General features: G+C 42.9%; 2 protein-coding genes, 1 long non-coding RNA gene and 1 pseudogene across 5 annotated transcripts; all 4 read right to left on the bottom strand.

The window, feature by feature from the left end:
- Window positions 1-4,681: 4,681 nt before the first annotated feature.
- Window positions 4,682-17,249, bottom strand: LOC129828497 (dynein axonemal intermediate chain 2-like; annotated as a pseudogene).
- A 3,987-nt stretch (window positions 17,250-21,236) lies between these two features.
- Window positions 21,237-141,747, bottom strand: ttyh2 (tweety family member 2). Of its 3 annotated transcripts, none has more exons than XM_055890152.1 (15): window positions 137,312-141,747; window positions 104,866-105,038; window positions 70,065-70,176; window positions 57,113-57,333; window positions 52,872-52,967; window positions 43,492-43,564; window positions 36,285-36,354; window positions 36,072-36,127; window positions 26,373-26,465; window positions 26,187-26,279; window positions 25,899-26,041; window positions 25,387-25,578; window positions 25,087-25,165; window positions 23,709-23,735; window positions 21,237-22,976 (listed from the first exon to the last, which is right to left on the bottom strand). In XM_055890152.1, exons 1-15 carry the CDS (start codon window positions 137,438-137,440, stop codon window positions 22,896-22,898), a joined length of 1,638 nt encoding a protein of 545 aa, XP_055746127.1. In that variant the 5' UTR covers window positions 137,441-141,747; the 3' UTR covers window positions 21,237-22,895. The 3 variants fall into 3 exon arrangements, with proteins under 3 accessions (XP_055746127.1, XP_055746130.1, XP_055746128.1); XM_055890155.1 differs by lacking the exon at window positions 137,312-141,747 and adding an exon at window positions 113,160-113,236; XM_055890153.1 differs by lacking the exon at window positions 23,709-23,735.
- A 91-nt stretch (window positions 141,748-141,838) lies between these two features.
- Window positions 141,839-143,940, bottom strand: rpl38 (ribosomal protein L38). Its single transcript, XM_055890156.1, has 5 exons — window positions 143,865-143,940; window positions 143,631-143,657; window positions 142,888-142,948; window positions 142,558-142,680; window positions 141,839-141,959 (listed from the first exon to the last, which is right to left on the bottom strand). Exons 2-5 carry the CDS (start codon window positions 143,631-143,633, stop codon window positions 141,934-141,936), a joined length of 213 nt encoding a protein of 70 aa, XP_055746131.1. The 5' UTR covers window positions 143,634-143,657; window positions 143,865-143,940; the 3' UTR covers window positions 141,839-141,933.
- Window positions 143,941-149,744: 5,804 nt separating this feature from the next.
- On the bottom strand, window positions 149,745-168,070 carry LOC129828880 (uncharacterized). The gene is made up of 3 exons (XR_008755311.1): window positions 167,927-168,070; window positions 149,918-150,039; window positions 149,745-149,826 (listed from the first exon to the last, which is right to left on the bottom strand). It is a non-coding gene; the product is annotated as an uncharacterized LOC129828880 (long non-coding RNA).
- Between the last annotated feature and the right edge of the window lie 56,105 nt (window positions 168,071-224,175).

The following is a 224,175-nucleotide window of genomic DNA, read 5'->3' as shown; positions in this document are numbered from 1 at the left end:
AATTTTGGTCACAGTTATGAAAACTTAGAGGACACTAAAGAGGCCTTTCTACTGACTCTGAAAAACACCAAAAGAAAGATGCCCAGGGTCCCTGCTCATCTGCGTGAACGTGCCTTAGGCATGCTGCAAGGAGGCATGAGGACTGCAGATGTGGCCAGGGCAATAAATTAAATAAAAGCAAAGGCTAGCTTTTTCAAACAGAAATTTGCATCCTGCAGCACTAATTCCAGAAAGTTTTGGGACACTGTAAAGTCCATGGAGAATAAGAGTACCTCCTCCCAGCTGCCCAGCTGCCCTGCACTGATACTAGGAAACACTGTAACCACTGATAAATCCACGATAATCGAGAATTTCAATAAGCATTTCTCTACGGCTGGCCATGCTTTGCACCTGGATACCCCAACCTCGGCCAACAACTCTGCACCCCCCGCAGCAACTAGACCAAGCCCCCCTTCCCGCTTCTCCTTCACCCAAATCCAGACAGCTGATGTTCTGAAAGAGCGGCAAAATCTGGATCCCTACAAATCAACTGGGCTAGACAATCTGGATCCTCTCTTCCTAAAATTATCCGCCGCCATTGTTGCAACCCCTATTACTAGTCTGTTCAACCTCTCTTTGGTATCATCTGAGATTCCTAAAGATTGGAAAGCGGCCGTGCTCATCCCCCTCTTCAAGGGGGGAGACACTCAAGACCCAAACTGTTACAGACCTATATCTATCCTGATCTGCCTTTCTAAAGTCTTCGAAAGCCAAGTGATCCCGACCAGATCCCGACCATTTCGAATCCCACCGTACCTTCTCCGCTATGCTATCTGGTTTCTGAGCTGGTCACGGATGCCGTTCAGCCACGCTCAAGGTACTAAACGATATCATAAACGCCATCGATAAAAGACAGTAGTGTGCAGCCGTCTTCATCGACATTGCCAAGGCTTTCGACTCTGTCAATCACCGTATTTTTATCGGCAGACTCAACAACCTTGGTTTCTCTAATGACTGCCTCGCCTGGTTCACCAACTACTTCTCAGATAGAGTTCAGTGTGTCAAATCAGAGAGCCTGTTATCCGGACCTCTGGCAGTCTCTATGGGGGTGCCACAGGGTTCAATTCTCGGGCCAACTCTTTTCTCTGTATATATCAATGTCGCTCTTGCTGCGGGTGATCCTTTGATCCACCTCTACGCAGACAACACCATTCTGTCTACATCTGGCCCTTCTTTGGACACTGTGTTAACAAACTTCCAGACGAGCTTCAACGCCATACAACACTCCTTCCGTGGCCTCCAACTGCTCTAAAATGCTAGTAAAATGAAATGCATGCTCTTCAACCGATCGCTGCCCACACCCACCCGCACGACTAGCATCACTACTCTGGACAGTTCTGACTTAGAATATGTGGACAACTACAAATACCTAGGTGTCTGCCTAGACTGTAAACTCTCCTTCCAGACTCACATTAAACATCTCCAATCCAAAGTTAAATCTAGAATCAGCTTCCTATTTCGCTACAAAGCCTCCTTCACTCATGCTGCCAAACATACCCTCGTAAACCTGACTATCCTACCGATCCTTGACTTCGGCGATGTCATTTACAAAATACCCTCCAACATTCTACTCAGCAAATTGGATGTAGTCTATCACAGTGCCATCTGTTTTGTCACCAAAGCCCCATATACTACCCACCACTGCAACCTGTATGCTCTCGTTGGCTGGTCCTCGCTACATATTCGTCACCAAACCCACTGGCTCCAGGTCATCTATAAGTCTTTGCTAGGTAAAGCTCCGCCTTATCTCAGCTCACTGGTCACCATAGCAACACCCACCCGTAGCACGCGCTCCATTAGGTATATTTCACTGGTCATCCCCAAAGCCAACACCTCCTTTGGCCGCCTTTCCTTCCAGTTCTCTGCTGCCAATGACTGGAACAAATTGCAAACATCACTGAAGTTGGAGACTTATATCTCCCTCACTAACTTTAAGCGTCAGCTGTCAGAACAGCTTACCGATCGCTGCAGCTGTACACAGCCCATCTGTAAATAGCTCATCCAACCAACTACCTACCTCATCCCCATATTTGATTTTGTTTTTCTGCTCTTTTGCACACCAGTATTTCTACTTGCACATCCTCATCTGCACATATATCACTCCAGTGTAAATTGCTAAATTGTAATTACTTTGCCACTATTGGCCTATTTATTGCCTTACCTCCTTACTTCATTTACACACCGTATACAGATTTCTCTAATGTTATTGGCTGTACGTTTGTTTATCCCATGTGTAACTCTGTGTTGTTGTTTAAGTCCCACTGCTTTGCTTTATCTTGGCCAGGTCGCAGTTGTAAATGAGAACTTGTTCTCAACTGGCCTATCTGGTTAAATAAAGGTTAAATGAAAATAATTTAAAAAAAGATACTGACTGTTACTTTTGATTTTGACCCCCTCTTTGTTTAGGGACACATAATTACATTTCTGTTAGTCACATGTCTGTGGAACATGTTCAGTTTATGTCTCAGTTGTTGAATTTTGTAATGTTCATACAAATATTTACACATGTTAAGTTTGCTGACAATAAACGCAGTTGACAGTGAGAGGACGTTTCTTTTTTTGCTGAGTTTATATATAGACCCCAGGCCCCAATCTTAATGGGCAAGTGGACCAAAACAAGGGTCAATTTGTTACCATTGGACAAAGAGGTGCAGCTATGTTCGACAGGTAACTATCAGTGGTGATGTCATACAGGCTGGCCGAGTACAGCAACAACTTCAGTCAAAACCAAAACAATTCATTTTGATTTTATTTAGGTGGTCGGTGTGTCACAGGGTTAGTTTAAACCAAATTCATACCCCCTCACCAGCCCCCTCTCACTTTATGAACCCTTGACAACCTATATTACACAGTAACTTTAACTCCTGTTGTAAAGGCAGTCAGTGTTGTTCTCCCCCTTAGACGAGGAGGAGCATGGATAGGACCAAGATGCGGATTGAGGGAAATAAGCCATCTTTTAATGACAACAGCAAACAAGACACTACAAAACAACAAATGTGACTAACCTTCAACCGTCCTGTGTGGACACAGGAACAAACACCCACCAAAACCCCAGTGAAACCCTGGCTGTCTTAGTATGACTCTCAATTAGAGACAAACGATACACACCTGTCTCTAATTGAGAATCATACCAGGCCGAACACAAAAACCCAACCTAGAAATACAAAACATAGACTGCCCACCCAAAACACACGCCCTGACCATAAACACATACAAAAACAACATAAAACAGGTCAGGACCGTTACAGAACCCCCCCCTCAAGGTGCGAACGCCGGGCGCACCAGCACAAAGTCCAGGGGAGGGTCTGGGTGGGCAGTTGACCACGGTGGTGGCTCAGGCTGAGGGCGAGGTCCCCACCCCACCATAATCAATCCCCGCTTCTTTATCCCCCTCCCAATGACCACCCTCCCACTAACACCACCTAAATGAAGGGGCAGCACCGGGATAAGGGGCAGCACCGGGATAAGGGGCAGCACCGGGATAAGGGGCAGCACCGGGATAAGGGACTCCGGCAGGTCCTGGCTGAGGGACTCCGGCAGGTCCTGGCTGAGGGACTCCGGCAGGTCCTGGCTGAGGGACTCCGGCAGGTCCTGGCTGAGGGACTCCGGCAGGTCCTGGCTGAGGGACTCCGGCAGGTCCTGGCTGAGGGACTCCGGCAGGTCCTGGCTGAGGGACTCAGGCAGGTCCTGGTTTAGGGACTCCGGCAGGTCCTGGTTTAGGGACTCCGGCAGGTCCGGGCTGAGGGACTCCGGCAGGTCCGGGCTGAGGGACTCCGGCAGGTCCGGGCTGAGGGACTCCGGCAGGTCCGGGCTGAGGGACTCCGGCAGGTCCGGGCTGAGGGACTCCGGCAGGTCCGGGCTGAGGGACTCCGGCAGGTCCGGGCTGAGGGACTCCGGCAGGTCCGGGCTGAGGGACCCCGGCAGGTCCGGGCTGAGGGACTCCGGCAGGTCCTGGCTGAGGGACTCCGGCAGGTCCTGGCTGGACGGCTCCGGCAGGTCCTGGCTGGACGGCTCCGGCAGGTCCTGGCTGGACGGCTCCGGCAGGTCCTGGCTGGACGGCTCCGGCAGGTCCTGGCTGGACGGCTCCGGCAGGTCCTGGCTGGACGGCTCCGGCAGGTCATGGCAGGACGGCTCCGGCTGGTCATGGCAGGACGGCTCTGGCGCTAGGCAGACGGCAGACTCTGGCCGGCTGAGACGCACTATAGGCCTGGTGCGTGGTACCGGAACTGGAGGTACCGGGCTGAGGGCACGCACCTCAGGGCGAGTGCGGGGAACAGGAACTGGGCACACTGGACTCTCGTGGCGCACTCTAGGCCTGGTGCGTGGTACCGGAACTGGAGGTACCGGGCTGGAGACACGCACCATAGGGAGAGTGCGTGGAAGAGGAACAGGGCTCTGGAGATGCACTGGAAGCCTGGTGCGTGGTGTAGGCACTGGTGGTACTGAGCTGGGGTGGGAAGGTGGCGCCGGATATACCGGACCGTGAAGGAGGACACGTGCTCTTGAGCACCGAGCCTCCCCAACCCTACCAGGTTGAATGGTCCCCGTAGCCCTGCCAGTGCGGCGAGGTGGAATAGCCCGCACTGGGCTATGCAGGCGAACCGGGGACACCACCTGTAAGGCTGGTGCCATGTACGCCGGCCCGAGGAGACGTACTGGAGACCAGATACGTTGGGCCGGCTTCATGGCACTCGGCTCGATGCCCAACCTAGCCCTCCCAGTGCGGCAAGGTGGAATAGCCCGCACTGGGCTAAGCACGCGTACTGGGGACACCGTGCGCTTTACCGCATAACACGGTGTCTGACCAGTACGACGCCCTCTTACTCCACGGCAAGCCCGGGGAGTTGGCTCAGGTATCCAACCCGGCTTCGCCACACTCCCCTTTAGCCCCCCCCCCCAAGAAATTTTTGGGTGAGCCTCTCGGGCTTCCAGCCTCTCATACGTGCTGCCTCCTCAATCCACCACTCCTGGGCTGTGGCTGCCTTCTTCTCCTCCCGCGAGCGGCGATTCACACCAACCTTAGCCCAGGGTCCTTCTCCGTTGAATATTTGTTCCCAACTCCATTCCTCTTCTCTCCATTGCTTTAGTTCCTTTTCTCTCTCCTCAATCCGCTTGGTCCTGTTGTGGTGGGTGTTTCTGTAAAGGCAGTCAGTGTTGTTCTCCCCCTTAGACGAGGAGGAGCATGGATAGGACCAAGATGCGGATTGAGGGAAATAAGCCATCTTTTAATGACAACAGCAAACAAGACACTATAAAACTACAAATGTGACTAACCTTCAACCGTCCTGTGTGGACACAGGAACAAACACCCACCAAAACCCCAGTGAAACCCTGGCTGCCTTAGTATGACTCTCAATTAGAGACAAACGATACACACCTGTCTCTAATTGAGAATCATACCAGGCCGAACACAAAAACCCAACCTAGAAATACAAAACATAGACTGCCCACCCAAAACACACGCCCTGACCATAAGCACATACAAAAACAACATAAAACAGGTCAGGACCGTTACACCTGTAATGGCACTGTGACATGAGTGTCTCTCCATCTATTGTCCAAGCTCTCTCTCTGTCAAAACACTCTTCACGGGATGGAGCTCAATCATGGCCTGCACTGCAGGGAAGGTGCTTCTGGAGAAAAAGAAAACCTGCTCTTTAGATACAGTATAATTACTAATCACAGCATGAATGGACAATATGATACCTCATCCACACATGATCAACTATGAGATCTTAAATTGACTATGTAAATTGTAAAGTCTTTTGTCTGTAATGTATTTTTCGTTGTGTCGGACACCCAGTAAGACTAATGGGGATCCTAAATGAAATAAAATCCGAGCAGCCGTGGTGCACAGAACACAGTTTTGGAGTTCATGCTATTACTGTATATAGGCCACCTGATGTGAATGTATTGCCAGATGAATGCTATTGAAGGGTGGTGTTGCTTGTTATCCTAATGAAATAGCCAACTAATTCCGTCATACCACAGAGAATAAATGATTAATAATAACCCTCTGGGCACAAACTGGTTGAATCAACATTGTTTACACATCATTTCATCAACAGAAATCATTATGATGACATTATGATGACATTCAATGTGAAAAACTGACTGGATTTGCAAAACATTCATTAATGTCAAGGAATTTTGAAAACGTTTGTTTTGTTCACTCAATCCCTTCAAACCATTTTTTCTTCCTCTTCTTTTTTTCAGTGTGCATTACTAGCTCCTCGGCGCTCTCCTCTCCGTCGCCCTCCTTGGTGTCCTCGTCCTTGGTGTCCACAGGCCAGGAAGCACCCCTTATCCTGCACCTGCTGGCTGTACAGAGCCTCATCACACACCTAGAAAACAATAGAATATAACTTTTATGTCAATCCTAGGATTTTTCTTTGGCATCATCACACAAGAATTCTACCAATGATAACACCACAACAGAAAGGGGTTTCACATTGTCATTTATGCCTGGCAGGTGCTGAGTAAAGGCTGGATGAGGCGTATGATAATACTTGCAGACTGAGTGTGGGTTCGTTCTGTTTGAAGAGGAAGTCCCAAATGTCTAGTATCCCGTCCATTTTGATGGCGAAGAACACAGAGGGCCATACTGGACTCCATCAGCCTTCTGACAGATAGACTATATGCTATCTACGGCAACCAAGAGGTCATTTTACATTAGGTCAATATTACAGGAGGGGCCAAATCACTGGTTATATGTATTAGAACCTAAAAAGAGTGTAATTTATCCATCTGTGAAGTAGCTATATCATTGGTCTGTATTATGTTGTTTCAGAGGGACCCTTTACTTTGTCCACATGATGGACGACTCCTTGATGTCTTCGGACCAGATGTGGGCTGTCCAATTGACTACGGTCAGGAAGTTCTTGAGGAAGAACGGGTTCTTTTGCACGGCGCAGATTGGGCCGTGAGGACCGCTGTACGGGCACACTATCTTCTCAGGTGGGCTCTTGGACTTTTGGTTACATGAGACCAACAGCCCTTGCTCTGTTCCCACCATAAACTTTGTGGTCTGAATAAGAAACAGAGAAAACATCAGGTTACATTTTAGGTCTTCCTTATGTACAAATAGATGACTTCCTGGATCTCCCACTTGGACCAGTTCATACAAAAAGACGTTAGGCTAATCCATACTCTTAATTCATCAACAGTGAAACAACAGAGGGATAGTCCAGTCTAGAGAGCCTCAGCACCATAGTGGTCTCAAACTCCAGTTAGATCACCCCCAGGGCATTGTCCAGATTGCACTTGTTGTTAGGGTCCAATACCAGCCTCTCTGTGGGCTCGCTAATCTTACGAATGTCCCACCACAGCACCTTATAGACAGAGACCAGTGGTCAACTCAGGGCCGATCAGTCACAGTCTCTTTGCCTTCAATAGATGCATTATTACATAACTTCTGGCTATGGCCAAATGGCAATTGAAGGTCAGAGAAAGTGCACCTGTCCCGGACCAAGAGTATCAGACTTCACTGCCCATGAGTCCTGAGCGTTTTGTGCCACCCTGGCCTATTGTGCCTGCTTGGCTTGAGAAAGGGATAAGGTGACAAAGGCTTTTATTGCTTCTATTGGAGGCTTGGTTCACCTGGCCGTCCTTAGACGCAGAGAAGGTATCGGTTCCAGTCTTTGACTGCAACCAGATGACTTTGTAGACAGGGTCTCTGTGGCTGTGCTCTAGTGTGGACATTTCCACTGGCTAGCTGCCCTTGCGAGTGTCCCAATAAGCTGCTCAGACATTTTACTGAGTGTACTTTCACAAACACACATTCATGCACGCACAAAACACACAAATGACAAGAACACACAACACATAACTATTAACTGTCAGAGCCTAAACAAATATCTAGAGGCAATGTACTTAAATGCTCAAAAGAGCATCCGGACAAATCCAGACATTACATAACTGGAACCTTTATGACATTTACAAATAGCTGCAGTCTGAGAGTAGGTAGTATGTTGGATGACTTGACTATACCTCTAAAGTTCTTTACACTGCACAGTAATCTCCTAAGGACATTGTTCCTGAGCTGACAGGAAGCATGATACAGCTGTTGAAGGACCCACCGATTTGGCCATTGTAGCTACCTCCGACCAGTATGTGAGAGTCTTTGGGGGTTTTGTATTCCAGACAGACCAGTGGAGAGACAGGTTTCAGGGTCATCTCTGGCTTATTGCGATTCCGGGGATTCAATGAATTAATACTTTGTAGTCTACTTTGACTTTCTGAACTATCAATTAAGATGACAAATGAGTAAATCTCACTGCCACAGCTATTGCAATGATAATCCCTTTGTTAGAAAGGAAAATATAAATGAAAGAGACATGTTTGAGTCATACACCTACCAATGTCCCATATATAGGAGTTGTAGCTAATGTCTTTAGAGACTTTCTGGAACACCAATGAGGAGTAGGCCACAGCCAGCTTGCGGCTGCCATCGGGATGCCAGGACAAACTGGGGGCAGTGTATTTTATCTTGTTCGGGTCTCTGTAAGATCAAAAACCACTCAGACGGACACAATACACTGGTAATATACATCATTTGTGGAGTCTATGTGAGCAATAACTATGCCCTGCTGCCATTGTTGCTGTTATGTAACTGTAACAATGTTGAACGATAGGTTAATAGAGGTCATGGAAGCACTTAAAAACATTGATGGTTTTGACTCCTCCACCACCTCTTCCTCCTCCCCTTCAAAGTACTCCTGGTAGATGTTGATGGCATTGGTCTGCTTGATGCTGTGCTCCATGTTCGGTGTTCAAACGGGAGGAACAGAGGAGGGCTGTGATCAGAGATAGAGAGGAAAACGTCTTACTCTCTCCCTTTCAGAACTGGTCATTTTCTCTATCAATCACACTACTGCAGCAGCTAAGAAATGGCTTTGGAGCAATGTAGATTACATTTTTACATTTTTTATTTAACCTTTATTTAACGAGGCAAGTCAGTTAAAACCAAATTCTTATCTACAACGAGGGCCTAGATTCAGGGCCAGTTAACACCCATACTCTTACGATAAGTGCCATGGGATTCTTACTGACCACAGAGAGTCAGGACACCCATTTAATGTCCCATCCAAAAGACAACAACTTACACAGGGCAATGTCCCCCCCCCAAAAAAAATTATCAGAGAAAAGAGTGCCTCCTACTGGCCCTCCAACACCACATCCAGCAGCATCTTGTCTCCCATTTAGGGACCGACCAGGACCAACCCTGCTTACTGTAGCTTCAGAGGAAAGACATCAGTGGGATGCAGGGTGGTATGCTGCTGTAGGACGTATTATTTAGATATGGCATAATATCATACACTGGTGATTAATTCAATAAAATTATATTGAAAAATCTCTATGACCCGGGCCATATCGTGGCTACTTGACTGACTGATGTCTGACACACACTGCCCAGCTGCATGATGGTGCTGAAATAATGCTTTCTCCACTTTCTTCCTGAAGCGGATAGTCTGCTCCATCTCCTGAGGGTTGACGTCCTTGGGCCAGCCTCCCTCCACATGGTTTATCACCCTGGTCTCCGACTCAAAGCGCTCTGTGTTCACCTACAAAGAAAGGGCCAGTCAGGACAGGCAGGATTCAGCACACACCGTACACTCAAGGCTGTAGTGGTCTAGTTACAGACATAAACAGTGTTGGATTACAGACAATAAACAGTGTTGGATTGAAATGTACATAGGCTGCCAGATGCGTCTTATTATCTCATAATGAAGCAGCAGCTGTTTTTATCTAACACAGTGGTTCCCAAGCTTTTTATAGTCCCGTACCCCTTCAAACATTCAACCTCCAGCTGCATACCCCCTCTAGCACCAGGGTCAGCGCACTCTCAAATGTTGTTTTTTGCCATCATTGTAAGCCTGTCACACACACACTATACGATACATTTATTAAACATAAGAATGAGTGTGAGTTTTTGTCACAACCCGGCTCGTGGGAAGTGACAAAGAGCTGGTATAGGACCAGGGCACAAATAATAATATAATAATAAATAATAAATAATTCTGCTCTTTATGTAGCCATCTTACAAATAAAACCTTATTTGTTCAAAGAAAATGGTGAATAACTCACCACAGGTTAATGAGAAGTGTCACGTTCCTGATCTGTTTTCTGTTAGTTTTTGTATGTGTTAGTTGGTCAGGACGTGAGTTTGGGTGGGCAGTCTATGTTTTCTGTTTCTATGTTGGTTAATGGGTACCTAATATGGCTCTCAATTAGAGGCAGGTGTGTGTCGTTTCCTCTGATTGAGAGTCATATTAAGGTAGGTGTTTTCACACTGTTTGTTGTGGGTGGTTGTCTCCTGTGTCTGTGTCTATGTTACACCATACGGGACTGTTTTGTGCGTTCGTCATTTTGTGTAGTCATTTTTCCTGTTCGTGATTTCTTCGTGTTTCATGTAAGTTCGTCGTCCAGGTCTGTCTACATCGTTTTGTTGTTTTGTAATATATCAAGTGTTCTTCATGTGTTTAGTTCGTCTTGTAAATAAATCATTATGTATTCACAACCCGCTGCGCCTTGGTCGAATCACTACTCCTCCTCTTCGTATGAAGAGGAGGAGGAACACCGTTACAAGAAGGGTGTGCTTGAAAGGATGCACCTCTGCAATGTTGGGTTGTATTGGAGAGTCTCAGTCTCAAATCATTTTCCACACACAGTCTGTGCCTGTATTTAGTTTTCATGCTAGTGAGGGCTGGGAATCCACTCTCACATAGGTAAGTGGTTGCAAAGGGCATCAGTGTCTTAACAGCACAATTTGCCAAGGCAGGATATTCTGAGCGCAGCCCTATCCAGAAATCTGGCAATGGCTTCTGATTAAATTACATTTTCAAAGAACAGCTTGTTGCAATTTCAATGAGGCTCTCTTGTTCAGTTATCGGTAAGTGGACTGGAGGCTGGGCATGAAAGGGATAACGAATCCCTTTTGCGTTGTCCGTTTCGGGAAAGTACCTGTTTAATTGCGCACCCAGCTCACTCAGGTGCTTCACAATATCACATTTGACATTGTCCGTAAGCTTAAGTTCATTTGCACACAAAAAATCATACAATGATGGAAAGACCTATGTGTTGTCCTTGTTAAAGCAGACAGAGAAGAGCACCGACTTCTTAATCATAGCCTCAATTTTGTCCCGCACATTGAATATAGTTGCGGAGAGTCCCTGTAATCTTAGATTCAGATCATTCAGGCGAGAAAAAACATCACCTAGATAGGCCAGTCGTGTGAGAAACTCATCATCATGAAAGACAAGTGAAAATTATGGTCAGTAAAGAAGACTTTAAGCTCGACTCTCAATTTAAAAAAACGTGTCAATACTTTGCCCCTTGATTTATTTATTTAATTTTATTTCACCTTTATTTAACCAGGCAGGCTAGTTGAGAACAAGTTCTCATTTGCAACTGCGACCTGGCCAAGATAAAGCATAGCAATTCGACACATACAACAACACAGAGTTACACATGGAATAAACTAAACATACAGTCAATAATACAGTAGAACAAAGAAAACAAAAAGTCTATATACAGTGAGTGCAAATGAGGTAAGATAAGGGAGTTAAGGCAATAAATAGGCCATGGTGGCGAAGTAATTACAATATAGCAATTTAACACTGGAATGGTAGATGTGCAGAAGATGAATGTGCAAGTAGAGATACTGGGGTGCAAAGGAGCAAGATAAATAAATAAATACTGTATGGGGATGAGGTAGGTGGATAGATGGGCTGTTTACAGATGGGCTATGTACAGGTGCAGTGATCTGTGAGCTGCTCTGACAGCTGGTTCTTAAAGCTAGTGAGGGAGATATAAGTCTCCAGCTTCAGAGATTTTTGCAGTTCGTTCCAGTCATTGGCAGCAGAGAACTGGAAGGTAAGACGACCAAAGGAGGTGTTGGCTTTGGGGGTGACCAGTGAGATATACCTGTTGGAGCGCGTGCTACGAGTGGGTGCTGCTATGGTGACCAGTGAGCTGAGATAAGGCGGGGCTTTACCTAGCAGAGACTTGTAGATAACCTGTAGCCAGTGGGTTTGGCGACAAGTATGAAGCGAGGGCCAACCAACGAGAGCGTACAGGTCGCAATGGTGGGTTGTGTATGGGGCTTTGGTGACAAAACGGATGGCACTGTGACAGACTGCATCCAGTTTGTTGAGTAGAGTGTTGGAGGCTATTTTATAGATGACATCACCGAAGTCGAGGATCGGTAGGATGGTCAGTTTTACAAGGGTATGTTTGGCAGCATGAGCGAAGGATGCTTTGTTGCGATATAGGAAGCCGATTATAGATTTAATTTTGGATTGGAGATGCTTAATGTGAGTCTGGAAGGAGAGTTTACAGTCTAACCAGACACCTAGGTATTTGTAGTGGTCAACGTACTCTAAGTCAGAGCCGTCCAGAGTAGTGATGCTGGACGGGCGAGCAGGTGCGGGCAGTGATCGGTTGAATAGCATGCACTTAGTTTTACTTGCGTTTAAGAGCAGTTGGAGGCCACGGAAGGAGAGTTGTATGGCATTGAAGCTCGTCTGGAGGTTAGTTAACACACTGTCCAAAGAGTGGCCAGAAGTATACAGAATGGTGTCGTCTGCGTAGAGGTGTACCAGAGAATCACCAGCAGCAAGAGCAACATCATTGATGTATACAGAGAAGAGAGTCGGCCTTAGGATTGAACCCTGTGGCACCCCCATAGAGACTGCCAGAGGTCCGGACAACAGGCCCTCCGATTTGACACACTGAACTCCATCAGAAAAGTAGTTGGTAAACCAGGCGAGGCAATCATTTGAGAAACCAAGGCTGTCGAGTCTGGCAATAAGAATGTGGTGATTGACAGAGTCGAATGCCTTGGCCAGGTCGATGAATACGGCTGCACAGTAATGTCTCTTATCGATGGCGGTTATGATGTCGTTTAGGACCTTGAGCGTGGCTGAGGTGCACCCATGACCAGCTCTGAAACCAGATTGCATAGCGGAGATGGTAGGGTGGAATTCGAAATGGTCGGTAATCTGTTGATAACCAGCGCACTTCTGTATGTTGTAAAAGTGTTACATGGTCACTGCCCATATAATTACATAATGCAGAAAATACATGAGAGCTCATTGGGCTATGCTTTTACAAAGTTAACCATTTTCACTGTAGTGTCCAAAAGGTTTTTCAAGCTGTCAGGCATTCCCTTGGCAGCAAGAGCCTCTCAGTGGATGCTACAGTGTACCAAAGTGGCGTTGGGAGCAACGGCTTGCAAGCGAGTTACCACTCCACTATGTCTCCCTGTCATGGCTTTTGCGCCATCAGTACAGATACCAACACATCTTGACCACCAAAGTCCATTTGATGTCACAAAGCTGTCCAGTACTTAAAAAATATCCTCTCCTGTTGTCCATTAGAGTTGGTATGTGTCTCTAAGGACGCAGGCCTTACTTTTTTTAACCATTTATGCATTTTAGAGCAAACGGAACGAGCAGCAGCTAGGTTTGGCTACATACAGTGGCAAGAAAAAGTATGTGAACCTTTAGCAATTACCTGGATTTCTGCATAAATTGGTCATAACATTTCATCTGATCTTCATCTAAGTCACAACAATAGATAAACACAGTTTGTTTAAACTAATAAACGCACAAACAATCACACGTTTTCATGTCTTCATTGAACTCACTGTGTAAACATTCACAGTGCAGGGTGGAAAAAGTATGTGAACCCTTGGATTTAATAACTGGTTGACCCTCCTTTGGCAGCAATAACCTCAACCAAACGTTTTCTGTAGTTGCGGATCAGACCTGCACAACGGTCAGGAGGAATTTTGGACATTTCCTCTTTACAAAACTGTTTCATTTCAGCACTATTCTTGGGATGTGTGGTCTGAACCGCTCTCAAGGTCATGCCACAGCATCTCAAATCAGGTTTAGGTCAGGACACTAACTGGGTCACTCCAGAAGGTATATTTTCTTCTGTTGAAACCATTCTTTTGTTGATTTACTTCTGTGATTTGGGTCGTTGTCCTGTTGCATCAACCAACTTCTGTTGAGCTTCAATTGGCGGACAGAGAGCCTTACATTCTCCTGCAAAATGCCTTGATAAACTTGGGAATTCATTTTTTCCGTTGATGATAGCAAGCTGTCCAGGCCCTGAGTTAGCAAAGCAGCCCCAAACCATGATGCTCCCTCCACCATACTTTACAGTGGGGATGAGGTTTTGATGTTGGTGTGCTGTGCCTTTTTTTCTCCACACATAGTGTTGTGTGTTCCATCCAAACAACTCAATTTTAGTTGATTTTCTGAAAAACTGGCATCTCACAATGGACTTAAAGACAAACAACTAAACGATACATATTTCCATGGTGTTTGGCCCATTTAACATTTAAAACCATGGTGTCAATTGGTGCCTGAAGAGTCTCAGCCATCTTACAGCCCACCACATTTAAAGATAACTTTTTACCTCGACTGATCATGACTGTTGGTGTCAAATGTCTGCCAACTCTATTTGACTTTTTTTCCAATGTTAGGTACATTTTTGAAGCTTTTTAATAGTTTTTTAAAGAAATTATGCTTTGCGTCATAGTGCATGCACCAGCTATGCAATACGTGTCCAATTTTAAGCATACATGTGGGGTAACGCACCATAAAATGACACTTCTGTAGCAGCCTCTTTTTCGGAAACAATTGCCGGAATAACCTGTGGTGTTCTACGATTAAGTGTTTCAAAAAATGTGTAATACCCTTTGATATCATTGGAGAAAAGACAATGTCTACTATCTGAAGCAACAGCAACAGTAAATACCAGTGTAGATCATTTGGACAAACTAAGTGTCCAAAGATAAGTGGTAGATTGGGAAGTAAACACCAGGACTGGATAGCATTTAACCCCAAGTCATCAGAGTCCTCTCCTCACTTCACTGCAGGAGGTTTGTTGTTTTGCTCCATGTAACCATAGTTAAAGCTCTTTTTTCTCCTGTCTATTTAATTTGATGTTGTGTACTTGTCTATCAAGTGCAGTGTTAGAAGTTTCATTTCATATTGTCCCACTCCCTCCAAGATATCAAGCATAATATCGACAGAAGTTCTCACAAGTATTGAAGTACTGCACAGAGTTTAGAATACAAGAACATTTAACAACCATCAGAGGGAAGACTGGGATTTGTCTCCTTTTTATGGCAGTGTTCTGCATGAAGTGCTTGAGTTCGCATAACTATCTTGGGTGAATCTTCATCAAATTCAGTCTGAAAGTCCTCTTTCTCAGCAAGACAAAAGCGGCAACAATAGCTGGCACTGAATGATTCAACAAAGCCAAATAAACAGTGAAGACCAAGGTTGTCACCTGTAACTTGGACAATAGTTCCATACACTGGTTGATCATACAAGGGGACAATAATTCCATCCCTCTCAAGTACTTTAATATCCTGCATAGTTGGATCAAGTATTTTAGAAAAGCCATATGTTTTAACATCTTGGGCATGAAATAAAGCAACCAAATGAATATTAAGCAGAAATGACATTGAGAAATTCCGTAAGGTGAAATAGATTGCGCTTAATTTATGTATTCCCCGTTTTGATCCAAGAGGATTTGCAGTTTCAAAATCCTAGAAAAGCTGTTTCTGAATTGCTTCCGTTTTGAAAATAGAGCATGGCTCTGGAACAGATCTCCATCACATAAGCCATAAAGTTCTCTTGAACTGGAATCAGTCTGCATCATCTCCTTTATATTAGGTTGTTAGTAAATAAACTAATGTAAACAAATGTATCAGTAACAACAATTTGATCATAGCCTCCAGTAGTCTAAATGCGTCGTGTATCAAATCTTATACCAAGAACGTATTCAACTGGTCTACCCTTCCTCACTTTTCCGTAAAATACCTTCTCTTACTTTCAGAATTTAATACACCAAAAGGATTTGACATTTTTTCAAAACTCTGATAAATTTTACACTCAATGTCACTTTTAATAGGCTCCTGTATAGACACTTCAGATTATTTAGCTTGAATATGAATATCATCAACTATCTCTTCCATGGAAATGACCAAAGAGTTAGTGGTTGTTTCACCTACACCTGCCACTAAGTTCAGCTATGGTTGCAGCGCAGCTGTCTACAAGACTCTTATTGACAAGCATTTAAGACCAAGTGTCTTTCCTGGACAAAGTCCATGGACCAATTTCAAGTGTTTTGTCAAGGAATTAGCATTTGCCTGGGGGCTTTGGCAAGTAAAACACAACATTTTAGATGAATGATATTTCCTATGCTGTGTTTTAACCCTTTGCAACTTCAAAACTATTAGTAACTCAATGCAGCATCCGAGACCTCAACGCTGCAACCCGAGGATTAACCTTAGTGGTATCAACATCAATTTCATAAAATTGTGGTTCGCAAGAAATTGTACACATTTACCAGATCCTGGTTGTATGAGGTACCAAAGACAAAATGAGCTTTGAAGAGCTCATCAAAACAGGCGAGAGTCTGGTGACTTACAAGGTAAATCTTCATTAGTGTGCTATTAAAATGAATCACGGTTCGCAAGCAGTTTGTGAAAATGTAAATTACAGCTACACATGATCTTACCATGTTTTGTCCATATTATTAAAAGTAGTTATTAGGATTAGGAATGGGGACAGAAAAGTCAACTGTAACCTCACCTTGATAAACTTCACAATGTGGTCACTAGCGTGTCTGGCTGAGGTTTTTCCTTGCGGCCATGAGGTGACGGTGGCAGAAGGTGGACAAGGACCAAAATGGAGGACATGTCACTGTCCCATCCTGAAAGTACACATTTTCACTGAAAGTTACATAATTCCATTTTGCTTTCAAAAACGATGCTCCCTTCCATTAGTATAATACTTTTATTCCAGCATACCATTTTCCACTTCTACTTCAACATTTTGAACCAGGTCTTGCAGGTTGCCTGTCTGTGAGGCCACGGCTTTGGTCAATGACTTTCTGCTTGTAGAGAGTAGGCCACTTCTCCACGAACTTTGCATCACCAAACAGCAGACTAAAATCTTGCTCAATCTGCAGACAAGATGGAATAAGTCAAGACAGAACAGTAAACATTATGGTGTGGCACTATCATGTAATACATCAGTCCTAATCAGACTGTTGTAGAACAGAAAACAATTGTCCTGACAGTTTCAAGGCAAGGCAGTCGAAGATCCACATACCATTCCTGCTATGTCTTGGAATCTTGGAAACGCTGGGAATATTTCAGAGGACTTCACTGAGTCATAAACCATCTTTGGCGATAAGTGAACGTCTGCTTCATCTTCTCCTTTACAATTGCTTCATCAGCTGTAAGCTTCATCAGTGCAATGGCCTCACAACACAGGCTTTCTGTTGGATAGTTTCCTCTCTGAAGGGGTCTCTATCAGCTTTTGGACCACCTGTAACATGGTGAAACTTTTATAGATACTGGGTTTGTCTGCTCTATACAAGTATACAATATTGTGTCATAAGAGATAAAAAAAAACAAGGCTCGGAAACTCTGCAAGTATGGCCATGCATGCAGTTATGTCACCAGATGAAAAGTAGGATTTATTTGACTCAAACAAAATTAATACTAAGAAAAAAAAGAAAAGATAGAGACTAAGAAACACTTGCTTATACAGATCTTCATATACAATTATTCTCTGGTCATGCGTCATGAATGAGACTAACTACAATGAAAATCACTTACACGTCAGTGACTGACGCATGGTCTTCTGTCATACCTCTGACGCTTCCCTTTGAACAAATTTCAGTCTCCATGCTAGATATCCACTCCCATCTTCTGCATTGTAATACTGCTCCTAAAGTAAAGTAGAATTCAGTTTGAGTGAGCAGGTTAAACTACCTTCATATTCATTTTTATCCTTAAAACTACAGACGATCCATAGATGAAGATTGACTCATTCAACATGTGACCCTCGCAGTGCAGGGCTTTTATACCACCAGAGTTGAGCTTAGGAGAGATGGCAGAGATCGTGGGCATACAGACATGTGAACAGATCTATAGTTTAAATAAAAACGTCACCCAACAATAAAACAACAATTTAAATATTGACATTCTGGAAAAATTGTATGATGTAAGAGTCCCAGAGAGTTAAAAAGGTTAGACTTCGTTTTTAATGTACTTACATAACCAAACGGGCTCCTAGGATCGGCCAGGTATGGGAACAAAGCAATGATGCCCTTTGCGTAGTCCTCTTTAACACACTGTTACGGTGCCTCTTAACAGAGGAAGGTGCAGGAATCAGGAGCAGGAGAACAAGGAAATCCCAGTGGCAAAGTTTAATGAGCAGTCCCAACACAACTACAATATGGGACTAAAACAAGCTCAAAACCAGATTGCCACACATACAGGGAATAAAGCGTAACACACGGAGGAGAAACCTCTACTACTAAACTCAATACCAAAACGGCACAACTGCCGAGAGAAAAGAAACCCCGTGGTGCAGACACGCACCCCTAAACAACATCACCACAGGAAACAATCCCACACAAAGACTTGCAGGCAGTGGAGGTAAATATACCCACCAAAATCAACTAATAAGACACAGGTGTAAACAATACAGACAGACACAAACGAAAAGGAAAAATGGATCGGTGGCAGCTAGTAGGCCAGCGACGACGACCGCCGAGCACCGCCCGAACAGGGAGAGGGGCCACCTTTGGTGGAAGTCGTGACACACGCCTTGAAGGACTTGTCCTAAACACACACACACTTTACTGTTTGAGATCCAAACAAAAGTATTGATGTGTAAATCACAACTTCTGCTAAAAATTGTGTTAGGTGGCAAGGTATGTAATGAGGATATGACAAATTCCCACGTTCACTTGTCATTTGTGATTTGTGCAACCAATATCTTGACCATATCGCATCTTCTGCTATCTGTTAGGCTTTTTGTCCAAGCATACTCATTCATGATCCTCTCTCCTCCAGGTTTGTTCTTCAGAATGTCTTCAATCATCTAAGTTGGAGTAATTTAAAAAAGGAACATACACACACTTTTAAAACAGCAATGAAATAGCAAGTATAATAAAACACACCATGATCACCCTTTCACAACTTTAATTGATGTCATTTATCACTCAAACTTCAAGTTTGGCATTTGTTTAAACTGGAAATGTTCAGTACTTACATGAGATAGACGATTATCCCCAGCTGTCTTTCTTGTAGCTGGACTCTGCTGCAATATAATGGTGTCATCGGAATCCCCCTCATTGTCTCCATTGTATTTTGATAAGGAGCTACTTGCAGAAGAGCTCACCGAATCTAGCAATCATGTTAACATTTAACTGGTGTGATTAACACTAATTATAACACAATTTAGGCGGAAACATCCATTATTATGATCAGAGGACTTTTGTTAATGACAAGCGGAATGCAAAAATTTAACACTTTGAATTGATTAGGCCCAATACTCTTCTAAAAGGGGTGGGAGAGGTGAGCACAGAAACAAAGACCATTTTAAAATGTCAAAATGAGAAAAGAAATCAGCAGATATATCTGCTTGTCTCACATATTCAGAACATGTGTTAGGCTAGCCAGGACTGTATGGATGAATGTGAAGCTCTAAGCTAATAAGCAACTCACCATCAGGATTTGGGTCTTGGGGTAAACAAATCTCCAGCACACCAAGGTCTTGTTGGAATGTCAAATTTATTGGCAACTGTGAAGACAAAATAAGATTGCACAACCTTATTGATGAAATATGTTGCGTATTTTTTTAGAGAAAAACCAGAATAGAAGACAGAAATCAAGAGGTCATCTTTACGTGAACATCGTATCCCCAAAACCTGACTTAGTGCTTCTTGCCACATCAATTCCAATTATATGCAGTCTACAGCCTGTCAACTACTGCCACGTACTGAGTTATTATAACAGCAGTCTGAGTATTATAGCAATACACCACAGATAGCTATCAACACTGATATTGCAGCGGCATACAAATGTTAGTATCACTTATTCTTTAAAACCATTAATGACCTGCAAAGACAATGAGCGCAGCCTCAGATGAGCATAATTAAACTCCCTAAAACATAAACCAATCTTTGACTGATCTGTGATTTGGGGAGGCGCAAGTTTGCTTTGTATTCATTACCAACAAGGAAATCTGCAATCAATTTGACAGTAAATATAAAGTAAGTATATTTAAAGTGTCAGTATAAATATGTTGTTCCATAGGATATTGTGTGAAATTTGAAACTTTTCACTCACCACAATCCAAAAAGGATTTGAAGGTCAGTTTCGTACAGTCTGCATCCTTGATGACAAGAAAAGGTGAATCTAAATTGCATTAATACAAATAACGTCATGCACAAATTACAAGAGAGCAGTGCTCTGTTTAGAGTAAAACACATGTGTTGCATCGACCTGCCTGCCGCTAAATACTGTCTACTAACAGCTCTCTTTTCACAGTAAAACGCACCTGTCTTACCGACCAAACAGCAGCTAAAATTTGTCTAGCTCTAAAGTTCAGAGTAAAATGCATGTGTAGCACCGACCAAACTGCAGCTAAAAACGGTCTAATAGCTCTAAACTTGAGTGAAACACACATGTAGCACAGACCAATTACCGCTAACTGTTAGCTAATAGCTCGCTTTTCAGAGTAAAACACATGTTGCACTGACTAACCTGCTGGCAGTAGTCAGTAAAGTCCGCTAGCTACTGATACTAACTAATACCGCTCTGTTGAAAATGTGAAACAGGTGATGCACCGATCCTCCAGGCGTACATACTGTCCATAAACCACTAAAAGTGGGGGAGGCTTGCAAGCCGAAGAACACCATCCCAACCGTGAAGCACGGGGGTGGCAGCATCATGTCTGTCCTGGGGCTTCTTGAGATGTTTCTTCAATATATACAGAAAATGTTCAATCCTCATGATGCCATCTATTTTGTGAAGTGCACCAGTCCCTCCTGCAGCAATAATTGGATTCCAACCACCGTTAAACCTCATTGAAGAAGCCCCAGGACAGAGTTTTGAAAAAGGATGGTTTGCACAGGAGCTCGGTGTAACCCAATGACTATGTAAAATGTAAAAAATAACTATGTAAAATTATATTTGCCCTGTACACCTGTGTGGCTAACCAAGTCGTACTTACATTTACCTAAGGCTGATGGCCTTTCACATCCAGTTAATTATGTAAAGTGTCGGACAGGTTAGCCATACTTTCATTTTGGGACTTAAAAAAAATATGTGCATAAGGCATTCGTAGAATGAAGATACACCAAACACAACATGAGAATACTCAAAAGTATTTTATTATTAATTCACAATTATATCCCATCTCTGAGGATAGATACACATCAAGCACCACTCTCAATGGTTGTAGACAGTGCTACTTCACATGCATTCAAACTGAAAAAATTAACAAAACAAACAAAATAATATTATAAAATCCTACAGAATTAAACATTATCTGACGATAGCTCAAACCGGCCTGTTCATTAAGAGTATGATGATATGTTTTCTCAAAATGGAAGAAAATTATCATTAGTAAGGTTAAAACTGCTGTCTGAACACGATTTCTCTCACCATGATAGTTTGCAGCCACTTCCAAGTCATGACCAAAACTCAAGTTGATATGGTACTATTACAATACACATCCAACCGAATGCCATCATTTAACAACGGCCCCTGAAAAGAATATCTGATATTATGGCAGAGCAATGCTCTCCTAAGGGCTTTATTGGTTTAAAACAAGCTACAGATATCACACAACCAGTGGCACATTAGGACAACCCTAAAATGAATGAAATACTACAAAATAAGACACAACAATCTGTAAACGTACAAGGTATTTACAGAAGTCAACATACAGTATAGTTTAAATGCGCATCAGTTAACGTGTGTGGACAAATAACATTTGTAACATGTCTTAGTCGTTGAAGTGATGGCTCAAAACATAAAATCCTGTGTCAGACACCGTGCAGGACTTTTTGAATGGAGAAGAGCAAGCAACACAGAGGGGTATCTGCGAAAGATCAGTGTTGGGCATTGTGTAGGGTCACTATCCCAGGCCCTACCATACAATCAGGGTTGAGTTTGTGCTTCACAAGGTTTATGTCTCAACTGTATGTGGAAACATATAACTAATATTATGGCATATGTTGTCTGTTGCCTTGGAGGGAAAGGAGGACCCTCCGACAGTCGAAATTACAGTATTCAGTTCTAAGAATGTGAAAATGTAATTTCTGATGTCCTTGTGCTTGGCCAATTTCAGATATCAACAGAATGGTATGGTTCCTTCTTTTGATTTGGATAATTAATATATTGTGGCTGGTTCCTCCAGATAGTTCAGCAGTCCACATCAAGTCTTTGAAGAGGTCAGATAGAGAATGTCTTTTAGCAAGCGAGGAATAGTCACAAGCAGTCATAGACTTACAGTAGATATACTGTAATTATAGAAAAACTGTTTTGGAGAATAGGGAGTGGTTATAGGCCCAAAAACATGCTTCAATTCTTAAAATATGTTTTATAAGAAGTGTCACTTCAACATAGATGGATACAAATAATTGGTTTCTGAACAATTTAGATCATTAGTAAAGTCATTTCTTGTAAAAGTTGCTTTTGTCTCGTCGGAGTGAATGAATCAAGCTAGTGTTTTTAAAATAAATCATTATTACAAATAGAATGAATAGAATCCTATAATAGAATACGGGCTGGAGTCACGGTGACTGAGACATACACATTATGCTCTGGGGTTTGGGGTGGGACAACTGTGTGTGTGACACCTTTCCTCATATCAGGCCTTGGTCCATTCCAGTGAGTTGGACGAGGATAGGGTCTGTGCAGCAGCCACAGAGTCACACACTGCTGAAGTAGTTGTTTTTGTGTGTGTGCATGTTCGCCTGTTTGAGAACCCCTCTCGGAGAGAGAGATCGAGGGAGGAGCAGCTCTATGCCTGGAAATCATTCCCAAAGTGTCTGATCTGGTCCTCAGTCATGGACAGGTAAGTAGCCCTCATGCTGGGGGAGTACTGTAGGGGAATACATAACATCACAGGACACACAATTAGAGACAACACCGTGCGACTTATAGTGAATGAAACACACAACAGTATAGAAGAACATAATACTCTTTTAGAACAGTATCTAACCAGCGACACAGGAAGGAAGGGTATGTAGCTAGGGGAGACAATACTGTGTCTATGCCAAACACTGATTGGATTGAGAGTCGGCCAACACTGTAGGTCCCTTCTTATGGATCAAGCCTTCTCAGGCGGTAGGTAAGACAAGGGGCATACCATGACTCTAGAATTCTATAGCACCAGACCAAGCATAATGACAAGCCTGACGCTCGGGACCTTATGGCGGTAACAGCTATAGAATTACACAGAGGGAAGGTTTGCGGCATGCACACATAGGGCTGCCGATGTGTCTCTGAAAACATGTCCCAACCCAGGGAGGAGATGTGAGGATAGGGTACACCACCACACTCCCAACAGCACGGGAAAACAGACCTGACTGGGTCAAACATACAACTGGAATGATGATGATGATGATGATGGTCATGAGGATGATGTCATGAACAGTAAGGTTTGCAGTTCAAAGCCATGCCAGAGGTGAAATAGAAAAGACAGTTCCAAAATGAAAATGGAGGTAAATAAAAAAGAGGTGATTTTAAACGAAGGCAGGGGGAAAAGCAACTGGGAGTCTATTTTGTCCTTCAGACAGTAGAGAGGTCCAAAGAGGAGCAGAAAACAACTTACTCTGTTTCTAAATTGCTGAGTGTATACCTCCAAAAGTTGATAAAAAAATAAGGAAGTAAGAAATGAAATACAAACAAACATATAAACAACAAACAAACAAAAATATCAAAGAAGCTGTTAGCTGAAAAGGTAGAGTGCACGCTTTGCAGAAAGGTAGATATGGGTCCAGAAAGGCACCACATGACATGACATAATCATCACAGCCAAATGGTAGTAGAGAGAGAGGGCAGGGGAAAGCACAGAGGTAGATACAGTTTAACACTTTAGAGTTCGTCCCAAATGGCACCCTATTCCCTATACACTGCTTTTAAAATAAAATAAATAAGATGTTGTGTTGGTGCCATTTGGGACTCAGAATTAGTCTCAGGTAATAAACCTTATTTTCAGTCAAATATAAAATCCCGTGGGAAGGATGGCAGGGAGCTAGAGTAGATACCCATAATATATGAGATGCATGATATCTGTCTCTTTATCAAATTTAATTAGGCACAGCAGGCATTTTGAATGGTTAAGCTTGATGGAAAATGTATTCATCCTAAAAACGTGGCCTGTCTCCTCGACAGGAAATGAGAATAGATCTAAAGAGCTGCCACTACGAGGCCATAGAGGGAGGTGAAAGAGAGAAGGAGAGAGAGATACTTCAAGAGAAAAGGAAAGTGACCAAATAAGGACTAACACTGGTGACATCCTCCCCTGGGCATTGGTCTAAGTATCCTGCTATGTCCATGTTAAAATTCTCTTTCACTTTCCTACTACTTGGGTAATGAGTCAGCAATCTACAGTTATGGTAGATAGACAGGTACAGGCACAAAGTTAGCAGTGTGCTCTCTGATATGTCATCAAAATTATGACCATGATCAAAAGCCTTACTGATGGATTTCAGTACTGGAAATGTATTATCATATGGATGTCATATCTTGAGAAAAACTCTCTCGTCACAACTCGTGAGAAACAAACTACAAGACCAACTTCAAGTCAAAGTAACACTGACTTGAGCAATTTAAAGAAGGCATCATGCAGAGAGAGCATCATATTGGGAAACGCCTCAAGCTAGAGTTAAAGAGCAGTCTGAGCCCCAGCTGTCAGGTTTTTACCAGAGTTGACATTGCAAACAGAAAATAAACACAGGAACATGTCCTACCAGGTGACTGAATCAATTAAATAACAGAACAGAAATCCTGGTGATGAGAGAGAGATCAGTATTACAATGCTGATTGACTTGAGAGTATGTGGGACAGTGGCATCATGGTTGGGATCCATTTCAATTCAGTCAATTCAGAAAGCAAATTGAAATTCCAATTCCAATTTTCCTCATTGGAATTGACCCCAACCCTGAGTGACATCACAAGAAAGACATGGCCTCTGGGACCCAACGCACCGAGGGGGGCGGTGAGCCTCTCCCGATCAGAGGAACGTTCTCGTACCGCTGGTTCCCCCCGAACAGCGCCGACTGGTTCCTGAGAAGGGAGAGCGAAGGAGTGAGTTAAACAAACATTCCCTATCACCAAAAAAGTGGCCACAGCAGAAGAACATAGCACTTTGGGCCAGTATGTCATCTTATGGATCATGATGACTACATTTCACAGTTAGCTTTACTTTAGTATGTTCATACGTATAGCACACTAGACTGTGCATTACCATACACTCCACACCAGGCCAAGGCTGGACTCTGACTCACATGTACTCTGAAACGGGTGCATTGGACACAGCCTGTGCGGCAGGCGGGTGGAGGCTGCTCTGGCTACCCATACTGCTGCTGTAGCTGCAGAAGCTGTGCACGTTGGTGGCATGGTTGGGGTTGTGGGTCGTCATGCGTCTGGCCTGAGGGTTAAATGGGTCCTCCTCGTCTATATCGTCATAATCACGCTCCCTGAGAGAAGAAAAAGTCTGGAGGTCAGGGGCATAGATTTTGAGGATGATTTAGTGACTTGGTAAGGTGTATGTACAGTATAAACACAATGGATGTATACACTCTTGTTCTATAAAAGGGCGATAGAGAGAGAGAAAGATAGTGACTGTGATTCTTACTAGCACTGGTTTTGCTATTCTCGTGATCATGATATGTGGTTGTCTTATCTACTTTAGTTGAATGCATTGTTTGCAAAATGCTCTGGATAAGAGTGTCTGCAAAATGATTCAAATGTAATGTAAATGTAATGAAAGAGACTCAGTGGGAGGGCCCCTCCTGACCTGCTGGCGATATGTGTCCATGCCCGGGGGATGGCACACAGCATGGCACAGAAGGCACAAATTGCCAGGGTAGAGAAGAGGCATAGGTATAGCACGCCCTCCACCCCGTCATAACACACACCGATCAGCGCATCCATGTAGTCCTACAGTGTGGAGGGAGGAAACAAACAAACACATTTGCAGATAGCAGAAAATATCTCTGTTGTGAAGTGAAGAGATGTACACAGCAGAGCCACTGTCACAAGGAACTAGATCCATGCAGTGGGATTCAGTGGTGGTGTCCTGTACCTTGTTGAGTCCTCTACAGTCCAGCAGGGCAGTCAATTGGTGGAGGCTAGCCTCTGAGGAGTTGAGCAGGTGCTGGATGCCCAATAGGTCTCTCTGTGGAGAAGACAAGTGTAGGATTCAGTACTAATAAAATTCTATGCTTACACAGACGGGATGCATTATGCCACAGGAAAATTCAACACTGACCTCAGCGGTGGGGAAGAGAGGCACAGCAAACTGCAGCAGGCCCTGTATTTGGATCTGCATGGTGGTCAGAGACCTTTGGAAGATGGTCAGAGACTGCAAACACACACACACACACACACACACACACACACACACACACACACACACACACACACACACACACACACACACACACACACACACACACACACACACACACACACACACACACACACACACACACACACAAAGTTTATATTTCGCTTGTTAATGTGTGTATTTACGTTTGCTAGCTTGCTACCTAGCCAGCCAGCCCAGAGTATTTGGCAGAGAGCAAGCCGATTTGCAACAGATTTCCACAACTATTTTTCACATGTTGCTACCAACCTTAATATAAAAACAAAATGATAAATGTGTTAACAAAAAATATTGTTTTCACATATTAGTGTTATTTAACACTGTTAATCATAGGAATTTGTGGTTTGGGATGGATTATAACTTTAATACACTAGTGGGCTTGTCAGTTCAGCTTTTGTCCAACATAGGGCGACAAAAGCCAATCATTAACAGCAAGTTAGTCTCATCCAACAGAATCTGCACGCTCTGCCCTGTGCACTCCACCCCAGAACAGCAAGTAGACTGTAAACCACATGAATTTACCCCTTAGACACTCATCAAAGGAATTTTGGGAGCGTAGTATGAACCTTATGACTCGAACCATACACAGCAAATTCTCCAGTGTTCAAAAACAAAACAAAAATTAAAATATTTTTATATATTTAATATTTTTTTGAAATATTTAACTTTCACACATTAACAAGTACAATACAGCAAATGAAAGGTACACATCTTGTGAATCCAGCCAACATGTCTGATTTTTAAAATGTTTTACAGCGAAAACAGCACGTATATTTATGTTAGCTCACCACCAAATACAAAAAAGGAAGAACCAACCAAACTAACCAACAAACAATTTCATCAGATGACAGTCTTATAACATGTTATTCAATAAATCTATGTTTTGTTCGAAAAATGTGCATATTTCAGGTATAAATCATAGTTTACATTGCAGCTACAATCAGAAATTGCACCGAAAGCAGCCATAATAATTACAGACACCAACGTCAAATACCTAATTACTCATCATAAAACATGTCTGAAAAATACATAGTGTACAGCAAATGAAAGACAGGCATCTTGTGATTCCAGTCAATATTTCCGATTTATTAAGTGTTTTACAGCAAAAACACAATATAGCGTTATATTAGCTTACCACAATAGCCAGAAACACAAGCCATTTCCCAGTAGCAAAAGTTAGTGATCGTAACAAACCAGCAAAGGATATATAATTTTTGACTAACCTTGATATGCTTCATCAGATGACAGTCATATAACATCAGGTTATACATACACTTATGTTTTGTTCGAAAATGTGCATATTTTGAGCTGAAATCAGTGGTTATACATTGTGCTAACGTAGCTACTTTTTCCCACAACGTCCGGATATTTTTCTGACACTTTTTCTGACACACATATTCTGACCAAATAGCTATTCATAAACATAACTAGAAAATACATGTTGTATAGGAAATGATAGATACACTAGTTCTTAATGCAATCGCCGTGTTAGAATTCTAAAAATAACTTCATTACGACATAAGGCTTAGTTATGGCGAGCGAGTGCCCAAAACCTGGGCGCAAAACTAATAGTACACAGTTCGACAGATATATGAAATAGCATCATAAAATGGGTCCTACTTTTGCTGATCTTTCATCAGAATGTTGTACAAGAGGTCCTTTGTCAAGAACAATCGTTGTTTGGATTTAGAACGTCCTTTTTCCCTCTTGAATTAGCAAGCGCACTAGCCAAGTGGCTCGAAGCTCTCCTTCCTGAACAAAGGCACACAACGCAACACGCCTAACGTCCCGAATAAATTTCAATAGTCTAATAAAACTATATTGAAAAAACATACTTTACGATGATATTGTCACATGTATCAAATAAAATCAAAGCCGGAGATAGTAGTCGCCTATAACGAAAGCTTTTCAGAAGGCAATTCCAGGTCCAACCTCGCGCTTTCCAGAAAACAGGAAATGGGTGACACGTCATTCCAAGAGGATTTATTCCATCTCAGACCAAGATAAACACCTCATTTCTTCTCTCACTGCCTCTTGACATCTAGGGGAAGGTGTATGACGTGCATGTATACTAATACGTATCATGCCCATTTATAGGCAGGACCTAGAACAGAGCATCGATTTCAGATTTTCCACTTCCTGGTCAGGAAGTTTGTGCCAAATGAGTTCTGTTTTACTCACAGATATAATTCAAACGGTTTTAGAAACCAGAGAGTGTTTTCTATCCAATAGTAATAATAATATGCATATTGTAAGAGCAAGAATTGAGTACGAGGCCGTTTAAATTGGGCACGATTTTCCCCCAAAGTGAAAACAGCGCCCTCTGTCCTCAACAGGTTAAGTTAAGAAATTGTATTTTCTTCTTTATCTTGTAAAGATTTCTTATGGGTTTTTTCCTAAAATAGTGATTTATTTTTCTTTAATTTTAATTTCTAACTCAGATTTAAGTTTTGCTGAGTATGAGATTATCATTCCCCTAATGCATTCCTGAAAAGCATACAAAATTGTGTAGTGTTGACTTTTCTCTGTCCTTCATGTTTACATTTGTAATGGTAAAGGTTTAAAAAAAATGTTACGTATTTAATACATTCCGGGTCTTGAAGAAGCACTCTGTTCGTTCTCCATATTCTGCTGCTAAGTGTATTTTCTGTTGGTGTAATTAAGCATGATACAGGAAATTATCTGATATCACTGTCATGGATTTTTGAACCTACTATATTTTTGAGTGCATTTTTGGAAGAAAAAAAAGAAAAAAAAAGGAGTACTCTTTTGTAATTGGGAAAAGTAATCTCCAGCTGTCCTGTAAATTATTTGTAGAGATGAAAATGTTCAGACTCTTTGGAGGCTCCTTGAATTTGCCTTTTTTATTGCTGTGTCTGTCTAACTTGTTGAATGTGCGATTTAGGTCGCTTGCTAAAATAATAGTTCCTGTCTGGATTTGATCTAATATAGCTTGAACTATATCTGAAAACACCAGATTTGCCCCTGGGAGGATATACAATGAAATCAATGTGTATTTTCACCATGTACTGTAAGGTATAATTCAAAATTAGAAAACAGCCTTTTTGGTCTGTGTGCTGGGATATAAGGGAAAAGGGTGTATTCTTGTTTATCAGTATGCCTACACCTCAAATCAAATCAAATCAAATTTTATTAGTCACATACACATGGTTAGCAGATGTTAATGCGAGTGTAGCGAAATGCTTGTGCTTCTAGTTCCGACAATGCAGTAATAACCAACAAGTAATCTAACCTAACAATTCCACAACTACTACCTTATACACACACAAGTGTAAAGGGATAAAGAATATGTACATAAAGATATATGAATGAGTGGTGGTACAGAACGGCATAGACAAGATGCAGTAGATGGTATAGAGTACGGTATATACATATGAGATGAGTACTGTAGGGTATGCAAACATAAAGTGGCATAGTTTAAAGTGGCTAGTGGTACATGTATTACATAAAGATGGCAAGATGCAGTAGATGATATAGAGTACAGTATATACATATGAGATGGGTAATGTAGGGTATGTAAACATTATATTAAGTGGCATTGTTTAAAGTGGCTAGTGGTACATTTTTACATAATTTCCATCAATTCCCATTTTTAAAGTGGCTGGAGTTGAGTCAGTATGTTGGCAGCGGCCGCTAAATGTTAGTGGTGGCTGTTTAACAGTCTGATGGCCTTGAGATAGAAGCTGTTTTTCAGTCTCTCGGTCCCTGCTTTGATGCACCTGTACTGACCTCGCCTTCTGGATGATAGCGGGGTGAACAGGCAGTGGCTTGGGTGGTTGTTGTCCTTGATGATCTTTATGGCCTTCCTGTGACATCGGGTGGTGTAGGTGTCCTGGAGGGCAGGTAGTTTGCCCCCGGTGATGCGTTCTGCAGACCTCACTACCCTCTGGAGAGCCTTACGGTTGTGGGCGGAGCAGTTGCCGTACCAGGCGGTGATACAGCCAGACAGGATGCTCTCGATTGTGCATCTGTAGAAGTTTGTGAGTGCTTTTGGTGACAAGCCGAATTTCTTCAGCCTCCTGAGGTTGAAGAGGCGCTGCTGCGCCTTCTTCACGACGCTGTCTGTGTGGGTGGACCAATTCAGTTTGTCCGTGATGTGTACACCGAGGAACTTAAAACTTTCCACCTTCTCCACTACTGACCCGTCGATGTGGATAGGGGAGTGCTCCCTCTGCTGTTTCCTGAAGTCCACAATCATCTCCTTTGTTTTGTTGACGTTGAGTGTGAGGTTATTTTCCTGACACCACACTCCGAGGGCCCTCACCTCCTCCCTGTAGGCCGTCTCGTCGTTGTTGGTAATCAAGCCTACCACTGTAGTGTCATCCGCAAACTTGATGATTGAGTTGGAGGCGTGCATGGCCACGCAGTCGTGGGTGAACAGGGAGTACAGGAAAGGGCTCAGAACGCACCCTTGTGGGGCCCCAGTGTTGAGGATCAGCGGGGTGGAGATGTTGTTACCTACCCTCACCACCTGGGGGCGGCCCGTCAGGAAGTCCAGGACCCAGTTGCACAGGGCGGGGTCGAGACCCAGGGTCTCGAGCTTGATGACGAGTTTGGAGGGTACTATGGTGTTAAATGCTGAGCTGTAATCGATGAACAGCATTCTCACATGGGTATTCCTCTTGTCCAGATGGGTTAGGGCAGTGTGCAGTGTGGTTGCGATTGCGTCGTCTGTGGACCTATTGGGTCGGTAAGCAAATTGGAGTGGGTCTAGGGTGTCCGGTAGGGTGGAGGTGATATGGTCCTTGACTAGTCTCTCAAAGCACTTCATGATGACGGAAGTGAGTGCTACGGGGCGGTAGTCGTTTAGCTCAGTTACCTTAGCTTTCTTGGGAACAGGAACAATGGTGGCCCTCTTGAAGCATGTGGGAACAGCAGACTGGGATAAGGATTGATTGAATATGTCCGTAAACACACCAGCCAGCTGGTCTGCGCATGCTCTGAGGACGCGGCTGGGAATGCCGTCTGGGCCTGCAGCCTTGCGAGGGTTAACACGTTTAAATGTTTTACTCACCTCGGCTGCAGTGAAGGAGAGCCCGCAGGTTTTGGTAGGGGGCCGTGTCAGTGGCACTGTATTGTCCTCAAAGCGGGCAAAAAAGTTGTTTAGCCTGTCTGGGAGCAAGACATCCTGGTCCGCGACGGGGCTGGTTTTCTTTTTGTAATCCGTGATTGACTGTAGACCCTGCCACATACCTCTTGTGTCTGAGCTGTTGAATTGCGACTCGATTTTGTCTCTGTACTGGGACTTAGCCTGTTTGATTGCCTTGCGGAGAGAATAGCTACACTGTTTGTATTCGGTCATGCTTCCGGTCACCTTGCCCTGGTTAAAAGCAGTGGTTCGCGCTTTCAGTTTCACGCGAATGCTGCCGTCAATCCACGGTTTCTGGTTTGGGAATGTTTTAATCGTTGCTGTGGGTACGACATCGTCAATGCACTTCCTAATGAACTCGCTCACCGAATCAGCATATTCGTCAATATTGTTGTTGGACGCAATGCGGAACATATTCCAATCCGCGTGATCTGTTGTTACTACAGTGGGTGGCAGCATAAGCCTCTCCAACCCACCTCCTCTTTAAAGATCCCGAACATTCATTCTGATTCCAATGCAAAATTGTATTTTGAGAGACTAAGATTTTACCCATAATATTTTTTGGGATGGAAATGCTCAAAATTTGAGAAAACATACCTTTTCTCTCATGGCTAACTACCAGGAACTTGGATACAGTGTTGCAGTAAAATCATCTCAAGCTAAATCGGTGATATACAAAGCAATTCAAACAATATTGAAATTGCATCAATTTCAACAACAAAAAATGTTTTTTGCATCTCCCAATTTGGCATGTCTCTTGTGATGCAGTTCACAGCAGCATTGATGGATGTGTTGACATGACAACAATGTCAGAGTTTTGAACAACCCTTCTCCCCTTTTGTTCAATGCTGGCTGCTAGCTAACACCAGACACAGATGAAAGGGGAAACATATAAGTATCTTTTCTATAGATGAATAGTGTAAACCTTTCATTATAATTGCTAACATCCTACAGCGTACACCCTTGTGTACGGGTTCGAGGCCCCTGTATTCGGGTAAAACTAGGCCCTTAAAATAAAGCCTCTTGAAATACTGTATGTAAGGTAGTTTGTTAAATAATAACAAAAAAATATGATAACATATTCGCTTAGGATCTCACTTGGTAAAGTCCAGAGGACCGAAATGGATGAATGCAACCATGTCTCTGTCACTAACAAATAGTCATGAGTGGTAACTCTATAATTTTCTCAAAAGACAAGGCACTCTGGAAATATTTTAATAAGGCTTTACACTAAACAGTGTGTTAATTTAACACTGTTCTGGTGTCTATATGTGTCCACAGACCAGTGTTCCCTCTGCGTTAATTTAAGTGTGGCGCTGCGCCACAGCAGAATCATTGCTGCCACACCAAAATAAACATTATATTTCTACCTGACATATGTTCAATAAAGTTCTGTAAAGCATATTCGCATTTATTGGTAAATAGATCATCTGTCTGGGTTCAATACAGTTCTGAAGGCTATTTAGTTCTATGAGCTGTGGCAGGCAGCAAGCAACTCAAGAAACACAGCGCGCCAGTGACCAGTGTGCAATACAGACGCTCTGCGCGAGAAACACAATTAACTTGAATCCCTTCAGAGTGCACCTGTGAGAGAAACTGCAAGAAAGGTATGTTAGCTAGCCAACTAGTTAACTACATAAGCTAGCTATAGCCTAAAAACTCTACTAAACTTAATTTAGATCTATAATATTGCTGCCACAAATGTAACGGCAATTAGCTATCCAATATCCACAAGGATGTTTATGATAGAAACATGGTTAACTAACGTTACTAGTTTAGCAAGTTAGCTAGCTAGCTAGATTGATCGGCTGGACAATCCAGCCTGGACTATATTAACCGGCACCCAGGGACAGACATCGAATGGAAAGTGTGAGGGCTCATGCAATGATGGCAAAAGGTAAAGATTGTTATATTGGATACTTCCATTTCTCAAAATGTCTTCTCCTGTAAAAGATCTCAGATTGTATATACTTTTTTGCGTGTTTCAGTGTCCCAAAAATGTGTCACCTTTTAGGGTCCTCGCCAGTTTGCATCCCTGCTCAACGCTTTCTGTGCCACGTAAAGGTAGGCCTAGATGTATTGTAGATTATAGTGGACTCCAAATTAAATAATGTACTATGTTGCTATTACTGCTTTCAGTGTCTCAAAACTCTATTTGAGTGGTCCACGATGTGGCTTTTAAAACCTGTTTTGTATTGTCAATTGATGTATCATTGTGGAGTGACAAACTTTTCTAACTCTACAGATTTGTGGCAGCACTTTACCTGCTGGCGGACGTGCTGCCTCACCTGACGCAGCTTTCAAAAGTATTCCAAAAGGAGGATGTAAACTTCCTGGCCATAAAAGAGCAGGTAGATTCTTTTCTATCTTCATGTTCAAACGTGGGCAAATGTCTCAGTTTAACAGAGTCACAGGACAGCACTACTCAATTAAATATTTAAGAACTACTGACACTTCATTATAATTACTTCAATCAAAACACCTCTTTTGTTGTAGGTCCCTGTGACAATGACATCACTCCTCGCCATAAAAAATTCTGGTGATGCCCAGCCCCCGGGGTCATTTCTGAGCTAACTCCACCAGGACCTCGATGTCCTAATGGGTCTGGGCGCATTCAACATCAAGGAGGAGGAGGAGAGGGAGAGGCCAGGTGGAGGAGACCAAGACCAGGAAGCAGTTCTGAGCTGGGTTTAGAGAGGAGGTAAAAACATTTATATTCAAATGTTGTGATGAAACCAATGTTACATCATGTGTGTTGGATAAACTAAAACAAACAGCTCTTTTTACAGCTTTTTTGTGCTGTAATTAGGTCATGGATCCATATCTTGTTGGCCTTCAGGACAGCCTAGACCAGAGGTTCCAACACCTGGAGATTCTGGGGGCCTTCTGTGTGTTGGGAACTCAGTCTGCATTCGCCAGTGAGAGGATAAACACCTTCAACCTGACCCTCCTCACCAGGCAGTTCGTGCAAGCGCCAGAGGCTGCTGTGGTGCAAGAGTGGCCCTCTTACAAGCAACATGTGCTAGTTGGAGCATTCCCGGTATCGAATGAGTGTGATAATCTTTTGAAGAGAACATTTTAGGCCAGTGCTGTCCCTTTCTCCTGTTGAACTACCACTCTGTTGGCTCTTCTTTAATGCTGTACATCTTTTTGTTTTTCATGTATTTCAGGGGTTGGATCAGCTGACGGCAATGACAAAGCTGGCCTCGCAATTTGATGAGTGGGGGCAGCTCTACCCCTGCCTTAGCCAGTTGGCAGCAATCGCACTGACTATACCAGTGGCTTCCGTTAATTATGAGAGGACTTCTCTACAATGAAACGAGTAAGATGAAACGAGTAAAACATTTAAATGTGAAAGTAGATCCTCTTTGTCCCTCTCCCTTCTCTTATTGTTCTTTCTGTTATTGCAGGTCAGAACAGACTTGAGGAACAGACTGTAGGGGGAGCATCAAGCCTCTCCATCAACCCCCCCCCCCCATCAAGGAGCTCAATTATGATGAACATGAATTAGTGGGCTCTAATTCATTTTCAGTCAAATGTTCCTCTGTTAATAATTTTGTCAAGATAAACTTTTCTATTTCATAAAGAAGGTCTCTGTTGTGTTTCTTTAGATAGCTGCAGCATTCAACTTTAAATTGCATCCTGTATACTATAATACTTTTACCAATACGTTATTGAGCTCATTTCTGTGGGTGGAAATTATATTTGAGTTTTCCTTTTAAAAAGTCACCAGAACCAACTTTTCAGTACTAAAAGTGCTCATTTCCCCCCCAGCTAACACATTGTCCAGAGGAAACACTGCCACAGACGCAACACTTTCAGTGTTGTTTTAACGTGTCACATCACAGTAAATCAAAACAACAGTTTGAGTGTCCCCAACCATTACAAAATAGACTGGGACAATGAGTGCCCAATGGCACAGACAGTCCTTAATTGAAGCGAGACAGTCAATTACCCCAAACCAGCAGCAGCCATAATTGATCTCCTTTGATCTAAACATTTTCAGAATTTGTCTCGGTGGCATGTCTACGATCAAATACCTGTGAGTGTATGTGTGTCTCAGTGAGCGATCTCTGCTTCCGTGCTCAGGTGAATGTGTGCTGACTGAGCAGGCTGGGTAACGCTTGCCTGCACTCTGTTACTGCATTCTCTGGAACCTTCGGGGCATGTCTACAAGCACAGCATAATAGGATCTGAACTCTACTGGGTTATGGAGCTAGCTGAGGCTGGAGAGAAAAAGAGACTACTTCTAATTGCCCTGACCTAAAAACCACCTCCTCTCCTTCTGAGAGACTTGGAGACCTTACTGAACCCCATGAGGGGTTGAGAGAGAGAGAGAGAGAGAGAGAGAGAGAGAGTGAGTACAAGACAGAAGGGGATAGAGATAGAGAGAAAGAGGTCAGATAGAAACAGGGAGACAGAAAGGTCAAAGCAGGTATCATTGACCCGGTGCTGCTGGTGATGAGTATTACCTGCTGGAATGGGTTGGGGAGGGTCTGGCTGCAGTACAGGTAGTAATGCACTATATCTGTAGAGAACAGGGAGACACCAACAAGTCAGAAAGACTCAGCAATAACATTGATCTCTTTAAGTATAATGTGATTACAGCCCGGGGTGGGTATAAACACCTTGTAAATACAGGTTCATTAAAGTGACATCAAAAGCATAACTTGTCTTTAACTCACCAGAACTGATCAGGTCCTTGGTCTGGTTCATGATGAACTTGTCTGGGATCACACAGAAGTCACTGGTGCCCTGAACACAAGAAGAAGAGGCATTTTTAAAAACCACAAAACTAGTGTCAAAGTAGTGTATCAAACACACACCCTCCTGGGTTTAATAGGAATACGTACAGGTCTCTTGGGGTTCAACTAATCAGCCTCTATATACCACAGATTAAAAACGGTCTATTTTGCCTCTTCTCCAAATCAAACTGTTTGTGAGTACATTGTTCCATAAAGCCTATAGTGTGTGTGTGTGTGTGTGTGTGTGTGTGTGTGTGTGTGTGTGTGTGTGTGTGTGTGTGTGTGTGTGTGTGTGTGTGTACAGCCTTCATACCGGCCACTCTGCTCAGTCTATAATTATTCTTGTGAAGGAATTCATTATGCATTAATGTATTATGTGCCCCGGTGTTCTTTTACGTCAGATGGCAGCAGTTTCCCTCCCTTCATTAGTATCACAACAACTGCAGCATCAGCAGCAACACACACACACACAGTCGTGTACAGCCAACCTTGTGGGGACACACAATTCAGTCTCATTCAAAATCCTATTTTCCCTAAACCCTAACCCGTACTCCTACCCTACCCTAAACCAAAAACCTAATTCTAGCTCCTAACAGTGACCCTTAACGTCATTCTAACCCTAACACTAATTCTAACCTTAATCCTAAACACCCTAGAAATAGCATTTGACCTTGTGGTGACTTGGTCAACTTTTTGTTTGTTTACTATTCTTGTGGGGAGTTAAACACACACACACACACACACACACACACACACACACACACACACACACACACACACACACACACACACACACACACACACACACACACACACACACACACACGTTTCTGGGCCTATAAGCACAAGCCTGGTTTGCTTAGGGGCAAACTGAGGTTAGGATGCTTATGTTTGGAACAAATCACAGGGGTGCTCTATGGTGTGCCACTTCCTGATTCTACCCCATTCTCTTCACATTGTTTGTTCCAAGATGGTCAGATAGATTCATTCCATTCTTCCATTCCAAGGGAGGCGGGGTATCCATGATTACATGGTCAAGTGGGGCCTGATCCTAGATTTGTGAATGAAATAGTATCTACTATATAATCCTTCTCTGTGCCTGGGAGCGTGTGCGCATGCGTGTGTATCACAACCGCCCGTAATCAAATCAAACTTTATTTGTCACATGTGCCGAATACAACAAGTGTAGACCTTACCGTGAAATGCTTACTTACAAGCCCTTAACCAACAGTGCATTTCAAGAAGAGTTAAGAAAATATTTACAAAATAAACAAAAATACAAAAACAATTATTATAAAAAGTAACACAATAACATAACAATAACGAGGCTATATACAGGGGATACCGGTACCGATTCAATGTGTGGGGGTACAGGTTAGTTGAGGTAATTTGTACATGTAGGTAGCGGTGAAGTGACGATGCATAGATAATAAACAGCGAGTAGCAGCAGTGTACAAACAAATGGGGGGTGTCAATGTAATAGTCTGGTGGCCATTTGATTAATTGTTCAGCAGTCTTATGGTTTGGGGGTAGAAGCTGTTAAGGAGCCTTTTGGTCCTTAACAGCTGGAGTCCCATAGGCCGGCGCATAATTGGGCCAGCACTGTCCGGGTTAGAGTTTGGCCGGGGTAGGCCGTCATTGTAAATAAGAATTTGTTCTTAACTGACTTGCTTAGTTCAATTAAAAAAATATGGTGTGACAGAGATTGTATTATTTTAACACCTCATTGAGAGGAAGCAGAGTAGGTACTGTAGATCTCATAGAAAGTTATGAGCTGCTGTATCCAGGCCTGGCTGCATGGTGTGGCCCAGTTAAATGAGCTGTGTGTGTGTGTGTATGATCAAACCCAGCCTTGAAGTCTCAACCTAAACTACAGCCTAAAATAAAACATGCAATATTGACTTGGAATCTTTCAGTTGGGTTGTAGCCTGCGTTTAGCTACTAGCCCTTTGGCTCATGCACTATGCATTTTCCATGATCCACAGCCCCAAGTCAAATCTGGGGGGAACAACAACAAACAAACTGAGAGAAAGGGAACACAACGAGCCTTAGGCATGTGGTGACTCAAACACAGCAGCATCTATTCATCTTCCTGTATTCAAACCAGAAATTCACATGAATTCAGATTCCTCAGGATATAAACAGAGATAAAGTCATATGAGCAATCACTCTCATTTGAGATGTGATAGAATTTCAAGACCAGAATATGACCATCATTCGTCACATAATCCCTGACAGAACATCATTGACCAGTTGGTTTTTATAAATGATGACTCATGATCTGGTTTACTGGTTACTGTAACAGCTGTTTAGCAGTAGTTATGGGGTTGAGTTATATCTAGTTAATTCACAGTTGATAGGTAGTGACGATCAAAACCTTCAGGAGAGAGAGAGACTAGTTCCCAGGAGGATAAAGGATGAAACAAGGGTAGGCACCAATATCCTTCAGATTTCAAACCTCTGGTAACTAAATGTAACCTGGTTTCTCCTCCTTTTCCTGCTGCCCTTTTCTCTCTCTAACTCTTTCTCCTCTTTTCCTACCTGGTTTCATCTGATTCAAGACACAGGCATCCAACGACACTTTTTTAGACAGCAGTAGTACTTGTCTATGTAAATGCATTATGGCTTTATGTTAACACGTTGCGGTTATGTATTCAGAGCATATAGGAAGGCACATCCCTAAGGATTTCTGACGGAAAGCTATTTAATGTGATTTCTCTCAGACTCACACATGCACACAAAGACACACACACACACACGCATTCTTTAAGAACACTTTCAAAGTGAGTGTGAACAATCATGGCCCCAAAGCAATTCGTCTTAGCTGTCAGCCATGGTAAGAATTGATTAGCACAGTAACAGTAACAGTTGGACATGGGCATAGACATGGTCCTGAGTTGTTTCAGAAATTGCACCCTATTCCCTACATAGTGCACAACTTTTGATCAGGGCCCATAGGGGCAAAAAATGGTCCTCTATACATAGATTTGTTTCGATGACTGTTAACAAGCTGGACAGAGTGAAGACTGCTGTATATGTAGGCTCATTATCATATCATAACTGCCAAAATAATGGAACCACTTGAGTAAATGAGGGAGACAAAGTATATTGAAAGCAGGTGCTTCCATACAGGTGTGGTTCCTGCTTAGAGTCATGTTTAAAAATGCTGGGCAGGACATTATTTTGGCTACCATGGCTATGCCCCCATAGGATGAAAATGACCCCATCCACAAGGCATGAATTCTCTCTGAATGGTTTGATGAGCATGAAAACGATGTGAACCATATGCCATGGCCCGCTCAGTCAACAAAATAGAGTTCCAGACACTTGTACAGTCGTGGCCAAAAGTTTTGAGAATGACACAAATCTACATTTTCACAAAGTCTGCTGCCTCAATTTGTATGATGCCAATTTGCATATACTCCATAATGTTATGAAGAGTGATCAGATGAATTGCAATTAATTGCAAAGTCCCTCTTTGCCATGCAAATGAACCGAATCCCCCCAAAACATTTCCACTGCATTTCAGCCCTGCCACAAAAGGACCAGCTGACATCATGTCAGTGATTCTCTCGTAAACACAGGTGTGAGTGTTGATGAGGACAAGGCTGGAGATCACTCTGTCATGCTGATCGAGTTTGAATAACAGACTGGAAGCTTCAAAAGGAGGGTGGTGCTTGGAATCATTGTTCTTCCTCTGTCAACCACAGTTACCTGCAAGGAAACACATGCCATTATCATTGCTTTGCACAAAAAGGGCTTCACAGGCAAGGATATTGCTGCCAGTAAGATTGCACCTGAATCAACCATTTATCGGATCATCAAGAACTTCAAGGAGAGCGGTTCAATTGTTGTGAAGAAGGCTTCAGGGCGCCCAAAAAAGTCCAGCAAGCGCCAGGACCGTCTCCTAAAGTTGAATCAGCTGCGCGATCGGGGCACCACCAGTACAGAGCTTGCTCTGCATTTGCACGCACAGTGAGGCAAAGACTTTTGGAGGATGGCCTGGTGTCAAGAAGGGCACCAAAGAAGCCACTTCCTTCCAGGAAAAACATCAGGGACAGACTGATATTCTGCAAAAGGTACAGGGATTGGACTGTAGAGGACTGGGGTAAAGTCATTTTCTCTGATGAATCCCCTTTCCGAATGTTTGGGGCACCCGGAAAAAAGCTTGTCCGGAGAAGACAAGGTGAGCGCTACCATCAGTGCTGTGTCATGCCAACAGTAAAGCATCCTGAGACCATTCATGTGTGGGGTTGCTTCTCAACCAAGGGAGTGGGCTCACTCACAATTTTTCCAAAGAACACAGCCATGAATGAAGAATGGTACCGACACATCCTCCGAGAGCAACTTCTCCCAACCATCCAGGAACAGTTTGGTGACGAACAATGCCTTTTCCAGCATGATGCATGATGCATGATGAAGTGATAACTAAGTGGCTGGGGGAACAAAACATCGATATTGTGGGTCCATGGCCAGGAAACTCCCCAGACCTTAATCCCATTAAGAACGTGTGGTAAATCCTCAAGAGGCAGGTGGACAAACAAAAACCCTACAAATTCTGACAAACTCCAAGCATTGATTATGCAAGAATGGGCTGCCATCAGTCAGGATGTGTCCCAGAAGTTAATTGACAGCATGCCAGGGTGGATTGCAGAGGTCTTGAAAAAGAAGGGTCAACACTGCAAATATTGACTCTTTGCATCAACTTCATGTAATTGTCAATAAAAGCCTTTAACACTTATGAAATGCTTGTAATTATACTTCAGTATTCCATAGTAACATCTGACAAAAATATCTAAAGACACTGAAGCAGCAAACTTTGTGGAAGTTAATATTTGTGTCATTCTCAAAACTTTTGGCCACGACTGTAGTATCTATGCCAAGGTGCATTGTAACTGTTCTGGCTCGTAGTGGCCCACCACCCTATTAAGACACCTACATTTGAGGTTCGAAGTTTACATACTCTGAGGTTGGAGTCATTAAAACTCATTTTTCAACCACTCCACAAATTTCTTGTTAACAAACTGTAGTTTTGGCAAGTCGGTGAGGACATCTACTTTGTGCATGACACAAGCCATTTTTCCAACATGTTTACAGACAGATTATTTCACTTATAATTAATTCCCTGTATCACAATTCCAGTGGGTCAGAAGTTTACATACACTAAGTTGACTGTGCCTTTAAACAGCCTGGAAAATTCCAGAAAATTATGTCATGGCTTTCGAAGCTTCTGATAGGCTAATTGACATCATTTGAGTCAATTGGAGGTGTACCTGTGAATGTATTTCAAGGCCTACATTCAAACTCAGTGCCTCTTTGCTTGACATCATGGGAAAATCAAAAGAAATCAGCCAAGACCTCCACAATTCTGGTTCATCCTCGGGAGCAATTTCCAAACGCATGAAGGTGCCACGTTCATCTGTACAAACAATAGTACGCAAGTATAAACACCATGGGACCACACAGCCGTCATACCTCTCAGGAAGGAGAAACGTTCTGTCTTCTGGAGATGAACATACTTTGGTGCGAAATGTGCACATCAATCCCAGAAAAACAGCAAATGACCTTGTAAAGATGCTGGAGGAAACAGGTACAAAAGTATCTATTTCCACAGTAAAACAAGTCCTATATCGACATAACCCGAAAGGCCGCTCAGCAAGGAAGAAGCCACTGCTCCAAAACTGCCATAAAAAAGACAGACTATGGTTTGCAACTGCAAAGATTGTACTTTTTGGAGAAATGTCCTCTGGTCTGATGAAACAAAAATAGAACTGTTTGGCCATAATGAGCATCGTTATGTTTGGAGGAAAAGGGGGATGCTTGCAAGCTGAAGAACATCATCCCAACCGTGAAGCACGGGGGTGACAGCATTATATTGTGGGGGTGCTTTGCTGCAGGAAGGACTGGTGCACTTCACAAAAAAGATGGCATCATGAGAAAGGAACATTTTGTGGATGTATTGAAGCAACATCTCCAGAAGTTAAAGCTTGGTCGCAAATGGGTCTTCCAAATGGACAATGACCCCAAGCATACTTACAAAGTTGTGGCAAAATGGCTTAAGGACAACAAAGTCAAGGTATTGGAGTGGCCATCACAAAGCCCTGACCTCAATCCCATAGAAAATTTGTGGGCAGAACTGAAAAAGCGTGTGCGAGCAAGGAGTTCTACAAACCTAGTTACACCAAAATTCACCCACTGAATTTAACGTATTTGGCTAAGATGTATGTACACTTCCGACTTCAACTGTACGTTGGTATTTCCTTTATCTTTTATTAATACAATTTTTTACCCCCTTTTCTCCCCAATTGGTAGTTACAATCTGGTCTCATTGCTGCAACTCTCCAATGGGCTCAGGAGAGGTGAAGGTTTTGACATGCGTCCTCCAAATCATGACTCGCCAAGCCGCGCTACTTCTTAACACACTTGCTTATCCCGGAAGCCAGCCGCACCAATGTGTCAGAGGAAACTGACTACCGTTGTCAGCTTGCAGGCTCCCGGCACACCACAAGGAGTTGCTAGAGTGCAATGAGCAAAAGAACCCCCCCCCCCCCGGCCAAACACTCCCTTAACCCGGACAACACTGGCCAATTGTACGCTGCCTAATGGAGTACCACCGTATGAGTCATAATACACATAAAAACTAGCTGTCAAACAAGAAAATGGTTCCAATCGTTATCCCACCATTCAGTTTTCCCATAGGGGATTTTAGAAACACTTAAAACAAGGTTGTAGGTTGCTATGAAAAGCCGAGTCTACAACCACTGTGACTATTATTATTATTTGACCCTGCTGGTCATCTATGAACGTTTGAAAATCTTGGCCATGTACTGTTATAATCTCAACCCGGCACAGCCAGAAGAGGACTGGCCACCTCTCAGAGCCTGGTTCCTCGCTAGGTTTCTTCCTTGGTTCCTGCATTTCTAGGGAGTTTTTCCTCGACACTGTGCGTCTACAGCTGCATTGCTTGCTGTTTGGTGTTTTAGGCTGGGTTTCTGTACAGCACTTTTTTACATCATCTAATGTAAAAAGGCCTTCATAAATACATTTGATGACAAAATGTGGAAAAAGTCAAGGGGTCTGAATATTTCCTGAATGCACTGTACACGGTTCCATTTGGGACACAGGCCTTGGAGTCACAGTCACTCACCACAGCTGTGGCAAGGTCAACTCCCAGAGACGCCCAGCTCAGGATCAACGTCAGCACCCCAAACACCATCATTCTGCAGGAACACACAGAGACAGAATTGTGGGTATTATAACACTGTTAATAACACACTAGAATAACTATAACACTGGCCACAAAACATTAGAAATCTGTGGTCATCAAGGATGTGATAATCAAAGATGATGTCATTATCTGATTGGGCTGTCACTCTGCCTCGTCAGTCATACAACAAAAAGGTCAAAGGTCCTCTCTCTGGAGACTGAGAATGCTCTGTAGTGAACAGTGTATGAACAGGAGGAGAGATGTTAGGGTGCGTCATCTCTGTTGTCCTCCAGTCGATAACAGCCTCTTTACAAGTACATGATGCAGGCAATGGAACATTCATCCTCTCTGCTCTCTTCTAACCAGACATGCATTGCTTTCGAGCGAGTGACATCACCAATTGAACTCTGCTAGCACGCACCGCTAGCTAGCTAGCTATTTCACATCATCTACATATGCATGCAAGGGGATCAATACTCATTGGGTCCAATCATAAATTACAACAATATTTCAGAGAAAATGAAATTAGCTAGTGTTGAGTTGTCCAGCCACCTCTCTCATCACATATGAATGTGTGCAGTAGTGGTTAGGAATACGATGAGCCTATTTGTCTCTCTGATCCGTGTATGTGAGTGTATGTCTGTGTGTGTGTGATTGTGTGTCTGTGTACGTACATATGTATGTGTGTGTGTGTGTGTGTGTGTGTGGTGTGCATCATTCAGGTCATAACACTTTACAGCTCTCCCACTAATCCAATTCACAACTGGCAGCATAATTGGCATTGTGAGTTCCCACCGCTGTACGACCCTTCTCTCTCTCACACACCCGTCCTCTCGCTTCCTGTGTTTGCATTGACGTGTGAGAAGAGAAGCCAGGGTCTTTGTCTGTCAGGACAGTTTGTGAGCACAGTCAGAATGAAAAGAAATAGTTAATTATTAACAGTAGTAGTATTATTTGTGAGTTGAGAATATGCAGCTTTGACAGCCATATACTGTATAGCCCATGAGAAAAGTTGAATATATGTGCAATAAAATCCATAATCAAGGGTCTTCCTCAAGAGCATAACAGCGGTGTGTGTTCTCTGATTTGTGTGTGTGTGTGTGTTTGCACACGTGTGGGCTCTGGGGGACTACACAGGCTGTGTGTGCGTATGACCTCTGGGAACTACGGTGGGTGGTTGAAGTCAGTGGTGTTGAAGGATAGGTGCCCGCTCTGCACTACTGTACTGTAAGTGCTTAATGAGTGGTTATGTGGGTCCACTGGGCCATGGAGGCCTCAATTAATATGAGCGAGAGACAGAGTGTGTGTGTGTGTGTGTGCTCTGGGTGACCCAGTTGGCAGGAAAAATAACCCAGCGTGCCTTTATTGAACACACAACACTACACCACATCAAGCAAGCTACCACTGGCTTTTGTGCTCAGGCAGGCAGATCACTGATCTATGAGAAGGAGCAGGGACTGGGGCAGTGGCAGATGAAGCCTGGGTGGTTCATTACATGCATAGACAGATACATAAACAACAAGACATAAACATAAAGCCTGATGCACACACACACCAACACAGAGAGAGGGCAGCTCTGGGTTGTGTCCTAATGGTACCCTATTCTCTATATAGTGCATAGGGATGGGCAGGCACGGTTATTTGAATATTCAAATATCTGAACGGATGTCAGTATTCAAATACTTGCAAGAGTACACATTCTTTTTTAAAGAAAATCAAAGGTCCATTTTAACAATGAAATGGCTTTGTCTCAGTTAAATCAAATAATATATGTGACATTGCTACACACAAGGATATACCATGTCATTTGACATTCTTAACTTACTAAAACAACAAACTTTTGAATCTAGTTTTTATGACGTGTGCCCCACTTAATCCCCCAAATTCTCCAAGTTTCAGCATCATTGTAAAGCCCTAGTTATTTTGCTGCTTTGACAAAGTCATTTCTGAAGATTATTATTTATGTCATGTGATTCATTTACGTCTGTCCCTAATTTTAAGGTAAACCCTGTTACGTGAACTGAACTCTCGTTTTAACATGGTTAAACTATTTTAAAAATATCTAATAGTCAAATCATAGAGAAAAGCAGGTGAGCTGGTTCTACACAGCAAATTCCCCCATGTTAAATTAACACTGAAGGTGTGGACCTGTATAGATACTGAATATTATTGAATTAACACACTACTAAGTGTAAAGCTTTAGTTGCAATTTGAATATTTCCCAGAATGCCTTGCCTTTCGAGTGAATTGTAGAGTTACCATGACTGAATTTGTTAGTGACTGAGACATGGTCTGTTGCATACATCCAGTTTCAATACAAAGACTTCAAGTGAATATGTTATCATTATAATTTGTATATTTAAAGGCCTTGAACAGTCATTCTAATTCCTGTGTAAAATAGCCAAAAACATCACAATAATATTTCTGAGGATTGATATGCTATTTTTTTTTGAAAATGTACATACAGGCTGAGTGGGTGGGGAGCCTATATTCATGAGCTTGCCTTGACAGACAGCTCTTTGAAACTCCTATGTAAAGAAACTTGGATGTAATGAGCAGTGTTGCAGTAAAATCATCTCAGGCAAATTTGTAGTGATACGTTTTATACCGGAGCATGCATCAAAACCGCTAAGCAGTTTACTTCGAAGCAGTGTGCCGATGCTTGCATCACTTTATCAGACGCAAGTGATCAATAACGTCCGAAGCTTCACTTTGTTGAACAACCACCTGATTAGTTTGCTATTGGTTTCACTAGAAGATAAAAAGGCTACCCTGTGCACGCGATACGGTGTGTGCGACGTCATCTATAATAATTTGGCTGTTCTAAATTATTTTGACCAGCAGGTGCCACTGGTGTACAATGTGTTGATCAAAGCCTCACGTAAATAACCTATTATCGACAAATTTGGCTGGAAATGCTCAATGCTTCAGGAAGCTTCATTTTCCCATCACTACAAAATTGGTAATACACAAATCAACTCAAACATTGAAATTGCATTAATGATATATATATTTTTATACATCTCCCGTTTGGCATGTCTCTTGTGATGCAGTTCAAAGCAGCACTGATGGATGTTTTGAATTACTTCCCCTCTTTTGTTCCATGCTGGCTGAAGACCTAGCTAGCCGGTAACTAGCTAACACTAGACACAGATGAAAGGAGAAAAATAGAAGTACCTTTGCCATAGATGAATAGGGTAAACTTTATTATATTTGCTGACACCCTACAGTCAAATGTTGGGCTTAACCTTTACTGGTTGAGTGCTTTGCTACGTCCTTAGTTTTTATTTTAATTTTATATTTTCATTTAAACTTTATTTAACTAGGCATTTAACCTGTTTAGGCCTCTCAAAGTGCTTGTGATATAAAAACGCCAAATATTCATAAACCTGCATGCACCAAGACCATGTAATTCTAATAAAATACTGTTAAATACCAATATTACATTAGCATTTACTTTCTTAGAGTATTGTGCTTTGTTTTTGCTCTGATATTAGTCATTACCAGGACACTGGTGTCAAGTTACTGTGAATATTACAGTAACGTACTTGGCACGAGCCAGAGATGGGCAAAGATACATCATTGGTATGTTGTTACAAATATAAAATACCTTGAAGACCAATTTGTCCTTAACTACAACAAAAGTTTTAGTAACGGTTACAGAAACATTTTATTGCTATGACTGTGATATGTGTTTTTTTTAATCAATCTTAGTTTAATGCACTAAGTCGATCTGGACAATATCGTCTGCTAAATGACCAAAATGTAAATGTTACATTAACGCTGCAAAGCACACTGCTGGGTATTATTCTAATGAGCTCCGCCCTCTAACTATTTGATTTTGATCAAATTTGGCCTTGTTTCTGGAGTCTGTTAGAATAATACCCAGCAATGTGCTTTGCAAGTGTACATTTTTACATTTACTTTTACATTTTGGTCATTTAGCAGACACTCTTATCCAGAGTGACTTCAAGTCAGTGCATTCACCTGAGGTAGATAAACAAGAAAATTTCACAGTCATAGCAAGCAAAAAGATTATGTTACCATTGCCGAGAATGTTGTTTTAGTTAAACGGGCTACTTGCAAGTTTATTTTTGTATTAGAAAAAACTAAATACATGTATTCTAATTATAATGTTACAAAATACATAAATTGTAGTTCTGACTAGTGAATTACAAAATAGTAGTGAATTACAAAACAAAGCATCCTGAAGCATTGAACATTTCCAGCCAATTGTTTGAAAATAGGTTCATTACATGAGGCTTTAATCAACCCCTTAGTGGCACCTGGTGGTCATTTTATTTTTAGAACAGCTAAATTACTATAGATGATGTCACATATGCCATAGCGCGTACGCAGTGTAGCATTTTTGTCTTGAGCTCTGGACCTCTGGTATCAAATGTAACGTCACTACAAAATAAGTATTGAAATAGCTACAGTATATCAAATACATGTAACAGAAATACTGCCACTTGTTGGCACTAGCTGCCTGCACTGTATATCTCCAACAGTTTACTAACCACTGTGCTTCCAGTAATGCTCTGTAAATTATAGAAATACAGCATGTTGCTTTAGTCAGGTTTTCCAGTAATATGATGGCAATTTGTGTTTCAGCAAAGGTCCTGTAAATCTAGAGTAATTTACTAGCTACTGTGCTGCCAGTAATTTACTGTAAAAATGACCAGATATTTTTTTACAGTGTAGACATGGACGCTGAGCGCAGCAAAATAGCCTCAACAAGCCTAGCTAGCTAGCTAACATCTGGCTTTCTTAGCTAGCTTCTTTACATCAAGTTGATGCAGTAAAGACATGCACAGATAACCTATGGCATTTACAAGTTTTACTAACTAGCGTGAGTCAGGGCTGTTTTTCTCTCTCTCCCTCCCGTGTCACACACACCACAGGAGGGAGAGAGAGGGTCTGTGGTCCGTTATGGGTCCGCGGTCAAACGACCACCCCTCATCACTGCCAAATACTCCCTAAAACACTTCTGAGAGCAGGCCTTTCTAATCGACCTGGCCCGGGTATCCTGGAAGGATATTGACCTCATCCCGTCAGTAGAGGATGCCTGGTTGTTCTTTAAAAGTGCTTTCCTTGCCTCCCGGGTGGCGCAGTGGTCTAGGGCACTGCATCGCAGTGCTAACTGCGCCACCAGAGTCTCTGGGTTCGCGCCCAGGCTCTGTCGCAGCCGGCCGCGACCGGGAGGTCCGTGGGGCGACGCACAATTGGCATAGCGTCGTCCGGGGTAGGGAGGGTTTGGCCGGTAGGGATATCCTTGTCTCATCGTGCTCCAGCGACTCCTGTGGCGGGCCGGGCGCAGTGCGCGCCAACCAAGGGGGCCAGGTACACTGTGTTTCCTCCGACACATTGGTGCGGCTGGCTTCCGGGTTGGAGGCGCGCTGTGTTAAGAAGCAGTACGGCTGGTTGGGTTGTGCTTCGGAGGACGCATGGCTTTCGACCTTCGTCTCTCCCGAGCCCGTACGGGAGTTGTAGCGATGAGACAAGGTAGTAATTACTAGCGATTGGATACCACGAAAATTGGGGAGAAAATGGGATAAAAATAAATAAAATAAAAAATAAAGTGCTTTCCTCACCATCTTAAATATGCATTCCCCATTCAATTTTTTAAAAACTAAGAACAGATATAGCCCTTGGTTCACTCCAGACTTGACTGCCCTTGACCAGCACAAAAACATCCTATGGCGTAGTGCACGAGCATCGAATAGTCCCCGCAATATGCAACTTTTCAAGGAAGTTAGGAACCAATATACACAGTCAGATTCAAACAGAAATTTGCATCCTGCAGCACTAATTCCAAAACGTTTTGGGACACTGTAAAATAAGAGAATGGAGAATAAGAGCACCTCCTCCCAGCTGCCCACTGCACTGAGGCTAGGAAACACTGTCACCACCGATAAATCCACGATAATCGAGAATTTCAATAAGCAATTCTCTACGGCTGGCCATGCTTTCCACCTGGCTACCCTAACCCCGGCCAACAGCTCTGCACCCCCCGCAGCAACTAGCCCAAGCCCCGCCCGCTTCTCCTTCACCCAAATCCAGACAGCTGATGTTCTGATAGAGCTGCAAAATCTGGATCCCTACAAATCAGCTGGGCTAGAAAAGGTGTACCCTCTCTTCCTAAAATTATCCGCCGCCATTGTTACAACCCCTATTACTAGCCTGTTAAACCTCTCTTTTGTATCGTCTGAGATACCCAAAGATTGGAAAGCGGCCACGGTCCTCCCCCTCTTCAAAGGGGGAGACACTCTAGACCCAAACTGTTACAGACCTATATCCATCCTGCCATGCCTTCCTAAAGTCTTTGAAAGCCAAGTGAACAAACAGATCAGCGACCATTTAGAATCCCACCGTACCTTCTCCGCTATGCAATCCGGTTTCCGAGCTGGTCTCAAGGTCCTAAACGATATCATAACTGCCATCGATAAAAGACAGTACTGTGCAGCCGTCTTCATCAACCTGGCCAGGGCTTTCGACTCTGTCAATCACTGTATTCTTATCTGCAGACTCAACAGCCTTGGTTTCTCTAATGACTGCCTCGCCTGGTTCACCAACTACTTCTCAGACAGAGTTCAGTGTGTCAAATCGGAGAGCCTGTTGTCCGGACCTCTGGCAGTCTCTATGGGGGTGCCACAGGGTTCACTTCTCAGGCTGACTCTTTTTTCTGTTTATATCAATGTTGTCGCTCTTGCTGCGGGTGATTCCTTGATCCACCTCTACGCAGCCGACACCATTCTGTATACATCTGGCCATTCTTTGGACCCTGTGTTAACAAACCTCCAAACGAGCTTCAATGCCATACAACACTCCTTCCTTGGCCTCCAACTGCTCTTAAATGCTAATAAAACTAAATGCATGCTCTTCAACCAATCGCTGCCCGCACCCGCCTGCCTACTAACATCACTACTCTGGACGGTTCTGACTTAGAATACGTGGACAACTATAAATACCTAGGTATCTGGCTAGACTGTAAACTCTCCTTTCAGACTCATATTAAGCATCTCCAATCCAAAATGAATGTCATTTACAAAATAGCCTCCAACACTCTACTCAGCAAATTGAATGCAGTCTATCACAGTGCCATCCGTTTTGTCACCAAAGCCCCATATACTACCCACCACTGCGATCTGTATGCTCTCGTTGGCTGGTCCTCGCTACATATTCGTCGCCAAACCCACTGGCTCCAGGTCATCTATAAATCTTTGCTAGGTAAAGCTCTGCCTTATCTCAGCTCACTGGTCACCATAGCAACACCCACCCATAGCACGAGCTCCAGCAGGTATATTTCACTGGTCATCCCCAAAGCCAACACCTCCTTTGGCCGCCTTTCCTTCCAGTTCTCTGCTGCCAATGACTGGAACGAATTGCAAAAATCTCTGAATTTGGAGACATATCTCCCTCACTAACTTTAAGCATCAGCTGTCAGAGCAGCTTACCGATCGCTGCAGCTGTACACAGCCCATCTGTAAATAGCCCATCCAACCAACTATCTACCTCATCCCCATATTTGTTTTTGTTTTTCTGCTCTTTTGCACACCAGTATTTCTACTTCCACATCCTCATCTGCACATCTATCATCAGTGTTAATTTGCTAAATTGTAATTACTTCGCCACTATGGCCTATTTATTGCCTTACCTCCTTACTTAATTTGCACATACTGTATACAGATGTCTATTGTGTTATTGACTGTACGTTCGTTTATACCATGTGTAACTGTGTTGTTGTTTTTGTCGCTTCACTTTATCTTGGCCAGGTTGCAGTTATAAATGAGAACTTGTTCTCAACTGGCCTACCTGGTTAAATAAAGGTGAAATAAATAAAAAAATAAAAAAATAAAAAAACACCAGCCCCTGTCATCCCCGCCCTGCTGCATTGCGTACCGTCTCCTCTGAGTCTTGCAGGCTGCGCAGCAAACAAGTGTCCAAGTTTAAACCTTATTACAAAAAACATGTTTTTAGACTATCCGGACATCCAAAAAAACGTCATGATATTATTCGAATAGTAAAATTATTTAAAATGCCCGTCCCATTATTGCACTACGTATATAGGAAATAGGGTGCCATTTGGGATGTTCTGCACAGCTAGGCCCCACAAACATAGGTGTTGTGTGCTACCTAAAGTTCTCCTCTCTCTATCCCCGGGAACCAAGAATGGGCTTGACGCCCACAAGAACCTCCGTTCACACATCATAAACCCCACAAGCAGGCCTTCACAACTGTAATTCATCTCAAATGTGTAAAACGCCTAGTGGAATGGAATGGATCGAAACTCCCCTGGGAGGCCTGACTCACTGACTCATTGAAGTGTGTGTGTGTGTGTTAAGGGGGTGTTGGTTGAGGATATAATATAAGCCTGGTTCTCAGCCCAAATGACTGATGGAGAGAGACAGGAAGCTATGCGCCTGGGTGAGCACGGGGCACAGAGGGACTGGATGAGTACATGCTTACTATATGCTGTGTGTGTGTGTGTGTGTGTGTGTGTGTGTGTGTGTGTGTGTGTGTGTGTGTGTGTGTGTCTCTGTGTGTGTGTGTCTCTGTGTCTCTGTGTCTCTGTGTCTCTGTGTGTGTGTAGGGGGGGTCTGTGTGTGTGTGGGGGGGTCTGTGTGTGTGTGTGTGTGTGTGTGTGTGTGTGTGTGTGTGTGTGTGTGTGTGTGTGTGTGTGTGTGTGTGTGTGTGTGTGTGTGTGTGTGTGTGTGTGTGTGTGTGCACAGAGTGATGCATTACATGCCCTGTGGAATCCCTCTCACAGTACAGCAGGGGCTGGAGTACTTATGGTGGAAATCGTTATTGATGACTATAGATACTGAGATGAGATGGGAGGTTGTATGTGTGTGAAGATGTACATTTAGTAATTATTTTATATTACACAGAAATTCTCTCGCTTCAACATATCCCTTCAAAAAGTTGGTTGCTCTCCTGCTTCCCTACCCCTGGTTGAAACAGCTTCACACAACAAATGAAGAACTAAATAATTCAAGCTATTCCAGACCGGGCTGTGAGGAAGAAAAAAGGCTTCTCTTTTCCATTTCAGTCAAGTGCATTTGTAATTCATGTAAGTTATGTAAGACGCATAAAACAGGTCAAGTAACACTCTTGAAATTCTGTGGGTGGGGGCGGGGGGGTTCTTGAAATGGCAGTTATGGCACGACTCCAAGTCAATTCAATCAACCACAAATGTATATTTCTTGGAAATGGGCATGGCAAATCTCCAAGCAGCCAATTCAATCAAGTGCATCGACAGACCAAACAATATAGTAAAGAATTGAACAGAACAGAAATAGGAGCAGTAGGCTACTCACGTGGTCAGCAGCCAGCGAGACTGCTTGGCCAGGCCCAGGCAAGCCGCCAGACAGATGACCAGATCTAGGATCAGTAGCAGCAGGTAGGAGAGCCACCTAGAGGACAGAGGGAGAATGACAGAGAGTCAGTCTTTCAGGGAGTCAGATAGACGGCGTAACAGATCTAGGATCAGTAGCAGCAGGTAGGTGAGGCACCTAGGCCCTAGACGACAGAGAGAATGACAGCGTTACAGTCACAGAAATATAACTTCGTTATCTTATCTTCATTGCCTATTCCTATGGGTATATTCAATATGGCCGCCGTTCCACCCACCAGAGAACATTGACTTGAATGAAAATACTGTTATAGTAATTCTATTTCTATGGTTACAGTAATGTGCAGAGTCAGCTGAGGGAGCAGCCAACCAAGTTGCAACCCAAATGAGAGTCAGCTGGCTGGCTCATGTCCCTAGCTTACACACGACTGGCTGACACTTAGGACCCTTTGGTTAACCCAATAGGACGCATACCGTCAGACATCACACTGGATGTCTCTGTGTATGTCAGTGGAGGATTGGTTGGACATGTGTAGGGTATTTGTGTGAGTGTATGTCAGTGTCAGACCTGGGATATAAATATGCTTTGGAGAAAGTAACTCTATTTTTGGTGGAACAAACAGTTCCGTTGGAGATAACTATTTGAATACAGATCTGAGAAAGCGACTACTTTTTTTTATATTTGAAAACAGACCTCAGGAAGTGACTACTTTTCAGAAACTATTGGATTTGCTACCTTCAACTAATGGTGGGGCTGCATCTGGAACTGCATGTTGCAGATAGAAATATAATGAATAGCGCACACACAACGTCATATAATATTTCAATGTGTCTGACAGTAGATCATATTTGATCTACACAATACATTTCTATTTCTCTGAACATTCTGTAAATTTCTATTCTCCTGAACAGGCGGCCTGTGTAGATAATCAAGTAAAACCAATCAACAAATTATATTGTGTACAGATAATTATAAATAAGTTATCCAGTGTTAAAACACAAACAAATGAACACTGACAGTGTGCAATCAACACTGAAAGTGTTGAGTCTGTGGACCCATATAGACACCAGAATAGCGTTAAATTAACACTGCTTTGTGTAAAGCATTATTCATTATTTGAGTAAATTGTAGAGGTGCAACCCATGACTGTATTTGTTAAGGACAGAGACATGGTTGTTGCATCCATTTTTGGATCCTATAGACTTCACCAAGTGAGATCCTAAGTGAATAATATGTTATATATAAAAATATATATATTTAACACAATACCATACGTATTTCATAAGGCTTCATTTTGAGGGCCTCGCTTTACCCTATTAAACAGGCCTGAAACTCATACACATCACTTTGAACCAAAACCACACCCATCATTATCATATTTCCCAGCATGCTCTATTGCAGGTTGATTTTTAGAATTGTTTGTTTCAATATCTATGTTTCTGCATGTATATTGATTGATTTATGAATGAATTAATCTTATGCAACACAAAGATAAATAACATACAATAAAATACATTTTCTAAACTAATCCAATCAGTTAGTTCGATTTTTTGTTTTCAAATAACTTACATTCGGTGGTAAATTCAATTGATTGGACATGGTTTGGAAAGGCACACACCTATCTATATAAGGTCCCACAGTTGACAGTGCATGTTAGAGCAAAGACCAAGCCATGAGATCAAACTACTTGTCTGTAGAATGCAGAGACAGAATTGTGTCAAGGGACAGATCTGGCAAAGGGTACCAAAACATCTCTGCAGCATTGAAGGTTCCCAAGTGGCCCCAGTGAAGGTCCCCAGTGGCCTCCATCATTCTTAACTGGAAGAAGTTTGGAACCACCAAGACTCTTCCTAGAGCTGACTGCCCGAGAAATCGGGGCCTTGGTCGATGGTCACTCTGACAGAGCTCCAGAGTTCCTCTGTGGAGATGGGAGAACCTTCCAGAAGGACAACCATCTCTGCAGCACTCCACCAATCACCCCTTTATGGTAGTCGCCAGACGGAAGCCACTCCTCCGGAAAAGGCACATGACAGCCCGCTTTGAGTTTACCAAAAGACACCTAAAGACTCAGACCATGAGAAACAAGATTATCTGGTCAGATGAAACCAAAATTGAGCTATTTGGCCTGAATGCCAAGCATCACGTCTGGAGGAAACCTGGCACCATCCCTACGGTGAAGCATGGTGGTGGCAGCATCATGCTGTGGGGATATTTTTCAGCAGAAGGAACTGGGAGACTAGTCAGGATCGAGGGAAAGATTAATGGAGCAAAGTACAGAGAGATCCTTGATTGAAACCTGCTCCAGAACGCTCAAGACCTCCGACTGGGGCGAAGGTTCACCTTCCAACAGAACAACAACCCTAAGCACACAGCCAAGATAACGAAGGAGTGGCTTTGGGACAAGTCTCTGAATATCCTTGAGTGGCCCAGCCAGAGGCAGGACATGAACCCGATCTAACATTTCTGGAGAGACGTGAAAATAGATGTGCAGCGATACTCCCCATCCAACCTGACAGAGCTTGAGAGGATTTGCAGAGAAGAATGGGAGAAACTCCCCAAATACAGGTGTGCCAAGCTTGTAGCGTCATACCCAAGAAGACTCAAGGCTGTAATTGTTGCCAAAGGTGCTTCAACAAAGTACTGAGTAAAGGGTCTGAATACTTATTTACATAAGGTATTTCTGTTTTCTGTTTTTTGTTTTTAATAAATGTCCAAAAGGTTATATGAACCTGTTTTTGGCTTTTCATTATAGGGTCTTGTGTGTAGATTGATGAGAGAAAAAAACAATTGAATCCATTTCAGAATAAGGCTGTAACATAACAAAATGTAGAAAAAGTCAAGGTGTATGAATACTTTAGAATGCCCCGTATATTCAAATACCTTCAAATATTATAGTTTTTCTGAGACCTGTATTTGAATATCAAAGGAAATAGTTGCCTTTAGTTGATTCTCTATATTTGACTACCTTGAGTAGTTGAAAAGTTGGTATTTTCAAATAAACTACAAAATACAACAAAATACAACTATTTTCTGCTGTCAGTTTAGGAATGGACATGGTATAGGCTGTATGTGAGTGAGCGCGTGCGTGACTGTGTGTGTGTGTCAGTGTATGAATAGACATGGAGTAGGCTATTTGTGTGCTTGATGTCTTTACTTTTTGCTGACGATGTGTGTTCTGTGCCCTCACCTGAAGGCATCTGCTCCAGTCAGAACAGAATAGAAGCAGTGCTATAATTGTGGTCAGTGGTCTCTGGCTTTAGCCCATGTAGGAACAGATCCAGTCCAGATGATTTAATAATGGATGAGCTCAAATCCATTCGCATGAATATTTAATTCTCTGAAAGCTATGGCTATGTCCCCCCAACCCTACCCCATCTTATGTCCATTACTCTCTCCCTTCCTTCTCTCTCTCACTCTCTTTCTGTTTCTCTCTGTCTTCCTTCTCTCACTCTCCTCCTCTCTCTCTCTCTCTCTCTCTCCATCACTCCTCTTTCACTCTCTGTCTGTCTCTCATATCGCAGTCTCCCTCTCTCCTCAATCTCTCCCCCCCTCTCTTCTCTTAGCATTCAAGAGGGTACAATATGAGCAGGATGTAGGACCATGTGCCTGGTGCCTGTTGTCTCTCCAGTGATCACTCTTACTGTGTGCATCTCAGCCAAATTTAGAGTCAAGCTGAACATCATCACCATGTGCCTGGTGCCTGTTGTCTCTCCAGTGATCACTCTTACTGTGTGCATCTCAGCCAAATTTAGAGTCAAGCTGAACATCATCACCATGTGCCTGGTGCCTGTTGTCTCTCCAGTGATCACTCTTACTGTGTGCATCTCAGCCAAATTTAGAGTCAAGCTGAACATCATCACCATGTGCCTGGGGCCTGTTGTCTCTCCAGTGATCACTCTTACTGTGTGCATCTCAGCCAAATTTAGAGTCGCTGAACACCATCACAGGGTAATAACTCACTGAACGTGAAGGCTCTCAGCTGGTCTATGTTTTCATCTGAACTCAATAAGGTCTTATTATTGTTGTGCAAACATTGTAAAAACTATCTGAACATGCAGAGCACATGGTGAGATGGGTTACTGATAAGAGGTAGCCATTCATTAACTCACACACATGCACACAAACACTTACACACGCCCAAAAGCAAGAACGAACGCACGCACACAAACACACACGGTCTATATGTGGTTTTGTCTGGTCTATACCTGTAGTACTCTACGTATGCGGTTTGGTCTGCGATAGCGGCCAGGTCTACTTTAGCCATGTCCCAGTCAGGAAGGCCCAACAGCTGTTTGATGACATTGTCAGCCATCTGCTGCATGAAGCGTAGGGTCTGTACGTAGTCTCCCCGCGTAGCGAAGATCTCATCCAGCCTCGCCAGGTGCTGCTTCAGACCACTCTCCATGCTACCCATGGTGTTAGTCACCTAGAGGAGATAAGGAGAGAGGGAGAGGAGGAGAGGCAAGGAGGAGAGGAGAAGGAGAAGAGGAGGATAAGTGTGAGTACACACAGAATACTCCATTGACTTCCATACGAATAACACGAGTTAGATCGCATTCTAAATGACACTATATTCTCTTTTTGGTGCACTACTTTTGACCACGGCCCATAGCGGATTTAGGTGAGTACTACAGGGCAGGCTTGACAATGGGCCTTAGTGGTCTTCAGTGCAAGACCTTCGTAAAAGGCATCTAGCAGATCCACGAACACTAATATAATTTCAGATATATCTTAAATGACCACGTTTTCACAAATTTGATTATATAATCGCCAAGCCCATTCAAAAGATTAGGTGACAGGACCCGAAAGTATGACGTAGGACAATATCACTTGCACAGGGTATTCAGTAGACGTTGGTTCTCCAGGGATGACTTCATTCTGTTATTCTGGGGTCACCATGGTGGTATATTTTCTCATTTAATTCTAGGCTAATGTAAAAATAAACACTACACGGTTTTCTACATAATTAAACAGCATAATCATACTGCTGCAAATTAGGCTTAGCAACCAGGGCAACAGCCTCCTAGAAACAAACAACTAAACAAACAAGAGAATTATAAACTTCCTTCTACTCACATTTTTCTGTGACACTCTTAGTTACACAAACTTTGCCAAATACACATAACATGAAAGGAGTACCAATACTGCATCCAAAATGGCACCCTATTCCCTATTATATACCACTATTACTGACCAAGGCCCATAGGTCTCTGGTCAAAAGTAATGCACATACAGTGCTATTTAATTGGGACACAACCCCAATGTGGACAGGATTACACTATCACTTCGCTTCCCACTTAATTACAACATAGTTCCAGGGAGAGGGTTGTTGACTGGGAAATGTTTTTCAGAGTCAGTGACATCTTGGTATTTGATAATTAAAAGGGGCAATAAAAACTTCCATTTAGCCCTAGGTACTTGGCATTCAGCAGGCGTACAGACCACTCATATTGTTTATGTGTTTGTAGAGGTGGGGACAGCGATGTGGTTTGGTTCTGGGGGGCTGCTGGGTGGAAGTTATGAGGTAGTTTGGTATTCAATATGTGTATGTGGACTCCTCGCTCACTAGATTGCCTTTGGCTATAGGGAGAGCAGGAGGGAGGGGGGAGAATGTGGTAGAGAGAAAGAGCGAGAGGAATTAAGAAATAAAGGGAATTAAGATTGAGAGAGAGACAGAAAGGGAGAGTCAGAAAGAAAGAGAGTATCTGAGAGGGCGAAAGAAAGAAAGTGAGAGGGAGAGTAAGAAAGAAAGAAAGTGAGAGGGAGAGTAAGAAAGAAAGAAAGTGAAAGAGAGAGAAAGAGAAAGTGAAAGAGATGAGGAACCAGGGGAAGAAGATAAAGCTAGTCAGAGGGTTGGTTTAGAGAGTTGAGGTGACATGCAAAGGTTTTTGGATGGAATTGGTAAATACGGAACAAACACATTACGCTACAATGATTGTGACAGTGCCACCAAGGCCTAATGTACCACAGTCACTTGTACTAGCCAGCCTGGCTGGCTGTCTTCGTGCCCTACAGAAACAGAATATGCAAACCAAATGGCACCCTATTCCCTATTTAGTGCACTACTTTTGACCAGGGCCCATATGGCTAGGGTGTAGGGTGCCATTTGGGAGGCAGACCGAAAGACAGAGTTTAGCAACAACATTACGTCTGGTGTGCTACTGTTATCTGATCCACTACCTCATTTCCACGGCTTTATTTCAGCTCCTCAAAACCGGGAGATGAAATCATTGCTGGGAAAGCATGTATCTGAGCTCTGTGGGACTGCATGGGAATGTTATCTGTAGAGCCTAGGGAGTCACTGGATCCGTTGGTTGCCTGTATCGATTCGTCTGATCCTCATCATCGCATTGCTTCAACTGATCCTGTAGATATGGCTGTGGCTCTGCTGTTATCATCCATCCACTATGGGTATGTCACAAAAGTAGTGCACTATGTACGGAATTAGGGTGCTATTTGGAATGCGCCCTATGTTTTCATAGCCTGTTGGACAGTATATAGTCAATCCATCCAATCACACACACACTTGAGTTTCTCTCAATAGACAATTTCTCACAAAATATTGGGCGTTATGGCAAAACTGACCTAAATAACTTGTAGACCTGCAATGCAACTCCATATGATTCACGGTTGCTGCATTCACGTCAGGGGAACATAGCAGGGCTGAAACTTAGGTGCAACTCCGTACAATATATGTGGCTCTGTTCACGCCAGGAGAACTGAGCAGGAGTTAACGACTTCACATGATTATTGCATTTCCGTTATCATGTGTTGCACTTGCATTCCGCAGCATATATTAATCACATGATCATGCATAGTACTGATGTCAAGTGGAATAAACCAAGGACACAGATGGTTCCTGTTGTTGTGAGACTCTCTGGTGTTTAGAGAACAACTGGTGCTGTGAGATTGGGATGTCAGGATTCAAGGATGCTGTGTGAATAGAATAACGTGCTCCTGCTCAAACTACCTCTCTGCTCGATGGAGAAGAGGAGGAAAGGAAGGGAGGAGGAGAGGAGAAGAGGAGGGTTCCTTCAATTACATTTGAATGGATGAGCTCAGGCATTAAATGGATCATGGCTCTAAAGTGCTGCAGCCGTCCTGCCATCCAAAGATGGATTTCTCCTCCATTGGTTAAATTGGGTTCATAAAATCTTGAAAAAACACAGCAATGTGATGGTGACCACAGCTGACGTTTTATATCTCAGAATAGATAGTATTTCCTGATGGAGGGGTTAAGAGCCATTTTTGTTTGTGGGTTCGAAAGAAGAAAGAATATGAAAGTGACAAAATCTTTCATCAGATAAAAATATGATTGACATTGAATGATTGACACAAATAGAAAGAAGGTTATGAGAATATCCACAGAATGGTTGTCTATGGTGTATATTGTGGGGAACGATTTGAAAGCTATTGTAGGTCTAAATTTCACAAAGAGACCAGAATTGACTTTTTATGGCATAAGACATTGAAAGTATAAGTGGAGGAGAGGAAGGAAAGAGAAAGGCTTAGCAGAAAGAAACAACCTTTTGCATGATGCTAGAAGTTTCACTTCACTTAAAACATACTTCAAAGCACATGTCTGAATAGGGAAGTCAGTGTTGCTCATTTTTTTTTCCCGCCTTTATTTAACCAGGTAGGCAAGTTGAGAACAAGCTCTCATTTGCAACTGAGACCTGGCCAAGATGAAGCACAGCAGTTCGACACATACAACAACACAGAGTTACACATGGAATAAACAAACATACAGTCAATAATAGAGTAGAAAAAAATAAAAAGTTATATACAGTGTGTGCAAATGAGGTAAGATAAGGGAGGTAAGGCAATAAATAGGCCATGGTGGGGAAGTAATTACAATATAGCAATTAGACACTGGAATGGCATTGGTGCAGAAGATGAATGTGCAAGTCGAGATACTGGGGTGCAAAGGAGCAAGATAAATAAATAAATAAATACAGTATGGGGATGAGGTCATTGGATGGGCTGTTTACAGATGGGCTGTGTACAGGTGCAGTAATCTGTGAGCTGCTCTGACAGCTGGTGCTTAAAGCTAGTGAGGGAGATATGGGTCTCCAGCTTCAGTGATTTTTGCAGTTCGTTCCAGTCATTGGCAGCAGAGAACTGGAAGGAAAGGCGGCCAAAGCAGGAATTGGCTTTGGGGGTGACCAGTGAGATATACCTGCTGGAGCGCGTGCTACGGGTGGGTGCTGCTATGGTGACCAGTGAGCTGAGATAAGGTGGGGCTTTATCTAGCAGAGACTTGTAGATGACCTGGAGCCAGTGGGTTTGGCGACGAGTATGAAGCGATGGCCAGCCAACGAGAGCGTACAGGTCGCAGTGGTGGGTAATATATGGGGCTTTGGTGACAAAACAGATGGGACTGTGATAGACTGCATCCAATTTGTTGAGTAGAGTGTAGGAGGCTATTTTATAGATGACATCGCTGAAGTCGAGGATCGGTATGTTTGGCAGCATGAGTGAAGGATGCTTTGTTGCGGAATAGGAAGCCAATTCTAGTTGTAATTTTGAATTGGAGACGCTTAATGTTAGTCTGGAAGGAGAGTTTACAGTCTAGCCAGACACCTAGGTATTTGTAGTTGTCCACGTATTCTAAGTCAGAACCGTCCAGAGTAGTGATGCTGATTAGTCATATTACAGCTGTATTTCTACAAGACTAACAGTACACAACAACTATGCTCTTACATATCCAGACCTTTACCCTAGACTTAACCAATTCCTATCTCTTTACCTGAAGATAACCCTTAACATTACTGTAAAATGTGCCGATAGGAATAGAATATCTACTTCTTAAAATTATCTGATGCTCTAGTATCATCCAAATCAATTTGAATCAAATAACATTTTATTGGTCTCGTACACATATTTTGCAGATGTTATTGCAGGTGCAGCGAAATGCTTATGTTTCTAGCTACAACAGTGCAGTAATTAATACCTAACAATACAAAACAAATCCCATAAATAAAAAGAAAGAAATATCAGAACAAGTAATGTCAGATACCGGAATACAGTATGGACAGTACATTAAAAGAAAATATGTGTACAGCAGCAGTTATATAGGATGACCCTTGACTAGAGTACAGTATATACATACGAAGTCGGTAAAACGGTCTGTAAACATTATTAAAGTGACCAGTGGTCAATGACTATATGTACAGTGAAATCGGAAAATATTCAGATCCACCGTAGGGATGGTGCCAAGTTTCCTCCAGGCGCGATGCTTGGCATTCAGGCCAAAGAGCTAAATCATGGTTTCATCAGACCAGAGATTCTTGTTTCTCATGGTCTGAGTCCTTTAGGTGCCTTTTTTGGCAAACTCCAAGCGGGCTGTCATGTGCCTTTTACTGCGAAGTGGCTTCCGTCTGGCCACTCTACCATAAAGTCCTGATTGGTGGAGTGCTGCAGAGCTGGTTGTTCTTCTGGAAGGTTCTCCCATCTCCACAGAGGAACTCTGGAGCTCTGTCAGAGCGACCATCGGGTTCTTGGTCACTTCCCTGACCAAGGCCCTTCTCACCCGATTGCTCAGTTTGGCAGGGCGGCCAGCTCTAGGAAGAGTCTTGGTGGATCCAAACTTCTTCCAAACTTCTTCCATTTAAACTTCTTAAGGATCGGCGTTCCGTCAACCGGACAGTTGTAAATCATGCAGCGCATTATATCAAGATCGCAGATTTTAGAGAAACAACAAACGTCGGTACATATAAGAGTCTTATATCAGCTGAAAGCTTAAATTCTTGTTAATATAACTGCACTGTCCAATTTACAGTAGCTATTACTGTGAAAAAATGCCATGCTATTGTTTGAGGAGAGCTCCTAACAACAAAATACTTTTTTCATCGTGATAGGTTGGAGAAATTCATCTCTGAAGGTGAAATGTGTACTTACATTCTGAAATCTTGCTTTGATTTATCATCCAAATGGTCCCAGAGATAACATGAAGTGTTGTTTTGTTAGATAAAATCCTTTTACATATCCTAAAAAGGTCCATATAGCATGCACGATCGATTTTGGATTTCCACTCGTTCTATTCATAAAGAAAGGAATCTGTGACAATCTCACCCTAAATGTTGTTTCAACAAGTCAAATCACGTTTGTATGTATTTCTCAGAGATCCTAGAAGGCAACAAGACTTCACTATATCATTAAGGTCAGAGAGCGACACCTTCATGGCACGCCGATGACACGGGCGGCCATCACTTGAACGACTGTATCTTTGTCAAATAAGCAAACAATCGGGGTAAACAAAGCTAGCTAGATAGGCAATGAGCTGGGCTTTACGGAAGTATCCGGAAACCATGTATAAGTTGTAAAATGTAGCTACTAACCTTGTACGACAGCATGCATTTTCATTTTGGACAAAATTTATAATGATATTCAGAGTTATGAAGTTATGAAAACTGGTTGTTTTGCAAATGTTGAACTTATAATATGGCTACTATTACTTGGAAAGCTAAATCAAAGTCCAAGTATACAGATTTGACGATATTCTTGCAGAAAAATGTAATATGAATGTGAACGTCTCCTTCACGATTTGCCCAACTGTACCTGGGGACTTCACAGTAAAAGTCTTGTAGTTCACTCATACTTCAAGTTATCCATCTGAAACTTTGCACATACACTGCTGATATCCTCTGGACACTATCATAATTACAAATAGAGTGATGGCTAGAACTGTGACCTTTCTCTTGCATTTCAAAGATGGTGGTAGAACAAGACTGGTTGTTTTTTTTCTTTGTATTTTCTTCTTCTTCTACCAGATCTATTATGTTAAATTCTACTACATTCAATTCACATTTCCAAACTTCAAAGTGTTTCCTTTCAAATGGTACCATGACTATTAAATGCTGCAGAATTGTTTTGGTACCTTTCCCCAGATCTGTGCCTTAACACAATCCTGTCTCGGAGCTCTACGGACAATTCCTTTGACCTTATGGCTTGGTTTTTGCTCTAACATGCACTGTCATATGTGGGACCTTATATAGACAGGTGTGTGCCTTTCCAAATCATGTCCAATCAATTGAATTTACCACAGGTGGACTCCAATCAAGTTGTAGAAACATCTCAAGGATGATCAACGGAAACAGGATTAACCTGAGCTCAATTTCGAGTCTCATAGCAAAGGGTCTGAATATTTACGTAAATAAGGTATTTTTGTTTATATATATATATATATAAATTAGCAAACATTTCTAAAAAACTGTTTTTGCTTTGTCATTATGTGGTATTCTGTGTAGATTGATGAAGACAACTTTTTATTTAATACATTTTAGAACAAGGCTGTAACGTAACAAAATGTGGAAAACGTCAAGGGGTCTGAATACTTTCCGAATACACTGTACATAGAGCAGCAGTCTAACTTGCAGGGTAGAGTACCGGGTGGTAGCCGGCTAGTAACAGTGACTAAGTTCAAGGCAGGGTACTGGGAGGAGGCTGGCTAGTGCTGACTATTTAACAGTCTGATGGTCTGGTGCAACTGTACTTTCTCAGCCTTCTAGATGGTAGCATGGTGAACAGGCCGTGGCTCAGGTGGCTGAGGTCCTTGATCTTCTTGGCCTTCCTGTGACACTAGTTGCTGTAGATGTCCTGGAGGGCAGGCAGTGTGCCCCCTGTGATGCTTCGGGCTGACCGCAATTGCAGACAGTGCAATTGTCATACCAGGCAAACAGCCCAACAGGATGCTCTTAATGGTGCAACTGTAGAAGTTTGTGAGGGTCTTAGGGACCAAGCCAATGTCTTCAGTCTCCTGAGGTTGAAGAGGCGCTGATGCACCTTCTTCACCACACTGTCTGTGTGGATGGACCATTTCAGGTTCCCAGTGATGTCCACGCCGAGGAACTGGAAGCTTGTCACCTTCTTCACTGTGGCCCTGTTGATGTGGATGTGCTCTCTCTGCTGTCTCCTGAAGTCCACGATCACCTCCTTTGTTTTGTTGACCTTGAGGGAGAGGTTCTTTTCTTGGCACCACTCCGCCAGGGCCCTCCTCCCTGTAGGCTGTCTCGTGATTGCATCATCCATAGATCTGTTGGGGTGGTATGCAAATTGTAGTGGGTCTAGTGTATCGGGTAAGTGGAGGTGATAATGATCCTTACCTAGCCTCTTAAAGCACTTCAAGATGACAGCAGTGAGTGCTATGAGGCGATAGTAATTTAGTTCAGTTACCTTTGCTTTCTTCGGGTACAGGAACAATGGTTGAGATCTTGAAGCAAGTGGGGACAGCAGACTGGGATAGGGCGAGATTGAATATGTCCGTAAACATTGCAGCCAGCTGGTCTACACTTGCTCTGAGGACGCGGCTAGAAATGCAGTATGGGCCGGCAGCCCTGTGAGGGTTAACACGCTTAAATGTCTTACTTACCTCGGCCCCTGAGAACAAGAGCTCACAGGCCTAGTGAGCGGTGGTGGCCTGTATCGGCAGCACTGTGTTTTTCTCGAAGCGGGTAAAGAAGGTATTTAGCTTGTCCGGGAGCAAGGTGTCGGTGTCCGTGACGTGGCTGGTAAATACCGCAAAGTTGGCCTGGAGCTAGAAATAGGGTGACTATGTACACTACCGGTCAAAAGTTTTAGAACACCTACTCATTCAAGAGTTTTTCTTTATTTTTACTATTTATACATTGTAGAAAAATAGTGAAGACATCAAAACTATGAAATAACATATATGGAATCATGTAATAACCAAAAAAGTGTTAAACAAATAAATTCTTCAAAGTAGCCACCCTTTGCCTTGATGACAGCTTTGCACACTCTTGGCATTCTCTCAACCAGCTTCATGAGGTAGTCACCTGGAACGCATTTCAATTAACAGGTGTGCCTTCTTAAAAGTTAATTTGTGGAATTTCTTTACTTCTTAATGCGTTTGAGCCAATCAGTTGTATTGTGACAAGGTAGGGTTGGTATACTGAAGATAGCCCTATATGGTAAAAGAACAAGTCCATATTATGGCAAGAACAGCTCAAATAAGCAAAGAGAAATGACAGTCCATCATTACTTTAAGACATGAGGGTCAGTCAATACGGAAAATATCAATAACTTTGAAAGTTTCTTCAAGTGCAGTTGCAAAAACCATCAAGCACTATGATGAAACTGGTTCTCATGAGGACCACCACATGAATGGAAGACCCAGAGTTAGCCCAAATAAATGCTTCACAGAGTTCAAGTAATAGACATCTCAACATCAACTGTTCAGAGGAGACTGTGTGAATCAGGCCTTCATGGTCGAATTTCTGCAAAGAAACCACTACTAAAGGACACCAATAATAAGAAGAGACTTGCTTGGGCCAAGAAACATGAGCAATGGACATTAGACCGGTGACAATTTGTCCTTTGGTCTGGAGTCCAAATTGGAGATTTTTGGTTTCAACTGCCGTGTCTTTGTGAGACGCGGTGTGGGTGAACGGATGATCTCCGCATGTGAATTTCCCACCGTAAAGCATGGAGGAGGAGGTGTTATGGTGTGGGAGTGCTTTGCTGGTGACACTGTCTGTGATTTCTTTAGAATTCGAGCCACACTTAACCAGCTTGGCTACCACAGCATTCTGCAGCGATACGCCATCCCATCTGGTTTGGGCTTAGTGGGACTATCATTTGTTTTTCAACAGAACAATGAGCCAACTCACCTCCAGGCAATGTAATCGGTATTTTACCAAGAAGGAGAGTGATGGAGTGCTGCATCAGATGACCTGGCATCCACAATCCCCTGACCTCAACCAAATTGAGATGGTTTGAGATGAGTCGTACCGCAGAGTGAAGGAAAAGTAGCCAACAAGTGCTTAGCATATGTGGGAACTCCTTCAAGACTGTTGGAAAAGCATTCCAGGTGAAGCTGGTTGAGAGAATGCCAAGTGTGTGCAAAGCTGTCATCAAGGCAAAGGGTGGCTATTTGAAGAATCTCAAATATAATATTTATTTTTTGGTTACAACATGAATCCATATGCGCTATTTCATAGTTTTGATGTCTTCACTATTATTCTACAATGTAGACAATAGTAAAAATAAAGAAAAACCCTTTTGTCGGGGAGTGTATGTTGACACCATCCTGTGACAAAGACATGCTGACCTTCAAGTTTGTGTTCTAGCTGCAGCACAGTATGTGTAAGGATGCCAAGGCTGCAACAGCCAGCAGGTTAATGACCTGAGGGATGCCCTTCTGAAATCCCTGATCTGGGACAGGAATCAAACCTAGGAGTCTATAGGCCCAGATCCAGACCCAGGCCCAGGTCCAACTCTCAGTCAAAAGCGCTCAGTCAGTCACCAGCCATTACACACAGAGTCTGCATCCAAAACACCACCCTATTCCCTACAGAGTGCACTACTTTTGACCAGTGGTGCAGTATTATGTGTGCACTATTTTACCAGGTAAGTTGACTGAGAACACATTCTCATTTACAACAACAACCTGGGGAATAGTTACAGGGGAGAGGAGGGGGGATAAATGAGCCAATTGTAAACTGGGGGTGATTAGGTGAACATGATGGTATGAGGGCCAGATTGGGAATTTAGCCAGGACAACCACCCCTACTCATACAATAAGTGCCATGGTATCTTTAGTGACCACAGAGTCAGGACACCTGTTTAACATCCCATCTGAAAGACAGCACCCTACACAGGGCAATGTCTACAATCACTGCCATGGGGATATTTTTTTTTTTTTAGACCTGAGGAAAGAGTACCTCCTACTGGCCCTCCAACACCACTTCCAGCAGCATCTGGTCTCCCATCTAGGGACCAACCAGGACCAACGCTGCTTAGCTTGAGAAGCAAGCCAGCAGTGGGATGCAGGGTAGCATGCTGCTGGCACTATGCAGGGGGTAGGGTGCCATTTGGGACATAGAGACCTCCAACCAGGCAGTTTATCAATGGCTTGTCAACTCCATGCCATACATAACCCTGCTTCCTTCCCCTCAACAATTTTCAAACATTCTCTCTCCAAGAGCCCGATTCTTTGAACTTGGTTGCTTACGTAAATCCTTCTTTAGTCACATACAGTGTCAAATAACTAATCTTTAATGTATTTTGTTTCCAGACAAAGCCTATTACGATGAGAGTGTGTTTGGTTGAGGGAAATATATTTACAGTTATGTCAATGGCCAGGTCCTAACCACGGCTAGATGTAACCTTGCTCTCTGACTGACTAATACAAGCAACACTGATAGCCTGGTCTGACATCTGTTTGTGCTGTCTTGCCAACTTTTATGGTCATTGGCAGGAGTTGGCAAGACAACACAAACAGATCTGGGACCAGGCTAGAGTTCTGACTGTTGGCTGTCAAAACTTCTCTCTTTATTCACGATCTCCTTCCTCCAAGCCTCAGCAAAGAATATAACAATTTATTTATAGAATGTCTGCAGAGTTCCTAGTTCATATGGGATATCACTTAAAGATTACACAATAGACCAAGCATTCCAAATTCCCGTAATTCCCCTTACGCTATCAGCAGCAGACTGTTTTTCTGGCTTCTTCTTCAGAAAAGAATGTATTCTAACTGTGTGTCTGATTGTTCATTCAGATTCCCAGTCGGGGTTTTCTGTGTGGGGGGCAGATAGAAATCTACACAACCATATGGTCCAGAACTAATTAACTAACTCAACCAAAGCTGGGAAAATTGATGGTGACTGTGAAGTTAAAAAGCAGCCAACTTCCATTGACGGTGACTGTTAAGTGTTTCATTTCCATCCCCTCCTAGTCAAAGAGATCTGCTCTTTGGATGTGAACCGACTTCTGAAGAGTGTGTGGAGAGGGGGAGGAGGAGGCATCTGAGTGGCGGGGGCAGAAGCCAAAGCAGCCATTGTTGTCAGAAAGGAGACTTTAACACTGAAGCAGCCTATCAGGACGCCCGGCCATTGGTCCTCTTCAAAGGTCTTTGCTTCCTGGGTTCACGGCTGATTATGTGAAGGGAGACTGTGGAGTGTGTGTGTTTCTGTGTGAGTGTGTGTGTTTGGAGTCTGATTGTGAAGGGAGACTGTGGAGTCTGTCTATAAGACACAGTAAGTCCTTTGTACCGCTGGAAGACCAGGAGTAACAGCTCAGATAGGAATCAGGCTAATTGGTTCTATACGCTGTGGGCCAGTTTCCCGGCCATGCTCAGTTAAAAATCTCCATTAAAAGGGCTTCTTAGTCTTGGACTAGGCTTAATCTGTGCCCGGTAAACCGGCTATGTGTGTTTTCGGGCTTAGCAGTGTGAGTCACAGCCATGAGAGAGACAGCTAGCTACGGAAACATTAATTTACTCCTTTAACACAGATGGGGATATAATCCATGCTCTTTGACAGCATTCATAGAAGACATCTGGAGTCTCTCTCTCTCTCTCTCTCGCTCTCACAATGATGTACTTCCTGCTTTACTGCTGAGGGAGGTGATAAGGAAGGAGGATAGTGGGTGATGTAATGGTGATGTCATAATAAGCCAGAGAGACTGTATAATCATCCAAGTGTCTTTGGATAATAGCATCTGCTGGTGGCATTTTAAATTGGACCATATTTAATCAAATTCAGAATTAAGGAAATCTGATTCTTATGTTCAACCATTAAGGTCTATACATCATAAGGGACATACATCACAACATTTCTGTGCCTTTTTGCCTAAATGGCTGGGATCAAACATAGCTTGCTCTTTTTTAGCACTGAGAGAAAATATAACTGAAATCCCACTGACAAAACTTCCTGTAGATTCCTGAGCCTTATTATCTGAGTGAAAAAACGCCCCAGAGTGTGTGAAATTGACGTATAAAGCTGGATTTGGGTGCCTCTTTACGTGTCATCATCAGCGCTTCTTAGCACAAATTGAAAAAATGAGACCGATATAAATAGCCAGGAAGGGCCTCACAGTGTAAAGTAGGGGGCACACCAAGGAGGACAGAGGAGGAGGATGGTTCTTTGTTCATGGGGAGTTCGTCTGTCCCCGTGGCATAGGGAGTAGGATTGGGGTGGGTGGGTAGAGAATAGTGGGCAATTGTCAGCAGTATAATTGGGGGGGTTGGGAGGAGTAGTCATTCTACTGTACCCACCAGGCAGTCGACGGCTCCCAGGGTGTGATTGGTGTTGTACAGAGAGTCGTCAGCTGTGTGGTTATGTAGTGTATGGTAATGTAGCGAAGTGATAATGTACAGCAAACTTAGAGGTTATGTATTAAGTCTGTAGTGCTACCCACCAGATTGTCGACCCCTCCCAGGGTGTGATTGGCATTGTACAGGGAGTACGTCAGCTGGTAAACCCCGTCGTTGGTCTCGCTGTTGCCATAGAAACCCACTCCCACCGCAGCACTGCACAGAGCGAGAGAGACAGGAAGGAAGATGCAGGTTAGCGTTTCTGATAAATTAATCAGTATAGGACAACGTATACAACATACAGTACTTAGTACCAACGACTGATCCAATAAATAATTGATCTTCGTTTAAAGGAGGTTGTTTTGCCACAATTATAAACTGTTATCAATTATTCTGTCATTGCCTTTTTCAGCTCCCAGGGTGAGAGTTGTCAAAAGTTATGGTGAGCTGTCATGACTACAACCCCTAAAATGGCAACATGAAGGCTTGAGCTTCGTTGCACATCCCCACCTTGAGGGTATTGTGCAAGCTAGAAGAATACTGTATGTTAGTTTGGTTGATGATTGTGAAAAGGTTTGTGTGGGAACCACCATTCTTCGGTTTATTCAGTCTAAAAAGTTTAGTAGATCAAATAGATAAGTGCACAGTAGATAGAGACAAAGACATAAAACCTCACAGCAAATTAAGAAACACACAGCACAGTTAAGAGATTCACGTGAATCATATTTCGTGCATCCCAAATGACACCCTATTCCCTATATAGTGAGATACTTTTGACCAGGGCCCATAGGATTCTGGTCAAATGTAGTGCACTATGTAAGGGATTGGGTGTCATTTGGGATCACAGACACTGTTATGGAGGTTAATGTTGCTTCCCTGGATTCATTCCTCTATTTCAACAGTGTGCAGGTCTCCATCTCTTCCCTGGTCAGTAATAATAGGAACATGTGATGAACATAGACAGAAAAAGAACTGGACAGAGTCACACAACATTCTTCATCCAGTGACTGAGAATGTTCTTGTAGTCCACTGTCCATTGTCATACAGAAAAACAGAACTATGCACTATCATAATAAATGGTTCTGTATTACTCCAGGCAACCTTAGATTACTAAGTATTACTAACATGCCCTCGGGTAAGCACATACACATTTTAGCAGTAGGCTGAAATTTTGTTATCTCAGAAAAATTTCATTTTTCTCATCCCCTCTGAGTTTGTGTGTTGCGGACATCAAAATCAAATCAAATTATATTTGTATTTATTTTATGTATAGTACTCTGACAGTACTCAGTACTCTCAGTACCACAAGCAGTGGTCCCCCTATCTTAGTATCTCTACTAATACTTTATCTTCACACTACTGTGCATATCCCTCCCCACTCCACCACACTAACACAACTACTGTGGAGATAAACCTCTCTCAGTATCTCTTGATTACTGGAACCTCACACTTTATACAGCCTACCCTTACAGCATATTAAAACACCCACTTTCTCCTGTTATGTCTGGTCCAGGAAAGTGATGCCAGATGAGGACCACAGGTCAGTCCCAGTGGGTAGAACTTAGTCTAGGCTCTGAGGGAAACCTCCACATTCATAACAGTGTCGATCACTGGACGTGTCCCAAATGGGGCCCTCTATACACTGAGCGTACAAACATTAGGAATATCTGCTCTTTCCATGACATAGACTGACCAGGTGAATCCAGGTGAAAGCTATGATCCCTTATTGATGTCACTTGTTAAATCCACTACATTCAGTGTAGATGAAGGGGAGGAGACGGGTTAAAGAAGGATTTTCAAGACTTGAGACAATTGAGACATGGATTGTGTATGTGTGCCATTCAGAGGGTGAATGGGCAAGACAAAAGATTTAAGTGCCCTTGAAGGGGGTATGGTAGTAGGTGCCAGGCTCACCGGTTTGGTATTTCAAGCTCAAACGTTTCCCGTATGTATCAAGAATGGTCAACCACCCAAATGACATCCAGCCAATGGCAGGCCAGTGGTCAAAAACATGTAACTGATGAAAAAGGACAAAGGAGGCTGAGAGAGCAACAGACGGTCTACAGTTAGTCAACTGACAGTCCAGTACAACATTGGTGCCCAAAGACCCATAAAAGAATGCACAACTCGACGTACCTTGACATGAATGGGGTGTGGTAGCCAACGACCTTACAGAGTTCCACTTCTTTCAGCAAAATACTAGAAACTGCGGTTGCAGTGGGCTAAGGAACGAAAACACTGGACACTAGAGAATTGGAAAAACATTGCCTGGTCTGATGAATCCCGGTTCCTGCTGTTTCACGCTGATGGGAGGACTAGGGTATGTAGAAAGCCACGAGTACATGGATCCATCATGCCGCATGGCAACATTGCAGGCTGGTGGTGGTGGTGTGGGCTGTATTTTCATTGCAAACATTGGGCCCCTTGATAAAATGGAGCAACTTTGAATGCCACAGGATATCTGAACATCATTGTCAATCAGGTGCATCCCTTCATGGCAGCAGTGTATCCATCTGCAAATTGATGGAACGAGCTATTCGGAGTAGAGATCCACTACCAGTCAACTTGACACAACTGTGGGAAGCATTGGAGTCAACATCGGCCAATATCCCCGACATTCCCCAACGAATTGAGGCTGTTTTGAGGGCAAAGGGGGGTGCAACTCAATATTAGGAATGTGCTCCTAATGTTTTGTACACTCAGTGTATGTAGTGCACGACATAGGGAATAGGTTGCCATTTGGGACACATTCTGTAACTGTAATCCCTCTAAGGAGAAGCTTCCTCTGTCTCCCATTGCGTTGGGAAATGGCATTCCGATTTCGTCCCACGCAGCACTCTGCTGTGCTGTTTAGTACGGTAACAGTAATGTGGGTAGTCCTGATGGGGAGTACACAGTACAAGTACATGGACAGGAACAGAAGGAACTATTATGATAATTATAACAGTGGAGAAAGTCTCTCACACAGCAGAGAGAGAGGGTAGAAGAGAGAGAAAGAGAGAACCAGAAAGAGAGAGAGAGCGACTGGGGGAAGGGGGAGAGAAGGAGAAAGAAAGAGAGGGAAAGAGAGAGAATAAAATTGTGATAAATAAAAAAGTATACCAGTTTCATTTAAGGACAAAAAATTGACAGCCCTGCCATATAGATTGCGAAATAGTCGGGAAGAGATTTTTGACATACCGATTCCATGGCACATGGTTTATGAACTGAATACGCAAAACGACACCGGATTCAAAACTTAGAATTTTTCAATTTAAATTATACAGAATTCTTGCAACCAATAGAATGTTATTTATATGGGGGATACAACCTTCCCAGCTCTGCAGATTTAGCTGCGAAGAGACAGAATCATTAGACCATTTGTTTTGGTACTGTCCATATGTAGCTTGGTTTTGGTCACAGGTCCAGGAATGGTTGAAAAATTGCAACATTTACCTAGAGCTAACTCTGCAGATAGCACTTCTGGGTGATCTGAAAAGTCATAGTCAATAGATCAATAATATAATAATACTTTTAGCTAAAAGCAATTTACAATCTGTAGAAACAATGAGAATAGACAAGTTAAGAACTTTTGTGAAACATCACAGCACAGTTGAAGACGATATGGCAAAAATAAATTGTCACGCCCTGACCATAGAGAGCCCTCTGAATTACCTATGGTGGTTTAGGTCAGGGTGTAACTAGGGGGGGTTATCTAGTATTCATATTTCTATGTTGGTGGTTTGTATGGTTCCCAATTAGAGGCAGCTGTTTATCGTTACCTCTAATTGGGGATCATATTTAGGTAGCCCTTTTTCCCACCTGCGTTTGTGGGATATTGTTTCGTGTGAGTGCATTCAGCAACATGTAGTTCACGTTTCGTTTATTGTTTTTGTTTAAGTTTCACTTTAAATAAAGATGTGGAACTCAAATCACGCTGCACCTTGGTCCGCTCATTTTGACAACCGTGACAGAAATCCAATATGGACGGTGTTAAGAAATAGATGGGAGGGTTGAATGGAGCTGAAGGGTGGGACTAATAACAAGATAACTCATGTAAAACATATTGTGTCCGTAAAACGTATATAGGTTCAGAGATTTTGTGAAAGAGCACAGTTTGAAAGATATGGCTAATAGCAATCAAACCGGATGCACATCAGAAATAGATGGGAGAGGTTGATGAGGGACAGGAGGAAAAACAAACAAAATAGAACTATTGTAAAATAGACTGTGTCCATAAAATGTATATAGTATGTTTAAGCTGGAAGTAGGAGCCTAAGCATTGTTGTTCACTGGCTAGTTTACTCCAATTAGGGGAGGGGTGGTAGGGTGAGAAAGTAATAAAGAAAAATATATATATAAAAAAAGGTATGTATTTATATGTATGTATGTCTTTATATGTGTATGTATGTATGTATATAAACAGTTGAAGTTGAAAGTTTACATACACTTAGGTTGGAGTCATTAAAACTCGTTTTTCAACCACTCCACAAATTTCTTGTTCACAAACTATAGTTTTGGCTAGTCGGTTAGGACATCTACTTTGTGCATGACACAAGTTTTTTTCCAACAATTGTTGACAGATTATTTCACTTATAATTCACTGTCTCACAATTCCAGTGGGTCAGAAATTTATAATCACTCAGTTGACCGTGCCTTTAAACAGCTTGGGAAATTCCAGAAAATGATGTCATGGCTTTAGAAGCTTCTGATAGGCTAATTGACATCACTCGAGTCAATTGGAGGTGTACCTGTGGATGTATTTCAAGGCCTACCTTCAAACTCAGTGCCTCTTTGCTTGACATCATGGGAAAATCAAAAGAAATCAGCAAAGACCTCAGAAAAAACAGTGTAGACCTCCACAAGTCTGGTTCATCCTTGGGAGCAATTTACAAATGCCTGAAGGTACCACGTTCATCTGTACAAACAATAGTACGCAAGTATAAACACCATGGGACCACGCAGCCATCATACCGCTCAGGAAGGAGACGCGTTCTGTCTCCTAGAGATGAACGTATTTTTGTGCGAAAAGTGCAAATCAATCCCAGAACAACAGCAAAGGACCGTGTGAAGATGCTGGAGGAAACAGGTGCAAAAGTATCTATATCCACAGTACAACGAGTCCTATATCGACATAACCTGAAAGGCCGCTCAGCAAGGAAGAAGCCACTGCTCCTTAAACGCCATAAAGAATCCAGACTACGGTTTGCAACTGCACATGGAGACAAAGATTGTACTTTTTGGAGAAATATCCTCTGGACTGATGAAACAAAAATAGAACTGTTTGGCCATAATGACCATCGTTATGTTTGGAGGAAAAAGGGGGAGGTTTGCAAGCCCGAAGAACACCATCCCAACCGTGAAGCACGTGGGTGGCAGTATCATGCTGTGGGGGTGCTTTGGTGCAGGATGGACTGGTGCACTTCACAAAATAGATGGCATCATCTGTATTGAACATTTTCTGGATATATTGAGGAAACATCTCAAGACATCAGTCAGGAAGCTAAAGCTTGGTCGCAAATGGGTCTTCCAAATGGACAATGACCCCAAGCGTACTTACAAAGTTGTGGCAAAATGGCTGAAGGACAACAAAGTCAAGGTATTGGAGTGGCCATCACAAAGCCCTGACCTCAATCCTATAGACAATTTGTGGGCAGAACTGAAAAAGCGTGTGCGAGCAAGGAGGCCTACAAACCTGACTCAGTTACACCAGCTCTGTCAGGAGGAATGGGCCAAAATTCCCCCAACTTATTGTGGGAAGCTTGTGGAAGGCTGCCCGAAACATTTGACCCAAGTTAAACAATTAAAAGGCAATGCTACCAAATACTAATTGAGTGTATATAAACATCTGACGCACTGGGAATGTGATGAAAGAAATAAAAGCTGAAATAAATCATTCTCTCTACTATTATTCTGACATTTCACATTCTTAAAATAAAGTGGTGATCCTAACTGACCTAAAACAGGGAATTTTTACTAGGATTAAATGTCAGGAATTGTGAAAAACTGAATTTAACGTATTTGGCTAAGGTGTATGTAAACTTCCGACTTCAACTGTATATGCAACATATAAATAATTACATTACAAGCTACAATCTATCTGCAATATTAAAGCTGATCACCCCCCCCCCTAAAAAAATACCAAAAAAAGGAGAGAAATAGAGAGAGAAAGGGAAAAAGAGAAGAGAGAATATGCATTTCTCACTATGAGTAAATGACTGATGATAACGCATTACATCATGTCTGTGGGATGTCTTTACTTCTTCCACACCAAAACATTAGCCCGGTGTCAAAAACATACTGTCGGGAATCTGCCTCTTTCATGCTCCTGTGTTTAAACACGCTGTATGATGCAAGAGACACACTGTAGTTGTAAAGTTGTTCACTATATAGGGAAGAGGGTGCCATTTGGGACACACATACAGAGAAACCTCAAAACATCCAGGAAATAAAGAAGCAAAGCCTAGCAAATAAAAGCAGCCTGGGGAAATAGGTTTCTCTGAAATATCTGAATCATTCTCATTAACAGGATGATGGTAGGGGATTAGAGATAAAGAAGAGAGATGGAGGGAGAGAGAGTTAGTATGACTCCTTAACGCAGATAAATATCTGGTGACCATCAGACAGACTGAGTAGTAGATGGCTCAGGGGCCATAGGTACTGACCTATGATCAAGTCCCTTCTGTCCTTATTCATTGTGATCTAAAAGGCAAAACTGATTCTAAATCAGCACGCTTTCTCTGAGACTCTTGATACGGCCCCTGGTATACGCATAGCAAACGTCTGTGGTACTGTCATGTCAATGACACACAAACTGGAACAGAGAATGAGAGAAAGCAAATTCACAGAGAGAACTGAAATTTAGCCTCTGGCTAAAGAACTCCAACTCCAACTTCTGCACACATATTCCTCTTTGCGATGATGCATTTACAGTGCATTCGGAAAGTATTCAGACCCCTTGACTTTTTCCACATTTTGTTACATTACAGACTTATTCTAAAATGGATTTTAAAAATATCCTCATCTAAACACAATACCCCATAATGACAAAGCAAAATCAGTTTTTTTTAATGTTTGCTAATTTATTGAAAATAAAAACTGAAATACCTTAATAACATAATTATTCAAACACTTTGCTATGACACTAGACAAAAAAATATTAGATTTATTTAACCCTTATTTTACCAGGTAAGTTGACTGAGAACACATTCCCATTTACAGCAACGACCTGGGGTAGTTACAGGGGAAGAGGGGAGGGTGAATGAGCCAAATGTAAGCTGGGGATGATTTGGTGACCATGATGGTATGAGGGCCAGATTGGGAAATTGAGCTCAGCTGCATCCTGTTTCCATTGATCATCCTTGAGATGTTTCTACAAATTGATTGGAGTCCACCTGTGGTAAATTCAAATGACTAGACATGATTTGGAAAGACACACACCTGTCTATATAAGGTCCCACAGTTGATAGTTCATGGCAGAGCAAAAACCAAGCCATGAGGTCGAAGGAATTGTCTGTAGAGGTCAGAGATAGGATTGTGTTGATGCACAAATCTGGGGAAGGGTACCAAAAAATGTCTGCAGTGTTGAAGGTCCCCAAGAACACAGTGGCCTCCATCATTCTTAAATGGAGGAAGTTTGGAACCAACAAGACTCTTCCTAGAGCTGGTCGCCCGCCCAAACTGAGGAATTGGGGGAGAAGGGCCTTGATCAGGGAGGTGACCAAGAACCCGATGGTCACTCTGACAGAGCTCCAGAGTTCCTCTGTGGAGATGGGAGAACCTTCCAGAAGGACAACCATCTCTGCAGCAATCCACCAGTCAGGCCTTTATGGTAGAGTGGCCAGACGGAAGCCACTCATCAGTAAAAGGCACATGACAGCCCGCTTGGAGTTTGCCAAGAGGCACCTAAAGGACTCAGACCATGAGAAACAAGATCTTATGAAACCAAGATTTAACTCTTTGGCCTGAATGCGAAGCGTCACGTCTGAAGGAAATCTGGCACCATCTCGACGGAGAAGCGTGGTGGCAGCATCATGCTATGGGGATGTTTTTCAGCGGCAGGCACTAGGAAAATAGAGAGATCCTTGATGAAAACCTGCTCCAGAAGGCTAAGGATCTCAGACTGAGGTGAAGGTTCACCTTCTAACAGGACAACGTAGGAGTGGCTTCGGGACAAGTCTCTGAATGTCCTTGAGTGGCCCAGCCAGAGCCTGGACTTGAACCGGATTAAACATCTCTTGAGAGACCTGAAAATATTTTACCCCTTTTTCATGGTATCCAATTGGTGGTCGTTACAGTCTTGTCTCCCGTACGGACACGGGAGAGGCGAAGGTCAAGAGCCATGCGTTCTCCGAAACACAACACAACCCAACCTAGCAGCACTGCTTCTTGACACAACGCACATCCAACCCGGAAGCCATCCGCACCAATGTGTCGGAGGAAACACCGTACACCTGGCGACCTGGTCAGCGTGCCCTGCGCCCGGCCTGCCACAGGAGTCGCTAGTGCACGATGAGAGAAGGATATCCCTGCCAGCCAAACCCTCCCTAACCCGGACGACGCTGGTCCAATTGTGCGTTGCCCCATGGACCTCCCGGTCGCGACCGGCTGCGACAGTGTCTGGGCTTGAACCCAGAATCTCTGGTGGCACAGCTAGCACTGCGATGCAGTGTCTTAGACCACTGCGCCACCCGGGAGGCCCTGAGACCTGAAAATAGCTGTGTAGCGATGCTCCCCATCCAATCTGACAGAGTTTAGAGAATCTGCAGAGAAGAACTGGAGAAACTCCCCAAATACAGGTGTGCCAAGCTTGTAGCGTCATACCCAAGAAGACTTGAGGCTGTAATCGCTTCAACAAAGTTCTGAACACAGGTGCTTCAGCAAAGGTCTGAATACTTACGTAAATGTGATATATCCGGTATTTATTTTATAATACATTTGCAAAAAATTCTAAAAATCAGTTTTTCCTTTGTCATTATGGGGTATAGTGTGTAGATTGATGAGGGGGAAAAAACAATTTAATCCAATCTAAAATAAGGCTGTAACGTCACAAAATGTGGAAAAGGTCAAGGGGACTGAATACTTTCCGAATGCACTGTATATAGTAAGCCTTCCTTAACTATGATTAGATCACTGTGACACATGGCAGGGTCAAAGATGGATAGAGATTTAACATCTACTACTGTAGCACACTGGCATCATGATACACCAGCCAGCTAGATAGATAGAAGATGTCTCATTGGGATTCTGTTCAGGCACCACAAATACTATCCCTGGGTCCTAACACAACTCCCTCCAACCTCTAATAACCTCAATTATGGGCACTATACTACAAAACTCAGTTGATGTACAGCATCCAATATCTGCCCATATACAAGCTTATCCAAAAATTATAACTGTCCATGAAATTTGTTCCAAAAATTATTATTTTTACATCCAGCGCCAGAACATACCGAAAATGATTTTAAAAAGATGTGGCAGAAAATATAGTGCCTTCAGAGAGTATTCACACCCATTCACACCAACTTCTTCCACATTTTGTTGTGTTACAGCCTGAATTTAAAATTGATTACATTTAGATTTTGTGTCAACAATACAATACACAATACACCATAATGTCAGTGGTATTATGTTTTTAGAAATATTTAAAGTGTAATTAAAAATGAAAAGCTTAACCTTTGTCGTGAATCAAAAATAATTCAAACCCTTTGTTATGGCAAGCCTCAATAAGTTCAGGAGTAAAAATGTGCTGAACAAGTCACATAATATGTTACATGGACTCACTCTGTTTGCAATAAGAGTGTTTAACGTCATTTTTGAAGGACTACCTCATCTCTGTACCCCACACATACAATTATCTGTAAAGTCCCTCAGTAGAGCAGGGAGGTCCCATGAAGACCAGGGAGGTTTTCCAATGCCTCACAAAGGGCACCTATTGGTAGATGAAAAAAGAAAAGAAAAAGAAGACACTGAATATCCCTTTAAGCAGGGTGAAGTTATTAATTACACTTTGAATGGTGTATCAATACACCCAGTGACTACAAAGATACAGGCGTCCTTCCTAACTCAGTTGCCGAAGAGAAAGGAAACCAAGCAGGGATTTCACCATGAGGCCAATGGTGACTTTAAAACGGCTGTTTTAGGAAAAAACTAGGGATGGATCAGCAACATTGTAGTTTCTCCACAATACTAACCTAAATGACTGGGTGAACAGAGGGAAGCCTGTACAAAATAAAAATATTCCTAAACATGCATCCTGTTTACAACAAGATACTTGAGTAAAACTGCAAAAAATGTGGCAAAGAAATGAACTTAATGTCCTAAAGCGTTATGTTTGTGCAAAATCCAACACAACACATCACTGAGTACCACTCCATATTTCCAAGCATAGTGGTGGCTGCATCATGTTATGGGTATGTTTGTCATCGGCAAGGACTAGGGAGATTTTTGGGATAAAAATAAATGGAATAGAGCTAAGCACAGGCAGAATCCTAGAGGAAAATCTAGCTCAGTCTGCTTTCCAACAGACACTGGGAGAAAAACTTACATTTTCAAAAGAAAAATAACCTAAAACACAAGACCACATATGCATGCTCTTCAACCGATCGCTGCCGGCACCCACCCGCCTAGCATCACTACTCTGGACAGATCTGACTTAGAAAATCTGGACAACTATAAATACCTAGGGTTAGGGTTAGACTGGCTAGACTGTAAACTCTCCTTCCAGACTCACATTAAGCATCTCCAATACAGAATGTAATCTAGAATCGGCTTCCTATTTCGCAACAAAGCGTCCTTCACTCATGCTGCCAAACATACCCTTGTAAAACTGACTATCCTACCGATCCTCGACGATGTCATTTACAAAATAGCCTCCAACACTCTACTCAGCAAATTGGATGCAGTCTATCACAGTGCCATCCGTTTTGTCACCAAAGCCCTATATACCACCCACCATTGAGACCTGTATGCTCTCGCTGGCTGGTCCTCGCTACATATTCGTCGCCAAAACCACTGGCTCCAGGTCATCTATAAGTCTCTGCTAGGTAAAGCTCCACCTTATCTCAGCTCACTGGTCCACCATAGCAACACCCACACATGGCACACGCTCCAGCAGGTATACCACTCCAGTGTTAATTTGCTAAATGGTAATTACTTCACCACTATGGCCTATTTATTGCCTTACCTCCTTACTTCATTTGCATACACTGTAAACAGATTTTTCTATTGTGTTATTGACTGTACGTTTGTTTATCCCATGTGTAACTCTGTGTTGTTGTTTTTGTTGCACTGCTTTGCTTTATCTTGGCCAGGTCGCTGTTGTAAATGACAACTTGTTCTCAACTGGCCTACCTGGTTAAATAAAAGTGAAATAAATCAAATAAAAATATACACTTGAGTTTCTTACCAAGATGGCATTTAATGTTCTTGAGTGGCCTAATTACACTTTTGACTTAAATCGGCTTACAAATCTATGGCAAGACTTGAAAATGGCTATCTACCAACTTGACAAAGCTTGAAGAATTTCAAAAAGAATAATGTGCAAATATTGTACAATCCAGGTGTGCAAAAGCTCTTAGAAACTTAACCAGAAAACACTCACAGCTGTAATCACTATCAATGGGGATTCTAACATGTATTGACTCAGGGGTGTGAATACTTATGTAAATGAGATATTTCATTTTCATTTTCAATACATTTGCTAAAATTTCTAAAAACATGTTTTCACTTTGTCATGATGGGGTATTGTGTGAATTCAGGCTGTAACACAACAAAATGTGGAATAAGTCAAGGGGTATGAATACTTTGAGGGCACTGTAGATCCCCTAAAATTGAATGAACACCACAAAGGCTATTGATTTTACTCAGAGGGACATAAAGAGGGAAACGATTGGCCAGTTTTGAATCAACATCCTTCCATGGTGGTAAAGCTGAACTTAATAGAACTCTCTCTAAGACCTCATAAAAGTGCACTATCCTTTTTTCTCTCTCTTATATGCCCCATTAAGTCACTGTAAATGTATGGGAGAATCAAAGTGAGTATTTATTTAATGTAATTGTTAGATAAATGGCAAGACCTAGCGCTTAGTTTTTTTGCCTTGTTTGTAACTTATTTTGTACATAATGTTTTTGTCACAGTCTCTTAAGACCGAAAAGTTTTCAGAACAGCGATTACTCACCTCAAACAAGATGAAGATGTTTCCTTTAATGAGATGGACGCAAAGGATTTACTGCTGATACAGGACCAGTGTCAAATCCCCATCATTCGCATGAAGAAGAAACGACGATACAGGGGACGCTGGTCCGGTGTGCCTTGTGAGAATTCGTCGGCGAGTGGGTAACCCGCCTCTACCATCCGTCTTATTGGCCAACGAGCAATCATTGGAGAATAAACTGGATGAGATCTGTTCGAGACTATCCTACAACTGGACATTACAAACTGTAATATCTTATGTTTCACCAAATGGTCTGTGTCTGTTTGTCAATAATAGCTGGTGCGCGAAATCTAATATTAAGGAAGTCTCAAGGTTTCGCTTGCCTGAGGTAGAGTATCTCATGATAAGCTGTAGACCACACTATTTACAGAGAGTTTTCATCTATATTTTTTGAAGCTGTCTATTAACCTCTACAAACAGAGACACTAAAACCACATTCAACGAGCTGCATAAGGCCATAAGCAAACAAGAAAATGCTCATCCATAGGCGGCGCTCCTAGTGGCCGGGGACTTTAATGCAGGGAAATTGAAATCAGTGTTACCTCTTTCTACCAGCTTGTTACATGTGCAACATGAGGAAAGAAAACTAGACCACTTTTACTCGACACACAGAGACGCGTACAAATCTCTCCCTCGCCCTCCGTTTGGTCAATCTGACCATAATTCTATCCTCCTGATTCCTGCTTACAAGGAAAAGCAGGAAGTACCACTGACTCCCTCAATACGGAAGTGGGCAGATGACGCAGATGCTAAGCTACAGGACTGTTTTGCTAGCACAGACTGGAATATGTTCCGGGATTCATCCGATGACATTGAGGAGTAGACCACATCAGTCACCAACTTCATCAATAAGTGCATTAATGACATCATCCCCACAGTGACCGTACATACATACCCCAACCAGAAGTCATGGATTACAGGCAACATGCACACTGAGCTAAAGGGTAGAGCTGCCGCTTTCAAGGAACGGGACGCTTATAAGAAATCTCGCTATGCCCTCCAACCAACCATCAAACGGGCAAAGCATCAATACAGGACTAATATAGAATCCTACTATACCGCCTCTGACGCTCGTCGGATGTGACAGGGCTTGCAAACTATTACGGACGACAAAGGGAAGTGCAGCCACGAGCTTCCCAGTGACACAAGCCTACCAGATGAGCTAATTGAATTCTATGCGCGCTTCGAGACAAGCAACAATGAAGCATGCATGAGAACACCAGCTGTTCCTGTGTGATCACGCTCTCCGTAGCCGATGTGAGTAAGATCTTTAAACAGGTCAATATTCACAAGGCTGGTGGGTTAGACGGATCACCAGGACGTGTACTCAGAGCATACGCTGACCAACTGGCAAGTGTCTTCACTGACATTTTCAACCTGTCCCTGACCGAGTCTGTAATACCAACATGTTTCAAGCAGACCACCATAGTCCTTGTGCCCAAGAACACCAAGGTAACCTACCTAAATGACTACTGACCCGTAGCACTCACGTCTGTAGCCACGGAGTGCTTTGAAAGGCTGGTCATGGCTCACATCAACACCGTCATCCCAGAAACCCGAGACCCACTCCAATTTGCATACCGCCCCAACAGATCCACTGATGACGCAATCTCTATTGCACTCCATACTGACCTTTCCCACCTGGACAAAAGGAACACCTATGTGAGAATAATGTTCATTGACAACAGCTCAGCGTTCAACAACATAGTGCTCTCAAAGCTCATCACTAAGGTAAGGACCCTGGGACTAAACACCTCCCTCTGCAACTAGATCCTGCACGACTCCAACACCATCATTAGGTTTGCCGACGACACAACGGTTGTACTGTAGGCCTGATCACCGACAACGATGAGACAGCCTATAGCGAGGAGGTCAGAGACCTGGCAGTCTGGTGCCAGGACAACAACCTCTCCCTAAACGTGATCAAGACAAATTAGATGATCATGGACTACAGAAAAAGAGGGCCGAGCATGCCCCCAGTCTCATCGATGGGCTGTAGTGGAACAGGTTGAGAGCGTCAAGTTCCTTGGCGTCCACATCACCAACAAACTATCATGGTCCAAAGACCCCTCAGGACACTGAAAAGATTTGGCATGGGTCCCCAGATCCTCAAAAAGTTATACAGCTGCACCATCAAGAGCATCCTTACTGGATGCATCACCGCCAGGTATGGCAACTGCTCAGCCTCCAACCACAAGGCACTACAGAGGGTAGTGCATACAGCCCAGTACATCAGAGGCCAAGCTTCCTGCCATCCAGGACCTCTATTCCAGGCAATGTCAGAGGAAGGCCCTAAAAATTGTCAAAGACTCCAGCCACCCTAGTCATAGACTGTTTTCTCTGCTACCGCACAGCAAGCAGTACCGGATCGCCAAGTCCAGGTCCAAAAGGCTTCTTAACAGCTTCTACCCCGAAGCCATAAGACTACTGAACAGCTAATCAAATAGCTACCCGGACTATTTGCATTGACCCCCCCCTACTACTTGGTGATTATTATCTATGAATAGTCACTTTACCCCTACCAACATGTCAGTGGAGGCTGCTGAGGGGAGGACGGTTCATACTATTGGCTGGAATGGAGTAAATGGAATGTCATCGAACACATGGAAAACATGCTTTTGATGTATTTGATAACATTCAACTCATTCTGCTCCAGCCATTACCATGAGTCCGTTCTTACCAATTAAGGTGCCACCAACCTCCTGTGCTACATGTACATATTATCTAATTGACCTTGACTAACTTGTACCCCCACATTGACTCGGTACTGGTACTCCCTGTTTATAGCCACGCTATTGTATTTCTTACAGTAAGTAAGAATTTCACGATAAGGTTGCCTGTTGTTTTCGGCGCATGTAACAAAAAACATTTTATTTTATTTGCGGTAACTGTACTTGAACGGCTCTGGTGTTATTGGTCTAAGACCAGATCAGACATAGGTTCAAGTAGTAATTGTTTGGCAGTCCATCCGACACTCCAGCCAGGCTCAATCAAACACTCTGTAATTCAAAGAAAACAAATACTATTTGAACCCAGGTCTGGTCCAGATGTCCACAGCGTCACCCACAGCCTCCATATAGGGCCAGCTATGTGGGGCTAATTGGGTAGCGCTTGTGTGCTAATGATGGAAGGCAGAGCCAGGCAGGACAGGACAGGACAGGACCGGACCCAGTACTACACAGAGCCAGCACTACACATACCCACAACTACCAGCCAGCTGCTACATGTGGCGTAACAGACATCAATTACAGTACGTCACAACAGATTAGCAGCTAGCATGTGCCAAGCATAATCAGATACTGTAGTAAGGAGAGGAGGGATGGAGGGAGGGAAGGAGAGGGGGAGGGAGAGAGACATCAGTGCCACAGGTAACTTCCACAAAACTGTGAACGATCTGAGAGACAAGGCAAGATGGGCTTTCTATGCAATCAAAAGGAACATAAAATTCGACATACCAATGAGGATCTGGCAAAAAATACTTGAATCCTTTATAGATCCCATTGCATGCAGAATTCTTCTAAAATATCCTCAGTGTACAACGTAAAATACCAAATAATGCACGCAAAGCAGAATTAGGCCGATACCCGCTGATTATCAAACTCCAGAAAAGAGCCGTTAAATTCTACAACCACCTAAAACGAAACGATTCCCAAACCTTCCATAACAATGCCATCACCTACAGAGAGATGAAGAACCTGGAGAAGAGTCCCCTAAGCAAGCTGATACGGGGGCTCTGTTCACAAACAAACCCCACAAAGCCCCAGGACAGCAACACAATTAGACCCAACCAAATCATGAGCAAACAAAAAGATAATTACTTGACACATTGGAAATAATTAACAAAAAAACAGAGCAAACTAGAATGCTATTTGCCCCTAACCAGAGAGTACACAGTGGAAGAATACCTGACCATAGTGACCGACCCAAAATGTAAGGAAAGCTTTGACTATGTACAGACTCAGTGAGCATTAGCCTTGCTATTGAGAAAGGTCGCCGTAGGCAGATCTGGCTCTCAAGAGAAGACAGGCTATCTGTTCACCTCCCACAAAATGTGCTGGAAACTGAGCTGCACTTCTTAACCTCCTGCCAAATGTATGACCATATTAGAGACACATACTTCCCTCAGATTACACAGACCCACAAAGAATTCAATAACAAATCCAATTTTGATAAACTCCCATATCTTTTGGGTGAAACCCCCCCGTGTGCCATCACAGCAGCAAGATGTGTGACCTGTTGCCACAAGAAAAGGGCTAACAGTGAAGAACAAACACCATTGTAAATACAATCCATATTTATGTTTATTTATTTTCTCTTTGGTACTTTTTGCACATCGTTACAACACTGTATATAGACATAATATGACATATGACATGTCTTTATTTCGTTTGGAACTTTTGTGAGTGTAATGTTTACTGTTCATTTTTATTGTTTATTTCACTTTAGTTAATTATCTACTTCACTTGCTTTGACAATGTAAACATATGTTTCCCATGCCAATAAAGCCCCTTAAATTGAATTGTAATTGAGAGAGAGAGTGGGGGACACCTTCATTAATTCTCTGCTGCTTTTCAACTGCAACACCAGTCTTACACTAGTGTATACACACTTATGTTATTGTGGGGGAATTGTGTTTCCGTAGCTAGGGCTGACAGTGAAGAGCAGTACCAACAAACTCTGCATAATCAAAACAATTGGTTTGTGAGAAGGTGTTAACCATCGAAGATGTAAACCCATGTTTACAGTTAGCCATTGTTATGTAAATGCTGCCTGAAAAGCCCCAGCGGCCTTGCCTTGGCCTCAAGTCAGAGCAGGTCCACTGAGGTCAAGGCCCAGTGAGTCCCAGGAGCCGGGCTGTGGAGCTGGAAACACAAAAGTCTGAGGCTTTCTAGGTAAAATACCTGGGTAAATCTTCATTGGAAATGCACCATGATACTCTTTCTCTGTTGTCTAGTTAGTAGTTACAGTAAATCAAATCAAATGTTATTTGTCACATGTTACAGTGAAATGCTTACTTACAAGCCCTTAACCGACAATGCAGTTAAGAAAATAACTAAAAAAAGTAAGAGATAAAAATAACAAATAATTAAAGAGCAGCAGTAAAATAACAATAAGTGGGGCTATATACAGGGGGTACTGGTACAGAGTCAATGTGCTGTGGCACCGGTGTCGAGGTAATATGTACATGTAGGTAGAGTTATTAAAGTGACTATGCATAGATAATGACAGAGAGTAGCAGCGTAAAAGAGGGGGGGGGGAGTGGGGGGGGGGAGACAATGCAAATAGTCTGGGTAGACATTTGATTAGATGTTCAGGAGTCTTATTTCTTGGGGGTATAAGCTGTTTAGTAGCCTATTGGACCTAGACTTGGCGCTCCGGTACCACTTGCTGTGCGGTAGCAGAGAGAACAGTCTATGACTAGGGTGGCTGGAGTCTCTGACAATTTTTAGGGCCTTCCTCTGACACCGCCTGGTATAGAGGTCCTGGATGGCAGGAAGCTTGGCCCCGGTGTTGTACTGGGCCCTACCCACTACCCTCTGTAGTGCCTTGCAGTCGGAGGCCGAACAGTTGCCATACCAGGCAGTGATGCAACCCGTCAGGATCCTCTCGGTGGTGCAACTTGGAACCTTTTGAGGAAATTAGGACCCATGCCAAATCTTTTCAGTCTCCTGATAGGGAATAGGTTTTGTCGTGAAACTCTTCACGACTGTCTTGGTGTGCTTGGGCCATGTTAGTTTGTTGGTGATGTGGACGCCAAGGAACTTGAAGCTCTCAACCTGCTCCACTACAGCCCCGTCGATGAGAATGGGGGCGTGCTTGGTCCTCCTTTTCCTGTAGTCCACAATCATCTCCTTAGTCTTGATTACGTTGAGGGAGAAGGCCTGTTGTGTCATCGGCAAATTTAATGATGGTGTTGGAGTCGTGCCTGGCCGTGCAGTCATGAGTGAACAGGGAGTACAGAAGGGGACTGAGCACGCACCCCCCTGTGTGAGAGGCCCCTGTGTTGAGGATCAGCATGGCTGATGTGTTGATACCTACCCTTACCACCTGGGTGTGGCCCATCAAGAAGTTCAGGATCCAGTTGCAGAGGGAAGTGTTCAGTCCCAGGGTCCTTAGCTTATTGATGAGCTTTGAGGGCACTATGGTGTTGAACGCTGAGCTGTAGTCAATGAATAGCATTCTCACACAGGTGTTCCTTTTGTCCAGGTGGGGCGGTATGCAAATTGGAGTGAGTCTATGGTATCTGGGATGATGCTGTTGATGTGAGCCATGACCAGCCTTTCGAAGCACTTCATGGCTACAGACGTGAGTGCTACTTGTCGGTAGTCATTTAGGCAGGTTACCTTAGTTTTCTTGGGCACAGGGACTATGGTGGTCTGCTGGAAACATGTTGATATTACAGATTCAGACAGGGAGAGATTGAAAATGTCAGTGAAGACACTTGCCAGTTGGTCAGCGCATGCTCGGAGTACACGCCCTGGTAATCCGTCTGGCCCTGCGGCCTTGTGAATGTTGACCTGTTTAAAGGTCTTACATTGGTTGCAGATCACACAGTCATCCGGAACAGCTGATGCTCTCATGCATGTTTCAGTGTTATTTACCTCGAAGAAAGCATAGAAGTAGTTTAGCTCGTCTGGTCGTGTCACTGGGCAGCTCTCGGCTGTTCTTCCCTTTGTAGTCTGTAATAGTATGCAAGCCCTGCCACATCCGATGAGCATCGGAGCCGGTGTAGTTTGATTCAATCTTAGTCTTGAATTGACGCTTTGCCTGTTTGATGGTTCGTTGGAGGGCATAGTGGGATTTCTTATAAGCTTCCGGGTTAGAGTTCCTTCAAAGCGGCTGCTCTACCCTGTAGCTCAGCGCAAATGTTGCCTGTAATCTATGGCTTCTGGTTGGGGCATGTACGTATAGTCACTGTGGGGATGACGTCATCGATGCACTTGATGAAACCAGTGGCTGATGTGGTGTACTCCTCAATGCCATGCGAAGAATCACAGAACATATTCCAGTCTGTGCTAGCAAAACAGTCCTGTAGCTTAGCATCTGCTTCATCTGACAACTTTATAGACCGAGTCACTGGTGATTCCTGCTTTAATTTTCGCTTGTAAGCAGGAATCAGGAGGATAGAATTAGGTGAAACGGATTTAAGTTTCCCTGCATTAAAGTCCCTGACCACTAGGATCACAGCCTCTGGATGAGTGTTTTCCTGTTTGCTTATGGCAGTATAGAGCTCATTGAGTGCGGTTTTAGTGCCAGCGTCAGTCTGTGGTGGTATGTAGACAGCTACGAAAAATACAGATGAAAACTCTCAAGGTAGATAGTGTGGTCTACAGCAAAACCTCGAGTCTTCCTTAGATATCGTGCACCAGCTGTTGTTTACAAATATACATAGGCCGCCGCCGCCCCGTGTCTTACCAGAGGCTGCTGTTCTATCCTGCCAATAGTGTATAACCCGCCACATGTATGTTATTAATGTCGTCATTCAGCCACGACTCTGTGAAACATAAGATATTACAGTTTTTAATGTCCGGTTGGAAGGATATACATGCTTTCTGTTTGTCCCATTTATTTTCCAGCGATTGAACGTTGGCTAACAATATAGATGGCAAAGGCAGATTAGACACTCATCGCCAGATCCTCACAAGACACCCCAATCTCTTTCTGCTAAATTTCTGTTTCTTTCTCCAGCGAATGATGGGGATGAGGGCCTGTCGGGTGTTTGGAGTATATCCTTCGCGTCCGACTCATTAAAAAAAAATTCTTCGTCTAATTTGAGGTGAGTATTCGCTGTTCTCGTTCAAATATTTTTTATTGAACACACACAGGAATGGTGTATAGGTATGAAAGGCAGGTATACAATTTTTAACTAAACATAAAAGAGCAGACAGAAATAAAAAGATCCAGAGTTCTGGGTGCAAAACAATTATTACAAAACAAGACATACAAAACAAGGACAGGTAGAAAGAAAGAGGGTGGGTGTCACCCCCCCCTTATTCCCCCCCTTTATCCCTCCCTCCCTTTATCCCTTCCCCTTATACCCCTCCCCGCTGCTCGGGTGGCGGTGCCAGCACGTGCTGCCCAGAGGTGGATTAAAATATTACAATGGAGAGTGCGTTAAAAAGTACAAATTCACAGCGCCGAATGGTCCAAGTAAGAGAGGAAAGGCTGCCAGATCTGATCAAATGTTAATAAATTATTGTTCAGAATATATCTAATCCTTTCTAAGTGTACAGTGTTTGCCAATTCGCTGAGCCATAATTTGGTAGTGGGCGCTTCCCTCTTTTTCCAGAACAACAAGATTAGTTTTTTTGCCGGAATGAGACTGTAAGAGATGAGTTGTTTTTGGGGGTTGGTTAGTCCGATTAGGGAATCAGACACTCCCAGGATTATCAGAAGCGGGTCTGGGTCAATTGAAGTCTCCAGAACTTCAGAGAGGATCCTAAAAATTCCACACCAGTAACCATGCAAGCTAGAGCATAGGGCAAAGCAGTGGAGAAGTGTACCCTGTGCAGCCTGACATTTATCACACATAGGGGATGTATCAGGAAATATCCTATGCAGTTTGGTTTTGGAATAGTGTAATCTGTGTAATACCTTGAATTGTATGAGCCGATGTCTGGAGTTAATGGAGCAGGTGTGGATATACTCCAAGCTATCTTCCCAGTCTGCCATCGAAATGTCAGTCCCTAGTTCTTCCTCCCATTTTGCCTTAATGGCATCTGTAGAGGGTGTGCTAACCGATTGAAAAGAATCATATAAACGAGATATCAGTTTGTCTGAGGTGGGGGATGTTTTTATGCATCCGTCAAACATGGAAGGCTTAGCGTTCCCAAGGTCTACGTTTGGTAACCTCTGAGAATACATAATGTTGAAGAGGCGCCTGAGATTGAAGAATGAGTTTCTGTTCGGGATAAAGCCGGTCTGGTCCGAATGGACCAGTTTGCCAATTAAAGTGCTAAGCCTGTTAGCCAGGGTTTTTGCTAAAATCTTTTGGTCTGTATTGAGGAGGGATATTGGTCTGTACGACCCTACCTCTTCCGGATCTTTACCCTTCTTATGTATAACTGTAATGAATGCTTCATCCAAAGTAGATGGGAGAGCTCCATCCTCTCTGGACTGAACCAACATTTTGTGCAGGTAGGGAGAGAGCATGTTGCTGAATGTTTTATAGAATTCACCCGGGTATCCATCTGGGCCCGGGGTCTTGCCACTCTTTAGAGTTTTGATTGTTTCTCGAATTTCTTCAAGAGATATTTCCTTATTCAGGAAGTTAGAATCTTCCTGGTTCAGGGCAGGAAGATCACAGTCATCCAAAAAGTTTTGCATAATTAAGGGGTTAGAATCGGCTTTAGATGTATATAGAGTCTCATAAAACTGACGGAATCTGTCATTGATGTCTTTGGGGGAAGAGAGTAATTCCCCAGATGCAGATTTAACTTTGTGAATCATTCGGTCACTCACAATTTTTCGAAGTTGTCTGGCGAGTAATTTGTGTGGTTTGTCACCAAACTCAAAATATTTTTGCTTGGCGTAGAGAAAAGATTTAGCAATTTTAGCTGAGAGAGTCTGATTATATTCAAATTTTAAAGAGGTAATTTTTTTATGTTTCTCCATAGATGGATGTCTAGCATTCTCCCTATCCAGTAAGTGAATTTGTCCCTCCAGTTCTACCAATTTTCCCTTGTTTTGCCTACTCCTGGCAGTCTGATAGGAGATGATACAGCCTCTCAAATAAGCCTTAAGTGTTTCCCACAGTAATGCTGGGGAAGTCTCTGTGTTGTCGTTGGTGTCAAAGAAAAATGTTATTTGGTCTTTAAGATGTTCACAGAATGTTGGTTCTGTGAGGAGCTGAGGATTTAACCTCCAGACCCTCTAGTTTGGTAACATGTCACCCAATCTCAGGGAGAAGGTGAGTGGACTGTGGTCCGAGATTATAATATCAAGATACTTCACAGTACAGGTATAGGGGAGTAGTTTAGCATCAACCAAAAAGTAGTCAATTCGAGTATAAACATTGTGAACATGAGAGTGAAAGGAGTATTCCCTACCCGTAGGGTTAGTGATCCTCCATATATCAAATAAGTTCGAATTCTTTATGCAGGTATTCAAGAATTCACTTGAATAGGAGGTGGGGGTTCGCCGGGTAGAGGATCTGTCCAAATATTGGTCTAGCACGCAGTTAAGGTCCCCTCCAATGATCAGGTTAGTATGGGAGATATCTGGAATCAGGGCAAGGACTCTTTTGAAAAAAGAGGGGTTATCAATGTTTGGCCCATAGATATTTAGTAGAGTTACAGAAGTAGAGTGGATCTCTCCTATTACGATCACATAACGACCCTCTTTATCCACAATAGTGGTTTTATGTAGAAAGGGAATTCCTTTCCGTACCAGAATCGCTGTGCCTCTCGTTTTGGCAGAGAAGTTAGAGTGATACACTTGCCCCACCCACCTACATTTAAGTCTGCTGTGAGAATTATTTTTCAGATGGGTTTCTTGCAAAAATATGATATCAGACGAGAGTGCTTTCAAGTGGGCTAGGACCTTGCCTCTCTTAATTGGTTCGTTTAAGCCCTTGACATTCCAGGAAGTGAATGTGAGCCCCGCCCCCCTCTCATTTGTAGTTCCTATGGTGGCCTGCATAACTTGTAACTCAATAAAAAGGTAAGAAAGCGCACCAAACCATCACGATCAGCATATGTAGCAGCTACACCCGAGCAGTATCCAACCAGCCCCTCCCCCCCTGCAAGCCCCTTTACTTCCCACCCTGTTCCCCTACTTTCCCCACTATTTACCCCCCCGATCAACCCACCTTTAAAAGGCATACACAAATAGGAGAGAAAATAAAATTAAAATAAAAATAATAAACACATTGTCTGGCCGATGCCAAAAAAGCACGGCGCGACCTCGAACAAGAGGTGAAACAAAAATAAAATCCCAACTGTACGTTCACCTCTCACTATCCTAGAACTTCTACTAACATATGAACTGAGGAGGCTCCCGCGAATAAAGTGTCCAATTAGCATCTAATAAACCTAAAGAGAATAAGTTGCAACCTAAACATATTGCGCACTTAAGCGTCATCTTGGGTCTATCTATCCCTGAGATAAGCAAGATATAGCATCACAAGATTATTTTGCTAAGCACTGCCGGTCTAAACATGAACCATCAGCAACCAACTTAGACAGCCGTACATTTACATATTGTGGGTTAGATCGGAAACAAGAATTTTTCTAAATTAAACGTATCCCCCAGTCAGAAAATAAATAAATAAAAAGGTTATATACATGTATACATACACACACATACACATACTTACCCATATACATATATATATATATATATATATATATATACATACATATATATACACACATATATATATATATATATACATACACATACACATACATACATACAAACACATACACACACATCCCCAAAAAATACATATAAAGGTATATATTTAAAAATATATATATATACATATACACACACACACACCCATACATATATACATATGCGCATATACACATACATACCCATACATACAGAAACATTCATGCCCCAGAGTAATAATCTACACTAATTTAAAATATACACATACATAATAGTAAAATGCTAAGAGAAAATAATTATAAAGTACAAATAATAATTATATGTACGCACACCTACGTAGACACTACAGAGGGCTGGTAGGGATCTAATCGGGAGAGCGGCCCTCGGCTATATCAAAGGCAGAACGGCACAAAACATCAACTTGCTATCCAGGTGTCTGTGTCTGCCCCTTCCCCACCATCACCCCCAGTCCCCTGCAAGCTTTAAATAAATGGTATTGTAATAACAATAAATGTAAGAATTAAAAAATAAATAACGAAACAAAACAAAACAAAAAAAAAAATGGGGGGAATATAAGTATATTCATCCGAAAGTGTCAATGATCAAACCTGGAAGGCATCCTAAATAGGCATCGCTCTGAACACAGCCAGAATGAAAGTGACTTTAATTGAGAGCCAAGACCGCCCTCCACAGCATCTTACATGTTCGGTAGCCCTTGTTGAGACCGTTCAATACGGTTTCACCCGTTATGGTTTAGTATGGATTCGATTCCATGAGCAGACCCTAACACACAATGACAAGGCACTCTAACCTGTACGGGGGATTGGCGTATGTTCCCGGATAAACTTCTCTGCGTCCAAAACCGAGGAGAGCCAAATCTTCTCAGCGGAGGGCGGGGTAACTCTTAGTCTTGCAGGGAAGAGCAAGGCTGGGCGAAGATGGAGTTTGTAGAGTTTGGCCATGACATCTCTGTAGCCGCCACGGTCTTTTGCCACATCGGGCGCATAATCATCATAGACACGGAAGGGGTGCCCTTTATGTAACAGGTTGCCCCTCATTCGGGCCTCGCGCAGGATAAGATCCTTGGTCTTGAAACTGTGACAACAGATGATTACTGGGCGAGGGCGTTGACCCGGTCCAGGCACTGGGACAGGGGCGCGATGTGCACGGTCCAGCTGGGGGTCCGAAGCCAAAACGTCCGATCCCATTGCATCCTTCAATAGCTTGGCGAAGAAGTCGGTGGGGCGAGAGCCCGCCTCTACCCCCTCTGCCAGACCAACAACGCGAAGGTTATTACGTCTGGAACGGTCCTCCAGGTCGACCACTTTCACAGAAAGCCTCTGCACAGTACCCTGTAGTGACGAGCACAGCTTCTCTAACTCGTCGATCCTACCAGCGCTGAATTCAGAAGCCCTCTCAAGGTCCACAATACTCTGGCCCTGCGAAGCGACCGCTCGAATGGTGCCCTCGATTTTGGTGTCCAGTTCAGCAATAGTAGCCTTAAGATCCTCAGCTAAAGCAACACGTAGTTCTCCCAAAGCCTGGGTAAGTTCTTTAAGTGTCACGTTGTTGCCTGTGCCTTCCGCCATGTCTGTCTCGTTGTTTGGTGTGGAGTAGGCCTCCGATGTGGATTTATTGTCCTTTGGTCGCTTATTACTCGGCATTTTTACACAGAAAGTTACGATGTTGTATTAGAAAGAAACATTTGTTGTAAAAAGTATCATAAAGTAGGTTAAGTTAGATTATTTCGCAAAAAAGTTGCAGGAGCCTCTCACACGCAGCCGTTCACTCCAACATGCTAGCTCCGCCAGTATTCGCTGTTCTGATGTCCAGAAGCTCTTTTCGGTCATAAGAGACAGTAGCAGCAACATTATGTACAAAATAAGTAACAAACAATGCAACAAAAAAATAGATCTACAATCTACCTGAAATAGTCCTTATGGTAGTCCTTATGGTGACATCCAGGTCAAATCCTTATTTTATGCCACATACAAAGACTAATAAACAACACAGGGCGGTAAGAGTGAGAGCTCCTCTCTCCTAGCTCCAGAGGAACAGTAGGTTTGCCGGTGAGGATCACCGGTTGGTTAAGAGCCAATAAAATGGCAGCCATCATCTCTGGCACCATCACGCTTTTTTTATGTCACTACCATCAGACTATCACTACCATCAACTGTTGAATAAGTCATAATAAAAGTGTAATGCAATCACAGTCACACAATTCATGTGAAAATAGAGAACTAGTCTGTCTACACGTATTAAGTATATTCACATAAGCTCTTTAAATCTCCCCCAGACACAAAGGGACAATGTAACGGGATTAGTATCTGTTCGCTACACCAGTTTCAAAACAAAAGGAGCCCCAATGTGTAACGTCTGCTTCCAACTCACTCTCAAACACGTAGATCCCCTGAACACAGCTCACACTCCTGATCCCAATCACCTGAATTCTGATCACCTGTTCACACACCTGTATGTCATTATCAGACACTATTTAGTTCAGTTTTTTGCACCCCATCATTGTGAGGTATTGTTTGTTTTGTGACACACTTCTAGTTGGAGCGCTGGGTTTCCTGTGATTTAATCCTCCCGTGTATGATAGTTATGGCCTGCCTCACTAATGACGCCTTTTGCCTATTCCCTGCCTGTACTTTAGCCTTTTTGGACCCCCTGTGTATGACCTTCTGCCTGCCCCTGGACGCAGCTACCTGCCTCCTCCTGTGGTCCTTTACAAATAAACACCTGCTGCGCCCTGTGCTTGAAACCAGCTCTCTGTCTCCCATCATGTTCATTATACAATGAATAATTAGATTTTATTTATTTCACATTTATTTAGTCAGGTAGGCTAGTTGAGAACAAGTTCTCATTTGCAACTGTGACCTGGCCAAGATAAAGCATAGCAATTCGACACATACAACAATACAGTTACACATGGAATAAACAAAACATACAGTCAATAATACAGTAGAACAAAATAAAAATAAAAGTCTATATACAGTGAGTGCAAATGAGGTAAAAAAGGGAGGTAAGGCAATAAATAGGCCATGGTGGCGAAGTAATTACAATATAGCAATCAAACACTGGAATGGTAGATGTGCAGAAGATGAATGTGCAAGTAGAAATACTGGGGTGCAAAGGAGCAAGATAAATAAATAAATACAGTATGGGGATGAGGTAGGTAGACAGATGGGCTGTTTACAGATGGGCTATGTACAGGTGCAGTGATCTGTGAGCTGCTCTGACAGCTGGTGCTTAAAGCTAGTGAGGGAGATATAACTCTCCAGCTTCAGAGATTTTTGCAGTTCGTTCCAGTCATTGGCAGCAGAGAACTGGAAGGAAAGGCGGTCAAATGAGGAATTGGCTTTGGGGGTGACCAGGGAGATATACCTGCTGGAGCACGTGCTACGAGTGGGTGCTGCTATGGTGACCAGTGAGCTGAGATAAGGCGGGGATGTAACGGCTGTCTAATGCATCCTCCGCGAATAAGGAGGAGGAGTAAGGGTCGGACCAAAACGCAGCGTTGTATGCAGACATAAAGGATATTTATTAAAGAAAGACGAAACACGAAAACTCTTACACAAACTACAAAACAACAAACGACGTAGACAGACCTGAACTTGAGAACTTACATAATGACACGAAGAACGCACGAACAGGAAAGACTAGCCAAACGAACGAACAAACGAAACAGTCCCGTGTGGTGCAACAGACACAGACACAGGAACAATCACCCACAAATAAACAGTGAGAACAGCCTACCTTAACATGGTTCTCAATCAGAGGAAACGTCAAACACCTGCCTCTAATTGAGAACCATATCAGGCAACACATTTAACCCAACATAGAAACACATAACATAGAATGCCCACCCCAACTCACGCCCTGACCAACTAAAACACATACAAAAACAAGGAAAACAGGTCAGGAACGTGACAGGGGCTTTACCTAGCAGACTTGTAGATAACCTGTAGCCAGTGGGTTTGGCGACGAGTATGAAGCGAGGGCCAACCAACGAGAGCGTACAGGTCACAATGGTGGGTAGTGTATGGGGCTTTGGTGACAAAACGGATGGCACTGTGATAGACTGCATCCAGTTTGTTGAGGAGAGTGTTGGAGGCTATTTTATGTATGACATCACCGAAGTCGAGGATCGGTAGGATAGTCAGTTTTACGAGGGTATGTTTGGCAGGATGAGTGAAGGATGCTTGTTGCGAAATAGGAAGCCGATTCTAGATTTAATTTTGGATTGGAGATGTTTAATGTGAGTCTGGAAGGAAAGTTTACAGTCTAACCAGACACCTAAGTATTTGTAGTTGTCCACGTATTCCAAGTCAGAGCCGTCCAGAGTAGTGATGCTGGACGGGCGAGCAGGTGCGGGCAGTGGTCGATTGAATAGCATGCATTTAGTTTTACTTGCATTTAAGAGCAGTTGGAGGCCACGGAAGTAGAGTTGTATGGCATTGAAGCTTGTCTGTAGGTTAGTTAACAGTGTCCAAGCAGGGGACAGAAGTATACAGAATGGTTTTGTCTGCGTAGAGGTGGATCAGAGAATCACCAGCAGCAAGATGTATACAGAGAAGAGAATCAGCCCGAGAATTGAACCCTGTGGCACACCCATAGAGACTGCCAGAGGTGCGGACAACAGGCCCTCCGATTTGACACACTGAACTATCAGAAAAGTAGTTGGTAAACCAGGCGAGGCAATCATTTGAGAAACCAAGGCTGTCGAGTCTGCCAATAAGAATGTGGTGATTGACAGAGTCGAAAGCCTTGGCCAGTTCAATGAATACGGTTGCAAAGTAATGTTTCTTATCGATGGCGGTTATGATATCGTTTAGGACCTTGAGCGTGGTTGAGGTGCACCCATGACCAGCTCTGAAACCAGATTGCATAGCGGAGAAGGTACGATGGGATTCGAAATGGTCGGTAATCTGTTTGTTAACTTGGCTTTCGAAGACCTTAGAAAGACAGGGTAGGATAGATATAGGTCTGTAGCAGTTTGGGTCTAGAGTTTCACCCCCTTTGAAGAGGGGGATGACCGTGGCAGCTTTCCAATCTTTGGGAATCTCAGACGATACGAAAGAGAGGTTGAACAGGCTAGTAAAAGGGGTTGCAACAATTTCGGCAGATAATTTTAGAAAGAGAGGGTCCAGATTGTCTAGCCCAGCTGATTTGTAGGGGTCCAGATGTTGCAGCTCTTTCAGAACATCAGCTATCTGGATTTGGGTGAAGGAGAACTGGTGGGGGCTTTGGCGGGTTGCTGTGGAGGGTGCCGGGCAGTTGACCGTGGTAGGGGTAGCCAGGTGGAAAGCATGGCCAGACGTAGAGAAATGCTTATTGAAATTCTCAATTATAGTCGATTTATCAGTGGTAACAGTGTTTCCTAGCCTCAGAGCAGTGGGCAGCTGGGAGGAGGTGCTCTTATTCTCCATGGACTTTACAGTATCCCAGAACTTTTTTGAGTTAGTACTACAGGATGCACATTTCTGTTTGAAAAAGCTAGCCTTAGCTTTCCTAACTGCCTGTTAGGATGACTCTCTCTAGAGACATCTATCTCATTTCACACAGGCATTGAAGGAGACAACTAACCAGGATCTGGCCACTGTAATAATATTACAAAAGACTCCATCTATAGACAGCCCAGAGCCAAAGTCAGTCCACAACCTGGAGAACCCACAATAAAAATCACATTAGCTGCTAGGAGACTTAATTACTATGAGAACAGATGGCTCAATTGCTGTTTGTTTGGATGTATGTCAAATATTACCCTATTCCCTATACAGTGCACTACTTCTGAACAGAGCCCTACGGGCCCTGGTCAAAAGTAGTGCACTACATAGGGAATAGGGTACCATTTGGGACACACACACTATTATCACATTTGGAAAAGACGCTCAGCGAATCAGAGAGGATGATACAGACAACTCAAAGCAGTGTCGTCAGAGGAAAAAACACCCTCGTGTTTGACATTGAAGTGATATTATAAAAAAGACTAACTGAAGCAACATTTCCATTCATGGAAGTCAGAAAAGCCTTTCATGTCTTCATTGATATCTGTTGCAACAGTCTTTTTGATGTTGAAAAGTCTTCTAATGAGTGAAGCTAACATGTTCAGCCTTTTGTGTAAAGAATATATTCCTTTGGGAGATCCCTGGTTGAACATGTTGGGAACCAAGAGCTTAAAGACACTTATCCTACCTTGTCCAGGCCAGGGCTGATGGCTTGCATGCACCATCCCAAAATAATAATAACTTGTTAAATAACTTGTTAAAAAGAGAGGGAGTGGTACAGTTGACCCACTCTCCATTTTAGGCAACAGGCTTAAATAATGCAGTCACACGTATGTCACGGCCGTCGTAAGGAGGAGATCAAGGCGCAGCGTGGTAAGCGTACATTCTTCTTTATTAAAAGAACAAACAGTGAAGCTTATATGGATAGTGCAGACAGGCAACTAAACATAGATCAAGAACCCACAAAACCAAAAGGGAAATGGCAACCTAAATATGATCCCCAATCAGAGACAACGATAAACAGCTGCCTCTGATTGGGAACCAATTCAGGCCACCATAGACATACATATACCTAGACTACCAAAACCCCGAGACATACAAAAACCCCTAGACAATACAAAACTAGCATACCCACCCTCGTCACACCCTGACCTAACCAAAATAATAAAGAAAACAGAGATAACTAAGGTCAGGGCGTGACAACGTAATGAAAATGTAAGTGTCTTTTAACTTAGTGTCTTCTGACTGCAGTACAGTTGAGACAAAGCAGGATATCTGAGTAGAGAGAAATCAGAGTAAATGTGTCAGACAACACACTTAACCGTGAACAATTAGGGTATAATTGTTCAGCCTTAAAGGGATAATCCACCCCCAGAAATAAAAATCATAAATCTCCTGTCAATTTGTTGAAGAACATGTTCCATCAGTGGGTAAAATAAAATAAAAAACCCATAATTTATCTTCTAATTGGTCCGTATGTGGAAATCAGATAATCGTGTAGGAACGCACCATAGTGACAATTCCCATCACTGGAAACAGGGGATAACACACTATCACGTTTCATAACGCTTTTAAAACAATGACCTCCATTCCAGATCACAAAATCAGCCAATAGATAGTATGGGCCTACTTGTGTAGAACACATCCATCCGTTTATATCCTCATGAGAATGTATATATTTCGCTTAGATGTGCTCAATCTGGCTCCCGGGTGGCGCAGTGGTCTAGGGCACTGCATCACAGCGCTAGCTGTGCAACCAGAGACTCTGGGTTCGTGCCCAGGCTCTGTCGCAGCCGGCCGCGACCGGGAGGTCCGTGGGGCGACGCACAATTGGCCTAGCGTCGTCCGGGTTAGGGAGGGTTTGGCCGGTATCATCTGTCTCATCGCGCACCAGCGACTCCTGTGGTGGGCCGGGCGCAGTGCACGCTGACCAGGTCGCCAGGTGCACGGTGTTTCCTCCGACACATTGGTGCGGCTGGCTTCCGGGTTGGGTTGTGTTTCGGAGGAGGCATGGCTTTCGACCTTCGTCTCTCCCGAGCCCGTACGGGAGTTGTAGCGATGAGACAAGATAGTAATTACTAACAATGGGATACCACGAAATTGGGGAGAAAAGAAGAAAAAAAGATGTGCTCAATCTAAGTGTCCCAAAGTATTCAAATCCGTTTCTCCTTCAAGTACCGAGTAGCAATGGGCCCTGTGTCTGTAGGAAACAGAGATATTACATAAAGGAGGAGATAGGTATCACATTGGGCAATGAGTGGAGAAATGCCCCACCCAACTGGCTGTCGACCCATCGCATTCACGTTGTCATGCTGCGTCATGCAGTTGCTAAGCTAATCGTCATGCAATCCCTTCTCAAAGTCAGGGTATGAGTCTAGAAACCTGCCTATTTTCCTCGAAAGTACGTAATGTCATGATTCCAAAGCTATACGATATTACAGAGAACAAGTTAATTATCTCACATCTTGGAAAAGATTTTCAATGTTGTATTTCTTTTTTTAATTACATTTTAAAAATATTTTAGAATTTTTATTTACCCCCTTTTTCTCCCCAATTTCGTGGTATCCAATTGTTAGTAGTTACTGTCTTGTCTCATCGCTACAACTCCCGTACGGACTTTGGAGAGACGAAGGTCGAGAGCCATGCGTCCTCCGAAACACAATCCAACCAAGCCGCACTGCTTCTTAACACAGCGCACATCCAACCCGGAAGCCAGCCGCACCAATGTGTCAGAGGAAACACCTAGCGACCTGGTCAGCGTGCACTGCGCCCGGCCCGCCACAGGAGATGCTAGTGCGCGATGAGACAAGGATATCCCTACCGGCCAAACCCTGCCTAACCCGGATGACGCTTGGCCAATTGTGCATCGCCCTATGGACCTCCCGGTCGTGGCCGGCTACGACAGAGCCTGGGCTTGAACCCAGAGACTCTGGTGGCACAGTTAGCACTGAATGTTGTACTTCTTGTTCATGAAATTCATGCTAATGTTTGTTTTTTGAGCTAGTGCTCAATAGTTTCCCATTCACTCATTGAAAGAGAGCTCTCCTTGTCCCAGAATCTTCCAGAATGCACAGCGCGGCCCATTGACAACGCATGGGCCACATACACAATTGGCATTAATACGATTCTAATGGAGTTTCCCATCTCCTCAAAGTATCTCTGTGGGAAAGAAACATACTCTGCCCTCACTCTGGGCAGAGACTAACTGCAAGCATTGTGGGTTTTAACACTATTTCACACTTTTAATCAAAGGAATAAGTGGTTTGTGCTGGATTATCCCTTAAAGTGGTGTCAGTGTGGTTTAACAATATACCCTAGCCTAGAGACAATGAGATTTATTATTGTGCCTCTGTTTGGGTCTTTATCAACAGCAGTGAACTGAAATAGTTAAATAAGGTATCTGTTAACATTGATCACCCTACTGCACTTAACATGTGTGTGTGTGTGTGTGGGTGTGTGTGTATTTATTTATGTACGGTGCATTCGGAAAGTATTCAGACCCTGTGACTTATTCCACAATTTGCTACGTTACAGACTTGTTCTAAAACTGATTAAATACATACAAATCCTAACCAATCTACACACAATACCACACAATGACAAAGTAAAAATAGTTTTTTTGAAATGTTGCAAATCCAAATAAAAAACAGAAATACCTTGTTTACATAAGTATTCAGACCCTTTGCATTGATCATCCTTGAGGTGTTTCTGCAACTTGATTTGAGTCCACCTGTGGTAAATGCAATTAATTGGACATGATTTGAAAAGGCACACACCTGTCTATATAAGGTCCCACAGTTGACAGTGCATGTCAGAGCAAAAACCAAGCCATGAGGTTGAAGGAAAGCTCCGAGACAGGATTGTGTCGAGGCACACATCTGGGGAAGGGTACCGATGATGTCTTCAGCATTGAAAATGTCTTCAGCATTGAAATTCTCCCAAAAAAAAGTGGCCTCTATCATTCTTAAATGGAAGAAGTTTGGAACCACCAAGACCCTTCCTAGAGCTGGCCGCCCGGCCAAACTGAGCAATCGGGGGAGAAGGGCCTTGGTCAGGGAGGTGACCAAGAACTCAATGGTCACTCTGACAGAGCTCTAGAGTTCCTTTGTGATGGGAGTACTTTCCAGGAGGACAACCCTCTCTGCAGGACTCCACCAATCAGGCCTTTATGGTAGAGTGGCCAGACAGAATCCACTCTTCAGTAAAAGGAACAGGACAGCCCGCTTGGAGTTTGCTAAAAGGCACCTAAAGATTCTCTGGTCTGATGAAACCAAGATTGAACTCTTTGGACTGAATGCCAAGCGTCACGTCTTGGGGAAACCTGGCACCATCCCTACGGTGAAGCATGGTGGTGGCAGCATCATGCTGTGGGGATGTTTTTCAGCGGCAGGGACTGGGAGACTAGTCAGGTTCGAGGGAAAAATTAACGGAGTAAAGTACAGACAGATCCTTGATGAAAACCTGCTCCAGAGCGCTCAGGACCTCAGACTGGGGTGAAGGTTCACCTTCCAACAGAACAACGACCCGAAGCACACAGCCAAGAAAACGCAGGAGTGGCTTTGGGACAAGTCTCTGAATGTCCTTGAGTGGCCCAGCCAGGGACTTGAACCCGATTGAACATCTCTGGAGAGACCTGAATATAGCTGTGAAGCGACGCTCCCCATCAAACCTGACTGAGCTGGAATGGATCTGCAGAGAAGAATGTGAGAAACTCACCAAATACAGGTGTTCCAAGCTTGTAGCGTCATACCCAAGAAGACACGAGGCTGTAATCGCTGCCAAAAGTGCTTCAACAAAGTCCTGAGTAAAGGTTCTGAATACTTATGTAAATTTGATATTTCAGTTTTACATTTTTATAATTTTGTAAAAATGATGGGGTATTGTGTATAGATTGATGAGGAAAAAAATATATTTAATCAATTTTATAATAAAGCTGTAACGTAACAAAAAAGGGGTCTGAATACTTTCTGGAATGCACTGTGAGTCTGTGTGTGTGTTTGCGTGTGTGTGTGTGTCTGCGCGTGAGTGCGTGTCATGGCTGACGGGAGGAAATGCCAGTGACCAGCCTAACTCAATAAGAGCAGAGCACTGGGCTGAGATGATGACTGTCACGAGATGGAGGACACAAGTACCCACTCCTCCAAACAGATTCAATTAGGCGACCATCTCGCCTGAATCCCTAATGACACCCTATTCCCTACATAGTGTACTACTTTTGACCAGAGCCCTATAAACCCAGTAAAAATGATTTGACTAAATAGGGAATAGAGTGCCATTTGGGACACCTTATCAGTACAGATCAGATGATGTAACCCACATGCCAAGGGGTTCCCCGCAGGCCCTATTGGCGGACAGATTCTATTAGATAATTCAAGCCTTTGTAAAGTTTTACCACAAAGAGAGTGAGGTAGTGAAAAGTTCTTTGAATTACATCTTTGTTTGTCTCCTTGTCTTTGATCAAAGGGAATTCTTTCAGCTAATGTCATTCTAAGTACTTCCCTTGATATAAACAACATTGATTAGGGGAAACAACCCACTGGGCACAGACGTCAGTTGAACTTCTAGTTTTGATTTACATTTGGTTCAGTTGTCAATTAACGTGAAATCAACAGAAAATGTCACCATGTCATTGGATTTAGGTTAAAAGTTGTGTGAAAAAAATACAAAATTCCCTTACACTGATGACTTTTATTAATGAAACATTTGGAGTGCTGCGGCCGCCTATCTACCCTATTGTCTGTGGACATGAGGACTATTTTCTCAGGACTATGAGCCCGCCGCTCGTCCCATAAAAGACTACCATGACATAGGTGACTCTACACAGACAGTAAGTCGGTTAGTAATTGTAATAGTGTCTTTCTCACCAGCTGATGAGTCCAGCGGCGACGGCGGACCAGGTGACACAGCATGAGTTGGGCCTCTTGCTCTCCTCCTCCTCGTCTTTACGACAGCAGCACAGACAGCTCAGGTAGATAGCCAGACAGAGCAGATTCAGGCCCAGGCCCGCAGCCGCCACACAGCCCAGGAAGATTAACGACTATTGGGAGAGATGGAGAGAGAGATTAAGAGAAAGTGAAAGAGAGAGAAAGAAAGAGATGGAGAGAGCACGAGAGAGAAAGAGTAAGAAAGAGAGAGAGAGAGAGCAAGAGAGACGGGGGGTGATAGAGGAGAGAGATAGAGGAAGAGAGAGATGGAAAAAGAGAGACAGATATATATATATATATATATATATATATATATATATATATAGAGAGAGAGAGATAGATATAGAGAGAGGAGAGAGTCAGAAATAGAGGAGAGAGAGAAGGGAGAGTGTTAAATAGAGGAGAGAGTGAGAAATAGAGGAGAGAGAGAGGGGAGAGAGTGTTAAATAGAGGAGAGAGAGAGAGGGGGGAGAGTGTTAAATAGAGGAGAGAGTGAGAAATAGAGGAGAGAGAGAGGGGAGAGAGTGTTAAATAGAGGAGAGAGTGAGAAATAGAGGAGAGAGAGAGGGGAGAGAGTGTTAAATAGAGGAGAGAGAGAGGGGGGAGAGTGTTAAATAAAGGAGAGAGAGAGGGGAGAGAGTGTTAAATAGAGGAGAGAGTGAGAAATAGAGGAGAGAGAGAGGGGAGAGAGTGTTAAATAGAGGAGAGAGAGAGGGGAGAGAGTGTTAAATAGAGGAGAGAGAGAGGGGAGAGAGTGTTAAATAGAGGAGAGAGTGAGAAATAGAGGAGAGAGAGAGGGGAGAGAGTGTTAAATAGAGGAGAGAGAGAGGGGAGAGAGTGTTAAATAGAGGAGAGAGAGAGGGGAGAGAGTGTTAAATAGAGGAGAGAGTGAGAAATAGAGGAGAGAGAGAGGGGAGAGAGTGTTAAATAGAGGAGAGAGAGAGGGGAGAGAGTGTTAAATAGACGAGAGAGAGAGAGGGGAGAGAGTGTTAAATAGAGGAGAGAGTGTTAAATAGAGGAGAGAGAGAGGGAAGAGAGTGTTAAATAGAGGAGAGAGAGAGGGGAGAGAGTGTTAAATAGAGGAGAGAGAGGGGCGAGAGTGTTAAATAGAGGAGAGAGTGAGAAATAGAGGAGAGAGAGAGGGGAGAGAGTGTTAAATAGAGGAGAGAGTGAGAAATAGAGGAGAGAGAGGGGAGAGAGTGTTAAATAGAGGAGAGAGAGAGGGGAGAGAGTGTTAAATAGAGGAGAGAGTGAGAAATAGAGGAGAGAGAGAGGGGAGCGAGTGTTAAATAGAGGAGAGAGTGAGAAATAGAGGAGAGAGAGAGGGGAGAGAGTGTTAAATAGAGGAGAGAGAGAGGGGAGAGAGTGTTAAATAGAGGAGAGAGAGAGGGGAGAGAGTGTTAAATAGAGGCGAGAGTGAGAAATAGAGGAGAGAGAGGGGAGAGAGTGTTAAATAGAGGAGAGTGAGAAATAGAGGAGAGAGTGAGAAATAGAGGAGAGAGAGAGGGAAGAGAGTGTTAAATAGAGGAGAGAGAGAGGGGAGAGAGAGTTAAATAGAGGAGAGAGTGAGAAATAGAGGAGAGAGAGAGGGGAGAGAGTGTTAAATAGAGGAGAGAGAGAGGGGAGAGAGTGTTAAATAGAGGAGAGAGAGAGGGGAGAGAGTGTTAAATAGAGGAGAGAGAGAGGGGAGAGAGTGTTAAATAGAGGAGAGAGTGAGAAATAGAGGAGAGAGAGGGGAGAGAGTGTTAAATAGAGGAGAGAGAGAGGGGAGAGAGTGTTAAATAGAGGAGAGAGTGAGAAATAGAGGAGAGAGAGAGGGGAGCGAGTGTTAAATAGAGGAGAGAGTGAGAAATAGAGGAGAGAGAGAGGGGAGAGAGTGTTAAATAGAGGAGAGAGAGAGGGGAGAGAGTGTTAAATAGAGGAGAGAGAGAGGGGAGAGAGTGTTAAATAGAGGCGAGAGTGAGAAATAGAGGAGAGAGAGGGGAGAGAGTGTTAAATAGAGGAGAGTGAGAAATAGAGGAGAGAGTGAGAAATAGAGGAGAGAGAGAGGGAAGAGAGTGTTAAATAGAGGAGAGAGAGAGGGGAGAGAGAGTTAAATAGAGGAGAGAGTGAGAAATAGAGGAGAGAGAGAGGGGAGAGAGTGTTAAATAGAGGAGAGAGAGAGGGGAGAGAGTGTTAAATAGAGGAGAGAGAGAGGGGAGAGAGTGTTAAATAGAGGAGAGAGTGTTAAATAGAGGAGAGAGAGAGGGAAGAGAGTGTTAAATAGAGGAGAGAGAGAGGGGAGAGAGTGTTAAATAGAGGAGAGAGAGAGGGGAGAGAGTGTTAAATAGAGGAGAGAGAGGGGCGAGAGTGTTAAATAGCGGAGAGAGAGAGGGGAGAGAGTGTTAAATAGAGGAGAGAGTGAGAAATAGAGGAGAGAGAGAGGGGAGCGAGTGTTAAATAGAGGAGAGAGTGAGAAATAGAGGAGAGAGAGAGGGGAGAGAGTGTTAAATAGAGGAGAGAGAGAGGGGAGAGAGTGTTAAATAGAGGAGAGAGGGGAGAGAGTGTTAAATAGAGGAGAGAGAGAGGGGAGAGAGTGTTAAATAGAGGAGAGAGTGAGAAATATAGGAGAGAGAGGGGAGAGAGTGTTAAATAGAGGAGAGAGTGAGAAATAGAGGAGAGAGTGAGAAATAGAGGAGAGAGAGAGGGGAGAGAGTGTTAAATAGAGGAGAGAGTGAGAAATAGAGGAGAGAGAGGGGAGAGAGTGTTAAATAGAGGAGAGAGAGAGGGGAGAGAGTGTTAAATAGAGGAGAGAGTGAGAAATAGAGGAGAGAGAGAGGGGAGCGAGTGTTAAATAGAGGAGAGAGTGAGAAATAGAGGAGAGAGAGAGGGGAGAGAGTGTTAAATAGAGGAGAGAGAGAGGGGAGAGAGTGTTAAATAGAGGAGAGAGAGAGGGGAGAGAGTGTTAAATAGAGGAGAGAGAGAGGGGAGAGGGTGTTAAATAGAGGAGAGAGTGAGAAATAGAGGAGAGAGAGGGGAGAGAGTGTTAAATAGAGGAGAGAGTGAGAAATAGAGGAGAGAGTGAGAAATAGAGGAGAGAGAGAGGGGAGAGAGTGTTAAATAGAGGAGAAAGTGTTAAATAGAGGAGAGAGGGGAGCGAGTGTTAAATAGAGGAGAGAGTGAGAAATAGAGGAGAAAGTGAGAAATAGAGGAGAGAGAGAGGGGAGAGAGTGTTAAATAGAGGAGAGAGTGAGAAATAGAGGAGAGAGAGAGGGGAGAGAGTGTTAAATAGAGGAGAGAGAGAGAGGGGAGAGAGTGTTAAATAGAGGAGAGAGTGAGAAATAGAGGAGAGAGAGAGGGGAGAGAGTGTTAAATAGAGGAGAGAGAGAGGGGAGAGAGTGTTAAATAGAGGAGAGAGTGAGAAATAGAGGAGAGAGAGGGGAGAGAGTGTTAAATAGAGGAGAGAGAGAGGGGAGAGAGTGTTAAATAGAGGAGAGAGTGAGAAATAGAGGAGAGAGAGGGGAGCGAGTGTTAAATAGAGGAGCGAGAGAGGGGAGAGAGTGTTAAATAGAGGAGAGAGTGAGAAATAGAGGAGAGAGAGAGGGAAGAGAGTGTTAAATAGAGGAGAGAGTGAGAAATAGAGGAGAGAGTGTTAAATAGAGGAGAGAGTGTTAAATAGAGGAGAGAGAGACAGGAGAGAGTTTTAAATAGAGGAGAGAGAGGGGAGAGAGTGTTAAATAGAGGAGAGAGTGAGAAATAGAGGAGAGAGAGGGGAGAGAGTGTTAAATAGAGGAGAGAGAGAGAGGGGAGAGAGTGTTAAATAGAGGAGAGAGTGAGAAATAGAGGAGAGAGAGAGAAATAGAGGAGAGAGAGAGGGGAGAGAGTGTTAAATAGAGGAGAGAGTGAGAAATAGAGGAGAGAGAGAGGGGAGAGAGTGTTAAATAGAGGAGAGAGAGAGGGGAGTGAGTGTTAAATAGAGGAGAGAGAGGGGAGAGAGTGTTAAATAGTGGAGAGAGTGAGGGGAGAGAGTGTTAAATAGAGGAGAGAGTGAGAAAAAGAGGAGAGAGAGGGGAGAGAGTGTTAAATAGAGGAGAGAGTGAGAAATAGAGGAGAGAGTGTTAAATAGACGAGAGAGTGAGAAATAGAGGAGAGAGAGAGGGGAGAGAGTGTTAAATAGAGGAGAGAGAGAGGGGAGAGAGTGTTAAATAGAGGAGAGAGTGAGAAATAGAGGAGAGAGAGGGAGAGAGTGTTAAATAGAGGAGAGAGAGTGGGGAGAGAGTGTTAAATAGAGGAGAGAGTGAGAAATAGAGGAGAGAGAGAGGGGAGAGAGTGTTAAATAGAGGAGAGAGTGAGAAATAGAGGAGAGAGAGAGGGGAGAGAGTGTTAAATAGAGGAGAGAGTGAGAAATAGAGGAGAGAGAGAGGGGAGAGAGTGTTAAATAGAGGAGAGAGTGAGAAATAGAGGAGAGAGAGAGGGGAGAGAGTGTTAAATAGAGGAGAGTGTGAGAAAAAGAGGAGAGCGAGGGGAGAGACTGTTAAATAACTGGATATCAATGTCAATGTCAAAAACAGAACACACAGTAAACCTCGGGACTCACTCTGCATGGCAACTCATTCGCTACAGCTATTTTAGAAGTCATTTCTTTGAGCATTGGTTCAGTTTGCATACTGATGCATAGGTACATCAAACACACAGCATCAGCATTGACACTCATCACTCTCTGATCCTTTGAGGATCCAGATAAAGATTGAATGAAGCTTGAGTGACGACAGTCAGAGAACACAGATGCACAAATAATTTGAACAAACCCAATTTTGATAAACTCCCATATCTATTGGGTGAAATACCACAGTGTGCCATCACAGCAGAGAGATTTGTGAAAAGGTCAACCAGTGAAGAACAAACACCATTTTAAATGCAACCCATATTTATGTTTATTCTTTTTCCCTTTTGTACTTTAAGTATTTGCACATAATATGACATTTGTAATGTCTTTATTCTTGTGGAACTTTTGTGAGTATAATGTTTACTGTCCATTTGTATTATTTATTTCATTTTTCTTTATTATCTAGTTCACTTGCTCTGGCAATGTTAACATATGTTTCCCATGCCAATAAAGCCATTAAATTGGATTGAAATGTAATTGAATGAGGAGAGCAAAGTATTCTGCATAAATGGCACATCATTTGAATGTGTTATTTATGAATGTGTGTGGATAAGAGACAGAGGAGTGAAATGTAGTTATGAACCTGTGAGAAGAGATGAGAGGAGTGGAGAGGTGGGGAGAGGAGATGAGAGGAGATGAGAGGAGAAGAGATGAGAGGAGTGGAGAGGTGGGGAGAGGAGATGAGAGGAGATGAGAGGAGAAGAGATGAGAGGAGTGGAGAGGTGGGGAGAGGAGATGAGAGGAGAAGAGGGGAGAGGAGAAGAGAGGAGGGGAGATGAGAGGAGAAGAGAGGAGGGGAAAGGAGATGAGAGGAGATGAGAGGAGGGGAGAGGAGGGGAGAGGAGATGAGGGGAGAGGAGATGAGGGGAGAGGAGGGGAGAGGAGGGGAGAGGAGATGAGAGGAGGGGAGATGAGAGGAGGGGAGAGGAGATGAGAGGAGGGGAGAAGAGATGAGAGGAGGGGAGGGGAGAGGAGATGAGAGGAGATGAGAGGAGGGTAGAGGAGATGAGAGGAGATGAGAGGAAAGGAGGGGAGAGGAGATGAGAGGAGGGGAGAGGAGATGAGAGGAGAGTAGATGAGAGGAGATGAGAGGAAGGGAGAAGAGATGAGAGGAGGGGAGAGGAGATGAGAAGAGATGAGAGGAGGGGAGAGGAGATAAGAAGAGGGGAGAGGAGATGAGAGGAGAGGAGAGGAGATGAGGGGAGAGGAGATGAGAGGAGATGAGAGGAGATGAGAGGGGAGAGGAGATGAGAGGAGATGAGGAGGGGAGAGGAGATGAGTGGAGATGAGAAGAGTAGAGGGGAGAGGAGGGAAAAGGTGAGTAGAGAGGATAAGAGAGGAGGAGAGAGGAGGAGGAGGGGATGAGAGGTGGGGAGAGGAGATGAGAGGAGGGGAGAGGTGAGTAGAGAGGAGAAGAGAGGAGGGGTGAGTAGAGAGGAGAAGAGAGGAGGGGAGGGGAGAGGAGGGGAGAGGAGATGAGAGGAGGGGAGAGGTGAGTAGAGAGGAGATGAGAGGAGGGGAGAGGTGAGTAGAGAGTAGAAGAGAGGAGGGGAGAGGTGAGTAGAGAGTAGAAGAGAGGAGGGGAGAGGTGAGTAGAGAGTAGAAGCGGGGAGATGAGAGGAGGAGAGAGGTGAGTAGAGAGGAGAAGAGAGCAGGGGAGAGGAGGGGAGAGGAGATGAGAAGCGGGGAGATGAGAGGAGGGGAGAGGTGAGTAGAGAGGAGAAGAGAGGAGGGGAGAGGTGAGTAGAGAGGAGAAGAGGGGAGGGGAGGGGAGGGGAAAGGTGAGTAGAGAGGAGAAGAGAGGAGGGGAGAGGTGAGTAGAGAGGAGGGGAAAGGAGATGAGAGGAGGAGGGGAGAGGTGAGTAGAGAGGAGAAGAGAGGAGGGGAGAGTAGAGAGGAAAAGAGAGGGGAGACGAGATGAGAGGAGGGGAGAGGTGAGTAGAGAGGAGAAGAGGATCCCTTCTTCCTTCAGTTCCATCTGGGGAGCAGGTGCTTTCTCATACCCCTCTCTTATTCCTCCCCCATCCCTCCTCCCTCCATCACGCCATCCCTCCCTCCTTCAGAGAGAGGTGAAGGGGATGGGACAAGAATAGTTACCCAGACAGCAACCCAAGAGAGCAATAGTAGGATTTGTTTGTTATGTTTGTTATTATGCCTCATTCTCTGTCTCACCCTTTTTGTCAATCTTACATTTGTCTATCTGTCTGTCCGTATGGCTGTATGTCTGCCAGCCTGCCTGCCTGCCTGTATGTCTGTTTGCCTTTCTGCCTGTCTGCCTTTCTGCTTGTCTTCCTGTCTGTCTGCCTGTCTGTCCATAGCCATCTGTCTGTTTACATGCTGTGATGATGTCACCTGTTCTGTAATACTATTGAGGGCATTATAGTTGGAGCTGTTCTGAATGTAAGCTCATAACCATAATACCTCAATGCGTACAGTATGCTTACATACCAGGCTAGTTATCTTAATTCCTCACGCCTTTTTGCATCGTGATTAATCCCCATTATGCCCTGTCTCCCTAATCCTCCAACCTCACCTCCATCTGTTGAGGAGTGAGGGAGGGATGCCTGATGCCTCATGTCCCATTTCATGGCTACATGCCTCTCCTGCAGAGAGGGGGAGGTAAGGGGAGAAAGGGCTCATCTGGTGAAACCAATACCCAGCTATAAAACATAGGCTGTATTCCAAATGGCACCCCATTCTGCATGTAGTCCACTATTTTTGATCAGAGCCCTGTAGTCCACTATATAGGGGTACCATTTGGGATGCTACCATAGAGGAAGTGTCCAGAGGGGGTCAGTTCAATGAAAAGATCATAGCACCCTCATCCCATCCCCCCTCTTCTTACCCTTCTGTCATACTGCCCACTCATCCCCTGTAGGACAGGGATGGGCAACTTTGATGGGGGTGGGGACCACAAAAGATGCCCATCCCTGCCGTAGAAAATGTTTGATGATAGAGGTATGAGCATGTGTGTAGAGAGAAACAGTCTGTTAGCTGTAGCACAGATGTTTATTGGTGCCTCTGTGTGTGTGTGTGTGTGTGTGTGTGTGTGCGTGCGTGCGTGCGTGCGTGCGTGCGTGCGTGCGCGCGCGCAGAGGTGTATTCAGACAGACAGACAGAGATTAGTAACTAACTAGACACTGGGCCTGATCGGACAGCTCAGAGCTTCTGCTCTTTTCTGTCCATATAAACACATGGATGGGTGGGAGTGGCAAGGCAGCCAAGGAACAATGAAGGAGGGTGTGGTCAGAAAAAGGGACCCACTTAGCTTAAATGGGTTAAAAGGTGCTCTTGGTTAAACAAATCAAATCGGACCCTGGTTAGGTTAAGGGGTGGGGGTTGGATGGGGGGTGATGACCCTGAGTGCGGGAGTGACTTGGAGGTGGAGGGCTAACTATCCTGGAGTGAGAAGTACTCAAAAGGGGGATGAGAGAAGATGGAGGAAGGAGGGGTCCTACAGTGTATTTTAGGTGAGGATATTAGATGAGATGGGGGGTACAGGGGGGCTGTTGGAGTGAGATTATGGGGGAGGAGTCGGAATGAAACCACTTGGCTGGGAGATGGGAGGGGGCAAATGAGCTCCACTAACCTTCCCCCCGCCCCCCTTCTCATCGCCATGGCAACGGCCAGGTTTGGTGGTTGCCCTTGGTCTCTGTCGAGGGAGCACTGAGGATGAGGGAAAAGGGGAATTATCACTCCCAGCCTATTTGAATTAAGCAGCATGTGACAGGCAGCCCTGCTGAAGCTACATCTTGTGATTCCTCTTGAGCAAACAGGGAGGTACGGAGGTAAGGAATGAATAGGCCTATGTGGTGGATGACAGAAACCAAAAATGGAGAGAGAGAATATGGAACATGGTGAGGATAGGGCTAAGAGCTATAATGCATTAAATTAATAAACTAAAATATTATGAAGAATTGGAGAGTTGATTCAGTATCTGCACTCACGGTTTTAACAAAATCATTCCTCACTCTCTCTCTTTCTCTGTCTCCCTTTCTCCTGTAATTTCTCTCATGTAAAAGAGTGGGGGTGGAAAAATAATGACATACATTTTTTAAAATTATAATGGAATCAACTGTATTCTGCACTGAGGCGAGTCAGTGAGCTGGGAAATACACACACACACACTGCATATGTTTTACTATCCTTGTAGGGACCTAAAATGTAAATCCTATTTTCCCTAACCCCTAACCCTAAACCTCACTCTAAACCTACCCCCTATCTTTGTGGAAACTTTTGGGGATTATTGGTACCCCCCCACCCCCACACACACACTGAGAGAAGAGACCATCACTAACCTCCACAGAGGCATCAGAGTAAAACATCATTTTATAGTAAATAGCTTGATCATTCTCCCTGAAAACACAATTTATCACTCTCAGGCCAGAAACACACACCATTATTCATACAAAAGATTTTAGACTGATGCGATCATTTTACTCCAATGTGCTACGTTTCATCCATCATTTGTTTTACTACCGAAATAAACGCAGAGGTGAGAGCATCAATGGGTTTGCTTTGCAGAGCTCAGAGCTGCCCCAGTTTCTACTGGGCTTGGGCTAAGCAGGCAACACCCTCCTTCTTCCACTCACCCACCACCACCACATCCCTACTTTTTGTTTCTACCTCATCCCTTGATGGGGGGAAGGGGGGACTTGGAGGCAGTGACGGAGGAGAGGAAGATAGGAAGATGTAGCTCAGCAGAAATGAATTCCCAGGGAGAGAGGGAAGGAAGGGAGGAGAGGGGGTGGAGGAGGGAGTAAAACATAATATTGGATGATGAGAATAGAAAAACAACATGGTGTGTGGAGAGATGAGACAGAGAGAGAATGAGGTAGTGGAGAAAGATAGAAGAAGAGAGAGGAGGGGGGGCAGGAGTCAGCCATGATAAGGATATGGGAGAACAAAAGAGGTGCTGCAGCCACAGCAACGACTAGCCTAACTAACTAATAGCCAATTGCAGTTTCTCAGCATCGTGACCGACAATTTGGATATTGCAGTCCGGTTTCGTCCATTCATTCCTGTCAGGTTAAGTGACTTGACGTCTAGAGCAGTCTTAGCTATAAGTACCACTCCCAGTCCCAGCTGAGACAGACAGCCTTTTCAGCCGTCCTTCACACACCTTCTTGAATAGCCTCAACCATTTACAGGCTAAGGCTGGAAGGGAACAGGTCGGAGCTTACACGCACTGGTTCTCACACTGCTGCACCAAGGGAGCATGGGACTGTTGGGACAAAAGAAGCAGCATCATGTGCTGCTAAAATGCAGGGACAATAATTCTCCAAGGAGGCAACGAGGGAGTGGTTTACATTACAACTACAGCGTTTTTAAACCTAGATGCGCAAAATCGCGAGACTTCCGGGAACGCTTGCGAAACAGACCAAGCAGACCAGCCCAGGGTTTGGGGTTTGAGAAGTCAAATCAAATCAAACTGTATTTGTCACATGCGCCGAATACAACAAGTGTAGACTTGACCGTGAAATGCTTACTTACAAGCCCTTAACCAACAGTGCAGTTCAAGAAGAAGAAAATATGCCTTGCGGTAATATGCCTTGCAGTAGCAGAGAAAACAGTCCATAACTTGGGTGACTGGCAATTTTATGGGCTTTTCTATTATATTATATTGTCGGTGATCAGGCCTACCACTGTTGTGTCGTCAGCAAACTTAATGATGGTGTTGGACTTGTGTTTGGCCACGGCGTCGTGGGTGAACAGGGAATACAGGAGGGGCCTAAGTACACACCCCTGAGGGGCCCCAGTGTTAAGGATCAGCGTGGCAGACGTGTTGTTGCATACTCTTAACACCTGGGGGCAGCCCGCCAGGAAGTCTAGGATCCATTTGCAGAGGGAGGTGTTTATTCCCAGAGTCCTTAGCTTAGTGATGAGCTTCGTGGACACTATGGTGTTGAACGCTGAGCTGGAGTCAATGAACAGCATTCCCACATAGGTGTTCCTTTTGTCCAGGTGAGAAAGGGCAGTGTGGAGTGCGATTGAGATCGCGTCATCTGTGGATCTGTTGGGGCAGTATGCGAATTGGAGTGAGTCTCGGGTGTCTGGGAGGATGCTGTTGATGGGAGCCATGACCAGCCTTTCAAAGCACTTCATGGCTACTGACGTGAGTGCCACGGGGCAGCAATCATCTAGGCAGGTTACCCTCGCCTCCCTGGGCACAGGGACCATGGCGGTCTGCCCAAAACACGTAGGCACTTCAGACTCGGTCAGAGAGAGGCTGAAAATGTCAGTGAAGACACCCGACAGCCGGTCCGCGCATGCTCCGAGCACACGTCTCGGCAATCTGTCTGCCCAGCTGCTCTGCAAGGGCCGACCTGCTCAAAGGCCTTGTCCACATCGGCCACCGAGAGTGCCATCACACAGTCATCCAGAACAGCTGGCGCTCTCGAGCATGCCCCAGTGCCGCCCGCCTCGAAGCGAGCACAAAAGGCATCCAGCTCGTAGAATAACAGTAAAGACATCAAAACTATGAAATAACACATGTGGAATCATGTAGTAACCAAAAAAGTGTTAAACAAATCAAAATAGATTTTAGATTCTTCAAAGTTGCCACCCTTAGCCTTGATGACAGCTTTGCACACACTAGTGACATCCACTGATGAGGACAGGGGATAAACGAGAGTCACGTCAGTGATTTAAAGAAGATGCAAGCAAGCTTATAAGCTTATGTGCTCCTGTGCTCTGACAGTGGAGAGTACACTTTTACAAACACAACATACTACAGGCAAGTGAAGACCTACACTAGTGGTGCACGGGTCAGCTGTTTGTTCATCTGCAACCGCCCAACTATACGTGATCAAGTGCACATTTCCAACATTTTGGTAGGCTATTTGTTTGTCAACTTGTCTATAATTAGATACATATAGCTTCTCTTTTTTTTCTTCTCTTCAATCTAGTTGACATCGGTGACGTTTTCTCTCTCATCTTTCGCTGAGCAAAGACATTTAGGGACTGGGGAGAAAATACAATAAAGCAATAAAAAAAGTGGGAAAGATTTTCTGTGCAAAATGTCCAAATGACATTAGTTTGACCAGTCATAAGGAAAAAAGAAAGCTGTGAAAATTACCCAACGTGTTTCTGATAAGATTTCAGTTCGGCTTCGATACATATTTTACGTGGTTGAAATACTATCAGCTTTTATTATGCTTTTATGATGCAGACAGGACCTCCACAGATGGTATCTAACTGTGCATTGCATTCTCTCAAGATGCATAAATAAATATATCATATTTCTCCACTCCTGTTTCCAAGTCCAAATTTTGCCTACATTTGGTGTATAATTTTTATGCAATAAATGCTTAATTCTGCAGGAGTTATTATTAAGGCTATAGTCCTATTCACATGGGACTAGTATTACTAGAGAACAGTTATCTATTTATTACCCCAGAATGTCCGTTATTCCAGAGGCGCAATATTTTTTTATGATGCATTTGGCGATGTTCAATTCATTCGCACAAAACGTATAAACAAAAGCATTCGCTGTGGAAGTTGATACATGTAGACCTTCATCTTTAGGCTATGGGCAGCACTTCGTTCCATTGATCAAATCAGTTGTTGTTTACTTGCTCAAACCGCGAGCAACACCTGTCAAACTCAGACATTTCTCTCAAAACACAGGGATGTCAATTTGCACAGGACTAGTATTATGAGAGATCTTTGGAGTTTGCCAAAAAACTGTAGGCTATTCTGGTTAGTCAATGTCCAGATTTCAGTTTCCATTTAACCCATCTAAACAGTAGGCTACAGTTCCCTTGAGATGCCATAGGCCTATTTGAAGTCCAGTCTTGTGACTGTAAAATATTTATAGAGCCTCACAATCTTTTACTACCTCACCAAATCTTTTTCAAACAGTGCTTTTCTGGCCCTCCCTTCTCTTTATTATCAACTCTCTTTTCGCAGCTTTTGTCTTACTGAATTAAACTTCAACAATGTCCTTTTTAACTCTGTAGATTGACGTGAACTTTTTCTGCCCATTGGCTGTGTAGGCTGTTTGGCGCACGTACAGTTAAACCCTAAAGTTTAGGCTTAAAATAGCTTAAAATAATACAAGAAAAACCTCAATGTAGCCTAGATAAATTGAACAATAATTATACATTTATGGATTTTTTAAAGGTATTGTTTCTCTTTATTCAACCCGCCCTTCAGCCACATAATATTTAATGACCTTGAAAGCGTCCACCCCGCGGATATAATCGCATCACTAACCTACCCACACTGCCTTGAGAACCTGCTCTGGGAGTTTGGATACAGTAGAGGCAGTAAAGACAAAAGAATTACAAGGCAGGTGAGAGGCAACACCCCCTCTCTAAATGCCAATGAAGCAGTCCGCCCCAGTGTCTTCCTTAATTCTCCCAGTCTCTGCCTGTTCCACTCTGACACGTGGAGGGTGCTTCCAGAAGAGTGCACTCGGCTGGGCCTGCCCATCAGGGCTCTACAGTGCGACCATTTTAGGGGGAAGGGGAAAGAGGGATATCTAGTCAGTTGTACAACTGAATGCCTTCAAGTGAAATGTGTCTTCTGCATTTAACCCAACCCCTCTGAATCAGAGAGGTGCGGGGGGCTGCCATAATCAATATCCAAGTCTTCAGCACCCAGGGAACAGTGAGTTAACTCCCTTGCTCAGGAACAGAATGACAGATTTTTACCTTGTCAGCTCAGGGATTTGATCCAGCATCCTTTCGGTTACTGGCCCAACGCTCTAACCACTAGGCTACCTGCCGCACACTGGTGTTACTAAGGTACAATTCCAGGTCACGCAGCAAAATAAGGAGTCTAAGGATTTATTACCTCAAATATTTTTAATTGTGCTCCTAAATTTCTTTGTGTGCGCCTACTTTGTTCAATTTAGGTGCAGATGTGCGTAGAGCCCTGCCCATGTACAGCTGGGACACCATAAAGTCCCTGCAGAGCAGAGCAGAGCAGAGGAAGAGGAGGGCAGGGAAGAGGAACGCTAGAGAAGTGGAAAGCGGAGGAGTCATGGGTTATGGATGAGACGGGAAGAGGGGGATGGGAAAGTTCTTCTGTCTCCTCTACAATTCTGCATCACTACTACAACCCAACGCTAAAGGCCTCAGAGAATCTGTCATGCTAGCCTGCACTGTGTTATTCAACACTTACTACGACAAACAGGCCATCTCTGGGGGCAAACGAGGTGGTGTGTGTGTGAGGGTGTGTGTGTGCGTGTGCGCATCCACACACACGTGTGTGAGGAGAATAACTTCAGTATTGTCACCAACCTTAGGCTACCCACTGGGCACAGATGTCAATTCAACGTCTATTCCATTTCATTAAAATGACGTGGAAACAACATGGATTCAACCAGTGTGTGCCCAGTGGGTATATTCTTAGTTAGTAAAGCAATAGTTAATTTGACCATCCCAGCAGAGGCAGGTAGGTAGCTCATCTCCACCAGGGCAACATTTAAGGAGAAAACTAACAAGACCGATTGCCAGTCTGCCGTTCATTCGCTTGCTGTCGGCGTGGTGTGTTATTACAGGGACCACCCGGCGTTGGCGCCAGCCGCTGTCATTTTCTCCCGTTTCTATACGTAGAATCAGTTTGCAATTACGGCCGGGACTTTATTCAGACGTGCTAAGTCCTCTCGCCCGGCAGACGCTCAACAATCCTACCGATCTGTCCATGCCTTTATGCTGTGTACAATCAAGGTTGGAGTATTTACCCATTCCCTTAACCCTCCTCCCAGTCCCTGAACCCCAACCCTCACCCCAGGGCCCTTGGAGAGGTCAGTGTGTGATACTCCTACGACACAACAAAGAGGAGACCCATCCCCCATCCATCACAGACCCCCACACAGCCACCCCTGTCCAACCCGGTTACTATAGCAGGCATCCACTGTGTTCTGCTGGAGGGAAATTCACTGGCCTGCTACATGAATCCACTTGTCCTGTCGTCCTAGTTCACAAAACATTGGTGGTGCCGTGCTTGGCAAACAAACACTCTCTCACACACACCTTATAAAGCCTGGCCTTGATAACAAAAGAACAACAGTGTTTGTGCTTTGTTATAAAATGCACAGACAGTAAGAAAATGACAAATACCAATACACACAAGGGAGTCTGTAAAAGGATCCCATTGCTGGTCTCATTCACTTTGCTTTTGTCAAAGGACTGTTTATGGACATCAGACAAGAATAAACCTTGATGCCTACATTACATAATACAGTATAGTGACTTGTCTTGTAAGATCAGTACCAGGGGTGGACAGAAGGACAGACAGCCCATGTGAACACAACAACAGAGCATTTGCAGTCCCAGCTCCTATAGATGGCAATAAGGAGAGATGCTAATCAACAGAACCCTATCTGGATGGAGACAGATTGAGGTTAATGACCTTCTGCTGGGCCAGAGGGGGCCTGCTTGCCTGTGGCACTGTTTGTGTGTGTGTGTGTGTGTGTGTGTGCGTGCGTGCGTGCGTGCGTGCGTGCGTGTGCGTGACCACCGCTCACAACGGATTACGTATGAGCCATAGGATGATGATGACTACATGGAATAGACATCTCGACTAGTCAACACTGGAGCTAAGTAGTCTAAAGTGAATCACTGTGAGCTATGACAATTAGGTTACATATTGCTGTTTGGGGGAGAGAGAGAGAGAGAGAGAGAGGGGGAGAGAGAGTAAAGGAGGGAAATGGGGAGGAGATGAGGAGAGAACAAAAGAAAGAGAGAGAGAGAGAAGGAGAGAAAACGAGACAGCAAATCCGCAAAGCCGTAAGCCGTATGAAAAGATCGATATGCTTGCGGACAAAGCTATAAAATATCCATCAAATGAGAAGGGTCTTGGTTTTCCTTTACTACTGGACTAACAGTGTTTGTTCATTTTGTAACCACATTACACATATGGCAAGTGGACTTGTGGGAAGTTACTTTCCTGATATAAAAATGTATTTAATTTAACGATTCTATCATCCATCTGCGGGCCCTTATAGCTAACCTCGCTACAGTTTGAAACCTCAGGGAGAGACAGACCACACCGAAACATGAACAATCTAAACTCATACCCAGAGGCAGAATCCACTTTATCGACAGCGAAACAAACAAACAAACAAACAGACAGACAAGCCAACAAGAGCCACTTGAGAGAATACAATGCTCATACTTCAGACAAACCATGCTTAGACCGAAACCACCAGGCCAAAACCAGCAGCGGTCAGTTCTTCTTTTTCCCAGGAGGATAGACAGGTCAAATGTAGTTCCACAACAGTACAGTCATAGTTTTAAACCCTGACCACTGTCCCATTTCCCGGCCCAACCCCATCACACGAGCCAGAGAAAATCTCAGCAAGTGAAAATGTTTCAAATGGCATAATCACATCAAGTCAAAGGACATAGGCTCAGCTCAGTGCAGACTTTAATAAACATAAAGACATCAAATGAAAGGACTTTCAGTGTATTCCGAATGTATTCCCACCCCTTGACTTTTTCCACATTTTGTTACGTTACAGCCTTATTCTAAAATGTATTAAATCTTTTTTTATCTCATCAATCTACACAAAATACCCCATAATGACAAAGCAAAAACAGGTTTTTAGATCTTTTTGAAAACGTATTAAAAAAAACTGAAATATCACATTTACATAAGTATTCAGCCCCTTTACTCAGTACTTTGTTGAAGCACCTTTGGCAGGGATTACAGCCTCTAGTCTTCTTGGGTATGACGCTACAAGCGTGGCATACCTGTATTTAGGGAGCTTCTCCAATTATTATCTGCAGATCCTCTCAAGCTCTGTCAGGTTGGATGGGGAGCGTCGCTGCCCAGCTATTTTCAGGTCTCTCCAGATGTTCGATCGGGTTCAAGTCCGGGCTCTGGCTGGGCCACTCAATGACATTCAGAGACTTGTCCCGAAGCCACTCCTGCATTGTCTTGGCTGTGTGCTTAGGGTCATTGTCCTGTTGGAAGGTGAACCTTCGCCCCAGTCTGAGGTCCTGAGCGCTCTGGAGAGGATTTTCATCAAGGATCTCTCTGTACTTTTCTCTGTTCATCTTTGCCTCGATCCTGACTAGTTGGTTGTCCTGCTGGAAGGTTCTCCCATCTCTACAGAGGAACTCTGGGGCTCTGTCAGAGTGACCATCTGGTTCTTGGTCACCTTCCTGACCAAGGCCTTGCTCAGTTTAACATAACAAAATGTGGAAAAAGGGTAGGGGTCTGAATACTTTCCAAATGCACTGTAGATATTCGATATCATCTCTACATTGGATGGGAAGGAAGGAGAAACACCCACAAGCTTTTTCCTCATAACTCCAGCCACAAGAATACTTATGTCTCATATCGTAGTACGTCTGCTGTTGAATCAACACCATGTTGTTTATTTCAATGGCTCACACACAGTGGTTCTTTCATCTATATAAGATGGGGGGAGAGGCAGAGATGAGAGAACCACTGATAAACAGATGAAGGAGGTAGTGAATGAGGGATGAAGACAACAGAAAGGAGGAGATCTGGAGGAAGGGATTGTTTGCAGGCACTGAAGCGGAACATTATTCCCAAGAAGTCTCTGTAGGCAAAGCCATAAGGCAGAAAGATTGGTGCGTGTGTGCACTAGTAGTGTGTAAGTGCATAACTGAAAGTCTGTTCATTCGGCCTATATCACTCCACGCAGCCACGGCACACTTACAGAATTTGTGAGCGGCCTCTTGAAGTGCTTTTTATAGAAACACGTGTCTGTGGCGTACAACTGAGTTTGGACGGCTAGATGTGGTCGGCAGACATCTTTTGTCCCGATGCAAACGATTCTTCTTTCAGCCTGGCTGGCTATCTGAGAGTCTTCACCAAGCCAAGGGGTCAAATTAAACCAAGTTCTCTACAATTAGGTTATGTGGAAGTGGTTATAGAAAACAGTCAGCACGCGTATTCTAGCCTGGTTAAACCAGATTAGAGGCTGCGGTCATTCCACATGTATTCTAGCCTGGTTAAACCAGATTAGAGGCTGCATTCATTCAACATGTATTCTAGCCTGGTTAAACCAGATTAGAGGCTGCATTCATTCCATATGTATTTTAGCCTGGTTAAACCAGATTATGGGCTTCGTCCATTCCAGGGATTTTTATGCCATTAAAATTGAAGTACAAATAGTGTAAAAAAAAACTTCAACGACTTAAACCAGATATAAAGTATGTAGAAAAGATAATGGACCTATATATTTTTCTAATATAATCTTTGAGAACTAGCAATCACCAGTATAAACGCTAGACAGTAGCTAGGTTTCCATTCAATTGGTAACAGATGTTCATGCGAATACTCTAGAATACGCATAAAGAAAATACCGTAAAACTTCAATTAAACATAGAGTCTCAAATAGCTGATTGTCCCTTTTAATAGCCGGGCAACGGCACACATTTCAGAAAATGAACACCTGTTTCAAATAAACGCTGGGTCTAAATGAATTGTTTACAAGGTTTAATTTTGGATTTGTTACATTACTTAATTCAGTAATGACTCCTTTTCTATAGCCAGTAAAAACGTAGACTGGTCATCAGACTGTTACATAACCATCCCTAGCCACTTTAATAATGGAACACTAGTCACTTTAATAATGTTTACATATGTTGCATTATTCATCTCATATGTATATACTGTATTCTATTCTATTCTACTGTATCTTTGTCAATGCTGCTCCGACATTGCTCGTCCATATATTTATATATTCTTAATTCCATTCCTTTACTTTAGATTTGTGTGTATTGTTGTGAAATTGTTAGATATTACTTGTTAGATATTACTGCACTGTTGGAGCTAGAAACACAAGCATTTCGCTACACCCGCAATAACATCTGCGGGTTTGATTTTGATTTGATTTATTTTAGACGACTTTTGTTGGACACACCAGAGGCAGCCACATTCCTCGTCTCCTTCATCCTTTTCAGAATGCGAACATACCGGTTCCAAATCTTTTTCCATATTTCTTTCATGTCAGTATCGATGTTCAAAGTTCGTGATATCCGTGATATCTCCCTTCAGCTGTTTTCTTTTGCGTGCTTCTCTGAATACAACCGCATTGAAGGGTTGTAAAAGTTCTCGTACAGTATGTCTCACCAGTTCGGACAGACGCTCCTCGAAACTGGACAGAGACATAGACATAATTGTATGAAGCAAATGTCGAAATAAAAGCACTGAAAAGGAAGCTTGCAAGCAGTAGAAATGAAGTAGCAGAACTTCTTCTTCTTCGATGGGGTTTAACGGCGGTTGGCATCCAATGTTAATGGTGCATTACCGCCACCAGCTGGTCTGGATATTGAATAAGAAACAAAAGAAACATTGCGGGAAAATTACATCATACAAAATAAAACACGTCAACTACCCATTTCCCACTTCTTCAATCCCAGTCCACTCCAACATCCATCCCTACACAATCCCAGTCCACTCCAACATCCATCCCTACACAATCCCAGTCCACTCCAACACAATCTTTGACATTTATGACACTGAAGGGGCTTGTGCACAAAAGCTCTTACAGGGTATCTCATGAATCCTAACTTTTTATGAGAAGGGAGAGACTCTTCATCAAAGAACAGTAACAAACGAGTCTAGTGGTTTCCTATTTCACACCACAGCTTTACTTTTCTTGTATCCCTTTGTCTTTGCCACTGTAACCCACTCATTCTCACTTTCTCTACTATTAGCTTCATCCAACTCACTAGCAGTTTCAAACAAAACCTCAGTTTCCTCCATCTTCCATCCAATTGTGTTTCTCGTCCTAGCGAAGAAGCAGAACGTCCATCTCTTACGTATTCTGTGTAGACCTCTTAATACTCAGCATGCTTTGTAATTGTTCATTTTTGCATATACATGAACATTTAGTTCATTTAGCAGTAGCTCTTATCACACCGTAGTGCCATCAGATTTTTGATCCCAATGTAGGGTAAAAGGTGGCCAAAAATTGTTAACAGCTATAGCGATACGTATTTCAACCCATCTATGGCTATAGGCTACTATGTTCTAAAGTGGGCCATCGACCGAGAGCAGGCCTGTATGGCAGGAGGAGGAATTTTGAGGTTAACTGAGTGGAGTTGAAAGGCCAGTGAGTGTCTGATCCTCTCCTAGTCATCCCTGGGTTATTAACAATGTTGGATAAGGTCTTAACATGTTAAAACCAACAGGTGACTAATGTTTCCATTTGAACATGGGATATTGTTGCATAATGACCACATGTACAGTTTAGTAGTACTACTGTGGGCCATGCCCTGTGCCATCTGCACGCCTCTCTAACCGGCTGTGCATAAAACAACCACGTAGTGAGAGTACAATCGGGCTAAATGATGACTTGAGATGGACCATATTGAGTAGGGCTGGGAATGGCCAGAGACCTCACGATACGATATTATCATGATACTTAGGTGCCGATACGATTTTACTGTCTGATGTGAGTCATCCCATCTAATATTAAATACATCAAAAACAAAAGACATGTTGATGACTTTGGAAGGAACACTACCATGCACACACCATCACTGATAAAAGGTCAGCCCATTGAAATAGTGGAGGAGTACAAATACCTTGGGCTAGTCATTGACAACAAACTGTCCTGGGAACAATGTACTGACACTATATTTAAGAAAGACCAACAGAGACTGTATTTTCTACAGAAACTGAACTTTTTTTAATGTTGATCTAACCATCATGGTTCTCTTTTATAAATCATTCATTGAGAGCATTCTGTCTTACAGCTTGATCTGCTGGTTTGGGAATACCAAGGTTGCACAGAAAAATAGGTTGGGCAAGATAGTCAGGACTTGTGGGAAAATCATGGGGAAGCAACAGCAAGACCTGTAAACTCTCTACCTGGGCAGAGCCCTCCATCTCTCTACCTGGGCAGAGCCCTCCATCTCTCTACCTGGGCAGAGCCCTCCATCTCTCTACCTGGGCAGAGCCCTCCATCTCTCTACCTGGGCAGAGCCCTCCATCTCTCTACCTGGGCAGAGCCCTCCATCTCTCTACCTGGGCAGAGCCCTCCATCTCTCTACCTGGGCAGAGCCCTCCATCTCTCTACCTGGGCAGAGCCCTCCATCTCTCTACCTGGGCAGAGCCCTCCATCTCTCTACCTGGGTAGAGCCTCCATCTCTCTACCTGGGCAGAGCCCTCCATCTCTCTACCTGGGTAGAGCCTCCATCTCTCTACCTGGGCAGAGCCCTCCATCTCTCTACCTGGGCAGAGCCCTCCATCTCTCTACCTGGGCAGAGCCCTCCATCTCTCTACCTGGGCAGAGCCCTCCATCTCTCTACCTGGGCAGAGCCCTCCATTTCTCTACCTGGGCAGAGCCCTCCATCTCTCTACCTGGGCAGAGCCCTCCATCTCTCTACCTGGGCAGAGCCCTCCATCTCTCTACCTGGGCAGAGCCCTCCATCTCTCTACCTGGGCAGAGCCCACCATCTCTCTACCTGGGCAGAGCCCTCCATCTCTCTACCTGGGCAGAGCCTCCATCTCTCTACCTGGGCAGAGCCCTCCATCTCTCTACCTGGGCAGAGCCTCCATCTCTCTACCTGGGCAGAGCCCTCCATCTCTCTACCTGGGCAGAGCCCTCCATCTCTCTACCTGGGCAGAGCCCTCCATCTCTCTACCTGGGCAGAGCCCTCCATCTCTCTACCTGGGCAGAGCCCTCCATCTCTCTACCTGGGCAGAGCCCTCCATCTCTCTACCTGGGCAGAGCCTCCATCTCTCTACCTGGGCAGAGCCCTCCATCTCTCTACCTGGGTAGAGCCCTCCATCTCTCTATCTGGGCAGAGCCTCCATCTCTCTACCTGGGCAGAGCCCTCCATCTCTCTACCTGGGCAGAGCCCTCCATCTCTCTACCTGGGCAGAGCCCTCCATCTCTCTACCTGGGCAGAGCCTCCATCTCTCTACCTGGGCAGAGCCCTCCATCTCTCTACCTGGGTAGAGCCTCCATCTCTCTACCTGGGCAGAGCCCTCCATCTCTCTACCTGGGCAGAGCCTCCATCTCTCTACCTGGGCAGAGCCCTCCATCTCTCTACCTGGGCAGAGCCTCCATCTCTCTACCTGGGCAGAGCCCTCCATCTCTCTACCTGGGCAGAGCCTCCATCTCTCTACCTGGGCAGAGCCCTCCATTTCTCTACCTGGGCAGAGCCCTCCATCTCTCTACCTGGGCAGAGCCCTCCATCTCTCTACCTGGGCAGAGCCCTCCATCTCTCTACCTGGGCAGAGCCCTCCATCTCTCTACCTGGGCAGAGCCCTCCATCTCTCTACCTGGGCAGAGCCTCCATCTCTCTACCTGGGCAGAGCCCTCCATCTCTCTACCTGGGCAGAGCCCTCCATCTCTCTACCTGGACAGAGCCCTTCATCTCTCTACCTGGGCAGAGCCTCCATCTCTCTACCTGGGCAGAGCCCTCCATCTCTCTACCTGGGCAGAGCCCTCCATCTCTCTACCTGGGCAGAGCCCTCCATCTCTCTACCTGGACAGAGCCCTCCATCTCTCTACCTGGGCAGAGCCCTCCACAAGGTGAATAAAATAGCGGTTGACTCCTCCCATCCACTCCACCCTGAATTCCAGCTCCTTCCCTCTGGACGTAGATACAGACTACCTAAGGTAAAAAAATTATAATATGCAATTCTGCAACTTAACAAACATTGGACTTATTGCACTTAGCACTTGCATTATGAAATTGCACTTACCCTGCATATTTGTTTGTAAATATCCTTTGCTATTTATTTGACATTTTTAGATGTTATATGTTTTATGACTGCTGCAAGATGATTTTCCTCTGAGGACATTAAAGCTTTCTGAATCTGAATTTGAATATGTATTGTGTATCTTACGATTCTATATGTATTGCGATTCTATATGTTATTTTATTGCGATTTGATGTTCCAAATATATTGCTCACTATACAGTATGTCTGCTCCAGAGAGACAAGAGCAAGCATAAGACAACTAGTTTTGATCAGTCATGGAAATAAAAGTGCTGAAAATTAATTGGCTCCCCTATTTCAAAAGAACATGGAAAACAAGCAATGAAGAAAAAATACTGGCGTTTTGGTGCAGATACAGGAAACTAGCGCAAAAATAATATTGCGATATTGTCAACTGTATATTCCCCCCCCCCCCCCCCCCCTATCTCAAATATTGAGTCAGTGGGACAAATCTTTGGATAGTCTAATCTACATACAGTAGTGTTGGCCACCTGACAGGATATGACATCAAAGTCAGCTAGCAGGAAGGAAGAACCCCAGTGTGGCCAGCCCTGCAGGGTCCTGGTGTGTTTGTGTGTGTCCTGTACCACAGCTGCCCAACCCTGGCCTGTGTTATCACAGTCTCCCAGGAGGGTCTCAACATTACTAAAGAACCTCTCCATGGACTGATGGGTTACGACTCAAATGTCACCCCATAGGCCTCGGCTCAAAATGTGTGCACTATATAGGGAATAGGGTTCCATTTGGGATGTAGAATAAACATTCAGCTGTAGGCTTGTACAGCTGACTCAACGTTTTGCCTATGAGATGAAGCCTAAGTGTTTCCATACAGTACATTAGCAGCCATTTAGCACCAATTACATTATTTATTTACGAGTTAGGCCTATTACCTGTTGTTTCTGACCATTTGCTAAAAGACTAAGATATTCAACAAATAAATGATGTAATGGTAGTAACAACTTGCTTGTCTTGCCTCAGTTGTGGGCCTCTAGTGAAGACTCTGATCCAATTGAATTGCATAATACAAACAGAAACCACACCACATCCCTGTTCCCCCTCATGAACAGCTTTGGGTCACAGAGCAGGAAGGAAGTGGATGAATCATATGGATAGGGACCCTTTGACCTATCGACTCCTCTGTTATGAGACATGTCTTCCTCTCTGACACACACGCACACGCACACACACACACACACACACACACACACACACACACACACACACACACACACACACACACACACACACACACACTGAGGCTGGTAATGCGATATGAGGATAAATAGGGCGCTGACCTATTTTTGTGAGAACTCTTTTTGGGCTATGTCCTCCTTTCTTGTACTGGTGAGTGAGATGAGGAGCAGTACAGATCTTACTGCAGGAAACGCAATGCATGCTGAGGCCAAAATGACTAGCACATGACTAAAGACTTAAACAAATGCATTGTAGCTATCTGAAATTCCTTAGCTTCTACACAGACATCCAACAAAAGTCCAAAGACTCATACCAAACAGAAGACATAATGCTAAAACAATATAACAATCTTTTTGTCTGAAGAGCATTAGGATAAATTACCATTGAGGAACATTCTGCAGTTAATTTCTCAGGTCAGGTGATTCATATGATCAGCAGTGTTCTTTCTGTCCAATGGAGGGTGAAAATCTACAGGCCAGGCATACTTGAGAATCAGCAATCCTTTCCATAATACACACATACTAAACCCAACAGAAAGAAAGCAGCCCTCACTAAGACCGTGACCCTTGAATTCCACTTCATTCTTCTGTGGACCACAGCCAACCAGCCAACCGGAGGAATTCACAAACATTGGCTCTGCTCAAACTGGCCAATTACGGCTCATTCTGACATGGAGTCTGAGCCATGCATGGGGAGCCACTCAATAAGCTCCCTCTACAGACTGACTGTGTGGAGAGATCGATGACAGCAATATCTGCTCAAACTGAGTAGAGAGAATTGGAAACCGTCTTGTTTCCTAATTTGAATTCTTTATCGTGTAACACTAAGCTTTCTACGTTGAATAGGCTAAAAGTTTGTTCGGTCACCATAGCACTGTCTGTAGAAAGGAATCCTATCCTCAACCAACCAGCAGTTGTACTGTATTCAATACAGTACAATACAGTACAGAGAGGCCTGTATGTGGATACATTTAGACAGTACAACTGTATTCAATACAGTACAATACAGTACAGAGAGGCCTGTATGTGGATACATTTAGACAGTACAACTGTATTCAATACAGTACAATACAGTACAGAGAGGCCTGTATGTGGATACATTTACACAGTACAACTGTATTCAATACAGTACAATACAGTACAGTACAGTACAATACAGTACAGAGAGGCCTGTATGTGGATACATTTAGACAGTACAACTGTATTCAATACAGTACAATACAGTACAGAGGCCTGTATGTGGATACATTTAGACACATTATTGACTTACTCTGGCTCTTGGTGCCAAATAGAGTAGTGCATAACCGGTTCCACAATGCGTTGGTGGGCGAGTAGGCTGATTGGAGTCAATTCTCTTTCAATATGGTCACTGACTTGCCATTAAGCGATAATAAAGAGGGACTAGTGATCTTCAGTGTCCATCAGTTCCACTGATTATCACCAGTAATAGCATGGTCAAAGCAGCTGTAGTGATCAATAATCACCATGAGAACCATAACTTATGGAATGTTATGGTCTGACTACTGTGTCAATTTATTGCCTTCAAATTGCAGCATTAATGCAAGAAGCCTAGTACACAGGGATAGATTGAGATAGTAGCGTGTGACCAGCTAGCGTACCTTCTGGGTGTCTGTACGTGTGTGTATGTTCGCGTGCGTGTGGAAGGCTAATGTAGCATTGTGCTCTAAAGTTCCACCCCTCGCTATGGGCTATCAGGCTGCATGGTGGTGGTTGATGGTCGTACCAGCAGGATTCAGTGGTCTCCCATGGAGATCCTTCATCCTCTCTCCTCCCACCCCTAGCAGCCCTGACTTTCCCCTCTCCCCACGCTGTCACAACTAATGGAAACAGACAGCTACAGAGACCAGCACTCTCTCCCCCTCTCTCGCTCATACCACGGTCAGTTCGGAGCGCTGAGTAGTGGTTTCTCTCCCTATCCCCATCTCTCTCCCCCTCTCTCTTTCTCTCTCTCTCATACCACAACCATTTCCTTCACAGTGTTAAGTGCTCTGTGGATTCACTGACAGTGCGAGGGTGGGATTCGGAAGGGAATGGTTGTTGGGCCTCTCTGGTCTCAGGAGAAATTAATAGGGATAAATGTATACTACATGACCAAAAGTATGTGGACACCTGCTTATCAAACATCTCATTCCAAAATCATGGGCATTAAAATGGAATTGGTCTACCCTTTGCTGCTATAACAGCATCCACTCTTCTGGGAAGGCTTTCCACTAGATGTTGGAACATTGCTGCAGGGACTTGCTTCCATTCAGCCACAAGAGCATTAGTCAGGTCGGGCACTGATGTTGGGCTATTAGGCCTGGCTCGCAATCGCCGTTCCAATTCATCCCAAAGGTGTTCGATGGGGTTGAGGTCAGGACTCTGTGCAGGCCAGTCAAGTTCTAACACACCGATCTCGACAAGCCATTTCTGTATGGACCTCGCTTTGTGCACAGGGACATTGTCATTCTGAAACAGGAAAGGGCCTTCCCCAAACTGTTGCCACAAAGTTGGAGCACAGAATCGTCCAGAATATCATTGTGTGCTATAGCGTTAAGATTTCCCTTCACTGGAACTAAGAGGCCTAGCCCGAACCATGAAAAACAGCCCCAGACCATTATTCCTCATCCACCAAACTTTACAGTTGGCACTATGCATTGGGGCAGGTAGCGTTCTTCCGGCATCTGCCAAACCCAGATTCGTCCGTCGGACTGCCAGATGGTGAAGGGTGATTCATCTCTCCAGAGAACACGTTCCTACTGCTCTAGAGTCAAATACGGCGAGCTTTACACCACTCCAGCTGACGCTTGGCATTGCACATGGTGATCTTAGGCTTGTGCGGCTAATCGGCCATGGAAACCCATTTCATGAAGCTCCTGACAAACAGTTCTTGTGCTGACGTTGCTTCCAGAGGCAGTTTGGAACTTGGTAGGGAGTGTCACAACACTCAGCTGTCCTGATCTGTGAGCTTGTGTGGCCTACCACTTTGTGGCTGAGCCGTTGTTCCTCTAAGACGTTTCCACTTCACAATAACAGCATTTACAGTTGACCGGGCCAGCTCTAGCAGAGCAAACATTTGAGAAACTGACTTGTTGGATAGGTGGCATCCTATGACAGTGCTACATTGAAAGTCACTGAGCTCTTCTGTAAGGTCAGTCTACTGCCAATGTTTGTCTATTTTTTTCCTCATCAACCTACACACAATACTCCATAATGACGAAGTGAAAAAGTTTATTTTTCTAAATGTATTACAAATGAAAAACAGAAAACCTTATTTACATAAGTATTCAGACCCTTTGCTATGAGACTCGAAATTGAACTCAGCTGCATCCTGTTTCCTTTGATCAGCCTTGAGATGTTTCTACAACTTGATTGGAGTCCACCTGTGATAAATGCAATTGATTGGACATGATTCGGAAAGGCACACAACTGTCTATATAAGGTCGCACAGTTGACAGTCCAAGTCAGAGCAAAAACCAAGCCATGAGGTCGAAGGAATTGTCTGTAAAGCTCAGAGACAGCATTGTGTCGAGGCACAGAGCTATGGAAGGGTACCCAAAAAATGAATGAAGCATTGAAGGTCCCCAAGAACACAGAGGCCTCCATCATACTTTTATTTAAAATAAATGTTTACCCCTTTTTCTCCCCAATTGGTAGTTACAGTCTTGTCTCATCACGGCAACTCCCGTACAGACTCGGGAGAGGCAAAGGTCAAGAGCCGTGCATCCTCCGAAACACAACCCAACCAAGCCGCACTGTTTCTTGACACAATGCCCACTTAACCCGGAAGCCAGCCGCACCAATGATGCAGAGGAAACACTGTACACCTGGAGACTGTGTCAGCGTATACTGCACCCGGCCCGCCCCAGGATTCGCTAGTGCACAACGGGACAAGGAGATCCCTGCCAGCCAAACCCTCCACTAACCTGGAAGACGCTGGGCCAATTGTGCACCACCTCATGGGTCTACGGGACAAGTTTCTGAATGTTCTTGAGTGACCCAGCCAGAGCCCGGACTTGAACCTGATTGAAAATCTCTGTAGAGACCTGAAAATAGCAGTGCAGCGATGCTCCCCATCCGACCTGACAGAGCTTGAGAGGATCTGCACAGAAGAATGGGAGAAACTCCCCAAATACAGGTGTGTCAAGCTTGTAGTGTGATACCCAAGAAGGTGCTTCAACAAAGTACTGAGTATAGGTTTTGAAAAGGTAAGTAAATGTGATATTTCCGTTTTGTATTTGTAATAAATTAGCAAACCTTTCAACAAACCAGTTTTTGTTTGTCATTGTGGAGTATTGTGTATTGATTGACTAGGATTTTTTTTTTTGTATCCATTTTAGAATAAGGCAAAAACATAACAAAACGTGCAAAAAGTCAAGGGGTCTGAATACTTTCCAAATGCACTGTATGTACAGTAGTCAAAAGTTTACATACACTTAGGTTGGAGTCATTAAAACTCATTTTTCATACCACTCCAACTATTTCTTGTTCACAAACTATAGTTTTGGCAAGTCGGTTAGGACATCTACTTTGTGCATGACACAAGGAATATTTCCAACAATTGTTTACAGACAGATTATTTCACTTATAGTTCACTGTATCACAATTCCAGTGGGTCAGAAGATAACATACACTAAGTTGACTGTGCCTTTAAACAGCTAGGAAAATTCCAGAAAATTATGTCATGGCTTTAGAAGCTTCTGATAGGCTAATTGACATAATTTGAGTAAATTGGAGGTGTACCTGTGGATGTATTTCAAGGTCTACCTTCAAACTCAGTGCCTATTTGCTTGACGTCATGGGAAAATCAAAAGAAATCTGCCAAAACCACAGAAAAACAATTGCAGATCTCCACAAGTCTGGTTCATCCTTGGGAGCAATTTTCAAACACCTGAAGGTACCACGTTCATCTGTACAAACAATAGTACGCAAGTATAAACACCATGGGACCACACAGCCATCATACCGCTCAGGAAGGAGACGCGTTCTGTCTCCTAGAGATGAACGTACTTTGGTGTGAAAAGTGCAAATCAATCCCAGAACGACAGCAATGGACCTTGTGAAGATCCTGGAGGAAACAGGTACAAAAGTATCTATATCCACAATAATAAAACAAGCTCTATATCGAGATAACCTGAAAGGCCGCTCAGCAAGGAAGAAGCCACTGCTCCAAAACCACCATAAAAAAGCCCGATTACGGTTTGCAACTGCACATGGGGACAAAGATTGTACTTTTTGGAGAAAAGTCCTCTGGGATGAAACAAACAGAACTGTTTGGCCATAATGACCATCATTATGTTTGGAGGAAAAAGGGGGAGGCTTGCAAGCCGAAGAACACCATCCCAACCGTGAAGCACGGGGGTGGCAGCATCATGTTGTGGAGGTGCTTTGCTGCAGGAGGGACTGGTGCACTTCACAAAATAGATGGCATCGTGAGGAATGAAAATGATGTGGATGTATTGAAGCAACATCTCAAGACATCAGTCAGGAAGTTAAAGCTTGGTCGCAAATGGGTCTTCCAAATGGACAATGACCCCAAGCATACTTCCGAAGTTGTGGCAAAATGGCTTAAGGACAACAAAGTCAAGGTATTGGAGTGGCCATCACAAAGCCCTGACCTCAATCCTATAGAAAATTTGTGGGCAGAAAAGCATGTGCAAGCAAGGAGGCTGACAAACCTGACTCAGTTACTGACTCAGAATGGGCCAAAATTCCCCCAACTTATTAAGGGAAGCTTGTGGAAGGCTATCCGAAACGTTTGACCCAAGTTAAACAATTTTCGGCAATGCTACCAAATAAGCAAAAAGCAAAAAAATAAACGACCCTTTTTCAGGACCCTGTCTTTCAAAGATAATTCATAAAAATCCAAATAACTTCACAGATCTTCATTGTAAAGGGTTTAAACACTGTTTCCCATGCTTGTTCAATGAACCATAAACAATTCATGAACATGCACCTGTGGAACAGTCATTTAAACACTAACAGCTTACAGACGGTAGGCAATTAAGGTCACAGTTATGAAAACTTAGGACACTAAAGAGGCCTTTCTACTGACTCTGAAAAACACCAAAGGAAAGATGCCCAGGGTCCCTGCTCATCTGTGTGAACGCGCCTTAGGCATGCTGCAAGGAGGCATGAGGACTGCAGATGTGGCCAGGGCAATAAATGTCAATGTCCGTACTGTGAGACGCCTTAGACAACACTACAGGGAGACAGGACGGACAGCTGATCGTCCTTGCAGTGGCAAACCACGTGTAACAACACCTGCACAGGATCAGTACATCCGAACATCACACCTGCGGGACAGGTACAGGATGGCAACAACAACTGCCCGAGTTACACCAGGAACGCACGATCCCTCCATCAGTGCTCAGACTGTCCGCAATAGGCTGAGAGAGGCTGGACTGAGGGCTTGTAGGCCTGTTGTAAGGCAGGCATCACTGGCTACAACGTCGCCTATGGGCACAAACCCACCATCGCTGGACCAGACAGGACTGGCAAAAAGTGCTCTTCTCTGACGAGTTGCGGTTTTGTCTCAGCAGGGGTGATGGTCGGATTCGCATTTATCGCCGAAGGAATGAGCGTTACACTGAGGTCTGTACTCTGGAGCGGGATTGATTTGGAGGTGGAGGGTCCGTCATGGTCTGGGGCGGAGTGTCATTGCAGGCAATCTCAACGCTGTGCGTTACAGGGAAGACATCTTCCTACCTCATGTGGTACCCTTCCTGCAGGCTCCTCCTGACATGACCCTCCAGCATGACAATGCCACTAGCCATACTGCTCGTTCTGTGTGTGATTTCCTGCAAGACAGGAATGTCAGTGTTCTGCTATGGCCAGCGAAGAGCCCTGATCTCAATCCCATTGAGCACGTCTGGGACCTGTTGGATTGGAGGGTGAGGGCTAGGGCCATTCCCCTCAGAAATGTCCAGGAACTTGCAGTTGCCTTGGTGGAAGAGTGGGGTATCATCTCACAGCAAGAACTGGCAAATCTGATGCAGTCCATGAGGAGGAGATGCACTGCAGTACTTAATGCAGCTGGTGACCACACCAGACACTGACTGTTACGTTTGATTTTGCCCCCCCCCCCCCCTTGTTCAGGGACACATTATTAAGTTTCTGTTAGTCACATGTCTGTGGAACTTGTTCAGTTTATATCTCAGTTGTTGAATCTTGTTATGTTCATAGAAATATTTACACATGTTAAGTTTGCTGAAAATAAACGCAGTTGACAGTGAGAGGACGTTTCTTTTTTTCCTGAGTTGACTAATTGAGTGTATGTAAACTTCTGACCCACTGGGAATGTGATGATAGAAATAAAAGCTGAAATAAATTATTCTCCCTACTATTATTCTGACATGTCACATTCTTAAAATAAAGTGGTGATCCTAACTGACCTAAAACAGGGAATTTTTACTAGGATTAAATGTCAGGAATTGTGAAAAACATAGTTTAAATGTATTTGGCTAAGGTGTAGGTAAACTTCTGATTTCAACTGTTGGTATTTTAGCAGACGCTCTTATCCAAAGCAACTTACAGTAGTGAGTGTATACAATTCCATATTTGTTCATACTGGTGCCCCGTAGGAATCAAACCCACAACCCTGACGTTGCAAATGCTACGCGCTACCAACTGAGCCACACTGGACCTACATAGCTCCTCTCCCTCTTTCTCTCCCCATCTCTCTACCCCCTCTCTGCTCGCTCACTATCCCTTTCTCTCTTCCTTACGCTTTCCCATTAAACTTGTTCACCCCCAGAGCAAAGGTTCCACAATAACGACTTAATTACAACCAGCAGACATAGAGTGGGTGTCTCACTATAGCTGCTTTAAAAAAGTACTGTATGGTGTCCGTCCCTATTTTAGACTGTCTACTCTACACTGACTGTACACTATAGAAAATAACAGAATCGTTGAAATAAACCCAGTCTTGGTGGAAAGTAACAGCTGAAACATTACTCATCCCAAGGCCTGAGTAGCCATTTAGAGGTTTGAGGAAACAATGTGCACGGTCTCTGTAGTTTAACCCAAGCCAAAAGCTAAACAGATTTCTACTATTGTAAAAACTACAAGCATCAACTGTGTTATGTATGTGTGATTGCAAGATACATTTGAAATATACTGAGTCTGATGTTCACACAGGATTACTTTCATTAAGTAGTGCCCTATATAAGGAATAGTAGGGTGGCATTTGGGATTAAGCCATAGAAACATGCTGGGGGTTCCCAACTTTTTCAGCAAGATACTTAAGCAATAAGACCCGAGGGGGTGTGGTATATGGCCAATTTACCATGGCTAAGGACTGTTCCTTCGCACGACACAACACGGAGTGCCTGGACACAGCTCTTAGCCATGGTATATTGGCCATATATCAAAAAACCCAGAGTTTCCTTATTGCTATAATAAACTGGTTACCAACGTAATTAGAGCAGTTAAAATAAATGTTTTGTCATATATGGTCTGATATACCACTGCTGTCAGCCAATCAGCATCCAGGGCTCAAACCACCCAGTTTATAATAGACATTTGAGAATAGTCAGCTGAGAGATATAGAGTAGCCCTAAAATGACATGATATTATTTGTAATAACACAGATTAAATGTAATGTTCCAAATAAACAGTGCATTGCAGACTGTCCTATAGGCCTATCAAACTTCTGCTGTTGGCAGAAATGATCAGATTCAGCAATTGGTTAATTTGATCATCCTGATGGAAGGGGATATTTTGGGGTTTAGACCACATCACATATATTTATTTAAACCCTTGTTTTGACCAGAGCTTTATGCGTCCTGGTGAAAAGTAGTGCACTAATAAATAAGGTTCCGTTTGGGATACAGTTTATGAGACCCGGCGTGGGTCAAATCTGAGTCTGCACAACTAACCTGCTGGTAGTTCTGATCCTGGGGGGTGAAGGTGTTATCGATGGGCTGGAAGTTCAGGTTGACATGAGGAAAATTGTGTAGCCAATAAGTCCACCAAGGTGCAATATAATCATCCCGTATCGAAGACATCCCGGCACTAGTTTTGTTATCCAAGATCTAGTAGAGTTCGTTTATTGTCTTTAGTAAACAGACAGCTCATCTGCTGTTGGAAGTATCCTCATCAGTCCCGTCTTCTGTAACAAAGCAATAATAAGCTATTATTATGGAAAAGCATGCTGGATAATGTAAACCCGTTGACACGCACAGTAGACAAAAGATGCAGGGAAGTCGTTAAAGGAAAGCATCCCAAGATTATCTGTGAAAAAGAAAATTAGCACGCCGTTTCAGCCACGGCCATCCTGTCCGCTGGTCCAGTCTTTCACATTTGAGCGATCCCTCCACAGACAAGCACTGTCCCTATACGGGAGCGCGCATGAATAAGGGGCACGGGACACGAGGCGAAGGCGCGCAGAACCTGCAGGGACCATAGACATTAGCCAAGAACCTGAATGGTAGTCTAATGAAAATAAGTAAAATGGGAAAAAGTATGGCATGGAAAGATGCAACTTATAGGCTAAAGATAGACATATTTTAATAAGATGTTATTTTTTTCCTGAATGTAAAAACAATGTATAAGCAACAAATCAAATCAAAGTTTATTGGTCGTGTTCACGGATTTGCAGATGTTACCTCAGGTGCAGCGAAATGCTTGTGCTTCTAGCTCCAAAAATTAATGCAGTAATACCTAGCACATTTTTTTTTTATCCACCAAAAAAAAAAGGTAAAATAAGAAATATCAGAATGAGTAATGTCAAAAACCAGAATATAAATATAAATACACTGAATGGACAAAATATTAGGAACACCAGCTCTTTCCACGACATAGACTGACCAGGTGGATCCAGGTGAAAGCTATGATCTCTTATTGATGTCACCTGTTAAATCCACTTTAATCAGCGAAGATGAATGGGAGGAGACAGGTTAACAAATTATTTCCAAGCCTTGAGACAATTGAGACATGGATTGTGTATGTGTGCCATTCAGAGGGTGAATGGGCAGGACAAAAGTTTGAAGTGCCTTTGAACAGGGCATGGTAGTAGGTGACAGGCACACCGGTTTGAGTGTGTCAAGAATTGCAACGCTGCTGGTGTAATGGATGTGAATGGCTAGCTAGTTAGCGGGTACGCGCTAATAACGTTTCAATCGGTTACGTCACTTGCTCTGAGACTTCAAGTAGGGTTTCCCCTTGCTCTGCATGAGCCGCGGCTTTTGTGGAGCGATGGGTAACGACGCTTCGTGGGTGACTGTTGATGTGTGCAAAGGGTCCCTGGTTCGCGCCCGTATCGGGGCGAGGGGACATGCTCAACAGTTTTCCGTGTGTATCAAGAATGGTTCACCACCTAAAGGACATTCAGCTTTGACACAACTGTGGGAAGCATTGGAGTCAACATGGGCCAGCATCTCTGTAGAACGTTTCTGACACCTTGTAGTCCATGCCCTGACGAATTGAGGCTGTGTACATAGTTATTGGACTATTTCATAAAATGACCCGAGAGCTACGCTCTGCCTGAGCAGAAAGCAAAGACCATAGTCTATGCCCTCACAGCGGGTATGTTCAGCAGGTTTGGCGCGGCGGTATCCATTTAGAGCGACCAAGGCAGAAACTTTGAGTCACGTGTGTTCACCACCACCATGTGTGAGCTGCTGGGTATGCACAAGACCCGCAACACCCACAAAGCGATGGCCTCATGGAGCACTCCAACAAAATGCTTGCACAGCAGCTAGCTATCATCTCCCAAACACCAGCGTGACCGAGACAAGCAGCTGCCCATGGTCCTCATGGCATGCTGCACTACTGTCGAAAGATCCGCACCCCTGCAGATATGGCGTTCATGGAATATGCCAGGAGACTCCAGGACCCCCTAGACACAGCCCACACTTTCGACAATGACCAGCTTATGAGCGCAGGTGTGAGGCAGAAAATAAACAATAATGTGCACACCTGGGGGAGGCACTTTGAGTCTGGTGAGCTGGTCTGGGTTTACAGCCCCCTGAGAAAGAAAAGGTCGTTGGCAAAAGCTGGACAGTCACTGGGTGTGGCCCTGCAGGGACAAATGTCCTTGAGTGGCCCAGCCAGAGCCCAGACTTGAACCACATCAAAAATCTCTGGAGACCTGAAAATAGCTGTACAGCGACACTCCCCATACAACCTGACAGAGCTTGAGAGGATCTGCAGAGAAGAATGGGAGAACTCCCCAAATACAGGTGTGCCAAGCTTGTAGCATCATATCCAAGAAGACTTGAGGCTGTAATCACTGCCAAAGGTGCTTCAACAAAGTATTTTTTATAAATGAGCAAACATGCTTTGTCATTATGGGGTATTGTGTTTAGATTGAGGCAGATTTAATCAATTTTAGAATAGGGCTGTAAAGTAACAAAATTTGGAAAAAGTCAAGAGGTCTGAAAACTTTCCGAATACACTGTACCTCAGAAAATTGCTTCTGTATAAGATTTGCATTTTCAATAGTTGGCCGTCTTCAGTCTGCAATCAGCTTTGCCCCAGTGTTGACAGCATCCATAGCGGGTTCTCCAAAACCAGAAGAGACAATTCCCCTATATAGTATGGGAAATAGGATTCTCATAAAATTGTTTTATATTTGGAATAGGGTGCCATTTGGGATGCAAAACTTTGTATCCAAGCAGATCAGTGGTGAGTGGTCTAGTCTACTTTGTTGTAGACAGTAACCAATGCTATGGTCATTCCAACAGTGTCCAATAAACGAAAACACTGTATAACATTAATGAGCCTGCTGTAACAAACAACGTGAATGTTCTATGAAGTGGATGAATCTTATGAGACTGATTATCACTATGCACTGGTCTGACAGCTGGTATAGAAATCCACTATTTTACCCATACACTGCCTGTTCTTTAGTTAGTCATGTTTAAGGAATTCAGCCTGCCAAACTTAAGACTCAATAAAGGCCACAATTAGCATGCAGACATTCACTTTCCTTACAACTCTAGCCATCAGAAGAGTACTATAATAGTCTACATCTATTATAATATTCTTGTCCCTAAGGTATGAAATGCCATTGGGTAAACTAGTGGTGAAAAAGTAAGATGCATGTTAAAACTCATACACCCAAATTCCATTGCTATCAGGAAACCAGGCCCAGGTCAATTCCAGGATCAGCATAACTGCGTGCGAATGTGTATTTTTTCCCCTAGTATACACCTAGGCAACACCTCTACAATTTTTTGGGGGGGAGGGTTGTGCTTCAGCTTATTACTATACTGAACAAAAATATAAAGTGTTGGTCCCATGTTTCATGAACAGAATTAAAAGATTCCAGAATTGTTCCATAAGTAAAAGCTTATTTCTCAAATTCTTACATCCTCGTTAGTGAGCATTTGTCCTTTAACAAGATAATCCATCCACCTGACAAGTGCGGCATACAAAGAAGCTAATTAAACAATATCATTACACAGGAACACCTTGTGCTGGGACAATATAAGGTGCACAAGATAATGCCACAGATGTCTCTAGTTTTGAGAGCACATGCAATTGGCATGCATGTGTACTAGAGCTGTTGTCAGTGAATTGAATGTTTGGGCCTCCCAAGTGGCGCAGCAGTCCAAGGTCATGTTTCGGAAGACACACGGCTCTCAACCGGCGTCTCTCCTGGGTCCGCAGGGGAGGTGCAGCAATGGAACACGACAAAGTACAAATTGGGGAGAAAAAGTGAAGGGGGAAAAAAACCATTGTTTAATTCTCCACGTCTGTCATTTTAGAGAATTTGTCAGTACGTCTAACCAGCATCACAACCGCAGGTAACCACGCCAGCCCAGGACCTCCGCATCACCTGTGGGACTGTCTGAGACCAGCCACGCAGACAGCTGATGAAACTAGATCACCTCTATTAAAGCCCCTTTGTGGGGAAAACCCCATTTTGATTGGCTGGACCTGAATCCCAAGTGGGTGGGACTATGCTCCCCCAGACATGCAGATAGCTGTGCCCCAGCCGGGCCGCGTGGAATGCATAGATTAGCACCTAATGATTCTTTCAATTGACCAATTTCCTTACTTGAACTGTAACCCAGTAAAAGCGTTGACATGACTTTATATTTCAGTATAAATGAATGCACCTTTCTTTGAGGTAAGCACAAGTCTAAGAGATTGGATAGGTGTAAGCAGTCACCACCAATTGCAATCTGATTACATCATTTCTGGAGTATTGGTACTGGGCCCATCTGTAGTCAGTAACTTTGATTTGACAACTCCAGAGCCACGTCATTTCAAATTTTTAGGGCCTGTTTCAGACAACGAGTAAGCATAGTCCTAGACAGAGTATTTTCATTGAAAGCGCTCCAAAATCCAGGACTAGGTTTCATCTGTCTGGGAAACCAGCCCTTCAAATTAATCCATAGTAAGTTAATTCGGCATACATTCACTAATGCCTTGTTCAAATTATGAGCCACAAAGCATTTACATATCAGACAATTTACTGTAGTGGCACAACATAACCAAGACAAAATGGTTTCCCTCTTTATTGCAATTCACTGTACACAAAGACTGTCCTCTACTTGAGCTCCTTCACAGCCAGACCTGAAGAGAGAAATGAGAGATGGTTAAAAACTACATGTGCATTGTGTCCATCCTCACTGCATACTTTCAGTGGTAAAGTTACAAATTAACTATTAACATGATTAGAAACACTAGTGTTCAGGAAAGAGTAGAATGCTCAATCTCTAAATTTGGTATTGATATTTGACAACTCGAGGCAAGCAGTGTTTTTCTATCAGAACCCATCCCCCCTAAAAGCAATGTTTCAGTTTTGTCCAGATTGACAGGTCAACATTTAGGCATACACATGTCAGTGAACCGGTGGAACTCAATTTCTGATAATCGAAACCAAGCACTAGGCCCATCCTTATTCTGGCAAGCGTGTAAATGCACCACAAGCACCAAGCAGCATGTAGTGTTTGGACAACTTGCACAGCAACCAATAGGATTACTTCATAACCACATTCTATTTGTGACCACTATGCATTGACAAGAGATCAACATCTTTAGACCGGACATTGTCACTACTCTTCGGGATTCAAGGTCTTTCTAGACGTACCTAAAAAACGCAAGATACATCTGTTTTACTATCCCAAAAGTGAAACACATTCCATGAGGTGATGAAAGATGAGAATCTTACCTGGGGGCAGGGACTGCTTCAGCTTCTCAGCCTTCTCCTTGTCTGTGATGACAAGGGTGTACAGGTACCTGCTGCAACGCACCTTGAACTTAACATTGTCCTTGTTCTTCTTGATCTTTACGGCTGTGGAGAAGTAACAATACAGATGAATCTGAACATTCAACACCATGGTTTGCAGTTGGAATTTCAACGCAAAATACTATGTGGGTGCAGAAATCAAATGAGTCGCATGATTCGCAAACAGTGAAATAAATGCTTACTTAAATTACTATAAATACCATAAGCTTTAGTCCCGAGCAGAGTAGCTCGAGTGGGCAACGCAATACTTACACTTGGCATCCTTCCTTCTCGCTGTAAGCAGGAAATCTTTGATTTCTTCAATTTTGCGTGGCTAAAATTAAACAGGTATAGAATAAGTACACAGCAGGTTCACCATTTTCTGCAACAAATAATCACCCAATCAGAGGTAACCTCAACGTAAGGACCTTAACATGGCATGATAACTAGCTATGTCGGCAATGTGGTTAACTAGCCAAGGGGAGAATAACTTAGTAAAAGTAATATGAAGATTGTCAGTGGACCGGTGGAACTAAAGATTCTGGTTATATCGAAACTTAGCACTAGGTCCATCCTTATTCTGGCAAGCGTGTAAATGCATCACATGCACGAGACAGCCTGTGATGTTTGGACAACTTGCGAAGACATGCTGTTGGCTAGCGAAGTTAACATTGGCTAGTTATACTAACTAGAACATGGCTGACAGTCAGATATGCTTTTCAATGCAAATTATTACCGCTGGATTTGTTGATATTTCAGTTCACGTTAACGAAAGACACATTACACCACCTCAGTTTGTTAGCGGTAGCCAACGTTAGCACATTGTTAAGGCCTCACCGGCTGTGGCCCGTACAAGCTATTAGCCTACTAGGCTAGCTACCATAACTAGCTTTGGCAACACGGCAAAGACACGTCAGTGGTAACGTTATGCCCATTTTCGTTTATTCACACTAGCTTATTGAAATGTGTTTATCGTGCAATTATAGATATATAAATGTAACGAAAACGGTCCTTACCATCTTGCCGTGTCTGCGGACTGAAGCCTGGAACACGGAAGAAATACAAGGGTTAGTTTACAGATATTTAAAGTCTAATAACAATCAATGGGAAACCAAATAACTGTCGAATTATGTGGATTAATGTTTCTAATATCATTGTTTAATTCTGTCGTGGACGTATTTGTCAGTTACAAGAAGGATGAACAATGATTTTACTTTCCATTCTGTATGTATGGAAAATGTGCAACTTACACAGCCTGCAAGGAGGGGATGAAGAGGGTGGGACTTCCGCTTACGCAAGCTTTATAGTCAAGCTACGGCGAATCATGGAGGACAAATGTAATACGGACTACTTTCTCCAAAGAGTATGGATATACTGATGTGTCTCTCCGCCCTAACAATGGCAGTTGTTGTCCTCAAAGCGACACTGTCCAGCCCGCCTATCATGTCTTTGGATTGGTGTATACATCTCATTATTGTCATAATTTCTGAATATTCGATAACAGTTGTTGACGTTAACCGCCGGTATTCAATAACAAGACGCTATACTACTAATTTAGCCTCATGAAATTAATATGCATAGCCATTTCGAGACAACTCCTATACAACGTTTTTTTTCTTCTCAGAGTTGCTGTGATGTCACGTGTCCTACTCATATCAGTACACTCGTAACAATTTAATTTTGTTGGCCAAACTCGACACTCTCAAATTGATCTCCATACAAAAACTCCGTGATTGGTGGGCGAAACAACACCACCTGCTGGAGGGAGACAGATTATTTCTGCCGAATTGGGCCTCTCTCTTCCTTTTTGCTTTCTTTTTCACAAATGTATCCTTACCTAAACATTAAAGCGGAACTGATAGCATTTGAACTACTTTGCAGATATGAAACAAACAGACAATCATAATATCAGTCACATATACCAAATTCCCTGTTTATGTTACAAAACAAACTTCATAGGAGGTTTTGAAAATAGGTTATATTTAACTCAACGTTCCATGACGTACACTAAGGCATTGTTGGCAGAATAGATGGATGCAGTTCAATGCATGATTCATATAATTCACCAAAACATTTCATGGTAGTCCAAAAAATATTGCTATCAGGTTGTAAATCACAGCTGGCTTGGTACATTGTTTGCTGCCTCCATCCGAGATTAAAAAGGCTATGCTAGGTAAAGTGCCACCTTATCTCAGTTCACTGGTCACGATGGCTACACCCACCCGTAGCACGCGCTCCAGCAGGTGTATCTCACTGATCATCCCTAAAGCCAAAACCTCATTTGGACGCCTTTCCTTCCAGTTCTCTGCTGCCTGCGACTGGAACGAATTGCAAAAATCCCTGAAGTTGGAGACTTTTATCTCCCTCAACAACTTTAAACATCTGCTATCCGAGCAGCTAACCGATCGCTGCAGCTGTACATAGTCCATCGTATATAGCCCACCCAATTTACCTACCTCACCCCCCATACTGCTTTTATTTATTTACTTTTCTGCTCTTTTGCACACCAGTATCTCTACTTGCACATGATCATCTGATGATTTATCACTCCAGTGTTAATCTGCTAAATTGTAATTATTCGATTTATTGCCTACCTCCTCATGCCTTTTGCACACATTGTATATAGATTCTCTTTTTTTCTACCATGTTATTGACTTGTTTATTGTTTACTCCATGTGTAACTCTGTGTTGTTGTCTGTTCACACTGCTATGCTTTATCTTGGCCAGGTCGCAGTTGCAAATGAGAACTTGTTTTTAACTAGCCTACCTGGTTAAATAAAGGTCTAAAAATAGGACTGTAAAGTTCCCAAATATAAGAGGACTCCCGTGGTATTTAGCTACATATTTACAGAAATACATTAAAGTGTATTTTGTGGCTTTTGCCAAATGAGTTCTAATAATCTAAAGCCGTGCTGTTGCAACTGAACTGCGTGTAAACCCACATTCCAGTTCAAAGTGAACGATGGCAGGCCCTTGTGGCAAATACATTTTTTGCATATGGCTACTGTACCTCTGATTGACTATGGCGCACCGGTCTGCGTAGACTCCGGTCCTGGATGAGACAGATGTTTTTATTAAGTTGTATTTACTGCAGTATCTATTAATTGTCCAAATGCTAGGCCACTTTCCTTCTCTATATTGCTATAGATTTTAGTTTTTTAAGTGTCATTTTCTTCCTGGGGGTGTATATGAACAGATTTTAATAAGATTTCATGTTTCTAAGATGCTGTCAGTTCCACTTTAATAATTGTGTTCGTAATGGCATACTATCATACTGTATACTACATACAGTACTATTAGTTATTGTGAGTATACTTCAAGTGAAAAACAAATAATTTTGCCTGAGTGTATTACTGCTTTGCCAATGTAGAAATGTGATGCTGTTGCCAGGCAACTTCTTTCAAGCTTGACATTGAGCAAGATAGATAGCTATAACGTTGCGCGAGACAGTCATAAAAAGTACACATTAGATCGATAGCTGGGACCGTAGTTTGTTTTCTTGTCCATGGTTATCTGTCTGTCTGCACAACTTCAAGATTTCCACCAAGGACGTGGCCTCTCCGATTATCACTCTCCCTCGCTTGGGCAAGGGACATTTATTAAGGCACCCATTGGATGTGACGATGTAGAACGTCATTCAAGGGCAAAGGGTTTAGGGCTGAGGGCTGTCTACTTTGAGTTTGGACAATAGTTGTGGATCATATCCTGTGTCTTACAATGGCACCCAATGTGGGGCGACCTCTCATGGGGGAGGAGGTCAAAGGGGGGTCAATGTAGCGGACATGAGTCAGTCATGGTCACGTGATGAGGTAGTCCCGCATGCGAACTTCAAAACCAGTGTCTGCCTTCACCCCAATAGGGAATTTTGTCTTGGTTCACGGGAGCCAGACATGTATAGCCATTGTGAAGGAAATGCTTTGTGTGTGAACATCTGTTGGTATGAGTGAGCATATGTGTATGTCCTCAGAAACTATTCAGAACCCTTGACTTTTTCCACGTTTTATTATGTTCCAGCCTTATTCTAAAATATATATTTTTTTAACTCAGCAATCTACATACAATACCCCATACTGACAATGTGAAAACAGGTTTTTATAAATGTTTGCAAATTTACCTTATTTACATAAGTATTCAGACCCGATTCAAAATTGAGCTCAGGTGCATCCTGTTTCCATTGATCATCCTTGAGATGTTTCTACAACGTGATTGGACTCCAACTGTGGTAAATGCAATTGATTGAACATGATTTGCAAAGGCACACCTGTCTATATATGGTCCCACAGTTGTCACTGCATTTCAGAGCAAAAACCAAGCCATGAAGTCGAAGGAATTGCCATCGAGGCACAGATCTGGGGAAAGGAACCAAAAAATGTTTGCAGCATTGAAGGTCCCTAAGAACACAGTGGCCTCCATCCTTAAATGGAAGAAGTTTGGAACTACCTGTTTGGCCAGGCCAAACTGAACAATCAGGGAGAAGGGATTTGGTCAGGGAGGTTACCAAAAACCTGATGGTCACTCTGACAAAGCTCTAAAGTTCCTCTGTGGAGATGGGAGAACCTTCCAGAAGGACAATCATTTCTGCAGCACTCCACCAATCAGGCCTTTATGGCAGAGTGGCCAGACTGAAGACACTCCTCAGTAAGACACATGTCAGCCTGCTTGGAGTTTGCCAAAAGGCACATAAAGACTCTCAGACCATGAGAAACAAGATTCTCTGGTCTGCTGAAACGAAGATATAACTCTTTAGCCTGAATGCCAAGCATCACGTCTGGAGGAAACCTGCCATGCCACCATCCTTACGGTAAAGCATGGAGGTGGCAGCATCATGCTGTGGGGATGACTGTATTTCAGTGGGAGGGACGAGGATGACTAGTCAGGATTGAGGCAAAGCTGAACGGTGCAAAGTACAGAGATTCTTGATGAAAACCTGCTCCAGAGCACTCAGGTCCTCGGACTGGGGCGAAGATTCACCTTCCAACAGGACAATGACCCTAAGCACATGTAGTGTGGTTCGTTCTGCGTTGTGTACTTTTAAATAGGATACTGCCACAACTGGAGGTCTACTGGTTGAATTATTTTTTTATTTGCCCTGCACACGAAGAGACAACACACAATATGTTAGCCCTTGGCGCTGTCATAGCTCTCAGGCACCTTGCTATGCCGAAGGTCAGGCAAAAGAGAGCGTCAAAAGGAAATAACAGGTGCTGCGTGCACACATTCGATGCACAACAGCACACCATACAAGTAAAATGATACAGAACATAATTCGGGCAAAATAAAAGACATACCTGCACACATGGGGAGACAACACACAATATGTTAGCACTTGGCGCAGTCATAGCTCTCAGGCACCTGCGCAAGCACATGGACACTCACTCAAACACTGTCCCAAGTACTCACAAGTTACAATATATACCCTAGTTAGCGAGCTTGGTGAAACTTGTTTACATAAATCTTTATATTGTCCACATTGTAACAAACTTATGGTTGCTTAACAGCACATTGTGTAACATTACCACGGTTTTATATTGAACAATTTGGGAGCCAAGGACAACATACCTTGCTAGCCGAAGGTCAGGCAAAAGAGAACGATAAGGGGGTACGGAAATACAGATAACCCGTGATGGGCCAAACCAAAATATACAAAACTTTTACAATCACATGTAGGTACAATATTGATATGAAAAAGTGTTTGTACACCAAATAATAACATTAGCTATGCAGCTGTAGTTAAATAAAAAACACACATTGAATTATTATTATTATTATTATCAAATTATTAACATCCCCTCTTGACCTGGCCTATTTGAATTGGTCCTTGTGTGCACTTTGGTGCATAATCTAGGGGAACAACATCACACTGCTACACACACAGCCAAGACGATGCAGGAGTGGCTTCAGGACAAGTCTCTGAATGTTCTTGAGTGGTCCAGCCAGAGCCCGGACTTGAACCCGATTGAAGATCTCTTGAGAAACTTGAAAATAGCTGTTCAACAATACTCCCTATCCAACCTGACAGAGCTTGAGAGGATCTGCAGAGAAGAATGGGAGAAACTCCCCAAATACAGGTGTACCAAGCTTGTAGTGTCATACCCAAGAAGAATTGATGCTGTAATCCTGCCAAAGGTGCTTTAACAAAGTACTGAGTAAAGGTTCTGAATACTTATGTAAATGTAATATTTAAGTTTCCATTTTTTTTTTATAACTTAGCAAACATTTCTAACAACCTGTTTTTGCTTCGTCATTATGGGGTATTGTGTTTAGATTGATGAGAAAAAAAACTTTAATATATTTTAGAATAAGGCTGTAACGTAACAAAATGTGGAAAAAGTCAAGGGGTCTCAATACTTTCCGAAGCCACTGTAATTCGGAATTACCCGTATCCATCTGGGAATCCTCAAAAGTTTCTCTCTTCACAGCCAGTGAAGTATTAACTGGTGCTGCCGGTAATTTAAATACCACAGCAGAGGACTACTGTGACTGCAGCTGAACTGGGGGGGGATTCAGATCTAAAAGAGATTCACCATTTTCTTAACTGACAATCATACAACTAAACAGACTGAATGAGTGTGTAAGGCCTAGATTCAATCAGGTCAATTGTTAACCAGTGATAGCCGACACCCGCGTAGCTGATGCATTGGAGGTGTCTGAAGTGTAACTGTGTTGGATCCGTCAAATCGGTAAGCAGCTGCTCTTGATCATTGTCATGAAACTACACCGTCCTACTCGCGTTACAAGTTCAGAAGGAGAAGTCTAGGCTATATACACATAATTACGCCCAACATGAAAAATCATTAAACTAAATAATGAGGGTTTCTATCATCCTAATGGAGGTGTAGATTACGTCTCACATTCCACTGTTTGAACTTGTAAACAGGGCATGAGATTTCTGTTAATGCGACTCCGTGCAGCCAATACCAATGTCCGCTTTAGGTATAATGCCAGGAGCCGCTTGTGGATTTGACAGCTCTATCACAGTTCCACCTCTACCACCTCCAAAACAACCAACTGAGACACCTCCAAAACAACTGCTAGGTGGATGTCGGCTAAAGCCGATGTGATTGAATAGAGCCCCAATTGAGGGAGAGTATGCATTTGTGTATACATGCATGTGATAATTACCTGTATCACCTGTCGCAGCCAGTGTAGCAGGTACAGGGGCAGACGACTGCAGCTGTGAGGGCTGTGGTTGAGCTAATAGGGGTGACCGATCTAAAAGAGAGAGGCACAATTTTCTTAAGTGAAAATAATTATACAACAAAACAGAATAGAGTGAGTGTGTATACGTGTGTGTGATAATTACCTGGACCACATCACACTGCTTCAGGTCTACAAGCCTATGGAAGTCCCAGCGTGCCACTCCAGGCCAGGAACAGCTTGGTGGAAATACGGTTACCAGTCACCCACAGAGCCTGGTTGGCAGATCTGAAAGACAGGCACAATATTATTTTAATGACAAAGCCTTGACTCCACACTAACCTAAATTAAGTGTGTGTGTTTGTATGTTCTGTGTTATTGTGACTTAGAAGTGTCAACCTGACCATATCCTTGTAGTAGGCCATTCAGTGATTAGCTTTGTAAAAAATGACTATCAATAGTGTACAGTAAAAAGGATATCAAATATTCAGATCTGGATTGACAAGTAAGCTAAATCATGTGAAGTTACAAACCTATAGGGCTTAGTCTACACTTAAATAAAGGATGCAGGACCTGAGCTCTAGGACCATGCCTCAGGACAACCTGGCCTGATGACTCCTGGCTATCCTTGTCCCCAGTCCACCTGGTCGGTTCAGATCCAGTCGCTGCAGTTACTGTCTACGGCTATGGAACCCTGACCTGTTCAGGACACACCAGAAGTGCTACCATGTCCCAGACCTGCTGTTTGATCCTGTTTCTCTCTACCGGACCTGCTGTTTCAACCACTAAATGCTCAGCTATGAAGAGCCAACTGGCATTTACTCCTGAGGTGCTGAACTATTTCACCCTCTAGATTGTGGAGGCTGTGTCCCTGGCGTATAGCAGCAAGGGGCAAGAGTTACCTAGCGGTGCACGTGCCCACTCCACCAGGGGTCTGGCAGGGCCTTGGCCGTTGTTTAAAGGGTTGACTATAGGAGATATTTGTGCTGCGGTGAGTTGGGCATCACCACACTTTTGTGAGGTTTTATCGGTTGGAAGTCACTGCTTCCAGTGTAGCCCACAGGGTGCAAATGGCTGGGACAGACTGTCGCATCTGGCGGGGTCAGGTCTTGGTGGTCTGCCATGGGCCGTTTTCATTTAGTATACGTTGGGGTCAACTTGGGAAGTGATTATATACTACATGGACAAAAGTAATGCTCGTCGAACATCTTGTTCCAAAATCATGGGCATTAATATGGAGTTGGTCCTCCCTTTGCTGCCATAATAACCTCCACTCTTCTGGGAAAGCTTTCCACAGAAGAGTTGCGGGGACTTGCTTCCATTTACGTTCAAGGGCATTAGTTAGGTCGGGCACTGATGTCGGGCAATTAGGCCTGGCTTGCAGACAGCGTTCCAATTCATCCCAAAGGTGTTCGATGGAGTTGAGGTCAGGGCTCTGTGCAGGCCAGTCAAGTTCTTCCACACTGATCTCGACGAACCATTTCTGTATGGACCTTGCTTTGTGCATGGGGGCATTGTCATGGTGAAACAGAAAAGGGCCTTTCCCAAACTGTTGCCACAAAGTTGGAAGCACAGAATCGTCTAGAATGTCATTGTATGCTGTAGCGTTACGATTTTCCTTCACTGGAAGTAAGGGGCCTAGCCTGAACCATGAAAAACAGCCCCAGATCATTACAGTGGCTTGCAAAAGTATTCACCCGCCTTGGCATTTTTCCTATTTTGTTGTCTTAAAACCTGGAATTAAAATAGATTTTTGGGAGGTTTGTAACATTTGATTTACACAACATGCCTACCACTTGAAGCAACATATTTCTTATTGTGAAACAAGCAAGAAATAAGACAAAAATACAGAAGACTTGAGCGCGCATAACTATTCACCCCTCCAAAGTCAATACTTTGTAGAGACACCTTTTGCAGCAATTACAGCTGCAAGTCTCTTGGGATATGTCTCTATAAGCTTGCCACATCTAGCCACTGGGATTTTTGTCCATTCTTCAAGGCAAAACTGCTCCAGCTCCTTCAAGTTGGATGGTTCCGCTGGTGTACAGCAATCTTTAAGTCATACCACAGATTCTCAATTGGATTGAGGTCTGGGCTTTGACTAGGCCATTCCAAGACATTTAAATGTTTCCCCATAAACCACTCGAGTGTTGCTTTAGCAGTATGCTTAGGATCATTGTCCTGCTGGAAGGTGAGCCTCCGTCCCAGTCTCAAATCTCTGGAAGACTGAAACAGGTTTCCCTCAAGAATTTCCCTGTATTTATCATTCTTTCAATTCTGACCAGTTTCCCAGTCCTTGCCGATGAAAAACATCCCCGCAGCATGATGCTGCCACCACGCTTTACTGTGTGGATGGTGTTCTCGGGTTGATGAGAGGTGTTGGGTTTGCGCCAGACATAGTGTTTATCTTGATGGCCAAAAAGCTTAATTTTAATCTCATCTGACCAAAGTACCTTCTTCCATAGGCTTGGGGAGTTTCCCACATGCCTTTTGGCAAATACTTTAAGCAATGTTTTTTATTCTGGTCACTCTCCTGTAAAGCCCAGCTCGGTGGAGTGTACAGCTTAAAGTGGTCCTATGGACAGATACTCCAATCTCCACTTTTTGCCTCTCTGATTAATGACCTCCTTGCCTGGTCCTTGAGTTTTGTTGGGCGGCCCTCTCTTGGCAGGTTTGTTGTGGTGCCATATTATTTAAAAAAAATGATGATTATTATTATTATTTTAAAATTTTACCCCCTTTTCTCCCCAATTTTCGTGGTATCCAAATCGCTAGTAATTACTATCTTGTCTCATCGCTACAACTCCCGTACGGGCTCGGGAGAGACGAAGGTCGAAAGCCATGCGTCCTCCGAAGCACAACCCAACCAAGCCGCACTGCTTCTTAACACAGCGTGCCTCCAACCCGGAAGCCAGCCGCACCAATGTGTCGGAGGAAACACCGTGTACCTGGCCCCCTTGGTTAGCGAGCACTGCGCCCGGCCGCCACAGGAGTCGCTGGAGCGCGATGAGACAAGGATATCCCTACCGGCCAAACCCTCCCTAACCCGGACGACGCTATGCCAATTGTGCGTCGCCCCACGGGCCTCCCGGTCGCGGCCGGCGTGGTGCCATAGTTTTTAATAATGGATTTAATGGTTCTCTGTGGGATGTTCAAAGTTTCTGATATTTTTTTATAACCCAACCCTGATCTGGAGAGCTCCTTGGTCTTCATGGTGGTGGTGGTGGTGGTGGTGGTGGTGGTGCTGCTGCTGCTTGCTTGCTTGCTTGCTTGGTGGTGCCGATTGCTTAATGGCGGTGCAGACTTTGGGGCCTTTCAGAACAGGTGTATATATACACTGAGATCATGTGACATGTCATGTGACACTGAGATTGCACACAGGTGGACTTTATTTAACTAATTATGTGACTTCTGAAGGTAATTGGTTGCACAAGATCTTATTTAGGGGCTTCATAGCAAAGGGGGTGAATACATATGCACGCACCACTTTTCCATTTAGAATTTTTTGACTATTTTGTGTATGTCCATTACATGAAATTAAAATAAAAATACATTTAATTTATAGGTTGTAATGCAACAAAATGGGAAAAATGCCAAGGGGGATGAATTCTTTTGCAAGGGACTTTATTCCTCATCCACCAAACTTTACAGTTGGCACTATGCATTCTGGCAGGTAGCATTCTTCTGGCATCCACCAAACCCAGATTTGTCTGTCGGACTACCAGGTGGTGAAGCATGATTCATAACTCCAGAGAACGCGTTTCCACTGCTCCAGAGTCCAATGGCGACGAGCTTTACACCACTCCAGCCGACGCTTGGCATTGCGCATGGTGATCTTAGGCTTGTGTGCGGCTGCTCGGCCATGGAAACCCATTCCAATGAGCTCCAGACGAACAGTTCTTGTGCTGAAGTTGCTTCCAGAGGCAGCTTGGAACTCAGAAGTGAGTGTTGCAACTAAGGACAGACGATTTTTACGCGCTACATTCTTCAGCACTCGACGGCCCCATTCGGTGATTGACCGGGGCAGCTCTAGCAGGGCAGAAATTTGGCAAACTGACTTGTTGGAAAGGTGGCATCCAATGACGGTGCCACGTTGAAAGTCACTGGAAATAATTACCTGTTGTAGGTGTCTAATTTTTATTTGGTGCCCAAACTACTGTGGTAATATAAGCATGTTCAATTGAATTATGCCCATAAAATTATAGATAATCTGATATACACTACCGGTCAAAAGTTTTAGAACACCTACTCATTCAAGGGTAATTCATTATTTTGACTATTTTCTACATTGTAGAATAATAGTGAAAACATCTAAGCTATTAAATAAAATAGCATGAAATACACCTATACGCACCTGTGTACGGTAAATCAAAACATTGTATAAATGGGAACATTACCTGACTAAAGACAGGCCTACATCTGGAAAGCCAATTCTATGTGGACACCTGTGCCAGTGGAACGTGCACTAACTCCATGTACCAGAGCTACACAAACAGTATAGCACAAATGAAAAATATGTTTATTGCATATTGAAATGCTTGCCATGCTTAAGTAGGTTGAATACACTAATCGTTTGAATGATTTAAGAGGGCAATTATCTTTTATCTTTGTATTAACACAAGTGTCAAGACAGATCATTCACTGGTTTGCTGTCAAAAATGGTCTTCCAGTAAGCCTCAGTCTAAGTGAGATTGTTACCCATATGGCTGTTGAAAATATGTCATATCTTCATAGTTGAGATGATGAGAGTGAAAGTAATCCCATTTTTAGTTTGGAAGCCAGAGTGTACAGTTTATAGCCCAATCATATAAGCAAACCATATAACCAAATCTGTGCATCAGAACTGCATCATATTTGTCCTGTCTTGTTGGTGTGATTGAATTCTGTTTCCTTCTACTGCTTTCACTTCCTCATTCTGTATAATGAGTTTTCTGTCCATTGTTTCAATGTATTCATTTTGTCCCTTGCGCTCTCAGTAACGTACTGTATGAATGCAAATGAGCTATATACCTACAAATAGGGCTTTTTACATGAATTACTATTTCAGTAGCCTATTTATAATTAGCATATTTTAAACAATGGGTTTGTCAAGGAGTTAATCTCGACGTAGCCTTGAAAATCCTGTGAAATTCCCTCCAACCCCAGCTCTTCCATAAATCTATTCCATCTAGATATATTAATAAGCCCTACCAGTTCAACGGTGCTATTCTGTATTCGTGAGTTCAAGTATGATGCACCCCCCCACCCCTCTGTCAATCATGTACATCTTCTGTCTCTCTAGGGGTTGAGAGGGTTGTCTTTAATGGTGTGAGTCTAACTGACACCTTAGCGTCTCTCTGCGGGGACATACATTCGGCACTATCAAAGTGGTTATGTCCCAAATGACTCAAAAGTAGTGCACTATAAAGGGAATAGGGTACCATTTGGGATGCATTCAGACAACACTGCCTGGTCTACTTAATTAACACAGAGGCTAGTATACTGATATATCACCCTGTCAGCCCACGTACACAGGCCAGACCCATATACCCCCCCCCCCCCCACTGTTTGTAGAATAAGGACATTATTTTCTATCTTTTTTCAAATTTACTCCCACCTCTGTGTCAAGCGATGCAGGCCTATCTAGGTTGAGATTCATAATCATAGCACAATCAGCTAAATAGCAAACTATTAAAATAATTTCTGGTATTGATGTCTAGCTGTTATTTTCGATTTTCTTAGTTTTTACCATTTCGAAGAGTGTTGGATTGGATGCAAGTCAGGGGTATTCTATAATTTCCTTCTCATTAAAGAGACCAAAACAGATTGTTATTCCAGCAAGACACAAAAATTGTTGCCTGCTGAGAAAACAATATCATTTTCATACAATAATTCCTTTAATTCTGTTTGTCCTCCATTTCTGTTTCACGCTTGGTGAGTGAGACAACGTACATGTGCCATGCAGTTCTAGATAACTAACAGCAGAGGGCACTAACCCATCATGAATGGAGTAACATGATTCTCAATGCGAAACATGGGTGGCACTGTCTACCCATGTACACTGTACCATATCAATGGCTGTGTTTACACAAGCAGCCTAATTACAATATATTTCCACTAATTGACATTGTTACAGATCAGATCTTTTGCCAATAATTGTGGAAAATATCTGAATTTGGCTGCCTGAATTAAATAGAGCCAATCGGCTTGGTGGTCACATCTTTTTGACATATAATCAAATGTGAAAATTAGATGGATTCATTTTTGAAGGACAGAGGCTGTGTTTACACAAGGAGCACAATTCAGATTTTGGTCTTTTTGATCTTTTAACCCATCACGTCAGATCTTTTCACATCAGAGCTTTTTCAGAGTTAATGTGATTAGTCAAAAGACCAATCAGTGAAAAAATATCAGAATTGGGCTGCCTGGCATGGGTAAACACAGCCAGACAGTTGGGACTGTTGTTTCAATTTAATATAGGTCATTATCAAGATGAAATCACACAATGCTATTTATACTGTATTGAAAAGAGTCAAGTCATTATAATTCCATCACATCTCAATGTCCAAAGCTACAGTATTTTCAAAGTCCAATGCAATCTTGGACTACAGTGTCATTTCGAGATCATTACCTTGAACAATCTGCTCCTATTGGATTCATGAACTGTAAACGAGCCAGTCTTTTAGAATTGTATTTACAAATAGCTTCTGCGCATACTTTGGAAAAAGCCATCAATTGTAACTTTGCTAATTCTCTAAGTAGGCTAGAATGGGCTTACACAGGCAGCCCAATTCCTATATTTCTCCACTAATTATTTCTTTGACTAATCAGATCAGCGCTTTTGCCAATAATTGGGAAAAGGTTTGAACTTTTTTTCTCCCTTATTTGGTATTTTGACCAATCAGATCAGCTCAAAAAAATATCAAATATGAAAAGATCTGATGTGATTGGTCAAAAGACCAATTAAAGAAAAAATATCTTAGGGCCAGATTCAGATCTTTGCAGTACCTCTCACAGTACTACCCACCACCAACATATCTTATTGTGAAAACTGGAAATAATTACCTATTGAAGGAGTCGAATTGGTATTTAGTGCCCAAACTACTGTGGTAATATAAGCATGTTCAATTGAATTATGCCCATAAAATGATAGATGATAGGATCCCTAAAGATTGGAAAGCTGTCGCGGTCATCCCCCTCTTCAAACGGGGTGACACCCTAGATACAAACTGTTACAGACCTATATCCATCATGCCCTGTCTATCTAAATTCTTCGAAAGCCAAGCTAATAAACAGATCACTGACCATTTCGAATCCCACCGTACCTTTTCTGCTGTGCAATCCGGCTTTCGAGCCGGTCACGGGTGCACCTCAGCCACGCTCAAGGTACTAAACGATATCATAACCGCCATTGACAAAAGACAGTACTGTGCAGCCATCTTCAACGACCTGGCCAAGGCTTTCGACTCTGTCAATCACCATATTCTTATCGGCAGACTCAATAGCCTTGGGTTTTCTAATGACTGCCTCACCTGGTTCACCAACTACTTTGCAGACAGAGTTCAGTGTGTCAAATCGGAGGGCATGTTGTCCGGACCTCTGGCAGTCTCTATGGGGGTGTCACAGGGTTCAATTCTCGAGCCGACTCTCTTCTCTGTATATATCAATGATGTCGCTCTTGCTGCGGGCGATTCCCTGATCTACCTCTACGCAGACGACACCATTCTGTATACTTCTGGCCCTTCCTTGGACACTGTGCTAACTAACCTCCAAACGATCTTCAATGCCATACAACACTCCTTCCGTGGCCTCCAACTGCTCTTAAACGCTAGTAAAATCAAATGCATGCTTATCAAACGTTCGCTGCCCGCCGCCGCCAGCCCGACTAGCATCACCACCCTGGACGGTTCCGACCTAGAATATGTGGACAACTTTAAATACCTAGGTGTCTGGCTAGACTGTAAACTCTCCTTCCAGACTCATATTAAACATCTCCAATCCAAAATCAAATCTAGAATCGGCTTTCTATTTCGCAACAAAGCCTCCTTGTAACGGGTGTCGTCGTCGGAAGAGACCAAGGCGCAGCGTTCTTAGAGTTCCACATAATTTAATCACGAAGTGAAACTAAAACAGAACAAAACAATAAAGAATACACCAACCGAACAGCTTCGATGTGCAAACTCCCTGCACACAAACAAAGAACAAGATCCCACACAGAAAGAGGGAAAAGGGCAGCCTAAGTATGATCCCCAATCAGAGACAACGATAGACAGCTGCCTCTGGGAACCACACTCAGCCAGAAACAAAGAAATACAAAACATAGAATGTCCACCCAAATCACACCCTGACCAAAACAAAATAGAGACATAAAAAGGATCTCTAAGGTCAGGGCGTGACACTCCACTCACGCCGCCAAACTTACCCTAGTAAAACTGACTAACCCTCCCGATCCCCGACTTCGGCGATGTCATCTACAAAATAGCTTCCAATACTCTACTCAGCGAACTGGATGCAGTCTATCACAGTGCCATCCGTTTTGTTACCAAATCACCTTATACCACCCACCACTGCGACCTGTATGCTCTAGTCGGCTGGCCCTCGCTACATATTCGTCGCCAGACCCACTGGCTCCAGGTCATCTATAAGTCTTTGCTAGGTAAAGCTCCGCCTTATCTCAGTTCACTGGTCACGATAACAACACCCACCCGTAGCACACGTTCCAGCATGTTTATCTCACTGATCATCCCCAAAGCCAACACCTCATTTGGCCACCTTTCCTTCCAGGTCTCTGCTGCCAGTGACTGGAACGAATTGCAAAAATCGTTGAAGTTGGAGACTTTTATATCCCTCACCAACTTTAAACATCAACTATTTGAGCAGATAACCAATCGCTGCAGCTGTACATAGTCCATCTGTAAATAGCCCACCCAATCTACCTACTTCATCCCCATACTGTTTTTATTTGATTTACTTTTCTGCTCTTTTGCACACCAGTATCTCTACTTGCACATCATCATCTGCTCCTTTATCACTCCAGTGTTAATCTGCTAAATTGTAATTATTCGCTCCTATGGCTTATTTATTGCCTTACCTCCTCACGCCTTTTGCACACTCTGTATATAGACTTTCTTTTTTCTACTGTGTCATTGACTTGTTTATTGTGTTATTGTGTTATTGGCTTGTTTATTGTTTACTCCATGTGTAACTCTGTGTTGTTGTCTGTGTCACACTGCTTTGCTTTATCTTGGCCAGGTCACAGTTGCAAATGAGAACTTGTTCTCAACTAGCCTACTTGGTTAAATAAAGGTGAAAACAAATGTTTGTCACCCTTTGCCTTGATGACAGCTCTGCACACTCTTGGCATTCTCTAAAACAGCTTCATGAGGTAGTCACCTATAATGCATTTCAATTAACAGGTGTGCCTTGTTAAAAGTTAATTTGTGGAATTTATTTTATTCTTAATGTGTTTGAGCCAATCAGTTGTGTTGTGACAAGCTAGGGGTGGTGTACAGAAGATAGTCCTATTTGGTAAAATACCAAGTCCATATTATGGCAAGAATAGCTCAAATAAGCAATGAGAAATTACATTCCATCATTACTTTAAGACATGAAGGTCAGTCAATCTGGAAAATTTCAAGAATTTTGAAAGTTTCTTCTAGTGCAGTCACAAAAACCATCAAGTGCTATGATGAAACTAGCTCTCACAGGATCCAGAGTTAACTCTGCTGCAGAGGATAAGTTCTTTAGAGTTACCAGCCTCAGAAATTGCATCCCAAATAAATGCTTCACAGAGCTTCACACATCAACTGTTCAGAGGAGACTGTGATTTTTTCAAATGTATTATTTATTTTACTAGGCAAGTCAGTTAAGAACAAATTCTTATTTTCAATGACGGCCTAGGAACAGTGGGTTAACTGCCTTGTTCAGGGGCAGAACGACAGATTTGTACCTTGTCAGCTTGGGGATTTGAACTTACAACCTTTCGGTTACTAGCCCAATGCTCTAACCACTAGGCTACCCTGCCGAATCAGGCCTTCCTGGTTAAATTGTTGCAAAAAAAACACTACTAAAAGACACAAATAAGACGAAGAGTTTTGCCTGGGCCAAGAAACACGAGCAATGGACCTTAGACCGGTTGAAATGTGTCCTTAGGTCTGATGAGTCCAAATTTGATGTTTTGGGTTCCAACCGCCATGTCTTTGTGAGATGCGGTGTGGGTGAACGGGTGATCTCCGTATATGTATTTCCCACCGTAAAGCATGGAAAAGGAGGTGTTATAGTGTGAGGTTGCGTTGCTGGTGACATTGTCTGTGATTTATTTAGAATTCAAGGCATACTTAACCAGCATGGCTACCAGAGCATTCCGCAGCGATACGCCATCCCATCTGGTGTGGGCTTAGTGGGACTATCATTTGTTTTTAAACAAGATAATGACCCAACACACCTCTAGGCTGTGTAATCAGTATTTTACCAAGGAGAGTGATGGAGTGCTGCATAAGATGACCTGGCCTCCACAATCCCCGGACCTCAACCAAATTGAGATGGTTTGGGATCAGTTGGACCGCAGAGTGAAGGAAAAGCAGCCAACAAGTGCTCAGCATATGTGGGAACTCTTCAAGACTTTTGGAAAAGCATTCTAGGTGAAGCTGGTTGAGAGAATGCCAAGAGTGTTCAAAGAATTTAAAATATATTTTGATTTATTTACACTTTTTGGTTACTGCATGATTCCATATGTGTTATTTCATAGTTTTGATGTCTTCACTATTCTTCTACAATGTAGAAAAGAGTAAAAATAAATAAAAACCCTTGAATGAGTAAGTGTTCTAAAACCTTTGACCGGTAGTGTACACTATGCACTGTATCAATAACACTATCTTATTCATAAGCAGTGACATGGAGTGAGTGATACTAGCTGGGAGGTCCTTCCTTTAACAGTAGACATGTAAAGCGTGGATGATAGAGTTCCTAGTCTCAACCTCCTGTAACAAAGACATTGTAGGTAATGATATACATTATTTCCCAGGCTGTAGACCTACGGGTGGGGTGGGTCCGGGACGGAGACAGCAGGGGGAGTTCTGGATGAGAGGTAATGAGTAATGCTTGGGACGGCTCCGTCATTAATCATGGTTTGGTCACACAGTGGACGACCGACGCCACGACGGCGAATGAGAATAAGGGAAGGAGGTTCATGGAGCCATCATCATTGGATTCAGATTAATTTAGTCATAAATGAAACATCGACTCTGTAAAATAGCGCCAGACCCAAACAGTCTATTTGGATGAGCGAGAGTGCTGAAAGTTGTGAATGTTCTGTAACCCTCAAGAAAACTTTTACAGTGTTGTTTATTAGATATGAGGAGATGAAGGGTGTTGAGTATTAAAAACAACACAGTGCTTCCATGTCATTGAAGTTCTCCTCTAGCTCTGCATACAGGGACTGTTGGAGTAGAGTACCTCACACACTATCCAGCTCTCTCTCAACTTCCTTAATCTCTGTAAACATTGATCGAATCGATTGGTCAAATATCGATCCTCTTCCACCGGCCTTATCAGAGGCAAACTAAATTGTAATCAACATTTATAGATGAGTGAGATTACTGAAGGTCTGAGTGACTGATCACTTTGGCAGCATCTCAATTTGGACTAGCTCTGCTGGTTGTGGCCGGGTTTTGGTTTTCCAGGTTTCTGTGATTTGAACCAGTAGTCTGTGGTGCTGAACAGAAGAGTTGCATACTACATCCCTCAGTGTTTGCATCCCAAATGGCACCCTCTCCCCTATTTGGGGCACTACTTTTGACCAAATGGCCCTTTTGGGGAACCAGAGGGCCCTTTGGTATGCAGTGTTACCCCTCTCCCTCACTCTGCTCTGGCTCCTGCAAGATTGGTCATCTTAGTCAGATATACTCTTGAAGACAGACAGAGGCCTAAAGGTACCTGCCTGGGTTTGGACCTCCAAAGTGCCTGCCTCCCTCCCGTTCTCTCCTCCTTACCCTCCCACCTGTCTGCAGTGGCGATTTTAGCATTTAAGTCTTGGTGGGGCAAACTCCCCCAAAATATTTTTGATGCATGCCAGCAAAGACACTACACAACACTAAACAATGCATTAATTGTACTATAATGGTGACAGACGGCGCCCACAAACTGTTAGGGCCTATATAAAGCTGTCCCAACAGCAGAGCTTTCTTTTCAGCACCATGGGGGAATCCTTACCACTGCTATACTAGGCTATAATTCTGCAGCGATACACCATCCCATCTGGTGGGACTATCATTTGTTTTTCAACAGGACAATGACCCAACAGACCTCCAGGCTGTGTAAGGGCAAAGGAGAGTGATAGAGTGCTGCATCAGATGACCTGGCCTCCACAATTACCTGACCTTAACCCAATTGAGATGGTTTGGGATGTGTTGGAACGCAGAGTGAAGGAAAAGCAGCCAACAAGTGCTCAGCATATGTGGGAACTCTTCAAGACTGTTGGAAAGCATTCCAGGTGAAGCTGGTTGAGAGAATGCCAAGAGTGTGCAAAGCTGTCATCAAGGCAAAGGGTGGCTACTTTGAAGAATCTAAAATTTAAAATGTATTTTGATTGGTTTTGCATTTTTTTGGTTACTACATGATTCCATATGTGTTATTTCATAGTTTTGATGTCTCCACTATTATTCTACAATGTAGAAAATAGCAAAAATAAAGAAAAACCCTTGAATGAGTAGGTGTGTACAAACTCTTGACTGGTACTGTAGCTGATATGGCTGACTTGCTTAAACGAATGTGGTTTCTACTGACAATCGAGATGTACAAACTATAGCATGCGAGAGGATAAGAGGCAATCCGTAATTTCGATGAAGACATTAATGAGCGAGCTAGGACGAACGTAGTCAATATAACTATTTGTTCAGCTCTTTTGAAATGTACAGCAACAGAATTCAGAACATGGGCCGTTAGTACAGTATTCTCCCTGTACACCAAGTCAGAACCGTAGGATAAATAAAGGGGGCATATTAGCAGACAATGAAAGTTCTTGCAATATTCAATGATTACATTTCTATAAAATAGGCTATTGGCTACATGTGCACTACTAAGTCAGAACAGTAGGCTAAGTTATGAGGGGGAAAGGGACCAAGTTATTAGGGTGAGGCACGTGGGCTACTAACAGCTTACTACACAACATACACATAATATTACTTTCTTAGCTACAGTATACATATCTCCCTGGCATATTACATAATTTATGCAACAGCATACAAGACTGCCTCTGCAGTCTCTGTCTCTGTCTATCCGTATCTCTGTCACTCTCTCTCATTCCCCTCCTCTCTCCCGGCGTCAGCACTGCTTTTCAGTCTTGCTGCCTTTTCTGCCAGTGCTGCTGTGCATCCACTAGGGTTGAATATTTTCACAATATTTTACAAATGTTCCATCATGAGAATGAATCAGTTTTCTCCTGGGTAAAACGGTATTTCCCGCCAAAACAGGAAGTGTCATTCAAAAGCATTATAAAGCATATAAATATGTCTGGATATGATTAGAGCTTTGATCAGCATGAAAATTCAAACTTGATGCTACTTGAGCCTGATGAACTATATATTAAAAACATTTTATGAACACTACATTAACGACATTTAATAACCAAGCCCAAAAAATCTAAAATGATTGTGCCATTATCCAATACATATGATAGTCCACTGCACATTACAAAAAACATAAAAGTCCATAGAATGTCGGAAGTTTACATACACCTTAGCCAACTACATTTCAACTCAGTTTTTCACAATTCCTGACATTTAATCCCAGTAAAAATTCCCTGTCTTAGGTCAGTTAGGATCAACACTTTATTTGAAGAATGTGAAATGTCAGAATAACAGTAGAGAGAATGATTTATTTCAGCTTTTATTTCTTTCATTACATTCCCAGTGGGTCAGAAGTTTACATCACTCAATTAGGATTTGGTAGCATTGCCTTTAAATTGTTTAACTTGGATCAAACGTTCCGGGTAGCCTTTCACAAGTTTCCCACAATAAGTTGGGTGAATCTTGGCCCATTCCTCCTGACAGAGCTGATGTAACTGAGTCCGGTTTGTAGGCTTCCTTGCTCGCACACGCTTTTTCAGGTCTGCCCACAAATTTTCTATAGGATTGAGGTCAGGGTTTTGTGATGGCCACTCCAATACTTTGACTTTGTTGTCCTTAAGCCATTTTGCCACAACTTTGGAAGTATGCTTGGGATCATTGTCCATTTGGAAGACACATTTGTGACCAAGCTTTTACTTCCTGACTGATGTTTTGAGATGCCGCTTCAATATATCCACATAATTTTCCATCCTCATGATACCATCTATTTTGTGAAGTGCACCAGTCCCTCCTGCAGCAAAGCACCCCCACAACATGATGCTGCCACCCCCGTGCTTCACGGTTGGGATGGTGTTCTTCGGCTTGCAAGCCTCCCCCTTTTTCCTCCAAGCATAACGATGGTCATTATGGCCAAACAGTTCTATTTTTGTTTCATCAGACCAGAGGACATTTCTCCAAAAAGTACAATCTTTGTCCCGATGTGCAGTTGCAAACCATAGTCTGGCTTTTTTTAATGGTGATTCTGGAGCAGTGGCTTCTTCCTTGCTGAGCGGCCATTCAGATTATGTCGATATAAGGCTTGTTTTATTATTGTGGATATAGATACTTTTGTACCCATTTCCTCCAGGATCTCCACAAGGTACTTTGCTGTTGTTCTGGGATTGATTTGCACTTTTCGCACCAAAGTACGTTCATCTCTAGGAGACAGAACGCGTCTCCTTCCTGAGCGGTATGACGGCTGAGTGGTCCCATGGTGTTTACACTTGCATACTATTGTTTGTACAGATGAACGTGGTTCCTTCAGGCATTTGGAAATTGCTCCCAAGGATGAACCAGACTTGTGGAGGTCTACAATTTCTTTCTGTGGTTTTGGCTGATTTCCTTTGATTTTCCCATGATGTCAAGCAAAGAGGCACTGAGTTTGAAGGTAGGCCTTGAAATACATCCACAGGTACACCTCCAATTGACTCAAATGATGTCAATTAGCCTATCAGAAGCTTCTAAAGCAATGACATAATTTTCTGTTATTTTCCAAGCTGTTTAAAGGCACAGTCAACTTAGTGTATATAAACTTCTGACCCACTGGAATTGTGATAAAGTGAATTATAAGTGAAATAATCTGTCTGTAAACAATTGTTGGAAAAATTACTTGTGTCATGCACAAAGTGGATGTCCTAACCGTCTTGCCAAAACTATAGTTTGTTAACAAGAAATTTGTGGAGTGATTGAAAAACGAGCTTTAATGACTTCAACCTAAGTGTACGTAAACTTCCAACTTCAACTGTATACCTTTCATAATATTTCTCCTAATGTTTTTAGCCTACATCTCTTTCTCTCTGTGTTGTTGCTTCATTCCTTCCATGCTTTCAACAGTTAAATGAAATACATTTTGTTGGCCTTATCTTCATCATTCTAATGACATCTTTGAATAATATAGGACTATCATTTGATGCAGAAGGCTTTCACTTCTCTTCCGAAGATTAAATGGTTATGCGTCTGAATAAATAACTACTATAGCCTACCACCATCGCGCATTTGCTCTTCTTTCAAACTACCCGTGAGTTCTATTGGCTGCTGTATTTAACATTCAGCAAAAAAGAGCTTGTGTCCCTCTTCTTCAAATAATCTATTGGTATAAGAAATACACTTAAAAAAAAAAAAAAACTCCAGCAAGCTGTTCTAGTCTAGCTTTTCCTACATGGGACTCCAAGAGCCAAGGAGCATTTTGTTAAGGAGATGCCAGCGGAGCACAGGTGAGTGCGTATTGCGCAAGAGACAGAAGCTTTACATTTGAAGCTTATTTTGCATAACCCATCATTAATTAGCTAAATATAAGGCTAATACTGGATTGAATGTATTACCTGAAAGAGGTAGGCTAGGACATCTATATATAGGACTATATATAAATCTAGAACAGGATTCTATATTTTGGATGCAATTTGAATGGAGTTGATGGAGAGTGAGAAAGAGTGTGCTAGAGTGCTCACGTGGGCACTGATTTAAAGCAATGCTATTTAGAGTGATAGGCTGTTTTAAAACTCTGCAGCTGCAATAATAATTAAAAAAAAGTTTACAATTAAAAACAAGTTGACCCTTGAAAGCCAGATGGAGATGGGTAAATTAGATGCACATTCTGTCTTTATATTACTGTAGCATAGACTATTCTGCAGCAAATGTAGGCCTACCTGTCACAAGAAAAAAAGTTACCATAATGAGATGATAGGTCTACATGCATTGTGAACTGCACTCCATACTGAGCTGGGCTGTTTGTCCCCACCTTGAGCTTTGATTCATCACGCAAAGGCCGTAGAGAAGCCAGATTTAGACATCACATATAATTCAACAGTTCCATTTCACTCCATGCTGTTCATATAAATAATCTATTATAAGGGAGGGGTTTTGGGCAGTAAATCCCAGTAAATCTCGGTAACCGGGTTCCTGCCATTCAAACCTAGTGTCCACCCAAAATGTCACTGGTGGGCAGACAGACAGCAGGGCAGGTTTAGCTGCCTAACGTCTCCTGACTCCTCTATACATGGGACTACTTAGTAAGATTCAGTCAGTGTTTAATGGTCACATGTACAGGGTTGCAGGTGTGATTGCAGGGTACAATGAAAATGTTGGGTTCAGAGCTCCAGCATGCAGGACTAAGTTAAATAAAATAATGAAAATGGTAATAAAAAATAGAAATAGCACTATATACATCACAACTGTATTAGTGATGAATAAATAAATGTCCATTGGGATGGAGGCTGGATGGATATCCAAGATGGCGTAGCAGTGCAGATGTGTTTGTCATTGTCCCCTGTAAATGTAGTTTTTTCGTCTTTTTCTGTATATATTTCAATATATTTTAATCTCTTTTTCCATTTTTAAATGAAATATCCCTTCCGGCAACCCGCCTCACCCAATGTGATACGGATCTGCTATTTTTAGACCCTATAGCTACAACCTCCATCAGAAGCTAGCCATCAGATGCTAACCAGCTAATTAGCTACTAGCTATTTAGTCATTGTTAGCCACTGTTAGCAGCCTTTACCTTTAGCTCAGACACCAGACGCTTTTAGCCTGGATAATACCCGCCAGTCTGCACAGCGCGATATCATCCCTGAGCATACCGGACTGCTTTTCTCCACTACATCACCAGATTCCTGCCGTAAGCTCTGGACCATTACTCCAGATCATCGCAACTAGCTAGCTGCTACCGAGTGGCCCAGCCCCGAAGCTAGCCTTGAGCCAGGTCCATCTCCCGGCCTGCTATGATCATTCGGCTACACAGCTGATGCCTCCCGGACTCTTCACTAACACGAACAGAAGCCACTACATCACCGGATTCCTGCCAAATTACTCCAGCTACAATACCTCTTTTGCCAATTGGCCTGGACCCTTTGTCGACACGGAGTCCAGCCAATCTATCACGACTGGTGTGCCGATTTAATTCTGTCCATTGTGCCCTCAACGGGCCTTTGCTGGACGTCGGTGAAGACGCTTCTGCTAGCCCCGGTCTGCTATTTGTATGAACGCCGTGTCATCCCACTTGCTAGCGTAGTAACAACTACATAACGGCTTCCCTGTTTCATCTATTGCTGTTCACTGAACCCTATGATCACCTGGACACATAGCTGATTGCCTCACTTTATGTCTCTCTCTAATGTCAATATGCCTTGTATACTGTTGTTTAGGGTAGTTATCATTGTTTTATTTTACTGCGGAGCCCCTGGTCCCACTCAACATGCCTCAGATAACTCTTTAGTCACACCTCCCACACATGCGGTGATCTCACCTAGCATAACTAGTGCATCCAGAGATGCAACCTCTCTCATCGCCTAGGTTTACCTCCACTGTACCCGCACCCTACCATACCCATCTATACATTATGCCCTGAATCTATTCTACCACGCACAGAAATCTGCTCCTTTTATACTCTGTCCCCAATGCACTAGACGACCAGTTTTGATAGCCTTTAGCCGTATCCTCATCCTACTCCTCCTCTGTTCCCCGGGTGATGTAGAGGTTAACACAGGCCCTGTGTGTCCCCAGACGCTCTCATTTGTTGACTTCTCTAACTGTAAAATTCTTGGTATCATGCATGTTAACATAAGAAGCCTCTTCCCTAAGTTTGTTTTACTCACTGCTTTAGCACACTCCGCCAACCCTGATGTCCTTGCCGTGTCTGAATCCTGGCTTAGGAAGGCCACCAAAAATTCAAAGATTTCCATATACAACTACAACATTTTCCGTCAAGATAGAACTGCCAAAGGGGGAAGAGTTGCAATCTACTGTAGAGATAGCCTGCAATGTTCTGTCAGGTCTATGCCAAAACAGTTTGAGCTTCTAATTTAAAAATAAATCTCTCCAGAAATAAGTCTATCACTGTTGCCACCTGTTATAGACCCTCCTCGGCTCCCAGCTGTGCCCTGCACACCATATGTGAATTGATTGCCCCCCATCTATCTTCAGAGTTCGTTCTGCTAGGTGACCCGTGTATCCTGGAAGGATATTGACCTAATATCATCAGTAGAGGATGCCTGGTTGTTCTTTTAAAGTAATTTCCTCACCATCTTAAATAAGCATGCCCCTTTCAAAAAATGTAGAACTTAGAACAGATATAGCTGTCACGCCCTGGCCTTAGTATTCTTTGTTTCCTTTATTATTTTAGTTAGGTCAGGGTGTGACATGGGGAATGTATGTGTTTTGGTTTGTCTAGGGGTTTGTACGTTTAATGGGTCAGTGTCTTGTCTAGGTGTTTGTATGTCTATGGCTGCCTAGATTGGTGGTCAATTAAAGACAGCTGTGGTTTATAGTCTCTGATTGAGAGCCATATTTAAGGCAGCCATAGGCATTTGGGTTTTGTGGGTAATTGTCTATGTAGTACGTTTGTAGCTTGTGTTTGCACTGACGTCTTTAGCTTCACGATCGTTTGTTGTTTTGTAATAGTGTTTTTTCCTTCTCTAAAATAAAAGAGATGTATTCTGCACACGCTGCGCCTTGGTCCACTGTTTCTCACGAAGACGATCGTGACAATAGCCCTTGGTTCACTCCAGACCTGACTGCCCTCAACCAGCACAAAAACATCCTGTGGCGTACTGCACTAGCATCGAATAGTCCCTGCGATTTGCAACTTTTCAGGGAAGTCAGGAACCAATACACACTGTCAGTTAGGAAAGCAAAGGCTAGCTTTTTCAAGCAGAAATTTGCATCCTGCAGCTCTAACTCCAAAAAGTTCTGAGACACTGTAAAGTCCATGGAGAATAAGATCACCTCCTCCCAGCTGCCCACTGCACTGAGGCTAGGAAACACTGTCACCACCGATAAATCCAGCAGCAACTTGCTCAAGCCTCCCCAGCTTCTCCTTCACCCAAATCCAGATAGCAAATGTTCTGAAAGAGCTGCAAACCTGGACCTATGCAAATCAGCTGGTCTAGACAATCTGGACCCTCTCTTTCTAAAATTATCTGCCGCCATTGTTGCAACCCCTATTACTAGTCTGTTCAACCTTTCTATCATATCGTCCGAGATTCCTAAAGATTGGAAAGCTGCTGTAACGGCAGTCTATCTCTTCCTCCTCCTCGGACGAGGAGAGTCGAGAAGGATTAGAGGACCAATGTGCAGCGTGGTAATTAGACATAATGAACTTAATCAAAAAAAAACAAGACACTAATACAAACTGACAAAACACACTAACCGTCACAGTCCCGTGTAGCACCAACACTGACACAGGAACAATCACCCACAAACAAACAGTGAGAACAGCCTACCTTAATATGGTTCTCAATCAGAGGAAACGTCAAACACCAGCCTCTAATTGAGAACCATATCAGGCAACACATTTAACCCAACATAGAAACAGACAAACTAGACACACAACATAGAATTCCCACCCAGCTCACGTCTTGACCAACATTAAACAAGCAAAACACATACGAACTCTGGTCAGGACGTTACAGCTGCCACGGTCATCCCCCTCTTCAAAGGGGGTGACACTAGACCAAACTGTTACAGACCTATATCCATCCTGCCCTGCCTTTTCAAATTCTTAGAAAGCCAAGTTAACAAACAGATCACCGACCATTTCGAATCCCACCATACCTTCTCCGCTGTGCAATCTGGTTTCCGAGCTGGTCACGGGTGCACCTCAGCCACGCTCAAGGTACTAAACGATATCATAACCGCCATCAATAAAAGACAGCACTGTGCAGCTATGCTGTCTTCATCGACCTGGCCAAGGCTTTCGACTCCGTCAATCACCATATTCTTATCGGCAGACTCAACAGCCTTGGTTTCTCAAATAACTGCCTCGCCTGGTTCACCAACTACTTCTCAGATAGAGTTCAGTGTGTCAAATCGGAGGGCCTGTACTCCGGACCTCTGGCAGTCTCTATGGGGGTACCACAGGGTTCAATTCTCGGGCCGACACTTTTCTCTGTATACATCATTGATGTCGCTCTTGCTGCGGGTGATTCCTTGATCCACCTCTACGCAGCTGACACCATTCTGTATACATCTGGCCCTTCTTTGGACACTGTGTTAACAAACCTCCAAACGAGCTTCAATGCCATACAACACTCCTTCTGTGGCCTCCAACTGCTCTTATTAAACTCTAATAAAACTAAATGCATGTTCTTCAACCGATCGCTGCCTGCACCCGCCCACTCGACTAGCATCACTACTCTGGATGGTTCCGACTTAGAATATGTGAACAATTACAAATACCTAGGTGTCTGGCTAGACTGTAAACTCTCCTTCCAGACTAACATTAAGCCTCTCCAATCCAAAATTAAATCTAGAATTGGCTTCCTATTTTGCAACAAAGCATCCTTCACTCACGCTGCCAAACATACCCTTGTAAAACTGACTATCCTACCGATCCTCGACGATGTCATTTACAAAATAGCCTCCAACACTCTACTCAGCGAACTGGATGTAGTCTATCACAGTGCCATCCGTTTTGTCAATAAAGCCCCATATACCACCCACCACTGCGACCTGTATGCTCTCGTCGGCTGGCACTCGCTACATATTCGTCGCCAGACCCACTGGCTCCAGGTCATCTATAAGTCTTTGCTAGGTTAAATCTCCGCCTTATCTCAGCTCCCTGTCACTATAACAAGACCCACCAGTAGCACGCGCTCCAGCAGGTATGTCTCACTGGTCATCCCCAAAGCCAACACCTTTTTTGGCCGCCTTTCCGTCCAGTTCTCTGCTGCCAGTGACTGGAACGAATTGCAAAAATCGCTGAAGTTTACATTTACATTTAAGTCATTTAGCAGACGCTCTTATCCAGAGCGACTTACAAATTGGTGCATTCACCTTATGATATCCAGTGGAACAACCACTTTACAATAGTGCATCTAACTCTTTTAAGGGGGGGGAGGTTAGAAGAATTACTTTATCCTATCCTAGGTATTCCTTAAAGAGGTGGGGTTTCAGGTGTCTCCGGAAGGTGGTGATTGACTCCGCTGACCTGGCGTCGTGAGGGAGTTTGTTCCACCATTGGGGTGCCAGAGCAGCGAACAGTTTTGACTGGGCTGAGCGGGAACTGTACTTCCTCAGAGGTAGGGAGGCGAGCAGGCCAGAGGTGGATGAACGCAGTGCCCTTGTTTGGGTGTAGGGCCTGATCAGATCCTGAAGGTACGGAGGTGCCGTTCCCCTCACAGCTCCGTAGGCAAGCACCATGGTCTTGTAGCGGATGCGAGCTTCAACTGGAAGCCAGTGGAGAGAGCGGAGGAGCGGGGTGACGTGAGAGAACTTGGGAAAGTTGAACACCAGACGGGCTGCGGCGTTCTGGATGAGTTGTAGGGGTTTAATGGCACAGGCAGGGAGCCCAGCCAACAGCGAGTTGCAGTAATCCAGACGGGAGATGACAAGCGCCTGGATTAGGACCTGCGCCGCTTCCTGCGTGAGGCAGGGTCGTACTCTGCGAATGTTGTAGAGCATGAACCTACAGGAACGGGTCACCGCCTTGATGTTAGTTGAGAACGACAGGGTGTTGTCCAGGATCACGCCAAGGTTCTTAGCACTCTGGGAGGAGGACACAATGGAGTTGTCAACCGTGATGGCGAGATCATGGAACGGGCAGTCCTTCCCCGGGAGGAAGAGCAGCTCCGTCTTGCCGAGGTTCAGCTTGAGGTGGTGATCCGTCATCCACACTGATATGTCTGCCAGACATGCAGAGATGCGATTCACCACCTGGTTATCAGAGGGGGGAAAGGAGAAGATTAATTGTGTGTCGTCTGCATAGCAATGATAGGAGAGACCATGTGAGGATATGACAGAGCCAAGTGACTTGGTGTATAGCGAGAATAGGAGAGGGCCTAGAACAGAGCCCTGGGGGACACCAGTGGTGAGAGCACGTGGTGCGGAGACAGATTCTCGCCACGCCACCTGGTAGGAGCGACCTGTCAGGTAGGACGCAATCCAAGCGTGGGCCGCACCGGAGATGCCCAGCTCGGAGAGGGTGGAGAGGAGGATCTGATGGTTCACAGTATCAAAGGCAGCCGATAGGTCTAGAAGGATGAGAGCAGAGGAAAGAGAGTTAGCTTTAGCAGTGCGGAGCGCCTCCGTGACACAGAGAAGAGCAGTCTCAGTTGAATGACTAGTCTTGAAACCTGACTGATTTGGATCAAGAAGGTCATTCTGAGAGAGATAGCAGGAGAGCTGTCCAAGGACGGCACGTTCAAGAGTTTTGGAGAGAAAAGAAAGAAGGGATACTGGTCTGTAGTTGTTAACATCGGAGGGATCGAGTGTAGGTTTTTTCAGAAGGGGTGCAACTCTCGCTCTCTTGAAGACGGAAGGGACGTAGCCAGCGGTCAAGGATGAGTTGATGAGCGAGGTGAGGTAAGGGAGAAGGTCTCCGGAAATGGTCTGGAGAAGAGAGGAGGGGATAGGGTCAAGCGGGCAGGTTGTTGGGCGGCCGGCCGTCACAAGACGCGAGATTTCATCTGGAGAGAGAGGGGAGAAAGAGGTCAAAGCACAGGGTAGGGCAGTGTGAGCAGAACCAGCGGTGTCGTTTGACTTAGCAAACGAGGATCGGATGTCGTCGACCTTCTTTTCAAAATGGTTGACGAAGTCATCAGCAGAGAGGGAGGAGGGGGGAGGAGGGGGAGGAGGATTCAGGAGGGAGGAGAAGGTGGCAAAGAGCTTCCTAGGGTTAGAGGCAGATGCTTGGAATTTAGAGTGGTAGAAATTGGCTTTAGCAGCAGAGACAGAAGAGGAGAATGTAGAGAGGAGGGAGTGAAAGGATGCCAGGTCCGCAGGGAGGCGAGTTTTCCTCCATTTCCGCTCGGCTGCCCGGAGCCCTGTTCTGTGAGCTCGCAATGAGTCGTCGAGCCACGGAGCAGGAGGGGAGGACCGAGCCGGCCTGGAGGATAGGGGACATAGAGAGTCAAAGGATGCAGAAAGGGAGGAGAGGAGGGTTGAGGAGGCAGAATCAGGAGATAGGTTGGAGAAGGTTTGAGCAGAGGGAAGAGATGATAGGATGGAAGAGGAGAAAGTAGCGGGGGAGAGAGAGCGAAGGTTGGGACGGCGCGATACCATCCGAGTAGGGGCAGTGTGGGAAGTGTTGGATGAGAGCGAGAGGGAAAAGGATACAAGGTAGTGGTTGGAGATTTGGAGGGGAGTTGCAATGAGATTAGTGGAAGAACAGCATCTAGTAAAGATGAGGTCAAGCGTATTGCCTGCCTTGTGAGTAGGGGGGGAAGGTGAGAGGGTGAGGTCAAAAGAGGAGAGGAGTGGAAAGAAGGAGGCAGAGAGGAATGAGTCAAAGGTAGACGTGGGGAGGTTAAAGTCACCCAGAACTGTGAGAGGTGAGCCATCCTCAGGAAAGGAACTTATCAGGGCGTCAAGCTCATTGATGAACTCTCCAAGGGAACCTGGAGGGCGATAAATGATAAGGATGTTAAGCTTGAAAGGGCTGGTAACTGTGACAGCATGGAATTCAAAGGAGGCGATAGACAGATGGGTCAGGGGAGAAAGAGAGAATGTCCACTTGGGAGAGATGAGGATCCCAGTGCCACCACCCCGCTGACCAGAAGCTCTCGGGGTGTGCGAGAACACGTGGGCAGACGAGGAGAGAGCAGTAGGAGTAGCAGTGTTATCAGTGGTAATCCATGTTTCCGTCAGTGCCAAGAAGTCGAGGGACTGGAGGGAAGCATAGGCTGAGATGAACTCTGCCTTGTTGGCCGCAGATCGGCAGTTCCAGAGGCTGCCTGAGACCTGGAACTCCACGTGGGTCGTGCGCGCTGGGACCACCAGGTTAGAGTAGCAGCGGCCACGCGGTGTGAAGCGTTTGTATGGTCTGTGCAGAGAGGAGAGAACAGGGATAGACAGACACATAGTTGACAGGCTACAGAAGAGGCTACGCTAATGCAAAGGAGATTGGAATGACAAGTGGACTACACGTCTCGAATGTTCAGAAAGTTAAGCTTACGTTGCAAAAAATCTTATTGACTAAAATGATATAGTACTGCTGGCTGGTGAAATAGGCTAGCTAGCAGTGGCTGCGTTGTTGACTTTGTTTGAAAGTGTAGCTGGCTAGGTAACCTCTAACTGGCTAGGTAACCTCGACAATTACTCTAGACTACACAATTATCTTGGATACAAAGACGGCTATGTAGCCAGCTAAGATCAAACAAATCAAACTGTTGTACTGTAATGAAATGAAAATGTAATACTACCTGTGGAGCAAAGCGGAATGCAACTACTCGCTACAACCCGGAAGTGCGTATCGTAGAGGGAGAGGCAATAGAAGTGTTGTTTCTTGTATTATTGTCTTTTGTGTCTTTAGAGGACTGCTTCACCTTAATGTCCCCTTTCCCCCCTTTCCCTTTTCTTCTGTCCTTATTTTGTCCCACTTTGTCCCTTCTTTGTCCCTTCTTCTCTTCTGCCAACTAGACACTCCTTGTTAGCTAGCTAGCTTCTTCCAGGAATGTCCCTAGCAACTGCCTAGCAACAGGTAAACAACTTAGCTAGCTAAGAAAACGGTATAATTTTATGAAAAAATTGTTACTTTTTCAAAAGCCTTTCTTCTTTGTTTGCTGCTTGTTTGGTCTCCTATTCAGTTTGCAGTTTTCTTTTGATTTTTTCGATGTACTTTACTCTAAAAAAACATTTAAATTTCAATATTTGTAGGAGCTCATCTTTTCAGCTGCTGCTGCTTAATTTGGAACTCCGGAACTTTTTTTATAAGTTGGAGACTTATATCTCCCTCACTAACTTTAATTATCAGCTATCTCAGCAGCTCACTGATCGCTGCAGCTGTACACAGCCCATCTGTAAATAGTCCATCCAACTACCTACCCCGTATTGTTTTTATTTACTTTTTTTGCTCTTTTTCACACCATTATTTCTACCTACACATCATCACCTGCACATCTATCACTCCAATGTTAATTTGTTCAATTGTAATTACTTCGCCACTATGACCTATTTATTGCCTTACCTCCATACTCCATTTGGACACACTGTATATAGATCTTTCTATTGTTATTGACTGTAATTTTGTTGGTGTAACTCTGTGTTGTTTTTTGTCGCACTGCTTTGCTTTATCTTGGCCAGGTCGCAGTTGAAATTGAGATTGTGTGATTTGGGTGGGCATTCTAGTTTTTCTATTTCTTTGTTGGCCGGGTATGCTTCCCAATTAGAGGCAGCAGTCTATCGTTGTCTCTGATTGGGGATCATACTTAGGCAGATTTTTTACCACCTTCAGTTTGTGGGATCTTTTTTGTGCGTAGTTGCTTTCTGCACTGCATGTAGCTTTGCGTTCGTTTTGTATTTTGTTGTGTTTTTGGTGTCATTTAAAAAAAGAAAGATGTATGCCTACCACGCTGCACCTTGGTCCAATCCATCTCTAAACGAACGTGACACAGAGTATGAAGACTGTTGAGAGGGTAGAGGGGAATGACCATGGGGGAGCAGCATGACCATTGAGGTGGTGTGGGGACAAAGTTAAATAATATCAATAGCAATTATAATTGTTTTTATAATATACATATTTATGACTGTGAATGTCTTTGGGGTGGGGCCAGAGAAATATGTTGGGGGGTGGGGAGGAGCTTACACATCTGGCTGATGTCGGAATGCTTATTCATGACAATGTGCTCCGTTATGAATCTCAAATATTATGGGTGCTCTGAAAGAGTGGTCCAAGTTTGTACCATTTTCATTCCAGATCATAAATAATGAAAAATAACAAAAAACTGTGAACAAAACGTTGATATAATGTACTTAAAGTATCCTTCTACAAGTGTAAAACATGTCCAACAGTTTGTTCCTCCATTCTTGCTCTTTTAAAACATTCCCCTTTACACTAACAGAGCAGCAGAATGGACAAGATCCATTTTAGTTAATCAGCACATTCCATAACTGTTTATGTCTAATTTAACATATTTCACACCATTAGCATTACAATTGGTTCATTGCTCCTTATAAATTCCATGTACCTTGCGGCTTCTCCTTTTCACTGGTGATGTACTGTACTATAGGACATCTAGATTAATACCTGTGGCCCATGGGCTGAGCCTGACGTCATAAGAATACGTTCTTACTTAACTGCTCTCATGTACCTAGGTCCGCCTTGAGCTAGCTATCGTTCATATTAGAGAATCTCATCTTGAAATGACTAATACTCAACTATCTATCTTGTTGCTATTTTGTTTGGGGCAAAATGTTGCTGCAGTCTGTCTGTTGGCCCAGTGAGGCATTTAAATCCCTCACTCCCCTTTTATTGGCTACGCTCTGCTGAGTATTGCTCATATTTCTCCACCACAAGGCAACACATAGATTAGATATGTATTTATGATCTTCAAAACAACAGATATTTCTTTACCTGGACTTAAACTATTCGGTTAGTGACCGTTAAACTCTTTCATCTCTCTGAGAAACTCGACCTTTCTACCACTTTTGACATGTTGCTTTTTAAAAACATTTTATAACTTATATTTCTTCAACTTTCCCTAATCACTGACAGCATTATACCAGGCTCTCATTAATGTGAGGTAAAAATAGTAGCCTACAGTATAAGTAAACCTTATATAACCTAGTTTGACAGATAGATATTAAATGTTAAAGCGAAATTTGCATCATACTGGCTGTATTTCGAAAGTTATACATCTTGAAAATGTGATTGCTGGCATTCAAAACATTTTGGGACTATATCAACAATGACCTCATGAAACAACTACCAAAAGGTGTCCCAAAAGGTCTCTCTCATACCTGTACTTTCCCAAGCCCTGACCCCAATCATCCACAGTTCAAGCCTCCCCATGGCAACCTAGACGAGCATTGGGCCATAAGCGTGTTTGAATGCCCACGCACGCTATCGATGGTGCCAGGGAGCCAAGGGGGGTATATTAAGGTAGACAGACACATCACTCCCTTCCTATGTTCCTCTCACTGCTGCTAAAACACCTTGACTAACCAATAGTCAAGCAAACAAAACCAAACATACTTATTCAAACTGAGCTTCATATTCTTTGAAGACCCAATAAGAATTCATATGCAGACAGTGTTGTTGTGGAGTGCTACTAGATGTACAAACTGTAGTCCCTTCTGGGGAGAGGTGAAGTTAATGGTTGAATGACAATTGTGTTCTTTACCATACCGCCACATGATTCCTTAGCCTGGTTGCAGAACTGTTTGTGCTGTTTCTGTCAACTCCTATGGCCATTGTCAAGCCAGGCTATACAGCACAAACGGATCTGAGACAAAGTTAATGACTCCCCAATATATAACTCACAATGGTGTGTGAATGACATCAGACTACTGAATTTTTATGCATCAGGCTATACTGGTACTTGTTGGGCTAAACGACCATGTTGCCACCCACACTCTACTGCTGTTTCTCAATGCATTTTTCCTAAATTCCTCAAATCCTTTCTCCTTGTCTCAGCTCGCCTCCAAGCTGATCTACAAGGACACACTGTGTGAAAACAGGTCAAAGGTGAAGGTTGATAGATCATTCATTCCGATGCCTTTCAATTCCATTAAATTCTGAAAGCACTGTATTTCTATTCAATACGTTCTCTAAACAGTTTCCATAACCATTTTCAATTTTCTCCACTTTTCAATATATACATGTGCTATTGTATTACTGTGTGACTGTGAGGGTTTGTGCCAAGGTTTTCCTTTGAGTGGCCTTAGCCTTTGATTGAACTTTCAATCAAAGAATTCACACAGATTCTGCAAAAGCTCTGTGTCACCCTCTGTCAGACAAATTAGTTTGAGTCTAAGTCATAATGGATGCTGTGGTACTGTTTGAACGTATGCCATGGGCTTATAAAAACAGCGTGGGTCAGGGACGTTGGCCTAGTCCCAAACAATTATACTAATCACTTTAATGATCCTGAGGCCATGTGTTGGCAACTACTCAGAGCAAATGTGGTTCACTTCACCTCAGACATCTCTGCCCAAGTTACAACCAGCTCGCTGTGCGGTGTGTAGACAGAGGTTTACAATAACGAGAGCTAACACCTAAAATGGTGGCATTTCAATGTCTTTGTGTTTACCCTTCTATCCCCTGAATGATCCGTGTGTAGGAGATGAACACAGTGTGTGTTTGTAAGAACAAATGAGAAAAGAGGGAAATGATAGATTGGAGATGCAGAAAACGGCTGAGGAAAAGCCTGCGAGGCGTATCAGTAGGATTAATTCCCCTATTAGTTTCTATCTGCAGCGACGCTACGCCACGCCATGGAGTTGGCAGATACTTAGTTGTAATACCATCCATTTATGGATTTAACTCAATTTAGATTACTATCCTTTCTCTCTCTGCATATTGACGGACTCCTGCTGTCTCTTCTCCACTGCTGCTGTCACCATGTTGTTTTCGTTTTAAATAGCATCCTCGTGGTGTAGTAAAAAATGAAACTAAATAATTGGTGAATAAAAAGGAGATTTGTTGAGAAGAACAAGCTTTCAGAAGACAAGACATTTTTTTTTTGCCAAAATCATTACATCCAAGTGAGAAATGTCCTCTCTTTACTTACTGGAGAAGTTTTTCCTTTGGAAATAGTGATTTTGGAGGTGATTAAAAAGCTATTATTGAAACAACTCAGGTAATTCCGAAGGTATTCATTCAAAGCCTGTTAGAAAACTGAAACGGAGGGCCCGTTTTAAGAGGAATGACTGGTAATCGATGATGATATTATACACGATTGCCCAACTGAGAATGCTCCCCCTCAATCTGAATCTGCTATCTTCTGCTAAATGACTCCCATTTACTTTGTATAGATGGTCCCCCCCGCCAGTCAAATTCCATAGGTGTTAGTTATCTAAGAACCCCCACCTGTCAAGAGATTTATGGCGTCTTGAGATTTGTACAGCGAAACAAGAATACTTTATCTTGTGTGATTCAATTTGATGGTGTGAAATGGAGACTTTTAAATTAAAAAGTTTGATTTGCAGGCAGTATCAGAGAAGTAGGAAAGTTAAAACCACGTCGAAAAGGATACCTGAGAAAAGGGAATACATTCGAGAAAATATCATACTTAAGTTAGTTCATATGAAGTTTGTTATTTTCTCTGTAATTCCCATTAATAAATGTATCAATGCACATGCCCCGCCCACCTGAGGATCTGTCTTTTTCAGCCATCTATTTTTCTGTGTTTGAAGGGAGAAAATTCCACTTGTCACTGAAATCTCACGGGATTGATTGCTTTCATTTTACTCCTGCAAGTCTTTCATACTGTTGCTTGTACCTATAGCTTTTTCCCCGTTAACCGCGGAAATGTTTAATGACTTGTCCAACACCCAGGTATTTGCTGAAATGGGCACAAAAGAATACATGGTCTTTCTGTTGCATCTATAAGAACGCTGAAGCTTTGTCAGGGATTTAAAGCATCGTCTCGGCACTTACATTACAAGAAGGTAACTTTATTTATTTTGATGGGTGTTCATTTTTTGTGGAATAGAAAATAGTAATAATTTAATTCTTTACAAATAAAATGAAAGAAATGTGGATTATAGTGATATTATGTCTGATCTCGCAAACAATGTAAAGTATACAGAGGTGTAATCTAGAGCCAAGATTGTTTGATTTTTTTATCCAAGGGTATCCTGCCATTGACACACTTGTTGAACAACAGTAATTGCGGCAACCTAGACCGCAGGTAAGCTTAGACAAAGCATGATTTTTGGTGGTTGCCGACCTGTTCCACCCCTTAATGTTAATGTTCCCACCAAAATCCCCGAACTCTATTCATTATTTGTCTGTGCCAGTAAAATGTTTTATGTGCTATAATTCTGTCAATATCTGATGTATGAAAAAAATTCTACACATTTGGAGTAGAGTACTAGGGGGTAACTATCCCCCCTTAAGAACAATGTCTAGTTGCTGACACAAAAAAGCAATGTTGGAAAAGAATTGGTGTGTGGATGAAGGTCATGCTTAGGTGAATAAACTATAAAGGGAAATAAATGGCTAGTTGACACTTTTTTTGTTATTTCATGAAATATTGTTTTTAGAAAAGGGTTGTTTTTTAAAAGTACTGGGGTTACTGCAACCCAATCTAAACAAAGGCATCATCTTTATGGTGTAGGTTTTTAAAAATGTTTTTATCTATCTTTTAAACGTACATTGACTGCAACTACTGATGTCATTTTGGATTGCGTTCTTCAATGATATTCAATCCAATTGTATTCATGGAATATTAGCTTTAACATTTCCAGCTTCCATTGCAAGCCCCATTATTTTCCTGGATTACTTTATGGCATTATATAATGGGAATGAATGACATAATCTGACCACATCTAAATTAAATAGTTTCAATAGGAGAAAAAGAAGGGATGCCAACCTTAGGAAAACAGAGGTATAGTCCTCCTCCTCCACCTTTATCTGTTCATCAGCCCATTACTCACACAGAGAGCTAGCACTAAAAGTAAGTGTATAGAAATAGGAATCTAATTGAAGTATCTAATTCAATTTTCTTGCTAATTTCTCTTCTCGGGCTCAGACCCACATTACCCAACTCCCCTTCTCACTGCCTTGCCCCACCCCCGCCTCCCTGTCTGATGGCCTACAGCCTGACACACCATCTCCATTTCCATCTCTCTCGCCCCATGATTGCAATCAGACCTCTTCCTCCAGCTAAAAGCCATCATCAGCAGGAACTACGAGAAGAGGAAAGAACAGAAGAGAATAGAACAGAACAGAACAGGGATATCAGACCAGAGACAGACAATGGGGAGATGGTCTCACCATCTAATGTCTGGCTAATGGGTGTGAGTGAGACAAGTGAAGGTTAGTATCTAGAAGCAGACTCGGCTCCAGGATAAAGTGACAAAGGGGGCTGTTGATATCGGCAAGGGAGCACAATTTTTGGGGGGTTGTTGCATTGGAATATATTGAATTCGGATTATATAGTCACTCTATACTACAATAAACAAAGTTCAAATGCAGAGACTCTGGGATCATTGACTGTAGCCTATCTCTGCTGCGCTGTATTAGCAAAATGGGACAGTGCCACACAGCAAGGTCGTTTTGGTAATGAACATAGGCTGCAAGATAGGCTGTTTGTAAATAGGATAATTGTCCTATCTATGTGAATGCAGCTGTACACACAGCTCTTACCAAAATAATGCAAACTAAAAGCGGAAAATAGTAGCCTAGTTATTCATGCATGCCAACAAAATACTGAATAGCAGTTTGGCTTAGAATACTGACACAAATATGAATTGCAAACGAATGAATGAGAACAGAACAAAACAACGGTACCAAGTAGTAGGCCTAGTAAACTAAATATCAGATCAATAGAGGCATGACACAATCTAGATTTAGGTTAGTTACATTAACAGTAAGCAACGCAGTAAACAAAAGGCTAAATGGAGATCCAAATAACCAAAACCTAGCCTACAACCTACTACAGTTAGATGTAGTCATGCACAGCGGTCTTGTCAAATAACCAAAACCTAGCCTACAACCTACTACAGTTAGATGTAGACATGCACAGCGGTCTTGTCAAATAACCAAAACCTAGCCTACAACCTACTACAGTTAGATGTAGACATGCACAGCGGTCTTGTCAAATAACCAAAACCTAGCCTACAACCTACTACAGTTAGATGTAGTCATGCACAGCGGTCTTGTCAAATAACCAAAACCTAGCCTACAACCTACTACAGTTAGATGTAGTCATGCACAGCGGTCTTGTCAAATAACCAAAACCTAGCCTACAACCTACTACAGTTAGATGTAGACATGCACAGCGGTCTTGTCAAATAACCAAAACCTAGCCTACAACCTACTACAGTTAGATGTAGACATGCACAGCGGTCTTGCCAAATGAGTACAGTAGGCCGATACTGGCCTGATTCAAACATGGAAAATCCTGCCGCTCGCTCATGAGTTCAGCAACACATTGTGATATGGCACAATACACTTCTGTGAATTAAATTAAACCCACATAATCAATTAAGCAATACCAGCCCACCATAAACAGGTTTCCAATACTACAGTTCCAGTTACAGCAACAAAAATCAACAGGCTACCAAGAAAACCATAATAGAATGTACAGTTGAAGTCGGAAGTTTACATACGCTTATGTTGGAGTCATTAAAACTCGGTTTTCAACCACTCCACTAATTTCTTGTTAACAAACTATAGTTTTGGCAAGTCGGTTAGGACATCTACTTGTGCATGACACAAGTAATTTTTCCAACAATTGTTTACAGACAGATTATTTCACTTTATCACAATTCCAGTGGGTCAGACGTTTACATACACTAAGTTGACTGTGCCTTTAAACAGCTTGGAAAATTCCAGAAAATTATGTCATGGCTTTAGAAGTTTCTGATAGGCTAATTGACATAATTTGAGTCAATTGGAGGTGTACCTGTGGATGTCTTTCAAGGTCTACCTTCAAACTCAGTACCTCTTTGCTTGACATCATGGGAAGATCAAAGGAAATCCACCAAAACCACAGAAAAATAATTGTAGACCTCCACAAGTCTGGTTCATCCTTGGGAGCAATTTCCAAACGCCTGAAGGAACCACGTTCATCTGTACAAACAATAGTACGCAAGTATAAACACCATGGGACCACGCAGCCGTCATACCGCTCAGGAAGGTGACGCGTTCTGTCTCCTAGAGATGAACGTACTTTGGTGAGAAAAGTGCAAATCAATCCCAGAACATCAGCAAAGGACCTTGTGAAGATCCTGGAGGAAACAGGTACAAAAGTATCTATTTCCACAATAATAAAACAAGTCCTATATCGACATAACCTGAATGGCTGTTCAGAAAGGAAGAAGCCAATGCTCCAAAATCACCATAAAAAAGCCAGACTATGGTTTGCAACTGCACATGGGGACAAAGATTGTACTTTTTGGAGAAATGTCCTCTGGTCTGATGAAACAAAAATAGAACTGTTTGGCCATAATGACCATCCTTATGTTTGGATGAAAAAGGCGGAGGCTTGCAAGCCGAAGAACACCATCCCAACCGTGAAGCACGGGGGTGGCAGCATGTTGTTGTGGCGGTGCTTTGCTGCAGGAGGGACTGGTGCACTTCACAAAATAGATGGCATCATGAGGTAGGAAAATTGTGTGGATATATTGAAGAAACATCTCAAGACATCAGTCAGAAAGTTAAAGCTTGGTCGCAAATGGATCTTCCAAATGGACAATGACCACAAGCATACTTCCAAAGTTGTGTCAAAATGGCTTAAGGACAAGAAAGTCAAGGTATTGGAGTGTCCATCACAAAGCTCTGACCTCAATCCCATAGAATATTTGTGGGCAGAACTGAAAAAGCGTGCGCGAGCAAGGAGGCCTACAAACCTGACCCAGTTACACCAGCTCTGTCAGGAGGAATGGGCCAAAATTCACCCAACTTATTGTGGGAAGCTTGTGGAAGGCTACCCAAAACGTTTGACCCAAGTTAAACAATTTAATGGCAATGCTACCAAATACTAATTGAGTGTATGGTAACTTCTGACCCACTGTGAATGTGATGAAAGAAATAAATCATTCTCTCTACTATTATTGACATTTCACAGAATTTTTACCAGGTTTAAATGTCAGGAATTGTGAAATGCGTCACTCTGAATGGGAGTCTGTTGGATGACTGGTATGGTGTAGTTGTTGAGCGGCTTCACTGCAAGTATATTGTATATTTCGGATATTCAATAAACATAAAAAAAATTAAATCATAATCATAAATTTAACTTGTATTTCATGATTTTAAACTTAATTGAATGACTATTGCATTAAGTTTTACAATTAAATTTATTCAATATTCAAATTCATTATGTACAGTGGGGAGAACAAGTATTTGATACACTGCCAATTTTGCAGGTTTTCCTACTTACAAAGCATGTAGAGGTCTGTCATTTTTATCATAGGTACACTTCAACTGTGAGAGACGGAATCTAAAACAAAAATCCAGAAAATCACATTGTATGATTTTAAGTAATTAATTTACATTGTAAGTAGGAAAACCTGCAAAATCGTCAGTGTATCAAATACTTTGGTATTTGGTATATATATACAGCATACAGTACCTGGTATATATACAGTATACATATATTCAGTTTCAATATGGTAGACATTGCATACATTTTCTGAATATCAAGTTTACAAACTATTATTTCAAGTTTACCAAAGTTTCATATATGCAATTTCTCAGATGCAATCAGATTCACTTCTCAAATTCTGTTTCTAAATTCAGATTCAGAACTGCTCTAAACAACATCCTGGTACTATGCCAGCCAGGTAAAGTAGAAGAACAATGATAAATCTAACTCCATTCCAGCCATTCACAAAGTAAAACAGGCTACCACCTGACCTCATGAATCGCTATTGCGTTGTTGACTGTCTTTGCTCGCAGAAGAAGCAAGAGACAATAGTGATCACGGAGCAATAGTGGTACACGGCTCCAGGATTTTTTGAGTCGACTCCGACTCCTGTGGTTGGAGTAAACTTGCTCGACTCCGACTCCTGTGATTGGAGTAAACTTCCTCGACTCCGACTCCTGTGGTTGGAGTAAACTTGCTCGACTCCGACTCCTGTGGTTGGAGTAAACTTGCTCGACTCCGACTCCTGTGGTTGGAGTAAACTTGCTCGACTCCGACTCCTGTGGTTGGAGTCGTAGGAGTTGACTCTTGTTCGACTCCCACAACATGCTGCAATGGATGCGCACACACACATACACGCCATCTCATTAATGCAGACCTACTAGGAAGACTACATTTGTATTCTAGAGGACTGACGTGAGCATGATGCTGCCCATTTGTTTATAAAATGACTATTTTGTTTGAATATACAAGGTGATGTGTAGGAAGGAACTACATTATTTCAGTGATATTTCTGTTGTGTGCAGCTTTGATGGAACCCATGTGTTGATGCAGCATACTATGCGTTGATAAACCTATTCTTTGCCATGCTATAGCCCTATTCGGACGGGTATTACTAAAGACGTTGGTTTTGTAATTATTATCCAAGCATGTGCCTTATTTCAGAGGGCGATTCACACAAGATTCGTTTTTCCAAACTGTCCCCTGTAATTCTTATTTTTCAAATTGAATCTCATGACGGAACTTGGAGGTTTTTATCTACAATGAAATATATTTCAACGTCATGTCTATAGACGATAATAGGCTGCACTGATAACTCATGCTTTACTGCCAAATATATACAGTGGCAAGAAAAAGTATCTGAACCCTGGAATTACCTGGACTTCTGCATAGATTTGTCATAAAATTCTTCATCTAGGTCACAACAATAGACACAGTCTGCTTAAACTAATAAATGCACAAACAATCATATGTTTTCATGTCTTCATTGAACTCACTGTGTAAACATTCATAGTGCAGGCTGGAAAAAGTATGTGAACCCTTGGATTTAATAACTGGTTGACCCTCCTTTGGACCCAATAACCTCAACCAAACGTTTTCTGTAGTTGCGGATCAGACCTGCACAACGATCAGGAGGAATTTTGGACCATTCCTCTTTACAAAACTGTTTCAGTTCAGCAATATTCTTGGGATGTCTGATGTGAACCGCTCTCTTGAGGTCATGCCATAGCATCTCAATTGGGTTGAGGGCCACTCCAGAAGGCGTATTTTTTCTGTTGAAGCCATTCTGTTGTTGATTGACTTCTGTGTTTTTTGTCGTTGTGCTGTTGCATCACCCAACTTCTGTTGAGCATCAATTGGCGGACAGATAGCCTTACATTCTCCTACAAAACGTCTTGATAAACTTGGGAATTCATTTTTCCGTCGAAGATAGCAAGCTGTCCAGGCCCTGAGGCAGCAAAGCAGCCCCAAACCACGATGCTCCCTCCACCATGCTTTACAGTGGGGATGAGGTTTTGATGTTGGTGTGCTGTGCCTTTTTTCTCCACACGTTGCATGTTCCTTCCTTCCAAACAACTCAACTTTAGTTTCATCTGTCGACAGAATATTTTGCCAGAAGCACTGTGAAACATCCAGGTGCTCTTTTGCGAACCTCAGACGTCCAGTAATGTTTTTTTTGGACAGCAGTGGCTTCTTCCGTGGCGTCTTCCCATGAACACCATTCTTGTTTAGTGTTTTACGTATTGTAGACTTGTCAACAGAGATGTTAGCATGTCCCAGAGATTTCTGTAAGTCTTTAGCTGACATTAGGATTCTTCTTAACCTCCTTTAGGATTCTTCTTAACCTCATTGAGCATTCTGTGCTGTGTTAATGCAGTCATCTTTGCAAGACGGCCACTCCTAGGGAGAGAAGCAACAGTGCTGAACTTTCTCCATTTATAAACAATTTGTCTTACCGTGGACTGATCAACATCAAGGCTTTTAGAGATACTTTTGTAGCCATTTCCTGCTTTATGTAAGTCAACAATTCTTAATCTTAGGTCTTAAGGTGAATCTTAATCTCATGGTTCACATCAGGCAATGCTTCTTGTGAATAGCAAACTCACATTTTGAGAGTGCTTTTTATAGGGCAGGGCAGCTCTATCCAACATCTCCAATCTCGTCTCATTGATTGGACTCCAGGTTAGCTGACTCCTGACTCCAATTAGCTTCTGGAGAAGTCATTAGCCTAGAGGTTCACATACTTTTTCCAACCTACACTGTGAAAATTGAAATGATGTACTCAGTATTGACAAGAAAAATACAATAATTTGCATGTTATTAGATTAAGCACGTTGTGTTTGTCTATTGTTGTGACTTAGATGAAGATCAGATCAAATTTCATGACCAATTTATGCAGAAATCCAGGAAATTACAAAGGTTCACATACTTTTTCTTGACACATTATGTCTCTCCATAATCTATAAATTGATGAAGTGTGATCATAATTTGAGCTACTGAACTGTATTTGCACTTGACCGTGTTTATGGATGAGAAAGTTAACTTTAGCGGGGATGCTGCTTTGTGGTCTATTGCCTAGGATAAGGCTACCATCCTCTCCGACCCACATTTACCAGATCTGATTCAATAATTAGCTGGTGGATAAATTGAATCAGGTTAGTTACAACTGAGGTTGGAGAGCGCTGAGCTATTTATTGAGCTATTTATTTATTTATTGCACATTTAGGCCTAATTAAACTGATGCATTTGGCGATGTTCAACTTCAATTCACTAGCACTATAGCCTCTAATTTAATGAACTTGCACGAGACATTGCAAGCCAATAAATTGTGAAATTGTACAAAAAATAATTGTGTTTAACCTTTATTTAACTAAGTAAGTCAGTTAAGGACAAATTATTATTTACAATGACGGCCTACCAAAAGGCCAGAAAGTGACTGGCAGAACGGGTGTTGTATGTGGAAAATGGGGGCTGCAGCAGATATCTCAGATAGGGGGGAGTGAGGCCTAAGAGGGTTTTATAAATAAGCAATAACCAGTGGGTCTTGCGATGGGTATACAGAGATGACCAGTTTACAGAAGAGTGCACTGATGTGTCCTGTGAGGAGCATTGGTGGCAAATTGATGGCCGAATGGTAAAGAACATCTAGCTGCTCGAGAGCAACCTTACCTGCTGATCTATAAATGAAGTCTCCATAATCTGGCATGGATAGGATGGTCATCTGAATCAGGGTTAGTTTGGCAGCTGGGATGAAAGAGGAGCAATTACAATAGAGGAAACCAAGTCTAGATTTAACTAGCCTGCAGGTCTGATATGCGCTGAGAGAAGGACAGTCTACCGTCTAGCCATATTCCCAAGTACTTGTATGAGGTGACTACCTCAAGCTCTAAACCCTCAGAGGTAGTAATCACACATATGGGAAGAGGGGCATTCTTCTTACCAAACCACATGACCTTTGTTTTGGAGGTGTTCAGAACAAGGTTAAGGGCAGAGAAAGCTTGTTGGACACGAAGAAAGCTTTGTTGTAGAGCGTTTAACACAAAATCTGGGAGGGCCAATTGAGTATAAGACTGTATCATCTGCATATAAATGGATGAGAGAGCTTCCTACTGCCTGAGCTATGTTGTTGATGTAAATTGAGAAGAGCGTGGAGCCTAGGATTGAGCCTTGGGGTACACTCTTGGTGACAGACAGCGGCTGAGACAGCAGATGTTCTGACTTTATACACTGCACTCTTTGAGAGAGACCTCTCAGAGACACCAATACTCCTTAGCTGGCCCACAAGAATGGAATGGTCTACCATATCAAAAGCTTTGGCCAAGTCAATAAAAATAGCAGCACAGAATTGCTTAGAATCAAGGGCAATGGTGACATCATTGAGGACCTTTAAGGTTGCAGTGACACATCCATAACCTGAGCGGAAACCAGATTGAGAGAATACTATAGATAACAAGAAATCCAGTCAGTTGATTATTGACAAGTTTTTCCAACACTTCTGATAAACAAGGCAAAATAGAAATAGGCCTATAACAGATAGGATCAGCTTGATCTCCCCCTTTAAACAAAGGACTAAGTGTGGCTGCCTTCCAACCAATGGAAACCTCCCCAGAGAGGAGAGACAGGTAAAAAATATCAGAGATAGGCTTGGCGATGATAGGGGCAGCAACCTTAAAGATGAAAGGGTCTAAACTATCTGACCCAGATGGTTTTTTAGGGTCAAGTTTAAGGAGCTCCTTTAGCACATCGGACTCAGTGACCGCCTGCAGGGAGAAACTTTGTAGTGGGGCAGGGGAAAAAGAGGGAGGAGCATCGGGGATAGTCACATTAGAAGGGGTGGGAGATGAGGAAATGTTGGACGGGCAAGGAGGCATGGCTGAGTCAAATAGGAATCCTAACATAATGAAGTGGTGACTAAAAAGCTCAGCCATGTGCTTCTTGTCAGTAACAACCACATCATCAACTTTAAGGGACATGGGCAGCTGTGAGGAGGAGGGTTTATTCTCCAGGACTTTAACCGTTTCCTAGAACTTCTTGGGGTTAGACCCACAGAGAGAGAACTGCTCCTTAAAGTAACTAACTTTGGCCTTCCGGATAGCCTGAGTGCACTTATTTCTCATTTGCCTGAACGAGAGCCAGTCAGCCTGAGTATGCACGTGCCGAGCCTTTCGCCAACTCTGCAAGATCACGGTCGAACTCGGGGATCAAGCAGATTCTATACCAATTTACAGAGGTCAGGTCATGAAGGAAGTCTTGCTCATTAAAGTTTTTTAGCAAGTGTCTATGACAAATCAGGACAGGACGTTTCACTGAGCAGCCATTACAAACACAGGCTGTAAAACAGTGATCACTAAGGTCATTACAGAAAACACCAGACTGGTACCTAACAGGATTATTTGTGAGGATAACATCAAGGAGAGTAGCCTTTTCTGGGTGTTTGGAGTCATACCTTGTGGGATTGGTAATAATCTGAGAAAGCTTTAGGGAGTCCCATTGCTTTTGGACTTGGTCAGGTGGTTTAAGCATGTCCCAGTTTATGTCACCTAGCAGGACAAATTCAGACTTAGTGTAAGGGGCCAGGAGAGAGCTTAGGGCAGGTAGGGTACAGGCCGGTGCTGATGGAGGGCGATAGCATCCCGCAACAGTCAACAAAGAGCTATTTGAAAGTTTAATGCTTAAAACCAGCAAATGAAATTGTTTGGGGACAGACTTGGTGGAGACAACCGAGCACTGAAGGTGATCCTTGGTAAAGATTGCCACTCCCCCATCTTTGGAAGATCTGTCTTGCCAAAAAAGGTTAATGCTAGAAAGGTTAACATCAGTATTCAAATCACGCTTTCTTAACCACGTCTCAGTAATGACCAACACATTTGGATTGGAGCTGTGAACCCACACATTTAATTGATCTATTTTAGGTAATGCTTCTAGTGTTAACGTGCATAAAACCCAGGCTTTTACGGGAGCAGAAATCAGTGAAGCAGATATCAGAGCACAAGTCAGAATTGGGGCTAGTAACAGTAGATGGACCAGGGTGTACATGCACATTTCCAGATATCATCAACAGTAATACAATCAAGGCACAACATAGGACAGGGAGAGCTCTGCAGTGCTGATTTATGACATCTGAATGTGCATTAGATGGCAACAGGATCCTATTATACAGCAATTTCATCAGGTAACATGAATACAAAGCCGGCGAGAGGTGGTTAGAATAGGATGGGTGGTCAAAAGTCAGTGTAACCAATAGAGTGTCAGAGTCCTGAGTGCGGGAACAAACAAAGTCTGTCCTGCGGTAGGGTAAACATGAAAGTTCCTAGTCAACAAAGCATGCAGGAGTCATGAGGCAAATAACAAAATAACAAAATGCACAAGAACAACAAAATTGTCTTGGGGCTAGCCATTGTAAGTTCAGAGTCACTCGCCCCAACAGTGTGTGTGTGCTGGAGACAAGCGATAGCTCTGTAGAGGGGGGAGTGTGGTGGGGGTACCTGTACCACACAGGGGGAGACAAGCCAGGGCAGACAGTGAACAGATCGCCAGGTGGAATCCAAGCAGCAGTGCAGCAGGCAGCGGGAATAGGTGTCACACCCACTTGGGAGAGCTTTATTTCTGGAGGCAGATTTCTTGTAGAAAATGCCAGTGGATGGTCCTGAACAGCAGGAGGGTGCTTCAAGGCCTCTGGATTTGGAAGGGGTAGCCTGTGAGACTCCTGCCATGTGTTGGGCTCAAAGGCTTCGACACCTTTCACTTCATGCCTCAGTGCTAATTGAAGTTGTATCTGGTCTGTCCAAAATGAGGTTGTAGGTTTGGAGTTTTGATCTGGAGTGAAGGTTATGCTGTGGAGGGTAGCATCCTGTATATATCCCTGCCAAAAAATCCAAGTTTATCTGATTCCAAAACTATCTTATTGTAAAAACATGTTGAAAAATGTGAGAGCTCACATGCAGCTTTGTGCCTTAACTTAGCATTCAGGAATACAGCATTGTGTTAGCCTATAGCCTACAGTATATACTTTTATTACCGATGCATGGTTCTGACTGTCTGATTGACCAGATTTTAGGAATGGGACATGCCGAACCCAATCTCCCTGCCTAGGAACAAGACCAGCCTTTAGGAATGGGACATGCCGAACCCAATCTCCCTGCCTAGGAACAAGACCATCCTTTAGGAATGGGACATGCCGAACCCAATCTCCCTGCCTAGGAACAAGACCAGCCTTTAGGAATGGGACATGCCGAACCCAATCTCCCTGCCTAGGAAAAAGTGCCATATGTTGTGGTGGCTGATGTTATATTTAATAACTAGGCAAATCAGTTAAGAACAACTTCTATTTACAATGAAGGCCAAACCCAGATGACGATGGGCCAATTGTGCACTGCCCTATGGGACTCTCCATCACAGCCAGTTGTGATACAGCCTGGATTTGAACCAGGGTGTCTGTAGTGAACCCTCTAGCACTGAGATGCAGTGCCTTAGACCACTGCACCACTCAGGAGCCCAGGCATTCACCCTGAAAGCCAACAGTCTGAAGCCCTAACCTAGAACCTAGCTTGTAGACAAGAGCAGGATCTTCAATTACAGATGAGCACTAACATGGGTTATTTTCCTGTAAATATCAATGAAGACAACACCAAATGCCCCAAAAAATGAATTATCATGCCATGGTTTTCTTATTTTTTCCAGCAAGGCTTTCAAGACGAAGGCGCTGCGTGTAAAATGACTTTGGCATCATGACCAACCGGTGGCGAGTGTTCAGATCAGTCCTGATCTCGCCCTGGGCACAACAGTTCTTCACAACTTTCCGAGGTCGCAGAAGAGCGCACAACAGGTGTACTCACCTCCAGATTTGGACAGGGAGGAAGTGGGGAGTGGAGTGGTGGTGCCTGGCCAGTGGCACTCAAAGGCTCCTACAGAGTCCATGCTGAATATCAGGGCAAGTTCCAGCAATAACTACGCCAGTGAAGTCAAGAATGTCAGAGACGAGGACTACTTCAACTCGCCGGAGGGTGCAGTCGGCTGGCTGTGTAAAGATGAATAGATGAATCCTATAATGCAGAAATTGTCCTTTATATCTGCAGCTGCTGCGAAGAAAACAATATTATTATAATACTTTATTACCCGGACAAGACAGAAATGTATACACACACACACACAAACACATAATAGTTGGAGAGCAGCCAAATTAACATACATATGGGGTTGGCTTGGTTAGATAAATCGGCCTATTATTTAATAAGCTTCAGCAAGTTTTCAAGCTAATTAGTCTTTACAACTGTCTAAATGATGTAGATGTTGGAGGATGTCAAATTGTTTTACTACTTTTGCCCACTTTAAACTGAGTTGGAGTGTATCTGGCATTTTTCTGCTGAACAAACTCTAGGAGGCAGGGCACTGCCTTGTTGCAAACAAACAACTGTGTGAGACTGGGGGGTAAACCATGGCTACATGTTAACACATCTCAACATCTGCCTGCCTGCCTGCCTGCCTGCCTGCCTGCCTGCCTGCCTGTCTGCCTGTCTGCCTGTCTGCCTGTCTGTCTGTCTGTCTGTCTGTCTGTCTGTCTGTATTCCCCTGTAGTGCTGTACGTATGTGGACCTCGCCATGCTTTGGGAGAGAAGCACAAGCACCTAAACACCGATCCCTCTTCGTCGCTATGGTTATGGCTCCACTAATTTTGATCTCCCACTGTTCAAATCCAATCAATCAAATTGTATATGTCACATGCTTCGTAAACAACAGGTGTAGACTAACAGTCAAATGCTTACTTACGGGCCCTTCCCAACAATGCAGAGAGAGGAAAAAGAGAAATAATAGAAACATAATAACACAAGGAATAAATACACAATGAGTAATGATAATTTGGCTATATACACGGGGTACCAGTACCGAGTTGACGTTCAGGGGTACGAACTAATTTAGGTAGATATGTACATATAAGTAGGGATAAAGTGACTAGGCAACAGGATAGATAATAAACAGTAACAGCAGCGTATGTGATGAGTCAAAAGTGTTAGTGCAAAAAGGGTCAATGCAGATAGTCTGGGTGGCTATTGGTTAACTATTTAACTAACTATTTAGTCATGGCTTGATCAAAAGATGTGCACTATATAGGGAATAGGATGCCATTTGGGACATAGCCTAACCCTTTGTGGTTATGAGCTGGGACATAAGTGCTCCTGTTAGAGGTGACTAACGGTTAAACAAAGCTGTGGCGACCGGCGAGAGAGAGGAGCAGGAACAGAGGTGAAAGGGTTTAGCTGAATGAATGCTTTCAAAAATAAAGAGAAAAAGTCACTTTAAGCGCTAGTGAGAGATGGGGACTGAGACGATTCCCTGTTGGACACAAGCCTATTATTAATGTCCCCTTCAAGGTTTTCTCTCAGGGACGCAGGAAGCCGAAACACGGCTCCCACTTTCGTCTCCTGGTCTACGTCCCAAATGGCACCCTATTCCCTATATAGTGCACTACTTTTGACCAGGGCCCATAGGACCATTTGGGACACAGCCCTGGTTAATGAGAAAAGGCCAGATTAAAGGCCAGATAACTGTTGAGCCCCTGTAGAGTTGAGAGGAGATACCGTACTGAGGTCCATGACTTGCAGTAATCAGAAGACCTGGGTTCAAATACTATCTGAAATCTTTCAAATACTTTGAGCCTTTGCTTTAGACTGCTAGATGGGTGGGATTTGATGTTTTGGCACTCTTATTTTTGGTCCATTAAAATAGACAAGCTCAATCAAGCACAGATAAAGTATTTGAAATTATGTCAAATCGTATTTGAACCCATGTTTCGCTGCAGTAGTTATCACATACTGAACTTCATCTACACAGCAAAATCCCCACTGTTAATAACACTGCTTAGTGTAAAGCTTTGAGTGAATTGTAAAGTTACCACCCATGAGTCATGGGTGGCACTCTAAAGCAAAGGCTCAAAGTATTTGAAAGATTTCAGCTCCTATTTGAACCCAGGACCATGACTGAAGTTGTTAATGACAGAGACATGCTTGTTGCATAAATCTATTTTCATTCCCATGGACTTCACCAAGTGAGATCCTAAGTGAATATGTTACGAACAGTCAAAATCATGTTCTTACAGAAACTGGATGATATTTGAAGGAAACCACATCAAACTATGAAAAATGACTGTTGCTTCTACATTGATAAAGTTTGATTGTTAAGTTCCCGGTCTCCTCCCCCATGTCAAACACCTAGATTCATTATTAAGGGGATAAGGTGACATCACCTTAACTCTCATTGTAATACACCAATAGTAACATGATATTATCTTACCTAATTTAAATTAAGTACCGCCTTGTAACCAACATTGGAGAAGGCGTGTTTGCAGAGGGGCATGGTTTATGTCGCTTGATAGCTACTCTATTGGTGCCAAAATTTGACTGTAGGGTGTCAAGAAATATAATAAAACATGTACCATATTCATCTATGGCCAAGATATTTATATGTTTTCCCTTTCATCTGTGTCTGGTGTTAGCTAATTACTGGCTAGCTAGGTCTTCAGCCAGCATGGAACAAAAGGGGCGGAAGGGTCATTCAAAACTCAGACGCAGTTGTCATGTCAACACATCTGTCAGTGATGCTGTGAACAGCATCACAAAAGACATGATAAACTGGAGATGCATAAATTATCACCAAATAAGCTTGAGATGATTTTACTGCAACACTGCATCCAAGTTGCTGTCAGTCAAGGCGAGCTTGACTGACTGCCTATCTTTTCAAACTTCCTGGTAGTTAGCCATGAGAGAAAAGTACTTTTCAGAATGAGTGTTCAGGACATTTAACACAATACAATATGTATTTCATGAGGACCTATTTTGAGGGTTTCCAGTCTAAAACAGGGTTTCCCAAAAACGGTCCTGGGGCCCACCCTGGATGCAAGCTTTGATTATTTGATTATTTTGATACTGGGTTAATTTGAATGACGCAACTGCTGGGTTGCAGGCATTGGGTCACTTAACTGCGTTGTTTAAAAAAAAGAAGCAATTTTGGTTTGTTGATGTTGGGTTATTGAGATATGACCTAGCAGGTCAGATCACAAGACTGGAGTCTGAAAACTGGAGGCTTGGCTTAGTAGGCTTCAGGAAGTACATTTTGACTACCCGTGAGTGTAAATGTCAATCCGGTTCATCTGTTCTGTTGAACACTGGCACTTTTGGAGCTTTAATGATGCTTACAGAAGTTTATGTATAATAATTTAAATAGAAAAAGTCTACGTTTTTAATCCAGCATCGTGTGCCATGGAATTGGTACATCAAAAATCTCCTCCCATCTATTTTGCAATCTATATAGCACAGCTGTTAATTTTTTGGTCTTTAAATTAAACTGGTATAATTTTTTATTATTCACAATTTACTTGAACCAATTTTGGTTTTAATGCAGCGCCAAAAGACAAGTTCCTTACTTTCTCCACTTGCCTCTTCCATTTTCGCGGTAGAGTTACCAATTAGTTGGTTGTGATTTTGAGCAGAGCAGATATTTCCGTATACATTTGTTAGTTGCATGTGTGACATACAGTAACTCCACCAGTCCGATTTATGATATAATTTACAAAGATTATACCCTTTTTTTATTTCCAAAAATATTGTTTTTTAAATCAACCCGTATTTTTGAGTTTAACCATAATTTTTGTTGTAATATTTGTTATGGCTATTCTGGAGGATTAAGCTGAAAATGCAACCAACTTTCTATGGCTTGTTTTAAAAAATAGAGATATTTTGGAGATTTAATTTCCAAATAACCAAAAGTGAGAGATTGTAATCTGAATAAAGGGAAAAAGACTATTCTTGAACATGGGGTGAGACATTCTTACTAATCTGCTAGAGAACCAGTTCGGATTTAAGTATACCTTTTGTATGACTGAAGACTTTAGTGTGAGGTCTAATGCTTTAATATTCAATAATTTCTTCCCTCCAAATTCATATTCATTATATAAATAGGTCCGTTGAAGTGTCTGGTTTTCCGGTCCTAATACAATTTGATGTTATTTGCTCATATAATTGAAAAAATAAGTCAGCAAAGCCATAAGCAAATAGGTAATCTGGGATATGACCAAATTAATCAAATTAATTAATTTTTTCCACAAATAGACAGGTATTATCCTTTCCGCGGTAGCAAGATCTTATCTATTTTTGCTAACTTTCTATTAAAATGTATTGTAGTGAGATAATATTTATTTCGGGATATGAATACCGAGTATGTCCACTTCACCGTCAGAACATTTTATTGGTAAACTACACAGTAATGTAAACGTTGTATTTTTTATTGATCCAATACGTAATATAGTACATTTATTATAATTTGGTTGTAATCCAGAGAGGTTAGAAAACGTATCTAGATCCTCTATGTGGCTATGGAGGGATCCAAATTGTGGATTTAAAAGAAAACCTGAATTATCAGTGTACAATGAGACCTTTGATTTTAAGCCCTGGATTTCTAGGCCTTTGATATGATTGTTGGATCTGATTATACTAGTTAACATTTCGATTGCCATTGTAAATAGATACACTGATTGTGAACAATCTCGTTTTACTCCACTTGACAGTTTAATACTTTCTGAGAAGTAGCCATTATTTACTATTTAACATAATTGTAACCCATTGTATAAGAGATTCTCCCAATATTAAAATATTCCAGCCATTTTTATATAAATTCCAGTCATACTTTATCAAAAGCCTTTTCGAAGTCAGCTATGAATACCAGCCCTGGTTTCCTAGATTTTTCCTAATGTTCTTTTGATTCCAGTGTTTCTTTAATTATCTCCAATGTATCGTCTATGTAAAAAACCTGTTGTGCTATGCATTTTGCATCACAACACGTAAGTGTAAGGGGTCTCCAGTTTTTTGGTCTTTATATTTACCACTTGGGTCCTGGTTCAATAATAATGAAATCAGACCTTCTTTTTGAGTATCTGATAAGACTGGTTCATTGTTTGGAACTGTCACAAGGTAAGAATTGAAGGAGCATGTCAAATTGCTGCCTGGTAGGCCTATCGTAAGAACTAAATGTTTTGAATGGGAATTTATATGACCTTTAACATCATATCTTCAAACAACATTCAACCTGTGCTTCAGGTGGTGATGTAGTGATAGCACCCTGGCTGTGTCTGCAATACAAATGGACTTAATAATGTATAGTTAACACTATGGGTACATTTCCCCCGACGTGCTGAACTGAAATGCCCCTAACATTTCTGTTTTCTGATGGATTGGAGCTGCCTCCATCAAGGCCAGCCAGAAAGAATACCATTAATGAACTAAATCATTGTTTTTCATCTTTACTAATGACCTGCATATCTCTGGTGTGTAACCTGGTATTAATAACGTGACGGTAGGCTATGTAAAATATGTAAGTTATTATATTCATTATGTTATATTCATGGCTCATATATGCCCGATGACTCACAATATAATAACAGTGTGTCAGTTAGCTAAATGTCTGTTTTGAAAAGAATTATATTTTCAATGCAATGGGCTTCAAGATAATCAGCTTCAATTCAGACTACTCAGGTGTATAGAATGAATTATACATAGGAAAAAGAACAGATTCTTTTGTGTGTGTTTTTCAAGGGCCAGTCGGCCTTTTTCAATACAAAAATATCCATTTTAAACTTGAGTGTGATTTGATCCCAACAGTAAATAGGCTGAATGAGTGGAAGAAATGGATGCACAGTCACGCTCTGTAAAGTGTTCATGACACATTGCCTGGCATGATGATAAAAGAGACTGTTGTCCATGATGGAAAAATAAAAGATTGCACTTGTTACTGAAGGTCCCCTTACAGTTGGTTCAACTAAAGTGCAAAGCTGCAGACCTGTGTCTCAGAATATAGAATAAAATTTGCCGTCAGCTGTATTTCCTTAGCCTGGATCGAAACAGAATATTGTGAAATACATCGAACCGTTCAGTTTGGACCAAGGCTAACATTTCCCATGCTCTACTTCATGAGTAGGCCTAGTAACACACTCAACAGTTAGCAATAATTAGAACCACAATGATTGTACAGTAGGCTTGTTCGCCATGTCTGCCGTACCTGCTTTCCTCCATCGATTTCCATTGCCTTGAAATAAAGCGCTGTCTGACGTACAATAAGACAATGAAAGAAAAAGTGGAATACTAATAATACGGGCCAATAACCAACATCACCAACCCTGTCATCGGTGTAAAGGTCTTGTATTCACATGTTCCGTGATGATGCCAGACCACCCAGCACAATTTAATTATTCAACGTCCAGAAAATCAGGTGGCCTATCATTTAACTCTAGCTGTCAATGTCAATTATACATTTTCTTTCTCGATCTATTTTTTCATAATTTTCATGCCTTCCCCGTCTCTCTCTCTATCTCTCTCTCTCTCTCTTCACTCTCATTAATATGCTACTGTAATTGCATTAGGCGTGAAAAAGAGGAAATGGATTTGCACAACGTATGTTCGAGAGGAAAAGTAATTTCACCTCATCTGCAGGTAAGTTAATTTGAATTGTTGCGCAAAAAGAGCTGTCTGCGAATGGGTAGATATATACACTACCGTTCAAAAGCTTGGGGTCACTTAGAAATTTCCTTGTTTTTGAAAGAAAAACTATTTTTCGTCGAATAGAATAACATCAAATTGATCAGAAATACAGTGTAGACATTGTTAATGATGTAAATTACTATTGTAGCTGGAAACGCCAGATTTTTAATAGAATATCTACATAGATGTACAGGGGACCATTATCAGCAACCATCACTCCTGTGTTCCAATGGCACGTTGTGTTAGCTAATCCAAGTTTATCATTTTAAAAGGCTAATTGATCATTAGAAAACCCTTTTGCAATTATTTTAGCATAGCTGAAAACTGTTGTTCTGATTAAATAAGCAATACAACTGGCCTTCTTTAGACTAGTTGAGTATCTGGAGCATCAACATTTGTGGATTTGATTACAGGCTCAAAATGGCCAGAAACAAGAACTTTCTTCTGAAACCCGCAAAACACCAGTCTCAACGTCAACAGTGAAGAGGCAACTCCGGGATGCTGGCCTTCTAGGCAGAGTTGCAAAGAAAAAGCCATATCTCAGACTTGCCAATAAAAATAAAAGATTAAAAAGGCCAAAAGAACACAGACACTGGACTGCCTAGAAGACCAGCATCCCGGAGTTGCCTCTTCACTGTTGACGTTAAGACTGGTGTTTTGCGGGTACTATTTAATGAAGCTGCCAGTTGAGGAATTGTGAGGCTTCTGTTTCTCAAACTAGAAACTCTAATGTACTTGTCCTCTTGCTCAGTTGTGCACCGGGGCCTCCCACTGCTCTTTCTATTCTGGTTAGAGCCAGTTTACGCTGTTCTGTGAAGGGTGTTTTACGCTGTTTCTTGGCAGATTCTCGCATGGAATAGTCTTCATTTCTCAGTACAAGAATAGACTGATGAGTTTCAGAAGAAAGGTCTTTGTTTTTGGCCATTTTGAGCCTGTAATCGAACCCACAAATGCTGATCCTCCAGATACTGTCACAGTATCTGTTTTATTTTTGAGTGAGCTCTCTTAGGTTACCGCTGGAGGGTACCCTCACTTTGTTTCTAGTGTCCAGGTTACCCTGATTGTTATTATTGGTTTCACCTGTGGTTGATTGCCCTCTCAGTTCACCTGTTGCCTGGTTATTTAGGTTCCTCTGTGGGCAGGGATCTTTGCTTAGGTCTCATGTTTTGATTAGTGTGCTATCGCTTTGTTGTTTCTGTGAGGACCTTAGTAAATGTTCTGTATTTACCCTTACTTCTGCCTGCTGTGTTTCTCTGCGCCTGGGTCTGAGTTCGTACTAGCATTATTGTCACAGATACTCAACTAGTCTAAAGAAGGCCAGTTGTATTGCTTCTTTAATCAGAACAACAGTTTTCAGCTATGCTAACATAATTGCAAAAGGGTTTTCTAATGATCAATTAGCCTTTTAAAATGATAAACCTGGATTAGCTAACACAACGTGCCATTAGCTAACACACCGGAACACAGGAGTGATGGTTGCTGATAATGGTCCTCTGTACGCCTATGTAGATATTCCATAAAAAAACTGCTTTTTCAGTAGTCATTTACAACATTAACAATGTCTACACTGTATTTCTGATCAATTTGATGTTATTTTAATGGACAAAAAAAAATGCTTTTCTTTCAAGAACAAGGACATTTCTAAGTGACCCCAAGCTTTTGAACGGTAGTATATGTAAAAGTATGCAGTCCTACACACGGCGGGACCGAGGTTCTCATTTATCCCACTGAACTGCCAATGTGACTCAGCAGAACCCCCCCACTCCCCTCCCCAGTATCACGTTCGATCTACTCTTCAGACATACACACACACGTATGTATAAACTGAATCCATGCAAACAGCGATGAATGCATGCATGTGAGAATGCACGCACACACACAAAGTATAGAGCCACTATTTTATAACAGCTCCCTAAAATATGAGAAAAATAACCTGGTGCAACTTTAACTATATTGGATTGCTTCAGAATAAAAAAAAAGTGTGAGCATTTCCCAGTGGGCATCAACCTGGTCCACAGTGAGGAGGTGTGTGTGTGTGTGTGTGTGTGTGTGTGTGTGTGTGTGTGTGTGTGTGTGTGTGTGTGTGTGTGTGTGTGTGTGTGTGTGTGTGCGTGTGTAGAACTATGGGGAGGAGTGTGTGTCATTGTGCATGCGTGGGTGTGTATGTGCCTGTGTGTGTGAGGAAAACTGAGGAGGAGTGTGTGTGCCAGTGGAGTGTTGTTGAGATCATAGAAGAGCCTTCTTCATGTCTGCAGTCTCATTGTAGTCCAGCTAGCCCAGATCGTACAGAGCATTCCCCATAGAGCTGCTCACAAAGTGGTTAGAGAGAAGCAATCTTATCCAGACCCGAGAGAGAACCGTGCCTTTTGAAGATGATAGTGGAGATGACAGGATACCCTGATTCAGGGGAGAGGGAAGAGAGGAGGAAGAACTGTGTTTTTGAAAGAAGGGGGGAATAGATAAGGGAAGGGCAGGGATCTTAATGCAGCCATTTCAAAGTACAGATAGAAAGAGCAGTGAATGCATTGAGATATTGATCATTGCATCAAGAACTCAAATGTCAGTTACAACATCCCATTATGGTCTTATAATGGTTGCAGCAAAAACATTTGCTTTAATAAACCTCTTTCAATTTCACAATTCTTTTTAAAATTTAACTAGGCAAGTCAGTTAAGAACAAATTCTTATTTACAATGACGGCCTATCCCGGCCAAACCCTAACCCGGACGACGCTGGGCCAATTGTGTGCCGCCCCCTGTGGGACTTACAATCACAGCCTGTTGTGATACAGCCTGCAATTGAACCAGGGTCTGTAGTGACACCTCTAGCACTGAGATGCAGTGCCTTAGACCGCAGCTCCACTTGGGAGCCCACAATAATTGTATCAATTACTGTTTGTATCAATATTTTCATATTTACCTGTGACACAAAAGCAGTTACCCTTAATTGTTTTTGGTAAATGAATGGTGTTTCTTGCATCCTCCATCACTCCATCTTTAGACTCAGCAGAACTGTGGCCGGTGTTCTCTGTAGAGCTGTACCCATACATTTTAAAACCCTCATTTAACTGCACCTCTATTGTTTATTTCTACTTGAGTCTGGTGACAGAAAATCACTTAATTTTCTTTTGGTGAAGTAATGGTTTTTGGCAACTTCTAGAGTCAGCCCGACTTTCTGTGACTGCTGTTTCCAGTAGAGCTCTACCAAGAGAGCCGTCAGATCGTGCCCACCCTTGTGATATGCTGTTTCACGGAGCTACCAAACATTGGAGTAATAGAACAATAGCTTCATATTTAAGCTGAAGGGGCTGATGTAAAAAGGCACCTCTTTTGACTGAGACATCGCCACTCTGTTTGTGCCGCGATGTCTGTCTGATACACTATTTCTTCTGATAAGATGGCAATTTCAATAAGAGGCTTTAGTCTGGCTACTCTGGCTTCTTACCCCTGTGGGTTTTGGCGGGAGAAGAAGGGGTGTATTTCACGGGGGGGAGGAACAAGAGGGCCTTGTATGGGCTCGATGAAACGCAGGAGAAAGCATTTGCAGAAGTGAGATAAAGTACTTTTTTTCTCCCTCTCCCATTTTCCCAGGGAGGGAGCTGTGAGAAGGGCATAGAGCCAGACCAGTGATTGGAAGAGAGAGAGAGAGAGAGAGAGAGGGACTATGTCCCCAATGCCACCCTATTCCATTTATAGTGTACTGTAAATGGAATAGCGTGCCATTTGTGATGCACTACACAGAGAGTTACTAAAGCCAGTGGAGAAGTCACTCAAACAGTGCAGAACGAAGAGTATGTGGTTGATGTTCCATTCACTTTACCTATACAGATGATGACCGTACAGAGGAGCCGATGGGCCCCGGGAGATCAGCTCAGTTTCAAATGAAGATTACAGCCAATGACATGGTGTGGTGCATGGAGCGAGATCTAACCAAAAGAGGCACATCCATTGTTTAATGGTGTGTGTGTGCAGTGGTGGAAGAAGTACCCAATTGTTATACTTGAGTAAAATGCAAGATACTTTCATAGAAAATGACTCAAGTAAAAGTCACCCAGTAAAATACTACTTGAGTAAAAGTCTAAAAGTATTTGGTTTTAAATATACTTAAATTTCAAAAGTAATTGTGATCGTTAAAATATACTTGTGCCAAAAGTAAAAGTATAAATAATTTCAATATCCTTATAAATCCTCAACAGTCTTTTGACGCAATCGGTTTAAGTTTAAGCTAGAGATATAATTTTGCATGGGCTGCGTCTCAATCTACCGTATCTGACCCGTGTCGACCTTCCACACCTGTGGTAGAAAGGGGCAGAGGTACAGCACTGTGTCAGAGAAATTCTAGGAAGAGACTGCAGATTCTTTCAAACAACAAATGTATAAGATTTGCAAAAATTAAGCAATCATTAACAACCACTCAATCAGTGCATCGTTAGGAAAGCCCAACAAAGAGTTGTCTCTCTCCTCTTACAGAAAAAGTACTACCTATTTTGTCTACGTTGCAGTTTAGCAGATGGGTGGAAACGGGGACAGAACATGGTGTGTAAAAGCTGATTTAGCTTGTTTGTTCACATTAATAGCTGACGTTGCCACCATTGTCTATTCCTTCCTGCATGTTTACATACATCTAAGTTCATGTAGATTGTGAAAACAGAATGTCACATACTGCGGTTGCACCCAAACAGCTCTTATCTGTAAGTCCAGACTTATGACTAAGTCACACAAGACAAGCCTGTATAAGTAAAAAAAATAATAACATATAACAATATACAATTATCTTAAGTAAAAACATCATAGAATATCTAATTAAACACATAGTATGTAATTCATTTTTATTTTCCACCACAGCTGTTTGTCAGACCATGAAATATCTTGAAAATCGGTCTCCTCACAAAACATCTGTAGTGTCCAAACGGTTTGGCCTACAAACTATTATGACCATGATGGTGTTCCCCCATGGGACTTGTCTGAAGTCGGTACCGCCGATGTGCCAACTTCTGTCTGTAGCTGTCACGTTCGTCATAACGATGAGACCAAGGCGCAGTGTGATTTGAATACATTCTTCTTTTAATTAAACGAAGAACACTTAAACAAACTAACAAACAAGACGCTACTCAACCGAGTGCTGACATGCAACTACACGTAGACAGTAACCCACAAAATCTAAATGGAAAATGGCAACCTAAATAGGATCCCCAATCAGAGACAACGATAAACAGCTGCCTCTGATTGGGAACCAATTCAGGCCACCATAGACCTACAATAACCTAGACTTACAAAAACCCCATTGATCTCCAAAAAACCCTAGACAACACAAAACACGCATACCCACCCACGTCACACCCTGACCTGACCAAAATAATACAGAAAACATATATAACTAAGGTCAGGGCATGACAGTAGCGTCCAAACCATTTGGGCTACAAACTAATATGACCCCACTGTGGAAAGGGGAGACTCTTGATGACCGTCACAGGTGTCACGGGACTCGTCTGGTAACCCGCTACCCGACAAAATAATTAATGGAAGTATGGAGGTAGTTTTGTGCCAACAAAAAGGGGTTAAATATGTGTCCAAAAAACAAAAATATTTCCTGAGCTTTCCTAGATATAGGACAGACACTTAAAAAACCTTATTCTTTCTGATCAAACAAATCTGTTTTTGCCATTTATGAATGTTATTCAATGTGTTTCTATGGGCTCTAGTAGTGAAAGCCAAATTCAATATTGAATCTTTTTATATATATATATATAATTTTTTGTGTTGACCAATTCATCAAAACATAGGAGAGGTGCTTGATGGAAAACCATGTTTGTCAAATAATAGGGATCACACGATTCGGGGGTGTGGGATTGGTTTTTTGATGTGGTTGTCAGTGTCCATCAGCACCATTGAAGTTATATGGCAGGATTTAATGGCGGCCAAGTCCATTTGAACAGAGATTGCTGAAGCTCTAGCTGAGTGATAATTACTGTTCTGGGCCCTCAGTATTCACAACAGGATTGTCCATGACTACGTCCCAAATGACACATAGTGCACTAATTTTGTCCAGAGCCCTATGGACCCTGGTCAAAAGTAGTGCACTGTATAGGTAATAGAATGTCATTTGGGATGCATCCCATGGCTCTCTGTAGCACTGGTATGTCATTACTTCCACTCTGCTATCCAATTCCATACTGTCATACTTCAAGCAGCAAGCTAGCCCCCCAGAGTGGTTTTAATTTAATCAAATAATTGAAGATGCAAACCAAGAGTTTTCTTCAAATTTTATAGAGAAATCCATAGACCTATAGTCAGAGCAAGAAATTAAATAGCTTCCCGAAATTAACCATGAACATTTTCTATTTTCCCCCACATGAGAAAGTAATGCCATCACTAGCACATTAGAGGCTGCTATCCTATATACATAGACTTGAAATCACTGGCCATTTTAATAATGGAACACTAGTCACTTTAATAATGTCTTCACATATTTTGCATTACTCATCTCATATGTATATACTGTATTCTATACTATTCTACTGTATCTTAGTCTATGCCGCTCTGACATTGCTCGTCCAAATATTTATATATTCTTAATTTCATTCCTTTACTTGAGATTTGTGTGTATAGTGTGTATTGTTGTGAAATTGTTAGATATTACTTGTTAGAAATTACTGCACTGTTGGAGCTAGAAACACAATAACATCTGCTAAACATATGTATGTGACAAATAACATTTGATTTAATGTGGTGTCCTTGTGAGGAAGAGTCTGACTGTACTAATGGAGGGAGGGAATTAATGGCTACATCCCAAGACAAATGAGATGATCATGGACTACAGGAAAAGGAGGACCGAACACACCCCCGTTCACATTGACGGGGCTGTAGTGGAGCGGGTCGAGAGTTTCAAGTTTCTTGGTGTCCACATCACCAACAAATTATCATGGCCTTAACACACCAAGAAAGTCGTGAAGAGGGCACGACAACGCCTTTTCCCCCTCAGGAGACAGAAAAGATTTGGCAAGGGTCCCCAGATCCTCAAAAAGTTCTACAGCTGCACCATCGAGAGCATCCTGACCGGTTGCTGCACCGACTGGTATGGCAACTGCTCGGCATCCCACCGTAAGGCGCTACAGAGGGTAGTGTGTACGGCCCAGTACATCACCGGGGTCAAGCTTCCTGCCATCCAGGACCTATATAATAGGCGGTGTCAGAGGAAGGCCCAAAAATTGTCAAAGACCCCAGTCACCCAAGTAATAGACTGTTCTCTCTGCTACCGCAGGGCATGCGGTACCGGAGCGCCAAGTCTAGGTCCAAAAGGCTCCTTAACAGCTACCCCCAAGCCATAAGACTGCTGAACAATTGATCAAATGGCCACCTGGACTATTTGCATTGACACCCCCCTGCTGCTACTCGCTGTTTATTATCTATACATAGTCACTTTACCCCTACGTACATGTACAAATGACCTTGACTAACCTACTGGTACCCCCTGTATATAGCCTTCCTACAACTCATCCAAGCTTCCCTGGATCCGCACTCCATATCTCCCTGTGTTAAAATAAATACCTTGGTTTATTCATCGCTGTTTCTGAGTCTGCTCTTGGCTCCCCTGTGCTGCTCCGCGTAACAGCACACATTTTTACCAGGGCCCGAGTAGTGCACTATATATGGAACAGGATGCCATTTGAGACACACTCAGTGAACTGAGGAGGCCCGTGCCTGCACTCTGGGACGCTAGGGCCCCACCTCGACAACATCCGTTAAATTGCAGAGCGCAAAATTCAAAATACAAAAATAGTATTATTAAACATTCATGAAAAACATTCAAGTGTCTTACATCGTTTAAAAGCTTCACTTCTTGTTAATCCAACTGCTTTATCAGATTTCAAAAAGGCTTTACGGCGAAAGCATACCATGCGATTATCTGAGGACAGCGCCCCGCATACACCAGCATTAAAAACATTTTCCAAACCAGCAGGGGCGTCACAAAAATCAGAAATAGCGATAAGATAAATCCCTTACCTTTGAAAATCTTCCTCTGTTTGCAATCCAAAGGGTCCCAGCTATACAACAAATGGTATTTTTGTTCGATAAAGTCCTCCTTTATATCCCAAAAAAGTCAGTTTAGTTGGCGCGTTTGATTCAGTAATCCACCCGTTCCACTCGTTCAACATGCAGACAAATAAATCCCAAAAGTTACCGGTAAACTTCGTCCAAACAAGTCAAACAACGTTTCTAATCAATCCTCAGGTACCCTAATATGTAAATAAATGTTACAATTTAAGACGGAATGTAGTATGTTCAATACCGGAGATAAATAACGAAGTGCGCACCCTCATCCACGCGCGCCATAAGACTACCGTCCAAATGAGAGCCACCTTGAAAAACTACAACTACTAACTCATTTTTCAAAAGACAAGCCTGAAACCCTTTCTAAAGACTGTTGACATCTAGTGGAAGCCATAGGAACTGCAATCTGGGAAGATTTTTTTTGGAATATCCCATAGACAAGCATTTGAATGGCCTATGACCTAAAAAAAAAACATTTTCCGGATGGATTCTCCTTGGGTTTTCGCCTGCCATATCAGTTCTGTTATACTCACAGACATTATTTTAACAGTTGTAGAAACTTCAGTGTTTTCTATCCAGTGCTACCAATTATATGCACATCCTATCTTCTGGGCATGAGTAACAGGCAGTTTACTTTGGGCACGTCAGTCATCCAAACTTCCGAATACTGCCCCCTAGCCTTAAGAAGTTTTTAACCGGAAGCCCTTTCAGTCAGACATGAAGATCTGGAGCATGCCTCTGGTTGCTTATCCCTGCTCTGTGCTCCATTTAATAAAGATTAATTGTGTGAAGGAAGGAACAGTTATTTTCCAGGTCAGATGAGAACCCATTGATGTAAGTCTGCGTGTGGGAAGACAATTGGACAATTTAACCAGATATGGTCCCATTGTGAGCAATCAGGTTTTAGATGTGGATTTAGTTAAGTGTTGTTGCAGTGTGTGTGTGTGCCCCTCTGCAGATAAAGCGTAGCAGGCCAATTGTTATGCCCCAGGTTGACCGTGAAAATGGAGAGATGAGTTCAAGGAGTGCTAATTAAATCCCTGCTTTCTCTCTTTCTTCCCCTGCTCTTCGTACCTCAAAGGCTTCACAGGCATCAGAATTAAAACAAAAAGGCCCCATTATTTGGAATGAGCGAGTGAGAGGAGGAGAGGAGGGCTAAGCAGAGGTGATGATAAAATTAACTGAAGGAGGTGCTGTGTTAGCTGGGGTTGCAGCCAGACAGTGGTTGTCTCAAATGGCATACTATTCCCTATACTGCACTACTTTTGACTAGGGCCCAAGTAGTGCACTATATAGGAAATAGGGTAACATTTGGGACACAGACAAACGGTGTACTCTAGCTGATCGGAGAAACAAATGGAAACCAAGCTCTCTTTGAGATGAAGTGAAAGAGTGAAAAGTTAAAGAGCCAGGACTATTACAGTGATGAGCTGCTCATTAAATGTTTATTTACTTGCCTTCCTTCTCATTAAGCCTCTGGTAATGATAACAGGACTGGAAGAGGGAGGCCCGGGAGTCTGGCAGACAGTAATGTTGGAGCTAAAGCGACAGGACTAGCAGGATTAAAAACCGGAGCAGCACAGGGGGCTGTATGTGTGTCTCAGGATGTTGAGAGGAGGGGAGCTAAAAAGGTAGAGCACACACACAGGGGTACACGCACCACCACAGCTGGTGTAAGTGGAAAGTTGGTGTAAGTGGAAATGAGTTGTGTAAGAAAACTTTACATTAGTTTGAACAGTAACTATTTGTCGGTAATGCTAGAACCTAATGTCAAAAGGTAATGCCTGAATGGCTTAAAATTCTCCCGAAATGTTTCAAGCTATTCAATACATCCTATATCCTACATGTCATGCAAGTATGGCAGGTAACATAAAAACCTACCACAGTCCTCAAAAGTTTTCACAAGAACTCAGCAAACTGTTTTACCAACCCACATAAAAGTACTACACTTTACTATAGACTACTATAGTACTTAATATAGAATTATGTAGTAAACTGTAGTATACTGTAGAATACCACTGTATACTGCACATTGTATTATCCTTCGAGCATGTCTTCAGTAGTATTTACTATAGAATGTTGTAGTATAGTGCAAAAAACACTGTAGTAAATACTACAGTAATGTCCTCAAAAATAATACAATCCACAAAAACAATACACTTTTTTAAACTATAGAAAATACTACAGTATTTCATTTGCATACACTCTGCCCATCCCCCTCCCCCATATCCCAATTTGTGCCACCCATAACTGAGAAACCTACATGCCAAGTATAGATCATATTGTGTTCCTTACAAGTAAATATAAACTCAGCAAAAAAAGAAACATCCTCTCAATGTCAACGGTGTATATTTGTATGAACATAACCAGATTCAACAACTGAGACATAAACTGAACAAGTTCCACAGACATGTGACTAACAGAAATGGAATAATGTGTCCCTGAAGAAAGGGTAACAGATCAAAAGTAACAGTCAGTGTCTGCTGTGGCCACCAGCTGCATTAAGTACTGCAGTGCTTCTCCTCCTCATGGACTGCACCAGATTTGCCAGTGGTTGCTGTGAGATGTTACCCTACTCTTCCACCAAGGCACCTGCAAGTTCCCAGACATTTCTGGGGGGAATGGTCCTAGCCCTCACCCTCCGATCCAACAGGTCCCAGACATGCTCAATGGGATTGAGATCCGGGCTCTTCGCTGGCCCTGACAGAACACTGACATTCCTGTCTTGCAGGAAATCACACACAGAACAATCAGTATGGCTGGTGGCATTGTTAAGCTGGAGGGTCATGGATGATCCTGCAGGAAGGGTACCACATTCCCTGTAACGCACAGCATTGAGATTGCCCGCAATGACAACAATCTCAGTCCGATGATGCCCTGACACACCGCCCCAGACAATGACAGAACCTCCACCTCTAAATTGATCCCTCTCCAGAGTACAGGCCTCGGTGTAACGCTCATTCATTATACTACTATTTGCAAAAAAATACATTAATTACTATAGTATACTGTATACTACACTTTTCTTTCACCACAGTACTAATACTATAGCTAACTGTAAATACTACAGTATACTACAGTAAATACTACATTATTCAATTGAGTATTGAAAAACACTACATTGAATACTACAGTAAAGTCTGCAAAAAAACTGCAGTGAATAATATAGTATTTATAATGTGGGAACTAAATCAAATCAAATCAAGTCCAATTTTATTGGTCACATGCACATGGTTAGCAGATGTTAATGCGAGTGTAGCGAAATGCTTGTGCTTCTAGTTCCGACCATGCAGTAATATCTAACAAGTGATCTAACAATTTCACAACAACTACCTTATACATATTGTAAACTTCTGTAAACAGAGTCAAACTATTCACGCAAAACCATGTTGAACCATGCAAGATGTTCAGCAGCTACAGTGTGTGGCCTTTCCATAGGGCCTGTCTCGATGCTCCTAGGACTAGGCAGTGTCTGGGGTTAGTATTGTATTTTAAAGGTCACAATGTGAGTGTGAATATATCAGCGCAACTAGATTAATGACACAGTGATCTTTAAAAGGGTAGCAGGTAAGAGACAGCACCAACACATTAAACACAACAGCATATGCCTGCTAGGCAGGCTTAAGCTGGATAAGCAGCTTACACTGTAGCGCTGTGAATCTGATCTGCCTTTACAATACAAGCACATGACATTACTTTGCTTATATTCTGTTATCTTCTGTGTTTACTTTTTGTCATTTATACCTGTATTTATGCAGCTTAAAGCAGGCCACAAACCATTTTACATTATACACTAACATTACCAAAAGTATTTGGACACCTGCTCGCCGAACATCTCATTCCAAAATCATGGGCATTAATATGGAGTTGGTCCCCCCTTTGCTGCTATAACAGCCACCACTCTTCTGGGAAGGCCTTCCACTACATGTTGGAACATTGCTGTGGGGTTTTGCTTCCATTCAGCCACGAGCATTAGTGAGGTCGGGAACTGATGTTAGGCGATTAGGCCTGGCTCGCAGTCGTTATTCCAATTTATCCCAAAGGTGTTTGATGGGGTTGAGGTCAGGACTCTGTGCAGGCCAGTCAAGTTCTTCCACACCAATCTCGACAAACCATTTCTGTATGGACCTCGCTTTGTGCATGAGGGCATTGTCATGCTGAAACAGGAAAGGGCCTTCCCGAAACTGTTGCCATAAAGTTGAGGTGGCAGGTAACCTAGTGGTTAGCGCATTGGACTAGTAATTGAAAGGTTGCCAGATCAAATCCCCGAGCTGACAATGTAAAAATCTGTTGTTCCAGCCCTGAACAAGGCAGTTAACCCACTATTCCTAGGCTGTCATTGAAAATAAGAATGTTTTCTTAACTGGCTTGCCTAGATAAAATAAAGGTAAAAAAAAAAGTTGGAAGCACAGAATTGGCTAGAATATCATTGTTTGCTGTAGAGTTAAGATTTCCCTTCATTGGAAATAAGGAGCCTAGCCTGAACCATAAAAAAAACAGACCATTATTCCTCCACCAAGCTTTACAGGTGGCACTATGCATTCGGGCAGGTAGTGTTCAACTGGTATCCACCAAACCCAGATTCTGCTGTCAGACTGCCAGATGGTGAAGCATGATTCATCACTCCAGAGAATGCATTTCCATTGCACCAGAGTCCAATACTGGTGAGCTTAACACCACTCCAGCCAACGCTTGGCATTGCACATGGTGATGATAGGCTTGTGTGCGGCTGCTCAACCATGGAAACAGAGGCAGTTTGGAACTCGGTAGTGATTATCACAACCGAGAACAGACAATTTTTACAGCACTCGGCAGTCCCATTCTGTAAGCTTGTGTGGCCTACCACTTTGCAGCTGAGCCTTTGTTGCTCCTAGGACGTTTCCACTTCACAATAACAGCACTTACAGTTGACCGGGCAACTCTAGCAGGGCAGAAATTTGACAAACTGACTCGTTGGAAAGGTGGCATCCTATGACGGTGCCACATTGAAAGTCACTGAGCTCTTCACTAAGGCCATTCTACTGCCAATGTTTGTCTATGGAGATTGCATGGCTATGTGCTCAGTTTATACACCTGTCAGCAACGAGTGGCTGAAATAGCCGAATCAAATAATTTGAAGGGGTGTCCACATACTTTAGTAATGTAGTGTATTTGTCTTGTCCTTCCTTATTCACAGTAGCCTTGTGAAACCAGCCCGATAGCTCACATTTTGTTTCATAACATGAACGTAGTGATCATTCTGTTTAACCATGCTATATTCACAGGGCAGTGCCTGATAAGACAGAGTACGTTTATTGTATCCCTTAATGATGCTGTCTATTAGGTGTGAAAACCCATAAGAGGGTGTACAGCTTGCACCTTGATTGAACCACTTTAACTAATTTCATCCCATCCACCCTCCGCCATCTATAGGTGGCTCCAGGGAGGGGCTTGCCTATACTGAAGCCCCCTCAAGTATAGCCCTATCACCCATATTAGCAGTACAGAAACCAATGTATCAGCACACACCATAGATTGCCAGCTCCCATTAGCTACCCCATTGGAAAATGATTGGTTCTGCCACTGCCTCCATCCTTGTTTTAATCTGCATCTCCTCTCAAGAGACACCTGCTACCACAGGGTAACTTTTCCCCTCACCACATACACTTGTAGAATGGTAAAGAAGCCAGCAACCAGGAGTATTGACAACTTCAATGGAAGTGAGCAAAAGGTCAAAGCTATAGGGCGGAGGGGTGCCTCTGAGGAGAGGAAAATAACTCAGAAACAATGAAAATACATCCAATAAATCTTATCGGCTATGCATTGTCTTGTCTTCTATTATGAGAGGAAAGGGAAAAATCACGTCAGGGATAAACACTGTATGAATTTCTAAGAGGGCCCCTCTCCTTATTTCTATTCCATTATTTCCTTTGCCTCAGATTCAGAACGACCTCTGATAATCTTGCAGAGGTGAACGCAGTCATTTGACTCACACCTGAATACGAAGTAGAGAATGCACAGAGAGGCACAGAGGGAGTTAGAGAGTACAAGTGTTGAATATTACAGTATGTATATTTCATTAGTGGATAGAAGCCTGACTGACTGAACGATATGGTCGGAAATACTAAAATAAAATGTTATGTGTTATCCCGAATAGTAAATGGCCTTACCTTGTCTGTGAATCAAATATAAATAAAATGGAAATAGATCTTTCTGGCAGATTCAGCAACCGATAAATGAATATTTGATCAGTGAATAATAAGAGAGAAAGAGCATACAATGCAGATATTATCTACTCACTGCAGCTAGCTATATCTTTCAGGTTGCCCCTGAGTGAGGATTAGATATTATTTTGTGACTGATACTGAGATAGTGGTGGACAAAGTTCCCAATTGCCATACTTGAGTAAAAGTATAGATACCTTTATAGAAGGTTACTCAAGTAAAAGTGAAAGTCACCCAGTAAAATATTACTATAGTAAAAGTCTAAAATTTGAATTTCACAATTTTCCTGTTCTGCAAAGCATTCAAAATGTAACAAGTACTTTTGGTTGTCAGGGAAAATGTATGGACATTTTCTTTAGGAATATAGTAAAGTAAAAGTAAAAGTTGTCAAAAATATAAATAGTAAAGTAAAGTACAGATACCCCCAAAAAACTACCTGAGTAGTACTTTAAAGTATTTTTACTTAAGTACTCCACACCACTGAGTATGTGGGATGTATGAAAAAGATAATCATACATACATAATTTATTATTTCCATTAATATGGATATATCCTATATATCATGCCCTTTAAGTAGACACTGTGTGTGACAAAAAGATGACAATTACTAATTATTTATCCTACCCTCTTTTCCAGGAATGGGTTCTATTCTCAGAAATCTGGTGTCACATAAACGTACAGAAAGAAACAGGCATGTTGAAACCAACAAGAGGACATACAGGGTATATACATAGTAAGTAAAACAGCTATCTATCTGCCTATTTGTGTGGCTTCCTGTCTTGGTCTGGAGTAGCTACAGAGGAGATGACTTCTTCTTGCAGAGTGGAAATGTAATTTTACAGTCTGTTTGTTAGGCTTTGAACATCAACTGTAAACAGGACAGGAGAGGTGGGTACTTGTGTGTGTTGGGGGCCACACCCCCAGACAGCCAGGCCCACTAGAACCTCTTTGGTAGGGGGCCCTTACCACCAGGTCAACAGTCTCTCTGGTCAGGCTTCAAGCGTGTAAACAATGAGAGGGTGGATGGCTCCAGTGAACCAAACATAATAAGCACACTTACATATAATTACACCAGGTGACAGAGAGAAGGAGTAACAGAGAGAGAGAGAGAGCGAGATGGAGGGAGAGAGAGAGAGAGATAGCACTAGAGAGAGAGTATGAGAGGGAGATGCTGAGAGAGAAGGAGAGTGAAGAAAGAGATGGAAAGAGAGAGTAAGAAAGAGAGAGGAAGAGAGAGAGTATGAGAGGGAGCAAGAAAGGCAATGAAAAATAAAAAGTGGTAGAACAATTGAAGGAAACACTTATTCAAACTGCTAATGAAACATTTTAATTTGGTGCCACTTTCCGAAACCCACCAATCAATATGTGACCCGTTTCAAGAAACTAGGCGTATGTTGGACGTCACTACTTCACAGGAGAGCCATTTTTTTCTTTCAGGTACCTTAATAACAAACTTGCATGCCATTTGTAAATTCAAATAATATTGTTAAATAACGAGCGTAGTTGGTTTAGCCACGGAAAAATACAGGAGCCTTCCCGCTAGTCATGATTGGCTGAGATAATGGATGGGCTGGGCATGCCGAGAGATGAGTTCGGATTGGTCTGCTATGTAGCATGTTTCTGTCTATAACATGAGCTGTTAAGTATGTGTAGATAATCCTGTCTACCATGACTTTTTAGGAAATATTTAATGAAGAACTGAAAAAGTTTTGCTACTGCTCTCAACATTGCTGCCCTGAAGTTAATAGCGCTATCGACAGATCAGTGGGAAAACGTTGTGATGGACTACTTTCTGGAGGAAGATCATGCCATACTGACTCTCTCTAACTCTGAAAATGAATCAGACAATGAGGAAATCCCTGATTTAGGTAACAACATTTTCATTGAACCAGACATTGTAGAGTATTCTGATGACAATGGTGGGGTAGAAACAGTGTTGTTGTCACGGAAGAAGATGACTGAGTTTTGAAATCAGTGGAATGCCCTGTGGAAGCAGAGAGATGATTGCCAAATGCGGAGAGAGTCCAAAAAGAGAACACAGAAAGAAGGCTGTTGTATGAAACACCTGTCTCTGGATTACATCTTCAAACTAAGGGCAACCATGGCATCCATGACAGAGCGAGGGAGAAGCATTCATCCATGTATACGGTTAAGAGTCTAGCTACATTTTCAGATATAATACGTTTCTACTTTTGTCAGAAAGTCGTTTTCATCGCTAGTTAAAGGCTGGCTGGCTTACTAACCTTATATGTATGATCTGTGTATGAGCTGTAGAAAGAGGCCAGGTTCCCGAGTTGGAATTCCCAGTTGTTTTGAACGTGGGATTAGACTTTTGATTATGGTTTATTGTTTAGCTAGCTTGCTAGCTATATGTCTGAACAAAAGACTCCATTATGCAAGTAACCATTTCACTGTATTGTTTACACCTTCTGTATCCTGTGCATGTGACAAATAAACTTAGATTGCATTTGATACAGTTTGTGTTTACCAGAGATGGTAATGTGAAGAACAACATGACCTGCACAAAAGTCAGATTAGGATATCGACCAAGGACTAGATAAAGTAATTTTTTTATTTTTTATACTACTTTCATCACTTTTAGTCTTGAAATCTTTGGTTATTTACTACACTGTGATTCCTTAAATAGATGGGTTGGGCTAAGGGTAAAGAGGGTGTGAACAATGCTGAATGGGTGTATTCCTCTGTGTTTGAGAGATTCTCTTCAGTTCTTTTAATTGTAAAAGGATCATCATGAGTTCATGGGTTCACTCATACCCAAGCTGATAGATACACTGAGATGGCGCTGTAATGGATAGCCAATTCTGCTATTTTGTGGGGGGGGGGGGGGGGGTTATGCTGATCTTAACATTTTTGTATATAATGTTTCTCGCCATCATTTCTTATGAACAGAAACAGCTTCTGGATATCAGAACAGCGATCACTAACCTCGAATTGGATGAAGATTTCTACTTCAACAATTTTGGCAGCTCTGGATGTTATGTTGACCAGGCCCTGATCTCCGGGACTCGAAAGAGGAAGCGGTGGCTTCATGATTAGACTATGTCGGCGAGCATTTAGACTGCCTGTGCCCTCTGTTCAGTTGCCGAACGTACAAGCACTAAAGAATAAACTGGATGAGCTCAGTTCAAGACTATCCTATCAACAAGACCTGAAGGACTGTAATGACCCATATTTTTTTGTCGTGGCTGAACAAGGACATGAATAATATACACCTCTCTGGCTTTTCCATGCATTGTCAAGATCGGACGTCAGCTTCAAGTAAGATGAGATGGGTAGGGGTGTGTTTCTGTCTTAGCAACAGCTGGTGTGCAATATTAAGGAAGTCACAAGTTTTTGCTTGTTTTCATCTATATTTTTTGTAGCTGTCTATTTACCACCACAAACTGATGCTGGCACTAAGACCACACTCAACGAGCTGCAGAGGGCTATAAGCAAACAAGAAAATGTACATTCAGAGGCCGTACTTCTCGTTGCCGGTGATTTTAATGCAGGGAAACTTAAATCCGTTTGACCTCATTTTGACCAGCATGTCACCAGGGCAACTAGAGGCAACACAACTCTAGAACACCTTTCACACAGAAACACATACAAGGCTCTCCCTCGCCCTCCCTTTTGAACATCTGGCCATGACTCTTAACTCCTGATTCCTGCTTACAAGCAAAAACTCAAGTAGGAAGTACCAGTGATGTGCTCAATACGGAAGTGGTCTGATGAAGTGGAAGATAAGCTACATGACTGTTTTGCTAGCACAGACTGGAAAATGTTCTGGGATTCATCCGATGACATTGAGGAGTTTACCACATCAGTCACCGGCTTCAATAATAAGTGCATCGCAACGTCGTCTCTACAATGACTGTACGTACATATCCCAACCAAAAGCCATTGATTACAGGCAACATCTGCACTGAGCTAAAGATTAGAGCTGCCGCCAATTACGAAATAAACTATAAAATACGTATTTTGAAATATATTTTATTAAAATACATTTGTAAATAGTCGACACGAACAGCAACAACATACTCAATAACGTTTACAAAAAGGTTTTACTTTCTATGACTGTGATATGTTGTTGTTTAACTACCTTAGTTAAATGCACTGAATATACACTATATATACAAAAGTATGCGGACACCCCTTCAAATGAGTGGATTCGACTATTTCAGCCACACCCGTTGTTGACAGGTGCATAAAATCGAGCACACAATCATGCAATCTCCATAGACAAACATTGGCACTAGAATGGCCTTACTGAAAAGCTCAGTGACTTTCAATGTGTTACCGTCATAGGATGCAATCTTTCCAACGAGTCAATTTGTCAGATTTCTGCCCTGCTAGAGCTGCACCGGTCAACTGTAAGTGGCGTTATTGTGAAATGGAAACATCTAGGAGCAACAATGGCTCAACCATGAAGTGGTAGGCCACACAAGCTCACAGAATGAGACCTCTGTGTGCTGAAGGGCGTATCGCATAAAAATCGTCTGTCCTCGGTTGCTAAACTCACTACCGAGTTCCAAACTGGTTCTGAAAGCAACGTCAGCACAATAACTGTTCGTCGGGAGCTTCATGAAATGGGTTTCCAAGCCTAAGTTTACCTAATTCACCGCACAATAGTCTAAGATTGCAATGCCAAGTTTCTGTTGGAGTAGTGTAAAGTTCGTCGCAATTGGACACTGGAGCAGGGGAAACGCGTTCTCTGGAGTGAAGAATCTTCACCATCTGGCAGTCTGACGGACAAATCTAGGTTAGGCGGATGCCAGTGGTTTAAATTACTTAAGTAAAAATACTTTAAAGTACTACTTAAGTTGGGGTATCTGTACTTTACTTTACTATTTATATTTTTGTCAACTTTTACTTTTAAAAGTACTTTTTACTCCATACATGTTCCCTGACAAATTCAAATTCAAATTTCAAATATGGTCAAATTCATGCACTTATCAAGAGAACATCCCTGATCATCCCTATTGCCTCTGATATAGCGGACTCACTAAACACAAATGCTTCATTTGTAAATTATGTCTGAGTGTTGGAGTGTGCCCCTGGCTATCGATAAATAAAAAAACAAGAACATTGTGTCGTCTGGTTAGCTAAATATAAGAAATTTGAAATTATTTATACTTTTACTTTTAATACTTAAGTATATATTAGCAACTGCATTTACTTTCGATACTTAAGTACATTTAAAACAAAATACTTTTAGACTTTTACTCAAGTACTATTTTACTGGGTGACTTTCACTTTTACTTGAGTCATTTTCTATTAAGGTATCTTTACTTTTACTCAAGTATGACTGTTGGGCACTTTTTCCACCACTGGCAGATGCCAGGAGAATGCTATCTGCCCCAATGCATAGTGCCAACTGTACATTTTGGTGGAGGAGGAATAATGGTCTGGGGCTGTTTTTCATGGTTCAGGCTAGGCCCCTTAGTTCCAGTGAAGGGAAATCTTAACGCTACAGCATACAATGACATTCGAGACAATTCTGTGCTTCCAACTTTGTGGCAACAGTATGGGGAAGGACCTTTATTGATTCAGCATGACAATGCCCTCGTGCACAAAGCGAGATCCATACAGAAATGGTTTGTCGAGATCGGTGTGGAAGGACTTCAACCTGACCTCAACCCCATCGAACACCTTTGGGATGAATTGGAACACCCAGTGCGAGCCAGGCCTAATCGCCCAACATCAGTGCCCGACCTCACTAATGCTCTTGTGGCTGAATGGAAGTAAGTCCTCGCTGCAATGTTCCAATGTTATAGCAGCAAAGGGGGGACCAACTCCATATTAATGATTTTGGAGTGAGATGTTCAACGAGCAGGTATCCACATACATTTGGTCATGTCTGGATAAGAGCGTCTGCTAAATGACCAAAATGTAAATGTATATGTGAAAATTAACATACCAAAATGATCTGCAAAGCACAGTGGGTATTATTATTGGCCTTGTTTTGAGGTCATGTCTAGATGGGATACAGTTTAACCTAATTATCCTAACCTGCTAGATTAATTATCCTAACCTGCTGTGTAAATTCTCCTAAACCTGCTATGAAAAGTCAAATTTGACAAAAGCTGTAATCCCTCTGGACAAAACCTTGTTTCGGGGCATCCCGAGTGGCGCAGGGGTCGAAGGCAAAAGTATTGTGGAGCTCATCCACCTAAATATAAACAGTACCAGCACCCAAAATGAGTAGCAGCACCTATCTCACTCCAAGTCAAGCACTAGTGCCAGGATAACAAGCTCTCCCTCAACCATTGACAGCATCTTGACTTGTTGCATCACTGCTTGGTTTGGCAATTGCTTGGCATCCGTCCGCAAGGAGCAACAGAGGGTAGTACATATGGCCCAGTACATCACTAAGGCTGAGCTCCCTACAATCCAGGATCTCTATACCAGGCGGTGTCAGAGGAAGGTCCTAATAATTGACAAACGACTCCAGGCACTTAAGTCATAGACTGTTGTCTCTACTACCATACCGATGCACCAAGTCTGGAACCAACAGGACACTGAACAGCTTCTACCCCAAGCCATAAGACTACTAAAATAGCTACCTGGACTTTCTTCATTGGCCCTTTTGACTCCTCACATACGCTGCAGCTACTATTTATTATCTATACTGTTGCCTAGTTACTTTATTCCTAGTTATATGTACATATTTACCTCAATTACCCTGTACCCCTGCACATCAACTCGGTACTGGTACCCTGTGTATATAGCCAAGTTATCGTTATTCATTGTGTATTTATTCCTTGATTTATTATTTTCCTACATTTTTTCTTTGCTTTGTTGGGAAGGGCCCGTAAGTAAGCATTTCACTGTTAAATCAAGACCTGTTGTTTACGGAGCATGTGGCAAATACAATTGTATTGTATGAATTGTATTGTATTTGACGAACGTATCGATTCAATAGCACAACGTAGACGTTAAAACCTTTTACGGGGGCAGCCCGACACCGGTACACTTATGACAACATCCAGCTCAAAGTGAAGGGCGCGAAATTCAAAATCTATTTTTTTTAAATATTTAACTTTCACACATTAACAAGTCCAAGACACCAGATGAAAGGTGCACATCTTGTGAATCAAGCCAACATGTCCGATTTTTAAAATGTTTTACAGGGAAGACAAAATATGTAAATCTATTAGCTAACCACGTTAGCAAAAGACACAACTTTTCTAACTCCATCAGTTTCTTACTCCATCAGGTGCTATCACAAATTCGACCAAATAAAGATATAAATAGCCACTAACCAAGAAACAAATTCATCAGATGACAGTCTGATAACATATTTATTGTATAGCATATGTTTTGTTTGAAAAATTTGCATATTTCATGTATAAACCATATTTTACATTTCAGCTACAATCCGAAATTGCACCGAAAGCAGCCATAATATTTACAGACACCAACGTCAAATAGCTAATTACTCATCATAAAACATTTCTGAAAAATACATAGTCTGCAGCAATTGAAAGACAGGCATCTTGTGATTCCAAACAATATTTCCGATTTATTAAATGTTTTACAGCGAAAACAAAATGTATCGCTATATTAGCGTAGCTACAATAGACAGACACAATTGGGCGCCCACGGCCAGTTCACATGCACGACAGATATATGAAATAACATCATAAAATGGGTCTTACTTTTGCTGATCTTTCATCAGAATGTTGAAGAAGGTGTCCTCTGTCCAGATGAGTCGTTGTTTCGATTCAGAATGGCAAATTTCCCTCTTCAATTAGCATTGGCACTAGCCGAGTGGCAAAAATTTCTCCAACGTAAACACAGTCAGAGGACGGAACACGGCAAAACTCCCGAATAAAGTTTCAATAATCTGATTAAACTATATTGAAAAAACATACATTACGATGATATGGTCACATGTATCAAAAAAAAATTGAGCCGGAGACGTTAGCCGTTCGTTACCAAGGCAAAACAGAAGTCAATCCCACTTCCTTCAGAGTACCGGAAGTGGACGGTCACGTCAAAGAAATAGGTTTTTTTCCACCACAGAACAAGATGAGCACAAAAATTTCTTCTCTGACATCCTCTTTACACCAATAGGAAGGCGTATAGAGTGTCAGCAGACTCCTAAGTGTCAAGACCATGTATAGGCATCAAGTTGAAAAGAGCATCGATTTCTGACATTTCACTTCCTGGTCAGGAAAAGTGCTGCAGAAGGACTTCTGTTTCACTCAGAGAAATAATTCCAACTCTTTTAGAAACTAGAAAGTGTTTTCTATCCAAAAAGAATAATAATATTCACATTGTACGAGCAAGATTTGAGTAGGAGGCCGTTTGAAATGGGCACGATTTCACTGGCTACTCAACACTTTGCCTTGCAGCCATAAGAAGTTTTAATTAGCGTATATTCCACGTTAAATGTAATTTCATTGAAATGACGTGGAAACAACGTTGATTTAACCAGTGTGTGCCCGTTGGGTTATTACCTCGGGCGTGTAGTCTTGTGAAAAATGCAGGAGGCCTCGGACTGAAAAGGAGTGTGAACAAAGAGAGATAGAGAGGCTATAATGAACCTAGAGAGACATGAGAGGTTAGACCACACACACACACACCTGGAGCTAAAACAAATGATTTATTTTCATCCCTTAGGGTCTCCCTTGGGACCGTTAAATAACGCATTTCATATGAGAGGTTGATGTACCATGCATGTTTTAAAATGGAACACAAAGTTATGCCAAGGTAAAATAATTTTTGCACTTTTGTGGCATACACTTTCATTTAATTGATTTATTCATTTGATGGAGTAGAAGAAAATATCTTTCCCAATCAGAGGACAAACTGAGTCACACTCGAATAGGACTGGCTCAAGATGCGGCATGCTATTTGGGACTTCTGATGGAAAAATCATACAGGTACGGATTATTCCATCAATTCCAATTTCTCTAAATAAGAAATCCAGAGAGGTTGATTCAAATTGATTGAATCAAATAAGAAGGAGACTGAGAGACCTGTTCTGTTCTACTGTAACGGCTTTCTTCCTGGGATGAAGGAGAGGACCAAAATGCAGCGCTGTTATTGTTCAACATGTTTAATAAGATGATAAACGATGAACATTAACAAATAACAAAAGTGAAAGCCGAGACAGTCCTATCTGGTGCAGACCACAAACACAGAGACAGGAAACAACCACCCACAATCCCCAACACAAAACAAGCCACCTATATATGATTCTCAATCAGGGACAACGATTGACAGATGTCTTTGATTGAGAACCATATTAGGCTGGACTCAGAAACAGACTAACTAGACACACAACATAGAATTCCCACCCAGCTCACGTCCTGACCAACACTAAACAAGCAAAACACATGAGAACTCTGGTCAGGACGTTACATCTACCTTCCCTATTTTAAATGACTGTATATGTGTGAAAATAAACTATTTCTATCAACGTCTGAGTTTCGCTCTATTTTTTTTACAAACACCCATTTATACCTAGTCTTGGTTTACCCAGGGAGAGAAAGAAAGAAACTACACAAAAATGTAATAAAAAGTGGCAGCAACAACGCAGCTTTCTTCAAATACAACACCTGCCACAGTCAAATCAAGGTTGTTCAAGATTCTGTAGATAGCAAAATAAGTACTCCAGCACACATTCAATTATTCTGCTTCAATAAAAGTAACTAAAAGTAGATCTCTTGGTGTTAATCATACACTACAACAACAATGTTGCTCGCAAAATCTATGAAATAGAACACAATAACTTTAGTTCAGTTGGACTGAACCAAAAGTTTAATTGGAGTTTTTCAATAATGATTCATGTGAATGTGAAGAGATGATCATAAGCAAGTAAGCGCGTGAGTGTGTGTGTGAGCATACCTCTTTTGGCATGGCTCAATTTGACCCATGTGACCAGGAACAGATCAGAGTGGCTGTGGTGATCTCATCAACCACACACCTGGAGCTAGATTTTTTAAATTCCTTTTCATCCCTTAGGGTCTCCCTTGGGACCGTTAAATAACACATTTCATATGAGAGGTTGATGTACCATGCATGTTTTCAAATGAAACACAAAGTTATGCCAAGGTAAAATAATTCATATTGTTGAACGTTTTTGCACTTTTGTACATAGGCATACACTTTAATTTAATTGATTTATTCATTTGACGGCGTAGAAGAAAATATCTTTCCCAATCAGAGGACAAACTGAGTCACACTCGAATAGGACTGGCTCAAGATGCGGCATGCTATTTGGGACTTCTGATGGAAAAATCATACAGGTACGGATTATTCCATCAATTCCAATTTCTCTAAAGAAATCCAGAGGTTGATTCAAATTGATTGAATCAAATAAGAAGGAGACTGAGAGACCTGTTCTGTTCTACCTTCCCTATTTTAAATGACTGTATATGTGTGAAAATAAATGATCTATCAACATCCGAGTTTCGCTCATTTTTTTTTTTACAAACACCCATTTATACCTAGTCTTGGTTAACCCAGGGAAAAAGAAAAATGAACAAAAAAATAAATGTTATAAAAAGTGGCAGCAACGACGCAGCTTTCTTCAAATACAACACCTGCCACAGTCAAATCAAGGTTGTTCAAGATTCTGTGATAGTCATTTACTCATATTGTCTGTGTGTGTGTGCATGTGAATGTGTGAGATGATCCTAAGCAAGTAAGCGCGTGAGTGTGTGTGTGAGCATACCTCTATTGGCATGGCTCAATTTGACTCATGTGACCAGGAACAGATCAGATTGGCTGTGGTGGTCTCATCGCACACATATCATCTGGCATATATCACTGGCACAAAAATGGTTGTCGTGCATCACCCTGGTGGGTGCTACACATTGGTGGTAAATGAGGTTAGTTTCCCCCTAATGTGTAAAGTGCTTTGCTACCTCAGTTGGTAGAAAAGTGCTGTCAGAGTGTAGGCAATGTTATTGTTAGTACAACAACTGGTTAATTATTTCTACGAAGTCTTTCCAAAACAATAGTATTTGAATATAATGACAGAACATGAAATCAGTCCATACTAAGATTAAGCCTAATCCTGCACTAAAAAAGCATTTTCAACTGAGATTCTCCATTGTGCTTGCTTTGTAGTCCAGGACTAGGCTTAATCTGTGTCCGGGAAACCTCCCCTAAAGGCCCCTAAACACATGCAAAACGGAACCTTTTATTTGCACTGTCCTGCACTGCTCCATATCAAACTCAAACATACTAGAAGATTGCTATGGATTAAGGAAGCCAATAGGAACTCTAAAGACTTTAATGTCTGCATAGCATTTTCTCTCCTACTGTGGAAGGAAGGCTCTCACCACACTAACATGATGTTC

The sequence above is a fragment of the Salvelinus fontinalis genome, chromosome 30 (genome assembly GCF_029448725.1).
Source record: "Salvelinus fontinalis isolate EN_2023a chromosome 30, ASM2944872v1, whole genome shotgun sequence".
NCBI lineage: Eukaryota > Metazoa > Chordata > Actinopteri > Salmoniformes > Salmonidae > Salvelinus > Salvelinus fontinalis.
This window is presented reverse-complemented; position numbering and strand designations above follow the sequence as displayed.

Coding starts and splice junctions, on each gene's coding strand:
- ttyh2 (XM_055890152.1), bottom strand. CDS start 137,440: ATGTCTTCGATACGGGATGATTATATTGCACCTTGGTGGACTTATTGG. Junction 52,968..57,112: donor GCATACGTAGAGTACTACAG/GTATAGACCAGA, acceptor TCTGTCCTCTAG/GTGGCTCTCCTACCTGCTGC. Junction 26,280..26,372: donor CTCTCTTCCCCACCGCTGAG/GTCAGTGTTGAA, acceptor TCTTCTCCACAG/AGAGACCTATTGGGCATCCA.
- rpl38 (XM_055890156.1), bottom strand. Junction 142,681..142,887: donor GAGAAGGAAGGATGCCAAGT/GTAAGTATTGCG, acceptor ACTTCTCCACAG/CCGTAAAGATCAAGAAGAAC. Junction 141,960..142,557: donor GAAGCAGTCCCTGCCCCCAG/GTAAGATTCTCA, acceptor TTCTCTCTTCAG/GTCTGGCTGTGAAGGAGCTC.